Here is a 288,358-nt window from a genome sequence, read left to right as displayed (position 1 = left end):
TTTTTTTTTTTTTTTTTTTAAGGGACTTATTTATTCACTACAGAGAGAGAGAGTAGGGGGAGGGGGGAAGGACACAAGCAGACTTCCCATTGAGCGCGGAGCCTGATGTGGGGCTCCATCCCATGACCTTGAGATCACTACCTGAGTTGAAATCAAGAGTCAAATGCTCAACAGACTGAGCCACCCAGACATTTCAGAAAGAGTGGGCTTTTCTCCCCCCAAGATTCTATTTTATTTGTTTGAGAGAAGGGGAGAGCACAGAAGGAGAGGAAGACGTAGGCTGCCCGCTAAGCAAGGAGTCTGATGCAGGTCTTGATCCCATGACCCTGATATCATGACCTGAGCTGAAGGCGGACCCTTAACTGACTGAGCCACCCAGGCGCCCAAAGTGTGGGCTCTTAAAAACAATTCTACTCAGTAAGTTTTGATTGCTGGCAAATCACATGTCCTTGCAAAGGTGTGAAGAACCCAAAAGGACCTAGATCTCCCAGCAAGATTCTTCCAGGGAATGGGAGGGGAGCTCAGATGAGAGTCTTGCCAGTAGCAGGTGGGGAAATCAGAAACCAGGTAAAGCTTGTGCATCTGGTCTTTCCTAGTTCGTATTATTGTTTCCTTATTGACAAATCAGATTCCATCGTGAGGATGTACAGTAGTCCCCTCTTACCTGCAGCTCTGCTTCCCACAGTTTCAATGGCCATGGTCAATGGAAGACCCAAATCAGGTGATCTTCTTTCTGAAGTATCATCAGAAGGTCAGTGGTGGCCTAACGCTACGTCACCACGCTCATGTCACTCGCCTCACTTCGTCCCATCTCGTAGACATTTCATCATCTCACATCATCGCAAGAAGGAGGGGGAGTCCAGGACAATCAGCCTTTTGAGATAAAGAACATGCAGTACACATACACAGTGGACTGTGACTCAGCCATAATGAAGACCGAGGTCTTGCCATTTATGACAAGGACGGACCCAGACGGCATCATGCCAAGTGAGATACGTCAGACAGAGAAAGACAAATGCCATATGATCTCACTCTTATGTGGAATCTAAAAAAACCCAAATAAAACCAACAAACGAGAGGCAAAAACATACACAAATAGAACAAACTCGTGGTTTCCAGAGGGGAGAGAGTGGATGGATGGGAAAATGGGTGAAGGGGAGTGAGCAATGGGGGAAGGTAGAGGATGGGATGAAGAAGTCGTAGGGCTGAATGGTACAGAGTGGGGAGTGTGGTCAGTGATACTGTAACGGTGTCGTATGGTGACCGATGGTAACTACACTTGAGGTGACACGGCATGAAGTTCAGAGTTGTCAAATCACCACGTTGTATGTCAACGGTACTTCAATTAAAAAGAGCTACAGGACACCTGGGTGGCTTGGTCAGTTACGTGTCTGGCTCTTGATTTCAGCTTAGGTCATTTACTCAGGTCTTCTGTAATTTTTTGCAACAGTATTTTGTAGTTTTCAGTTCAAAAGTCTTGTGTTTCTTTGGTTTGATTTACTCCTCAGTATTTCTTCTTTTCGATGTGATGGTAATGCCTTTGTTTTCTTAACTTCACTCTTGATTTGCTCAGCATCAATATGTAAAAGAGATACAGTTCCTTTTTGTATATTGATCTTGTATCCTGCAACGTTTCTGAACTCATTTAGAGGTTCTTTTTTTCAAATTATTTTTATTAACATATAATGTGTTATTCACCCCAGGGGCCATTTAGAAGTTCTAATGTTTTTTGGCAGACTCTTCAGGATCTTCTATGTACAAGATTATCTTATCAGCAAGTGAAGATAGTTTTATTTCTCACATTCCAATCTGGATGTTCTTTATTTCTTTTTCTTGCCTTATTGTCTTGCCTGGCTAAAATCTCCAGTAATATTTTTCATAAAGATTTTATTTATTTATTTGACACAGAGAGCACAGGCAGGGTGTGGGGGGGTAGCAGCAGAGGGAGAGAGAGAAGCAGGCTTCCCACTGAGCAGGAGCCTGGTGTGGGGTTCAATCCCAGGACGCTGGGATCATGGCCTGAGCTGAAGGCAAACGCGTAACCGACTGAGCCACCCAGGCGCACAAATCTCCAGTAGTATTGAGGAGAAGTGGCAAGAGTGGGCATCCTTGTCTCGTCCGTCACTGATCTTAGGGGAACTGAAGACCATTTCACCATTACGTATGTTAGCTCTGCGTTTTTCATAGATGACCTTCATCTGTGAGAAAATTCCCTTCTCCTCCTAGTATGTTAGGTCTTTTTATTGTGAAGCATGTGATTTGCTTTTCCCTCTCAACCTTGTGAGATTTATGCATATATCACTCTAGTTTATAATATCTACTTTTACTGAAGACTTTTTAGGGCAGGTAGAGAAGTCTAAGTCGCATATCACCCATTTCTCTCAGTGACATCTTCTTCATATCTCTCACACCTGCTCCCCAAATGCCCTGGCCACAACTCTCTACCCCCAGGCAAACTCTCTCCCCTCTCACCCACTTCCCAAACCAAAACAAAAAACTCTCTTCCTTCTCATCCTTCTGGGGCCAATTATAGGACAGTGGGAGTTCCCTAGAAGAATCTGTTCACTCTGCTTGGTGGGAGGAAAGTAGATCAGCAAAGGTTTCCTGAAGGAGGGTGAATTTGAGCCTAGGTTAGAATAATGGGTAAGATGTTGCCAAGGAAAAGAGGACATAGCTTGAGCAAAGGCACATTTGGGGACAGGTTGTGCTCTATCATTAAATGAAACTGAACATAGCTACTAACAAGGTCTAGGCGACTTAGACTCGATCATTATTACAAGGATCTTCTATGTCTATGATAATTGCATCAATTGTGTCTATACACTCAATATGCTTTCTGGTCTCTGGGGTTGCCCTGCCCAATATGGTGGCCACAAGCTACCACATGTGGGTATTTAAATGTACGTGAATTAAAATTAAATAGCATGAAAAGTTTAGTTCTTCATCTGTGGTAGATTCATGTCTAGGGATCAACAGCGACGTGTGGTTAGTGTTTATCAGGATGGACATCATAGCTATAAAATATTTCCATCACCATTTCAGAAAGGTCTATTTCGCAGTACTGCCCTACTAGCCTTGAAGGGAAGGGAGATGTAATTGAAGAAGGGGGCTGCGGAGTTTGAGCCAGACCCACGAGCCCTGGGCCTAAGCTAAAGGCAGCCAAGCCTGGAGGTTAGTAGGTTAAGAGCACATTCTAGCTCTACCACCCCTAATTCTTTGGACAAATCACTTCCCCTCTCTGGTTTCCTCATTGCCGAGAAAATGAATTTGTTGAGCAATGCAATCCTATGAGCCCATGCAGCGATTTATAGATCCTGTGATTGCTTAGCAGAAAGGGATATAGTAAGCTGTTTCCTTCAGATATAAAGAGAAGAGCCTTGGACTCAATGAGAGAGAGCAGATGGCCCTGGTACTACCCAGCAGACCTTGGTGGGCTTAGTCATTTAACCTCTCTGACCCTATTTCTCCATCTGCGAAGGTGGGATTATTGGGAGGGCAAACTCAGAAGATGTAAAGGAAAGCACTAGAGATGGAACCACAGACCTAAGAAAGAATCTGAAAGAGCAGGGTTGGATGAGAGATCATAGAGATTGGGAGAGTTGGAGCAGTCATATGAGGAAACCAGAGGAGAGCGGCAAGAGGGCAGATCTGGGAAAAGTGCGGAGTGGCAGAGAAAAGGGACCATTACTGAATGCAGATGAGAGGTAAATTACGTGCCGTTGACATTGTTCATGACTTCACCTGGACATTTCCATATGCATCATGTTCCCAGATCAACCCTGAGCGGCAAGTAGCGTCATGCTCTTTTCATAGATGAGGAAACGGAAGCTCAGAGACGATGAACAGCTTATGTGCGTTTCGACACTAGTAAATGATAGACCTGGAATTTGAACCCACGGCTGCCTGAATCAAAAGCCCCACATCCTAACCCTTCTGCTTCAGCGAGCCTAACATGTCGTGGCCCCAGAGCTTTAATCCTGCATGGGCTGGGGGGGCCAACTGTCTGTGGTTTATAACCCTAACAGTATCATCATCTGTGTTTTTCCTTCTATCTAAGTGAGCTCTTTCAAGTGGAATGAGGTTAATCCATTATCCTCCCCCAGCATGTCCAGCCTCCCAACAAAGATGATTCAAGAGGGCCCCACAGCAGAGCTACTAAAGTCAGCCTTTTATCCGGGCCACCTCCCACCCCCGATGGCCGAAGAATGGCCAGCACTCAGGAGACCAGTGCTGAGTCTGAGATGTTACCTCTTACACTCCTCTCCAGAACCTTCTCAGGGAAACACAGAGGTCCTGCCTGGTAGGGTGGGAGCCCAGGCCCTCCAGCAAGGCTGAGGGGACCGTGGTATAGAGCTTTACCCTCGATGGGTGTAGCAAGTCTGGTGGTAGATTGCACAATCTCCATTTGGGGACTGGATATTGATCAATTACCATCAAAAGGAGTCGTACTGACTTATATTTTAAATGATATAACTTCTTCAGGGCATTGACCCTTGGTCTTCTGCAGTGATCGAGCCAAACAGCAAATAGAAACCCTCATGTCGTGTCGCTGGGACTTCAGCAATTAAAAGCGCAATGGCAGGGCGGGGCCCTACAAAGAGAGAAGAGGGGGAAACACTGTAAATACCGTGTACGTGTGACCCTTTTGGCCGAACTTGAAAAACTGTCTTCATTTGCAGTTAATTAGATTAATTCCGCTGCGATTACAAATGGAATCTCTTGCTCTAGCAGCAACCAACGTTTGTTGGACATGTGTTGTAATCTTGCCTTTAAATACAACCACATGTAGGACATGTTTTGTTTTCTCTTGGCCATTGGACTGGAAAACTATTAAGACAACATCTGCTTTGCTTTCCGATTGAATCGGGGCAAAGAGCAGATCTCTCTCCTGTCCTTCAGATCATGCTTTGGGATATCGAGTTACAGCTGCTAACCACTTTCCCACTCCCTGAGAGTCTGATCCTGAACATGAGTTTCCTACTGGACACTCTGGTCTCACTCACCCAAAGACCAAACTGCCTCCTGATCTTGGCTCCAGGCTGTGCAGCCCACCCTTGCCCGTCCCAGACCTCTTGGACACTCTATTAATAACCCCTCATTGGCTCTGTCAGGTTTTTTCAGGTGCTCAACCTGATTTGAAATTATCTTCCTTTCCTTTTAATTATCTGTCTTCTCCAGGGGAATAGTCTCTCCAGGAGGGCAGGGATCGTATATATGGGCCCCTTCCATCCCCATCCAGTAAGGCCTAAGAGCACGCAGCGGGTGACTCAGTAGCTCTCTGTTCTGTAAATCGCCGTGTTCCCCACTTGAGTGAAAAATGAAGTGAAGTCTGGTCTGAACCATTCGGTGGGAAAATCACTGGCTCTGGGGCGCCTGAGGGGCTCAGCTGATTAAGCATCTGCTTTCTGCTCAGGTCATGGTCTCAGGGTCCTGGGCTCCACATTGGGCTCTTTGCTCAGCAGGGAGCCTGCTTCTCCCTCTCCCTCTGCCTGCCTCTCTGCCTACTTGTGATCTCTCTCTCTCTCTCTGGCAACTAAATAAATAAAATCTTCATAAGAAAAAGAAAAGAAAGTCATTGGCTCTGTAATCATTTCTGTCCTTCTGACAGCATTGAGAGCTGCAGTTTGGTTTGCCTGTATCTCTAACATCTCTTTTCAACATGCTATTCCTCTCCCCACCCTCCCTGCCAGCCTTTAAAAAAATCAGACTGTTTTTTGTTTTAAAGATTTTATTTCTCTATTTGACAGACAGAGATTACAAGTAGGCAGAGAGGCAGGCAGAGAGAGAGGAAGGGAAGCAGGCTCCCAGCTGAGCAGAGAGCCTGATGTGGGGCTCGATTCCAGAACCCTGGGAAGGCAGAGGCTTTAACCCACTGAGTCACCCAGGCACCCCCCCAAAATCTGTCTATTTAAATGGAAAGAACACCTCTGGACTCAGAGCTAAGCACAGTTCCCAAGCAAGCTAGGATTTAAGGATGTTGTTTTGTTTTCTGAGCATTTAATTTTTTTTTTTTTTTCAAATACTTAGGGCTCTCTAGCTATGGTGGTGATAGAATATTTTAAAAGGAGTTTTGAGTTTAAGTGTATTGTCTGAAAGAAAAATGGTCGCAGCATGGGCGGAACGGGGTAAAAGCCTTGGAAGTGGTATCTATATGTTCGAAGTTTTGGAATGAATGAATGTGTGCATGCCGGAGGAATATCGATGTAATCTGTTTGGCCAGTGCCTTCTGGAAGAGAACTTTATTTTTCTCTCTTGTCCAAATGGTTTAGGTTTGTGCTTTAACGTTCCCACCTCCTCATCTCTTCCTCTTCCTCCTTTCCCCAAGGCACCCCAAGGAGGTGGCCGGAGGGGGTGGGGTGGCGTGGGGAGTAGGGGTGGGCTTCCTATTTGGAAAGAGACCAGGCAAAGAGAGGGACATTAGGCCTGATGTGGGTAGCCCCTCAGGACATGGAGCGGAAGTATGTAGGACTGAGTCCTGCAATTACAGACAAATCACGCATCTTTCTGGAAGGAGGTTTGCCACCAGAATGTTTCAGAACTGCTGGCCTGAGGACGCCACCAGGAACCAATTGTTGCCGTGGGGTTCTGACCCTTAGTTTTCTGTCACACACAACTGGTCAGTTAATAATGCAGCAAGTTAATCATTAAAATGGGGGTTATTTGATCCTTAAAGATGTACACTTGCTGGCTCCCGTGTTCACTTGAAGACCACTGTCGCCCGCAGAATCCGCAGGATCTCCCAGAGGGCTCTGGGCTCACCCCTGTCCTAAGCACAGGGAACAACCAGGGTCTGTTACAGTATCCGAGTCCACACTGGACTTTGCGCTTATGTACACAGAGATCAAGTCTATCTCGTTTATCTTCTGCCTTCATAACTCTTCATGCTTAAATGCCTGTCCCCCTGTTCTCCCTGCTCCCCGCTTCCCCATACGAGCTCTTGCTAGTATCCCAGGATCAGAGTGGGTTTATAAGCCAGGAAGCAGGAAATCAGGGCTGGCTGTGTGGCTTCAAGCAAGTTTCTTAACTTCTCTGACTCATAGTATTGTTAAATTTAGATCACATACAGGAACAAATGTAGGAGCTCTATAGAAAGTTAGCGGAGTCATAAGATGAAAAAGGTCCATTTAGAGGGCAGGATTCAGGTCACCCTCCTAACCAATAACTCACAGAAGCTGCTGGGATGAGGCTCCTCCCAGCCAGAAATAAGTTGCGGAATGTTTGCTGTATTTTTAAGCATAATTTTTAAAAAAGATTTTATTTATTTGACAGAGAGATCACAAGGAGGCAGAGAGGCAGGCAGAGAGAGGGGGAAAGCAGGCTCCCTGCTGAGCAGAGAGCCAGATGAGGGGCTCGATCCCAGGACCCCAGGATCATGACCTGAGCCGAAGGCAGAGGCTTTAACCCACTGAGCCACCCAGGCACCCCAAGCATAATTTTTTTTTAAGGTGGGTCCCATGTAGATTCTTCAAAGTATAGTAAATAACCGTGTTCCCCCCACCCTGGCGGCATCAGTAACTACCCACCTGGGTATTTGAAGTTGTTGTAACAATTTTTATTATGTGTAAACATCCCAGCCCTATTCCCAGGCCATGTGAATGAAGTGTTTTGACTGGCCCCAGATGTGATCATGTGATTGAGAATTGACCAATTGGATCATCGCATTCCCCCAGACATAAGTTACTGATTCAAGAAGTACATCGCTGAGTTTGGACCAATGAGATGCTAAAAGGCTTTTACAGAAATCTCAGAGAGGTAGCTGTGTTCCTCAGAGCCTAGTTTCATGTAGGGCTATAGCTGCCGCCTCCCTCTTGGCAGCAGGAGGAGAGAATTCGAGGATGCACAGCAAGAAAAGGAATAGGAGATGGAGAGATGAAGTTGGGATTTTATTCCTTGAGTTCTTGCATCCAAATGTGCCTGAATCAAACTTTTTGATATGAGATATAAGTTGTGTTTTTTGTTTCTTTTTAAAAATATTTTATTTATTTATTTTAGAAAGAAAGAGTGCATGCACAAGTGGGGAGGGGGCAGAAGGAGAGGGAGAGGGAAGGGGAGAAAATCTCAAGCAGACTCGATACTAATCTCAAGCAGAGCCTGACTCAGGGCTGGATGTCATGACCCTTGAGACCATGAACTGAACCAAAATGAAGAGTCAGACACTCAACCAACCGAACCACCCAGGGGCCCCAAGATTTGTTTCTTTCTTGGTGTTGATTACTTACAACCCATGGCCTCAGATCCCGTGGGGGCCCACTGACCCACTGAAACTATGAATCTTAACTTTCACTTGTATTTTGCTTCTGTTTTGGTACCGCAAAGAGAGTAAGAATCGTCAATCACGTGTGTTCTGCACGCTACAGTTTACAAACACTTTTCGCAGTTGCTGTGTCATCTAACCATGTATTATCCCACTTTACAGATGAGTAAACTGAGGGTCAGAGATTAGAAGTGATCTTGTGCCCAAGGCCACACAGTTAACAGTTCGTGGTCTCCAGCTTAAGGGCTTCTGGTTCCCAGGAGTGTGTTCTTCCAAACGTACCTGTGGCTGGTGGTTAAAGGGTTTGAGGAGATGCAGGTTAATACCCTAACTTCAGGGTCAAGATATTCTGTTGATTAAACTCAATGTTCCCCTTCCTACACCCCCATTGGAGGGGGTGTCCCCACACCCCTAATCTTCTGTATGGAATAAAAGATGCCCAAAACGCTGTTGGTAGTGTCCATGATACCAGGCTCCTAAGCTGAAGATAGGTCCTTCTCAAACTCTGGGAACTTTTGTACCCTAAAGTGTTATGCTCCTCTTGCCACGTCATACCGTTTTCTGCCCATGTGCTCAAGCTCCATTCCTACCTTTTCCCTCTAATTACTTAGGTCAACCTTCCTGTCTTTGTCAGGGTCCTTGGTTGCAGACAACAGAATCTGTGTTGGTGACTTTGAAAAGAAAGGGACAATGTTAGGTGGTATTAGGTGACTCACAGAATCTCCAGCAGGACCAGATAATTGGGCTTGGAGGGCACAGATCCAGGAGCAACCCCTGTGTCTTAGCTGCAAGGGAGTCCAGGAAAGTGAGTTTCTGCCTTCCACTTTTAAGAGAAGAGAATCTGGCGCGCCTGAGTGGCTCAGTGGGTTAAGCCTCTGCCTTTTGCTCAGGTCATGATCTCGGGGTCCTGAGATTGAGCCCCGCTTTGAGCTCTCTGCTCAGTGGGGAGCCTGCTCCCTCCCCACCCCACCTGCCTCTCTGCCTACTTATGATTTCTGTCTGTCAAATAAACTCTTTAAAAAGAGAGAGGGGGGGAGAGAGAGAAGAGAATCTTAGGTGAGAAAATTTCCCAAACCTAAGAGGTGTCATCAAAAGCACAAGAAATTGTACATTCAACTTCCTAATTCTTTTTTTTTTAAGATTTTATTTATTTATTTGACAGAGAGAGAGAGATCACAAGTAGGGAGAGAGGCAGGCAGAGAGAGAGAAGGAAGCAGGCTCCCCGCTGAGCGGAGATCCCGATGCGGGGCTCGATCCCAGGACCCTGAGATCATGACCTGAGCCGAAGGCAGAGGCTTTAACCCACTGAGCCACCCAGGTGCCCCAAACTTCCTAATTCTGCTTGGTTGTCGCTGCTGCCACGAACTCACCCCCCCACCCCTAGGACCCTCCTCCTCCTTTGGGGCTCCTCCTGTGTTCCGGCAGGACCTTGCATCTGCAGCAATGACGGCATGTGCTTGTCCTTGACCTGCACCTCCCCCATCCAGGAGTCTTCTTTCTCCATTCACGGCGCAGCTCCCCCTGCCCAAACTTGTCCTTCACTTCCCAGCCAGCACCTTCCCACCTGGTCACCTCGTTAACTTCAGTTTATTCTTCACATCTCCCCTCAAAAGCAGCATCCTCAGAAAAGCCGGTGCTGACTCTCCTCCCAAGTTATCACCTGTCTTGGTCCCTTCAGGCCACTGGAACAAAAATACCACGGACTAGATGACTTTAGACCACAAGCTTTTATTTCTCGTGGTTTTGGAGACTGGGGAGCCCAAGGTCAAGTGCCTGGCAGACTCCATGCCTGCTGAGGACCCGTGTTGTCCCAAGGCAGAGACTTGAAGGAGCTCCTTTTATAAAGGCACTAATCTCATTCAGGAGGACGCCACCCCCATGACCTAATCACGCCCCAGAGGCCATATCCCCTAAGACCACTTTGGGGGCTACGTTTCAACTTAAGAGTTTCGAGGGGTCTTTCTGTAGGTAGCCAACTTGCTGTAGGTAGCATTCACTCATAGTCTCTTACCCTTTCAAATTCATCTATTTACCGTCATTGATATATTTTAAGACCTGTCTCTCCTCCTGGGGAGAAATGAATCGGAGCGATAATTCAAATGAATCTGGACACTAACAATGCCAGAAGCAGGGAACATGGCAAGTAGGATGGCGAGGCTGTTTTTCTTGGAGAAGGCAAAGAGACAGTTACCATTCCCCGTTCCTGGAAGGAAGTAGGAGCTGGGCGGTTGTGTAAGAGGCGCACACCAGCAGATCCTCTGGGCCACACTGACCCCCGCTTTGCACCATGAGAGGGCCTGCTGCCAGGAGCCCTGCTGGAGAGCAGGAAATGGGTGGGTGGGTAGGAAAGCTCTCCAGCTTCACTCCTGGGCAGGGGGAGGGGGGAGCAGAGAATAGGAGGGAAGCTACTCTCACTTTGTAAAACCATGTTTTAGTTCAGCTCATCTAGCCTCCTTGAGATCCTCACGCTTGGGAGCCAAGGCATGGCCCTTTTCCAAAGTGTCCTTGCTGTGGGAGAACCATAAATCCCTCGTTCTTTCCTTCTCCCTGGCCCTCTTCCCTAGTAGACAAAATGCCCAGCGCTCTCTTATCTGTAGAATCTTCCCTTTAACCCTGCTTTCTCTCTTTCTTCACTGCCAATATTCTAGAAAGGGCTCGCCCTTCCTGGCTGTAGCTTACTGTCTCTTTAACCCTTGGCCATCCAGCTTCTGCCCCTTAGTCTATGGGACTGGCTTCTCTGAACAGTCATGAATCAGTCATTCCTCCCTTTCTGGGGTCTCTCTGAGAGTTTTCGGAAAGTTTGGGACTTCCCTTCCAATGAAAACATACTCTTGCATCCATATAAAAATTTATAAGTAGTTTCAGAAATCCACCGACTCCTAAACGCTACCCTCAATCTCCAGGATAATGACCCCATTCCTGAGTGCGAAATCTAGAGGTCTTTTCTGAATCGACTGTGGGGATGAAGAAGAACCCAGGTTCTGGTCAGTCCATTTGCTGTAAGTCCCAGCCCCGCCCTTCCTGGGGACCTGGGCATGAGCCTGTCTGAGCTCAGTTTCTACAGTTATAAAACAGGGATAATAATATGTAGCTTTGGGCACCTGGGTGGCTCAGTGGGTTAAGCCTCTGCCTTCGGCTCAGGTCATGATCTCAGGATCCTGGGATCAAGTCCCGCATCCGGCTCTCTGCCCAGCAGGGAGCCTGCTTCCTCCTCTCTCTCTCTCTCTCTGCCTGCCTCTCTGCCTACTTATGATCTGTCTGTCAAATAAATAAATACAATCTTAAAAAATAATATCTAGCTTTACAGGGTGTGGTGGAAACTTAAATTAGTTCATTCAGGTAAAGCCTTTAGAAGAGTACTTCATGCATCTTAAATACTTGCATGTTTATCATCGTCGTCTTTATTATTATTTCATTTCTGTGTTTATTATCCTCACCAACCTTACTCATTCTAGATCAAACATGGTTTCACGTCTGACTCACAGATATGTCTCATGGGCTGTATGTTCTTCTAAAAAAAAAAGAGAGAGAGAGAGAGAATTCACTGACAACATTTAGAAATTAAGAGTTCATGCGATAATCTGTCTTTTTGGCTTCTCTTGGAAAATCAGATCTGACGATCCTGGGTCACTTCCACCTGGCGTCGTGGCCTGGAATGGGGTAGTGTGAGCAGTTCTCCAATTTGCCACAGTTCCCACCCATTCCCAGCACTGCAACCAAGAACCCGCAGCCTGGGGATCATTGCACATACATAACCCTGTTCTTTGACAGTCGAGAAATCGCTCTTGTACCAAGGGAAAGGAAAGCCAGGCCAAGCAAGCCGTCTGTGTTTTAGAAGGAAGCATGAATGCGTCTGTGTAAGTAAAGATGATGCTTGTGAGTTTTATGATATAAACACCCTCAGCCTCTTGCTGACGGCCCAGCCCCTGCGGGCATCTGAGCTTCCTGTCTCTGGCTGGGCAAGACGGCAGAGTTGGCCACTGCAGGCTTCCTTCTCACATCCTTTCCTCTACCAGCTGCCTGTCCCTGCCCCAAAGTACTTCTTTCTCTCTCTCTTTTTTTTTTTAAGACTTCATTTATTTATTCGAGAGAAAGAGAGAGAGCACAGAGAGAGAGGGAGAAGCAGACTCCCCACTGAGCAGGGAGCCTGATGTGGGGTTCGATCCCAGGACCCCAAGATCATGACCTGAGTGGAAGGCAGAAGCTCAACAGACTGAGCCACCCAGGTGCCCCAAAATACTTCTTTTTCATCTCACTCATCTGGTCGTGCGAATGACATGGGTGTCAGAGCTGGACAGATACACAGGCAATCCGACCTCTTCTGAGCTTGAGTTTTGTGTCTCTGGAGAAGACACACACCCTTACCGGGCAGGGCTGTTTGAGTTGAAACAAGGGGACAAACATCTGGTTCTTTGCACGATGCCTGGCCAATCCCAGTTGGCCAAGTTATCACTTGCATGGAGCCTCCAACACCCCAGCTCACCCAGTCATGCATTTCCAGCAAATTTGCAAGAATATGATCGTTCACCCACGAACGACCATATTGTTCAAAATCTTGGTGTTGATTACTTACAACCCATGGCCTCAGATGCCGTGGGGACCCACTGACCCACGAAAATTATGAATCTTAACTTTCATTTCTTTTTGCTTCTGCTTTGGTACCACAAAGATAGTAAGAAGCGTCAATCACGTGTGTTCAGCACGCTACGGTTTACAAACACTTTTCACAGGTGCTGTGTCATCTAACCATGTATTATCCCACTTTACAGATGAGTAAACTGAGGGTCAGTTTACTCATCTGTAAAGTAATGAGTACTTTACTCCCGTGAAAACATCCCGGACCGGGACCTCTTGAATCAATTCTCTGCCATCAGGCCCTCTACCCTTAGAGAATCTTATGCCTTGTGCCTTTTATGGCAGTTGGTAGGCATGACCTTGCATTTCGGTCTTCTGTCCACTCGCCAAGCATTTGCTGAGTGCCTGTCCTGTCTCAGCCATTGTGTGGGCACAGGAGATATCAGAAAAGAGACCAAGTCCCAGCGTTCTCGGACCTTACAGGCGAGTCGGGGTAGAAATTATAAGCACCTTAAAATGCACAGTAGGTCACAGCAGAGGGGGATGGGGCCATGGAGAAGACCAGAGTGACTTGGGCAGAGGGGTGGTGTATTAGCAGAATGGTCGTGGAAGACCTTCCATCAGCTGACTGTGGAGCCAGCCCCGAGAAGAGTGGAGAGAAGGACTTTCTCAGCATTGACAGCAGCAGGTACAAAAGCCATAAATCAGGATACTGTAAGGCCATGGTGGGTCCAGATCAAATCATGCTGGGGCCTCTCTCCTTCCTACCTCTAATGAGCTCTTAGTCCTTCCCTGCCACTCAGGGTCCTCCCACTTCTGTCTCCTGCCTCGAGCTTCCCTTTCAGGGAAAGATCCTTTTCTGCTCGAAACGTCTAGCCTCTGCATCAAGGCCTGCCAGTACTATGTTCTGGGCCAGGAAATGCCTCTGGTCACGCGTTAATTAGCGAGAGGCTAATGATACATGACTTCATTTCACATAGTGTCCAACAAGGCTTTCGAAGGGAAAAACAATGCCTTCATTTCAAGATGTGCCCCTGACAGCAGGAGTGTATCAGTCACTGCGGCAGGTGCCCGGGAGAGATATTTTTAGATGGAGCGAGCCTGCAAATCGCCTGTGGTGTATTAGCTTTCCATTGCTACTGTAACACATAACTGCAGGTCTGATGGCTTTAAAACAACATCTATTTACTCTTCCGTGGTTCTGTAGGTCAGAAGTCCCCAGTACAGCAGGACCCAGAGTCCTTTGCTTAGAGTCTCACAAGTCTGAGACCAAAGCATCAGTGGGACCACGTTTCTTTCTGGAGGCTCTGGGGATGATGAATCTGGTTCCAAGTCGATTTCAGTCATTGGCTGAATTCAAGTTCCCTGTGGTTGTGGGACTCAGGGAGGGGGGGAGCCCGACGCGGGGGCTCCATCCCAGGACCCCAGGATCCTGACCTGAGCCGAAGGCAGACGCTTAAACCGACTGAGCCAGCCAGGCGGCCCCTGCTTCTAAGGACTTTCTAGAATCATGTGATTTTAGTGGGCCCACCAGGAAATTCCAAGGCAGTCTCCCTCATTTAAGGTCTCTGGCCTTAATCACATCTGCAAAGGCCCTTTCGCTCTGCAACATAACATCTTAACAGGTTTTGGGGATTGTGGTGCCAGCATCTTTGGGGCGGGGGTGCCGTTCTGCCCACCACACGGAGCAAGGAGGCTGAGTAATGGGGCGGAGGGGGCAGAGTAATGGGATTTACATCTTCACTCTCACGTGTACTGTAACTCTGGGCAAACCTGAGTTTAATCCCTGAATTCTGATTTCTCTTTCTTTCTTTCTTTCTTTAAGATTCAGTTATTTATTTTCGAAGTGGGGAGAGGCAGAGAAACCAGACTCCATGTTCAAGGTGGAGCCCTATGCAGGACTGGATCTCATGACCCTGAGTTTAGGACCTGAGCCAAAACCAAGAATGGATGCGTCACCAACTGCCCCCCCCCACACCCCAGGCACCCCTTGACTTCTAATATCTTCTGTCACACAGGGATGGGAGCTGAGGCTTCATAACCCTATCATCATCCCATTGTAGAATTTCACCTTCAGTAAAATTACATGCACAAACGCACTTCGTGAACTCCTCATAAGCATCTAAGTCATTGTTATTATTGTTCTTGTATCCTATGGTACTATGCTTGCCCTTGTGGTTTATGGTGCCCCTCGTCCTGCTTGTAGGAATTCTCCAGCAGGAAGGGACAGCTGCCACAGAGTTGGTTAAGAATCAGGGCTTTGGAGCCTGATAGCTTGTGTTTAAATCCTGATCCCTCTGCATACTATGTGACCCTGGACAAGATTTTAAGTTCCATGGTTTTTTTAAAAAGATTATTTATTTATTTGACAGACAGAGATCACAAGTAGGCAGAGAGGCAGGCAGAGAGAGAGGGAGGAAGCAGGCTCCCCGCTGACCAGAGAGCCCGATGCGGGGCTCAGTCCCAGGACCCTGGGATCATGACCTGAGCCGAAGGCAGAGGTTTTAACCCACTGAGCCTCACAGGCGCCCCAAGTTCTGTGTTTATTTCATTGTTCAGGAAATGGAGAGAGTGACATCTACCCCTGGGGGACAGTTACAAGGAGTAAATGAGTTGACCTTTGCAAGGACTGTGCCTGGCACCTGCCAGCAGCACCGCCGTCCATCTTATGACCAGCAACCGCACCGCCGCGTCCCGTCAGTGTCCTTCGCAGCCCTTTTCCCCTTCTGCGAGCATAATTTTCATCTGTGTGATTGCTCAGCCTGTACTATTCCCACTAGATTTGAGTTCCATGAGGGGTAATATGTGGAGGGGAGATGCTTAGGAGTCATGTTTAACTACATAAGTCATCAAGAATACATTTTGTAGGGACGTCTGGGTGGTGCAGTTGTTTGAGTGTCCGACTCTTGGTTTCAGCTCAGGTCGTGATCTCAGGGTCATGGGATCGAGTCCTGCGTCAGGCTCCATGCTGGGTGGGAAGCCTCCTTGAGATCCTGTCTCTCTCTCTCCCTCCCCCGCACTCTCGCTCTCTCTCTAAAAAATAAATCTTTAAAAAAAATACATTTTGTAAATAGATTGAAATGTCCAGAAGAAAACGAATGTCTCCTTCAGACTCCGGGTTTCCTCCTGGTCCCTTCTTTTCCCCAAAGAGAGGTGGCCTGGATTCTGAGAATATCAAGTGTTGCTGTGGGTGTGAAAAAATGGAAATGCCTAGGCAATGTAAATTGATATGGTCTCTGCAGAGGGTAGCCTGGCAGTGGCGATTAAAATGAAAAATGGTGCCTTTTTCATGACTCAGCAGTTCCCGCTGCTCAGAAGGCGCCTCACAGCCACTCTGGGGCATCAGCCGAGGAAGCCACAGAGAGGGATGCCCATTGTTGCATTCTTCCTAACAGCAAAATGGGACAACCTGAGCCTTCATCCAGAAAGGAATGGTACAGTACAACAGCTTCTCCCAAGAGGTGGTATAAGAAATAAACGTAGATCTCTCTCTGTGTTAACATTTTGCATTTTTTAAAAAGATTTTATTTATTTATTTGACAGAGAGAGAGAGCACAAGTAGGCAGAGCATCAGGCAGAGAGAGAGTGAAGCAGGCTCCCCGCTAAGCAGAGAGCCCGACACGGGGCTCGATCCCAGGACCCTGAGATCATGACCTGAGCTGAAGGCAGAGGCTTCACCCACTGAGCCACCCAGGCGCCCGAACATTTTGCGCTTTTACTTGGACTTTACGTGTTTGAATAAGAACGGCAAAGTCTCTGTGAACCAGATACTGTTTCCTCATTTAAATTTCCCAACGACTGTATGAGATGCTATTATCCCTAATTTAGAGAAGGGGAAGGTGAGACATGGAAGTTATGTCCCTTCCCCACGGTTATCGAATGGATCTGGAATTAACGCAGGCAGTCTGACTCCCAAGTAAGTGGGGGGTTAATCACAATGCTGAACAGCTTTTTCTTGCTTGTAATGCACAGAATGTATTAATATGAGAGTTCAAGTCTTAATGTGTATGAAAGCAATAAGCCACAAGTGAGCATCATTGAAAGTTCAAAATATGAAGGGTGCCTGATGACTGAAGTTTCGAGATAGTTCTAGAACAGTGGACAGCCACAGAAAGAATGGAGTGGGTCTGCACAGCCAGTTTTGTCCTGTTTACTTGTGTTTTCCCAGGGCTTATCGAGGCAACTTGCATGAAGTAAGAACTTGTCAAGTACAGGGGAATGAATAAATAATGTTTGTGCAGGGACTGACGGCAGGAAAAAGGAGCTGAGACTTAGGTCTTCAAGCTCCTTGCTGCCCCTCCCCCCAGGCCCTGTGTCCCTAGGATCCTGGCGGGGCAGGTGCAGGGAGGCTCGAGTTTCCTGGAGCCTGGAAGATGAAGGTCTTTGAGGCTAAGTGACAGAGTTGGAGATTCCTGAAAAAGCAGTAAGGAACCTAAAAAAAGCCAAAAACAAAACCAAAAACAACTCCTAGAACTACTAATTGAGGATAGTAAGTTTGCAGGATGCACGGTCAACACCAAAAAATGGATTCTTTTCTACATACTAGTGATGAACCATTGAATCAAAAAAAATTTTTGTTTAAGATTTTATTTATTGGAGAGAAAGAAAGAGAGCACAAGTGGGAGGAGAAGCAGCAGAGCGGGAGAGGGACAAGCAGACTCCCCAGTGACCGGGGATGGAGCGGTGGGGGTTCGATCCCAGGCCCTTGGGATCATGACCTGAGCTAAAATCAAGAGTCAGACATTTAAGCGACTTGGATCCAAAGTTTAAAACACAACACCATTTACAATTGCTGCCCTCCAAATAAAATAGTTCTGCGTAAATCCAACAAATCATTGACAGAAACTACATGCTAAAAGTTTGATGATATTGATGAAAGAAATTTTTTAAAAGACCTAAGTAATGGAAAGATACACTCTGGCCATGAGTTGGAAGATTCAACATCATGTACATGGCCGTTCTCCCCAAACTGATTTGTGGGTTTCACACATTGACTATCAGAATCCCAGCGGTGGTTTTTTTGTAGCTATAGACAGTCTGATTCTAAATTTACATGAAAAGGCAAAGGAACAAGAATAGCTAAAACTGTACTGAAAAAGGAGAAAGTGAGAGATTATAGGTTCACTCTGATGTTAAGGCTTATTATAGAGCCAAAGTAATTGAAACTGGGTGGTATTGGCAGAGGGACAGAGACATAGATCAGTGGAACAGGATAGAGAACATACAAGTAGACACACAAGTGTGCCCAATTGAAAAGTACAGAAACAATTGGCCATCCATAGACAAAGATATGATCCCCGAACTAGTCTCATACCTTGCACAAAAGTTAACTCGAAATGGATCATAGCTCTACACGTAAGCATAAAATGACAAAACTTGCAAAAAAAAAAAAAATAGGAGGAGATCTTTGTGACCTCGGGTCAGGCAAAGAGTTCTATACATGGTACCAAAGGCACAACCCATAAAAGAGAAAATACGAAGTTATACTGGATCACAATGTGAAACTGTAGTTTTATGAAAGAACCAGCTAAGAAAATGAAAAGATAGCCACCACCTATGGGAAAATATTTTCCAAAATTTTGGATCAGAAATATAAAAAGGGCTTGGATCCAGATTATATAAAGGGGGGCACCTGGGTGACTTAGTCTGTCAGGTGTCTGAGTCTCGCTTTTGGGTCAGGTCATGATCTCAGGGTCGTGAGTTCAAGGCTTTTGTTGGGCTCCATGCTGGGCATGAAGTCTGCTTAAGATCTTCTCTCTCCCTCTCCTTCTTCTCCTCTCCCTCCCTCTCTTAAAAAAAAAAGGATATATAAAGGACTTTAAATTCTACAGCAAAGGGGTGCCTGGGTGGCTCAGTGGGTTTAAGCCTCTGCCTTTGGCTCAGGTCATGATTCCGGGGTCCTGGGATCGAGCCCCACATCAGGCTCTCCACTCAGCAGGGAGCCTGCTTCCCTTCCTCTCTTTCTGCCTGCCTCTCTGCCTTCTTGTGATCTCTGTCTGTCAAATAAATAAATAAAATCTTTAAAAAAAATAAATAAAATAAAACCTACAGCAAAAAAAAAAAAATCCAATTAGGAAATGAGTAAAAGTAGACATGAACAGACAATGGACATTTCACCAAAGAGGGAAGACAGATGGCGAATACGCACATGAAAAGCTGTGGCCATTACAGAAATGCAAAACAGAGGTATGACGGAATGTAACTGCACACGTGTTTGAAAGGCTGTCTTGAGAAAATATTGGCATACCAAGTGTGGATGGGTATGTAGAGCACCCCACCTCTCCTCCTGCCGGTGGGCAGGTAACATGGCACAGGAAGAGTCTGTCAGTTTCTTGTAGTTAAACACGCAGTCACCGTATGACCCAGCAATGGCGCACCTGCTGTTGAAAAACCTCTATCCACACAAAAACCTGTACTCAACGGTTCACAGGAGCTTTATTTGCAATAGCCCCAAACTGGAACCAACCCAGTGTCCTTTGACAGGCAAATGAATAAACCAGCTACTACTTCTCAGCCAGAAAAAAGAATGAAGTATTCATAGATCCAACAACTTGGTTGGATCTCAGGAATGTTATGCTGAGTGAAAACAATAGCATCCCAATCTCAAAAGCTTACATGCTATATGCTTCCGTGTATATGTATCTTGAAACGACAGCATTATGGAGATAGAGAACAGATCGGGGGTTGCCAGGGGTTTGGGTGTGGGGGTGTAATTGTAAAGGGGTCATGGGAAGAAATTTCTTTGTGGTGATAGAACAAGTCTGTATCCCAATTGCGATGGCTGCTACACAGATCCATGCATTTGTCAAATTGAACTCTGCTGAACTCTGAGTAAGGGCTATAGTTTAAGGAATACTATTGTATCCATGTCAGTTTCCAGATCTTGAAAATGTATCATTGGTTTGCGAGATGTTATCTCTGGGAAAGGTCCAGTGAAGGTACATGAGAACTCCGTACTAATTTTGCAACTTCTTGCCAATCTAAATTTATTTCAAAATAAAAAGGTTTTTTAAAAAAAAGAACTTTAGGGGCGCCTGGGTGGCTCAGTGGGTTAAGCTTCTGCCTTTGGCTCAGGTCATGATCCCGGGGTCCTGGGATCGAGCCCTGCATCGGACTCTCTGCTCAGTGGGGGGGAGCCTGCTTCTCCGCACCTCCCCCCCCCCCGCCTGCCTCTCTGCCTGCTTGTGATCTCTGTCTGTCAAATAAATAAATAAAATCTTTAAAAAAGAAAAAAAAAGAACTTTAAAGGGGCTTACTGGTGGCAGAGCCATATTCCGCCATTAAAAAAGGATGGAGTGTCTTTCCAGAGCAGTCCTGTCTTATTTACTATGATTTCCTCCCTGGGCTTACAACAGTGCGTAGCAAGTAGCAAGAACTTAACAAGTGATTGGGGAATCAGCGAACACACTCAGCGCAATGTCTGTCCTAGTCTGACTCCACGGGTAGGAAAAAGGAGCCCAGACCCAGGTCTACCCCTCCCCCAGCCCTGTGCCCTGGGATCCTGGCTGGGCAGGTGTGGGGAGGCTCGGGTTTCCTGGACCGGGGAGATGGATGTCTGTGACGCTGAGTGACAGATCTGTGGATTCCTGGAAGCGCAACAGGCAGGGGGGCCGAGGACAACAGTGCCGGCGCAGGCCTGGCAGGGGACACAGTCTGCTCAGGGCTCCTTTCTGGCCATGTGGTTGGCCGGCTAGTCCTGGAGAGGAGGAGCCCCTTGTCCTGGCACCAGCTCGGGCTCTGAGCCTCTTTGAACTGCCTGCCTACAGCTCTTTGAATTTTCCTGCCCTCCTTGGTGCCTCTAGGCCTGGGTTTCGGTCTGTATTGTGGCTTCCTAAGTTGTATGATTTTGAAACAAGACTCCTCAGTGTTTCCAACTGTAAAATGGCAATGGTATCTCCTGCGTACTGGATTCTTGTGTGTGGATATCGAGATTATTCAGGTCAAGGGCTTAGGGCTAGGCAGGTTATCTGAACTCGGGGAACATGACGCTTTTCACCTTCCTTTTTGCAGTGGCATTGGGGAAGCAATAGATAGGGTTGGGCCCAGCATTCTGGGTGGGTTTCTTTTTCCCACTGAGGCACTCCACTGTATTTCCTTGGCATCGAGTTGAAAACAAGTTAAATCAAGCATCCAGGGCATTCTCAAGGGGACATGGAAGCCTTTAAAGGGCAGCCAGGGAGGCGGAGGTGTGGTAAGGCCTTTAACGAGGGTGGCAAGATGCTGTGTACTAGTGGCGAGTTGGGCTGCCTGGGTTTGAGTCCCAGCTCTGCTCTTTGAAAAGAGTCTTGGGCACCATATTTAAGGTCTTAGAATCTCAGTTTTCTCATCTTAGGGACCAAGACTCCTGACTCAGAAAGCTGTGTGACTACTGAATATTTTTTTTTAATTTTTTTAAAGATTTTATTTATTTATTTGAGAGAGAGAGACAGTGAGAAAGAGCACGAGAGGTGAGAAGGTCAGAGGGAGAAGCAGACTCCCCGCGGAGCTGGGAGCCTGATGCGGGACTCGATCCCAGGACTCCAGGATCATGACCTGAGCCGAAGGCAGTCGCCCAACCAACTGAGCCACCCAGGCGCCCCGACTACTGACTATTTTAAAAGGAAAAAAATATTGCGTGGAAAGCCATTAGCACCACGCTCCACGCCTGGTGGGTGTGCAATAAACGGCAGGGGGATGATATTGATCAAAACCATTGTCTTCGTGTTGACTGTGCGCAGGAGCGAGTCGGGAGCGGCTTTCTGGAATCTGTAGCTCTGAGGAGCTGCTTGACCGGCCTCCTCGTCCACCGCGGGGGTTGTCATGAGGAATCAACGTCCTGCCATCAAAGCTGAGCCGAGGTAGCTGTCCCCCACCTCCCACACCTCCCCACTACCATGGGTGCTGTCCCCTGGACGCAGTGCTTCTCCCGGGCGGCCTCCTCTGGGGACCATGCAGAAAGTGGCTATCTAGGTTACCTGCCGCCTCACCTGACTCATTCCCTGGAAACTGGGCCCCAGCGTTCTGGGCCAGATAATATCCTGCGTGTCCTCAGATGCCCTGAGTTTCACCCGGTAGGTGCCTGGGCATGGAGAGGGGAGGGCAAGGGGTGAGAGCCCGTGTGCGATTGGCCAGCCCTCGGCCTTAGAATGCACAACGAGGAGGGAGCTTGGTGTTCTAGAGGGTGGGCTCCTGCTGCCTTCGCTGCCCCCCTGCTGGCTTCCCCTCTGGTCCATCTCTGCAGGTGTCACAGAAAAGACAGCTCTCAGGAGTCTGCAGGAGGCTGGGAGGAGCGTTGAGTCCAGAGCCCTTGTTTTCTGATGAGGAAACAGGTCCCTAGAGGATTGGCGACCTCCCTACAGAGGCAGAAACCAAACAGCTCCTGGAACCTAGTCTCCTGGCCCTCCCCCAGAGCTCCCCCCTTCTTACTCCTCGCTGCATTGCTACAGAGTGTGATCCAGTCAGGTTCGGCTGCTGGTTCTGCATCTGATCTGCGTGCATCAGCTCACTTCCTCTGCCCTGCAGGCAGGTGCTCGTTGAACCTCACGCAGGGGAAGGGGAGGTAGACGCACTGATTCTATTGGGTCACTCGCTCCGGGGAGGTGGCCGGGCCAGTCAAAGCAAGCAGCCTGGGTCCCCAGTCTGTGCTTTTAGGAACCACACCCTAGTGTAGGCAGGAGACCCCGTGACCATGCCACTGGGGATTAAAACTCATTATCTGAGATCATGTCATGGTCGGCAACTGGGCTTACCAGGAGAATGATAAGAGTTGGAGAGTGGGTTTTGTGGAGGTGGGACCAGGAACTGGATCATTTTGACCAGGAGACTCCCGGGGAAGTGTTCTCAACTGGGGGCTTTGAAAACAGGAGTGAGCACCGATGTATGTCCCGATGGCAGAGGGCTGGGGCTGGCATGCAGTGGGAGGGGACGGGATGGGAATTGCATGGGACAGACTCACACAAGGAACTGTCCCAGTGCCAATAGCCGCCAGCTAAGAAACCTGTACATTAAGAAACATCCAGAGAACAGGGGACTATCTTGTGAGGAGACTCAAGGGCAAGCCTCTGATAGGAAGAGACATTTGGGGAGGGACCAGCAGGACTGAGCAAGCTCAGGGAGCTCTGGACTTCTCTTCAGTCATGGAGGGAAATAAAATAAAAGGAAAACAACCTAAAGATTAAATGAGGTCGTTTCCCAAACTCTGATAAGAGATCCGTGTATCATTTTAATGTATACGTTCTAACATGCACTAGAAAACTAACTAGCACATCACATCCACAGTTAAACGAATATCATTATTCTGGTTGAATGTAAAGGAAGGATTCAAATTTGTTTTCTGGGTAGAAAATGTCAAGTAAGGGCCAGAGGTAAGCAGTGTGCAGAAGTGAGGAGTGGTAGCTATCTGCGACAGGGGGAGGCAGGCCTGGGCCATAGGACCCTCCTTCCCATTTGTCGGCAAGGCCTGTTATGGGCGGAACAGTGTCCCCCACAGATATGTTGAGGACCCCAGTACCTGTGAATATGACTTATTTGGAAATAGGTCTTTTGCAAATGATCGAGGTAATATTCAGTCATACTTGATGAGATTGGGCCTGAATCCAGTAAGATTGTTGTCCTTATAGAAAAAAAATTGGTGGGGAGCTTGGGTGGCTCAGTCAATTAAGCATCTGCCTTTGGCTTGGGTTATGATCCCAGGGTCTTGGGATCGAGCCCCACATCAATTCCCTGCTCAGTAGGGAGCTTGCCTCTTCCTCTCCCTCTGCCTCCCGCTCCCTCTGCTTGTGCTCTCTCTCTGTCTCTGTCAAATAAATAAATAATATCGTTTAAAAAAAATTGGGGCCCAGAGACGGGCATGTACAGAGGGAAGACAATGTGAAGACAGAGGGAGATCACCAGCTACTAGCCAAGGGATGCCTGAGGCTACCAGAAGCTAGAAGAGGGGCATAGAACAGGTGCTACTTCTTAGCCTCACAAGGAGCCGACTTAGCTGACAGCTTGATCTTGGACTTGTAGCCTCCGGAATGGAGAGAGAATAAATTTCTGTTATTTAAGTCACCCCAGCCGGGGTACTTTGTTACAACAGCTCCGGGAAATACAAGGCCAGAATGTCAAAATGCAAGAGTTTCTTTGCTGGGTGAACCCTGCCTTGGGGTCCGAGCAGGGTATGTTTTTGAGACCTTGCAGAGACAGAAGTATATTCAACCTTGTCTTTTTCCTTGGCTCTTTGGAGATTTCACTTCTGGGGTGGCTGGACTCTGGATGTGTTCCTCCAAACCCAAGAATAGTCAAAGCCACCAAGCTGTGCTCACTCATACCCTAAAATGCTATACCCTGCACTGAACTTGACTTTGCAGAGAATGCAATGAACATGTGCTCCTCCCTGAGCTTGTGAGATAATCCTCTTCTCGTAAATCAGGAGTGGGAGGTCCAGAAGAGCCATGTGCCTGCAGGGGGACACAGCCCGCAGGTGGCAGGTCCCCAAGCATGAATCTTCGGGCCGCAGATCTGCTTTGATGCCAGCTGACTTGCTCTGGAGCCCCCTTGCTGCCTTTCTCTCTTGAAAAGTTCGTTGTTCATTCAACAGAGATGTGCACCGACGGTGCAAAGTGCAGAGCTGCGTCTTGCCTTCTGATGGCTAGGGATTAGAAGTAATTCTGCTACTATGATCGATGCTACTGTTACTAACACAGTTAGGACCGTGCTTCCAAAAATGCATGCCAGACACGTGGCTTAATATTTACGATACAGTAATGCTCGGGGCCGCAGTGATGTGGGTACTACGCCTTCCACACTTTCCTGACTCCTTGGTGACTGGCGTGAGGCCACATAGCACGGGGCAGAAGTGGGATCTGGCCTAATAGTCTGTGCTCGGTTTACCATCACACTGTCTCCCACATACGTGTCTGTTCGACTCCTGGTCCTAACTACCTGATCAATATCCAATTTTTTTGGCAATTATTATGCTGCTATGAATTTCCTCCTACATGGGGGATTCCTGCCTACATGTGAATATATATTTTGGATAAATGCCTCTGAAGGGTGTGTGTGTTTGTGTCGGGTAATTTTTGCCTTGATTCTTTGCTTCTTCTGTTAGGGAGAGGAGAAGCCACCAGCCTCAAAGCTCACCTTGTCTTGATCACCAAAACTTAACTCAATGTGACCTAGCAGATGTGTATGGGAGCTTCTGGAAAAACAGAGAAAGGAGTGAGTCTTGGAGGCTGTTCTGACAATCTTGCAGGGAACCCAGACCGATCCCTGGGTAACCAGGACCTGGATCCCTAAATCTGTCATCATCCAGGTTTCATTATCTAGGTTTCCACAGGCCTCGTGTTTTGGAGTCTGGCCTAGGAACATTCTCCTGGCCCACGATAAGTATACAGTAAGCCTTAACCATCACCACCATCATGACCCTTTGGGTCAGCCCCCACTCTCCAAACCCTCTCTAGAACGGAGTAGTGGCTGCCTGCCCCCCTTTTATGATCCCTACTGGGTTCGGAGAAGTTAATGACCCTATCGAGATTATGCCAGATTATCTCTCTCTCTTTTTTTTGCATCCTCCCCCCCCCCCGGGAGACTCCAGAAATCTGGCTTTTTATATGAAATGTCCTGACTTTTGAATGTTAGCAACTAATTAGGATTAAAAACAAAAAGCAACAAAAACCCACTCTTGCGGTCAAACAAACGCCATCTGCAGACCAGATGTGGGCCGCCAGTCAGCCCGGGAGTCCGGCAAACAGGGGTTTGTGTCCCAGCCCTGCCACTTCCAAGACAGGGAACCACGTCATCAGCCTTGAAAGCCTGGGCATCCTCATCTGGAGAAGGGCAATGATAATCCCCCACTTGGCGTGACTGAGTTTGAGTGACGGACAATTTGTGTAAATTGTCTGGCCTATTGCTGGCACTTAGTACGTGGTAGGTCACTGCTATGGTTATGGCAATGACATTAACTGGAGTCAGAATGATGGTAGGCGGAGTTGTTTTGAGCGATGCTGGTTCCATTTGGGGCTTGTCGAGCTTTAGTTGTCAAGGAAATACCCAGATGGAGTTGTCCAGAGGCAACTGGGAATGTTGTGGAGGCAGGAGATTTTTTTTTGTCTTCCATCAAGAGTTTCTCTTTCCATAGAGGTTTCTTTCCAAAGAGGTTTCTTTCTTTCTTTCTTTCTTTCTTTCTTTCTTTCTTTCTTTCTTTCTTTCTTTCTTTCTTTTTTTTACGCTTTATGTGAGTTTGGAAAGATCACGGGCTTCTGGCCACCATGTTGGATACTCCAAAGTCTTGCTGTCACTGCTTCCTGGAAAGTAGCATAATTCCCTGAATGGCTTCTCTTCTAGTGGGAGGTGAGCCTGGGAAGAGGAAATCAAACTGGGTCTGGTTCTTAAAAATGGCAGCGCATGAGGCAGAGAAGGTGTTGGAAGCTGCGGACAGAGGCCACTCACTCACCATCTTGAACAAAGAACAAGGAACTCAGATGATGTCAACGAGCATTTTCTGAGAATTTCCTCCACTGTAGGGCCTTGGTCTCACTTTTTGGAAGAACCATGGGACTCTAGTGAGGAGATAAGGGCTCTCCTGGCTCTTCTGCTCCTCATTCCCTCTGTGACCTTGGCCAAGTCCCTTCTGCCCTTTGGACTGAAGGTCATTATTTGTAAAGCAAATAAGTGTGTTAGACTATGTTTTAATTTGCTGGAGGAACCAAAACACAATACTACACGTGGGTTATTTAAACAACATAAGTTTCTTTTCTCACAAATGTGGAGGCTCAGAGTCCAAGATCAAGGTGCCAGTACGTTTGGGTTTTGGTGAGAGCCGTCTCCTTGGCTTGTAGATGGCCATCTTCTCCTTGTGTCTTCATGTGTTTGTGTGTGTGTGTGTGTGTGTCCTCACCTTCTTATAAGGACTCTAGTCATAATGGATTATGGTTCACCCTAACGACCTCATTTCAACTTACCTCTTTAAAGGCTGTGTCTCCAAGTACCATCACATTCTGAGGTACTGAGGATTAGGACTTCAGCATAGGAATTTGGGGGGATGGGGAACACAATTCAGCCCACAACAGACCAGTTCAGTGTTTCTCACAGTCTGGGAAATGGAATTTACTTTCCATCAAGTGCAGATATAAGCTTTGAAGAACATTCAGTCCTTCTGATTACTTGAAGAAGAAAAGGTTCGGTTTAGGAGTAACGTGACTTTAATACCCTTCTGACACTTGCCAGAGCAAATGGCGAGTGGGTCTGGGGTACAGAGCCTTCAGCAGGTAATTACATCTGTGTCAGTTACCCATGGTTGCATGGCAAATGACCTTCAAACTTAGTGGCCTAAAACAATTCACATTTATTGTATCACAGTTTCCGTGGGTCAGGAATTCCGAAGCAACTTAGTTGGGTAGTTCTGGTTCAGGGTTTCTGATGAGATGCAGAAGCGTAAAGCCTTGACTGGGACAGGTGGACAGTCAACTGGACAGGTCAAGTTGGTGCTGGCCGTGGGAGGAAGCCCTCCATTCCTTGTCACATGGCTTGAGTGTCCTCACAACATGGCAGCCAGCTTCTTCCAGAATGAGCAGTTGGAGAAAGCAAGAGGGCGAGGAGGAATCCACAATGTCTTTTATGTCCTAGACTTAGAAGTCATCTACCATCACTTCCAGTCATTTCCGTAGTGTCCTCTTGGGAGACTGGAATGAATAGGGCACAGGTTAGTCCCATTTACTATGGGAGGGAAACACACAAGGGCATGAAGATCCATGGGCTAGGGTCATTGGGGGGCTAATTTCAGAGACTGACACAGTAGAAAGTAATAAGGGTTTTATTTACTGATTATTCTTTGGTCCCTCATTTGTGTTTGCATATACAGAAAATATATATTAGTGTTTTGTGTCCTTTTAATTACAAATACACAGATATACAAGTGATATGCTATATATAAATATCTAATCTGCTTTTTTCACCACTCATTAATACATTTTTGAGATCAGTCTGTTAATATAAACAGATCTGGTTCTTTCCCTTACATTATAAGTAGGTGCCATTTTTATTTGTTCATTCCCCTATTTTTTTTTTTAAAGATTTATTTATTTGACAGATAGAGATTACAAGTAGGCAGAGAGGCAGGCAGAGAGAGAGAGAGGAGGAAGCAGGCTCCCAGCCAAGCAGAGAGCCCGATGCGGGGCTCGATCCCAGGACCCTGGGATCATGACCTGAGCTGAAGGCAGAGGCTTTAACCCGCTGAGCCACCCAGGCGCCCCAGTTCATTCCCCTATTAATGGCCATTCAGACTGTTTCTAATTTAGGGCACTTGGATGGCTCAGTTAGTTAAGCATCCAATTCTTGGTTTTGGCTAAGGTCCTGATCTCAGGGTCGTAAGATGGGGCCTGGTGCCAGGCTCCACACTCAGTATGGAGTCTGCTTGAGAATTTTTTCTCTTCCCTCTCCTCCCTTTCCCTCCCCTCGTGCTTCTCCCTCCCCCCCCACACTTGAGCTCTCTCATTCTCTAAAATAAATAACTAAAATCTTTAGATTGTTCCCAGTTTTTTGCATTTACAACATTGATGACTGAAACATGCTTGTACATGTCTTAGGATAGACATGTATGAGAAGGGAAATGAGAAGGGCAATTGCTGGGTGTTAGAATATGTGTGTTTTATATTTTTACCAAATGGAGCCAACTGTCCTTTACAATTAGTTATCCTAATTTTCACTCCCCTGCCTTTCAAGGCAACATCTTACAAAGGTTTCCATTTCTCTACAACATTACTAACTCTTGATGTCGCCCAAAACTTTTAACTGTTGCCAGTCTGATGCATAGAGAAATGGTATCTCAATATTTCGATTTTTGAAAAACGTGGTAAAAAACAGATTACAGAAAATACACCATCTTGGCCATCTTTTTGAGAGCACAATTCCATAGTGTTCAGTCTGTACACATCATTGTAAACACAGCAGCTCTCCAGAAATTTTTCATCTTGCAAAACTGAAGCTCTAAACCCCCTGAGCAATAACCCCCATTCTCCCTTCCAATAACCCCCCAGTCTCCCTTCCCTGGGGACGACCACTCCTCTCCTTCATATTCCTGTGAGTTTGACTACTTTGGATAAAATGTATGAGTAGAAACTTACGTTTTGCCTTTTGATGACTGGCTTATTTCAGAGTGGAATGTCTTCCATGTCCTCCAACAAGGGTCATCCATGTTGTAGCACGTGGCATTCCACCCTTCCTTTTTGAGGCTGAATCATAGCCCATTTTATGGATAGACCACGTTCTCCTTATCAGTTTACCCATAGATGGATATTTGAGTTCTTTCCACCTCTTGGCTATTGTGAATAATGCTGCTGTGAGCACAGGTGTACCAATATCTCTTCTTCCCATTCTTTTGGGTATAGACCTAGAAGGGGGATTGCTGGGTCATAGGGTAATTATATTTTTTATTTTCAAGGTGTCTCCATCCTGTTCTCTTGAGTGGCAGTGCCATTTTACCCCCCAACCCATTCCGAGGGGGCACGAGGGTTCCAATCTCTCCACATCCTTGCCAACATGACTTATTCTCTGTGTTTCTTGATAACGGCCATTCAACCTTTTAAGTTTATGTCTCCCTGAGTATGAGTGAGTTTGCTCCCACTAGAGCAACAAGGAAATTACGATTCTGGGAGATTCCATCATTTGCCACAAAGCTCAGGGCTGCTAAGTGGTACAGAAGAGTCCAACCCCAGGGTCGTAGGCTCCTGATACCCCTTCCAGATAGGACCCTGCCTTCAAATCTGCAGGGCTTCTTTAAGAAAAGAAAGGAGGGGGAAGGAGCAGCTCCCTGCTTCTGAATTCCTGCCTGGTATGCCTCTGACAAGTGGGGAATCTACAGAGCATTATTGTTCTTGGATCCGCGGGCAGAGTGTCGTTACATTCACCTAGGAGGAAGTGGTGTCTACGCTAATACCCTGGACGGGAAATGTGTGCCCAGAAGATTAGCTCCATTGTGTGGGGCTGGACGCTTTCCATGGACTTTGTTTATGGGACAGATTGTTTTTGTGAAGTTGTTTGCTCCGGTGAGTCTCCGAGCTCTAGAGGCCCACTGGCTAGGGACAGGGTCCAATTTACGGGCAGCCTGGAGCATGGTCAGGAAAGGCAACAGAGGAGAGGTCCCTTGGGGGACCTCAAGAGTCTGTCTAGGACTCCCTCGGAGAGCAAAATTGTGGCCCTATTTTATTTATTTCTAAAATTGGATGCGAGGTGGGCGGTGGGTTTTTCTTCCCTGTTGGCTCCTGGGGCTGATATTTTTATTTTTATGTCCACTGCCTACATCCCATGTCAGTTCACCTCTGCACACATCCATATGTGTGGCTGGAACTTTGAGGGTGTTGCTTTTTGTCCTCCCAAATCCATCGGCCGGAAGCTTCATGCGCCTGACAGTATGAGCTCGCTTGCGCCCATTTGTTCCAAATCAGTGAGCAGATGGTGCTGGGTGAGCATGTGTTTCACACTCCTTGCTCCCAGGAGGAGGCCACGAGGGCTCTCTCCTTGGGTGGTCTGGGAGAATGCATTGTGTCTGCATGCGGCCCAGATGCCAATTGCTAACATGTGCTCTCTCTTCATTGTTCTAGTCTCCTACCCACCCACCCTGCCAGCCGCCACCCAGGCAGACCGCCCCAGCACCCTGAGCTTCCACACTGTCCTCAGACCTCAAGAATTTAGGCCAGGCAGTCTGGAAGAGACGGATGCAGAAATTGCAAAAAGAAATAGAAACTTTCTGCGCTTCTCTCAGCCTCTGCTTTCTTATCTGTGCGATGGCCTGATAAGGCCATCCTGGCTCCCCGAGCTTATGGAGGGAGTCGAAGATGTTGGTAGCTAGAGGACCCACTACAGCGCCAGGCATCTGGGAAGCCCTCAATAAATAGTTCCTATTATTTCCTGAGTGCCCCCCTTGGGGCCAACCCTGCACTAGGGACATGGGAAACTGACATAAAACACACCCTTGTCTCTAAGAGCTCACCTTGGAGAGAGAACCGCAATTAACAGGCTCGTGTATGGAACATGATGATAAGAGAAGCACAGAGTAGTCACCTAAACCAGGCTTGGGGTATCAGGGAAGTCTTCCTGGGGGAGGTGACAGCTGAATGGAGCCTGGAAAGTGACTCCCTCTGCTTTTTAGGGGATCCTGCCGAAAGCGTGCGTGAACCTCCCATGACAGCAGCTGGTGCCCCAGTCCAGTGGAAGGCCTTTCCTATCTGCTCCAGCTCTGGCTGTTCCCTCCTTTGAATCCCCTCAATGCTGTGCTAAAAAAAAATCTCCACTTCACTATTTCCTCTCTCCTCTAATGCAAGTGTCTTCATTCTTCTTCTTCTTCTTCTTCTTCTTCTTTTTTTAAAAGATTTTATTTATTTATTTGACACAGCAAGAGAGAGAGAGGGACAGCAAGAGAGGGAACACAAGCAGGGTGAGTGGGAGAGGAAGAAGCAGGCTTCCTGCTGATCAGAGAGCCTGGTGCGGGGCTCAGTCCCAGGACCCTGGGATCATGACCTGAGCTGAAGGCAGAGGCTTAACCCACTGAGCCACCAGGTGCCCCACAAATGTCTTCATTCTTTAACCAAAAGGATATCGCCTTAAAGGCTTCCATGACTCCCACAGTCCCTGGGAAAGGCCTTGATCACTCATTCATTGGTTCCTTCACTTCATCTATTCAGTGTCAATAAACACCAACTGGTAATGAGTCTCACTCTGGAAAAATCAGGTCCAGGGTCTATACAAGCATTAAAATGAGACCTGTTTGTTTCTTTCTCATCACCGAGCCACCATCCAGGTCCCGGCGGTTCTGGGCATGGCTCATGGCAGCGTCCATGGCAAGAGAGCAGAATGGAAGGAGAGGTGGTTTGAAGTCCCATGTCTGGCATCTGACCTCTGTCATGCTCTTTCGTGGCTCTTGCTTTGCCCTCGTAACCCTGGGAGGTGGGCTTTATTATCCTGTTGTGCTGGTCACTGTCCCAGCAGATCAAGTTGCTAGGTCTACAACTGGGGGACGCCTAGACAGCTGGGGGTCAGCTCAGTCCACTCCAGGCGCCTCCCAGCCCAGCATCCCTACCGTAGCTCTTCACACATGGGAAAAGACCAGAAGAATAGAAAGAGTGTAGGGTCTGTAATCAAGCTGCTTGGCTTCCCCTAAGCTATCCCCACCAGCAAGAAGCTGTATGGCCTTTGGCAAATCATTTAAACTCTCTGAACTTCGGTCTGCTCACCTGTAAGATGGGGATAGTGTTAACCCCTACCTCGCTGACTTGTGAGAAGTAAGTGAGATCATACCCCTGTGCTCATTAGGGTGTGTGTTTGGGTGCTAATCGTAAAGATTGGCCCCGATTTCATTTGGGGATATGTGCTCCTTGGTGTGACCTTGAAAGAAGTCGGGTTTTGGGGGGTTAGTAAAGAAAAAGGGACTGAATCCTGGACAGGGACCTAGCAAATGGTCTCTATCACGGCTGGATAAGTGTCAGCACAGTAGGGCAGAGTAAATACTGGAAAGCGTTAGTTAGTAGCAATAGTATTAGTCATGAACTCTGTCCCAGGAGATCTAAAATTTGGGCCGGCACCTACTTGGTTGCAAGGCAATTAGGGAAAAATGGTTGTTGGATCCCTAGGAATCACCCAATCATTTTAGATTTTTAGCTTGCCCCCACCCCAACACAGGGTGACTCGCTGTCCCTATAACCTCCGGTTTACCTCTGAGTGGTTTTAGCCGAGCATGAGTTTTAATACACATTTCAGTTCTTCCCATGGGGCACAGCCGCACAATCTCGTATTGGATTTCATTTCCAGCATTTCTTGGCCTGAATTCGGAATATACCAGGCTTTATGCACTCTACCCTTTTGTGTGTCAGTGTCTGTCTCCCTCTCCATTCCCTAAAGGTGCTAATCCAGCAGCTCCCTGTTAATGGTGTGCATTTCTCCCAACCGCCCTGATCATGTTTCTTAATCAATAGCCCAGCTTGTCAGCACCAAGTAAACACAGCTTTGATTTGAAGCAAAGTGAAGAAGCCAAAGGTTGCTGCTACAAAATCTCCCGGAGAAGGAACCCTTTCTTCCATATGTAAATTAGGTCCTTAAATCAACAAATAATAGCAATCCTTCGAGTGATGGCTATGTGCCAGGCACTGCTCTAAGCACTATACATGTATTGACTCATTTCGTCCTTGCGATCTTTCAAGGTGTTGTGACCGTCCCTATTTCGTAGGGAAGAGAACTGGGGAACAGACAGGCAGATAGTGATTGAGTTCTATCCTGAGTCGGGCCCCGTGCCCAGGGGCTGAAGATGCAGGAGTAAATAAGACAGACCTGAGCTCCTGTCTCACGGCACTTCGAGTCTAGTGGAAGAATATGGACAAAAAGCCAACACCTAAATTAACAGGATAATTTCAGAGAGTGTTTCGGTCAGGGGTGGGTTTTTCCGTAAGTACCCAGTAACCCAATCACAGTGAGGTTAAACCCTAGGGATTTATTTTCCTCCATGGAACAGGTGGTGAGAGGATGCTGGTGCTGGTTCTATGGAATCTGATATTTGTGTGGTCTTTCCCTCCTGGTCATAGAATGACTGAACAGCTCCAGTCATCAGCCCTGAGATCCAGCGGGCAGGTGGAACATGGGGAGGGACGGTGCCAGTATCTCTCATTAGCCAGATGGGGGTCCCATGGTCCCCTCTGCCTGGATGGCCATGGAAGAGAAGGGAGCTGATAGCTGGACAGCCGTGCCTACCACAGGAAGTGCAGGGGCAGACGTCAAAGAGGACCCTGGGAGGAAGGGCTCCCAGGTATGACACGCTGAGGGGAGAGGACATTGGAGCAGGGACCCGATGACAAGTGGCCAACCTTGCGAAGATCTGGGGACACAGCATCCCACACAGAGGACATAGCAAAGCTCATTGCTCAGAAATGAGCCTGGTGAGACGTTGGGACAGAATGCGGTCCAGAGCAGCCGAAGATAGAGGCAGGTCAGGGGGAGCCCAAGAGGACGACAGGAGCTACATCATTGTACACAATGTTTGGATCTTACCGGGCATGTGATGGGAAGTTACTGGAGGCTTTTCATCAGGGAACTGAAATGATCTAATCCATGTCTTAAAAGGAATTATTGAGGCAGAAGAACTGCTGTGAAGGTCGCCAGGCTTACAGAGACTTAATTCTAGGTGACGATATGGTTTTCCCAGCTCCCTCTTCCTGGTTTACTTTTTTCTTCCTCTTGGACCTGCTCTGCGCACCCCTTCCCACCACCTTTGTCTCGCAGTGGCTCCCGGAGCGCCGGGCTGGGCTGTACTCCTCTTTCGTCATCTCTGTCCCCCCAGTACCGAGCCCAAGGCCAGGCACATGGTGGCACTTGGTGAGTGTCCCAAACCAGAGCCATTCACCTCCCTCTCTCGTGGGTGGGGCTACATCAGTGGCTCTTAGCCAAGCGAGTCTGCCTCCCAGAGGATGCTTGGCAATGTCTGGAGACATTTTTGGTTGTCATGACCAGAGCAGAAGCCGAGGACGCTGTTGACATTGACTGAGCCCGGGGATGCCACTAAACATTCTACAGTGCGCAGAAGAGCCTCCCCTGCCACCTGCAATACGGAATCACCCAGCCCCAAATGTCGGCAGTGCTGGGGCTGGGAAGAGCCAAATGACCTCTACACACCTGTTCTATTATTTCCTTAATATTTACCTTTACATTCACTCGCTCTCCAAATTAAAAAAAAAAAAAAAGCTGCATATCACTTCCAAAAATAAGAAGTCATGGTCTCTTGCCATCAGTAGAAGATAACCGGAAAGATGAATACTCAGCAAACCAAAGTCAACTATGTTCTAGCTAGATTGTGTTACTCGCTCAAGGCTCTGGGTTTCCCGTGGTGAAAAAGGGGGTTTGGGCAACGTCACAGAAGGCTAAAAAAAATGGAGGAACTGCTTCAGATTAATGAGAGTGAAGGGAAAGGACTTATAAAGGCAGTGTAATTCTGAACTGGATCCTGGGTCAGAAAAACTACAATTACTGAAATGGCTTTGTGGGGACGGTTTGCAGACTTTGAGCATGAATTTAATATTAGATGCTGGCACGCTGTCACTAGGAAGTTCCTGAGTGATCATACTATGATGACGGAAATCAATGTCCTTCCTTGCTCTTAGGGGGTACATGAACTATTTAGGGATAAACGGTGATGATCATGGCAATTTATCCTCAGATGCTTTTGTAGTAACTGTGTGTATGACTTGTCTTTAAGAAAAAATGATTGGGCAGTGGTTGCGAATTTTTTTTTAAAGATTTTATTTATTTGAGAGAGAGAGGGAGAGAGCAAGCAAGAGCAAGGGGACAGAGGGAACAGGAGAAGCGGACCCGCCGCTGAGCCAGGAGCCTGATGTGGGGTCAGACCCTTGACCCTGAGATCGTGACCTGAGCTGAAGACAGATGCCCAACTGACTGAGCCCCCCAGGTGCCTCAGTGGTTCTGCGCTTCTGCAAGCCCCCAGTAACTACTAACATCCTGATACTAGGTCCTCACTACTTCTTACTACTAAATTTTATCCGCACCTGTAGGATTGGTATTTTACAAAGATCTCCCCAAAGGTGCAGAGATGTTTGAGAACTGTTGCCCCAGGGAACGAAGAGTGAGGGGCTGATTCCATTATAAATCTTTCTGTTTTATTTTTTTAGAAGTGTGTCTTTGTGCACGTGTGCATGTAACTACATATACATCTGTATATCTTTATATTTATAGGTGTGTACTATATATCTGCGTGTATGTATACGTGCCCATACACACACACAGAAAGAAAACAAATGTGCAAAAATGTCAACAGTTGGTGTATCTTGGTGAAGAGGGTGAGAGTGTTGATTATACGGTTTTTGCAACTTTTCTGTTGGTCTAGATTCTTTTTTCCAAAATAAAAATTAGAAGCAAGAAAACAAACACATAAAAGATCTCCTGAAGGTACCTATATTATCACAAAAGTCCCTTAAAAGCTCAGGAAAGAGGCACCTGGGTGGCTCAGTCAGTTAAGCATCTGCCTTTGGCTCAGGTCATGATCCCAGGGTGCTGGGATTGAGTCCCGAATCGGGCTCCCTGCTTATCTCTTTCCTCTCTGCTCCTGCTCTCTCTCAATCTCTCTCTCAAATAAATAAAGTCTTTTTTAAAAAATGAAATAAATAAAAGCTCAGGAAGGGCTTCTGTATTAGTTTCTAATGAGTTGAAGGCTTCATACTTTTTCCCCCAAAATAGTTAAGAAAAATTAAGATGTCTACCAAATGGGGAAATGCTGTCTTCCATGTCTTCATGTTTTTGTTGATGGAGACAGCCAACTCAACCAAGGAATGATCCTAGAATTGTTTTTTGTTTTGTTTTGTCTTGTTTTTTCGCGGGGGATGTTCTGTTATTGATGTAAATCACACTTCTTGAGAGCGATAATTCTGTGTATCCGTGAGAAAGTGTTCTAGTCAAAAGTGGCTAAGGCTGGGATGCTCCTGATGGATGAGAAAGAAAAAAGATTTTCTTTTAAGAAAGGTGAGCCAAAAATGCGTTAAAGAAGGAGTAGCAGCCAGGAGAGGCTTTCTCAGCAGAGGGATTGAAATTTCAGCAAATACAAAGAGGGATGATTTTCTCATTGTGATCCAGTGTGTTCCGTGGGGGGCCATTCCAGGCAAGACCTCGGAAAGCTCAGCTGTGGGGGGTGTCTCTTCAGTCTTAGGAAAGTACTGGCCCCAAGACTAATTTATTATTATCCTGTGATCAGAGGATAATACTCTGGAAGCCACAGGCCAGTTTGGGGGTGCGTGTCCTGCCCTTTGAGGTCTTTAGATCATTGTGAAGAGACTGGCCCCTCCCACTGCATTCTGAGTCCTGGGGAAATTCCAACATCCCCACAAGGATGTGCATGAATTCCTAGGGCCTTACTTTCTCATTATCACCTGGGTCTTGACTTCCTCCTGGCTTGACTGACTTCTCCCTCTGGCTTTTGTGGGAATTCATTTGTCTTCACTCTGGCAAGCATTGAGTCAGTCAGTCAGCCCCTCGCTGCGACTTCCAGCACACAGACACACGCAGACACAGACACACGCAGACACAGACACACACACTCACGCCCAGAGGCACATAACAAAAATGTGTGTCCAGGGCGCCTGGGTGGCTCAGTGGGTTAAGCCGCTGCCTTCGGCTCAGGTCATGATCTCAGGGTCCTGGATTGAGTCCCGCATCGGGCTCTCTGCTCGGCAGGGAGCCTGCTTCCCTCTCTCTCTCTCTCTCTGCCTGCCTTTCTATCTACTTGTGATCTCTCTAAAAAAAAAGAAAAAAAAATGTGTGTCCATACCTGGCAGGCACAGCGGGACCCACAGACTCAGACTGACAGACACATGACATGGGCACAGATAGTCAGAGACACACCAAACCTAAGTGTGCACTGACCTTTACAAGGGCCTCAGGGTCTGGAGAGAGTTTTCAATACCAATAACTTTAAAGTGATCATTTTATATTTATATATATATATACAACACACATATATATGTATGATTTTATTTATTTATTTGAAAGAGAGAGACAGAGAGAGAGCACGAGAAGGGGAAGGGACAGTGGGAGAGGGAGAAGCAGACTCCACACTGTGCAAGGAGCCCTACATGGGACTTGATCCCAGGACCTGGAGATCACGACCCGAGCCAAAGGCAGACGCTTAACCAACTGAGCCACCCAGGCGCCCCAGATCACTAGGTATCTTCTAAGTCCCCTCAATGTCTTTCCCTTTCTCCCTTCTTTTACTGTCCCTTCCAAATATTCTTCTCCTTTTTTTTTTTTTTTTTCCATTGGAACAGTTCATTACTTCTCAGCTCTCCACTTGCATACTGCTCCGAGCGTCACATGCGTGTGTCTTCTCTCATGGTTGGGCTCTGTTAGGAAACAGACCTCCAGCTTGGGCTTTGCCTCTGGGCAGGTTTGGCCGGGGGAAAAGAGAAGCACAGGTTTTGGTCTTTATGCTGGTATGAATTCCGCCACAGGCCCTCCCATGACCCTAAAACACTGGCATTGTGTCTTTGTCCCTTTGGGCTGATGACAGAAAGACCATAAATGTGGTGTCTCGTAAACAATGTTGATTTCTCACAGTTCTGGAGGTTGGGGTGTCTAAGATCAAGGTGCCAGCAGGTTTGGTATCTGGTGAGAGCCTCTTCCTAGGTCTGTGCTCGGCCGTCTTCTTTCTGGGTCCTCGCATGGCGGAAGAAGTGAGGGAGATCTCTGGGGTCTTTCTTATAAGGGACTAATTTCCACTCCCAGGGGCTCTACTCTCCTGACCTAATCACCTCCTAAAGACCCCACCTCCTAATGCCATCCCTTGGGGGGGGTTAGGTTTCAACATATGAATTTGGTGGGATGAAAACGCTGAGACCAAGGCAGGTGATTACTGTTTAGAGAGGGTTTGGATTGGTGGGAATGGTCGTGATTTCAGCCATCGCTACCTGGTAGGATTGTTGGGAAGACCATATGACAGGGCGAGGATAGTAATTTTGGTGGATGGTGGTGGTGTCTACTGTGGACTTACGATTCTCTTCTAAGTCAACTTATGACCTAGTATTCTCGGGGATCCTTGTCCTGTCTCTTGGAACACGCCAAGGTCTTTTCTGGCTCCTGTTGGTCTCTCTACTTGGGGTTCTTCTCCCATTCTGGATATGTTCAGCAACTCGGTGTCTCAGTCTTGGTGTCGTTATCTTAGAAAAGCTTTTCCGGACCTTAGTGATTTCCTTCACAGCACTTGGCAGAACTCCCAATCACTTTAGTTTTCTTTTGAACTTAATCTGGAGTCTGTTCTCTTCCCCTAGGCAGTAAACTCTCTGAGGACCAGAACTCTGTCTTGTTGTTGAATGAAAGCCCCCTGATGAACCCTCCCCCAAGAAATGGATAGCTCCTAAGAGCCTTCTTTCTTTTTTTTTTTAAATTATTTTTATTAACATATAATGTATTATTTTCCCCAGGGGTACAGGTCTGTGAATCATCAGGCTCACACGTTTCACAGCACTCACCATAGCACATAGCCTCTCCAATGTCCATAACCCAACCCTATCTTTCTCCTGCTACCCCCCCAGCATCCCTCAGTTTGTTAAGGGCCTTATTTCTTATACCTGGTTTTGAATGGATGCTTTCCGGCTTGCTCCTAGAAAACCCTGTCAACAATAACTAGGTAAATTCAGCATCTCATCTTTTTTAAAGATTTTATTTATTATTTGAGAGAGAGAGAGGAAGAGGAAGAGAGCATCTTTTTCTTTCTTTATTTTTAATTTAAAATTTTTTTAACTTAAATATTTAACTTTTAAGTTCAATTTCAAATTTTTTAAATTTAAATTTAAAAGTTTTAAAATTTAAAACATTTTAAAAATGTTTAAATTTTTAAAAATTTTTAATATATTGTTGGGGAACGCCTGGGTGGCTCAGTTGGTTAAGCGGCTGCCTCCAGCTCAGGTCATGATCCCAGCATCCTGGGATCGAGTCCCACATCCGGCTCCTTGCTCGGTGGGGAGCCTGCTTTGCCCTCTGACTCTGCCTGCTACTCTGTCTGCCTGTGCTCACTCTCTCTCTCTCTCTGACTAATAAATAAATAAAATCTTAAAAATAAGTAAATAAATATATTGTTGGCTTCAGAGGCAGAGGTCAGTGATCCATCAATCTTTTTTTAAAAGATTTTATTTATTTATTTGAGACAGAGAGAGAGAGAGAGAGAAGGAGAGGGAGAGAGCATCTTTTTCTTTCTTGTTTATTTATTTTTAATTTTTAAAATTTAAATTCAATTAATTAACACATAATGTATTGGTTTCACAGGTAGAGGTCAGTGATTCATCAGTCTTTTTTTTTTTTTTAGATTTTATTTATTTATTTGATGGAGAGAGACACAGCAAGAGAAGGAGCACAAACAGGGGGAGTGGGAGAGGGAGAAGCAAGCTTCCCTCTGAGCAGGGAACCTAATGCGGGACTCGATCCCAGAACCCCGGGATCATGACCTGAGCTGAAGGCAGACGCTCAACGACTGAGCCACCCAGGTGCCCCTCATCAGTCTTACATAGCATCCAATGCCCATTACATCACAGGCACTCCTTAATGTCCATCACGCAGTTACTCCATCACCCCACCTCCCTTCCCTCCAGCAACCCTCAGTTTGTTTCCTCGGATTAAGGGTCTCTTCTGGTTTGTCTGGGAGAGAGAATCCCACAGAGTCCATGAGGAGTGCAGAGCCCAATGCAGGGTTCCATCACCCGACCTTGAGATCATGACCTGAGCCAAAACCAAGAGTTGCACGCTTAACTGACTGAGCTACCCAAGTGCCCCAGCATGTCCTTTTTAAAAAACTTTATTTTCAAATAATTTTAGACTTATGGAAAAGTTAGAAGAACAGCAGAGTATTCCCATATGCCCTTCACCTAGCACCTCCAACTGTTAGTGTCTTTTCAGTTATATTACAGGGGCGTCTGGGTGGCTCAGTCAGTTAAGCGTCTGCCTTTGGCTCAGGTCATGATCCCAGGGTCCTGGGATTGGATTCCATGTTGGGCTCCCCGCTCAGCGAGGAGTTTGCTTCTCCCTCTCTCTCTGCTCCTCCCCACGCCCCAGCTCATGCTCATGTGCACACTCTCTCTCTCTCAAATAAATAAATAAAATCTTTTTTAAAAATAAAAATAAAATAAACCCTAGTACAATTATCAAAAGTAAGAAATTAACACGGGTACAAAATTATTAACTAACCTAAGAACTCTGTCCAGATTTCATCAGTCTTTTTCCTCTAATGCCCTTTTCCTGTCCAGGGTCCCACACTGCATTCAGTAATTGTGTCTCTTTGGTACCCTCCAGTCTGTGCCAATTCTTCAGGCTTTCCTTGTCTCTTATGACTTTGACACTTTTATTTTATTTTGTTTTATTTTATTGTATTTTAATTGCAGTGGAGTTAGCCTACAGTGTGGTTATTAGTTTCATGACTTTGACACTTTCTTTATTATTTTTTAAAAAGATTTTTTATTTATTTATTTAACAAACAGAGATCACAAGTAGGCAGAGAGGCAGGAGGAAGCAGGCTCCCCACTGAGCAGAGAGCCCGATGCGGGGCTCCATCCCAGGACCCTGGAATCATGACCTGAGCCGAAGGCAGAGGCTTTAAGCCACTGAGCCACCCAGGTGCCCCGACTTTGACACTTTAAAGAAAATACCAATTGTGCATTTTGTAGAATGTCACTCCATTTGGATTTGTCTGCTGTTTTCTGCAGATACCGCAGTGGATGTGAGTTCTGGGGGAGGAGCCACGGAGGTGAGGTGCCCTTCTTATCAAATTGTATCCGAGGTACATAAAAACATAACACAGTACTAGCGAGGTTAACTTCAATCACTTGGTGACTGTGGTGTTTATAGGGTTCCTTCAATGTGAAATTACTATTTTTCTCTTTATAACTAATAAACATATTGGGAGGGGAACTTCAAGACTATCCCGTTCCTCCTCAAACTTTTGCCCACTTAAATTTTAACATCCATGGTCAGACCTTGTGGCAGCAATTACTACTGCGTTTTCCAATGGTGATTTCCCCCCCCCCCTCATTTATTCCACATTTGCTTATTAATTTTTGGGAAAGGGTGGGACAAGCAAGCGGGGGAGGGACAAAGGAAGAGGAATAGAGAGACTCTTCAACAGGCTCCATGTTCAGCATGGTGCCCGACTCAGGGCTCGATCTCACAACCCTGAGATCATGACCTGAGCTGAAAGCAAGAGTCAGATCCTTAACTGACTGGGTCACCCAGGTACCCTTCACCCTACACTGATCAATTGTAAGTCTTCTTTAAAGAGAGAGACTCCTTCCCTTCCTTCTTTCCTTCTTTTCTTCCTTCCATCAATATGAACTCAAGGGTTAAGGCTTATAATCCAATACTCGTGTTTTGTTGCGTAAATTGTTCCAGCTTTGGCCACTCCTTCAGGTTGGCTCCTTTATCCTCTCAATAAGCACCCAGACTTTTGAAAGCAATTCCCTACTTTCTGGTACTGCATGGTCTCCCCGGCTCATCTTGTATTTTCCCTGCCCCAGCTCTGGAAGCAACCACTTCTCCCAGGAGCCCTGGTTCCTTTTATTGGAGTATGGTGTTTCGAAACCAAGATAGGAGTGGTAAGTGTGCTCATCGCTGCTGAGGAATCCTTGTTTCTAGGACCTCTCAGTGTTCAGAGCTTGGAAATATGTATATTAATCCATGCAAACACATCCATATTTATTTATTTATGTATCTGTCTTTCTATTTATTAAAAAACTAGTTCATTACAAGACTACTGATTGTAACTCAACACCCCAGGATCATTCTAGCCTCCTTCCTTATTTGTAATTTCCTTTATTTGTAACTTGTTCTTTTTTTTTTTTTTTATTGAAGGGCTGATCCCTAAATCTTGATACATTGTAAAACACATTCCCCTCTCATCCCTCCCTTCTACCTTTCTCCCCTAGAAATGGCTGGCATGAGAATTCAAGGTTGAACACTGGATACCGCTGTCAGAAGCTAGACAGAAAGAGAACCCAGCAGATTTCATGGTCCTAGTGCAAAAAGCACTAATTACATACTTAATATTTTATTGGCAATAGGGTACATGAGGTCAGCCCAGGCTCTGGAATGTAAGCTTATTGTTCCAGCCAAATGAGTCAGTTGAAATGGGAATACAGATTTATTTGAGCAGCTGTCTATCAACAAAGTCTTGGGGGTGGGTGGAAAAAAGGGTAGTTTTTCTGTTTTCTGCTCTAGCCCTCCGGAGAAAACTCTTACCTACTCATCCTCTTACCTTGACCTCTGTCCTTGCTACCGAAAGCACCTTGCCTCTTGTGGCTGCCTTCTTATCTCCTTACTGACTTCTGCCCCTCCTGCTCCAAAATCCACGTTGGTCTCATGTTGTCCTGTGACTCCCCATCTTGATTTCTCTCTTCACAGACGCTTGTGAACTTTCACCAGAAAGTAGATCCTTCACAGAAAACTTTCATGGCTGGGGCTTCAGAAACATTTCCATCAGAAAAACCCAGTTTACATTTTCCTTTATTTTGTTGTCTGAGGTTTGGTTGCTGTTCCCTGCGTCTCCTGTCCTTGTAACACTTCGGGTGTGGGGAGTTTTGTTTTTCCGTTCTTTCATACCAGCTTGGAGTCGTTCAGCATGAAACCTCAGGAATGTTTTCTCGAAAACCCAAATTTTGCCCACTGTGCTCCGGATACCTGACGATAAGGAAGGAGACCAGGAGTTGGCCAGCTTGATGGCATACAGAGCGTTTTTTATTTGAACCTCAAAAGCCTGACTCTTTTAGCCCCCCCGGGAAGAAAGAAGTAAGCCCGTTCCAGGTATTATTATTTGTGTGTGTTATCAAGGATGCCAGAAGCCCATAGCGCTGTTGGGCTGGGATCCTGCCACTCCCATAGCCAGGGCTGCGGGCCACCTTCACAGTGCTTGGGCTGACCAGGAATGAACCCAGAGTCAAGTCCGTAAGAGGGGGAGCCTCCGGAGAGCCCATATTTTCTTAGCTGTGTCCAGGTAGCCTGATACCGGTAACCACAGACTTCCTGAGGCGGAGCCGACTGGGCAGCTTTCTGGGGGGGGCGTCAGGGGTGCTAAACCATTGTGGGCACTGAACCATCAAGGAGACAATGAAGAATTCATTTCGGGAATTCCAAGAATACTCTTCATTCTTGGAGGGAATGTTTAGCAAAGTCACTTAGGGTTGGCGGGAAGGGAGGGAGCATGTGGTAATAATGTTAATAATGACAGCTACAGGGCCACGCTCAGTAGTGGCAGTAGAGAGCAGTAAGGAGACAATGGCAGTAAAGGTAAGAGTGATGATGTGGCCGAAATTTAATTCAGTTCTTATATTTCATTGAATTCTCACAATGGGGCGAGGCAGGAACGGTCTTTAGTCCCATCTGACAGCTAAGAAACTGGGACTCGGGAGAGATTAAATATGGCGCTTGTGGTCACAGAGCTGCAAAGTGGCAGAGGCTGAATTAGAATCCCAAAGCTGCTTTCCGAAACACTTTGCTGGTGGTAGTCTTCTTGGGAGGGTTTCTCTGATAAGCTGTAGGGCTTCGGTTTTGCTGAGCTGTGTGTTCAGATGGCTGTGGCTGATGCTGATGTGTAAGTCTCTCCCCACCTCCACAGAGAAGGGGAGCCACCAAGACCCCATCCTCTACAAGGCTGCAATCCAATGGAGGAGGCATTCACAAACTGTTTGTAGGACCATGCTCTGGGGGACGATCCCAGCACCGAGGATGGGGTCATCAAACTGACTATCTGAAGATTTGGCTGGTGTTTGGAGACAGGGAGGTAGGCATGGAGGGACGGCGTGCCAGGAGGAGGGACCAGCATGAGTCAAAGCACAGAGGCCTGAAATAGCAGTCTGTGTGGTCCTCAGTGGTAGGGACCCTGTTGCACTCTACCATCACGTGGTGAGCCCCTCATAATGCAAGGGTGTCTGGCTCGCCAGAGCATCAGAAGCACCGGGGAAGTCCCATGAAAATGCCGAGGCCTGGGCTGTATCCGAGCCATACAGAGCCAGAAGCTTCAGGACCCCCACTTGAGCTTCCTTGCTTGTCCAGTTGGGATTTGAGCCATAACAGAAAAGTGTTTCTTGAGTGAACAAATGAGCAAATGACCACACTGTATGCATCAGTCAGGATAGACTCGCACACACTAGGACAACCAAATTTGCAGTGGCTTAAAACGATAAAAGTTTAGGTTTTGTTCACCTTCTATGTCCACGTGGATTGGCTGGGGGCTGTGCTCAACAGAGCAGCAGCCCAGAAGTGACAAACACTCCCTCTGCTCACACTCCTGGGCCTGGACTAGTCACATGACCCTACCCAGGTGGACCAAGGAAGTTCCACCTTGCACGTGCCCAAAAGGTGGAAGGCCAGAGGTCACCAGTGAATGGCACAGATGAAGCCTAGGCTCTAGGAAGCTGGGATCATCAACTTCATTTTCGTGTCACGGTGAAACTGCAAAAGCTTGCTCGGGGCCAGGTTGAAAATCCAGAACTTGGGCTCCATGGCCTTACCAGAGGTGGGGGCTGGGCAAGTAACAGAACCACTATGTGCCCATCCACGAGACAGCCAGAGGATGGTAAGCGCAAAGGAAGGAGGTGTCTTCTGGAATAAAATGTTTGGAATCAGGTAGTGCTTATCTGAGTGGGATTGATATTGTGCCGGGGAGGGAGAGATAGAGGTGAAAAGTTGGCCAGGATTTGGGGCAGCTCCTGACACAGCCGGAGAAGAGGTACACCTGTTCCCCATAAGCTGTTCCTTTCCTGCTTGCACCCCTGTGAATGTTGGCTGCAAGGAACAGAGAAGCCAGCACGAGTTGATTTAACCATTTGCTTTAACTCAGGGAAGGAGGTCAGTCCAGCAGCTTGGCGATGTAGTCAAGGACCCAAGGTCTTTGGTTTCTCTGTTTCTCTGCCAGATAGCCCCTATCTTATCTTGCAGCTGTGGGCAAAGCTGTGGGGGCAGTGGGGTTTCCATGGAAGGCGGGGAGAGTGAGCTGGCTTTCTGGTACTCTCCAGGACAGCAGAGAAAGTTCCCTTTGTTGCTGCCCTAGTGAGTTTCTCTCTGAGTCTCCTAGGCTCCCTCTGACTTTGCCCTGTGAGGGGTCCATGCCTTTGGTGGGAATGCTAGCTGGTTTAAGCAGAGAGGGGAACACGATAAAGGATGTTATGCACCCCACAGAATCATGGCGAGGGCTGGAGAAAAGAGATTGGGGCTAAGTTTCTAGGAAAAATGCCTCAAAGCACACTGCAGACCTGGCCTCAGGAGCTAACCACCACTCTGCCTAAGCTTGTTCTCGCTGGTGCAGCTTCTCCACCGGGACCTCTATCCTGCAGCCGCCGTCTCCCAGACCAGCGACTTTGGCCACTAGTCACTTCCAGAGAACTGAGGCTCGTGATCGGATGCAGCTTCATGTGAGGCGTATGGCCAGCAGAGCCTACGTAATATCCCTTGTCCTAGTTGCAAGGGAGGCGGGAGATTTGCATCCTGCTTTCTACTCTGGGGTGCCAGGACTTGCAATGTGATGTTTCCTCAAATTCTGATTGGCTAGTGATCTGACATCTGTGTCACTACAGCCTGCCCCTCCTTGACCAAGCACTGCTGGGCCAGAGGTGGTAGGATCCCATAATGAGCTTGGATTTGCCCAGCGGGGCAGGATGTGTATGTGGGGACCAATGTCATAGCTCCGGTTGGGTTTCCTACTCCGCTGTCCCAATGTGCTCATGGTATGCACAGGTCTGAGATGCCTCTTACGGCCTCCGTCCACCCTCCCTTCCCAGCCCCCCAAAACTTACCTTACCCCTTGCTGATCCATGCTGTCTGTCCCTGTCTCTGGAATGATCTCCCCTCTCCTCCTTGCCTAGTTCACTCTGATGCATCCTTAAAAACTAGGTTCAAGCAAGTTCTTTCCTACCCTTCCATCCATCCTGACTTTTTTCCTTTTTTTTTTTAAAGTCACTTGCTCTTCTTTTTATATTTATCACATAATATGCCAACACCCATTAGTCAAATGTTTTGACACCTGTCTCTTCCTCTAGGCCATACATGTGAGGTGGGCACGGACCGTGCCTATCTTGCTGATGGCTTCTAACACAATAACTGAAGCTTAAATGCTTAGCAAGTTTTAAATTGAACAGATGAGTGCTAGACAAATCGCATAATAAAAAAAAAAAATCTCCTGGGTCGGAAGGCATTTTAGTAGTGCTTTTTGGACATTCTCCCTCAGAGGTGTGCATTAGACTCACCCCGGGGCTTTTTGTTTGTTTGTTTTTGTGCCATCCAAGTGTAATGTGCATTTGGACCCCGCTGTGTTCATTCCTTCCCGGAGGAGGCTTACTTCCATAGCAAGACATTGCCATTCATGGGAACGTGCGGCATGCCTTGTGTCGGGGGGAAGCTTTACTTTATTTGGGGTACAATGGCCTGAGTGTGTGGCAGCTTCAGTGCCTTGAAAAACCTCCTCCCAAGTCATGATGCCACTGTAGTTCTATTAATCCCCAACCACACCGAAATTTTCTTAAGAAGTCTCAGATTAAATTTTCTTTTTCTCTTCGCTTTTGCCAACAACTTAAAAATATTTGGGTAGCTTCTCATCTCTGAAGGGAACCTTTTATAAAGCCGGCTCCCAGCATCCCAGGAAACAGGGAAGAGAGAGGGCATTTGAGGTTCAGGAGCCTCTGGTCTCTTTCTACAGCTGAGGGGGGGGGGATTGTGGGGGCCATTTTGTCCACCAAAGAGCATTTATTGTTTGCTAGAAACTAATTTTGTTTCCCTGCCTGAGCAGATAAGGTCATATCTTCCAGCTTGATTGGGAATTTGTACTGGGGCATGGGGACAGAATACAACATGACGGACATCGCACCCATATGGTAATAGTAGGTGTAATTTACTGAGAGCTTAATCAGTGTAAGGCACTTTTCTACATGCTTCATGTATATTAACCCGGCTAATCCTCCCAACCAACTCTTTATGTCCTTATTTTAGATGAGAATACTAAAGCACAGTCCACCCAGAGGAGAACATTCGGTGTCTTATGACCTAGAGCTCCAATCTCAGGGGATTTCCTGGTTTTCAGTTTTGTGACAACATGGGCATTTGGGACAGTGGAGAACCTTGTTGGTCACAGAGGCCAAAGTCTGTGGTTCTGGGGACAGACAAACCTGGGGTGCAAACCCAGCCCTGCCACTTCCTACCCGTGTACACTTGGGGAATTTCACTCCCGCCTTGGCCCTTCGATTTCTTTATCTGGAACAGGGACAGCCATACCTGTCACATGGGGTTTTTGGGAGGACTTAGGGAGTGAAGGAAGGGACACTACTGAGAGCAGTGATTGGCACCTGGTAGCTGTCCATCCGATGTGATTTCCCTTCCTCTCTCACTTCCTCCATCAGCTGGACTGTGTGTGTGATTTTGGTACACGGAGGGGGCACTCGTAACCTCCGGTCGGCAGAGAATGGCCATGTTTCTGGAGGGAGTGGACAGCCTTGGAGAATGGGCAGGCCACTGTGTGCTGATGTTAATGTGACTGTCAGGTGGGCTGGGTAAGCCCATGCAGCCTTGATGCAAGAGGAAGGGGTAGCTAGAACCTCCCAGGCTCTTGGTTTCACAGCAGCTTGCTGGCCCTGATGAAGCAGCTCATGCTCACTCATGCGACTAAAGTACCAGGCAGTACTGGGCTCTGGACTCAGGCTTAGGTTCATATTCTGTCTCACTATGGGAGCTCAGGCCAGGTTCTCCGTCTCCCCCAGTGTTCGTTGTCCTAGGAAGAATATGTCCTATGAAGAATTAACTTGGAAGAATATTGGTAGCAACCTTGAAATGCCCTCAATAGTTGCTAGCCCCTTTGCTTTAGAAACAATGATAGAGGGGCGCATGGGTGGCTCAGTTGGTTAAGCGCCCAACTCTTGATTTCAGCTCAGGTCGTGATCTCAGGGTCCCGGATTGAGCCCCAGGTAGAGCTCTGCGCTCTGTGGGGTGCCTCCTTGAGGATTCTCTCCCTATCCCTCTGCCCCTCCTCCTACTTTGTCTGTCTCTCTATAAAATAAATAAATAAATAAATATAAAAGAAACAAACCAAACAAACAATAAGATAATGTGAATTGAAGAGTTCACCCCGGGGAAGAAGGCACACATTTCTCTGCATCCCCTAACGTGTATTCTAGCTCTTTGTCCTGTGTCCCATTCTACTGTGCTCTCTACAATCAAAAGGCCACCAGTTTAAGGAGGAGACAACTAAATATAAGAATATAAATAGTCACATAGTTTTCGGGGCCCTACACTGAGTCTGGCACAGGGAGGCCTTAGGGAGCTCATGTCCTGCAGGAGAAGCATCTTCTGGAGAGCAGCTCTGTAAAACCATAGAGGTGAGAGCAGTCGGCCTCCGAAGGAGCGACCACCTCCTCTCACCTTGGTGAACCTTGGGAGGGAAGTAGTGACGGGCTGATGAGACTTAGCGTCCGCAGCCAAAGGAGGGCCAAGGCCAGGGCCTGGCGTTGTCATGGAGGCCAAAAAAATGGGGCTTTGGCTTGGGCGGCAGACAACCCCGGACGCCAATTCCTAGCAGTGTGACCTGAGGCTAGTTACTTAATCTAGCCAAGCCTCCGTTTTCTCCTCGCTGGAGTGGGGAGGATGGTAATACCCACTTCGCGGGGCTGTTGTGAGGGGAGTTGCAACAGTACTCTGCGCCCAGTAAGCACTCCCAGACCTGCTGCTAGGATTACTGCAGTCAGTGTGGTCTGAGCCTCTGCAAAGGCTGGCAGGTCCGGGGCCCCAGGCAGGCGCATGCGCACCCGGCCGGCCAGGTGAGGAGTCGGCAGTCGCGCACCTGGCTTTTCACCCTTCGTGGTTACGGACGTGGGCGAAATGGCTGCAGGAGTCCAGACGCCGGGTCGCGAGCACGGCTTGGCCTGACCCCCCCGGCGGGGTGCGGCTTCTGGGGTACGAGCCGTGCCGGCTCCAAGCCGGGGTCCGCGCTTGCGGCGCTGCGCCCGGGGGAGGGCGGGGGAGCGCCGACGGGAGCGAAGTCTCGCGAGATCGCGCGCGGCGGCGGCGGCAGCGGCGGCGGCGGCGGCCCGGGAGGTGAGCTGCGGGCGGCAGTGGTAGCCGTTGGGGGCTGAGGTGGGGGTGAGGGCGGCGGAGACGCAGGGCCGGGCTGGGGAGCGGGCCCGGCGAGCGGCCCGAGTCCTGGGGCTCCCGCCCCGGTGTGCCCGGCGGCCGCAGCGGAGCCGCCCGCCCTGTCCGCCCTGTCCCGGGACCCGCGCGGGCGAGGCGGGGCGGGGCGGCCGGGCCGGGGCCGCGGGGCCCGCCGGGCCGGTCCGGTCCCCTTCGTGGCCGGGCCCCGCGCTCTGGTGCGACCCTGGGGGCTCGCCTCGGTTCCCGTGGGCGGCGGGGTTGACGCCAGGACGCGGTGCGGCTGGCCGCGGCAGCACGGTTTACCGAGTCTTTGCAGTCTGTCGGGCACTTAACTTGCGCCGCTCCCGGGCTGCACAGAGAGGTGAAGCGCCCAGCCCAGAGTCACACTGCCGGGAAGCGGTGGGGTGGGGGCTTCAAACCCAGGCGCGCATGCCGGGTCCTTGCCTCCCATCCTTCTCCCCACCCCCACCCGCAGGGTTTTAGGGCTCTAATTCCAGTCCTAGGGTCCCAGTTGGGCTGCAGAAGCTGTGTGGGAGCCCCCCTGGGATTGGGTGCAGCATGCTATGTGAGTTTCTTAGGGGAGGGTCTTCGACTTTTGTCGTATTCCCAGAAGGGTTCCTGACCCCCCAAATGGACAGGAACTCTCGTTGGGGCTCCGCTTAAGACCAGAAGTGGCCTTAGAGCAGCCGGTGTGCGCCAGGGATGGGTTGTCAGGCTGAATACAAGTGAGATATTGGAGCCCAGGGCTTGCCTTAAGCAGAGGAAACTTTCAAGTTTGATTTTGGTTAAGCACGTGATTCCACTCTTTGGAAGCGGTGGTGCTCAACATTGTCAGAACCAAGGCCCCTCCCCCTTTGCAGCAAACTTTTTGTAAAGCCCACCTTACTGAAATTCATCAACAATGTAACCCATGTACACACGTAATTGAAAATCAGTATGATGCTCCAGTTTACAAGTAAGGGAGAAATCGAGGAAAAATGTATGACAGAAATTGCCACATCATTTACATCTAGCGCCGGACTGGGTGCGTCCACCAGTTTCTAATGAAAGATGTTTAGACTGATGAGCAGTAAAACTATCAGCATTTTCAAACAAGAAAAGGAAAGAGCGAAGATAGAGATAGACCCTGGCATGGAGGGGGAGGGGAGCAGAGGGGCACCTAAGTGTTGGGATAACCTATTTATGATAATAGAGGAACAGCTTAGATGTAAATAAGGATAACATGCCAAGATAAATTACAGAGTCAGTCAACGCCTAAATAATAGTAGTATATCATGGAGGCCTCTATGGAGGGGACCGTGTTTTCAGTCTACATTATATCGGACCTTTGTGTCACAAACTTTGAGATGCTGCTACCTTGAGCCACAATGCTGGATTCCTATGACTTATCACTGATAACAAATAAAAGATGGAAATTTTTGGATTCAGGGTCAATGTCTCATTAGTTCAGATATGCTCAGTATTAATGGCATTGAGTTAATAGTGTGTGATGTGAGGAAAGAGCCATTAATTTCAGACATACAGTATATCAACTTGTCTTATTTTAGCTGCCTTCTCCTAAATTACTGGGGTTCCCCCATAATTGTTTATAAAAACTTTTCAGTGTTATGTTCTAAAGTGATGCCAGTTTATGGTGATTAATCTGGCTAGACTTTTTAAAGATTCTCAGAAGTAGCATGGATTTTCATTATGTGTGTCTGTTCCATACATTGTGTGAAATCCAGCATCTTGGTCTCCAAACACTAAATGACAGTTTTGTTCCTCAGTTACTTTTACATCTAAGCATCTTAGAGGACAGTACCAGCCCCCCGAGATTAACTCTAAATAGCGATCCACTCTCTACTCCAGTATAACAGGAAAGGGGGAAGAATTTAACTGACAATTTTTGTTGGGAAAAAATTTTCCCCTGTTCTTTCTGAGATAACTGACATACCAGAAAGGTAGGCTCTTGGCTCATGACAGTCTCATTGATTACTCTAGAATCTCAGATGGGAGATAAAGTTCGTACCTATGTCCCTTTGAAAAATTTGCTTCATTGAGATTCTTGTTAGAAATGCTGACAGCTCAACACCTGAATGAGTGAGGAATAGAAGGTTGGAATGGACTTGGGATGGGACAGTGATAATGTGTAGAATAAAAAGGTCTGAATTAAAGTAAGATATAAATTAGTGTAACCATTTATCAAATAGCCTTTTTTTTCTTTCTAGTATCCATATTAGAGAATTTAGAAAATGTAGATGTGTACAAAGGTGAAAATAAAATGTCCTGTAATCACATAGGTCCTCAGTCCTCCTAGTGTGGCTTATTAGAAATTGTCTTTTCCTTTGAAACTGTTTATCTTGCCACCAGGAGGAAAATGCTGAGTCAAAAAGTTCTACTCAGACTAATATATGGCTGTAGTGTAACATTGTACATTCCTTCAACTCTTGTTAAATCTGCAAAGCAAATTTATTTTTTTGTTGAATGGATACGATGCTGTGAGGTGTTTATTGTTCATTGCTTGTTACTTTTGAAAGGCGCTGTGGAAACAAACAAGTAAAGACTCTTGTCAAAATAGAACCATAAGGTATATAAAATTGACTAGAGTTAGATACATTAAATACTTTCGGATTGGAAAATTATCCAGACTGCGAGTAATTAACTTTTAGTACTTTGAACAAGCAGTATCATGTTGCAGGGTAAAAAGAGGTCACTCCTCTTTTTTTCTTCACTACTTTTTAAAAAAAAATCACTATTTGAAAAATATATATAATTTGTACCAAAGTGAAACAAATAATATGAATTGCAGAGATACCGAGACTTCCAGTTGCCAGGTATGGGGATACATTGTGAAATGGGCCAAAATCCATGCCTTTTTAGATGAAAAGGAGTAACTTACTATGTACATATCTTTGAGCTTTATAATTAAGCTATTTCATTATTTTAAAGATGCATATCTAAAATGGAATGCTATCTTAAAATTGGCATGTCATGTTTTAATTGGCAACTTTTCTTAGCAGTACATGAAATACTTGTGTGTCCGAGAATTGATGGTGTCTTACATTCAGTGAAATAGGGAATACGTAGGAATTTCAGCACACTGATTAATGTTTAACACGAAAAAATTTATCCAAAGTGTGACTTGCGAAATAAAGGTACACGACGTTTCTAGGTACTTCCACCTAGACTAGAATTCTTTACTTCAAAGATTTCTATAAGAGAACGGAGCCCCTTGGGGCGCCTGGGTGGCTCAGTGGTTTAGGCCTCTGCCTTCGGCTCGGGTCATGATCTCAGGGTCCTGGGATCGAGCCCCGCGTCGGGCTCTCTGCTCAGTGGGGAGCCTGTTTCTCCCTCTCTCTCTGCCTGCCTCTCTGCCTACTTGTGACCTCTCTGTCAAATAAATAAATAAAATATTAAAAAAAAAAAAAAAGAAAACGGAGCCCCTCCACCCCCTCCACCGCCATGTAAAGCAAATGAAACATCAGTGTTTGTATATAAGAACAGTTTTTTAGAAAGAAATTGGTGTTTTTTCATGGAGAGCAGGAGGTATGGCTAATGGAGATGAGGTAAAGTTCATCAGACAGTATAACCCAACAGATATAAGAATATGGGTTTTTTTTGTGTGGGTGTGTTTTTTTTTTTTTTTTTTTCATTTCGAAATGCTCCTAAGTCCACTCATAATTGAAAGTTTTCTCAAATGGGACATCCTTAAATTGGACTTCAACAATTTGTAGCTGTTTCTGTTGTCTTAATAAATATTTTTGAGGCCTCCTGCGTGGCTCAGTCCATAGAGCATGTGACTCTTGACCTTGGGGTCGTGAGTTTGAGCCCCACATTGAGTGTAGAGATTAGTTAAAATCTTAAAAAAAAATACGTGTGTGTATATATATATATATATATACATACATACACATTCAAAATATATTTACTACATGTTCAATACAGCCTTTTTTCCCAGTATTTAAATTTATTTATTTTTTCAGCGTAACAGTATTCATTGTTTTTGCACAACACCCAGTGCTTCATGCAATACATGCCCTCCCTATTACCCACCACCTGTTCCCCCAACCTCCCACCCCCGACCCTTCAAAACCCTCAGGTTGTTTTTCAGCCCTTTTTTTTTTTTTAAGATTTATTTGAGAGAGAGGGGAGCGCATGCACGATGCGGGGGAGGGGCAGAGGAAGAGGGAGAGAGAGAATCTCAAGCTGACCCCATGCTGAAAGGGAAACCAGCAGGGGGTTTGATCGCAGCACCCTGTGATCATGACCGAAGCCGAAATCTGGAGTTGGAGCCTTAGCTGACTGAGCCACCCAGTGCCCCAAGTACAGCTTTCGTTTTGGAGGTTACGTGGTATCTCTTAGCCAGAAAACCTGTGCAAGGACGTTTTTCCATCTGATATTGAGAGCAGTTTCTGCAGGAAACTCAGCCACGTGAAGACGGTTTGCATACCTTCTCCCGCCAGGTGAACTTCAGCTTTTCTTCTCCAAGTGTGGCTCCCCCAGCTAGCAGCCACATCAGCAGCCTCCTGAGGCTTATTTGAAATGCACACTCCAGGGCCCAGCCCAGACCCACTGAACTAGGACCTTCATTCTCACAACCTGCTCCAGGTGACGCACAGGAACGTGTGGGAAGCCCTGGACTGGATCAATTGCTCTCAGATTTGAGTGTGCATTGCAGGAATTGCTTCCTCCGTTATTTCCAGAGTTTCTGGTCCAGTAAGTCTGGGCTGGGGCCTGAGAATTTGCGTTTTCACCAGGTTCTCAAGTGATGCTGCTGTTGCTGGCCTAGGGGCCCCTTCCTGTTCTCTCTCGTAATTCCTTGCCCCTTTAAATAACTCTTTTTATAGATTATTACAGTCATAGGCTTCAGATTGGTTGAAGAAAAAGATTACATTGTCTTTTATCATGTTGAGTGATGGCCCCACTACAGGCTCAACCGTGAGTCTGCTTCCCTGATTCTTTCTGTCCCTCCCCACTGCTCACATATGTGTGCGCGCTCTCCTCTCTCAAATAAATAAATAAATCTGTAAAAAAAAAAAATTGCTCGTCAATATCTAATTTCAGAGAAAATTCTCTTTTAATGCTCATTGGATTTTGACTCTGGCTTACGAGTTCTTTCTGTGAGTTACACTTTCAACACTTTAAAGTTGTTTTTGTGTAGGTAAAACATTCATGTTCAAAAATTAAAACAGCTTATTTTGAAGAGTCTAATTTCCAACTCTGTTGTAGTCTAACCTGTCCCCTTTCCTCATAAATATCCTCTTTTATTTGTTTCCTTTTTTTTTTAAATTTTATTTATTTATTTGATAGAGATAGCACGAGAGGGAATACAAGCCCAGGAGAGGGAAAGGGAGAAGCAGGCTCCTGGCTGAGCAGGGAGCCCAGTATGGGGTCAGTCTCAGGACTCTGGGATCATGACCTGAGCCGAAGGCAGGCTCTTGACCTACTGAGCCACCCAGGCACCCCTGTTTGTTTCCTTATGGATGTTTCTTTGTGTAGACACAAGCTGATACCTGTAGAGTATATATACTTCCTTCTTTGTATATAAAATATAGCACACCATGTAAATTATTCTGTCCCTTGCTTTTTGGTTAGTTAATATACCTTTGGGATCTTTCCATATTAGTGTGTAGAAAACACAAGTTAACAGCTTCAGAATATTCCACTGTATGCCCGTGCCCTAGTTTATTGAACTAACCCCCATTGATGCATATTTGAATTTTCTCCAGTCTCTTAACAATCACAGACAGTGTCCTGGTAGATACACCTCTGCAGATCTCATTTCATAAATAGGAGGTGTATCTGTGGGATATCTTTTCACAAGTGGGATCGCTGGGTCACTGAGCAATGCGCTTATAATTTTGTTAAATTCTGCCCTTCTTCAGAGTCATGTCATTTTGAAGTAATGCATCAGGGTACCTGTTTCTCCATAGCCTCTCCAACAGTGTTTTCCAACCTTTAGATTTGTATTATTCTCATAGTGAAAAATGGTAACAGTGTAGTTTTCATATGCATTAGTTTGATATGAAGGAGGCTGAACATCTTTTCATACGCTTATAGGTGATTCGTGTTTCTGTGAACTGCCTGTCCACCCCCTTTGTAATTTTTCATTTGGATTGCTTTTCTCTTATCAGTGGCTAGGAATGTATAAATTAGAGCAATTAATCCTTTAGGATGTGAGTTGCAATTTCCCTCAGTTCTTTGTTTTCAAATTTACTTTCATGTATTTTGGTACAGAGAAAGCTTAAAAGACTTTTCTTTAGATTTTAAATAGTTGATTTATGTGTCTGGAGTTTGAGTCACAGAAAGGCCTCCAAGACTTTGAAATTTGTTCAAGTTCTCCTTCAGGACTTTTGTGGTTTCATTTTTACACCTAAATCTTTGATATATTTGGGATTTATTCCAGTGATCAAGGATAGTATATAGATTGCACTTTATCTTTTTCTGTGTAGCTGCCAGTTATCGTTACCATTTGTTTCAGAATGCAATACACCTTGATTGTATTCAGAAATTCCAGGTATATTGGGGCATATCTCTGGGCTTCCTATTCTGTTCCATTAGTCTTTCTAGTCATACGCCAGTACGCGGTGTTGGTTTTACAAACTAGTTTACTTTCCCCCGTTGCCCTTCATTTTCCTGGCAACTTTTCCTTGTTTATTTTTCCATGTGAACTTATAATCATTTTGTCTAGTTCCAGAAAAGAGACACTTAAAAAATTGAGATCATGTTAAAATTATAAACTAATTTTACAAATAATTGATGTCTTTCTGATATTTTCCTATCCAAGAACATTGTGTATTTTTTCATTGGTTTGATTCTACTCTTGAATCCTTTTGGAACATTTCAAAGTTTGTCTTACATAGGTTTTGCCAATTTTTTATTAAATTTTTTATACGTAGTTTATCTTTTTTGTTGCTTTTGTGAGATCTTCTCTTTATCGTCTCTAAGTGGTTCTGATTGTGTGCACGAAGGCTGTTTTTCTGGGTAAGCACAGAAATTGACAGACCCTGAAGTTATAAGTAGTTTTCAACCGACTTTAAATTCCACCGAATCCCTTATGCATTTTTGCCTAAGAGAGAAAAAACTTTGGGAGCCAGACCTGCAATTTAAAGCTGTGTCTGTGTTTATTAGCTCTGTGGTCTTCAGAGATCCCGTTTGACTTCTCTGAACCTCAGTTCCCTCCCCTGTGAAAGGAACAGTTCTGTCCATATCAGAACGTTGGAGGAATGAAAGAAGAACATGTGAAACTCATCACTTGGGCTCCTTCTGCCACCAGTGCCCATGCAGGCTGAGACTTCTGGGCTTTTTTTTTTTTTCTTTTTCTACTCTTACCCTGTCACCTTTGAAAGAGGAAAAAAGAAACCATGAAGAAAAACAGTAAAACAGTAAGGTATTAGACTTGAAGTTAAAAGTAAGCCTGGATTCCATTTGAGCAAGGTAATCAGTGTGCTTGAGATCAGGGAGCAGACTCGGGGTGCACTTGAGGCCCCTCCTGCTTCCTGGCCGAGCTACTCATTGCTCCGTCAGATGCACCCTGACAACAAGGCTGCTTAGCGTTCCCTTAAGACCCCGTGTTTCCTGTAATGCCATGCCTTCCACCCAGAATGTTCTGCTGCCGCATTCCGCAGGTTCGGATGCATACTGCCCGCACCGTGGAAGAGCAGTATCCGTCTGCTTGTGCAGCTTGTGTGCCCTGTAGCGTGGGTCTTGATAGACTGGAAACTGAGGAGAGAAACCGTGTCTGTCTGCCCATCAAAAATGCCCGGGAGGGGCGCCTGGGTGGCTCAGTGGTTTAAGCCGCTGCCTTCGGCTCAGGTCATGATCTCAGGGTCCTGGGATCGAGTCCCACGTCCGGCTCTCTGCTCTGAAGGGAGCCTGCTACCCTCTCACTCTCTCTGCCTGCCTCTCTGCCTACTTGTGATCTCTCTCTGTCAAATAAATAAATAAAATCTAAAAAAAAAAAAAAAAAAAATGCCCGGGAGGGGAGCCTGGGTGGCTCAGTTAGGCATCTGCCTTCAGCTCAGGTCGTGATCTCAGGGTCCCTCCCCTCCTTGGGCTCCTTGCTCAGCGGGGACCCTGCTTCTCCTTTTCCCTCTGCTGCGCCCCTGCTTGTGCCCTCTCGCTCACTCTCTCCCTCTCAATTAAATAGATAAAAGATTTTTTAAAAAGTGCCCACCAAAAGACCTGGCAAAGGATAGCTGCTCCGGTATTTGTTAAATAAGTGAACGAAGAATTGACTTTGATCTTTAGCCATATATTATGTATCTGGGTAACTCTTATCCAGTCTACTGTAAGCCCCTAGAGGACAAGGATTATGTCATTACTCAGTAATAACAATGATGGTGGTGGTGAGAGGCAAATAGACTTCTTGTGTAAAAGCATATATTAATAACAATAAAAACTAACATTTATTTTTGTTGAATGGGGCACTTACAGGTTCTTGAACAGTTTAGGAAAAGTTATTTGGTGACACTTGGAACTCCCCCGTTTCCTTCCCAGCCTTCCCTTTTTAGTAGCTTCTGTTTTGTTCTTTCCAATTTATCTTGAACTTCACGCTCTCCAGGAGGCTATCTCTGACCATCCCCGCCAGGCATATAGTAGGTATTCAGTAAAAAGTAATTTTTATTTTTTCCCCCCTCAGGTTCACAGTAAAGGTGCTAAGAAAGAGAATGTAAGACAGGAAGATAATTAAATATTTTTACTGAGGTAAGTTTTTTATGATTTTTTTTTTTTTTTGAGAACCCTCTCCCCGACTCTCACTGTTGTGAAAATTCTTCTCCACAAGCTTTCTTAAGATGTAAGAGGGAGTTTGTTCTAGGAGTATATTAAGTTCATGGAACCTGGGGTTCTTAAGGTGGATGCCAGGAACATGGGTTTTTTTGAACAAGGTTATTTGGCTTTCTTTACTTTTTTGAATCTAATCTTTAAATTCCCATGACTTCGTTGTCTTAAAGTTTGGTATCGAGAAGGGGATCCCAGCAGGCGGAAAGCCATGAGCTGCTTGGTGGTTATATATACTTACAACATTTAAGTGAACGTGTTGTTTTTAAAAACAGGGAACTGAAGGGATTTGAAGGCCTTTTTGGTGAGATGACAACACTTCTTTCTTTAAATGAGATACGTTGTATTTTCTTACTATAACAGAAAGATCTTGCATCAGTATAAAACAACATGAGGACATGAGTAAGCACCTAACTCCTCTCACCCAGAAATGACTGCCGTTTATATTTTGGTGAGCATACTTTGAGAAATGTATCTATGGATATGGAAGTATTCATATGCAAATCGTTAAACAGTTGGTTTACACTATATATAGCAGTCTTTTAATGCAGCAGTGTATTTTGTATATCTCTACACGTGCGTTGTAAAAGGACTGTGTAACTGCCTATGATGATTTTACTGACTCTTGTCTGTTTCATGGTTTGGAGGCACCGTGGTTTATTTAATCATTCCTTTGATGACCATGTAGATTGTTTCTAGTGGATAACGGCGTGTTGATGAAACCTGGACTCACACCATTGTATACTTGTTCATTTATTTTCCTAGAAGTATGACTGCGGAGTCAAAGATGATGCACATTTTAAATGTGGATACATGTGTTTAAATTGCCTTCGGTAAAGACTACCAGTTTATCACCACCACCTCCCCCAAAGTTGATGAGAGTCCTGTGTTCCATACCCCTGCCCCATGAAGTTTTGTTAATCTTTAATCTTTGCCCATCCAATAGGAGAAAAAAAAAGGTATCTTTGAGATAACAAGGCTTTTGACTGAAATAAGCCTTTTATAACATTTTCAAAGATCCCTTTCATTTGGTATTCTTACTTACATGAAGAATTTTCTGTTTGAGAACATAATGTGTGATTCTCATGTGTAAGTGAGACACTCTCTTGGACTTTAATATGATGAAAATATTGAAATATGTTGAGTCCTTTGTTTTTAGTGCTGTTGCCCAGATTACCTCATTATAAATACTTTTAAATTATTGGCAACGAACTAATTGTTTTGGATACCAAAGTTTTTCCTCTGTGGGGAGCAATACTCTTGTTTTTTATTCATTTATGGTGGAGCTTGAAGATGCTTTAAAAACCTAACTTGTTAACATCTTTCGAGCATGGATCCCAACTGCCAAATAGCAGAGAGAATGGGATTCACAAATTTGGATGACAGTGAAATACTTTCTTTTTTTTAGATCTTATTTATTTATTTGACAGACAGAGATCACAAGTACACACAGAGAGAGAGAGAGAGAGGAGAGAGGAAGCAGGCTCCCCGCGGAGCAGAGAGCCGAACGCGGGGCTTGATCCCAGGACCCTGGGATCAAGACCTGAGCCGAAGGCAGAGGCTTTAACCCACTGAGCCACCCAGGCACCCCGATAGTGAAATACTTACTGAATTTGTCAGTTACGTGAGTGTGTTTAAATGCAAACCTGTGTTTACTGATGTTGAGTACCGTCTGTCCCCAGAGTGTTCTACCAGTTTCTGATATGAATGTGGACTCTAGTTTTATGTTTGTTTTAGATTTTATTTCAATCAAATCAGAGTTACTTCAGGTCTCCCACGAAACACCACCAACTGTGTCATTGTCCTGGTGTTTGCTCTTTGACTTAATAAAAAGCCAACTAAAATTTATCGTTTTATCCTATGTATAAAATGCAGCTAATATAGATTGCGTTTTGTGTGGGTGCTTTTCTTTTCATTCCAAGTTAACATTGTTGAGGGTGGGACCAAGTATGCTTTATCGATCCATCCAGCAACCAGTGTGACACCTGGCATGTACATGGCAGACTTTCAAATTGTTTTGGAAGGAATTAGTGATTGGTATATATTGGTATTGTTAAGTTAGAACCAAGATGTAAGTGAGACGTGCCTTAAATTTTAATTAAGAAATTTAATTTGTTAGAGAAGAAAACTAGTATCCATGACTCTTAAATGCACCTAAATCTAGACACACATAATTGCAGTGACACTTGTTACAGTAACATTTTATTTGGATTATTGATTTAGACTATATCCCATTTATTTTCAGAATCGCATGTACTGCAGTGATTTAAATCTGCTTTGGTTTTTTTTTTGTTGTTGTTGTTGCTATTAAGGGCAAAGTAAGTATCTCGGTAAAATACTGCATCTTAATCCAGGAGTCCTTTGGTATTATAGACCTGGGGATATTTTTAAGTTCTGTTATTTGAAGACAAGAATAAAGTACATACCCCAAATTTTAAATTATAATGGAGTGAAATTGAGTTATATTTTAATTGTGTGGTTCAGCATTTATTAAAAATAGAAGTAGAGAAATAGATTGCCAGCCATTGAGAAGAATGTATAAATCTTTGTCCAGTATCCTGCCTTTTAAGCTTTTCTGACTCCTAAACCAGTTTTTCAGAGCCAAAATAAACAGAGCGCATGGAACAAGCGCTTAATAGGTTTAAGCAATGTTGTAGGCTTTTGTTTCGTACGTTTTGTTTCCACTGGAATATGGGATTCTAAAGAATGCATGAGCTAGTTTTAATTAGTATTTTAGCAGCCGTTATTTGCATAAAATTTTTTTAAATTGATTAAATAATCCCCTAGCAATTTTCATTTGTACTTTAATTTCCATAACAACGCCTTACTAAATAAATAGTCCAAAGTTAAATCTAGGCAGACCTAAAAGGAAATTATTGAGTCTTCATTAGTGGGCTCTAAATTAATGAGATTCCTGGATTTTTCCCTTGGATATTCTGTGGGTAATGGTATAACCTTGTATTTGTTTTCTAGAATAACCAAAGTTCTGGGTTCTTGAAACTCTTTTCTGTGGTAATATAGGAATTTGCTTATATGGTAGCTTTCATTTCACTGATGAGTTAATTTCTTTAATCGCATGCTTTGAAACCCTAATTCTAAAAATACTCTTGAAAAGTAAGGAATTACTAGTAGTAGTTAAACCAAAGTCTTAATTAAAATTAAGACTTTATCCTTTATTTCTCCTCTTAACTGCAGCATTTGTAAAAATTTGTTGTAAGAATTGTTATTTAAACAGATTTTAAGACATTCTTACGTATGGGTTGGATTTTGTACATTTGTAATGATTTCTTCCTATTTTAGGCATAAAGCTTAAAGTTTAGACTGGCAGTATAAGTGGTTATTTGATTGGGAAGTTGGAAAGAGGAGCAGCTCTGTCTTCATATCCAGAATTTGTGGTGGTAGAATACACAGATGAAATGGTTTCGTGATCAGGGCGAGAGTATGGAACTGCACGGGGAGTGGAAAGACGTTTTTAAGTGCATGTATACAGCCGAGATGCCCAGGAAGCACCCCAGGCTGACTTCTGCAGTGTGCATACCTGAGCTGGTCTCTCACAAAGGCATTATTATTACCTCTGTGAGGTGAAGAGGGGTGGAGAGCAGTAGCCTTGGGGCTCAAGTTCCAAAGTGAGCATAGGGTTTAGAGAAACTCCCTAGGGAAATCTCCAGCCTCTGACTGCTGCATCCTCCTTGAGAAATTTCCTTGCTTGCTGACCCTGGAAGCTTTGCCTCACGGTGGGTGTGATAGAAATTTGTCTGGAGCTGGGCAGAGGGAGTCTAACTGTTGTTGTCTGTTACTGCAGTGTCCAGATGCCCTCTTTAAATAGACTCCCAACATGGGAGTATGGCTAATCACATCATAGCGGTGTGATGATAAATATGGGGGTTCCATGCAGCCTTGGCCTTCGTGCCTGTTTGGTTTGTTCAGAGAGGAGACCCAGGTCATGGTGAGGGTTGTGTTTGTGTATGTTAAACCTAGTAAGTTTTGTTTTAAATAGATTTCAGTCTATTCTAATGTGACAAAGTTTTTCAGTATGAATGTTCTAGCAGCCGTCACTCAAACGTTAATTGCTGTCAGTGGGAAAGGATATCCTCCTACATCTTTTCTGGAGTGCTTGAAACCATCCCACTTCCTTTTTCTTTTACCTTAAGAACTGATTACTGACACTTGGGAATTATAATCAGATTGCATCAATCTTTACAGAAAGGTTACCAATTACTGCACTGAAAAATAGGCATTTCTCTCTGATAGTAAGTGTTTCTCTTGGTGTGTCTCAGTTCAGTACTTTTAAATACCTTTTAGGTGAATGAATGCTTTGTGTCATGCCCTGCTTTAATACATTTAAAACAGACTTTATTGATGACTTTCTTACTTTCAGTTCTATGGGAGGAGGTGATTTATTTAATATGAAATCTTCATAGGATCTTTTGGTTGTTTTAGATGTCCTCGGGGTAGAAAAAGGAGGGCTGATGTCAATTACTTACACTCTGATACCAGCTCTAAAATGGGCATTTGCTGTGCAGAGTTGAGAGCGGTAGCAATTTGCATCTTGAGCAGTTGGCATTCCCTCATTTTGTCCTTATAACACTCGGAGGATAGATGTAATCACCCAATTTTAGAGCATAAAATGCCTTAGGAAAGTTGTCCTTGGACGCTCAGCTAGTGTGTTAAGAACCAAACCTAAGCAATGACTCGAGTTCCTATCTGGCTCCAAAGTCTGTACTCTCTTCTTATGAACACCAACAGAGAAGGGGGTCTCGGAGTTGGTCACATGTTTCATCATTGTAGATATTTAAATATCCCACAGAGTGCAGTCCAAGCCACTTTATGACTACCGTTAGCGTCCTTCTCACCGCCCTCTTATTTCTAATGTTCTTCAGCATCCACTGATGAAGTGAGAAGCCTGCCAGGGTGTCTGGCTCACGGTGTTCAATACAACATAGGCTTGTTTAATTTAGCAGTGCTCGGAGATGAAAGGTTCATGACGGCCAAGTACAAACAGACCTTCTGTGGGATGTTAATTTTGTTACAGGAGGGAATGCTTGTTTTTCATTTTTTCATGGAGTTAAAAAGGACTTTGACTTGTTTAAATCTGTGTAATCAAAGGGAAGCGAGCAGTGCTGCTAAACTTTTTTTTTTGGTTCAGTCTTCGGTTAATTCCATTTCATACCTGCCAGCGAATTGCAAATCGTGTGTTCTTTTGTTCTTTGCTCTTTTTACTTTGGATTGGATTTTATGGTTGGTCGCTGTGGGGATTTAGTGGTAGGAAAATAAATCATTTCCTCCTCCGAACAGATTGTGTGTCTTTTACAACAGGTTATCCTGCAGCAGGCAGAGTGATTCGGTAAGACCCCTGCACAGAGGTGTCGCTGTAGGAATTTGTGCCCCCCGCTTTTTTTAAATAATAGCTCTACTGAGATACAATTCACATACTGTAAATTTCAGCTCGTATGTGTAAAGCACACAATTTAATGACTCTAGTATCTTCAGAGCTGTGCACCAAACCTCCCTACTTAATTCCAGAATACTCTGATCCCCGCAGAAAGAATGCCCATCCCCATTAGCACTCTCTCTTCATTCTTCTCTCCCTCCAGCCCCTGGCAACCACTAAGCTGCTTTCTGTGTCTGCGAATTTGCCTGGTCGGGATATGCCGCATGAATGGAGTCCTACAGCATGTGGCCTTTCATGTCTGACTTCTTTCACTTTGCATGTATTTGAGGCTCACCTGTGCTCTAGCATGCCTCAGAATTTCATTCCTTTCTGCGGCTAAGTAATATTCTGTTGGCTGCATTTGCCGTATTTTGTTTATTCTTCCATTGATGGACATTTGGGTGTTTTCCATGTTTTGGCTATTGTGAATAATACTGCTGTGACCATCCAGGTGCAGGTTTTGGGGCAGACTTGTCTTGGGTGCAGACGTGGGAGTGGAGTTGCTGGGTCTTTTTTTTTTTTTTTTTTTAAGATTTTATTTATTTATTTGACAGACAGATCCCAAGTAGGCAGAGAGGCAGGCAGAGAGAGAGGAGGAAGCAGGCTCCCCACTGAGCAGAGAGCCCTATGTGGGGCTTGATCCCAGGACCCTGGGATCATGACCTGAGCCGAAGGCAGAGGCTTTAACCCACTGAGCCACCCAGGCGCCCCGAGTTGCTGGGTCTTACGGTAACTCTATGTTTAACGTTTTTCCAAACTCTTTTCCAAAGTGGCTGTCCCATTTTACGTTCTCATCAGCAATATTGAAAGATTCTTCCCACTCTGCCCAGTGCTTGTTGTTTTCTGTTGTTGTTTTCATAGTAGCCATTCCAGTGAGTGCGAAGTGGTATTTTCCTATGGTTCTGATTTGCGTTGCCCTGATGACTCATGATGCTGAACATCTTTTCATGGGCTTGTTGGCCATTCGTGTATCTTTCTTGAGAGAAATACCTATTCAGATTCTTTTTCCATTTGAAAAATTAGATTGTCTTTTACATATTCTGGATACACACATCACATACCCATATTCTTATCAAAATACAAATGGTCCAGTTTTCCTCCCATCTTGTAGATTGTCTTTTCACTTTCTTGTTGTTCTTTGAGGCCAAAGATTTTAAATTTTGATAAAATCCAATTTATTTTTCTTCTGTTGCTTGTGTGGTCTTCTCTCTGAAGTTTTTTTAATTAAATTAAAAAATCATAACTTATTTCTAGGCATCTCCCATGTAAGAAATGGGTGCAAAATGGTCAGCTGGTTAACGATGCAGTGGGTGAGAGGCATTAAACATTTTTGTGTTTTCAGGTATTCTCATTAATTCAACATGAAGAAGTAGTTTCTTAACCTAAGACCCTAATCCCCCCCACCCCCGCTTTTAATTAGAAAGTTGCCTTTCAGCAGAATGCGTGCATCATTCTTTGAACATTTATAAGTGTTTCACATGCACTGAGCACTTCCCGGGACCCAGGGAGCCAGAGGGTGTGGAACGGGACTCGGTCCTCAAGGAACAAGAGCACAGGTGCGATGTGAGGAGTGTCCGCAGAGGACAGCGGAGCGATGCGGAAAGGAGGAGGGAGGGCTCCTCTCCGTCTGGGTGAGAGCACCTCATGGAGGAGGAGACGCTTGTGCTTTGTCCACAGAGACCGTGAGGCGATCAGGACTTCCCGGCTCCTTGCTGCTGTGTTTGTTGTGTGCCCTAACACCGGCTGTAGTCCAGCAGTCTCAGTTAGGATTATTTGTAGCATGAAGTACAGATGGAGATGTGATCGCTTGATGCCGAGAAGTGAGCCTAAACAAAACCACGTGTCTTGAATTTCTTCAGGTTTCCAAGGTTTTCCGAAAGGAAACTATCCTCCTTACTAATTAGTTCAGCATGGTGGATGTGTGTGTGTATGTGTCTTTGTCTGTCTGTCTGTCTGTCTGAGCTGGAACCCATGTAATTCCATGTGATGAGAACATAAAATATGGGGCAGGGAGTAACAGTTGCTCTGCTGGAGAGGAAGAGTGATTGTAGAGATTGGGTGTATCCTGTTGAGGAATTTAGATTTTGTCCATATGGAGGAGAGCCATTGAATCGTCCAGCATGGGGAGGGTGGTATGGTCACTCTGGAGACTGTATTGGTGGTGCTGGATGCACGGGACAGGATGGGGACTGAAGACCCATTACGCTGTTCAGTGGATCCAGGTGGGAGTTGATGAACACCTGAATGAGAGCATTTGTAGCAGAATTCGGGTAAGTCATGGGCTGGAAAGGTTTAGGAGCTGTTAGGAATCCTGGCTACAGGTAACAGAAACCCTGCTGAAACATTAAGTCACAAGGGGGATTAAGTGGGAGGTTCCTGGAGAAGGTCCAAAAGGAATGAAATGCTGCAGGAACCAGGACAAGCTCGGGGCCCTGAAGGGAGAGGTACTCATTATAACACAGACTCTTGATCCTATGTCTGTCTGCTGCCTCCAGTTTCTCCACAGGACAGGGGCTATCTTCAGACTCTTCAACCAAGGAAGAAAGAGTTTCTCCCTCTAGCTTTAGTTTTCCAGAATCCCAGGGGCTCTCTTGGCCTTGAGTTTTATGTCTTTATTGGAAAGGGTCTCTGTTGGAATTTTCTACCCACCACTTTGGCAGTTCCCGGAAGTAGGGAAGAGTCATTCTGGGTAGAGCCAACCATCCCCATCTACTCTGGGAATACAGGAGGGACACAGCGATTGAGGAGATCTGAGGAGGAAGGGGAGGTCAGGGATGCCTCCCAAGTTTGTGGCTTTGGTAACCTGTGATGGCAACTTTTCTGTCCAAGAATAAGGGCTCAGAGGGCAAGCAGACCAGAGAGCAGTGAGTAAACTGAGTACATTTTTAGACCAGGCACATAGGGCTTATCACAATTTGTGTGTTATGTATTTTTATGATTATTTCATTGGTTTGGCTTTCTTCACCATTAGAAGCCCCAGAAGACAGGACTGTCTTCTTTGTTGTGAATCTCCAGAGCCTCCCATAATGTACTTGGCATGTAGTAGGTATTCAGTAAATACCTACACAAATGAATAAATTCAGATGAACATGTCCAGCAGGCAGATGGACAGTTTGGGTCTCAGATGAGGACTAGAAATAGAGATTTGGGGGTATCAGTGTAGGGCTAGATGGTTGACAAGCCTTGAGAGTTATCCTTATTGGCTAGGATATTTTTATGAAAGTTCAGATACTATATAGACCTGTAATTTTCATGTCCCTGTGATAAAATTATGCTCTTTTTTCCCTTTGCCCTGCTTGGTATTTAATGTCGGTGATTTCTACTGATAATCCTACCAATGATTTTTTTTTTTTTTAATTCTTTGCCAGGTTAGAATTAGGGTTTGTGATAGATTGGGAAATAAAGGTGATAAAGACAGAGATTCTATTTCCTTTTAAGAGTAACTGACTCATAGGATGAAACCTTGGATAGGATTTCAGATCACTCCTGTAAACTCTCAAAAAAGATGTTTATAAAACACTTGGAACAATACAGATTGTACTAAGAAAATGTGCTTTGATCAACTCTGGAGATACAAAGCAGGGAGCTTAATGACTCAAGTCCTATTTGTGAATGGAAAGGACTGGAAGTTCACCTTAAAAGTAAGAAGTCAGTTCACATCAAGACTTTAAATTTTACATTGTGGATAGCAGATGTTAACTTAGTTTCATCTTTTGTACAAAAAGAAAATGAATTGCAGATTTCAGATCTTGGCATCTTGAAATTGGACTCCTGATTCCTATCTCTTAATAACCATTGGAACACTAGTTTAAAAATGGAATTTGACTTTGGTTTTTTACCCTTTAATTTTGAGGTGAGTGTGCTTCCAGCTCTGTCTTCCCTCTATATTCAGGAAAACCACCCACTGGTAGTTTGAATGTGCCATAATTTTTATTATTTAGATATTAGAAACACACAGTCATGTTTATATAAAGTAGTAATACTATATTCACACTGGGGAGATGGTTTGTTTCATTTTAAGGCATAACTACAATTGCCTTACTTTTTAGGCTGAACACCCTCCTCTTAACCACTCTGCCATATATCAAGATACTATATTAGTGTTTCTATTGCCTAGAGTCTTCTCCTTACTCTCACCCCCTATAGTAGAGATAGGAACATTTTTACTTATTTAATTTCCCACCAAAGAACTTTCACTAAATTTGCCTAACTACGAATGTAAGCCAGTGTCTTCTAGCAAATTGTAATTTGCTAGAGCATTTCTAAGAACCCAAATTGAGTAGCTTATAGCATCTCCGTTTTTAAAAATGACTGAAATATATATATCTGAAAAATACACCTCAGATACATTTCTTTTGGTTTATAGATTAGCGCTTATTCTTTCAGATAGAGTTTCAACAAATACCTAAAATGCTAAGACTTTGTATATTCTGAATTTTACCGAATTTGCTCAAAGAGTGGAAAAGTATACATTTGGGATTATAATGACAATGAGTTCAGTATTATGGGTTTGATTTCCTGCATAAGTTAAGTTATTAACTGCACTGAAAATTATTAAGTACATGGAAAAATCTCTGTCTTGAGAACCGAGGCCCCTGCCAATTGTATCCCTTTTGAAATCAGTTTATGAGGCCGAAATCAAAGAATGTCGATTTCTAGAGGTACCCCTTGTCAGCTCCTGGAAAAAACAGTTAAACTGATGTGATACAGTATAGTGTATTCTATTTTCCGAAATAATTTTATTCTTTAAGAGGTAGTTAGCTTCATTATTTACTAGTTAATTCTTCGAGGTAGCATCATTTAAAATAGAAAAGTTCACAGTGTGGGGGTCCAGCAGGGAAGAGGCAGCTCTTGCAGACAGTGGGAAACAACGTGGTGCCAAAGGTAGAGGCCTGCATCCCCCCTGCAGTTGATCTCTGGGCTGGTCAGGGTCCTTCCTCCGTTGCCTCACCTAAAATGACACGATCATTTTCCCAGACATGGGATTTCCACTCATTTAATTTTGGATTTTCCGATGACTGATGAGTATAATTCAAATAGTAGCATTAAATAATGAGGGGGGGTATCTGTCTATCTATCCCTACCTAGATTTAGTCTAATTAGGGGAAGTATTTGAGTTATGGAAAGTATATAACAATTGAAATGCACTTCTGAGTAAGTGTGTGTAGAATTTAGGCTAATATGTTGCCTGGCGGCTACAAAGAATCTGGTAAGTGATTGTAAGTAATTTACATGTGTGCTGTAGGTAAAGAGAAGTTCCCAGTGTGCTTCAGTTGTAGTTTCTGTAGTTGAAGTAGCTGAGAGAGCTTGTGGATTACATTCTCTACTGAATAGTCTTTCTTAATTGACAAAGAAAATGCAAAAGCTGTTCAACCTGTTCTTGCTCCTATGGTAGTGAAGTCTAAATTTAAGTGAGTTTTACTCTACATCTTAAAGATAGCAAAGTAGTGTTCGGAAATTCTCTAAGGGTGAGAGTGTGTGTTCTGTAGACTTGTCTTACGCATGTATTATCCGCAAAACCCCAGGAGTGTATACAATAGGTTATTTTCCAAGGGCTGTGGAAGGCCAGATTAGTAGTGCCTCCCAGGGGCTCCAGGCTTACCATTTGAAACCACGATTCTCTGTCGTGATGAATGAAATGTAAAATTCTGGGAGGAATAAAGAATGAATTACTCACTTATGTATCTCATTGGTTATAACATCCTACTGTATTACTTGCTCATATGATAAACACTGGTAGGATTTTAAATCAGAATTGTTTTCAGCGCTCGACACGTGGTCAGGAGCAGTCATCATGCTGCTCATCAGGCTACACCGTAGTTCTGAAAACAGTCTTCTCCCGCAGAAGAGACATCGCCTGACTTTGCGAGACTATGGTCCCCAGGGGTACTAAGAGCCAAAGCATGGAAGACAAGTTGTTATGCACACCGAGTCCTGCCACAGCCTTGTTTCTCTTCTTTGTTAAGGCATCCTGTCCAACTAACCCCGCTGATAATCAAGAAACCCCTGGTGCTCATGGTTAGATGAGTCCACATTCTCAGGCTACTCTGGTCCCACTCAAGCCTGACTTGGGAGACTGACTGTTGATGGCTTCAAGGTTTCCTTTGCGCTATTACTCATGGAAAAGCGCTCTGTGACCTTGGGCAGGTTGCAGGTTGTTAAAAGTCCTGCATACTCTGCCTCACTGTAAAAGACACCATCAGAGCATTGTTGTGAAGGGGAGGGGAAGTGTTGCACGTATGTGTTAGCACGGTGCCTGGTACATTAGAGATTGCCAGTAGACGTTAGGCTGTGGGACAGCATTTTCCTCCAAAAGGAAATGTAATAAAGGAAATGTAGGGCAATAATTGATGGTAGAGATGTCTTGAAGTAACACAGATTTGGGTGTCCAGCAGGTACCCTTTCCACATTTAAATGGAAGTAACTACTGCAGGTGCGATGGAAATTCCACGACAGGGCATTCATGTTAACACCTGACAGTGGGGGATGTCTCCTTTTTGATACTTAGCATTTTACCTAAAACGGATCATTTTTTTTTTAAACCCTGAAAAACAAAAAACAGAAGATAAAATAACTGAATACTGGTTTGGGTTTTATCTTTTGTTTTAATGGTTATTACTTCTCTATAGGGAATAAGAATATTTACAAATCATGCTTGCAGAAACTGTGGTCTGGAGTTGTAGAATATTTAGAAGATGAGCAGTGTTTAATGTGGATATAAATTTGGGTATGATGTGTTTAGAACATGTGACAAGGAATCATTATGTCAGTCAAAATTCACTAAAAGCTTATCGTTTAGTAAAATTATTCCTTTGAGAATATGAACATGACAGTTCGGAGGCAACCTGAAAATTTTGGGAACAGAATAACAGTTTCTAAGGGAATGTGAAGCACAATGTCATCAACAATTATCTCTAACAAGGGATATTTGTTAATTTTTACATCCATTTCATGAGTTTATTCAATTTTTTAAAAAGATTTTATTTATTTATTTGACAGCAATCACAAGTAGGCAGAGAGGCAGGCAGAGAGAGAGGGGAAAGCAGGCTCCCTGCTGAGCAGAGAGCCCAGACCCTGGGATCATGACCTAACTCAAAGGCAGAAGCTTTAACCCACTGAGCCACCCAGGCACCCTGAGTTTATTCAGTTTTTTAATAGAAAAGGGAAGTACCACTGCAGGGGGGAAAAAAGAGAGTAAAGGTTTTCAAATGGATAGACCTGATCATCCAGCTGTAAATGAGCCTATATTTGTGGCAAGAGATGTGGATCTATTGAATTTTCTTTATGATGAGTAAATAAGCTTCTGTCAGATGTGATTACTATCCTTGGTCCGGGTAGCATAGAACTCTGTAAAATTGACAGTACAGAATTCACGATGGCCTGGCGTGTGTGTTGCCTGTGGTACGAACAGAGAATTTACTTAGAGCTTCCTTCTTCTTGTTGTTGTTTTTTATGTAAATCACTTTGGATCCATCTGCCTAAGTTTGCTTACTGTTATTGAAGAATAATTGACATAGGATGTTATGTTGGTTTCAGGTGTTCAACAGTTCAGGGCGTCAGTGCTCACCATGACAAGTATAATCACCATCTGTCTTCATACACTGTTAGTACAGTGTTATTGACTCTATTCCCTACACTGCATTTTTCATCTCCGTGACTTACTTATTTTATGTTTGGCAATTTTAATCCCTTTTATCTATTTCACCCATCCTCCCATCCACCTCCCCTCTAGTAACCATCAGTTCTCTGGACTTAAGAGTCTGTTTTGTTCATTCATTTTTAGATTGCACATATAAGTGACGTTATTCGGTTTTTGTCTTTCTTGGTCTGCCTAAGTTTTTCACATCTTTTTATATTTCCAAGCTGGTGGGACCTCTTGTAGCTGACAGGCTCTGCTCTTGCAGCTATGTATGGAGTACTTTTTGAGTACTTGTCCTGAATTCACTTAGGTTTCCAGAGATACCTTCATTCTGGAATTCTAAGCTGTCAGTGTGTAATTCTTTAATCATCTTGTCAGTAGCGTTTATTATCTTGACTTGGTGTTAGAAGGATCTGCCTGTTTCCCCGATGTGCTTTAGTTGTGGTATTTAAATGCAATGACTAAAAACTTACAGATTATTCCAAGACTAGATGCAGAATGGCTTTGTATTTTGGTGATCATTCTGCATGAAATCTAATACTTAAAAGAGTGCCAGACAGAGTACATGTGCAGTAAATGTTTACTGAATTAATGAATTGCCCTAGGGTGGCTTGTGGTCGTAATAGTTTCAGTATTAGGTGACCCACATTCAGGACTGGTAGTTGAGCTAAACATTTAGGCTTCATTTGGAGCCGGAGAACAGACTGCTGTGCAATCCCGGGAGACCAGTTTGTTCAGTTTTCCATCCAATAGGAATGTACTTTTACAGTGCTGTTTATGTAGAGGAAAGGTCAAAGGGAAAGGTGTATTTGAAGCAGTTACATCATTTGCTTTGCTACAATAAAAGATTTTTAGTGTGTGGTGAAAAAAGGGACAATTTAAAAATGAATATTACAAAGTTTAGGCAGTTACTTTTTTTCCAGCTTTATTGAGGCCTAATTGATACACAATAAATGGTACAGATTTAAATTATAGAATGTCATCAGTTCTGACACATATAGACATCTCTGAAACCATCGCCACAATAAAGATAATGGAAATATCCACTTTTTGTACCCTTCGGAACCCTGCCCTCACACCCTTTTGCCCCCTCCTCCACACAGCCACTGACCTGCTTTCTGACACTATAGATTAGTTTGCCTGTTGTAGGGTTTCACAGAAGTGGATTTTTAATAGTATGTACTTTTTTTTAGTGTGTTTCTTTTCACTCAGCGTAATCATGTTGAGATTCATATATATTGTTGAATGTATCAATAATTCCTTTTTTACTGCTGAGAGGTATAGATATTCTGTAATTTATATATCTCGTCACCGTTGATGGCCATTTGGGTATTTCCAGTTTCCGGCTATTACAAATAAAACTTACCTGAACGTTCATATAGAGGTCTTTGTATGGACATATGCTTTCTTTCTCCTGAAGCAAATACCTAGGAGTGGGATGGCTGGATCCTATGGTAGGTGTATGTTTAACTTTTTAAAAATTGCCGAATTGTTTTTCATGTTGTATCCTTTTACGTTCCCAACCAACAGCGCATGAGAGTTCCAGTTGCTCCACATCTCTGTCAGTAGTTGGTCTGGTCAGTCTTTTCAGTTTTAGCCATTCTAATAAGCATGTTGTGGTTTCTTATTGTGCTTTTAATTGGCATATTTTCATGTGCTCATTTGCCATTTTTCTGTGAAATGTCAAGCCTTTTACTCATTTATTGGATTGTTTATTTTCTTATTACTGAGTTTCAAGAGTTCTTTATATATCCTAGGTACAGATCTTTCTCTGATATATGATCTGTAAATACTTTCTATCAGTCTGCTTGTCTCTTACTTCTCTTAGCAATATCTTTCAAAGAGCAGACTTTAAATTTTGGTAAAGTTCAGTTTATCAATTTGTTCTTTTATGGGTTATGCTTTTAGTTACCGTATTTAAGAAATCTTTACCAAATCCTAGGTCATCGAGATTATTTCCAATGTTTTCTTATAGGTGTTTCAGTTTTAGGTTTTACGTTGAGACATATGACCCATTTTGACTTAATTTGTGCATGTGTCACAAGGTGTGGATCAGAGAGTTTATGCTTTTTTGCATATGGCTGTCTCTGTCTACTGAGTTACCTTTGCCAAAATCAGCCGTCCATATATGTGGATCAATCTGGGACCCTCCGTTCCAGTGATCTATTTATTTATCTTTATGCTAGTACCATAGTCTCTTAATTACTGTAGCTTTATAATAAGTTTTGAAATTTGGTAGTGTTAGTCCTGCAAATTTGTTCTTTTTTTCAAAGTTGTTTTGGCTATTCCAGGTTTTTTGCGTATCCCTATGAAGTTTAGAATCAGCTTATCAATTTTTACAGAATAGTCTGCTGAGATTTTGTTTGGGATTATATTGAATTGGTATTATCAATTTGAGGAGAATTACTTCTTTATTTTTTTCGTTTGAAAAGACTTTATTCATTTATTTGAGAGAGGGCACGAGCAGGAAGGCGCAAGCAGGGGAAGCAACAGAGGGAGAGGTAGTCTCTCCGTGGAACAGGGATCCCCATGTGGGGCTCATTCCAGGACCCTGAGATCATGACCTGAGCCGATGGCAGCCATTTAACTCACTGAGGCACCCACGCGCCCCGGAGAGAATGACTTCTTAACAGTACTGAGTCTTCCAACCCATGAACATGTTATTTCTCTCTACTTATGTCTTTAATTTTTCTCAATAACATTTTTTTAAAGATTTTATTTATTTATTTGACAGAGATCACAAGTAGGCAGAGAGGCAGGCAGAGAGAGAGGGGGAAGCAGACTCCCTGCTAAGCAGAGAGCCCGATGCAGGGCTTGATCCCAGGACCCTGAGATCATGATTTGAGCTGAAGGCAGAGGCTTAACCCACTGAGCCACCCAGGCGCCCCTTCTCAATAACATTTTTAAGTACAGAGTTTTGCACATCTTTTGTAAGATTATCCTTAAGGATTTCATATATTTTTGATATTAGTATAAGTGGTAATCTTAAAAATTTCAATGCAAAGTTGCTCATTACTAGGATGGAAATACAATTCAGTTTTGTATATAAATCTATATCCTACAACTTTGCTAAACTCTCTAGTTCTGGTAGCATTTTTGTGAAGTCCGTTGGATTTTTCCACATAAATAGCGACATCACATTTAGTTTTATTTCTTTTTTTCTAACATGGATGTCTGTTATTTCTTTTTCTTGCCTTATTGCACTAATCAGAACCTCTTATATAATATTGGATAGAAGAGGTGAGAGTGGACATCCTTTGTCTTAGCAATCATTCAGTCTTTTACCATTAATTGTGATGTTACTGTTAATTTTTTGTGGGTCCCTTTATCAGGTTGAAGAAATTCTTTTCTGTCCTTAGTTTACTAAGATTTTTCTTCAAATTAGGAATAGATTTTGGATTTTGTTAGATACTTTTCTGCATTTATTGTTTTTATTTATTAGAGCATATTGTTTTTATTTATTAGATTGTTAATATGGTAAATAACACTGAGCATAGTTCAGATGGTAAATGAACCTTGTGTTCTTGAGATAACCCCACTTGGTCATGATGTGTTATCTTTCTTATGTATTATTGAATTTGGTTTGCAAAAATTTTGTTTAGAATTTTTAAGTGTGTGTTCATGAGGGACAGAATAGCTTCTTTTAATGTCTCTGTCTAGTTTCAGGTTAATGCTGGCCTCATAGCACAAGTTGGGAAGTGTTTCTTCCTGTTGAGTTTTCAGGAAGAATTTGTGTAGAATTGGTACTATTTTTTCCTTCATTTTTTTTGTTAGAATTCCCCAATAAGGCCATCTGGATCCATACTTGTCTTTGAGGAAAGATTTTAAACTACAAATTCAGTTTAAAAAATATATTTATGGCTATTCAGGGTATTTCTTTTTGAGTTAGTTTTGGTACTTTGAATCTTTCAAAGAATTTATCTATTTCATCTGCATTGTTGAATTCACTGCCATAAAGTTTTTCATCATAGTTCCTTATTATCCTTTTCATATTTGTCGAATCTACAGTAATATTGCTTCTCTCATTCCTGATACGGGTCATTTGTGTCTTCTCTCTTTTTTCCTGAGTAATCCAGTTAGAAGTTTATCGACTTTTTTTCTTACCCTCTCAAAGAACCAACTTTTGATTTCTTTCATTTTTTTCCCTTTTTTTATTTCATTGATTTTCTTCTCTGATCTTCATTATTTCTTCTGCTTACTCTCTGTATGTAGTTTTAGTTATTTTTCCTTTTGTTAAATTTTTCTAATTTTATACAGTATGGTTCCATTAAGGTCTTCCTTTAAACTGTTTCCTCCTCAAGGCAAGTGTGAGGATACTGAGGCTCAGAGGGGTTAAGGGAGTCAACAGTTAATACGGATAGCCTTTTCTCTGTTATCTTACAGTGTAAAATGCTGTGGCCGAAGCAAGTAAGAGTTCGAAGAGAGTTTAGCCTGTAAGGAGTGGGATAAGAGGGCCTCTTTGGAGAATTTGATGACTGAGGGATCTTATTTTGTTGAAATCCAGGATCAATTTGCGACATCAAATCCAAAGTATTAGTTCCTAAAGTTGTATTACGTTAGCCGCTGATCTCCTTCTCGGTTGCTGTATTCTGAAAAATGAGTTAGAATATTCTAGGAGTAAATCTGCCTCCAGTAAATGCTCCCTTGGATTTAATTGACAAACCTGCTTTTTGTTTCTGTTGAGATTGTTTGCAGTGGTCATGGTAACTACAGCTGTAACAGCAGTGACAGGCGTTGCTGACAGGATGATGGCTGAATAGGAGGAAAATCTGGAGGCGGAATGTGGGGGGATTGTGAAAAAGAATTACATCAATATCTTGCTGCAAACAGTCTCAGTAAACAGTATTTCTCTAATTATTCCTTAACACACTAAAACTTTAAAAACATTTTTATCATTAAAAAGGCTTAATTCTGTAATTATTTTATCAATGGAGTGAAACCAGCACAATGTAGTAGTAGTATCTTCTCAGTGTCTGTAATAGAAGGTTGAGTTTCTCTCCAGTCTTAATCAAGGTACTATAGTTAGGGATTTTGAAAAATACGTAACAGCTATTTGCTGGGGGGCACTGGTGTGGCTGGTGGTCAGCTGTAGGGAAGAAACAAGAGAGAAAGATTAAGTGGGATTACGATTAAGTGGGATTAAGTGTCTAGTTTGTAACGGTGCCCAGACCAGAACCCAGACTTTTGAGAATCTGGATTCTAGTCCTGCCTCCCTCCTTGATACTCTGTAACTGAGAGCTTAGCCTGAAGATACTTTTCCTCTGGCTGTAGTTTAAATGAGGAAATGTATGACTTATCACTTAATAAATGTTTAATACTATTTGACTGGGGAACCATTTTCCTTTTCTCAAGGACTCAAGGAAATAATTAAAGGGTCACATGCACGTGAGAATCTGCTTAACTTAGAATTTTTATTTCCCAAAGTGACTCCAACCTCATCCATGTCATCTGCTTTTAGGATCATACGTTTTCCTAATTAAACAAATGCAACTGATTTTTCATGCATGTATAATGACTTTAAAACCTGTTAGCTCTGTAGCTTTATTTGGTCTCAAACTTGTAACCAGGTGTCCAGCAAACAGTATGTGTGAAAGACAACTGATGCTGCTTCTCGCGTTAAAAGTTTCCAGGTGTGGGTCGCCTGGGTGGCTCAGTGGGTTAAAGCCTCTGCTTTCGGCTCAGGTCATGATCCCAGGGTTCTGGGATCAAGCTCCGCATCGGTTCTCTGCTCAGCAGGGAGCCTGCTTCCCCCTCTCTCTCTGCCTGCCTCTCTGCCTACTTGTGATTTCTGTCTGTCAAATAAATAAATAAAATCTTTAAAAAAAAAGTTTCCAGGTGTGTAAAGCATTCCCACCGCGTGGATGTTTGCATCTGCCCTCTCCTGATAGGTACTCCGTGTGTGCATTTTCCTCTATTTGGGGACTTTAGCTTTCAGGTTAAAGGAGAATAGTGAGGTGGAGACTGCGGGGTGTTAAAAAGTCTTGGAGTAGAGAGATCATTTCCATATCAGCTCCCTCCACCTAGAATTGCCCCCCTCCTTCCTTTCCTTTCCCTGTCTTACTCTGAAGAGTTAGCTCCTTTGCAGTCCTCCTACTCAGTTGCGTTAAAGAACCCCCCTCCGCCCCATTACACCTCGCCCTCATCTAATACTCTTCACCACGCTATGTTGTGACTCTTGTGTTTGCTAGTCTTCCTAACAAACCTTAAAGTCAGGGAATGGGTCTTATTCATCTCATATCCCAGCACCCAGCATGACTCCTGATTAAAAGGTGCTCAGGGAAATCATGTCATATAGGAATCCTCGAGTGTGATGTCTCATGTTTAGAGAGTAAGGATATACTGCTTAGAGGGTACCTGGGTGGCTCAGTCAGTTAAGCATCCCACTCTGGATTTCAGCTCAGGTCGTGACCTCAGGGTCATGAAATAGAGCATGGGGTCTGTTTAGGGATTCTTTCTCTCTCTCCCTCCCTTCGCCCCCCTCCTGCCCCAAAAAAGAAAAAAGAATATAATGTTTATCTAACAAAGGTGTTTGCTCTTGCATTTTTCAGCCTCACCTTGTGTTTCCTCTCCTCTCTTCCAGTCTCTCAATCTCTCTCTTTTCACTTAGGGAACGTTTGAGCTCAGAGAATGAGCTGAGGGCTTTTCTTTGTGTTATTGGCAGCCTTTGTGCTTCTTAGGTGCACAGACTTTGGTGGCACCCTGGGATACTCCCTGGAGTCCCAGTTTCCCTGCCACATCGGGACGGGGTCTTAGCATGAGGTAGCTACGCTTCCACGAGGCACATGGGCCGGTTGGTGACAAAATGCCGCCCGCTCTTACGGCCTTCTCGAAGCTAGTCCAGCAGGGCTGCTGTCAATGTGGGGCTGACATGGAAATGTTGGAAACTGAATGGGTAGCAGTTTTAAGGAGGCGACGGGGCCCCTGCCTCCCCGTTCTGAGCTATAGATGACAACGACGGAGCTAGGGGCCACCTGCCATCAGTCACCAGTGAGTCACCTCCCTGTGGGAGAAACTCCACCGGGTTTCTGGATGCCCCGGCGTACAGACTGTGGTTCGCTCCTGGAAGAAACAGTCGTGAAACCATAGGGTGATGTAACATATGTACTAATCTGTAATCTACCTAGTTAATGGATGACTGTGTCTTTGCAGAGGGTGCTCTTGAACCAGAGTGGAAGAAATCTAGCAGAAAACAGACTGCAAATGAACTTTGACATGGTGTAGAGTAGAGAGCATTGAGGGATGAGCCATGAGTCCAAGGCTAGCCCCAAAGTCTGAGCGTTGTCTGTGTAGTCAGGTAGGAGCAGCCTCTAAAGGGATTTATTGTTTTAATGTCTGGGCCGAACGTACGTTCTCATTCTTTTCACCATTTTTTGGCGTTTCTGGTGGAGACTTCAGGAAGTCACATGACGTGGTCTCCTAACTTAGTCCTGAAATTCATGTTCCTCAGCTACTGCTCAGAAGTAGCAGAGACCGTGATGGCTGAAACTCACGAAATGGACTGATGTCTGTATATTTTGGCCCTGATGGGATAGCAGAGTGAATTTCTTGTCTGTTCATGTAGCTACATCTTGCCTTCTGAGTATCTCCATAAGTCTCAGGTTGTTGGAAGGCCTCGTTATCTAAGTTGTTGAGCTTTCACCTGTAAACCAGAGTGTCCCATTCATTATAGAGAATCAGAAACCAAAGAAATGAGTATTGTTTTTGTTAATACACAGTTATTACCAGTCATAAAATTTGACAAAGACAGGCTTTTATTTATTTTATTTATTTATTTTTTTTATTCGACAGAGGAAACCACACTAGGCAGAGAGGCAGGCAGAGAGAGAGAGAGGAGGAAGCGGGCTCCCTGCGGAGCAGAGAGCTTGATGTGGGGCTCGATCCCAGGACCCTGGGATCATGACCTGAGCCAAAGGCAGAGGCTTTAACCCACTGAGCCACCCAGGCGCCCCAAAGACAGGCTTTTACACTGTAAGCTTTGAAAGACACTGAATTTCAGGGGGTGACTCAGTGGGTTAAAGCCTTCAGCTCAGGTCATGATCCCAGGGTCCTGCATTGGGCTCTCTGCTCAGCGGGGAGCATGCTTCCTCCTCTCTCTGCCTGCCTCTCTGCCTACTTGTGATCTCTGTCTGTCAAATAAATAAATAAATAAATAAAATATTTAAAAAAAAAAAAAAAAACAACCCACTAAATTTCCGATGAGATCTTTTCCTCTAGGATTTAATTCCCCCCCTTTCACTAGACAGCTTTTCCAGGTAGGCTGTATAATCCCATCTGTGTTTCTTTGGGAACCACACTGAAGAAAGTATGGCTGAGTATATAGTTAGTATAGTTAGCCGGTCCATGAGGTATATTTGCTTTTCTACTTTGTTATCCTTATAAGAACTTAGGGCTGTCAGGGTATCACCAGTGCTCTTTATAGGTCTCATAATTAGGGGTGGAGGGAGTGGGTGGAAGGAAGGAAACCAACCATTAAAAAAAGACAAAAAAAAATGTGAACGAATGCCCGGAAATTGACATTTAATATCATAGACATCAGTAGACTTCCAGAAAGCAAGCAGCCTAATTAAAATTGAGAAGTTGAGGGGCACCTGGGTGGCTCAGTCCGTTAAGAGTCTGCCTTCAGCTTAGGTCATGATCCCAGAGTCTGGATCAAACCCCACACTGGGCTCTCTGCTCAGCAGGGAGCTGCTTCTCCCTCTCCCTTTGCCTGCTGTTCCTCCTGCTTGTGCTCTCTCTCTCTCTGTCAAATAAATAATAAATAAATCTTAAAAAAAAAAAAAGTTGAATCCACTTTTCCTGTCCTTTGAGTTAAAATTGCTGAACTGACAGAGGTCTTGAGAAGTTGTTTTATGCTACCCCTCTTGCCTGGTTTAGACTGTGTTTTAAATTAGCCCACAGAGGTCTCTCCTCTAATCTCATAGAATTGTCCATGACAGTTCTTTTATAAAAAGTCAGTTATCAGGAAAAAGTGATGTTTACTTTAAAAATAGAGTGTTGCAATTTATACCTTTTGCTCTGTCAGAGTCTGAAATATAGCTGTAGCCTGATGAGAGAGATATTTGCTTTTTTATGGATCTTTTAGATTTGCAAGTGATAAGATGCTGTCCCTTTATTAATGGAAATGATCATCTAGTTATGTTTGAAAAAAAGAAATTTTGATTTAGTGTTAATGGTGAAGTTAGAGTGTTCTTAGAGACGAAGTTACAGAGAGTTAAATGCTGTCATCCTTTCTCTTCATACTAAGAACAAAAGCAAATGATTGTGAAGTATTTCAGTGGGTTGAACCCTAAGTTAGAGCTCGCCTCTCCCAGTATTATAAGAAGCACTTTGCCTAGTTGCTATGGAAACATTTAAATTATTGAGTTGAAAGTTATGATGTCGCTCTTGATACAGATCTGCAGTGAAAGGTGTTGCAAACTAAACTCCTCACGCTGCTACTCCTGCAACGACTGAAAGGACAGACATTGACCTCACACTTGTTGTCAGTGTAAGTGGCAGATCCGTGCTAGAGACTTGGGCACACAGATGAGAAGACAAGGTTCTCAGCTCCCACATCTAGGCACTTGAAATCCCACCACTGTGCAGGGTCACTAAGGTTCATCAACACCTATCATTTTCCTTTTCGATTGAAGGGATTTATTATATCCTTCCTTGATGGTAGTTTTGATCAGATACAAGGAATGAGCAGTAGGCATAGGGTAGGAGGTTGGCCTAGTTGCAGGAGTGAATGAAGATAGACTTCATTTTGGTCTCCGACAACAGAAAGTTCAGGAACAAATAGTAAAGGACTGCCCTGTGCCAACGAATCCACTGGAAGCCAGGGGAAAATACAGAGAAGAAAAGATGAGCTTCCTCACCCCAGTGACCTGAGAATCTTACCGGCAGATGACAAGCTAGAGAGAAGCGGTGGAATGCAGTGCACGCGGGTGGCGGCTGCAGGAGGGGGGTGCAGAGGGATCAGCGGCAGTACGGCCTGACCTGCACCCGGGAGAGGGCCTGGTTGGGCTTACCAGGGACTCCAGGGACACACTTGTCTTTATTCTTTCCCAAGCGTCTGGTGCCAGGCAGGCACAGGCAGCCATGAGCTCTCATCCCCGACAGTGGCCACCACTGCCTTCTGTCCCCGCCACGACCTCTCCTCCAGGCACTCCTCTTTACTTGATGGAGTTCAAGCCGTAGCAGTGGACTTGCCACTTGCCAGGGCTGGAGCTGACGGTGACCTGGGCTGCTCTCCACCTGGCCTCCGTCTCCCAGACTAGGGCCGGACACTTCTCTGGCTTGGGAACAGCTGCTGGGCCTGATGCTGGGCTCTATGAAGGGGTGGGACGAGGGCAGGCTAAAGGACATCCAGGAAGCTTGGTAGCGTCTGTAGTTTCACACATCTGTCCCACTCTTTCCTGAACGGTCCAGGTGTATGGAATTCTCTAACACACCTCGAATCCCGACGGCTTGTGTAAGATGAAGTGTTAGCGCTCGGGAGAGAATACGGTGAGAACAAGTGCTTGAATTTTCATTCTAAGCTTCAGTTCATTTAACAACCCCGGATAGCAGAATATCTAAATGCATGGTTGTAGCGCACTGAATTATGCACGCGGAGAACCCAGAGTAGATGGAGCAACCTCATCTTCTTCCTGGCTGGACTCATGTTAGCTACTGAAATCTCTGTGTGCGAGATGGCCCTGGGAGCAGACTGCTGGGGATTGTGGCTGCTTTGTCCAAGTCTGGGAGGGGGTAGTTAAAGCCTGCCCCTCGGGTGGGGGGGAGGGGCTCTCTCTCCCCTGGGAGTCGAGATTCTGATGCATTTTCATTTTACTTTTATAGAGAATGTTCACCTGTCTCTGGTTCAGTTAGAATCTGAAAAGCTGTGTTTAATCATGAACTTGGGTATGTGTGTACGTATGTGTGTGGTTACGTGTTTTAATCAAACCAGTTTCACAACAATAGTAGCAGCAACTACAGCAACAAAGAAAACCCTTCCCTCATCATCTCTACTAAATGCAGTAGCTTGGTATTTGGGATTTTTAAAAGTGAACGTCTTAATGCCTGTCATTTAGTGAAAGAAAACATGAGCTCCTTATAGTAATCTGAAACTTATATAATCCACTTTAAAATTTGTGCCACATTCCCATTTTATCTTCTTAGTCTCTTCTTCTGTCCTTTGGTTGATTTAAATATCCAAATTATTGGAGAAAATTGTTTGCTGTTTAAGGGGTTTGAAGCTTAAGTCTCTAAAGGCTAAAATATAATTTCTTCATTGTTTCTTAGCAATTCCTATACAAATACAATATTATTTTCATGCAGGAAGCTGAAAAGGCAGGCTGTTCTAAAGGAAGCTGTTGTGTAGTTCCTTCCTTTCCAAACTTTAAGCCGAACGCTTTTCCTCACCCCAAGTTCAAGGGCTTAGTTTACGTGTGTGAAAATAAACCGAGCAGCACCTGCCACTTAGTCACAAAGGAGAATCTTGAAGCTGCTAAGCAAACAGATAGGGTCAGTATAAGCTTTTGAGGTGCTCGAAGCATGTGGTAAGGGTAAAAAATACATTTCAAAATAAATAGTATGAGGAAATAAAGATAGAAGAAAATGTACACCGAGAGGTCAAGCTCAGCACCTGAACTGTGTACAGTTTATTCGCATTACTGTTACCATTGTGGGCACCGGTATTTGGAAATTTGTCCTTGAAAATGCAGGCTTGTCAGTATTCTCCAAGGAAGGATTTGGCACATTTTATAATTCTTTTTCTTTTGTAAAAAAAATTGTTTCAGCCCTTCGAAATAGCAAGAGGAGGAAAAAAAAGATAATACTGAATTATTTTGTTATAAAAGTATTCAACTGTATCTGTTGGCTTCATTCAGGCATCTCTTAGTAAGCTCAGATAGTTAGGGACAGCCCACTCTAAATATCTGTCTTAGCATGGATACCTTGCTGAAGTCCGTGGGGGCTCCTTGAAGTCCTTTTTGACACCGACAGAGGAAATGAGAGAGCTAAGTTGTCCATATTTATTTAGCGTAAATCATCGTGCTTGTTTTCCATAAAATGCTGGCCACTCTAGTCATATTAACTTCTGTGGAGGCCCAAAGTTCCCTTGGGAAATTACCTAGAAACTCCTCTTTTACTAACGAATGTTGTCTGGGAAAAAAATGTAGAAGCCTTGCTAGAAATGTTAAGACTCCTTTCTGTTATCAGCGGAGTTCTGTGGGCTGACAGTATGAAGAATACCAAATACCGCCGCAGTGTTTGCCGGGAGATCATACACGGGGCCGAAGATTTCCGTCCCCCAGGGGGCAAACAGCATCTTAACTGCTTTCACTGAGTCGGAATAGGAGGGGCAGAAGGAACAATAAGGGTCAGTGGTTTGCCCTGTAATTTCAAAGTCACTTTAATGCCCCTTCGAGTAGGGTTATGTCGTGTTTACCGTGTTGCCCTGAGACCTACTAGAAACTTGAAAACAGGGTCTGCAGACGTGGCAGTTGGAGATGGGGTCCGTGAAAATCCTAGGGTAGAGTCAGCCCAGCCTCTCTGGAGCCTGACTGTCCTGGATGGGATGTGTGCAGGGGCTGGAATCAGTGGCCCGTCCCGTAGTGTGATGTGTGTCAGCAGAAGCGTGGCCCCTGCGGGTCTCCGTGGCCAAAGAGGAAACTCAGGGTGTCGTGGCAGGAGCTCGGAAGGCAGACGGGTCAGGGCTCCGGCGCCAGCTCTCCCGACTACTTGCTTGGAGGCTTTGGACACATCACTCCACTTCTTGAGGCCTCTGCTTCCTCATTTATAAAGTGCGGGGATTGCATCACGTGATCTCAGAGATGCCGGCCGTCCAGTCTCCAAGCACGGTGACTGGAAAACAGCCTTCCACCTCGGAGCGCTCAGCCCCTCTCTCCGGGTCTCGGGCTGGAACTCACCCAGGGTGTGCTGTCAGCCGTTGCCGCTGCCCGTTCCTTTCTGGGCAGTGCCTTTTGTCTTCTCTTCCTTCTCGCTGCCCCCACGTTTGACTGGGCTGTCCTTAGACTCGGCAGGATGATCCCCTCACCCTCTTGTCTTCACCCTCCCCACCCCCAGCCCCTCATCCGGTTCCTGTTTTCAGTGTAAAGCCTCCTTTCCCATTCCATCCCATCCTGTGCTCTGAGTCTCTTCTGCCTTAAATACTCTTTCCCTCGGGAGTGTTTCCTTGTTCAGAAATCATTGACCTACGCTGTGTGGCTTTTTTTTTTTTCATCTATGAATATTTTAGTAAGTATTTTCATTAACTTTTAAAAAAATTCTTTTTAATTTTTAATTTTTTATTAACATATATTACTAGCCCCAGGGGTACTCTGTGGCTTTTAAGACACTCTGTAATGTTGTCCCACCCCAGCCATCTGACTTTATTTTCTGTCACTCTCCAGCACACTCTGCTATGCAATAAGACCAGTTTCTTGCCCTTTTCACAAGCATTCCATGTTCTTTCCTGCTTGGGCCATTTGTTCATTTTGGTTCCTCCATCTGGAATACTTTTTTGTCTTCGTCTAATAACAAATTCAAGATGCCAGAAAGGTAGGATAACTGAGTAAAGCTCCGTAGATTAGGGGCAGAAGAGGTAGAGAGGGAGAGGTGGGGTTAAGCCATCCAGCAGAGGAAAGAATATTTCTGAGCCAGGAGGGAGGGACAGTGAATGTTAAACCTGCAGGGGTTTTGAGTCACAGAGAAAGGAAGTTTTTTGGTTTTTTTGTTTGTTTAAAGATTTTGTTGTTGTTGTTGTTTTGGACAGACAGAGTCACAGCGAGAGGGGGAACACAAGCAGGGGGAATGGGAGAGGGAGAAGCAGGCTTCCCACTGAGCAGGGAGCCTGATGTGAGGCTGGATCCCAGGACTCTGGGATCATGACCTGAGCTGAAGGCAGACGCTTAAGGACTGAGACACCCAGGCGCCCCAAGAAAGGAAGTTTTAAAGAAGCTCACTCACACCACGTGGCCTTTGTGCTCAAGAAAACAGAGGCCAAGTTCTTCTGCCCAGAATGAAGGGGTTGGGGGGGATGTGCCAGGGACCTGAGGAAAGTAGGAAATCCTCACTTGCTGTGGGCTTTGGGATGGGCATTAACCAGAGGTGAGGAAAAGACTTACTGAAAAATATTGAAAATCCAGTTGAAATCAGTTACTGTGCACTGGGGACACCCTCCTCTCCTTTTCCCGAGTCTGTCCAGCAGTGCTTGGCTTTAGGGATCTGGATGGGGGAAGCCAGAGTTCGACACTCGTACTGGGGAAGTGGTCTGCCCCCTCCACCGCCCCTGCCTAGTTCCAGGCTGGCTAGAGGCCAGTGAGGGCTGGGTAGCCTGGGAGAGGAGGGTGCCATGCGCAACCCACCCCACCCCCGCCTGCCCACCCCAACCCGCCCTTCCAACAGCTGCTCTCTTTTCCTCTAACCACTTTTCCCACCTCACTCCTCCATGGCCTTGCTGACCATCACTCAGAACATAGAAGCAACCAGAAGAGGACGTCCTAAAGCTGCTTCTGCCAAGTGCTCCCTCCTGACTGCACATGGACCCGACTGCAGGTCCCGTGTGGGGCATTGCTTCTGCCCTGGATGCCATGCCCTCTCCTACTCAGGAGCATGCCTCCGCTGACTTTGGACATCCTTCCACCCCATCTGCTCTTCGCTTTTGGGGGCAGGTGTGCAGTAGGGATAGCGTGGGATTTCATCGGCGTCCGTGGTCTGCCAAGCAGGCACAAAGGAGCAGTCGAGTTGAAGGGACTGAGCGCTAAGTAGAAGAGGGAAGAGGCCATAGTGAGGAACGAGGAACAGTAAAAAGGCAGTAGGACAATGGCGTGGAGACCCCAGGAGGGTGGATGGATTGGTGGATCCAGACTTTGGAAGAAGGGGAGCTGGAAATTTAGGAGGTGGTGGTCAGAGGGCAGGTAAATGAAATTGTGATGATGGACGAGTATTCTTGGTTTGGCAGGTGGTCATGGGGGTGAGGGGTGTTGGATAACAGCCCAGTGGTGAGCATAGTCTGGTGATAGGACATTCAAAGCCAGCGGCCTTCAGGGCGGTGGGGGAGGGAGCATCTGGAAACAAGAGTGATGATGAGCAGATGATACTTACCCCGCCTCCAAGTCCAGCAGTATGACGGCTGGGGGAGGGAAAACCGCCACTGGATGGGGCCCGCACAGGAGGCCACGCGCCAGAGCCAGATTTGCCTGGTTCTGCTCTCACTCCTGTCTGTTGGGAGTGTGACAGCCAGAGGGACCAGTCAAGAGCAGAAGTCCGATTTTTTTTTTTTTTTTTAAGATTTATTTGACACGGAGAGTGATCACAAGTAGGCAGAGAGGCAGAGAGAGAGGGGGAAGCAGGCTCCCTGCCGAGCAGAGAGCCCATTGTGGGCCTTGATCCCAGGACCCTGAGATCATGACCTGAGCTGAAGACAGAGGCTTTAACCCACTGAGCCACCCAGGCGCTCCAGAAGTCCGATTTTTGTATCCCCGTTGTGCTCTGACTCCTCTTTATAGCTTGATCCCTTACCTCTTTCAGGGTTAGGGTTACTCAGGTGTTTCCTTCTCAGGGCTTTCCTAGCCGCCCTATTTGAATTCAAGCGCTAACATCCCCATTCCCTGTGTTTCTGTTCGTCCCCATAGCACTTACAGCTCGTCAGCAGTCTGTTCTACTGATTTGTAAATTCAAGAAGGACAGACACTTCTGGGTTATTATGCCATCATATTTCCAGACTGCTTCAGACCCTGTATCTAGTACAGAATTGGGCAAAAGGCAGGTAGTTAGTGAATATTCAGTGACTTATTAGTTGAATGTAGAATTGATGGGTGGTTGGAGGGAGGGAAGGCGGGCGAACAAGCAGATACAAGCGGCAGAGAGCAGGAGGCAGTGGGTGTGGTCGCCAGATTCTGGGGTGGGCCTGGGATGGAATTGTTGTGTGAGGGTTGGAGAGGATCTTAGGTTTCCCATTGTGGAGGAAGCTGAATTTCTGGGAGCCTGGATGATTTGAGAGAAGTCCAGCTCCTCTTGCACGATGGCAGGGGATTAGACAGAAAAACTACACATCAGGCCCAGTCACGGAGGAATTCAGGAGGGGTCAGTACATGATTCTAACAGATAAAGAGGAGGAGACAATTAGCGGGGGGCCGGGGGCGGGGAACATATCCACAGAGAAACTAAGTAATAGTTGGGAGGTGTGCCTCCCCTTACATCAGGCTTCATTCCCCCACTGAAGTCTCCAGAGTGCACTAAGTTAAATACGAGCTCTTTTAGTAGGTCTCTTGAATTATTTTAGGGTAAAAAGCATTACACAGAACTAAAAAGTCTGTTACTCTGGCATGAGCTAACAAGAATCTGTCAATAAAAGTAGTGGCGGGGCGCCTGGGTGGCTCAGTGGGTTAAGCCGCTGCCTTCGGCTCAGGTCATGATCTCAGGGTCCTGGGATCGAGTCCCACGTCGGGCTCTCTGCTCGGCAGCGAGCCTGCTTCCCCTCTCTCTCTCTCTGCCTGCCTCTCTGTCTGCTTGTGGTCTCTTTCTGTCAAATAAATAAATAAAATCTTTAAAAAAATAAAAAAAATAAAAAAAAAAATAAAAGTAGTGGCTATGAATGGTGAGTCCTTGGGACCGCTGGGGTAGAGTTCTAGCATTTGCTTTTCAGACGGTCATAGGTTCAGAATATAGAGTATGATTTGCTCTGGTATATTTGTGGTTGGAAACTTTAATGTGCCAAAGTCTTCTCAATTGACATCTGAATGTCTTAATTATGTTTCTGGTAAATTTATTATTCTAAAGTACCCTGCCAGACCGTAGTCCTTTACAAAGTTGGCAGCATGCTGCTGATGACCTAATTTATGATTGAGACTCACTGTAAGTGTTCTAAATGTTTCAGTGCACAACTGTTTGTTTTGTCCATTTGAAGTGCATTTTAGGTGTACTTTAGTACATTAGAAGAGTTGTTTTCTCCTAGACCAAAACAAATAAGCATAATAAGTGTTTAAGTATTTTAAACACACTTCCCACATTTATTTATTTTTTTAGGCAAGAAGTGCCTTCCGGGACATCAGAAAGTGTAGTCCCATTTCCAGGAGGATGGATAGATGATAGCCCCTTTGCAGCCTACATTTGAAGCTGCGTTCCACCATGTTTCTGCTGGCTCTGAGCTTCACTGCCTTATACCTCCCTTTTTGAGAGCTCCCTTCGCTCTCAAACCTCATTTTCTCCTGCTGTCTGGTTCACTTCAGTTCCATTGCTTTATTTCTTTCTAGTACCTTCGGATCCAAATTTCTCATCATCCTGTAGGTCTCCGTTTCAATATCGCTTTCTCAGATCTTTCTAGATTCTTCCCTTCCTACTTCATTCGGTCCCTCTGCTGAACACTGTCATCATTATGCTTTCCCTTCCTCACTTCTTTTTTTTTTTTTTTTTTTAATTTTATTTATTTGACAGAGACAGAGATCACAAGTAGGCAGAGAGGCAGGCAGAGAGAGAGGGAGAAACAGGCTCCCCACTGAGCAGAGAGCCTGATGCGGGGCTCAATCCCAGGACCCTGAGATCATGACCTGAGCTGAAGGCAGAGGCTTAACCCACTGAGCCACCCAGGCGCGCCCCCCCTTCCTCACTTCTTACACCTCATTGTAATGACACATTTTATGTCCTTGTGCCCTTGTAGAGTCCATGACCTCTGAAGGACCACATCTGTCTCTGTTATGTCCTCAGCACCTAGAAGAAACAGTGCCCGGGACACAGAAATCCCTCACAGATATGTGTTTAGGAGTGAAGGGATGAATGGGAGTGGGACCCAGGCCCTTCCTCCCTGTCTCTGCAGCTGTGCCCAGTGACCACTTGACACGGGTGCAGAGGGGCCAGGTCGCCTCTGCCAAGAAAGCATCAGGTCACCGGTGTGTTTATGGCTGTGCTCGTGGTGATGGGGAGGGTGGCCCTCAGACTCTTTCAATGCCTAACTGGCTGCATTTGGAATGATTCTACTCAGATGAAGATCTGGTGCTTGTTACTGACTGTATCTACTCTTTCTTCTGTGTGGCCCTCTGGGGAGGAAGAATGATGAAGTAAATAGATAAATTTCAGTGACATAATCTTGGTTCTTTCCCCAAATCCTGCTGCTGTGTCTGCTAGGATCACGTGCCAAATGTCTAGGTTTTTAAGGCAAAGTTACATAAAATGAATCACGTAGTAGGGATGTATGTGCTCTGAACACATTACCTACTTTGCCCAGTTCCCCGGAGTTTGATCAAAGTTTATTTAGCACTTTGTGTAACTCCACAACCCCTTACTGTAAATCCTTGAGCCTGCCTGCGGTTTTTGGAATACAGGCTTTTTCTAATTTTAGGGAAGTTTTTTATTCTGGGTTTTTGTTTGTTTATTTTTGTTTCTTTGTTTTGTTTTGTTTGGGGTCTTTTTAGAGAAGTGTTTGGGGGTGGGGAGAAGTGGAGAGAGAGAATCTCAAGGAGTCCCCACGCCCAGGGTGGAGCCTGATGTGGGGCTCAATCTCATGGCCTGAGATCATGATAGGAGCCAAAATCAAGAGTCAGATGCTTAACCAACTGAGCCACCCAGGCGCCCCAGGACTTTTTTGAATTTTAAAAAGTTACTGTGCTACCCAGTGAGGTCTGGGGCACTACCCTGTAATTAAACATTAGGACTCCTGCCTTGAAATACTCACATTCAGTAGGGTGAACGTGCTATGAATAGCCTCAACTGAGTCTGCATTCTGGTCTCGCTGCCACATGGTTCTGGTTAGGTTGGGCCAGAGATGAATTTTAAAACTTCAAGGTTTGGGAGTTTGTGGGGCTTTGAAATTAGTAGGCAGAGAACTGGAATAGGTACATGTCTTAGTGTGGTACTTAATACCCAAGCATCTCTTGAATGCTTTCCCTCCATCAGAATCAGTGTTAGGTCAAGCCATGACTGTCTTCTGGGTTGTGGCAGCCCCTTCCCACTTAGTTACTTAGCAATCAATTGTCCTAAATCAAGCTTTGTTTATATCACTCCTCTGTATCAGTCCTTTTGGTGGCTTCTTACTATCCTAAAGATAACACCAGCGTTTCTTGCCCATCACGCAAGGCCGTTATGATCTGGGCCTGTCTACCCCTCCAGGGCTTCAGCAGCTGCTCCCACTTTCCATTGTACGGATGTATTTCTTCTGTTCCATAGTGCCACCTGCCCACTAGCTGTCCCTCGTGTCTGGGATAACCGCTTTACCCAGCCTTCGTCCTTACATTTCTTTCTAACTTGTCTGATTTTCAGGTTTTGAACTAGATGTCACTTCCGAGGAAACCTTTTCTCTCCTGGTTCTAGAGGCGATGCTGCATCTTTGTGTTTGGACGACATTTTACACTCCTCGTGCATCGTGCCATAATTACATCGCTGATTCTCTAGAGCAGGTTTCTCGTTCTTGCACTATGGACACTGTTGATGTGCCTGTCTCATGACCTGGTATGTCACTCTCGTAGGCCTCTGGCTTTTGACCTCTGCCATTTGCCCGCTAGACATGGTTCTAAATCATCTATACCAGGTTTTTCTGCCTTGGCATTATTGACGTTTGGGGCCAGATAATTCTTTGTTGTGGGGGACTGTCATTGTAAGGAACATCCTTGGACTGTACCCACAGATGCCAGTAGCATACCCCCTGCCCTCTGCTGCATTGTGACAACCTGCAGTGTCTCTAGACATTGTTACATGGTCCCTGGGGGACATAGTCACCCTTAGTTGTGATCCATGGCCTAGAAGGAAAGCTCTTCGTGGCAGAGGCCATGCTTCTATGGGTCTTCATAGCCCTAGCTTGGCACACATAGGTGCCCTTAAAAGTATTGAAGCAAACTGGTGAGTAGGGGAGGGTGATGGTGCTGCACGAGGGAGGAGACGGCTAACAGGTGGATGGGTAGTTGGAGAAAAATGCTCTGCTCGCTCATAATGTGGAGCCTATGCAAGTGCTTTCTGCGGGGTTGAGCTACTACAGACAGTGGGCTCAGACTCGGTTCTGCCTGTGTGGGTGACTACTCCTTTCACCTACTGGGTCATTCCCCAAGGACTGCTTTCCTACCTTAGAGCTACCAGCGCAGAATCTCCTGATTGCTGAGAGGCCGCCTTAGAAGTCTCCAGGAAGCATTTGTTAGAGCGCCCAGGAAGAAATGGGCACAGAGTGGGGAGATGGATAATCAGAAGGAGTGAGATAATCAGATAGGAATCAGAAGCAATCCCCGCCCTTCAGGGGCTCCAGCGTCCTGCAGAAGACACCGGGTTGGTTTGTCTCTCTGTCCGGAAGGCCCTTCCACCCTTCCCTTCCTGCCATATTCCTATCCCTCCGACCCAGTTGACGCTATATGGTGCCTTTCTGTAATATGTTCCTGTGGCACGTACTCTCTTCCATCATAGTATTCCTCGCAATTTTAATTGCATAGCTTTTTCCTTGCTTGTCTCATGTTTCTGTTCCTTGCGGCTAATGGGAAGGGCAGTGTATGTTTCTCCAGCTCCTGGCACAGGAACTGGCACCTTGGAGGCATTTAATATACAATTTATATAAATGCAAGGATGCACATAGCAGGCCCTCCAAGAGCAAAAAAGTACCGTGTTGGTTTGGGCGGTGAGATGGGAGAAGAAATCGGACTAAAAGTGTCTGGGTTGACTTTCTGGGAGAAAAGAAGTAGAAAGTAAAGAAGGCAAGAAAAGAAAAGCTGCCCGTAGCCCCAGGCATGATGTAAAGAGACATCATCTGAGACATCAGACACCCCTTCAGTAGGTGTCCCTCTGCTGCTTTCTCTCTTTCTTGAAAATGCAAATTACGCTTTGAAATAACCTACGGATATGGAGCAATATGGAGAATGATAGAACCTCTGTACAGCTTAGTCACATCATAACATTTTGCTACCTTTGCTTTACATGGAAAGCCTAAAATGATATAAAGTGAAGCAGTGCAGCAGAGCCGATGCCCCTGCGGACGTGCCACTGCCAGATGCTGCTCACCGTCCTCCCGAAGTGAGGGTGTGTGACTCCCTTCCATGGCTTTCTACTCATGCTACATGCCTTTGTATTTATGCACACTGTATTTAGTTTGTGGGTCTTGAACTTCGGGCAGTATGGTAACTTCTTGTATATTACAGGGACTTGCTTGTTCGTTTCACGGTATGTAAGAGATACTTCCGTACTGATGTATGTAGCAGTAATTCCTATCGTTCGTGACTATTATCCATTTTTGTTATGTGGCATTCTAGGATTATAATAGTTGTTCATGTGCTGTCAGCGGGAGTTTGGTCATTTCCGTGCTTTGCTGTTGGACAGTGTTGCTGTGAACATGCAGCACCTGTTTTCTGGTGCATATCTAACAGCTTCTTGAGAGTGTACCTAGAGGTTGAACGCCTGGCACATCAGGTATGTGCATCCTTGACTTCACTAGGTGTTGCCAGATCATTCTCCAGTTGTACCAAGTGCAGCTCCTTAGAACAATGTCTGAGAGTTCCTGTTGTCCCATACCCTTGCCAGGCCTTAGTATTATCAGATTTTCAGGTTTTTTGCTAATTTGAAGTGGTACATTTTCTTCATTTCTAGAGTGTTTGAGCATCATTTCCTTGTTTATTTGACTATTTCACTTTCCTCCTTTGTGACTTGTTTCTCTTCTGTATGTTTTTTTCTGTCAGATTGCTTACCGCCACCGCCCTCTATATCTTTAGTTCTTTATATGTTCTGGCTACTTATCTTTTGTTGATATTTTGCATTTCAAATATGTTCTCCCAGTGGCTTATCTTTTATGGTGTGCTTTGTTGTGTGCAAGTTTACATTTTCATCAAGTCATATTTATTGGTCTGTTCATTTATGGTTGGTGCTCTTTGCATCATGTTTAATAAATCCTGCCGTACTCGGAGTACTTTGGGGTCATAAAGAGATCCTACCATATTTTCTTCTAAAAGTTTGTTCTGCTCCTTAGCATGAGTCTAATCCACATGGAATTTATTTGTGTGTGTGGTATGAGATAGGGAATAATTTTCCATGTGAATAAACTGGTGGTATGAGCCAGCCTCTCTGATTGCGTAGTCCATCTTTTCTCCCACTAATTTGTAGTGCCACTTTGTCGTGTATTAGATTGCTCAGTCTGCGGTTCTGCTCCATTGGTCTAGCGTACATTCTTGTGTCACTTTTATACTGGCTTAATTACTGGAAATTTATATGTTGTGCAAAGCTCCACGGTAGGAACTTCGACCAGATGGTTGTGATTGGAACGTAGGGTCTGGCAGTAGAGTAGTGGGTGTTTGCGTTGGGCAAGTCGGTGGGTGTGATACTGGGCAGGGTTTTAAGGAGAACTTTGAGGGCACAGATTAGATCTAACCACGGGACCCAGCGGGTCACTGGATGCTGCTGGGGATGGCCACAGGGACTATCTTTGAGCAGCATTCAGTGGTTTTTTCAGAGCGAACTGAGGGTCTCAAAATGTTACCATTTGCACATTCCCCGCAAACTTGTATGTATCCCTTCTGTTTTTTTCTGGAGACCTTTCTATTAGCTTTTCTTTAAAGTGTTATTCTCTTAAAACCTCACCAGATGCTTCAGACATCTCTTACATGAGAAAGCCTTTAGAAACTGGTTTTTATGAACATTCATTGCTTTGGTGTTACAGCTTTCAGTTGAAAACGGGTTCTTAGCATTGCCATTTTCTTTTACAGTTAATGTGGCCCCCTTTTTTAACCTCAGGTTTACTTTATTTTCTTCTCTACTTTGTACTGAATTGAATCAGAAAAAAATGAATGCTATTTTTAAGTGCTATTATTCTTTTGAAGAAAAGCTTCCATCTAAAATGTTTGTCTAAACTCCAAGGGGTTTCTAGCGACTGCACTTACTTTATGAAGAATGAGTAACATGACCTTTTCTTTAAATTTTAGAGAACAAGAGTGATGTCACGACGCTCCAAATATATGTCGTTGTCTTCCTTATTTTGCTGGCATTTGAAGTCTTGTTAAGTAGTTAACTGACTTAGTAGGAACCAGATAACTTAGAAAACCGGCAGTACATAGGTCAGTAAGCCCTCGTGAGCCCTCTGGTGCTTCTGTGCTGTTTGAGAAAGAAATGTTAAAAGAGATGCAGCATGGGGCAGGAGGACCCAAAACCTCTGTATTTCTGTTTTTCTCATTGGAAATGGCTTTATTCTCTTTGCAGACTGCACAAGTACAGCATGCTCATTGTGTCAACGTCACACAATCCCGAGGAGTCTAGAGCAGCACCACCCACTAGACCCTCATGCAGTGAAGGGGTGTTACCATCTGTCCGCCGGTGCGGTGGCCATTAGCCCCACGTGGCTGTGGGGCACTCGAAATGTGACTAGTTTGATTGCAGACCTGCATTTTTTGTCTCATTTCATCTCAATTCATTTAAATCTAAACAGACACATGTGGCTGGCGGCTGTAGTCAGGGACACCGAGCACGCACCTGTGGAAGTGTATACTGGCAGTCAGTCCCCGCGTGTCTGTTGGTCTCCGTGTCTGCCTGCCCATTTCCGCTCTTCTTTGCCTCCTGCCCCATCTCTGTCCAGCTCGCCGTCTTCCTCTTTAGTCTGTCGTGTCCAGTCTCTCCCTGCCTGCTCTTGCCTGCCAGCCTGTCCGCTGCTCTGCCTACCTGCCCCAGTTCTCTTGCTCAGTCCGTGTATGTGTTGTATGTGTACATGATCTTTTCTGTTCAGTAGCCAGGTTTTCCATATATCTATATAGATAGAGATAATGGATATTTACCCTTGCAGTTCAGTTCATGTACTGGTGGGCAATAGGTTCTTCTCAGTTTCTGTCTTTAAGTATTTTTTTTAACTACTATAACATTAATATAACTGTAACATTATATATATAATGTTATAACTATAACATTTTCCTGTTATATTTTTTTCCTGTATGTTCTTTGCGTACTTTGCTGTCGTGCACAGGGTTGGGTTGTTCAAAACCATGAAATCTGTCTTTTGTTTTGTGCTTTGGTACCTGTTGGAGTTGCCTGAGCACTTCAAACAAAGACTCACCGCCCCGCGTCACACCCCAACCACTTGCCTCGAGGACCACATTAAGGTTTATAGCCTTTAATAGTGCAGTGTGCTAAGAAGATGGAGACTGGGATGTTGCATTAACGTGAGTGTCTGCCCACTGCTGTCTATCTCAGGTCAGCACGGTGCAGCTGTCTGTTCCTTTCTGGAGGCGTCTTGTCAAGGGTGCGTAGGTAATGGCAGCACAGAGCTCATCCTCTGTCCAGCCCCTCCGGGGGGGGGGGGGGGTGGAGGGGAGCACTGCTTCCTGGTCGGAATTCCATTGCAGGTAAATACTTGGGGACCCAGTCTCTTCTGGATTCAAAAGGAAATTTTAATTCCTCCCCACAGTTTAATGGAAATCTTGGTCTGGCAGAGAATGGTCATGCCAGCCCAAGGTTTGAAACCTGAGAAGAGTTGAAGGTGGCCCTGGAGATGGGTGAGGGTGAGCGGGAGCCCTCTGTGGCTGACAACTCAGCTCTGTCCAGTTGGCAGGTCTGTTTTTTTGTTTGGATTTTTTTTAAAACCATATCTCCCAGAATTTTGTAAAAATATTCTGTTGCCACATATCTGATAAAAACTCTTGAGTCTTTTAAAAATAACTTGTTTAATGAAATTCCATGTAATAGTTGCTTTTATTTGGCAAGTGGGCTTTATGCACTAAATCTGTCTTAGAAGGTTTATAATAAGCTGAGGTCATTTCCAAGTGATCTTCCAAGGTCCATGTTCCAAGTGATGATTAAAGATTTTTTTCATCTTTATCTGAAAAATATTTTTCTTAAGGACAATGATGTATTTATAGGAAATAATTAAAGTAATGTTGCTTGAAAAACAAAGGGCTTGGGGAACACAGCAACCTGAGCTGCCTTCCCCTTCAGTACTTAGTCATTTCCAGTACGGATCTTGTAACCCTGATAATTACTTCAGGGACTAAATTCAAAATCCTGAACTTCTCTGGCTCCTTTAAGAAAAAGCCAAAGAGGTGCACGTTATAAGGAATAAAAAGTACATGGAGAGCTTTTACGGATTGTCCTTAAAAAAACAAACAACTTCGGGAATCTTGTAATCCACTGAGATTAATTTGGGTACCTAGATTTCAGAAGTGACTATAAGAACAATGCCCGTTCTCTCTTTTATTTATTTATTTTTAGAGCCGTTGGAGGGAGGGGGAGGGGAAAAGGGAGAGGGAGCATCTTAAGCAGGCTCCCCTCCACGCCCAGTGTGAGCCCCATCTCCCCACCCTGAGATCATGATCTGAGCCGAAATCAAGAGTCAGACGCTTAACCAACTCTGCCACCCAGGTGCCCCAGAACAGCACCTTTCCTTTATTTATTTATTTATTTATTTATATTAAAGATTTTTTATTTATTTGACAGAGAGAGAGAGAGCGCGCACAAGTAGGGGGAGCAGCAGGGAGAGGGAGAAGCAGGCTCCCCACTGAGCAGGGAACCCAATGTGGGGCTCGAGGCCAGAACCCTGATATCATGACCCGAACTGAAGGCAGACCCTTAACCCACTGATCCACCCATGCACCCCAGTACCATTCCTTTAAAAATGAGTTTATTTTTTTTTCTTTCCCATGTCATATTGCCAGCTATCTGGAAATCCAAAGCCTGTTAAATCCCTAATGTTGGAGAAGACAACACAATATATAAATATTGATTTCAACTTCTGTTACTTTTAGAGCTAGCCTGTATTATGCCTGTGCTAGGGAGATTTTAAAACCCATTATCATTTATTCATCATGGTATTTTTGTGTGTCTGAACAGTTGGTAGGAATAACTTTTTTTTTTTTTTCGGAGTTTGAAGTCTAATTAGAAAGTCAAGACAAGCTAGAAATAAAGCCTATTGTGAAGTTTTTGCAAAATTTAGATAATAAGTGTGACACTCTATGTCATTGCATGTCCTAGGGGACCAGGCCTGCGGTAGACAAAATAGTGGTACTGGTTGCTAGCATTGATGGACTCTGCACGGTGTGCTCCCAGCTCTGCTGTGACCCCTCATCTGTCTTCAGTTCTCCCTTTCATCCTACAAACTACGAGCCTTCGTCACTTCCATCTTTAACCAAAGATCCTGTGGCTTTGAAAGTTCTTATCCACCAACTAGACAATTTCAGAGCTGGAATTTGAACCCAGGCAGCCCAACAAACAGAAGAAAGCCTTCAGCACCGGAGGTCTTAAGTAATAGGGGCTGAATACAATGACAGGTGGATACGCCAGCCAGGATATTACCATAGCTAAAGAGGAAGCCAGTGAGCAGTTACGAATGCCTTCTCAGCGCCAAGCATGACTCCGAGCACTTAACATACATCGTCTCCTTTAATTTGCACCGGCAAGCTTGGGAGACACCATTTACACCCATCTTACAAAGAGGCTTAGGGAGGTGAAGTGACTTGCCCAAAGCCATGCCCCTTGTAGCTCGTGTGGTTTACAACTGCCCAGGAGTGATTAGCACCAATTTAAGAGAGATTTTTATTAGTTTATTGCAAGGATTGCCTTAGCTCTGTTCAGTTCAGTATTTTAATCCTTGGCTAAGTTGAATATAGAAAGACAAATGGTAGATGACACAAAGGTGAGAGGAAGTATATATTGTATACTGGAGGATGAGACAGTGTTCAGAAAGTTTCTTTGGTTTTGATTTGTTTCTTTTTAAAGCATAATACTGCATCCGCCTGTTCAAAGACGATAGTGAAACGGGGGGAAATCTCTCCCCGCGGCCGGCAAGCACACCGCCACACCGGTGCGCGCGCTCCCACGGGTGACAGCCACTCACCCCTTTCTTGTGTCTGCCCCCAGAGTACCACTGTAACAAAAATGAATATATTCTTTTTCCCTTTCTCTCATTGACTGTCTCACTTGGCAAATCAGATCTCTCTCCCTGACAGTGCCCCCGGAGCACTTCCTCATCTTTTCTGATGACTGCATGGCGCTTACTCTGTGGATGTCCCGTGTATGTGACACCGTAAATGCACAACTGTGTATTTAACCCGTCTCCCGGGGTCGTGACCCCGTCCCGGAGTTGTTTCTAGTTGTTGGCTATGAAAAATCAAACTGCGAGAAATCATCTTTTGCCATGTCATTGCTCTGACTTTACTTTTTATAAATGTGTGGTAACAGCCACTGCTTTTGACATACATTTCTGATTTTTGACAAAAAACCACAACCACAATCAAGATGTAGAACAGTTCTCTCACCCCCAGACTTCCCCTTGGCTTCCCTTTTGTTACCAATCCCACTCGAGGCAGCCGCTGATGTCTTCTCCGTATCTAGAGCTCTGGCTTTCTCACAGAAGTGGCTTCCCAGTTCTCGAAGCCCTTTGGAGGCGGCTTCCTTGCACACAGAGGACCACATTTGAGACTCGGGTATATTGCTGCAGGTGTCAGGAGCTCCGTCCTGCTACTGCTCGGGGGCCATCTGTCGTATCCATGCACCAGTTTCTTATTCTGCTCAGACCGAAGGTCATGTGAGTTGTTTCCAGTTTGGGGCAGTTCTAAGTGATGCTGCTATACAAGGGTACATACAGATCATATATTTTTTTAAAGCAACCTTATTGAGGTGCCATTTACATACCCGAAGTTTTACTTATTTAGAAGTGTAAAGTTCAGTGATTTTTAGTAAATTTACTGAGGTAGGCAGCCTTCGCTACAATCTACTGTTACAACATTTTCATCACACCAACAAGAAACCTAGCGGCCATCCCATGTACATGTAATCTCGGTTTCCACCCCAGCCTCAGAAGACCACTGTTTTCAGCCATGAAGGCTTTCTGCTTTCCTTTTTCTGAAAATCTCATGTAAATGGAATCATACGATACGGGGTCATGATGTCTGGCTTCTTTCACTGAGCGTAATGTATCTTAGTTTCTTCCATGTTGTATTAGTATTAGGATATACCACTTTTTGCTAATTTCATTAACTAGTTGATGGTCATTTAAATTGTTTATAGTTTGGGACTATTAGGAATAATGCTGCTATGAACATTTGCTTGTAAGTCTTTGTGCGGATATGCATTTTCATTTCTCTTGGATAGACACCTAGGAGTGGAATCGCTGGATCACAGGGTAAAATTACATTTAGCACTTTAAGAAAACACCAAACTGCTTTCCAAAGTAGCTGTATCATTTTACATTCTCACCAGCACTGTGTGACAGCTCCTCACAGACACACGTCGTGGAAGAGCTATTCCAACTAACACAAAAAAGTCCAATGACCCAACTTTTAAATGGGCATTTTTTCCAGAGAAGATACATAAATAGCCAATAAGCACATGAAAAGGTGCTCAACATCATTAGTCATTAGAGAAATGCAGATCAAAACAGCAACGAGGTACCACTTAATATCCACTGAAATAGCTATGATTAACCCCCCCAAAAAGAAGAGGATTTGGAAAAATTAGAACCCTTCTGTTCTGCTGGAGGGGAGGATGTAAAATGATGCATGCTGTGTATCCCTGTGGACAGTTGTGTATTGTTCTTCAAATAGTTAGGCGTACAGGTAATTCCACTCCTATGTATGTACCCAGGAGAATTGAAAACATGTTCACACAAAGCTTGAACATGAGGTTCATAGCAACATTACTCATCACAGCCAGAAAGCGGAAACAATCTAGTCCATCACTGATGAACGGATAAACAAAATGTGGTAAATCCATACAATGGAATATTACTTACCTCGAAAAAGGAAACAAATACTGACACATGGTACAGCATGGCTGAATCTTTGAGAACATTATGTTAAGCGAAAGGAGCTCCCCACAGAGGCCTCATCCTCTACATGAAATGTCTAGAATAGGCAAATCCATAGAGACAGAAAGTAGATGAGTGGTTGCCAGAAGCTGCAAGGAGAGGAGACAAGGAGATGATTGCCAATGCACATGGGATTTAAATGTGGTAAAAATGTCCTGGAATTAGTGATAGTTGCGTGCCTTGTGAATATACTAAGAATCACTGACTTTCATGGAAAGTGGTGACTTTCATGGAATGTGAATTTTATCTCAATTAGTTGAGAAAAACTCCAAACTCCTTATCCACTACTGTCGAAAACTAATAAAATTTTCACAGATGATTGAAATTGTTCTTTTATGGTATGTGCCAAAGTGTATTTAATGTAGAGAAGAATTCACAAGTATTCTGAAGGACTGTGATAAAATGAGAATAATTTCCTATTTAACAGTGGCAGTAGAAACTGATTTATAGTCGTAGAGTTGCTGGAGTGCTGTTGATGGTACTCTGAATATGAACTTTCATTTGGCATGTACTCTGAACATTTGTCTCAAAGTACAGTGTTAATTAATGCAAATAAAGTACTAACTTTATTTGCATAAAGTTAGACGATTACAAAATAATATCTAAGTTGTAATTTATATTAACAAACATGAGGAAACTTAAAAAGGCCCAAGTTTCTAATTTGAGATGCCTTTGGCATTAACATAAATCTTTAAAATGCTTTATGGTAGAACTTCTTTTATCTCTCCTCCATTGGTCCAGTTTGCTGGTTTACCGACCTTCTCCAGGCCTTTTGTCTTGGGACAGGAGGTGACCCTGAAGTCTGGTATGCATTTCTGTTCTCACTGATGAAGTTGTATGCTAACCAAAAATCAGCTGTGTTTATCCCCAAATCCGTTTATGCCAGTAGCAGGAGTAATCATAATTACATAGTTTAACTAAATGTTACGTAAAATTACGAAATACGAGTGCAAAAAAAGTTAAATATTTGGAAACACAAAGTCATTTGCTTAATACTATTGAATCAGGTGTGTGAGAGAATTGGAAAAATCAGGTTAAAAATTGTAAAAATATAGTTCTTTACTTAAAATCCTTTAAATTTTTGTTCCACTTTATAAAAAATTGAAACTCAAAATCATAGACCGTGGTGGTTTATGCCAGACAGCTGATACATGTGGAAAGAGAAGGCCTTGACCCTGTAGTGGAAGACTGGCAAAACCAGAGGTTTTGATTTAAAAAGAAAATGTGTTAAGATTTATGTGCATTATCCTTAACGACTCCTCTTATTTAAAAGAATGTTTGAGTATAGTTAATATACAGTGTTGTTACATGAGTTTCAGGTGTCTAACATAGCGATTCAGCAGTTCTACACTCTGGGCAACAACTCTAGGCTCATTGCAAGTTCGGCTGTCTTGTCACCGTACAGTGCTGTTACTATCATCGACTATATTCCTGATGCTAGGCCTTTCATCCCTGTGGTTCAGTCATTCTAGAACTGGAAGCCTGTATCTCCCATTCCCCTCTACCTTCTGGCAAACCCTGGCAACCATCAGTTTGTCCTCTATTTATAGGCCAACAACTCTTAACTGAGTCTTTTCAGTTTACCAACTACCTACTGATAACTAGCTACCTGGTTCCATCTGCTACTTAACTAGCCATGAGATCTTAGACAGGTAAATTAAACTTTAGCTTTTTGTGTGTGTTTGTGATACTTCTGAATTTAGTAAAACACCTTGTTTAAATTTAAATTCTACCGATTCCTAGTATCACAAAGAATAAAGAGCTAGAAAATAGAAGAGACTTCCCTCTTTCTTCGTTTTCCCTTCCTCCTTCCCTCTCTGCCTTATAGAACCTGGAAGTAGGAGTACAGTATCTTTTTTTTTATCTGTTAAATAAGACATTTGTTTAGTCTGTTTACAAATATTTACTTTGTAACATGTAAATCGAATGCTAATTTATGAGTCAACAAAATTAGAATTTGTTTTTAACCCAGTATTTGCTAAATATGGAAATCATCTCAGTTTAAAATTAATCTTCCAATCAGTTCTTATTCTCTGAGAATCATTCATTTTGAATAAACTTGGGAAATGAAGTTGTTCAAGCTTTAAAAAAAAAAGACATTTTGGCCATTTGCCTTGGAGCATAATATCTTCTAGCTCTTTCTGTCTTTTTATATAGTAATTTAAAACCCACGTGTGTTTTAAACTTCAAATTTTGATTTATAAGTGGATCAAAATGAGTATTTCAGAAACAGTGTTTACTTAAGTATTAGTTATCACACTTAAGAATGCATCATTTTGGAGGCCGTGAAGGATATAGTTTGCTCTGTTATGTTCAGGTGGAACAAATCTTCAGTAAACAAGTTGAAAATAAATCTCCCGTCGGCGTATCTCGAGCTGTAAGAGCCACCTCAGGCATAGGAAAGCAGTTACATCATTTTTTCTATACCGTGTATTGTCCGTTTTTGGTATATTTCTAGTACCTTTTCGCTGTGTATTTGATGACTACCCATAAAAATCCAACTGCTACAAGCGAAAGCCATACTCAGAAGAGTTGTTGATTTGGAAGAATTGTAAGCTGCTGTCAGAAGCACGCCATGTTTCTGTGCACTACACCCACGACTGTAGATGTCATTTTCTTCCGGTCTGGAGTTCAATTCCAGTTACGCCCGCAGTGTTCGCTGAAGGAAAAGTGTTGCTACAAAGCAGGCATGCTTCGCCTGCTCCTGCCCAGCGCTAATGTCGTGTTGTAACTGCCCGATTGACAAGGTGTTTACCTCTAGGAGCTGCAGGGGTTATGACCGAGTTGTCGTTGGAACCCCAGTGCCCAGCACAGTGCCTAATGCCCTGGGCCTTCAGTGTGCTCGCTGAAGATTTGTTCTGACAGCTCCATCTCCCTCTTCCTCAGTGCCCCCCTCCCCTAACATAATGCTTCTCTCCCAGTTACTTGCTCTGACTCACTCACATTTGGCACATAAATGTCACGTTACTGGGGAAGGAATACGGTCTTCGAAGGTGAAATCCTGGCTTTGACCCTGGTCTCTCACAGTTGCTTTATCTTTGCAAGCTTGGGTTTTCTCATCTGTAAAATGAGAATACTGTCTGCCAACAAAAAAGTCATTTGGGTAAAAGTAAGGAAAGCCTCGCATAAACTTTATGCCAAGAGGAGCAGAAATGGAAATATTCTTCCATTTTCTTCTACTTGTTTGTCATTTATAAGTGAGGAAACAGGATCCCTGAGAAGTAATTGCTTTGCCTAAATTCCAGTAGCTATCTTTCTAGTGCCCTCCCACCCCCACCTCCCCATTCCCAGGTTCCCTCCTAGGAGCCTGTCCCTTCTCAGAGTGAACACTCTTCACCACTACTCATCCCTGCCTTATCGAATGATAACCACCAGCTTTTCTGTCCGCCCACATCTGGAAATCTCAGCCACTCTCAGCTCATTATTTACCTTTCGAACGAGGCTGTCGTCAAGCCTTGACATTTGCCACTTAAATATTACTTGAACTTATTCCCCGTTCTGCATTTCCACAGTCTTAACCTCGTTCCTCTGCATTTCAGCAGGAGATTTTATCAGTAACCAGCCTGTGCCAGAATTATCTTTCTAAACTACAAGTTTGTTCATATCACTGTCCCTTACGGTGCACATTCCTTCACGGCTGTGCTCTGACTTACCACGCCAGGCTCATCCTCTGCCACTCCCCAGCCTGCCCATCCTGCACTAGCACCGTCCGCGTGTGATGAGAAAAAGTCTGTGCCTGCAAACTCCTATTCATCTTTGAAGACTTTTCTGACTTACCCAAATGCAGTTAGATGTTCAGATCTTCAAGGTCTTATTCTGCCTACTTAAAGTCTCAGTTTTCACACCTGCTGTACTAATTCCCTCCCAACCTCTCTTCCCTCTCATTGGGCAAATTTATTCTCTCTTTAAAATAAGGGGTTCCACTGGATCAGTGAGTCTGAGCACTGGCCGCACATTAGAATAACTCTGTCGAAGACTAGTTACGTCAAAATCTCTGGAAATCCTCCCTTTCCCGCCCCTCCCAAGATTTTTTTTTTAAGTCCCTCAAAGGAATTAGCACATTGTGAGGAACATTAAGAAGTACTTACACTAGACTTCAGTTCTAAGGTAACTTTCACATAAAATATGTTAGTCTAGAATTTATACAGTCTTTTTAAATATAAGAGCATTCAGGTAATCAAACCAGGAATTAAATTAGAAAAAAAAATTAGGAACAAAAACACCTTTCATGGTAAGGGTTCATCAGAGTAGTGTGTAGTGAAATAATGTTTGTATAGAAACTTGCAGTTTTAGAACTCTCATTTTCTGGTTCTATCTTAATTGTTAAACTGAGTGTGGACAGATTGGATAAAGTATTTCCTTCATCGGTTTTTCTCCCAGTTAGAAACTGGGAGGTGAATATTGTTTATGTAAAAATATAAACAGGTTTGACTCTGAATTCTTGATATCCTTAAGCAATTTCATTTAGAAGACAATATAGAAGTAGCAATATATGATTAAGGAAGTATTATCACGTATACAGTTGGCAAGAGTTCTTAAATAAGTAAATGAATTTTGAATTCTAACATTAGTTATTTAACAAATTGCCTCCAGGAGCTTTGGAGCAAGAATAGGTAATATAAAGTACCCCAGCATTGATACCATTAATTTACCCAACCCCAAAATTCTGTTTCTCAAAATTGCATTTGATTTGAAATTTTCAACTTGTTTGATCATGGGACTTAATAGTGAATCTGCTTCTGATGTAGGAAATTACTTTGTGTATGTGACTAACATTGTCTTTGAACTTCCTGATTCAAGTTTTATCTTGTCTGAATTTAGAGATTTGTTTTTACTGGCTGTTAGCCAGGTGTTTTCCTAATGTTTATAATTCAGGAGAGCTTGAAAGGGCAGGGACAACAGTTGTAGTGTTGCTGAATCATTTTTTATTGAGTATATTTGGATATTCTGTCTCTGCATTTGGCTGATTTTATATTAAATGTATTAATTTTGATTGATATTCTTTGGACTCTTACTTAGTTTCCTTTATATAGCATTGATTATATACCCTTTATTTACTAATATTTCTTGTGCATTAGTCATTGGGAACAGTTAGGTACAGTGGAAAGAGATTTGGCTCTGTACTCCACTCAGTTCAAAATAGATATTAGCATTGATTTTTGAGACTACCTTAGCCCAAGAGCCCAGCATCTTTTAAAATACAGGGTTATTATTGGTGCTATCTTGACTTCTCCATTCAGAAAAAAAGATATGAATGAATGAATAGATGAACAAGAGGACTCTCATTCTGTGCTGTTTTTGTTTCCTATCTCTGAAGTCGTATCTGACAATGAAGTGGTTTGTTTTTTGAGAAGAGGAGCTATATTTCAGGTTGATCTTACTAGTGTTGTGTTGTGCTTTGACCTGGTGCTGGATAATTGTTGGATTAGTTTCATTTTGCCATATGGGTGTGTAGGGTATTAACTCATTCATTCATTCTGTCAGTTATAGACAAGTTAGTATTTTATCACACTTTCTCTAGTTAAAGCTAAATGATTGCTTTACTTCCATAACTAAATTATGACCCAGTGAAAGAATTCATTCTAATGACATTTCTTTAACATCTCAATTAGAGGCTGTTGGATGGACAGTGTTTTTTTATGTTTGATGTTACATTCCAGTTTCAAAAGAAAATTATCAGGTTGTTAAGTGGATATTGGGTGACAGCTTACAAATTTGGTAGTAGAATGTGGGACTAGATAGAGTCTAGACTCAATAAAAAATGTTCATGAATATTAAGTTAAAAAATTTGAGCACTTACTCTTTTCCTTTGCTACATTTTCTAAAAGATTTTCTTAGCTTATAATTTTCTTAATTTGGAGGGAACGTGTGGGAGTTTAAGGTGCTCATAATGTCAAGGAATAATAAGTTGAAATTCTTCAAGATGAAGAAAAAATAATCCTGCATGAAAATATTTTAAAGTCTCATGCATAAAGGATCTTTCAAATCACTAATGTTCAGAGTTTGTACATAGTACTGTTATAAGGGCAATATGGTACTGGTATCTTAGAATTAGTTTACTGTGGACAGATTTTATTTTATATGAATAAATAATTTGAAATGAAATTCATATTTTGAAAAAATCTAGAAGCAATGTTTTAATATTCTGTAGTGAAACAGGTCATTTTACATGTAAGTGTACCTACCTAACACATCTTTTTTAGTTTTCTTCCTTCCTTCCTTCCTTTCTTCCTTCCCTCCCTCCTTCCTTCCTTCCTTTCTTTCTTCCTTCCTTCCTTCCTTCCTTCCTTTCCTCCTTCCTTCCTTTCTTTCTTTCTTTTCTTCCTTCCTTCCTTCTTTCTTTTTTTCCCTTGGCGTTAATGTAGTCATTTCAGCCTCAGGCTTCTTGTTTGCCTGACCTGTCCCTTTACTTCCATCCTATTTATGCCTTCATATTTAAAGTAGGTCACTTATAGGCATGACATTTTTAGACTTTTAAAATCCATTCTGTCAGTCCCTGTCTTTTAATCATAATGTTTAGTCCATGTACATTTAAGGTAACCATTGATAAAGTAAGATTTTGTTCTACTGTTTTATTCTTTGTTCTTGTTTGTCCCATCTCTCTCTCTCTCTCTCTTTTTTTTTTTTTTTTTTTTTGTTTCTCTGTTACTTCTTTTTAGGTTAGTTGAGTATTTTTAGAGTTCCTTTTTAATTTTCATATTGGCTTTTGAGCTAAAACTATGTTTTTTTTTAATGGTTGCTCTGGGACTTAACGTCTCCGTGGACTTCAAGTTAAGATTGCACACCTCTCTTATAATGTGTAGACATGTAATAATGTTGTGATAGTTACCCTTCCCAATCTTTTATGCTATTGTCATATATAGTATAAATATGTACATGATAGGCCCCTTGACATAGTGCTATAAATATTACTTTGAATAGTAATAGTTAAGAAAGCAGGAGGAAAAACAGTCTTTGGTTTTTATCTACATGTTTACCATTTCTAATGCTTTTCAATGCTCTGATCCAAGTTTCTATCTGGTATCACTTCCCTTTAGCCTGAAGAGATTCTTTTAGCATTTCTCGTAGTGTGTGCCTGCTGGTGACAATTTTGCCTTCATTATTAAAGGATATTTTTGTTGAATATGGAACTCTGGATGGACAGTTGGAGACTCTGGATTCTGTGAGGTTTCCTCTTAACAGTCCTGTTTTATTTTAGCAACTAACTTTGCTGAACTCACTTTTGCACACTCCCTTTCCTGTGGTGAGCAGCAAGTGAAATCTCAGTTCTGGTTTTTTGTTTTGTTTTGTTTTTTGTTGTTTTTTTCCCCGTAGCTGGGCTGTTGGGATTCTCCTTGCATGTGCATCATTTAGGGGGTCACCAGAGACTTGGGCCGAGTTCATACACAGAACTTAGGACCTTCTCTTTCCTGGCTCATTCTTTTCTGGGAACTAAATACAGAGTCGAGAAGTAGATCCACATGTATGTTGTCAGCCGGTCTGCAATAAGGGTGTAAAGACAACTCCATGGAGAAAAGATAACCTTTTCAACAAATGGTGTTGGAACAGTCATGTATCTTTATGCCAAAGACAGAAAACTTTGATTCATATCTCCTAGCATATACAGAAATTAATTCAGAGCAGATCATAGACTTAAATGTAAAACACAAAACTATGAAATATGGAAAAGAAAACATGGTAGATAATCTTTGTGGCCTTAGATTAATCATACGTTTTTTAGCTACAACACTAAAAACATGATTCAGAAAAGAAAAAAATCGACAGGCTGGACTTCATCAAATTAAAAACAGGTGCTTTTTATAAAACACTGTTAAGAGAATAAAAAAGTAAGCCATATACTGGGAAAGAATATTTGCAAATCATATACCTGATAAGGGACTTTTGTCCAGAATATATAAAGAATTCTCAAAACAATAATAAGAAAATAATATATTCCATAAATATTAAATATATTTTAAAAAGGAACAAAAGATTTGATCAGGCACTTAACCAAAGATGATACACAGATGGCAAAGAAGCACATTAAAAGACCCTCAGCTTAATTAGGGAAATACAAACTGAGATCACAGTGGCAAGGGGCTCAGAGTAGCATAGGAAGACCCTAAACTCCCCTCTTTCCAGAGACACAACAGGTCTACAGCTACATAGGGAATAATTTTCCTCTGAAAAGCACTCAAGAGCTAGATAAACAGTAGCCTCCACAACAAAAGACAAAAGAGGCATCATGAAGGGTAGGAGGAGCAGCCAACCAGGGTTACCCCATAGTAGGAGGGAACCCCCAAGGGCAGAACACTCACTCAAAGCATGAAAGGATTGTGCCTCATACCACGCACCCAACCCTTGGGGCAAGCACCAGAATGACAAGCCCCCAAAATGTCTGGTTCTGCAAATCAATGGAACTTAATACTAGGAGAATCCTAGAACTACAGGGAATGGAGATCCTGCTCTTTAAAGGGCTTTCGTGTAAGAACATGCATTCTGAGATCCAGCACAAAAGCAACAGATTAAAAAGCACCTAGACCATAAGTGAGGGACAACCACTTACTAGTTTTAAAGCAGCTGCTAGAGAGGCAGGAACCTGCAGGGACTTTATCTGGGGACAGAAATACTGGTGGATACCATTTTTGCAATCTCATCCTAACTTGCCAGTGACTGAACTGACTGGTTCTATTTTTGGTGCCCCCTCTCTAGCCTGCTAGCACCAGAGGGTGTGCTCTTCCCTACCCCATGTCATGACTAGGCTAGGCAAGTGCCTCACGCCGCACACACCCTGCTCAGCATCCCAGCAGCAACAGGGTTGGGTTAACGCCCTGAGCCCCAACCCACCCCACACAAAGACCAAAGCCACAACTAGGAAAGTCAAGCTGCCCAAACCCCTCCCTCCCGGTGCAGTGGCTGAACTACAACCAGGCCGGGTGAGTGCCCTGAGCTCCACCCTTCACACATAGCAACCACATCCCTAAAACAAAGGCAGGTACTCACAACCCATACAAGGGACACATATGGAGTGCCTGGTTCTGGTAGCCAGGGGAGACTGTGCTTCTGGGCCACATGGCAGAGCTTCTGCACAAGACTGTGCTTTCAGGACTCGGGGAGGAAAGATACAGATGTAGTAAAACGTAAAAAGAAGATGTAGTAAAAAGAAGATGAAGTAAAAAGAAACATCTGTATCCAAATGTTCATAGCAGCAATGGCCACAGTGCCAAACTGTGGAAAGAACCAAGATGCCCTTCAACAGACGAACGGATAAAGAAGATATGGTCCATATATACGATAGAATATGCCTCCATCAGAAAGGATGAACACCCAACTTTTGTATCAACATGGACGGGACTGGGGGAGATTATGCTGAGTGAAATAAGTCAAGTAGAAAGAATCAGTTATCATACGGTTTCACTTACTTGTGGAGCATAAGGAATAACGCAGAGGACATTGGGAGAAGGAAAGAAAAGTGAATTGGGGGAAATTGGAGGGGGAAAAGTACCATGAGAGACTGTGGACTCTGAGAAACAAACTGAGGGTTTTGGAGGGGGTGAGCCTGGTGGTGGGTATTATGGAGGGCACATATTGTATGGAGCACTGAGTGTGGTGCATAAACAATGAACTTTGGAACACTGAAAAAAAAGTGAAAAAAAAAAAAAAAAGACTCATGGAGGTATTTGTTTTGGCTAATGCGTTTAGACAGAGAGACAGGCAAAATGAGAAGCCAGAGGAATATGTTCCAAACCAAAGAACAAGGCAAATCCCTAGAAAGAGACCTTAATAAAACAGAGATAAGCAACCTATCTGATAAAAAGTTCTGAGTAATGTTTATAAAGATGCTCAGTGATCTCAGAAGAGTAAAGGAACACAGAGAGAACTTCAACAAAGAGAGATAGAAAATATAAGAAACTACCAAACAGAAGTTACAACGGAAATAGAAAACACTCTAGAGTGGTTCAGTGGCAGCATGGATGGAAACAGAAGCACGACCATGTGAGCTGGAAGACAGAGAAATGGAAAACACCCAGACAGAGCATCAACATGAAGAAAAGAGTTGTGAAAAGTGGGGATACCTTAAAGGATCTCTGGGACAACCTCATGTGTATTAACATTCACATTATAAGGGTCCTAGAAAGAGAAGGGAAGAGAAGAGGCTAAAAAAATTATGTGAGGGCGCCTGGGTGGCTCAGTCGGTTAAGTGGCTGCCTTCGGCTCAGGTCATGATCCCAGGGTCCTGGGATCGAGTTCCATATTGGGCTCTCTGCTCAGCAGAAGCCTATTTCTCCCTCTCCCTCTGCTTGCCACTCTGCCTATTTGTGCTGTCTATCTGTCAAATAAATAAATAAAATCTTTAAAAAAATTATGTGAAGTGGGATACCTTCATGACTTATTTGGTTAACATCCAACTCTTGATTTCGGCTCAGGCATGATCTCTGGTCCTAGAGATTGAGTACCCCTCCCCGCACCCACCCCAGTCGGGCACCACACTCAGCAGGGTATCTACTTAAGGATTCTCTCTTTTCCTTTCCCCCTCCCCTCCACCCGCACATGCTTTGTCTCTCTGTCTCTCTCTCAAATAAATCTCTAAAAAGTTAAGGATAGAATCTTAAAAGCATCAAGAGAAGAGCAACTATTACATACCAGGGGAAACCCTGTAAGGCTTTCAGCAAGTTTTTCACCAGAAACTTTACAGGCCATAAGGGAGTGACATGACATATTCATAGTACTAAAAAGAATAAAAAACTGCCAACCAAGAATTCTCTACCCAGCAAGGTTATTCGTAATTGAAGGAGAGATTAAGAGTATTCCAGAAAAGCAAAACCTGAAGGGATTCACCACCACTGAACCAACCTTATAAGAAATGTTAAAGGGACTTCTCTAACATTGAAGGAAAGGCGCTAATTAATAAGAAAATATATGAAAGTTGGACACCTGGGTGGCACAGTTAAGTGTTCGACTCTTGGTTTCAGCTCCGGTAGTGATCTCAGGGTCATGGGATTGAGCCCTGTGTCAGGCTCCACACCCAGTGAAGAACCTGTTTAAGATTTCCACCCCCTCTCTAAAATACATAAATCTTAAAAAAAAAAAAAGAAAGAAAGAAAAAAGAGAATATATGAAAGTAAAAATTCCACCAGAAAAAGTAAATAAGTAATAAAGTATATATATAAAGTAATAAAGGTAGTGGATATATATATAAAGTAATAAAGGTAGTGGATCAGCCACTTATAAAGCTGGTGTGAAAATTAAAAGACAACAGTAGTTTTTTTGTTTTTTTAAGATTTTTAAGATTTATTTGACAGACAGAGATCACAAGTAGGCAGAGAGGCAGGCAGAAGGAGAGGAAGGGAAGCAGGCTCCCCACCAAGCAGAGAGCCCGATGTGGGGCTCGATCCCAGAACCCTAGGACTGTGACCTGAGCTGAAGGCAGAGGCTTTAACCCACTGAGCCACCCAGGCCCCCGACAACAGTAGTTTTATTAAAAGTACAATAGTAAAAGGATATATAAAATTAAAAGATATAAAGTGTGATATCAAATATATAAAACATGGAGTGGGAAGTAAAAATATAAAGATTTGGAATGCATTAAAAATTAAGTTACTATCAAAATTAACAAGTCAGGAAACAACAGACGTTGGCTAGGATTCAGAGAAAGGGGAACCCTCTTATATTGTTGGTTGGTAGCTACTCTGGAAAACAGTATGGCATTTCCTCAGAAAGTTAAAAATAGAACTACCCTATGACCCAGCAGTTGCTTTATTAGGTATTTATCCAAAAGATTAAAATGTAGTGATCCAAAGGAACACATGTACCCCAATGTTTACAGCAGCAATGTCCATGATAGCCAAACTATGGAAAGAGCCCAGATGTCTATCAACAGATGAATGGATAAAAAAGGGGTGTGTGTGTGTGTGTGTGTGTGTGTGTGTGTGTGTGTGTGTGTAACGGAATATTACTCAGCCATCAAAAAGAGTGAAACCTTGCCATTTACAATGACATGGATGGTTCCATGAGGTATTAGTACCCTAGAGGGTATTATGCTCAGTGAAACAAGTAAGAGAAAGACAAGTACCGTATGATTTCACTCATACATGGAATTTAAGAAACAAAGCATAGGGGAAAGGAAGGAAAAATAAAATAAGATGAAAATAGGGAGGCAAACCACATGAGATTCTGTACTCTAAGAAACAAACTGAGGGTTGCCGCAGGGAAGGAATTGGTGGGAAGGGGTAATTGAATGATGGGCTTTAAGGAGGGCACTTGATATAATGAGCACTGGGTGTTATATGGACTAAATTCTACCCCTGAAACTAATAATACAGCATATGTTAACTACAGTGAATTTAAATAGTTTTAAAAAATTAAGTTACCATCAACCTAAAGGAGACTATATATAATAAGATGTTGTGTGAACCTCATGGTGACCACAAAGAAGAAACTTAAATATACGAAAGAGAAAGAGAAAGGAATCTAAGCATAATGCTAAAGAAAATAATCAAACCACAGGGAAGAGAGAGAGAAGAAAGAAGCAGAGAGAGACCACAAAACAGCCAGAAAACAATGAACAAAATGGCAATAAGTACATACTTATTAATAATTGCTTTATTTTTAAAAAAGATTTATTTTTAGAGAGGGTGAGAATGAGCATGTATGAGCAGGAGGGAGGGGCAGAGGGAGAGGGAGAGAGAGAGAATCTCAAGCAGACTCCCTGCTGAGCATAGAGCCTGACATGGGGCTTGACCTCAGGTCCTTGAGATCACCACCTGAGTAAAATCAAGAGACAGACATTTAACAGACTGAGCCACCCAGGCACCTCATAATTGCTTTAAATGTAAATGGTTTAAATGTCAATCAAAAGACAGGGTGGCTGAATGTATAGAAAAGAACGAGAATTTTCTATGTACCGCCTGTAGGAGCCTCACTCTGAATGTAAAGACACACACAGACTGAAAGTGAACCAGTGGAAAAGGAGACCAAAATAGAATTTAAAACAAAGACTGTAACAGGAGAGTTGCAGGATACAGAAGTAATATACAGAAATTTGTGCATTTCTACACCCTAATAATGAGCTATCAGAGAAATTAAGATGATAATCCCATTTACAGTTGCATCAAAAGCAGTAAAATAACCTAGAATAAATTTAACCAAGAAAGTGGAAGACCTATACTCTGAAAACTCTAAAACACTGATGAAGGAGATTGAAGATGGCATGAATAAATGGAAAGATACGCTGTGTTTTGGGGTTGGAAGAATGAAGATTGTGAAAATATCCGTACTACCCAAACAGTCTACAAATCAACCAATTCACTGCAATCTGTATCAAAATTCCAATGGTATTTTTCACACATGCGAAACTAACAGTTCTAAAATTTGTATGGAACCACAAAAGACCCAAAATAGCCAAAGCATTTTTGGGAAAGAGAACGAAGCTGGAAGTATTATACTCTGGAATTTCAAACTGTACTGAAAAGCAGTAGTAATCAAAACAGTATGGTACTGGCACAAAAACAGACATAGATCAGTGGAAGACAATAGACCAGAAATAAACCCACATCTATCTAGTCAATTAACCTATACAAAGGAGACAAGAACATGCAATGGGGAGAAGACAGTCTTTTCAATAAATGGTACTGGGAAAATTGCACAGCTGTGTGCACAAGAATGAAACTTGATTGCTTTCTTATACCATACGCAAAAATGAACACAAAATGGATTAAAGGCATAAATGCAAGACCGAAACCATAAAACTCCTAGAAGAAGACATGGACAGTAAGCTCTTTGATATCAGTCTCGGCAATATTTTTTTGGGGATATGTCTCCTTAGGCAAGGGCAGCAAAAATAAACAGATGGGACCCCATGAAACTAAAAAGCTTTTGCAGAGTGAAGGAGACCATTAACACAATGAAAAGGCAGCCTGCTGACTGAAGGTCATTGTAAAGCCATATATCTGATAAGGGATTGATATCCAAAATATATAAAGAACTTACGAAAATAACAACAACAACAACTCTGTCCATTAAATATGGACAGAGGACCTGAATAGACAGTCTTCCAAGGATGACATACAGGTGGACAGCAAGCACATGAAAAGTTACTGAGCGTCACTGATCACCAGGAAAATGCGTATCAGAAGTACAATGACATATCACTTAATACTAGTCAGAATGGCTGTCATCCAAAAGGCAAGAAATAACAAGTGTGGGTGAAGATGTGGAGAAAAGGGATCCCTTGTACACTGTTGGTGGGAATGTAAATTAGAGCAGCTACTATGGAAAACGGTATGGGGGTTCCTCAAAAAATTAAAAATAGAATTACCCTATGATCCAGGAATTCCACATTTGGATATTGATCTGAAGAAAATGAAAAAACTAATTGAAAAAAAATATATATATATATACTACCTTTATGCTTATTGCAGTATTATTTACAATAGCCAGGGCATAGAAGTAATCCAAGTATCGATCAATAGATAATAAATGGATAAAGAAGGTTGTATGTGCATGTATGTGTGTGTGTGTAATATTACTCAGACCCCAAAAGGAATGAAATCTTGTCTTCTGTGACAACAGAACCTTGAGGATATCATACTAAGTGAAATAAGTCAGACAAAGGCTAATACTGTATGATTTCACTTATGTGTGGAATCTGAAAAAATGAAAAAAACAAAACAGAAACAGACCTCATAGAGAAACTGGTGGTTGCGCGGGGGAAGGTGGGACTGGCAAAACAGGTGAAGGGAATTAAGAAGTAAAGACTTTGAGTTATAAAATAAATAAGTCTCAGAGACGTAATATGCAGCATAGGGGCTGTAGTCAATAATATCGTAATGATTTTATATGGTGACAGATGGTAACCAGACCTATTGTGGTGATCATTTTGAATATATAAAAATACCAAATTACTGTCTTGTTCATCTGAAACTGGTATAATATCTCAAGTATAATTCAATAAAATAATACATAAATAAATAAAACCACACTGAGTTACCATTTCACACCCACTGAAATAATTAAAATGAAAAAGATTGACCATAATTGTCAGCGAGGATGTAGAACTACTGGAATTCTCCTTCACTGCTAGTAAGACTGCAGAATGGCATAATCACTTTGGAAAATACTTTGTTAGTTTCTTTAAAATTTAAATACTCAGTTGCCATACGATCCACTCATTTTACTCTTAGGTATTTATAATGCAAGAGAAGTGAAAGCATATATCCATATAAATACTTGGGCAAGAATCTTCATAGCACTTTTATTTGTAATAGAAACTGAAAACCACTCAAATGCCCATCATTATGGGAGTGGGTCAATGAACTGTGATAGGGAATTAGGGAATGCTACTAAGTAGGCAACAGTTTGGTGAAGTGCTTCACCCCTGCATAATGTGGACCACCACTGTCTTCGCTTTCAGCTTTCTTTCTTTTTTTTTTTTTTTTAAGATTTTATTTATTTGACAGACAGAGATCACAAGTAGGCAGAGAGGCAGGCAGAGCGAGAGGGGGAAGCAGGCTCCCTGCTGAGCAGAGAGCCCGATGTGGGGCTCGATGCGGGGCTCGATCCTAGAATGCTGAGATCATGACCTGAGCCGAAGGCAGAGGCTTAACCCACTGAGCCACCCAGGCACCCCTAGCTTTTAACTTTCAATAAGCTTTCTTGCTGCCCACTGCTCAGCCTCTAAGCCAGGTTGAGCCCCACATCAGGCTCCCTGCTCAGTGGAAGGCTTGCCTCTCCTTCTCCCACTCCCCTCTCTTGCTGTCTCTCTCTTTCTGTCAGTTAAATAAATAAATAACATCTTTTAAAAGAATAAAATCTTGGGCACCTGGGTGGCTCAGTGATTTAAGTCTCTGCCTTCAGCTCGGGTCATGATCTCAGGATCCTGGGATCGAGCCCCGCATCGGGCTCTCTGCTCAGTGAGGAGCCTGTTTCTCCCTCTCTCTCTGCCTGCCTCTCTGCCTACTTGTGACCTCTCTCTCTGTCAAATAAATAAAATTAAAAAAAAAGAATAAAATCTTTAATGACATTAATAACTATAACTTTCTTTAATCCACAGTACAAAAAATTATATAAAATGCCTTTCAACTTATATTTACCTGGTAAGTGCTGTTTTAGATAGGAAGTCCATTATTCCTGTGTGTTGGACAAAGAACCCAAGATCCAGAGAAAGTAAATGAATTGGCAGTTGCTTGACAGCGGTGAAGCTGGACTAGAACCCAGGGTTTCCATTTTAATATTTTTGTGTAACTTGGAGAAAAATCAATGCACCATCTACTTACACCTTTTTTTACTTGACAGTCTCTTCGGCAGGCCGCATTTAAGAGGTGTCGGACGCCCATCGCCAGTTGCTGGAGCACCATGGATCCCTCAGGGGCACTAGACGCCGAGGATGAGCTGGGGCCGTTAGCCCATCTTGCCCCAAGTCCTCAAAGTGAAGCCGTTGCCCACGAATTCCAGGAGCTGTCCTTGCAGCCCAGCCAGCACCTACCCCCTCTGAATGAGAGGAAGAACGGTGAGCTCTTCAGCATGCGTGGTGGGGACTGGGTTTAAAGACTCCCCTTTTCTTGAGCCAAGTTGATTACTGTTTGGTAGTAATTTTTTTTTTCTTTATTTTGGTCAGTTACATTGGGCAACCTGTTAACGAGGGGAGAGCCTCATTGGGGGGTATTGGCTGGTTTTGAGTAAGGCAGACTTTCACTTTGCATTCAGTTCTTTCATTATTCCCCCAGTACGTATCTGGTAGCGGTATTCTCCTTGCAAACAAGCTCTGGGTGCAACCATGCTAGCACCAGGTTTCACGCTACAGTGACGCTGGAGGGTAGCCTGTAAGACAGACTGAGGCTTGGACTAGACTGGCCTCCCCTTAATCCGTCTCCAACGTGTTGCACCTTAGTTTCAGAATTGACAACCTTTAAGCTATTTTGATGATCACTAAGAAAGCAAGAATTTCTTTTTTTTTTCTTTTTTTTTTTTTTTAAAGATTTATTTATTTATTTGACAGAGAGAGAGATCACAAGTAGGCAGAGAGGCAGGCAGAGAAAGGGGAAGGAAGCAGGCTCCCTGCTGAGCAGAGAGCCCGATGCGGGGCTAGATCCCAGGACCCTGAGATCATGACCTGAGCCGAAGGCAGCGGCTTAACCACTGAGCCACCCAGGCGCCCCGAAAGCAAGAATTTCTTATTTGAATATTTTTCTATGAGTGGGTATAGGATATGATCATATTGTCATTTTGACCGCTTGTCATTGTGTACAAAATGAATATTTTTCTATTCATTTGGTATCTGTTCAAGAAATTTTCATTGATGACAGAGGCTTGCCAGAGTCTCCGGAAAATACTGTACTATCGACTTTTAATGTAAATAGATAAGGATAGATAATAGGCACTTAATTTTAATACTTATAACGTAAAAACTAACATAAAATGTTAAAATTTGTGAACACATCAAGCATATATATTAAAAGGGCCACATTAAGAATGTCAGCTGAATTTATTGTGCTTTCTGTAGTTCTGATGAGTTTTACATTTACAGATAGACATTTTTAAAATTTTGGTTTTAAAAGCCAGAAGAAATGAAACCATTCCCTTCTAGAACACTTCCTTATGTACCTTGTTGCTTATTTTTCTGGGTTCTGTTTCCCAGTCCTTTTCACTATTGGCCTTATCTTGTGCAAGAAAATGATACGCTGTGATTCTCCAGTCTTTAGTACATGTATTCAGAGTATACTTGTCTGCTTCAGATAGGGTCTCTGGTACTTGTTCTTGGGCATAACCCTTGTCAAGTGTGAGTGGTATAAAGCAACATTTTGGCTTAAGCGCTATCATACATTTCAGGCTATAGAACCTTCCATCAATTAGGGGCCTTCCTTTCTAAGACTGGCTGACAGAGTATAACGATATTTACTAAAGCATGACTAAGTGTCATCAAATTCACTTAGTCCCTTTAGACCTGTGTCATGTTCAGATTATTATCCTCAAAAAGCTCTATGTGAGTTGCACCGGTATAAAACTGCAGGAGTATACAGTAACTCAAGACCATGGTCATATGTAGCAGAGGAGGGAAATGTGTTGGGAAAGTTTATACTTTGTGGTGATTTACTTGATGAAGCACACCACGTTCTCTTGCAAGAATGTTGTCTTAAATATGTATGCCTGAATATAAGGTGAGCCCGAATATTAGGTAGACTTCCTATATAAATTTTTAGGAAGATGGAATAAAAGGTAAAAATTTTAGTTGAGTAATTTAGTTACATGTGCATAACTAAAATCACATTTCATGAAGCAGTGCAATAATATAGAAGGATTGCTTTACTCCCCCTCATATTTCATAGAACCAGCTCGCTTACACTTTATCCATGAATCTTTGTGAGAAGTGCTTTTTTTTTTTTTTCTCATCAGCAAAAGCCCTTGGCATCATCCATCTAGCACTAAAATCCAGGGTGTATCTTCATTTCTGTCTCTTCTGTCTTGAGGGAGAGTGGTTTCGAGTTCACGCATGATCTGACACGGGAGATTTTACGTCTAGACTACCATTGACGAGCCAGCGGGCTTGGGTGCGTGCGTGCGCTGTGTGTGTTGCACTTGTATGTTCGCAGTCTCTATAACATGATCACTCACGTGATTTGTCGTTAGTCATAACATTTTATGTGGCTGTAGTTCCTGTTTTAGAATATAATGATCTGTTTTGCCTTTCGTGAGTAGGTAACACTGTCACTGCCCTAAAATGTACAGGGTACCAGTGGTCACAGTGAAAAGTACCTCACCTCCCAGTCTTTCCCCTTAGCTACCTAGTTACTTCCTCAGAATTAACTACTGTTACTTGCATCCTTTCTGACCGAATAGCATTTTTCTACTTTTTTAAAAGCAGTTTTTCAAAGTCTTGTTTATAACAACACTCAGTACTTTCAGTTTTAAGGTTATAACCTGGGGCTAAATGTGTTGGCTTTGTCTTCCCCCCTTTTGATGATTCCTACTAAGATACTTTTATAAACATCCTAAAACTAGCTTTGAGTGGAGTTAATTTTTAAGCAAATATGTTTTCCTCAATTACTTTTTTGTTCACTATTAAGTATATGAAAAAGTGTCTTAGAATCTGAGATGCTGTGTAAAGACGCAAATAGCAGTCTTCTCTTTTCTAATAGGTGACATCAGGAAGTTAAAAACCTGACCTTATATTCAGGCATACACCCCAAGTTCAGACTTAGGATATATTAGCCTGATTTGTATGTATATTCCAAGGCATACTGGAATCCTTGTACAGCTATCAGGAATCTACCTTTTTTTTTTTTTTTTTTTTAAGATCTTATTTATTTGACAGAGTGTGAGCACAAGCAGGGGGAGCTGCAGGCAGAGGGAGAGGAAGAAGCAGGCTCCCTGCTGAGCAGGCAGTCCGATGTGGGGCTCGATCCCAGGACCCTGAGATCATGACCCGAGCGAGCCAAAGGCAGATGCTTAATGGATTGAGCCACCCAGGCACCCAAGAAATCTACCTTTTTGATAGTTTTATGAGTAGAATGGAATCATATCAAGCAATAGGGAGATAAAAGAACCATAACTGTCTTACCTTACTTTTTTACATTAATTCTTCATTTTTTAAGTTTTCTTAGTGCCATATTTAGGTCATATCATATATAAAATGTAGGTCTTGGCCTCAAAAATGAATTAATACAAAGTACTGTTTAGATTATGAAATAGTCAAATTTAGGTATTTCCTTGGTGATTGTGTCTCATTTTTAGTCCTAAGCATTTGAATTTCACTTGTTTGAATTCTTTCCTTTTTGAGTTGGGGAATATGAAGATATTTCTGTTTGGATTAGTGTATAGAAGAATCATGTCACCAAATAGCTTATAAATAAACCTAACGAGGACAGAGAGGTTGACACCTAGGCAGTGACACCAGGGTCTTCCCATATTTTTGACCAATATTTATGTTGGTAATGCAGTGGAATAGCAGACAATTCCTACTGTTGCAGGAAGTGTGAAAGATGTTTACCAGAGAAAAGCTAGGGCTTTTCTTGACCCCTGAATGTAGCCAAAATAATCCCATAACTAGAGGTACCTCAAAAGTAAGGCAACCAATTAGACCATTAATTCTTCCCAACAAGGGAGTCCTTAGTAAAGGAAGCGTGGATATACAGTGATGGACCTTTACTGAAACAGTGCCTGCACAGGAAAATGGAGCTCTGTTTGAGTGTTTTACACAATATTAGCATTCCTTCAGATGGTAAACACAGGCAGTGAAAGGGAAATCTGTCCAGGGGACGGTTATTTTTTTATTGCCAAACTAGGAAAAGCTCAGGTGCTGTAAGTTGAATGTAGCTCTATAAAGGCAAGGAGAGACAAAATAGATGGAAACAACACGCCTGAAAGAGCCCAGCTCTGCCTCGTGCCCCCACTTAGAGGAGACCACAGGTAGGAAGCTTATAGTTGGATGTCTTGGGGTCATTTGCAAGACTGATAAGCATGTTGGTTGGTGAATTTAAGCTTTTAAGTCACTGCCAGCTTTATCATGCAGTAAAGCAGATAAGTCGACATAGATTTCCCCCCTTTTTTAAAAACAGTTTGGTATTTTAATACTTCTTGGTACAGCTCTGAAGCTGAGGCTCAGTCATGTTAACGTGGCCAGAGATACAGGACAGGCCAGCTGTCTGTAGTATCAAGTAGATGGAAGATAGTACCTGCCACTTTTCCCTTCCTGTATTAACAGGCTTTTTGAAATGGTATTTGCTTTGAAATTGCGTGTTTTTAGGCCTCAGAAAGGAGGAAACTTCGTTGTTATTCTTATTTTAAACTTTGGTATTTCTAGTCACTGCAGTGGTTGGGTTTTTGAGTTAATGGTCCCATTATAAATTTTTGTTCCTAAGGTTTTCCATCCATTAAATTTATCACAGCGAATAGTTTTAGACCATCTCTCGGTCTGTTCTAGAATGATCATACTAGAGAGAAAATAATTCATTCACAAGTTTGTTGCATACAAGGGAACACAAGGCAGTTCTTTGCATCGAATTCAGTACAGGTATTAATACTTTTGCAAACAATCAGGTGAAATTTGCCTTGTCATGAAACCCAGCCAAAGAAAATTGCTTGCCTCGTACCATAGAAAATAAATGGTATTTGCTCACGGCTGGTCTTTTCTTGATGTTTTACTTTGAACACATTTCCCCACTTCTTGTTAACCTACCTGTTAGGCTACGGTCACTCCAGGTGTTTGAAAATGCACAAAGGTGATGAGCATTTGTCTGAAACAGAGCCCTGTTTCTTAGCATGTACGCAAGATGGTATGGCTTACTGGAGATTGGTGAGGAAAGAGAGAATATTTCTGTTTTTCTCTGGAGCAGACAACTAGACAGGATATTCTCAGAGTGTCATAAAGGGGAAGGAAATGAATAGATGCTAAATGACCAAGACATGGAACTATAGGATTCTTGCTTTCCCTTTTTTTATAAGAAATAGAAATGAATAATTTTCTGTAACATTCTCTTGTCCTTGGCTTTACTGTTAACATATTTAGGATCTTGAATATTTAAAATTCTTAATGATGTTAATAAACAGTCTGATACATTTAGATATTTTTCTGCTTTCAGGAGTTACTACAGACAGAATACTTAGTCTGGGAAGAGAAATATGTATAACTTCCTTAATTAATCTTCCTTCATTTCTAATATGTTTTTAAAAACTAGGCTCTACATGTTAATACTAAATGCAATTAGAACATTTAAAAGCCAACTGTGAACCCCCTGACAGCTGCAGAGGAAATTCTTGATTAATTACAGCAGCTTTCCTATTCTCTTTGTGACAATTTCTTGACCCTTTCAAAATGAAAATGAAGTCCTATAAGTAGCTTACAGGTGGGGCCCTCTCTTTCACAATGGTGTTTACCAGCTCTCTATTAAATAGCGTGTTGTGTTTCACAATGTAAATAAGCATCTCTAACCCCATCCACCTTCCTTTTTGTGCGCTGGGTTTCTTGTTTGGACAGTTGGGCTGTTACTGAGATGTAGTCTGCTTCAGTGCATCGCTGAACACACACCCCAGCAGTGTGTGGGTGGGGGCAAGGGTGGGGCTGGGCAGTGGCTTACACTCTCCCACGGGCAGTGGCGAGTCCCAACAGTGCCGTGGGCATGCTGTGGTCATTGCTGAGCAGGTAGAGGGAGCTTCCCGTTTCAGGAGTGCATCAGTAAGACTCTAGGCCCAGCCTAGCACACCTGAAAGCCCCGTTTTGAGTTATTTATCCAGTATTTACCCAGTTTTTAAATTGCGTCCTCTTGCAGAAATACTCTTGAATGTCAACAATTAACATGTTTATTAAAAGTAAATTATAGAACATAATAATTATCAGTTCAGTCTAACGTGAGACCACATTATCTTAATATTTAGAAAATGTTTGCCTAGAATCGTTACAAGGGTTTTCTAAAGTTGTCGGAGTCCTAGAAGTACATCATTTCTTATATAGACTATTCGAGATAATTTTGTATGACTTCCATTAGGCACTGGTCCAGCAAAGAAACGGAAACTCATTAATTAAGAAACAGTCTTTCCTGTCTGTAATTTTAAAAGAGGACATATATAATATAAATAATTAGTTAATAAATATCACTCAACTGCAACACCCTCGCTACTTAGACCTTTTAAGACTACTTGTAATTAAGTAGTTGGCTTATAATTAGACCCTCTGGTAGGCCAAGAGACTTTGTTAAAATTAAGTTGGGCTCTTTCTTGCCTGTGTGCTCCTCCTAAGCCAACCACAGGGACCTCTCTTAGCCAAAAAGGAAGAGGAAGGATAGATGTTGGACACCTGCTCTCTGCCATGACTGAAGGAGAATGATAATAAACTTAGGGAATATACAGGGGGAAAAGTGACTTGTAATTTTTCTTCCTTTGTTATTTTACATTAAGATATCACTAATAAGGCACTGTTGAGACAAAGCAAGAAGACAAATACGTTGGAATAACAAATGTTTTGGAATTTTCTCTTTGGTTTGTAGTTAATCGCCCTGACTAATTCGCAAATATCATACCCAATGTTTTTCTAACTCCTTTAAATTAATCCGTACTGTTGGCTACCCTCACCTGCTGCCCTCACTATTATTAACAGGAAGTGTAGTCTTTTGGGAGTCAGGACTCCAGTCTCCTCTGCTGACTCAGTCTGTGAGCATGGGTAAGTCTCGGAAGCTCTCTGTGTCACGGTATGCCCATTGTAATATCCGTATGGTAGCTTTCAGCCCATGTGTCTCTCTCTGGCTGCCCTTCCTCATTGCATCATGTGTTCTTATATCTCATTATCACTTCTACCTTGTGCTGTTCATCAGGCAGCAGAACCAGATAGAATGGAAGATAACTTCCATCTCAGTTAACAGATGGAATTTTCCACAGATACAAATTAATAATGTCGCTGTTTATTACGTTCCTTGCAGATGTATTATTAAACATACATGCCAGCTCACCCAATTAGTCAGACTTTCCCCCCATATTTAAAAAGAAAGAGAAATTGACTCAATTGTGTTATCCTAAAAAAAACAAAAACCAACAAAACAAAACTGTATCTAATTTAGGATATGCAGTATCTCCCTATTCGCGGTATTTAAGGGTTGGCAGGTATGTGTTAACATTTTTGTAATAGCGTCAGACTGTCAGTTAAAGGATAGTATTTTAGCTTTTTTTAAAGTTCAAGTTACTCGTTTTCTTTTCTGGTCATTTATGTCGTTGTTTTCATTAAGGAAATGCTAATAGTTGGGTGTCTGTTTTGTAAAGCCCAAGTTTTTAGAGATGATCTCTATGTTTAATGAAGATAAAACAAGAAAAGCAAAAAGTCTGATTTACAACTTGCATTTGGTTCTTGTCGGTTAGTTAGAAAGCTAAGAAGTACTAAGATTTGTCAGTGATCTCTGCAAATTTGATATTCCTAGCTACAAAATAGGAGACTCTCTTTGACAGAAGCCATGATCCTGACATAGTGGTGAGGAGGCCTGTTGACTGAGCTGCTTGGTTAAAGTACCCGCATATAGTGTATCAGGGGAAAGCTTGCCGTATCTGAATTCCCAGTTCTCCAAAATGGTTTTAAAAATCCGTATTTCAAGAGTGGAAATCGGGATGATTTTACTATTAGACAATATTTATTGAGTGATCATTGTGTCTCCTCCCTTAGAATAATTCTTAGATTTTTAAGGCTCTGGTGCAGTGTTGGCAGGTCAGAATGTGGTGCATTCACCTAAAATTGTTGGGTGCATAGATCCTTGAAAGTAATCCCTTCAAGTATATAAAGAAAATGAATTTAGAGATGATTCTTGCAGATAACTGAGAGAGAAAGAACCTGATTATAAAGGAGGAGGTCTATGGAAGAGAAAAAAAAAAAAAAAGAAAAAGACAAAAGAGAAAAAGAGGTCCGTGGGGTCAAGCATAGAGCCTGCTCTCTTGGACAGGCTGTGTGGTGTCAGGCCGCACAAAGCCCGTGTCTTTAATCCATAAACAGCAGTCACGTTATGTGTACCTCATACGTTGCTGAGAGGCTTACAGCAAGAGCACTCTTATGCTTGTGTGCCTGGTGCCTCGTAAGTCCTCAGTTCCAGGTACCCGGCACTGCCTGCTTGATGTAAAAACTCCACGAAAGAGGCAGTACGCACAGCGGTGAAAGCGCCGACCCTGGAGCCCCCGTGCCTGAGTCTGGGTCCTGGCTGCACCGTTCCTGGCTGTCGACTGAGACAAATGACTCTCCTTCCCCTTGCCTCACTTTTCTCATCTACCAAACGGGGATCATACTAGCCCCTGCTTCACAGAGTTGCGTTAAGGATGCAATGAGTTCATGTAAGTCAAGCCTGTAGAACAACGTGGGCAAAGTAATTAGCACATTGCAGCTGTTTGTTACCGTCACGTATGTCTTGAGAACGCAGTTCGGGTTGACGGGTGAACAACGTGGGTTTGAACTGCATGGGTCCACATGTGTGCAGATTGTTTTTGACAAATGCAGTACGGTCCTGAAAATGTTCCTTTCTCTTCTGTATGATCTTCTTAATAACATTTTTTTTCTTCTGGCTTTACTGTGAGACTGCAACATGCAATATGTGAAATTCACGGAGTATGTGTGAACTGACTGTTGACGTCATCTCTGAGGTTTCCAGTCAACAGGAGGCTCTTAAGTTTTGGGGAAGTCAAAGTTATTCATGAATTTTCTACCCCCATGCTGTCTTCGAATTCATACCAAGTGAATACGGTTTTTCAGGACTCCACCACGATGTTTTATAACTGAGTGTTTCTTTCAGTAGGCCCAGTCATTTTTGCCCCCATTTTCTACAAGTATTTCTCTTTAAAGATGTCAAATGATGTGCAGTTTCTTAATGTCTCTCCGTGTACCTTCATAACATTTGAAGAGCGGCTTATCTGATGAGCACCAAGGGGTCAATGTAGTAGGCACTGATTTCCCATGAAGTTTGTCTCTCTCGTTGGTACTGCCAGTTCCCACAATCCTAGCATTCCCTGGGCATCAGTCAGTGTCTACAAGGAATGATTTTCAAATATTAAAGCATGTGAAAAGACAAACAGGCCAAAACTCAGAGCTCTCTAGGGACTATGACCTCCAAAACAGACTCTGTTCTGACATTTTCACAGGCTGCTTGAAGGAATTCCAGCAGGGCCATTCCATTTGGTAAACTCCTAAACAAACCCTCTGTCATCAAGGACTGATTTATCGATTTTTCTCCTTATGTACTTGTTCTGAAGAGATTAAGATAGTAGATATAGCTGCTTAGACACTTTAAAGGCATTTGATGTATATGATAAGTATTATACAGAGTACTTCTGGTATTTTGAAGTAGTAAAACAGTTATTTGCTATGTTTAAAGAGATTTCTTGCTCTGAGTTGACTTTTAAATTCTTTCTCTTTTTCGTTTTGATTCCAGGAAATCTGTGTCATAATCACATCTCACAATTAAAATGTTTTCAGTCTGAACCCAATTATTTAATGAAGAAATTGATTAAATTTGGGAATGACCTTTTCAAAAATAAATATGTATGTGTACAATGACTTGTTTCCCAAGGACCTTTGGCATGTGTGAAAACAAACAGTTCTCGTGGTGTAGGATAATACTCTATGAAATCTTGGTGTGATGACAGTTGTTTACATTATGCCTTAAGGTCACTTGAGTGGGGGAGGCAGATCTATAAGTTGTTTTTCAGTTCATCTGAATTCTCTTAAAATAGTCTATTGTATATTATTATAAGTTTCTTTATAAAAATAATATAATGCAAAAAAAAAAAAAAGAGAGAGAGAGAGAGAAGGACAGAACCCAAAAGATTTAGAGCCTGAACAACCTAAGGAAATGGGTAATTAGGATTTATTTGATTTATAGTTGGCTTTAAATGCTACCAGCCCCATGGTTGTCCCAGTCTGGTGTGTCTGAGTGTATGTATGAAATTCCAGGGTCAAACAGCATTCTGCATTTGAAGGGGCAAGTTTGTTGGGGGGGGGGGGATTGTGTGGTTTCTTTCCTTCTTTGTATTGTTTCTTTTCAGTGAGTTAATCCTTTGGGTGAAAGTATGAAGCTTTAAGTATTAAACAAAAAAATCCTACAATCAGAACTTTCCTATGATTCGATATCTGATTCTGGTGTCGGATTTAATACATTTTGAACAAATTTTAAAGTGGGACACAGGAAGTGAATTGGTATATGATTTCACTCAAGCCTCTTAATGTCAGGATAAATAAAACTCATGTTACATATTGTAGTAACCCATCAGAAACCCAGGGTACTTTAGAGGTCCTTGGTAAAATAAAATGGAAACAAAAGTGAAATAATAAGGCGCTTAGTAATTGGTCACAAGTAGTTATTGAATGTACCAAAGAATTACGTGCCTCTTGATTGATGTGTATAAAATGAATATGATGAAAAAGGTCTATATGCTCTTTTATTGTTTTTCTCGGGCCAAGAATAACAAAGTGTATTTTACTAGACATACTCTCCGTATGAGAAAGTATTACGTTTCTAATGTATTTTTCTAACATAGATGTCTCTGTCTCTCACTGTCAGTTTCAGTTAGGTAGTCTCTGCGTCTTGCAAAAAAGTGGAATTTGATTAAATAACTTGCTGATAAACTAGTGAAATCTCTGGCTGCATCATCGTGTGCTTGTTTATTTGTGCGTAGAATTAGAGTAGCTGCTTGACTGCATGCTCGCTGAGTGCTTGCAGAACCCTCAATGGAAACAAAATGTTCACACCTTCAAAAATCTGAAAATTTTGTTGGGACCCCCAAGTATAATTTGGAGGATTTTCTAGGTCAAAAAATTTAAACTTACACCAAGCAGATCAAGTTAGGATTGGAAAAATTGAAATTTAAAGAAGTCTGAGAACTTAGTCCTAAACTATGAATTTCAGAATCTGATGGTTTTAGACAGTGCTGTGGTTTTTGTTCTATTACACAATGTCATAGTGTACTCTGTGTAACATGTACTTTCTCATAAAAGTGGATACCTTTCTTAAATGACCATGAATGTTTCATATATCCTTGAGGGTGGAATGGTGTATAAATGTCAGTTAGGTCGTTTGGTTTATAAGGTTGTTCAAGTCGTATATTCTTCCTGATTTTCTTTTTTCTTATTCTGTCAGTTACTCAGAGAGGTATGTTGAAAACCCCAACTAATACTGTGGATTTATTTCCCCTTTCAATATTTTTTTTTCTTTCATGTATTTTGAGTGTCTGTTATGTGTTCTAGAGTACTAGATTAAAAAAAGTCTCTTTCAACCGCAATATTTCAATCGTTTCCATTTAAAGTAATTGTTGATTTATTTGGCATATTAGTTATCTGTAGCTGTGTAAGGCAGATGTGCTAACCACTACACCGTGGAAGCTGAGGGCTATCTGTAGCTGTGTAACAAACTACTTCATACCTTAGCAGCTTAACACAAGACACATTTATATCTCGCCGTTTCTTTGGGTCAGGAATTCAGGCAAATCTTAGCTGGGTACCTCTGCCTCACAGTCTCTCGGGAGCCTGCAGTCAGGTATCAGCCAAGGCTGGGTGTCATCTGAAGGTCCAGCTGGGGAAGGATCTGCCTGTAACCTTTGCTACATTGTTGTTGGCAAGATTCAGTTCCTCGAGGGGTGTTGGTCCAAGGGCCTCATTTCCTTGCTGGGTGCTACCTGGAGGCCACCCCTGTTCTTGCCATGGGGTCCTGTCCAACATGACATCTTACTTTGTCAAAGCCAGTAAGAGGTCTGCCAGCAAGATAAAAGTAATTTTTTTTTTCCGCAACATTTCCTCATCGGTGCCCTGTTCTACTGTTGAGAAGCAGATTACTCAAAGGGAGAGGACTATACAAAACCACTTATACCAGAAGGCAGAGATCAGTAGAGGCCATCTACCAGAGTTGAGTTTAAGTCAGTCATTTTGTGGTATGTTGTATTTGTTCAGTCTGTTCCTTATTCCTCTTTTCTTCCCTTTTTTTTGTTAATTTTTTTTTTAGTATTTTGTTTATTTTTGTAGCATCCTATTAGCTGTACTTTTTTTCAAATGTTCACTTATCTTTTCTAATGAAGGTCTAATATGCTGCTAATTGTATCCAATAAAATATTTAACTTAGTTTATTTTTATCTCTGTAAGTTCCATTTTTTTTTTACATTGTCCATTTCTCTCATTACTGTATTCACGTTTTCCTTTAAATACTTGTACATAGTTATGGCTGTTAATTCATGTTTTTATCTGTCATTTTTGCATCTGTTTTTATTGACAGATTTTTCTCCTATTACAAAGACATTTTCCTCCCTCCTGGCAAGTTGTCTGCTAACTTTTTATTGGATATAACATCGTGAGTGTTACATTGCTGAGTGGCTGGATTTTGTTTTGGTTGTCTTCCTTTAAAGCGTTGGGGCTTTGTTTTGGTTGGAGTGTTGGACTTTTGGATCACTCCCAAGGCCTTCTCCAAGCTTTGTTAGGAAAGATATAAGGTAGCATTCCCTCTAGGGGTGGTGCCTTTACCAGGCCTTGAATCCCCTTTGGAATCTCTGCTGAATGCCCCACTCATTGCCCCAGGGAGATCTTTTTGCTCAGGCTAGTCAGAGCTCGAACATCTCCCAGCCTCCTGTGTACCTTGGAAGTGTTCAGCCCCCGGTTCTCTGGTCATTTCTTATTCCGCCTTGTGAAACCGCTGTGGGCACACATAACTCAGGACTCAGCAGACACTCCATGGTGCCCCGTGCAGCTCTCCAGGGCTCGTTCTCAGTATAGGCCGTCCTGTTCCACAATCTGCCCCGCAACTCCCGGCTGTCGTTGCTTCCCCTTAGCTCTCATCTCTGGCTCCCCAGTGCCGCAGGCCTACCTAGCGCTGTTTGAGGGCTCAAACTCATGGTGAGCGCCTGAGAGCCTCATCTCAGTTGTTCCCTTTCCTCTAGGAGTCACAGTGCCGCACTGCCCGCGTCCCAGTGTGGGAAAGCCATTGTTGCACGCATTTCATCCAGCTGTCTAGTTTCCTCCGATGAGAGACTGGGTGCAGTTCTTATTATCCCATCATAGCTGCGGACCAGAGTCTGGAATTAGGGATTTAATACACGGCCCGTGTGCCCTGCACCGCTGCCTTCTGACTGGACTGCCAAGGTGCTGCTCTGTGTCTGGGCCACCTCCCCCCACACCCCCCAACAAACACTGAGACCTTGCGGGGTGCAGCAGGCTGCTCCGGCTTGTGGGCTCAAGGCTGAGGCTGATAGTTATGGGGGCACTTATGTCAGCCAGCTTTCCAGCTTTTGCGGTGGGTGCAGGGTGGTGAGCAAGCTTATCAGGCGAGGGCCTCTTGGATCCCTCGGAGCCCGTGGTAGAGGCCCTCCGCTGTTCAGGAAGTCGGCATGCTTCGGTGCGGGACCTCGAGGAGGAAAGGATTCACAGGTTTGCAGAATCCATTCTTCATTAATAAAGAAATGATTATATATTATTTTCTCTTCACAGAAATGTTGAAATTCAGAAAACTTCTCTCTGCTCCAGTATTTGAATTGGATTCAGTTTGGCAAAAGAGTCAGCCTTTAGCCAATTTAGAAAATATAAAGAGTACATTTTTCTTCTCACATGCATATTAATGGGAATTTTCTTGTCAAGAATATCTAGTTCTATTAAGTGAAAAAGCTTAGAATTAAATTGCAGATTCGCCATGAATGCAACTCACCATCCTCTCTGCGTGGTCCCATCAGCCCCTACCATGTCTTCCAAAAAACACCCTGCAGAGAATTACATCAAATTAATTTTGGCATTTTATGTACATACACAGTACTCGCACCTGCCTTCTTTCCCGTAGTTTCCTGTGCATTTTTCATAATACACATGCAGTGTGTATGTATCAAGGAAGGAAAAAAAACCTTTTTGAAAAAAATATACCACATATATAATGGGAAAGTTAGAGTAAGTTTGTAGCTCGTGATTATATTACGGTATTGGGGTGATTCTCCAGAGAATTAGATTCTACTTGGAAATCTTAGATTCTGCTCAGAGGCCACTAAATGTCAGGTTGAGTATTCACTACATGTAACAGATTCTCATCCTTTGTTGACAGAGCTTTACAGGAGAATTTATATGGAGGGTTTGCGTGGTGTAATAGAAATGAAGGAGAATGTTACTGAGATCACCTGGGGATCACAGAGACACAATTCAGTCCAAGTCTCTGTCATCTGGGACCCATGGTCTATGCTTCTGCATTACCCCTGGGCCCAGTAGTTGACAGCTCCCACCTCGGTTCACATGGCCTCTCTGGCTGCCCACCTGTGCCCTCGTGTGGCTGTCTCACTGTTACCGAGAAGACAGAGCAGGTTAGGACACAAGGAACAGATGGGAGTCACTAGTAGCGGGCAGGGTGAGTGAGGCGTAGTTGTCAGAACCGGCCCCAGAGCCCCAGAAGGACAGAGCCCGGAGCAGGTGTTCAGGTCCGTCAGATGGCTGTCAGATTGGTTCTCAGTCTTGTTCCATCCAGGTGATATGTTGACAACGACAGAGGGAAACAAAATGAAAAGTAAGAAGATTAATTGTGTTTTTGGAAATTAGAATCATCGATATATACTCAAACTGTGGACTTTAGAATGTAGTTGTGTTTCTGTCTAGTTTCAGATATACGGTTCCATTTTATTAGCCCAAATATTTGGAAAACATACTTGCATTCATGTGTGAGGTGGTCCAAATATACTAATGAAGAATCTTTTCTAATAGAATTTTTATTTGTAAGCCAAATACTTTTTATAAGGTGCTCTTCCCTGCCTTTACATTTTTTTTTTTTAGGAATATCATCATGCAGGTCATATACCTAACACTTGTATTCTGACCTTCTTAGTTTCTCTGTGTCTTCTCACAAAAACACTTCATTGCTTGCTTCTTTCTGTAAAGTAACCAGCCAACACACATTTTTTTTTCAAAATCCGCCTGCAAATAAGCAAAATAACACCTGCCTGTGTTAGGTTTTTCCATGTGTTTCTGCATATTACTACATTCTTTCCCCTTGCCCATACAGTAGGCCTGGAGCCCAAACTGGCAAATAGCCAAGCGAAAGTACGAACTTGTGCCTGTGGGGAGAGGGCTTATTCCCTGAATGGGTAAAGTCATTTTCCCTTATGAGATGGGTTTGAAGTGTTTTCATTTTATAGGAATATAAACTGAACAGAGATTAAATAATGCAGGGACAAGCAGTGAAAAAGGAACAAAGTTTTAAAGATAGGGTTGCTTTTAACACCACCTCAAAGGTTATAAAGGGAACTAAGGTTATATAAGGATATAAAGGTGTTAGAGTAGGGCAGATAAATTTTATTTGGAAGAAAGAGAGTTAAAGGTATTTTGAAGACAAACTATTTTAAGTTTTATACACAGAAAATAGGTACAAAATGTGTAAATACAACTGCATACAAAGCTAAAATGTTAAGATCTTGCTTGAGCAGAATAGTTGTACTTTAAAACTTCAAGGCCTGTTGATGTTGACGACATTGTACCTGTCGCATCTGCCAGGGTTGCCCCCGTGGGTACGTTTTCCCCACATGCGCGATGCGTGCAGATGAAGGGACCCTGGGCATGGTCACCACCCTCTTCTCGTGTTGTACTTCACTTTACACTCTTTTCAGGTGCTTCCACGCTAGGAGGGCGACCCTACAACCAGGCACCTTGGTCGTTCGGACCAGAGAACGCAGGCAGTTCTGTGTGTCTCTTTCTTCGAGCCTTGTACTTCCAAAGGTGCTCAGCTAAATGAAGACATTTTAAAAATTCCTCTAATGGAAGATGTCCAAATAGTTTGTTTTTTTTAACCTTTTAACCAAATACATTTTCAGGTTAGTGAGTGAAATTGAGATCCTAATAATGGATCGTCCTATTAATGGCAATTTATTTCATAATAAAGTATTTGATATTTAAACACTAAAATAAAAATCTCCTTTAATGTAGTCTATAAATCGTTTTTTTCCTATGGAAAAAATATAATATAAAGGGGTATTTTTCTGATTTCCTATAGTAGGGTAATAATGCTTTTACCTGTTCTTTTTAACTCCTGAACTTAGACCAGTTTATTAACCTTTTAGTGAAGAGTGTTTAATGGGTAAGTTGCTGGCATGCCTGGACGTGTCAGCGTGCGTCTTCTAACACTGTAGGCTCCTGTATACCACGATAGTTATGACTCTGAAAATCTTAACATTGATACTAGCATATATTTAATACCTGCCCCATATTCGTATTTCCCCACTTCTCCCGATGTCCTTTGTTGGTTTTTTCCAACCGGGATCTTACCATGTAGCGTTTACTGCATTTAGTTGTCCCCTAATGTCCCCTAATCTGGAACAGTTTCTCTACCTTTTTTAAAGACTTGCTTTTTTCTTTCTTCTTTTTTTTTTTTTAACATTTCTTTTTTTTTTTTTTTTAATGTTATGTTACGTGTTTTTTTCAGAGCAGTTTTAGGTTTACAACAGAATTGAGAGGAAGGCACAGGGATTTATCGTATGCCCCCTGCACTCACACGTGCACAGCCTCCCCCATGATTCGCATCACTCACCAGAATGGCCCATATTTTACTTTACCAAGGATGAATCCACATAGACACCTCATAATCACCGGTGTCCATAGTTGACCTTATGGCTCTTTCTGGGTGATGTACATTCTGTGGGTTTGGACAAGCATATAATGCCACGTGTTCCCCATATTTTGACAGTCCTAAATATCCCCTGCACTCTGTTCATTTCTTCGATCCCCACAACCATTCATCTTTTTAGTTCTGCCTTTTCCAAAATGCTGTATAATTGGAATCATCCAGTAGGTAGCCTTTTCAGACTAGCTTCTTTTAATAATATGTATCTAAGTTTCCTCCATGTCTTTTCATGGCTTGAGAGCTCATTTCTTTTCAGTGCTGAGTAATATTGCATTGTCTGGGTGGACCACAGTTTGTTTTTCTATAGAAGGATATTTCTATTGATTCCAAGTTTGGTGATTTATGCGGAAAGATGCTATAAATATTTGCATGCAGGTTTTTGTGTGGATGTAAGTTTCTGGTTCCTCTGAGAAATACCAAGGAGTACGGTTGCTGGATCATATGGTGAGAGTATGTTTACTTTTACAAAAAAAAAAAACCAAACTATTTTCCAAAGTGGCTGTACCATTTTGCATTCACAACCATTTTTGTTTGTTTGTTTCTTAATCTTATACTACTTGGCATTTTTTGAAAGTCCAGACCAGTTATTTTGCAAAATGACCCTCAGTTTGGATTTTTCTATTTAGGTCCTTGTGATTAGCTCAGGTTCAACATTTCAGTGGGAACATTACGTAGCTTGATGTGTGTGAATCACATCAGGAGATACATGATGTTGGTTATATTACTGGTGATATTCAGGGTGATTACTTGAGTAAGGTAATGTTCCCCTCCTGTTTCTCATATGTAAATGTCCCCTTTCCTCTTTGTAAATAATAATCAGTTACAGTATAAATAATTACAAAGTAGTGTGTAGGATAGTTCTGTGCCTCAAGCATCTTTCAGCCATGGTTTTAATGATGGTTTTTGTTTAAATAAGTTATCAAATAGGTACTTGAAATCGATGGTTTTTGTTTTTTTTTTTAAAGATTTTATTTATATATTTGGCAGATAGAGATCACAAGTAGGGAGCGAGGCAGGCAGAGAGAGAGAGGAGGAAGCAGGCTCCCTGCCAAGCAGAGAGCCCGATGCGGGGCTCGATCCCAGGACCCTGGGATCATGACCCGAGCGAAAGGCAGAGGCTTTAACCAACTGAGCCACCCAGGCGCCCCAGAAATCGATGGTTTTCTAATTCTGACATTTTTTCCTGTAGTAGCTGACAATCTTTTTCTGAAAAGAACCTTCTCTTCTAAGGGAAGTACCACTAGATTGTTTTTTATAATTGGGAAGGTACTATCCATTTTTGTCATCATTTGTGATACAAATGATCCCAAATTTGGCCAGTGAGAGGCTGTTCAAGGTGATTTTTGTGTTCCTTTGACCCATCCCCCTTAGTTTTTGAGCACATACCTACTTTCTGGCAAAGGATATATCAGGATCTTCTTACACTTTCATGGCCCCATGAAATTAGTCCTGGAATTAGCTCTTTCACTAAGGATCCCCGGTTCCAATCACTGAGGACTAGTTTTTAGAAACCAAGATCTGAGAGCTAAGCACACTCATTGTTACTTTGGTATCATTGCTTCCTGGCCTTTTCAGTAGACAGAGCTAGAACTTTTTTTTTTTTTTTAAACATTTATTTGACAGAGACAGATCACAAGTAGATAGAGAGGCAGGCAGAGAGAGAGAGAGAGGGAAGCAGGCTCCCTGCTGAGCAGAGAGCCCTATGTGGGACTTGATCCCAGGACCCCGAGATCGTGACCTGAGCCGAAGGCAGCGGCTTAACCCACTGAGCCACCCAGGCGCCCTAGAACTTTTTTTTAAAGAAAGAAAAACTCGGGGCGCCTGGGTGGCTCAGTGGGTTAAAGCCGCTGCCTTCGGCTCGGGTCGTGGTCCCAGGGTCCTGGGATCGAGCCCCACGTTGGGCTCTCTGCTCAGCGGGAAGCCTGCTTCCTCCTTTCTCTCTGCCTGCCTCTCTGCCTAGTTGTGATTTCTCTCTGTCAAATAAATAAAATATTAAAAAAAAAAAAAAAAAAAAGAAAGAAAAACTCATCATTTCTACCCAAAAGAGCCATGCAGCCTTGAAGAAGATGAACAAAACCAGAGGATTTACATGTCCAAATATCAAGACCTGCTGTAACCCTATAGTGGCCTAAGCAGATAAACAGTCTGACCAGTGGAACAGAAGAGAAGTCAGAGATAGTGTTTATCACTTAACTCACTACACAGGTAATACGTACGTGCAGTGGGAAAAGATGGTCTCTTTTAATAAATGGTTCTGGGTTGAATATCCACTGGAAAGAAATTTAGCTGGAATTCACACACACACACACACACACACACACACACACACACACACACAGTCCCAACTATAAAAGGTTAAACAGTAAAGCTTTTAGGGGAAAACATCTCCATAACCTTGGAGTGAACAAAAATTTCTCAAACAGAACATAGATAGTGTGAGTCATAAGAGAAAAACTTGACTGGTTGCATTACGTTTGAATTAATAACTCTTGTGCACCAAAAAACACCACTGAGAGAATAAAGGCAGCCCATAGAATGGGAAGAGATAATTCTTAATGCATATATTTAATGAAAGATTCTTCTTCAGAATATATAAGGGACTCCTACAAGCCAATAGAACGAACCAGAAAAAAGCCTTGACACAAGCTTCACAAAAGAGGAAATCCAAGTGGTGCCCATATATATGGACATGGATATGTGTTCATTAGTCATCAAAACAGCACAAATGTAAACCTCAGTGAGGTATTACCACGTGCCAACTAGAACAGTAAAAATCAAGTTTACCTTGACTTACCTTGAACAACCAGGTGGTGGAAATGTAAACAGGTCTAACTATTTTCAAAAACTTTTGCATAATTCTAAGCATCAGCAAGTCCACTCCTAGATTTTATTCAGCAGAAATAGATACAGGTGTTCATCAGAAGATGATCTAGTAATTTGAGTGATACGAAACGGCCATTTTTTTTGTAGGCACTATGAGCAATTTCATATGGTTCAGTCTACTGGAATGCCCCTAGAACTATTTGTTTGTTTGTTTGTTTTTTATTTAAATTCAATTAGCCAAGTTATAGTACCTCATTCGTTTTTGATATAATGTTCAGTGACTCATCAGTTGAGTATAACACCCCGTGTTCATAATATCATGTCCTTCCTTAATGCCATCACCCAGTTACCCAGCCCCCCCCTTCCCTTCTGTAACCGTCAGATTATTTCCCGGAGTCCAGAGCCTCATATGGTTTGTCTCCCTCTCTGATTTCTTCCCATTCAGTTTTCTGTTCTTCGCCTATGGTCCTCTGCACTATTCCTTATGTTCCACATATGAGTGAAACCATACGATAATTGTGTTTCTCTGATTGACTTATTTCCCTTAGCATAGTCCCTCTCCAGTTCCATCCATGTCGATGTAAATGGTAGATATTCATCCTTTCTGATGGCTGTGTAATACTCCACCGTGTGTAAGGACCACATCTTCTTTACCCATTCATCCACTGTTTGCTATAGGGAAAGACTAGAGGCTGCCCAAGGCCCATCTCCAGAAGAATGGCCCCGTAAATTGTGACCTATCACCCAGTGGCATATAGCAATGGGAATCAGTGTGGCACAGCTACATGTGAGAATCTGGGTGACTGTCACAAAAATAACACTGAGTAAAGACTGCCAGTCCCAAAAGAGTATGCATGATTTGATTCCATTTATGAGGTACAAAAACAGGTGAAACTATGCTGTGGTTTGAGAAATCCGGACAGCAGTTACCACTGTCAGGAGAGAAGTGATTGGAAGGGAAGTGCAAAGGGAGAGCTCTCCGGGTGCAGGAAATGTTTGATTTCCTGATGCCGGTTGCCTGAGTGCTTCCAGTTTGTAAACATTCAGCAGCAAATCGTCCACTTGTGACGTGTGCCTTGTTTGCATGTATATTAAATTTGAAAGTTAAAAACTAAAAGTAAAACAATAGTATAAAGGTTATCTGGGAAACTACGGGGAAATCAATGACTTCTGATCTGTTTCTCCTCCCACCTCAGTTCTACCATTAACCTGTCACCATGCTTGTTTCCGACAGTTCAAAATAAATTATAAGCATCTGTGCACGCTTCCCTGCAGACGTCAACGTGTATATCACCAGAGTTCAATATTTACTTCAAACGACCTTACTTTGAGCGCCCGCCGTCTGTGCTTCCCCTTGCATTTCTTCTCCCCAGTCCATTGCCTGCCCTTCCGCCCAGTTGTGCTCTGAGATGCCACCAGGCTCTCTCAGGTCGGATTCTGAAAATATCTTAAAAGAGTATTGTCCGAGACACCTTTGCCTGGTTATAAGCCGGCTTTTTATTGTGAAATTATTGAAGTTCTTTATATGCCCTTGATACTTGTCAAATGTGTTTTGTGAATGTTCTCCTTGTCTATGCCTTCCTTATTGATTTTCTTAGTGTCTTGGGATGAGCAAAAGTTTTCATTTTTTATGAAATCTAATATATCAATTTTTTTTGTTTACTGCTTTTTTCCCCCCTAAGAAACCTTGGCCTACCCACAAGCCATGGAAGTACTCGCCTTTATAAAAAAGCCAGATTCTAATGGCTTTTCGGTTGTTAATTTTACATGTATGTCTGTGATATACTTCCAATTAACGTTGATGTCTGGTGTGAGGTAGGGGTTGAGGCTCATCTTTTTCCATATGGATTTCTGGTTGTTTCAACACCATTTGTTAAAAAGCCCCCTTTCCCTCTACTGGATGCTTTGGCCCTTTTGTCTGAAATCCGAAGACCATTTAAGTGTGGATCTGTGACTGCGTCTCTCTTCTGTTCCATTAATCTGTTTCTTGATTCTTATGCTGGTACTATACTGTCTTGATCACTGTAGTTTTACAGGCAGTCTTAAATGAGGTGGGGTAAGTTTTCCAACATTGTTTTCCTTTTGTAAGAATGCTCAGATATTCTAGGTCCTTTCCATTTCCATTTCTACTTTAGAGTCAGCTTGTTTAAAACAAAAAACAAAAACCTAGCAGGAATATGATTGGGACTGTGTTGAATCTGTAGATTAATTTGGGGTGAACTAACCTCTTAACTTCAGTCCATCAGTATAACATCTCTCCATTTGTATCGGCCTTCTTTAATTTCTCAGCAGCGCTTTCTAGTTTTTAGTGTCGAAATCATGTACATCTGGGACAGCTGAGTGGCTCAGTCAGTTGGACATCTGCCTTTGGCTTGGGTCGTGGTCCCAGGGTCCTGGGATCTGTGTCCCACAAAAAAATAAAAAAAGTCTTGTGCATACATCTGTTTTTGGCAGTGCTATGGATGAAATTATTTTTTAAATTTTATTTTATATACTCTGGCTTCATGACCTAAACATAACTTTCTGCTCTACTTTGCTGATGATCTTGTAGACTTTGAATAACCCTTTCTTAATTGTCCCATACTGATCTAGTTTCTGTAAAGCATAAGGTGGAAAACCCCTTTAAAAGACATTTCATGGGGCACCTGGGTGGCTCAGTGGGTTAAGGCCTCTGCCTTCAGCTCAGGTCATGATCCCAGGGTCCTGGGATCGAGCCCCGCATCAGGCTCTCTGCTCTGCAGGGAGCCTGCTTCCTCCTCTCTCTCTGCCTGCCTCTCTGCCTAGTTGTGATTTCTCTCTGTCAAATAAATAAAATATTAAAAAAAAAAAAAAAGACATTTCATTCTGCATCAGTTCAGGTAAGGACTTATTTTCCCCAGAACTGCTAGGAACTTCCCGGAGTGAGTTTATTTGTGCCTGTATGTTATGTGATAGTCTTGCGTAAGCGCGTGTGTACATATGTGTATTTTAAGGTGACAGTAGGTGACGGTTATGTTGCCATCGTTGTGGGTGGATGCATTTTGGCCTTGGTTTTGTGATCATTGTTTATTGGTGCAGCATGTTTTTGTTAAGTGTTGCTCTCTGTGCCAGATGCTGCCTCTGCACAGGGGTAAGCTCCAGTCTCTTCTCTCAAGGAACAGCCCAGTGGCTTAGCTCATTCCACAGTCACTGATGAGTGTTTATTGGTGTTGTATTTGCTATAGAAACAGAGCAACCAAATATAAGGAAATCCAAGAAAAACCCATGTTTTTGGAAATATTTTTGTGTCTGATAAAAATAGGGCTTCCATACTACTGACATTACACTGTTTTCTTTATTTTAACTTGCCTCTGTGCGTAAGTATGACCTAGCATCTACTGTAAGTGAGCATCTCCTCCCAGCAGCCTTGCCATTTGTGACTGAAAATTACTGTCACTGAGCTGACACATACTTCAGGAAATCTACCTTTTTTTCCCCTCCCTCTGGATGGGAGTACTGGGACCAGACTCTGGAGATCAGAAGACCCTGCTTAGGCCTGAGAAGGGCATCCATCCATTTAGGCTCTCTAAGGTGCATAAAGTTCCATGCTATCAGGAACGTCCTAAAGTGGTAATAAATGTCCCTTTGAAGGAATCGATGACTGTTGGTGATGCTAATATTGTTGTAAGCTGCATTTAATTAGGTATATGCCATTTCATGCTTTCTGTGTCCAGGAATTTGCCCTGTTATTTTAAGACTATTTCTAGAATATTTTGGTTTCCCAGCCTTTTTTTCTTGGTTCATTTGAAATTGTATGTAATATTCATAGAAACAATGGAGGCGTACATTGTCGTGTTAGTTCCCAACGCCTTCTGTCCTTCCTTATGAAGTATCATTTACGAAAATGGGTATATGTAGATTCTTCATACCGTTTGAATACATCCAATATCCCACTTCTCATTTTCTTTTTTAATTTCCCTTATTCATATTTGTTTTCTGGGTATAGTCTCTAATGTTATGACTGAGAAAATGGTTCTCCTTGACAACGCTTGAGGTATGTTTGCCTTACTACTTCCTATTTCCTTTCCTGTTTCTTTCTCCCTCACTAGACATTCTCGCCCCCCTCTTTGAAACTTCCTAACTCCTTGTAAGTTAACATGTTAGTAATGTTCTTGGAAGCTTAAAAATCTTCATGTTTCCAAAATTAATATTTAGGGGAAAAATAGGAAGCTACAGCAAACACAATAGTCTGGAAAAGAAACCAACGTGATGATATGTAAATAAATAGCTAATATCAGTTTTTATGAGAAGTGTTTTCATTATAAGCCAGTGTTTGCACTTCTCATGCTTGGTTTTGCATTTTCTTTGGTCTTTTTATGCTGCTTAGATACTTAGCTTACTAGCTCTTTTAAAAGGAGTTTGACTCTTCTAAAAATGGCAGTAGCATATATTTATAGCAAATTTAGGAGAAAGAAGAAAAGGAGAGACAAAAAGGTTAATACATACACCCACTTCTCCAATAATCACAGTAAAATTCTGTAGTAACTCTTTGATCTTTTGTCTGTTTGTTTTGGTTTTAAAATGTCTATTAAAATTTGTTTCCTGGGTTTTATTGTTTTATCTTTTTCAACTTAATATATTTTTTGTAGTTTTTATTTTTGTGCTTTATAAGCAACAATTTATTGCATATTGGCTCAAGTGAGTAGATTAGTTATAGTTTACCCATATCCTTACTCTTGGACACTTGAATTGTTGTTAGTTATTTTGCCATAGACTAAAATCTTTGTATATAATACACTACCACTTTTGTAACTGTTGAAATTCATTTTAATTCCATCTGTTCAAGTACTCTGTGTGTGTTTGTGTGTGTGTGTGTGTTTAACAAGCATGTCAGTTTATTAAATGCAAAATGGAGGAAGGGCTAGGGAACATTTTCTTTTTTTTTAATTTAAATTCAGTTAATTAACATGTAATATATTGATTTCAGAGGCAGAGTTCATTGATTCATCAGTTTTATATGATACCCAGTGCTTATTACATCATGTGTCCTTAATGTCCATCACCCAGTGACCCAATCCCTCCACCACCCCCCTTCCCCAGCAACCCTAAGTCTGCTTCCTGTGATTAAGAGTCTCTTACGGTTTGTCTCCTCCCTCTCTGATTTCATCTTGTTTTATTTTCAAGTATTTCTTACTTTAGTTAACTCATGGAGTCTTAAGATGTATCCTGGCTAAGGGAATGGACTTTGGGCTCTTTGGACAGAGCGTCTGAGTTTAAGAATCTCAGCCAGTGGGGTGCCTGGGTGACTCAGTCAGTTAAGCGTCTGCCTTCAGCTCAGGTCACGATCCCAGAGTCCTGGGATGGAGCCCTGTGTCCTCCGAGCGGGAAATCTCCTTCTCCCTCTGCCCCTCACCCCACTCGTGCTCTCTCTCTGTGTCAAATAAATAAGTAAAATCTTAAGGAAAAAAAAAAAGAATCTTAGCCAGTTACCTTATAAGTGTATTGGTTTCTTCATTTGTAAAGTGGGATGAAAGCAGGTTAACTGTTCATATCTGTCAGGGTAGTTGAGTAAATGAAACGAAACAGCATTTTTAGCTGAGTGTCTCATATACAATTAGTGCTCAGTAAAATATCTATAGTAACTGTTATTGAATTGGTTGTATTTTATAGAAATAAAGGAATTCAAATGAAATTAAGTCTCATTTATATATTATAGCTAAAATGCTGTCCCTTGTATTTGAGTGGCTCATGGAAATATGTGTATAATGGTAAATGAGACAATTCTAGTTTGTGCGATGGTGAAAGTCCTCTTGTAAATTAATTTTATAGTTTGAAATTTTGGAATTACTCATTTACCATGGACTCCATTAAAATGATTTTCTCTAATTAGCATTATTAGACTGCTTTAGCAGAATGTGGCTTTGAGGTTGGTATTATATTATGTCATCCGACTGTCCCTCAGACGTTGAAACGAGGTGGAATGTTTGTTAAGTGGAAAAGTTTTTTTGTTTTTTTAATTTTGTTAATTCTTTTCAAATGGCTTCTTTCTTCATGTTGTAAAAGAAACGCCAGGCATAACTTCTTTGCCAAATAATACAAAGAATGACCATAGTGTGTAATATGTGAGAGTCATTTCCTAGAACAATATCAGAATCATAAGATAAGGAAATACCTATTTTGCAAAATGTCAGAATATCATGATTTGCTGACCGTTCTGATGAAATAAATTACTCATTTCTTCTCAATTTGAAATTCATAAAAATGCCTTAAAATTGTTAAGTGCTTTCTCAATGGCTGCCTTGCCTCTTTTTATAGAGATACATATTTGCTAATCTAGAATTATAATACTTAAAATTTGTTTAAATGAATTACATATAGACTGTTACTCTGATGAGACACTTTGTATTGTGCATTCAGAATATTTTACTATAGAAAATATTTTACTGAAATTTAGTATTTTTTCATCATAAATGTAAAACATTCTCATTTTTTTAAAAGATTTATTTATTTGACATAGAGATCACAATAGGGAGAGAAGCAGGCACAAAGAGAGGGAGAAGCAGGCTCCCTGCTGAGCAGGGAACCCAATGTGGGGCTTGATCCCAGGACCCTGCGATCATGACCTGAACCAAAGGCAGAGGCTTAACCCACTGATCCACCCAGGAGCTCCTAAAACATGCTCATTTTAGACCATTTTTAAAGTTCAGAAGGGTAAAATGCAGAGCGTGTAAGTAGGCTATAAGTCCTATCATTCACAGTATTTTGTTCTGATCTTTTTTCCATTCATATAATTTCTAGAAAGACAAAATGGTGACCACACTGAACATGCATTTATATGGCCTCCTTTTCTCCTTTCATCTTATAGTGAATTATTTCCCATGTTATTAAATACTCCTTTGGAAAAAATTCACTTTTACTTATTTGACTCATTGTAAGTACTCGATAATTGTTTTCCAGTTTTGAAGTCATTATTTTAGTGGTTGTACAAGATACCATTATATACTTGTCATAATTTATTCACTCCCTTGTTGGTTAACAGTTGGATCATGTCTCTGCTGCTGTGGTTAATGCTAGGATGGAGAGCACTGCATATAAATTGTTTTGTTTATCTGTACCTTCTAGAATATTTCTTTAGAATAAAGACCTAGCTATTGAATTACAGGGTCAAACAGTTCAGACCTCTTTCTGAATTCTTTAACGTAGTTCCAGTGGCTTTTCTAAAATAAACCAATTGATGCATTTATTGGCAGGGTTCATCAGTACTCCCAGCTTTCTCGTATTTGAAAAATCTTTGTCATTAAAATTTTCGAAGGTTGAGTTATATTTTACATACACTGAAACGCACATATCTAACATGTACACTTTGACTCGTTTTCTAAAACTTTTGAAATAATTTCTGACTTACAGGAAAGTTGCAAAAATAGTGCAAAGAATTCCCGAATACCCTCTGTCCAGATTCCCCAAGTGATAATGTCTTAATCACACTTGCTTTATCCTGCTCTTTCCATATCCATACATCATGGTTTTTCCAGAACTATTTCAGAGTGAGTTGTGGACATACTGCCCTTTCACCTCCAAACACTTGGGTGTTTGTTCCCTAAAAATAAAGATACTGCCTTATATAATCATGGTATAATTATTTAAATCTATAGTTAACACTGATATAGTGCTGTTTACTAACCCCAGACCTTATTCAAATTATGCCAGTTGTCCCAATAATATCCTTTATAGCAAATGAAATAAAAATGTCTTCTCCCTGTTTCATGGTCCAGTGGGATTTATTTAGTTGTCTGGTCGCTCAGGCTTCATTAAAATGGAACAGTTCTGTAGGCTTGTTCTTTGCTGCTGCTGCTGTTTCTTCTTCTTCTTTGGTCTTTTAAGACATTGTGGAAGAGTATGGGTTTTTTTGAAGCGTATAGGTCAGTTATTTTGTGGAATGACAATCAGTTTGGGTTCATCCCTTGGTTCCTCCTGGTGAGATGAGACTATGCCCCTTCAGCAGGAAGACCACAGAAGAGGTGTACAATGTCAGGTTGACCCTTTACTGGTGATGTTAACTTCAGTATGTGGTTAAGGTAGTATCTTCTGGGTTCCTCCACTGTGAAGTTACTGTTGCTCTGTTTCTAATTTTGTAAGTAATAAGTATAATGTGAGGAAATACTCTGCCATTAAGTGAATATTCTGCTCCTTTCAGACCAACTTGCATCTGTCCTAAGTAGTTTTGGTGTCCCTTGGTAATTCTTGCCTACAACCATCATGCTGGTAACTTCTAACTCCATCATGCCTTACATTTATTAGATGGCATTCTACTCTAAAAACAAGCTTTCCTTTCTACCCCCTTTATTTATGTATTTATATCAGCAATCATGGAGTCTTATATTTATTAGTAAATAATACTATTTGCTAATAGTAATTCTGTTACTATTATTATTTTGATGCTCAAATTGTCTTAGATTTGGCCACTTGGGGTCTCCATCAGGCTGCCTTCTGCGTCCTTCTCATAGGTTCCCGTCACTGTTTGAGTACTTACTTGCTTTCTGACACAGCAGTATGTTCCACACTCAACTTGTACTTTTCCTGCCCTAGCCCTGCCAGCAGCCCTTTCTCTTAGGAAGTCTGGTTGGTTTTAGTGGAGTATTTATAAACCAAGGGAGCTGGGTGTGATGTGCTCACCGCTACTGTTTGGTCATTGCTTCTAGATCTTCTCAATCGACAGAAATAGGAAATGCATGTTTTTGTTCACAAACACACGTCCATCTGTATCTGTTCTTGTCTACCTGCATCGCTGCACGTATTAAAAACTCAGGCATCTTTACTGACATCTCCACTGTTACCCAGCACCGCAGGCTTCTCTGCAGCCTCCCCCTTCCATATTTAAAACCCCCTCTCATCCTCCTCCCATCCACAGTGTATTTTCTAGAATACACATAGTTTTTAAAATTGCTAACTCATGCCACTATGAGAAATAAATCTGCTAAACTTGAAATGGGCGAGCTTTATGGCATCAGTAAACCTATTTTAAAAATACTTGCTAACAGGAGTTGAATCTGTATTTACCTTCGTTCTGTCTCTAGCCCAAAAGTATGTAGTCAGAAGTTGCTAAGGTTGGTTCTAGTTTCTCTTCAGTGTGTCCATGTTATTTACTTGAAATACAGCTGGGTTCATTTATTGTGTTTGTATTCAAATTTGGGTATTCTTCCAACTTTGCTGATTTTGTTGATTTATTTTTGAGAATATAATATGTTAACAAGGTTCTAAAAGTAAAATTATATAAACAGAAAGATGTCCTCAATTAAGCATCACTCCCCACCGCTCGCTCCTATCCCATCCCCAACCTGATCCATTCCCTCCTATTTCCCCACCCACTGAAGGGAATCAGTCTCCTTGGTTTCTGGTTTCTCCTTTTTTTTGCTTTTTTTCTCTCAAAGAAGCAACTCTGTTTTCTTGTTTTCCCTTCTTTCTTATACAAGAGGTGACATTGATAATGTTAGAGTTTGCTTTTTCCACTTACTATTTTCTGAAGACCGCTTCATCCCAGTTTATACGGTGTGGATGCCCCATGGTTTAGTCAACCAGTCCTGTGCTTGGGGATTTAGGCTGTTTAGAGTATCTTGCAGATACAAATCGTGCTGCAGTAAATAGCTTCGGCATGTACCATTTTATAGTGTTGGAGGTTTATCTTTCAGGTACATTCCTAGATAGAAGATTGCTGGGTCAAAAGGTGAATGCATTTGTAGGTTTGTTACATGTCGCCAAATTCCTTCCCTGGAAGGCTGCACCAGTTTGCGTTCTGATCAACAGTGTACGCGATTGCTCATTTCCCCCCCAGCCTCACCAACACGATGTGTTGTTGTGTTCTTGCCATCAGGTATGTTGGTGAAATTTTAATTGCCTTTCTCTAGCCATGAGTAAGGTTGAACGTTTTCTGATACGTGTAAGGGCTGTTTCAGAATATTTTTGGAGGAGAGTGTGAATTACCTATCATTTCTCAGTCCGATTTTAAAATAATTTTTATGTTGGAGAGATCAGCCCTTCGTCTGTAATGTGTCTGTTTTGTTTTGTTTTAGTGTGGCTGAGATTTACCAGTCTTTCCTTTTATTGCTTTTGGATTTGGAGTCACGGTTAGAAAGCTTTTCCCTATATCCCAGTTATAGAAGTATCCATCAATACTTACTTAGAGTACTCAGATGGTTTGATTTTTTTTTTTAAGTTTTATCCCTGATCTACTTTGAGTTTATCTTAATCTATTAAGATTAATCTTAATAATTAAGAAAGATTAATCTTTCTCCCTCCTCTATGTGGTGCTTTTTTCCCTCTGGGTTTTCCCTTTGTGTGCCTTGGGTGTTTTCGTTTTTTTCCAAATGAGCTTGTCTAACCCCATTAAAAAGTGTGTTGGTGTTTTTACTGACATTGCATTAAATGTGTGAATTAACTCACAGAAAAATGGCATTTTTATGATGTCATATTATCCTCTCCAGGAACGAGGAGTATCTATTTGTTCAAGCCGACTTTGAGGTTTTCCAGTTTTACACATCTCTTTAGTTTACTCCTGAGCATTGATCTTCTCTGTCACTCTTACTGATGGGGTGTCCTCTACTTATGTTCTCTAACTGCTTATCATTTGTGTGTCTGGAGGCTGGTGATGGCGCTGTGTGTTTGTGTGCTACTGGCAGTTTGCCAGGTTTCTTGAATCTGTAAATTTATGTATTTCATCAAACTGAGGGGATTTTCAGGCATTTTCTTTGCAAGTACATTCTCTGCCTCATTCTCTCTCTGCCCTCCTTCTGGAACACTAGTCACTCATGAGATAGACCTTATGATATCATCTGCGGGTCATGGTGGCTCTGTTCTTTGTTTTTTAAATCTTTTTTTCTCTGAGGCACATAGTTTTTGTTTGTTTATTTTTTTTTTTTTTCATTTTATTTTTACTGATATTTTTAAATGTTTCTCTGATTACTGCTTTGAACAAAAGCCATAGATTCTGGTGAGAAGTCCCTTCATTTCAGTTTCTGTTTTTCCTCTTCTCTACTAGTTATTAGGAGATGTTTTTAGCTTCCAGGTAGACAAGGCCTTTTTAGTTTTTAGGTTTTTTTTTTAATTAATAATTTCTAATACAACTACATTGAGATCAAGTGCTGTGTGTATTTTTTGGGGGGGGGGGGGGGGCTTGCTGAAGTTTTCTTTGTGCCCCAATCTGTGATTTTTTAAAAATACTCCATGTGTAGTTTGAGAATGTGTCTCCTTTCTCACCCAGTAAAAGTTCACTACAACGCAGTGAGGTCTCATTAATGGTTATGCTGTATGTCCTTTCTTATTCTTGTCTGCCTCATCTGTCTCGTGCTTAGAGGCAGATTCAAGTCTCTTCTTCCTCGTGCGTTTCTGCTGGCATCCCACTGCTCCCGTGTTCGTTTTAGTCTGTAACGGCAGCTCTGTTGATCGGTGTGTGGTCGTCGCTGTTAGAGATGCATCATTGATGATGGCGCTTCGTGTTAAGAAGTGTCCTCTGTGTCACATGCAGTGTTTCTAACTTGAATTCCATGTTTTCTGTGTTCAGGGTCACTACCACCACCCCCCATCCTGGTCTGTAACACATACCAGTTCACCAAACTCACACATGCCCGATAGTCTCTGCACACCAGCTCACGCCTCTGGCACACGTCTGAGAAATCACTCAGTTACAACACACGGGATTCAGTTTATTTATTTTAACAGATGATAGGGCCCGTCAGTGTGAGCAGAGTTTTGTTCTTGTTGTTTTTAAGATTCTTTAGAGCAGTTCTGTTGCTCAGTTGTTTTTAGACACCCACATAAATAATCTGCTGCATTCAAGTTTTGTAAAGGGAGACTCTTTCAAAATTGTCATTAACATGAAGGAATTTCTCTGTTCCCATAAGTACCATTGTGGGTTTTCTGTTTTAATTTATCAAAATGTAATTGATGTAAATAAACTGCACGTATTTTAAGTATTCAACTTAAGGAATTTTGAATCCACCACAATCAAGATAACATTTTCATCACCCTTAAGAATTTCCTCCTGCCCCTTTGTAATCCACTCCTCTTTTCACTACAGTCTCCAGGCAACCTCTGTCTGCTTTCTGTTACTATAGATTAGTTTGCATTTTCTAGAATTTTTTTAGAAATAGAGTCCTAGATAAAGTGCTCAGTTTCATTTGGCTTCTTTCAGTCAGCATAATTATTTCGAGATTTATGCGTATTGTGTGTTACTCTTTTTTATCGTCGAGTAGTATTTCATTGTATACCAGAATTTATTCATTCAGTCACCTGTGTATGCATGGTTATTTGCTATTTTGGGCTTTTAAAAATAAAGCTGCCAGGGCTCCTGGGTGGACAGTCAGTTAACCGTATGACTCTTGGTTTCAACTCAGGTCGTGATCTCTGAGTCATGAGATCGAGCCCCACGTTGGGCTCCCTGCTGAGCATGGAGTCTGCTTCGGATTTGGATTCTCTCTTCCTCTCCTTTTGCCCCTCCTGCTCATGCACACGTGTGCTCTTTCTCCCCCAAAATCTTTAAAAAATTTTTAAAAATATTTTAGCCATTCTGACTGGTGTGAGGTGGAATCTCACTGTGGGTTTGATTCATATTTCCCTGATGCCGAGTGATGTGGAGCGCTTTTTCATGTGTCTGTTGGCCACTGGATGTCTTCTTTGCAGAAATGTCTGTTTATCTCTTCTGCCCATTTCTTGATTGGATTATTTGTTCTTTGGGTATTGAGTCTGATAAATTGTTTATAGATTTTGGATACTAGCCCTTTATCTGATACGTCATTTACAAATATCCTCTCCCTCTGTTGGTTGTCTTTTGGTTTTGTTGTAAATAAATAAGTAAAAATAAAGCTGCCAATAAAGTTCCTTCAAAAGCTAAGAATCCATCTACTATCCAACCAAGCCTTTCTATTAAAAAAAAAAAAAAAAGGAATTCAGGGACACCTGGGTAGCTCAGTCCGTTAAGCATCTGACTTCGGCTCAGGTCATGATCCCAGGGTCCTAGGGTCGAGCCACATGTCAGGCTACTCAGTGGAGAGCCTGCTTCCCCTCTCCCTCTGTCCTTCCCCCCAGCTCGTGCTTGCTCACTCTCTCATGCTCTCTTTTTCTCTCTCAAATAAATAAAATCTTTTAAAAGTGGGGAGGGGAGGGAATACAAGTATCTACCCAAAGATTTATATATAAATGTTCATAATGTATTTATTCATAGTAGCTCAAAACTGAAAGCTATCCATATGTCCATCAACAGATGAATGTTTGAACAAAATGTGATCTATTCATGCACTAGATTACTACTTGGTAATAGGATACACGCAACGGCATGGATGAATCTGAGTCATATCTTAGTGAAAGAATTCAAGCAGAAAAGACTACATATTGTATGATTCCATTTACCTGAAATTCTAGGACAAGCAAACTAATCTCTAGTGATGGGAAGCAGATCAGCGATTTCCTGGGGTTGGGTGTGGCAGTCGGATATACTGCAAGGGGGCAGGAAGAAGGCTGCAGAGACGTCGAAAATGCTCTGTATCTCAAACGTGACCATAATTTCACAGCCCTAAATCTCCATCAAAACGTGCCACAAATATACACTTTAAATTGATGTATCTTACTGTCTTTATACCTTAGTAATAGTGATTTTTGAATGTCTGTCAAACAACCAGAGAAATGTGGTGGGTAGTGTTAAGTCTATTTTAAGGAAGATGCTCGTCACCCAGCCTTGGCTGCTGAATGTAAGGATTTAGTCAATTAAGGAGAGGCTTGACCATATGAACATGATTAAAACACCAGAACACATCTCAGAGGAAATAAAAAATTGGATGAGATCAAGTTCCAGCTTTTGAGGGCTTGTGAAATCTGCTAATGTGGGGACGGGATATGAGAAACGTGTGGAGAATCAGTAGTTAAAAACATGCCGTCTTTCTCAACCAGGTTCTGTGAGAAAATGAATTCCTACCAATATGATTCGAGTGACTCTTTCCTCAATTATCCCAAGGATGACATAGCTAATGCCATTTTCCACACATAGGAGAGAAGTTAATACAGTGGACACCTTTGGTCATTGGGGCTTAATTTTCTCACAGAACCCATGGAGAAAAGCTAGTAGCCTGAAGCCTGCTTTCTGCATTAAAGATCTCTCTTCTGTTCCTTAAAAGCTGTGTAGCTGGACAGGCTACTTCACCTCCTGGTGCCTCCCTGTGAGCTGGAGCCAGTAGTGGATGGCGTTCTTGAGAAGAGTGATCTGAGGGAGCGCCTGTCAAGCCCTCAGGACCATGCATGACGCTCGTGCTCAGGACACAGTCAGTGACCCATCACCATTAGTGACCAGAATTGGCAGCATCTCATTATCATTCTAGAAGGCTTAGTCTCCTATGACAGACACTAGGAGCGTTCAGAGGCAGCAGAGGAAAAAGACCTGACTCTTCAGTGGTTTTGAGGCACATTCTGGAAAGCTTCTGAAAGTGATTGATACTGCAGCTAGTTCCTGAAGACTGCCTGAGGACTGTTTCCATCAGAGATGGAGAATTTCAGGCAGAAGAAAAAACCTGAGTAAAGGCAAGAAAAATTCAGAGCATTTTAGGGGATATTAAGCAACTTGATTTAGCTGAAGCATAAGGACCATGTCAGGGTTAGTAATGCTGCTCAGGAAATCAGGAGACAGAGCCCCGATGACTTGCATGCCAAGAGAAGAAATGTGAGCAGAATTCGGTACGAGAGGAGAGGCCCGGATGAGTTTCGATTGGTCCAGTGACACTGATTTGTTTATGCAGGCAGCATTAATTCCGCAGTCAGAATGTCCTGGGCCCTGAGGCCGCAAAGATGAGTACGGCAGCATGGGATGGCGTTGAGGTGTGTGGTCTGGAACTGGATGCTGCTGAGGTCTAGGCGAGCTCATCATTTGCCATTTGCTTTTGTTGTGGTTTTTTTTTTTTTTTATTTTTGATTTTCCATTAAAGTCAAGCAAGGACTGTCTTATGAAATCATAAGTGAGTTAGTCCTTAAGTATGGCACATAACCTTAGAGTCAGGATATCTCAACTGCAGAAGGAAAACTCGCTTAGAAACTGCCATTTAGAAAGCAAGTGCATGATGATCCAGAGGCAGGATTTGTGTTCATGGGGCCCTTGGTGGGTGTTCGGGGTTAATGGTTGGCATCAGTGCAAAGGATGAGATGAATAAGGGAGAACATTTAGAAATGGTCAGAATCTTAGGAGGAGTACAAGGGGATGAGCCGGTATCTTATTGGTGAGTGCGAAGGATCCTCAAGGAGAAGCCTAATGAACTGATAAGTTTTGTAAGTAGGTGCAAAGGAGCTACAGCCCTGAGCCAAGTCTCTGGACACCCCTCGGCAGGAAGAAAGAAGACTTCCTCCCCAAAGACGAGCTGGAAGAGCAGCGGGAAGGTGGAGTAGAGCTGTGTACTACTGAGTAGACCTCAGTGTTGGCAGATCTGGGGTCACGCTGCTTGCCGGGAAAGGCGTGAGGCTGGTACTACAGTGGGGTCTCGAGGAAAATGGAAATGATCTGAAACAGTGTCCCGGTTGAGACTCAGTAAGAGACCAAGGAGACATCACGGAGCGCGTGAGGGCATGACCTGCTTTTGTATTAGATTTGGGTAGCCGTCCTGCCTCTTTTATCTTGTCCGCCTCTGTCAGGACTCCCAAGGTGGCCAAGCAGGATACCCAGTCAGATGAGGGAAACAAAGGCAGATGTTTCGTTGCCCAGGATGACCTAGTGGAAGCCAAGCAGCAGCGTAAATGGGTCCCCTCACCCCATTTGAGTTGAGTGATGAAGCAGCGTTTCACAAACTTAAGTTTACAACAATTACTAGGAGACTTCATTTTTATTTTATTTTATTTATTTATTTGACAGAGAGAGGTCACAAGTAGGCAGAGAGGCAGGCAGAGAGAGAGGGGGAAGCAGGCTCCCTGCTGAGCAGAGAGCCTGATGCGGGACTCAATCCCAGGATCCTGAGATCATGACCTGAGCCGAAGGCAGAGGCTTAAACCACTGAGCCACCCAGGCGCCCCGAAGACTTCATTTTTATTAGAAGTCTTTACTAGACTTGTTGGACTTGTTGCTGTGACGCACCACTGCCAGTGAAGTACTAACCTGTGCTCAGGGGCACTTCACCCACCCATGAACAGAAACTCCCGCGTCCCACGTTGTCCTCCGTGTCCGTCCGCGCGCCCCGATGCGTTTTTGCCCCCGTGTGCCTGGCTGCTGCGGCAGGGCTCCCAGCCTGGGCGCCTCGGGGCCCGGGGGCGCGCCCCCGCTCGCCACCCTGGCGCGCGCCTCCGCGGAGAGCGCGGCCCAGAACACGCCCTTGGACCCAGAGGAGGTCCTTGCGCGGGTTCTATTCGGTTCTCGGCCGCCGCCGCCGTCAGTCGCCTGGGGGCGCTGTTTCGGCTTCTTGTTCCGTGAAGGGAAAACGCATCAACGTGTGGAGCTTGTGGAGACACATCGGCTGCCATCTAATGAAATCTGAAGTAGCAGGAAGACACCAGAAGACACTGAGCGCCAAACCGCAGCGCGGGGCGGCCTGACGGGGATGTGGTAGGAGGTGGAGGGCACGCGCGGGCTTAGCGTGCTGCTCTGCACTTACGCGTGCGCGCGGGGGCGCCGCAGGGCCCCTAACCCGGCAAACGCGCAGCCACGGAGGCCGCAGGCGAGGGAGACCCTGCTGGGACTCGACCGGGCTTCGCCACGTGGGGAGCGCGCGCCGTGCTTGGGCGGGTACTTCATATGCATCTGTTCCCCAATGTGCACACTCACTGCAAACAGCTCTTGTCCTGTCGGCGTCGTCGTCGCGTTTCTGCCCAGCCACGGCCCGGAGATGGCGCTGCTTTTCCAGGACCCCGTGGCTCTCACCGTCGAATCACGTTTACCTCTAAAGTCGTGCGCATTCCACAAAACCGCCCTGCCTCCTCGCTTCCTAAGTCCATCTGCGATGTTATCACCCCCTGAAACTGAATTACTGGTTTTTCTTAATTACGTGCCTTTGAAAATCCTGTGGGTATTGAGTAAAGAAAAACCATACAGGCTTTTGCTTTTGGGAAAAGGATGTTGGATTCAGAAAGCCAGGATTAAGAATATGTGCTCCCCACCAGGGTGACTTCAAGATATATCATTTCATATCTGAACTGCAGTGTTGTTCTTTTCTTTTTTCTTTTTTCTTTTCCTTCCCTTTCCTTTCTTTTCTTTTCTTTTTTTAATAAAACAAATGCCAGTACGGGTTTCCCATACCTCAGAGCTGCTGAGGATCAAAAGATCTTCAAGGTCCACAAAAAATATGTTAAATCCACTCGTGATTTAAAAAAAAAAAATCATTATCCCAGATGGCGAGTGTTTGTTATTTTCCCGTGGAGGGTTTCCTGCCTACAGTTCACTCTCACTCTTACTACCTCACGGTTTCTTCCTCGGCAAAACAGGAGACGTTGGTTTTTCCCTCTTGTAGATTAAACGTTCTCAACAGGAGCACAGATTGGTTCTTGGGGGAGAGACAAAAAGATCACACCTTTCTTGTTTAAGGCACATACAGCTTGGAAACGGACATGTCGACAATCTGTGGTGTTGAAATTTCGTGGAGTGTGATGAGGAAAAAATTCTGTCAGAAAGGGGCGAGCCGTAGGGACGATGATGAAAAAAAGGTGGAGAAACGCTCCCGCGGACAGTTTTCTTAGCCCACTGTCACGCTGACCGCGACTTAGCCTCGCGTCTTACGTCTTTGCTAGGATGTGACCTCTCCCACTTTTCAGTCCTCCCTTCCGTCTGTCCTCCTCCCGTGTCCTCTGTAACGCAGAGTCCGAGGAAGACGACTCCGAAGAGGCATAATCTGAGGCTGGCTCTCTGTCATAAATCCGCCTGTGGTCATAGAAATGGACAAAGCTGAGAAATGGAGAAAAGAGTCAAAGGACCCCTTTAACGCTGCCGAAGTGTGATGTGTCATGTTCTTGTGACCCGTCCTGAGGCTGTGGGCAGGGGCCTGGGGAGACAGACGGCCCTCGTCACTCGCATGCCATCGGAGCCCCGCGATGGAGGGGTGCCGTGGGGATGCACGGGCTGACTGAGAAGGACCGGGGAGATGTGCTCCTCTGCCTCCCGGCCGTCTGCCCCTTCCCAGCGGACGTTCTCGTGGCTCCCTCGGAGCACGGCTTGGTCAGCACCCCGTGGCCGGTCCTGCCCCAGCCCTGGATGCCTGGCCAAGGCGCAGCTCCTGGCCTTGGAGAGGGGAGGGCTCACCCAGCAGCGCCGGCCAGAAAGGTGATGGGAAGCGCAACTTAGCACCGACTCACCAGGCTCTTTCGCCCTGTTGCGGCACTCGGTTACGCTGCAGCACTTCGTCATTCAGATCATTCCTGGTCCTTCAAAATCTCATTCTCTTAGGAATAACAGAAAACTGTGTCCCTCCTCCTGAAACAGTGGTTTCCGTAGGGCTGTTTCTATCGGAAGTATTAGTTTGATACCCATGTATTTAAAAAGGAATAAAAACGAAGGGCTTTTAAGATACGCTGTCTGATTTCAGAGCTCACACTGTGTCCTTTTTTGCGAAAAACAGTTTCAATATCAGGATTCTTAAGTTGGGCTTAATAATTATTAAATTTTTGAGATTTACCATAACCATTTAATAGTTGTCTGAGGATAGAATATTTTTATAGTGTTTTTATAATTTTAAAAGGGGGGAGAATGAAGGCTCAAATACATATTTTACTAAAAATATAGCACCCTTGGGGAAAACTTGAGGTGTAATCTGGACTGATATTTTTCTCCCTAAATGTGTCCGGTCTAGTTCCCCTCCTCTGCATGGCTTCTGTGACACAGGCTCCGGCCCTGTGGAGGCAACCTCACCAGGGGCCTGCGTCCGCTCTGCCGGGAGGGCTACTAGAAGGCCCGGTTCCAAGTACCAAGATGCAGGAGATGAAAAGAAGAGGCATCTGCTCTCAGTCCGGTGTCGGCAATGCTACAGGGAAAGCACAACTCAATACTTAGTAGCCTGTTTCCATGCTGTTACTAATTATCGTCTCTGTCCCTCTCGGATGCTTTTACATTGGTGAAACGTTGCGCCGTTGGTGATGTTCTCAGGTCTCTGCTCACCCCAGTGCAGCGTCGTCCCAGCCATATCTTTTTTATCAGCAGCTTTGTGAGCATATATTGAGACTGCCAAGTTCTTGTGTAGGTCCCTTGAGCCGTGTTTGTTTCTTTTCCGAGTCCCTGAAGCCTTTCCTGGATTATTCCTAGTCTACAAGCCATACAGTTTTTCTCACGCTTATTAAATATCTGTGCTTGGAGTACTGGGAAAATTGACTTGATTTATGGAACTCTCTTTCATAGGAAAACCGCCCTTTTGGGTGTGTGTACACACACACCGTGGAAGCAGATTTACCCTAGCCAAAGTGACTTTAATCACCTATCCTTTGAAGTTAAATGTCCCTTGTGACAGCAGAGCCAAATGACACTGAAGATGTCGTACAGAGTATGGAGCAAGGACAGACCTACTGCAAGCAGTTCACGGGGTAACTGTGGGCCGCTTTCACTCAGAGAGAATGCAGGCGCCCTTCCTCCCTAATTCAGTCCAAAAGACATCACGTGGGGGTGAGCAAGGCCGCTGCCCTGTGGGGGTGGGGGCAGCGATCTGGGGAGGGCTTTGGAGCCCGCCTGGGGTGAGGAGACATCTGCATAGGGTTTGGTACAGCAGTGACAGTAGTGGGGTGAACAGGGTATCCACGAGTGGGGTGGCAGAGCCCATGGGAGACAAGATTCTCCCTGTAGGAGAAAAGGGTTACAAATACGTGAGAGAAGCTGAGAAAGAACCTTTGGTGTTGGATTGGAAGTGGAGGCATCAGGGTGAACTCATGGTTTTCAACGTGTGTATATAAATAAGTCCAGATGTACATACTTAAATACAGATCTGCATTTACATCTGTTAATACAGAGAACCATAAGTGTGTGTGTGCGTGTATGTTCACACACAAACTCACGGACATATTCCCTGACTTCCTACAGAGGAGGCCTGGGAACGCGGACACCCTCATAGCAATGAGGACACCTGCTACTGCGTCCTTGCTTTCTCAGCGGAGCAGGGAAGGTAGCAGTTGAGCCTGGAATACCTTGTACCAGAAAGTAATCCAGCGCTCAGAGGAACTGAAGCCAGCAGGAAAGGACTCCCACGAGTCAAATCTGGAATAATCTGAGCATCAGACTAAATGGTAGGAACATGCTGTCACCCCCTGAATAAAATAGGAATCCGTGAGTCCACAGTGATGGAAGTAGGTGCCATAATCCACATTCGGGGTGGGGGGGGGTTCTCCTTACACTGAGATGTGCCTCTAATGAACGCAGAAGCAATGATAGAATTTTCTCAGTCGCCATTTGGTGACCGTCCTAAGTAATAAATAGTTCGACCCCACAAAATCATTCATTACGAAGAGAAAAACTAACTTTACAATGAAGAAACTTGGCCAATACTGTCTTAATCTGTTCATCAAAACAAATATTGTCAGAAGACGAACTGGATTTGTGCCCCACATAATTGAATGCAGAGAACACACCCCGCCCACCCCCCACACCCTGCCCCATGGTATACCTGCCGTAACCGGAGTCTGGTCATGAGGACACACCACAAAACTCAAACTGAGGACAATTCTACAAAATAACTAGTATGTAATCTTCACAATTTAAGGAAGGAAGAGTCAAGAGAGACTGAGGATCTATTCACAAATGAAGGAATACTGAAGAGACTTGAAATAACTCAGGGCCAAACGTGATCCTGGTTTGGATCCTTTTGCCTTAAAGGATGTTGTTGGGATTATTAGTGGAACTTGAGTGGAGTCTCTGGATTAGATGGTGATAAATTGGTGTTGATTTCCTGATGTTGACAGTTATATTGGGGTTTTATAGGACAGTGTCCTTGTTTGTAGGAATTATACACTGGACCGCTTAAGGTAAAGAAGTATCATGTCAGAGCCTTCTCACAGATGGTTCAGGAAAATAATGCTCTGTGAATTTGAAATTATTTCACATTTTTAAAAATACCAAAATAAATGTTCTTTCAGGCAATATTCACCACTAAAAAAATTAACTTTTTTCTCTCAGAACTACAGAGACAAGACTTTAGGTATAAGCCCACAGCAGGACAATGTGTTTCCTTACTGAAATTTTTTTATATTTATCAGATGCAAAAATAATAAGCTTACAGAGGATCCTTAAAAGAGAACTGTTTTATTTTTTAACATACTCAACACATGCACACAGCCATTCTTTTCTAAAAAAAAAACCAGAAGTGGCTGGTATGGTTCTCTATCTACCCAGGTTTTTAAACTTGTGGCCTCAGCACAGTTGAGTGGTGTTTAAAAAGCAGCATGCTGAGAGAGAGAATATTAGGGTTTGCTGTTTTTGTTGTATTTTTGCAAAGTAATTAAGAATGTGGGGTCTGGAGCCAGGCCGCCTGTTGGGAATCCTGGCCACCACGTATATGATAGGGGACTTCTGACAAAAATAGTCAATTTTTCGAGGCCTCGGTTTCCTCACCTGTGAACTATGATGATGTTGAACCCCCAGGCCCGGCCGCAGGACACATGAGGTGACTTGTGAAAAGCACTTAGACTGGGTCACCCTGCAAGTGCTGGGTAAAGCTGGCCGCTGCTGCTGTCCTTTCAGGGAAAGTGGAAGTGCTTTCATGAAAGCATTTGAGCAGGGTTATGTTGGCTCTCCTTCTCCCTCACCAGGAGCAGAATTACTAGGAGGCCATAAAAGTTATGGCCTCTGCTGTGAAAACCTGTCCCGAGATCAGACGAAAGCCTGGAGACACAGCATGTTCTGGAGGACAGCAAGCATTGCAGTAGGGGAGAGACTCGGGCTTTGGAGAACTCAGACTGGCTGAACTCCAGACCTGCCGCAGCTGCTCTGTGACTTTGGTCCTGGTCTGTAAAATGGCTAGAATGTACCAATAATCATCCCGGTCAGAAGGGGCTCGTAGGGGTTAAGGGAGATAAACTTCGCCAAACTGCTCAAAAGGTGACTGACCGAAAGAATGTCCTCAAAAATGCTTTTATTCCTCCTTTAGAGATGCAGGAACAGTCAGTGTAGAACAGAGGCCTCGGGATCGGAAAGGAGGAACAGGGCATGCTAGTGCATTTTCGAGAAGTGTGGTAAGCTCAGCGCTGTTTGTTCCCGCGGGGGGTGGGCTCCCAGCACTGGGCTTCCATTGCTTCAGAAGGAATTTCAGTTGACAAGAGCCATGTCGCATGTTGTGTAATCCCATTCTCAAGAGACGCTGGAGAAGCGTAGATCACTATCTTTCTAGAACAGTCTGGGTTGAGTGCACACCAGCCCCGGAACCAGGGACAAAGGACAGAATCTTCATCCAGTTCCCATCTGTGTTTCAGTGGGGACAGCAATACTGGGCTTTTCTGGCTTCGAAAATGTAAGCCTTTCTTCATCCCACAGAAGGATCATGTCAGATGCACACTCAAAATGTATGGGTATTTCTCTTTCGAAGAGAAAATGTGCTTTAGAGAACATTTCATCTAAAACCACTAACTATTGGGCATGGATGGAGGACTTCTTTAGAATTTTGGACAATTAAGTTTTCCTATTGCAGCTTCTCCTGCTTTAATTCATTTACTTAATCGTGCAACAAGTATTTATTGAGAACTAGTCTTCCAGGCACTCTGGTAGATGTCGGTTATAAAAAAGTGAACAAAACGTAGCCCTCATGGAAGCACATTCCATTTACTGCTCTTACTACCTCGCATGGCTTTTCTGGGAACCCTTTTGCAAAGGTGCATACTTTGAGCCATTTCAAAAAAAAAACAAAACTGCTTTTTGGCAGGAGCTACGGGTGGACATATATTTGCTGGGTCTACAAACAGACTTATCTCCGCATTTGCCTGGCGTTGCCATCCCTAGAGATTTCCTCCCAACAACGTCCCTCATGTTCGGGGGGACAGCAGTCCGTGGCCGGCAGGAGGGGTGCCCATGGCCGAAAACCCACGTGAGATCAAACTTGGGCTGGCCGCCGGTTGAGTCGGCTCTGAAACAGAAGCTCTCTTGCTGTCTCTGCCTTTAATACAGGGGGGGAGATTTTTCCCTCGGAACAATCATGGCGATGTTAACTCGGTCAGCCGACTAGTGGCACAAAGGGAAACTGCCGCTCGGGTCCGGACTGGTGACGGCAGAAAGCCGCAATTGCAGTACGTTTCCCTGTTACAAAGAGCACTGGCTCTGCCAGGAGGAGCCGGACGCCACAAAAGAACTTGGGGAGTTCAGCGTCCGGGTCGTTAGGCAGTGCCGCTGGTAGCTTGTTTAGGCAGCGCGGTCCCTCCGCCGGGAGAAGACCCGCTTCCTTCGGATGCCCTAGACTGTGCCGTTTGTTTAGCCGGAGAACTTACTGAGTAATGAATGTGCTCGTCTGGCTGATAGAAAGTATTTCCACAGCCTGCGGGTGTGTTTATAGAGAGCCGGCGAGAGACCACAGGCAGCAATTTGTCTTCTTAGGTATCAGCAGAGTCTTCTCTTTTAACAACTACAGGATTTATTTTTAACTGCTTGACTCAGTGTTTGTCAGATGATTCGGACCATCAAACTGCAGCTGGAAGTACCCAGCTTTGCGCGGGGGAAGCTGGAATGGCAAGGGGAAGGGGGCTGGCTGGGAAAAGGGGTGGGATTTCAGCATCGTGCCTCTGGGGCTCAGCCTCCCAACGTGGGAGAGAGTTTAGGGCTTCCAGCAGCACGAGTGTATTTGCGGGTCAGGCTGGGAACTGAATGGGAATGGCTGCCTTCGGCTGCTTAACGACATAATTGCCCAGCGATCGGGGTCTTGTGAGGAGGAACCCAGGATCCGGGAACCGGGGACTGGGGACCGGGGACCAGAGCGTGCTGAGCGCTGGTCTCTGCTGCTCGGCATATTGCGCTTCGCTCCTGCTTGATGCTGCCTGTCTCCAGAAGCCTCTCACCATGATCGATAGCTCCAAGAAGCAGCAACAGGGCTTCCCAGAGATTTTAACTGCTGGGGATTTCGAGCCATTAAAAGAAAAGGAATGCCTTGAGGGGAGCAACCAGAAAAGTCTCAAGGAAGGTCAGTGTGTCTGTGGACGGGGGGCACAAGCGCCCAATCCGTGTTCCCGTCAGCCAGGCTGAGCGTGTCTGTCTGCTGACCGTGCCGTGTGTCTGTTGGCTCGTGTACCTCACACGTTCTAAGTTCTTTGAAATGAAAGCTTAACGCCGTTCTCGGTGGCTCTTTATAGCTCGCGGTTCATTAACTGATAGAACTCTAGGGATTTTGCAATAATTAATACAGGAAGGGGACTTAGGAGGCCAGTCCTCCTTTCAGGGAAACCTTTCCAGGTTCATTTTGTATATTCTCTCATTCTTTCCTTTTTTTTTTTTTTGCCCCCACCCCCACCCCCAGGAGAGGCCACTTCCTTTTCAGTAGCATTCAGGGCGCTGTTTGCTTTAGGTTTACAAATGCATGATTCCGGGAAAATTAATTTTTTTTCCAGTTGACATGTTTACGGGGTTTATTGTTTAAAACCAGGAAGGTAGCTAGTGCTTTCTTAATGATCTCTTTAAATGGTTGGTTTAATTGGTCGTAATGCACGTTGCATCGTTTTGTTTTGTTTTGCTTTTAAAAATACATTGCTTGGTCTTGTGGTCTTTTAACAAGGCAAAAAATAAGCTTAAGGATATTGTCCATTATTTTCGGTGGCCACTGCACAGTACCTCCCTGACTGATTCGAGAAAATGGCCAAAGGTACAAGCTGTGCCGTCCCCTGTCGTGGCATATACTGGAGAGTGGTCAGACCAGTTCATGTGCTTTACTGGAGCAGCTGGAGATGAAGGAGATTAAGTTTTTCCTGAATTTGAGATAATGAAGGTCACCCCTCTCAATGCGTGGTTACTTTGGAATTTGATTTTGTAGGGCTCCTTGGGAGGAAAACAAAAGCCCACAGTAACATTTTATCTGCATTCAGCTCCTGCCATCAGCCACCCCTCACCTCTCCACTCGCCCTTGCTCATCTTGGAGACCCAGAGAGCACATCTGGACCTACCTGCCTCAGTAGCAGCTTGAGCTTCTTCCAAAAGGATATTGCTCCTTTTTTTTCCCCTCTCTCATTTAGACTATGAGAATGTGATGATAGAGATTGTTACAGATTTGAAAGAGAAGAAGAAGAAACAATAGTTGGACTTTTTAGAGTTGCACTACTTCTGGGTATGGGCAGAGAAAACATCCAGGTCCAAACAAACGACACAATCAAGTATAAATAGCTGTTGCCAGGAAGCAAACAATGGGGTCGCCTCTCCTTGCTCACAGCAAGCCTTCCTGCAGAGGAGAATCAATACCCGTGGAGTTTTTAGGACACGTTCTGGAGAGTCCCTGAGGGAGGTTGAAGTTTTTAAATCATTAACTTAAAAAAAAAAATTAATTATGTAAGCATCATTTAAGTCATGGCCCGGTGTTAAGTTCCCGTTCGTACCTTACATTTGAAGCAGGGAAAGCAACAGAGTTGTCACAAGCGCAGAGTAGGATAAGGAGCACGGAAGCAAGGATTAAAAATAGGGAAGCAGGCTAGAAGCATGAGCAGCAAGCACAGCAGAGCAGAGCTGACATGATTACGTAACGTATGGGTTGTGTGCCTCCCATTTATGCTTGTGTGATAGCGGAGTGTCCAAAGGGCCCGAGCGTGGGCTCTCAAGTGAGAGGTGCTGGGGATCGGGTCCCAGCCGTGCCATTCTGGAGCCCTGTGACCCTGGACAGGTTCACTGCTTCGAGCTTTAATCTCCACATTTGTGCAATGAGAAGCAACATGTACTTCATACTGTTTATGAGATGCCCGATTTGATGCCACTTTGTCATCCCTCTGCTTGTCTTTTTTCAGCCCTTTGTTGCTTTTTCCTTCTACTTAAATTTTCATTTTTAAAATTCCCTATTACAGCTATAGAGAAATATTTTGTATGTTACTGTCATATAAATTCATATAAAATCACATAAATTCATACATGGGGCACCTGGGTGGCTCAGTCGGTTAAGCTTCTGCCTTTGGCTCAGGTCATCATCTCGGGGTCCTGAGATCGAGCCCTGCGTGGGGCTCCCTGCTCAGTGGGGAGCCTACTTCTCCCTCTCCCTCTGTGCCCCCCCATGCTCACTCGTTCTCTCTCTTTCTCAAATATATACAATCTTTAAATAGATAAATAAATTCATACATATAAAGAGGTAAGGGAAGAGAACGTTCATATTTTAAAACACTCCGCAGAAATGGTGAAATGCAATCACTCTTACTCACGACGGTGGCACTGACCACGGTTTTGCTTTATTGCCTCCCCAGAATGTATTTCTACCCGTTTTCCGCTAGCGACAGGGCTGAGGAAAAAACAAACAAAAACCCCGTCGATATCAAGGATGATCTGTTACCTCCCCATTAGTGATGCCAAAAGAGAGATTAGACCTGGGTTCAATTAGAACAGAAAAAAATAAGAGAAGTTTTGCAGAAAGCCCCTTTTTTTTATTTGGAGTGGCATAAAAATCGGGTGATTCCTGTGCAAGATGGGACTCCTGTAATTGTGTTACCGTCACTGCCTGCCGACGAGTTGCAGTGGTCAGCGTAGCAGACTCGTAGAACACAACACTGGGATTGGGGACAGTCCTCAGTGAAGCTTCATCTGCTCTTGGGCCATGGACCGTACGTTGGTTGTATTAATCCGTGAAAGTTGATCGATATGGCAGCGGTTGTGGAAACACCCAAACACACTAGAGTCTAATTAGATCCTGTGCTATTTGTCAGAAGAGACAAATGTACTAGTGAATATTAGTGTCCAGTGGTTGATGCCTCCTGTGTTAAGGGACGCCAGAAATATTCATTATAGTTCACACCAGTCGTTTTTAGTCCTCCACTCCTTTTTGGCAACATTGGTCTTGGTTTGCGTTTGTTTGAAAGAAGAGCCTGTGTGATTTTTTTTTTTTTTTTAATATCAAGAACGCAAATTTCCCAGTAGTGAAGGAAGGCTAAATTTTGGTCCATTTCGTTCTAACCACATGGGCACAGCTCGGTCTCTCTGGTGTTTCTGACGTGTGTCTACTGTCAGGGTTGGCAGTCCAGCCCGCGGCTCAAGAAGGTGCTCTGTTTCTAACTTCCATTTGGATATTTCAGAATTCCTGTTACTGTTGACAGGGCTAGTGAGCCAGAATTATTATTAGGGGGAAAGCAGACTTCTGTTAGCAAATAATCATGGGCTTCAGAAGTCTCTGTGGCACCTCAACAAGAAAATTTAGTAATATCTATCGAAAATTTAAGAAGAAAATGTTCCAAGTGTGAACAGCCTCTGAATAGTTGTCATCCCATACCAAAGAATTGTTTGGATAACAAAGCCTGTTACCTCACAGTTTTGTTAATGCTTGTATCAACTTTCTGATAAATACCAATCCATGTGTGTAGTGGGAGAATTTGATTATTAGCTGCTTTGGGTGAAGATAGCAATAAATACCATGAATTCTTGGGGCGCCTGGGTGGCTCAGTTGTTGAGCGTCTGCCTTCGGCTCAGGTCATGATCCCAGAGTCCTGGGATCGAGCTCCAAATTGGGCTCCCTGCTCAGCGGGAAGCCTGCTTCCCACCCCCCTACTCCCCCTGCTTGTGTTCCCTCTCTCGCTGTCTCGCTCACCGTCAAATAAACAAATACAATCTTTTAAGTAAAAAAATAAATATCATGAGTTCTCCTGATCAAATTCAAGATAGAGAATTCTCCTTAGACTAGTTTACTTTGTCAAAGCAGCAATATGGAATCTTAACTTTTGACTTGTCCACAATAGAAAGTGAACATTTTCTAATTGCATTCAACATGGATGAGATCTAAATTTAATTTCTAGGTCTAAAACTAGAGTTGGATATTGGAGATCACAGACTTGACAACTGAAGAATTAACAATTACAAAATTTGAGGGCGAATCACGTAAATTGAGGTGATTTAATTCAGATAAGTGGTTTAATCTGAGTTATTATTAAGATAATGAATCATAACACCAGTGCTACCAGGTAGTTATAATTAAAGAGGAAAATGGTTGTTCACTTTAAAGAAGTCTCTTACAGTGAGAATAAAAACCCGAGAAAGAGAACTGGGCTGTGTGTTATTTTACTTTGACTAATACTTACTGCTCTAACAAACAGCCCCAGAACTCAATGTTTTAACCAGAGGGCATCTCTTGCTCAGCACAGAGCAAGAGATTTTTTTTTTTTAAATGTAAACAGTTTTATTTAGAAACAGATAGGTACCTGTTTGCGTTATAGAATATAAAACTTGGTTTACACTCTATAAAAAATAACCAGTATCCAAATTCAAGAGAGCTAGCATTCACAGAACACACAATGTGGGTGTGTAGCGGATTAGACTGCTGCCCTGGTCAGCTGTCCTCTGAGAAGTGACTTGGGGAGTCTGGGCTTTTCATTGTGCTGCACAGCCCATGGGTGTGGGAGTAGGGGGAAGAGTTACAGAATGGGGGGCCACATTCCCACTTCTGTCCCCGGCTGGTAAAGAACCCTTGAGATAAAGTACGTGACAGTCTGTGGTAGCCTGCATAGTAAACAGCGGAGTAGGTTTACGTGGTGTGCTGGGACGTGGCCGTAGTAGGCCTTTTTAAGAAAAAGGTGCCTATTTTTCCAAAGTCTTCTGAGCCAGCCAGCCTGGGGAAAAACAGATTAAACAAATACCTTTACCAAACCACCCAGACTTTTCTACGTGTTGGAAATGATCTCAGATGTACTACCTGCGCTGTTCATTAGCCACATGTGGCTGTTTAAAATAATTAAAATGAAATAAAATTTTTAAAATTCGGCTCCGTCATCACATTAGGCGCACGTGGTTCGTGCCTGCCATGCCCAACAGTGCAGATTATAAAACACTTCGTCAGTGTGGAAAGTTCCGTGAAAGACAGCGCTGCCGTACCCTTCCCCCTCCACGCCTCTGCCCACCACGTTCCTCTCACCCCAGCTTTGCAGGTTCAGAGTCGCCGAAAACTCGGCCCCGGTGCCATTTCCTGGAGAACGTCGCTGGACGCTATCACCTGAAAACACTTCCCTCTCCCAGGCATGTTCTGAGTAACTCCATCCGCATCTCTTCTTCACCTTTTACCTTCTGCCACTGTGACACGCATACGTGTATTGTCTTCACGCTTACGCTGTAATGATTTGGGGGTGGAATCCTCACGTGGATCATTTTTGTATCTCAGCCCAGTGTCCTGCATGTCGTGGACGTTAATATTCTGCAACAGGTATTTAAAGAGTATTAGCTGCCTCTCTGCCTTCTTGAACAGTGTCATCTGAACTCCTCCCTTCAGATATAACTTATAATTCAGTTATGAACTCATAACCCCCTGTGGGATGCATTGGTGCCTTAAGGCACTGTCAAGGTGTGTAAAATCACTCATCCGTGCACAGAATGATCCCTAGATGATTACTAGATGACTAGCACTGTTATTTATGGTTTGGTTTTTGCCAAAACCTGGCAGTTCTCCCTTTTCTGATACGCTGCTTCTAAGTTTCTGTGAAGTAAGCAACAAAGTAACAAAATGGAGTAGTGAGATTGTGATTGTGCTGTCCTCAACCAAAATACATTTATTGAGCTGTGGTGGGAGAGAGGGACAAATGGGCAGTTCAAATAAAGAAAGCTACAAAGCCTTCTCTGAGCAAAAAGCACTTGAGTTTTGCAACATCTCATTTGATTCCTCTGGGAATTTTTTTTTTTTCTTCGAGTTCTATCAGTGTTCTACAAAATCGAAAGTGTTGTATGGTGAGGTGTCACCGAATTAACATTTTTTAAAAATAAGCGTATGATGTGGTCCTTATAACAAATTAAAATAACATATAGGTATGAAGGAAAAGTAAAAAGATCCCTCTTCCCAGGCATGATTCAGTGTTAAAAAAAAAAATGGGTGAGTGCTCTTTTTGAGATGAAGTTATATAATTTAATTTTTTTATTAGAAATAATTGCATTGTGCAGAAATTTGAGTGTACTCAGCGTCGTGCCAACATACAGGGAGTTCACAGCCTAAAAAGTGAGCAACTAAACGATAACATAGGCGGTAAAACTTGCACACACGTAACAGAGAACACAGGAGAAACCCATGTGTGCTGTGGTCCAGTGGGAGGGTGACACGCACGCAGGACAGCCCTTGTCATGTGCTGTAGACCTGCACAGGCCTCTACGTCCCTGACGGCTCCAGCGGGCCTCCTTTTCCCAGGAAACTGACTCCTCCAGTTCCCCATCACCTTTGAGGGCACCTCTGTCTACCCGTTGGCTCCTGCTGGGAACCTCAATGGGACTGTTCCCTGATCTCCGCCTCGTAACCTGCCACCAGGTCCTGTCACCAGATCTGTCAGCTCGACCTCAGAAATCTTTCTCTCACCCACAGCATTGCTTCACCACGGCCATCACCCTTGCCTGCATCCCCTTCCTCAAATACGGCCTTCACGGGGGTCTTCACTCAAGCGGACGGACGTAGAGCTGCCTCCCAGTCTCCCCCCACCCACTCACACCTCTCCATGAGGGAGGCCGGACCCCTTTGTCCAGAAGCACGTTGTGCTTCTGTCCCTCCATCGCTCTCCTCTCCCAGCATGCCTCTCCCTCCCCACCCCACGCTAGTCCATTGGCCTGCTGACGGGCTGCACCTCGTGCCTTCCTCTGCACAGTCATGTGCAGTCACTGTGACACGAGGACAGCACACAGGTCAGCCCATTTCTCCATTCTCTCTTGTGTTGGTGAGCAGATTCCTGTGTGCGTGTTTGTACACGGGTAACTAGGTAGGTGCGCGCGCGTGTGTGTGTATCAGTCCCATTCCTGAATCCACACAGTGGGCAGAAAGGCCAAGCTATCAAGTCAGGATCAGGAACCTCAAAAAAAAGGGGCGCCTGGGTGGCTCAGTGGGTTAAAGCCTCTGCCTTCGGCTCACGTCATGATCCCAGGGTCCTGGGGTGGAGCCCTGCATCAGGCTCTCTGCTCCACGGGGAGTCGGCTTCCTCCTCTCTCTCTGCCTGTTTCTCTGCCTACTTGTGATCTCTGTCTGTCAAATAAATGAAGTAAAATCTTTAAAAAAAAAAAAAAAGGGAACCTCAAAAAAGTAGCACTTGCTAATCGGACGTAAATAATATTCTGCAGCTTTCCTGTTTCATTGTGAATTATGCTTTTATTCAGAGAGGCTGCCTTGGGCTTTTACGTTAAGACATTTCAGAATCTTTTATGCCACATACATCTCCCATCTTAGAAGAATTAGGAAGGAGTTTTTACCAGTCAGCACCTTTACCTAGAGCTACACACTGAAATTCTGATGCGGCAGTAGAGTATGGAATTTCTGATTGCCCCCAAAATAAGAAAAATAGTATCTTCTCTCAGAACCATAGGCGGTAAGAAATCTAGAAGTTTGGGTGCAGGGCCAGTATCGTCCTACAGATTAGAAATCAATTGTCTCAAAGAAAAAAATCGAATATTGTTTTCACCTCTTCACTTTGCTGGTGATGAAGCAGTTAAGTGGTTGATTTTGCTTTTGAAGTGCCTGTTATTTGTGTTACACTTGATTTTATGCCACTGTGTACTTTATTTCCATCACTTTTTAACAAAAGAGATGTTTAAAATGCATATATGTATAATATCCTTCTGTACGTCTGCCACCGACTAATGTCATCCCTGCCGATCTGTGTCAGGCCCCTGGCTTGACATCACGTTGTCACACCACGAGAAGCATACTTTAAATTCATTCCAACTTTTGACAAAAAGGAGAAGGGAATTTGTGTGAAGGTATGATCAGTTTAAAGAAACATGCCCCATTTTTAGCAGTCTGTTTCCATGGTAACAGAAGCAGCAGCCAACCACGGAGTTATCAAAGTGCCTGTAAATTTCCAAGGCTGAGTGTTGGAAACATTGTTTTCCTGACCTCATGCTGCAGATTAATTCAGGAAAGCTATAGTATGTGAGCTTGGACCGTTAGCATTCTCATTTTGATTTCATTTTTAATTCGTAATAGAGGGTAAATGGTGCCTTTTAGACCGTGACCTCCTTGCCAGCAAGTGTGGAATTCCAGAGTCCGTACCCCCTGCCTCTTCGTACGTCCCCCAGCGCGGTGGACTTCCTAAGGATACAGTAGGCTTTCTGACATTGGAAAGAAAGGCAGTATTTCCTATGTGGTCTAAGCCCTAACTTTTTGAAATGCAATTTGGCGTAGTTCTTTTTTTTTTTTTTTTTTTTTTTAAGTTTACTTGATGCTGTCTCCCTTTCCTCAGTGGAAAACGATCATAGTATGAAAACTCCCACTCAAAACGCTGTTTGCTCTTCGGCCCGTCCGAGGTGTAGATTTCGGGGCACACTGTGTGGCTCTGCTTCCGCTCCAGAAAGGAAGAGCTGCTGAAGGAAGCTCGCTTCATCAGTGCAGAGAGAGTGGCTCTCCTGAGACAAACCACCATTTTATTTTGGGGCCCCTTTGTGTTCTGTTTTGTGGAATCACTTAAAGAAGAACCTTATTTGAGAACTGGCAGATTTGACCCCTGAAAATATCACCAGAGGTCTGTGACCTTTGGTTGCTCCTCTTTATCGTTTGTGAGTACTTAAGTGCTTTTTCCCTTCTTTAATGCGTCACGAATTTTACATTAATTGTGAGTGGAGATGAAAACAAATTAGTGTCTGCCAGTTTCTCGTGGTTTCCTTACTCCCTTGCCCTTCACCTTCCCTTACTAATCTTCTTATACCCTTTAAAGCAACATAATTGGACTTGCGTCTTGTGTTCTACCACTGAAATTGACTCAAAAATACCCTAAGCGTCAAGTTCCTGCAACAAAGTGAAACAGTCTTGGTTCTGCCCATGATAAGCACTTGCCCATAGGAAATTCTTCCACTGACTTATTCTTAAATTTGACATGATATTCTTTCTTTAGAAAATATAACTCCAGGATACCTGGGTGGCTCAGTTGGTTAAGCAACTGCCTTCAGCTCAGGTCATGATCCCAGAGTCCCAGGATCGAGTCCCGCATCGGGCTCCCAGCTCCACGGGGAGTCTGCTTCTCCCCTGACTTTCTCCTCTCTCATGCACTCTCTCACTCTTTCTCAAATAAAAAATAAATAAAATCTTTAAAAAAATAACTCTGTTATATACTGTAAGTATACTACACAAAATTAAAACATGTTTATTAAAGGTTCTATATTATGAGCATTGTAGAAGGTGCTAGAATATAGAGATATCATCTAGAAGGGGAAATAGAGGCCAAAACAACTCCAGCAAAAGCTAGAATTTACCGTGACAGGGAATATAAAAACGTGGCTGTTGCTATAGTTATCACACCACAGAAAGATGACGTCACCATTAGTGGTCCATGAAATTATGGTGGTGGAGGGCTAGTGAGGGATAAGCGAGAAATGGGAAATTTGATTATTGAGTTACTAGTTTCTTTTCTTTTCTTTTCTTTTTCAAAATTTATTTATTGGAGGGAGCGAGACCGAGATAGAGAGGACAGGAGAAGCAGGGCAAAACAGGCTACCCACTGAGCAGGGAGCCTGATGCGGGACTCGATCCTAGGACTCCAGGATCATGACCGAAACTGAAGGCATTCGCTTAACCGAGCCACCCAGGCACCCAAGTTACTAATTTCTTAAAGTGTGTTTTTCTGCCCTTTTTTTTTTTTTTGAGGTAAAATTGGTGTAACCCCAACATAGTCATTTTAAAGTGAACAGTTCAGAAGCGTTCAGTATATTCAGCGTGTTGCTCAAACACACCTCTAGTTCCAGAACATTTTCATCACCCCCAAAAAACCCTGTGTCCGGTAAGCAGTTCCTCCCATGCCCCCACTGTCCATCCCCAGTTCCTGCTTGATACCCATCTGAGCTCTGTCTCTGCATTTCCCAATTCTGGGTATTTCACATACATGGAACCATCTATCGTGTGTCTGTATCCTCCACGGAGGATAATGTTCTCCAGGCTCATCCGTGTCATGGCAGGTGTCAAAGCTGCATTCCTTTTCATGGCTGAATAACATTCCATCGTGCAGACAGGCCACAGCATTTACCATTCATTCACTGCAGACAGTTGGACTGTTCCCTGCTCTGCGTGCGCACGCGTGTGTGTGAGTGTGTGTAAGTGTGAGTGTGTGAGGATGAGCCCCCGTTTTCTGTTCTTTCCAGTTCACCTAGAAGTGGAATTTCCAGGCTGCGACTCTTCTTCTCTAAAACTTTGTATAATGAGCTTTAGGAAGAACTGCCAGTTGTTCTAATTTTGTATCTTGTGGTCTTTTCTGTGATCAAAATGATAAAGTTCAGAGCCAGTGAGTGACTTGCCAGTTTCCTGGCTGACTCTGTCCCCCAAGCTGTTGCCATTATTAGTGGGAGCATTTTGGTAACAAATAACTGCGTTTCTCTTTCCATCCTGCTCTTCACAGTCGAACCTCCTTCTTCGCTGGCCTCGAACTAACTTTTTCTTCATTCCTCTCACTTTCAGCAAGTCGCCTTCTTTCCTCCTCTGAGAAAATAACAGCAGTGTTGGGAAATCCCTGGACATCCCAGCCCAAATCTAGATCCCCAGCCTTACCCAATCCTCTTTACCCTCCTGTTATCCTAGAGGAAGTATCTCTTCACAAAAGCGGTCTTTGTGTGCCCAGAATCCGGATCTTCAGGGGACCTCAGACCTGTTCCTCTCCTGTGCATTCTCATTCAAGTCATTCATTCCCGTCCTCCTCCTCCCCGTTCCTGTCTCTTGATCTCTGTCAGTTATAAACTGGCTCGGGTGTGTTCCAGCTCGAAATTCCACGTGTCTGAAGCTTTTCGCCTTCTCTCCTACCCTTCAGAGCAACATCTTGAAAACATTGCTCCCAGTCACTTCATTCACACACATGCCCCAGCTTTATTCCGTAACCTCCTCCAGGCTGCCTTCCGTCCGTCACTCCAAGCAGGAGCTCCTCATGCGCCCAAACCGTGGTTGGTCATGACCCCCTGCTGGAAACACTGCTACACACACTCTCCAGGCTCCTCTTCTTCATAGACCACTTCCTCCGCCCTCCTCTGCTGGATCTTCATCCCCTAGCTGACCCACACGTGGGCTTGTCCTTGTTAACGTCCCTGGGAGGGAGTCTCAGGCTTCTTTTGCCTTATCTTTTCTATATTTTCTACCTCAGCGAACACTCATGGCTTCAAATGCCACTGAAGTGACAACTTTTAAATTTCAGTCTCCTGCCAAGACTTCCCTTCTGAAATCTGGACCCACAGAGCCAACTGTCACTCTGACCTCTCTGCCTCGGGTTCACAAATGGCCAGGACAGAACTCCCGAATGGCCAGCTTGGGCTCTTCATCTTGGTGAATGATCTTACAGGTGCTTCAGCCCGAAACCCAGGCATCATCTTCCTTGTCTCTTCCTTCTGGAAACACAACATCCAGTCTCTTACCACGTACTGTTGATTTTAGTCTAAATATATCTTAAATCTGTCTGTTACATCTCAGCTGTGTTGAAGGGGGAAAAATGAGATGTCTTATGCTTAAGGATTCTACCCGAGAACATCAGAAAAATTCTACCAAGTTTATAAATAAATCGGAGGTTTGCAAGGGACAGCTTGAGCGGGGCTTCTGACAACCACCATAAATATCTCCCCATTCAGTCAAAAACCTGCCCCATCACGCTCACTCATGCTTTCGATATCTTTTGGTCCCTTTCTGCTGATTAATTATATCAAATTTCACCATTATTTTGGCACAATATTTGCCATTATTCTTGGGTGAGTAGAATTGATCTTTGTTTTTGAATTTAAATAAAGTTACCTTAAAACATGATGATGTACATGGTGGGGGAAGGATGGACAGAAGGGCACTCCCTTACCTCGTAAGTGGGAATACAGATTGCTCAAACCATTTGGATTGCAAAGTGCCCCTATCAGAAATTTAAATGCATGTTCTATTATCATACATTTTATGTATATAATCATCATCATCATCATGGGAAGGATACCCAAAAATGAATGAGGACAATCAGTGCAGCATTGTTGATAACAGCAAAAACTCTGAAAACCTCCGTACATATGGTGACACATTCATATGTATACATGTACATTCATACAGCCAGTGCGGAGAATGAGCTAGATATTGTGGGGCTTTTTTTCAAACACATCACCAACCTCCATGAATAGTGTGATTCTACCCCATGTATCTCCTTTGCATATTTTATAAGCTGGAATATTCACAAAATACCCTCCCGGGCCATAAAAGTTTCACAGTGGTTACCTTTGCGGAGAAGGCTGAGAGTTGCGGAACGGGATGGACTGACTTTCACTTTTCTTCTGAATGCCTTTTTTGTGTGTGTGTGTCACTTTTATCTCAACAAATAAATAGAAATTCTCATAAAATGTGGATTTTTAATAGAGGTATTGGTGGTGTGGTGGTATATTTCTGAGACCCAGGCCCAGAAGGAAACCCGTCAGCAAGTGGCCATTACCTCTGACTACAGAAATCCATCCACAGCAAAGAGCTGTAAGCATGTGAATCTTTATGGAATTAAATTTTTTTTAGTCCTGCTGATAGTGGAGGAGGGCTGCATGTATGGGGCCTGGGGTGTATGCAGGAAATCTGGACTTCTCTCTCCGTTTTGCTATAAACCTAAAACTGGTTTAAGAAGTAATAATGAAGTCTTCAAAAACATCCTCACGGTTTTATATTTGAAAAAAAAAAAAGCAGTGGCTGCTTTTACCAAGTCACCTGAAGCAATAGTGGTTGCAGTAACAGTGTTAATCACCACCGCCGCCTCTTTAAACATCCATTTTTAAGGAAAAGGAAAAGTATCAGTCTTTTGCTCTCTGAATATAAATTTTTTCAAGACTTCAGATTTTTGGCCTTCCTGGACTAAGCAGGTGTAGGTGTCAATTTCCCTGCTCAACCGCTGCTCTGAAAACCCCTGCGACCTGGACTGGATGGGGCCCTAAGACTTCATTGTCCTGTGATACTACATGGGGGCCCGTTACTCCCTCCTGTACCTGTTCGAAAGATAATATGATGGTAACATTGTCTTGTATTTATAGGATCAGGCCCCTGATTTAATGCAGTTTAAACAATACGTAATCCATTTTTGCCAAGTCCTATCACTTTATTCTCTTTACTCAAACATCTGTTTGAAAAAAAAATTAAATTTAAAAACAGAAACTGGGGCCTGTTTTTTTACCTAGTACTGCCTTCGGAGTCAAGACAGAATCCGTTCCAGAACGTTCTTTGGTTTTCCATCGTTGCTGTTGCCCCTGGTTTCCCCAGCCTTCACTTGACTGCTCAGATCTTGGCCTTTTTTTTTTTTTTTTTTTTCAGCCCTCATGATTCTGCAGTCTTTTCTGCCTGATGTCCTGCAATTAAATAACATACATTGGGTCCTCTTAACTTTCAGACAGCTGCTCATCTCCCCTCCCCTTCTTAGCCTACCCTCCTTCATACACCATAACTGAAACCAGCTATTTATAAAGAATTTCCAAGACCATGGCTGACTGCCACACCGCTTCCCAGAAAGGGTCATTTCTGCCTTGTTTTTATAGTATACAGTCCTCAGATGTCCCTTTGCAAAGCTCATGCCCAAAACTGCTTTGCTTTGGCTTGTTCAACTTGTTCAAAACTGTCGTCTGTTATTAAAATGTTGCATAACGTGGGTCTTTTTTTCCCTTTAGAGTGAAAAAGCACTTTAATTATGTCATATTATAGAAACATTTCAAGTATTACACATATAGAAACAAAAGAGAAGGGACATATCACTATGGTTCAAAAAGCAGCTGAGAATCTTGAAGTGGGGTATAAGTATTATGTGAAAGACATTATTGCATTTTAAGGGTTTTTTTCTGTAGGAAACTAATCCTGAAGTTTTGTTCTAAAGGCAGTTTAGTCCATTTAAGAAGTGGAGGAAAGGAACTAAAAGAAAGTACTCTTTAATGTGTAAACTATTTGTGATGCTGAATTAGAGGGACATTTCCTCTTTAACATTAGATAATAAGCTACCTTTCATTCTTTGGAATGGTGGTTAAAAATCAGATTTTTGCATTTCTTTTCTGGAAAAAGAACAAGTTGCAGACACTGCTGTTGATCAGTATTGTTTTTATCTGTTGTGGCAAAGAATAACGTGAAGTAGAATTTTCAAAATAAACTGAATTGTGGAACACTGAAAGAAATAAAATTTTTTTAAAATTGTGTTTCTTTTTCTTTGTTGAAATATTGAATGGAAAAACTCAGTAATTGATGAAAAAAAAGGTCTTTCTCTAAATGAAATGGATATAAAGTAGTCCATGTCCATGGTCTCACACATCTTCAGTAATCTCAAAAGATGCTGGTCTGTGCATAAAGAGATTAGTCTCACCACTTCATGGTCACACCTTGTATGGACCACATAAGGACACTCTTCCTTCTAGGAATTAAACTCATTGAGTTTAAACTTACGGACTTACTGGATTATTTCATTTCTACCTTTTTCATAAGATAAAGACACTCTTTGAAAGTGTTCCCATATGAGCAGTTGTTTAACGCGAATTCAATTTTACTCTATTATTACTATGTCCTTTGTTTCCTGAAAGAATGAGCCACTCACTATTTTGAACTATTTTTTCTCCCTCAGAATTCTCTAGATTTACACATTTTCTTATCCTTCATGTAGTATTTGCAAAACGGCCATGGAGAATCCTCGATTTTAGTCAGTTTCCTAATAGGATGGAGGCCGTGGATGAGGTACTGGGATGGAGTTGCCCAGTAGCTCAGTTGATCAGCTCACATCAGCGCCAGGAAGAATGCTGTCAGGTGCGGTTTTCAGACACGAGGCCATTGCCCGGGACGCTGGTTTCTCAGGCAGCTGTACGACCACCTGCCGCCACCACAGGAAAGCACGGCTGGACCAGCGTCTGGGCTTGTGTTTGTGGCCACAGAAATGCAGTCTTATCGACACGTGCAGCGTGTGTCAGGTTTTCCAGAGACCAGCCGGCATGACAGTTTCCTCCTTTGTCTTAAGAACGACAACTGTGCAGCAGGCCCGGCGGTGGTCAGCGTTGTGGGCCTTCCCTGTCTCCTGTCTGTCGCCTGCCGGGGGCCAGGAAGATGGTCTCCAGGCTCAGTTCATAAAGGCCCCCGAGAACCCCGAGAAAGCGTCTTGATCCCACAACCGCAGATGGCTCCCTGATCATTAGCAGAGTCAAGTCGTCCGTCTTGAGGGGCCCGTACCCCTTCACTGTCCGGGTTGAGCACCGCTGCTTTCTTCCAGCTCCGGTGGTTGGAGGACAGTCGCACAGCCTTGTCTTTCCTGGCCTGGACTCTCTGCCTTCGGGTGCAGATGTTGTTTGTCACTTCTTAAACGTGAACTCGTGTGCTGGTTTGATGAGTGGCCAGTCCTAAAAGGCAGTCTGATCTTTCCCAGAACTGTGAGTCTGCCCCTGTATGTACTTTTTATAACCAGTAGTTATTCTCAGGGGAACTTCGATCAGGTTATCTTTCCTATGGGCCAATGCGGTAATTGTGTTTTTAACACTGAGCCACAGTGGCAGTGTACCCGAGTCTCTCTGCAGGGGCTGGCGCCCGACACTCAGGATCACGTGTCCCGCGTTTCCACCTCATGCTGCAGTGAACACCCATCAGCCTGGGTCATCAGTCTTAACAGCCTGGCTAGCTACTTGTGCCTCTGCCTCCTCATCCATTCCTGGTCATGCTGATGGCTTTGCTTTAAAGCACACCTTCCGTTCGTAGCCGCCGCTCCTGCTGCCCTCGGCCGCGCGTCCCAGATGTGCACCTTGCAGCCAGCAGCAGACCCCGAGTGGGTGGGCCCTAGTGCGCGAGCGTGCCTGCGGGGGGCTGCCTGCCGCCCCAGCTGCAGTGTGATGATGGCGCATCTTGGGAAAATCCCGTAGGCAACGGGGAGAGAATTTATTGGGCAGCGCAGTCTCCTACCTTCCAGCGTGTGACATAGGAAGCTTGTTTTGCCACGTAGGAAACCGGAAGGAAGACACAAGTGGTCCGTGTTTGGTGTTGGTTTGACTTGAACATCGGTGACATGCATTCACTTTGCGTGTTACCCTCGCGGTAGCACATGCCCTTGCATGTCAGCATGAGCACGTGGTTTCTAGTCCAAGGTGCTCTAGCTCCCGGCACTGCCGTCACCGTGCATGAGTGCGGCTGCCCGGTGTGCGGTCGGGAGACGCTTCCAGGCTGACGGGCTGTTGTCATCACTGTTGGTTTGCACATGAAGTTGTGGCCAACCTGTCCGTCATTCCGAGATGCCGTTCGCCCTAAAAATATGTATTGTGTTTCATACATTTGTCTCAAGTGTGGTGCTTCGTTTGCTTGTTTTAAACCAAAGCAGGGGGCTGGTGATGTTTGCGTTACCCTTTCTGTTTTACACCTTTCTTTGAGGACTCCCTTGTGAGAAAGGAAGGCTACTCCTGCTAGAGATGCGTCAGCAGACGTGGACCGCCGGGTTCCAGAAGTGTCAGCCTTTGAACTGGACATTGTTCTCATCCCTTTCTCCTCTCAGTATACCTCTTGTTGGGATTCTTTTTTTTTCTTTTTAAGATTTTATTTATTTATTTGACAGATCACAAGTAGGCAGAGAGGCAGACAGAGAAAGAGGGGGAAGCGGGGCTCGATGCCAGGACCCTTTATCATGACCTGAGCCAAAGGCAGAGGCTTTAACCCACTGAGCCACCCAGGCGCCCCCTCTTGTTGGGATTCTTGAGTGTGACCGTCTCAAACTCAGACAAGCATTAGCTTTAGCATTCACAGACGAATGTTATAGAGTGTGCAGGCATCTGGGTGCTGTCCTATGCACAGGTCATCTCTTTGGGGTTATTTTTGTTCCTGGTAAAGTACCACAATGGAAACATACTATCCTCAGTAAACTGTAAGTTATCAGGGAAAAGACCTTTGTGTTAGAGCATAATTGATTCAAAGTAGCACACACCATTTTAGTGTGAGAAGCATGTGCATATATTTTTTTGACCCATTAAATTTTTCTTTTGCTTCACATAATAGAATCTTGGGTCAGTTGCTTCGGTTCTAAATGGAATGTCACTGATGCTTTGTGATCCTATGGCCCCCAGAAGCGGCAAAACAATTTTTTTTCAGTATTTAATAAAGGATGACATTCATATCTAGCAATGAATAAGGAAATGTGTTTAAAAGCCATTTTACAGTCTAGACTGTTTTGGAAGTCTGTCTAGGCTTGTGCTCTGTAGTCAGTACAAGGGCGAGCAGAAAGCAAGGATATGAGGGCTGTGGGCCCTGCATCTTTCGCTGTCGGGGTTTATTGGAAGTAGGAGCCATCTTGTTCATTGCATTTGAGCCTGGGTACGAAACTGGTCTGAGCTAGCCTCTTGTTGCAGCCATCACCCCCTCGCTAGAACATTCTCTCTCTCTCTTCAAGAAATACATTAAGGTAATTTTTTTTTTTTTTAAGCATCATGACAACCCTTACTCGGACCCTTAATGAAGTTCAACTTGGTTTTCATCCACAGATGAAACCAAAAATCAAAATAGAAACTTAAAATTGAATGTGAGGTAAACCAAGGAAAGTAGTTTTCAGAGTTACTTCATGTATTCCTCGTGTGTGAAATTGGCTCGTTTTCCAGATTTAAAGAAAAAAAAATAGATGCTAGGAAAGGAAGCTGCTTGAGAAATCGAGGGGGAAAATTATTTTTATTAGATTTGGCAAAATGGATTTTTAAATTTTGTGATGTATTCTTCATTCCCTACAAGTTCTAATGATTCATTTATCCTTTCTTCATTAAAATGATATCAATTGATTTCAACTTTTTGAGAACTTGTAGAATGAGACATGGTGTTATGTTTGTGCAAAGATTATTAAACTTTAAGTTCTTAATGTAGAAATTTTCCTTTGGCTCATTAGTAATATCTCACAGATCTAATTTTTATTACAAATTTGGTCTTCATTAGAGCTATTTAAAACTCATTCCAGATGGCACAAGTCTCTCCAAATAAGTCACTCTTAAAATAAATTTTTGTTACTAACTTGCTTAAAAAAAAAAAAATTAATGTCAAGGAATCCCACATTTCTGTTTCTACCGATTAGACTATTTTATTAGGAAGTCTTAATGTATAGACCAACCATTTTGGTTTATTGGTTTATTTGGTTTATTGGCTGAGTACGTTGTGATTGCAAACAGGTAGAAACTACACATCGATTCTCTATCAGTCCGACGGTGCCAGGTGGTATCCTTACTCAGTTAGGAATAGAAGGTGTTTAATAAAGCTTAGTTGTATCCTCCCTGGGGCTTGGCGAGTTGGATCCTGTCCTTGCTCATAAACTCCAATGGTGATTCTTTCCTTTTCACAGTGCTCCAGCTGAGGCTGCAGCAGAGGAGGACAAGGGAGCAACTGGTGGACCAGGGCATCATGCCACGTAAGATTTCAGCGCCGCTGCCACCTCCCGGGTGACGTAGCACAGTGCACGTGCCCGAGGAGACCCTGGAGCACACTCTGCTTTGAGCAGTGTCCACTGGGTCCATATACGATGACCGCACACGCTGAGAAGGAAAACCAGGCATCAGCGGTGCCCGCCTAAGAGAGTCATCTCAAATACGTTCTGAAAGCCAGAGGCAGCTTAAAGATGGACCTGAAATCTGTATTACATAAAGAAAACTGGGAAACCGGGTTAAGATCAGGTCTTACTTCATGCATGAACATTTGTTTTAGTTTTGAAATAATCCAAGTCATGGCTACATAATAGGTCCACTGTTACTTAGACTTGCAAGAGTAGGATGATCAAATTAATTCAAAAACCTTGTTCTACCTTAATTCAAAATAATTACCTTTGATACAATATAGTGTGTGGTCAGGAATGAAGTGTATCTCAGTTATAAGACTGATAAACATTCTACTTACAATTAATACACCCTTTCTTGCCCACATACACCTAACTTCCAAATATCTTGACGCCTCCTTCCTTCATTTTTAAAAGTTGGTTAATTTTAAGAATATTTGCCCATTGTCTTCTTACCTTTACTCACTAAGTTGGGAGGTGATTTTATATTTTAGAGGGGAAGACTGGTTGTTTTGGTGTTAGGATTATTTGTATGAGTGTTTATCTAAAAATTGATTTCTCTAAAAAGTAACTTATTTGGCTTTAAAAGACTAAAGAGAAGTTACAAAACATACTTATACTTCCGTGTTGTCTGACTCATTGATAATACCTTTTTTTTTTTTTTGGTTCCCAGAACAGTTTTTCTCTGCAGTAGATATTTTTCCCAGTAAAAAAAAATTTTCGGGATTATGATAGACAAAAAAGCTAGGTTGGTGATCTGCCAGACTTCTCTACCACTACATTCCTGACAATGAACCGGTCAGATAGTATCAAATTAGGATATTTAAGACACCACCACTAGTCCTCTGTTAGGAGCTGGTCCCTAGTCAAACCTGTTTGGGCTGGGCTGCTGGGAATCTTTGCAGTGCCAAGTGCCAGAGCTGAAAATAATTCTGCCAAGAGCCGACAGGCCAAGTTTTGGAGGTGACAGCCCAAGCAAGCATAGCCCAAATCCCATCCACATTATCTAACTGCCTAGAGTTATAAGTAGACATACACACAAAAGATTTTGCAAAGATAATTGATAGAAATACTATAGTAAGTGATGTTTTAGCGAAACACTGCTTATCCTCATTCTGGGATTCTGGAATATTTAAAGTACTAATAGTTAACATATTAAAGAAACACTATGTCTTTAGAGTAAGCTGTATTGTGATACAATAGAAAGAGCACGAAACTTTCTCATTCCCAATTCTAGATTTAAGTTCTACTTTGACCACAGTCTAGTATGACTTCAAGCAGTCCTTAAACCGCTTTGAGCCTTTTATCTGTCCTGGGGTTAATACCTACCTTGCACAGTCGCGTAATGATCAACAGCGGTATACTCGTGATGGACCACAGTGCATCGGGCTAGGAGCATGTGCGGTCACAGTAAACAGTAACTCAGCTCTGCTAGAGGGAAGTGCAGAGTGCCCTCGTGTTCAAGATTAGATCACCCCTAGGTTAAATGTCCTAAGGACATTTGGACTTTTTCCAGCATCTTATAGGGTCACTAAGAGCAAAGACCTGTCAAGGAATCACCACACAGTTCCCTTGGTGATGGGGATTTGGCCCGACTATTGGTTGGAACCATCTGACCTGGCATTTGCATTGTCATTGTGTATACAACTCTATTTTACTGTTCACTTGTTTTATTTGTGAAGACATAGTTTTCATTCTGAAACATTTAGGTTTTCAATTTCGCACATCTCCTAAAGGAACTAGTAATAAATGGAACCGTAGATACAGACTAATGAGATGAGGAGGGAACATCAACATAATGTACCCTAACGTTTGACTGAAATATTAACGCCTCTGTCTCTGCTCCCGAAATCATTCCTGTTCTTCTCACAGCTTTGAAGAGCCCAGCTGCATTCCATGAGCAGATAAAAAGCTTGGAACGAGCCAGAGTAAGAAATTCCAGTTTCAAATGTTCTCTCTCTCTGCTTCTCTCTTTCATTTTAAAGTACCTGTGGGCAAGTGGCAGTCTTAACTTATCAATATTGTCAATAGAGAAAATGCAGTGTATTTTCAGGACACGCGTGCAGAGTAATATATTCTCAGGTAGTTTTATCTTGGGAGTTTGTAGAAAATGCATGACGTTCAAATTTTGTTCTTTTAAGACTTGTAACTAGTTTAGTACATAAAGGACAAAGCACACCTCGCTTTGTTGCTTTCAGGGCATACCAGCAGTTTTTAGAATAATGATGGAGTAGTTCTGCCATTTGCAACCCTGGCAGACCGACAGCCCGGTCTTGTCCTGACTCCCCATCTTTAGGTAGTTTCTTGACCAGGTCCGTGGTAGCTGTACCTTTGAAGGGCAGGAGGATTTGCTGAATAAAAAAATGTAGCTAGGTTCAGCCCTGCTTTACTCTTTGAGAGGTCTTCGTCCTATTTGCACATTGATTTCATGTTTATTATTTTTTTCTAAAAGGACCCTCGTGCACATTCGTTCTTTTTCCTTTAGGGAAAACTTCTATCATGCAATACAAAACTAAGCATGTTCCAAAAATTCCATAGGAATTTTCCCAGAACTCAATGATAATCTCTTAGCATCTTATAAAACACAAAACCCATTTGAAAGCCTTATTGTTCAAGTTGAGAACTGTTCTGAATAAGAAAATATCATCAAGGATATGAATTTGCCAACAAACATACATTAGGATTTTAAAGAAATTTGTAATTTAGGTGGATTTTTCTGTGTCCTGAAGTGTAGATGTTTAGCTGTATAAATGATCAAAATCTGATGTCTGTTCAAATTACGAGCTTTTGCCTTCTCCAAGTTTTAAAATAAAAGTCTGTAAAGTGCTTACTTTATGCCAGCGTGCACTTCAAATCCCTGTACAGTTTTGAAGGCTGCAATTTAAATTATGTATTGGATAATAGCTTTTCAAAGTACTAATTTCTACTCTTTACTTCCCAAAATCATGACCGAAGAGTGTACAATTTATTTAAATGGAGTACCTTGAGAGAAAAATGTACAACCACAATAAGTCATAAACAATTTATGGTAAGACTTTCTCTCTCTCTCTCTCTCTCTCTTTTTTAAAGACTGAAAACTTTTTGAAGCATAAGATTCGGAGCCGACCAGATCGTTCTGAACTTGTCAGGATGCACATTTTAGAAGGTAAAATTTTTATTTCTGCTTGTTTTGCTGCATTTTCTCAAGAAAAGAAGTGAGAATTCCACCATTGCTGTTTTTTTCCACTTTAGTAACTTTTCAGCCAACAGACTGGCATCCTCCAAATTGGATAGCAACATGAAGACCCAGAGCTAAAATCTTATGTCAGATACGTGGGGAAGGGGCATTTGAATCTCCAAATAGCCAATTTGTGGACTCTTCCCCCACCAGCTGGTGTCGTAGATGTCTCTATCATCTGTTCTGGAAAAACAGTTTTGGTCCAGAGGATTTCTTCATCAGTGAGGAACATATGTCCATTAAGTCAGTGGCCACGAGTCTAACCCTAGGTTTTCAGCTATTACATCCTGTTACATACCTGTACAGTGCCCACACTTAACGTCTTATGTTTGTTGCTACTTACCCACAACAATCCCTCTTGATCTGACTGTTAACATAAACACCCTCCACTCAGCCCCCCAGGTTTTCTCTGTGGTCTGGCCTCATCGCCTGTGAAGTGATGGCAGGGACAGTTCTGTTCCATCTCTGGTGAGACATGTGGCTCAGGCCAGGATATTTTTCTAAGACAGACCATATCTGAAAGCTGGTTTCCCCACTATAAGTTCCCAAGTTACATTTTCTTTTGTTGTTTTGCTTCTCTGACTGATTTATTGCTCAAGACCAGAAGCTTCACCCTGTGATACTCTTGAGTGTGTTCAACCCTGAGATGATACAGAAAGAATCTGAAAATTTCTCAAAAGATTGAGAGACGGTTCTCAAGTAGAAGGACTATTATATTTGTTCTTCTGGCCTAATGATAGAGTCAATATTAGAATTACGTTGGTATTACACAGCAAAGTATTATATTGTGGCTCAACATAAGAAATAATATCCTAAAGGTCAGACATGTCCAAAAACCTTCTGGGAACACTAAGGTTGCCCTCATTTGAAGTGGTGGTTCCTTGGCTGGTGAGCTAGACACCAGAGACCCAACAGATGAGCCAGATGGATGCCTGCCTGCATGAAGCTGACACTCTGATGACACAGACAGATGATAAACAGGCAAAACAAATGAATTACAGATTGTCAAAAGTGCTCGATAGGCAAGAGACGGGCTGCTATGATAGGAACTAGGCACAGGCTGACACCACAGTAAGGACATTGTAAAGAAATTGCAAGATCAAGTTGAGATCTATAGCCTGAAGTAGTGTCTCTTCTACTCCAGAGAATCTGTGATTATGGGACAGTCTTTCTATCTGGGGTGGGAGGTGAGAGGTCTGTGCCTTCCACTACTTTCGGTTATGTTCTCAGCAGTCCGTTGGACTAAGACCCTTTCCAGAACGGCAGTGGTAGGGTCCGAACAGCTACATGCTATCAGGGATAAATGAATCTTTAAGAGGCAAACGTACCGGTAAGTTAACTGGTGTCTCCTTCTGTGCCTATTTGACCTATAAAGGACATTGCTTCTTTGAGGCAAGTAACGGTCAACTCAGAATTTTGGGTTAACCCCTCACCACTTTTTTTTTTTTATCAGTTATAAACATTATTGAGAACAATGTTATAAAATGTTAATGAGAGGTACCAGAAATGCAAGTCACTGACAGAATTACCCAAATGAATGAGTTATGATACTTAATTTCGCATCTGTTGTACAATCCATCCATTTGTAAGTAGATGAGTTGAGGCTTCTTTATGACCAGTAGTTACCCTGTAATTAGATATTTCAGAGTTACATGTTCATAACAAACCCAGATTCTTAATTATGGTGACCGACTCTGAGACACACAGGGATCAGTCTGAAAATATGATCTGTAGCTCTTCCCATTAACCCCTGCAGAAAAGCTTATAGCCTAAGTAAGATCCAGTGGCCCCCGTTTCTAAGCACTGGCTTTGCAATGCAGCCGAATCTAAAACCATGTACTTCTTGAGCCGCGGACCACATCGCCCTTGTCCATCCTCCATATCTCCAGCATCTAATAAATGTGAGTGCGACCCTCCTGCCAGAAACGAACAGTAGCAGTACCCCGGTTCTGGGCTTCAGTCCATGTTAATTTGAGTCTGAGGGCATTGTATCGACAATATAAAGTGTCCAGGACTAAAAATACATAAATGTATACCAGAGCATTCTTAGATGGTCATTTTCTGTGTCCGTAAATACATCGAGAATACATAAATACGAATACTTTTAAGCCAGTTTAAATTAAATTAAATTCTCTTGGCCTGAAATAATGTTATGGAATAGAGTAATTCAAGTAATGGTTAAAACTGTGTTTCTTCTTTTAGAGACGTTTGCAGAGCCGTCCCTGCAGGCCACTCAGATGAAGCTGAAAAGAGCTCGACTAGCTGATGATCTGAATGAAAAGATTGCTCAAAGACCTGGTCCTATGGAGCTGGTAGAGAAGAACATCCTTCCTGTAGACTCCAGCGTTAAGGAGGCAATTATAGGTAAGACCGTAAAAATTTACTATTTTCTGCGAGAAAGAGGAACTTAGAAGTTTAAAATAAATTTAATCCAAAAAGCCAGCACCAGTCATGAGTGTTGTTTTCTGCGTGAAGTAGAAATTGATTAACACTTGGACCACTTCCCATTATTATTCTTTCTTTATGTTTGCTAAGACTGGCATCTCTTACCAGTTAATACAGGGACTCCTCTTGTCACATCTGAGGTTGATGTCCTTAGGTTCCAGTTTCATTATGATGTTTTGTAAGTTAACTTTTTTATATTACACTGTTTAATTCCTCTTGTGTTGTTGAAGGTTTTTACAGAATTTTCAACTCTGTTTACTTCTAGGAAAGATAAATCGCTTGTTCTGTGTTAGTTCAGCAAAGTAAACAGCACATGAGTACAGATGTGTTTATTAGAAAGGGTAATATCTGTCCTTTCATCCTGCTCTTCTTATACTTAGTTACTAATGTTGCCAACCCCTGCCCCCACCTCCAACACACACACATACATGTACTCTTTTCTGGCATAAGTTTTAGCAGAGAAAAAAAATCTGGAATAATACCACTTGCTCAGCAAGCAGTTTTGAAAAGTTAATATCCTACTATAAAAACTATTATAGTTTCCATTAGTCTGGGGACCTGATATTTTGCATTAGTATGAATTTAAATCTTGGGCAGTATCGAGTCAGTGATCCTAAGTAGTACATTCAGTGATGATTCCATTCAGTCCCAAAGAAATGGAGCCCCAAAAGGTAAGGCGTCAGTATAATAGGGCCTCTCCCAGAAGTAAGACTCATCGACAGACACCGAGTCATGGCCCCATTTTCTCTCACACCTCTTAATTTTTTTTTAACAGTTGTATCCAAATCAGGATCCACACAAGGGCCACACGTTGTCTTTGGCTGATGTCTCTCTTAAGTCTTAATCTCCTGCGTAGGTCTTCTTCCCTCCTCTCTTTTCTTACCATGTATCTGTTGGGGAGCAGGCCTTGTTGTGTCCTCTAGCCCGTCCACATGCTGGATCTTACTGAATGCATTCGCATTCCCAGTGTCACTAAAAACTTTTCTTGTCTTCCGTACTTCCCGAAACTGGGAGTGGGATCCAAAGGCTTGATCTGATCAGGTCTGACTTCTCCCCCAAGTATCATCATAGGTGGCGGTGCGTTCTTCCCCTGGGAAGTACATTATGTTCAATTTCTTTTTCTCTTTTTCAGCCAGCTGCTTCTGTTCTTGTAATAAACAGTGTTTCTCCTTCTTTATCATTTTAAGCTTGGTATTCCAAGGCCAAGATAAGCTAAACATCGTTTCTCTCTTTAGGTGTTGGGAAGGAGGACTATCCTCAGACTCAGGGCGATTTCTCGTTTGATGAAGACAGCAGTGACGCCTTGTCTCCAGACCAGCCGGCCAGCCAGGAGTCACAGGGGTCAGCCGCGTCCCCAAGTGAGCCAAAAGTTAGCGAATCTCCGTCTCCTGTGACTACAAGCACTCCAGCCCAGGTAGTGCCTTTCTTCCTTCTCCCGCAACCAGATAGCGCCTTGTTTTATACAGCGGGTAACCGTGCTGCTTCTTCCAGAAGAGTCTAACAGACTTTTTTTCATCTGTGACACAAACACTGTTAACATTTTTTCAGTAGATTCTTACATTTTATTTCTGTTCTATAGCCACATTTTTTATGTTACAAATAGTTGTATAATTTGCTTCTTAAAAATTTTCTCATAACTTTTTTGGGGATATAATTCGCATACTATAAAGTATACCTTCCCCCTTTTTTTATCGTGCCATCTTAACCGTTTTAAAATGGGCGGCTGAGTCGTGTTAAGTACTCACTTTGTTAAGTACTTTGTGTTAAGTACTCACGTTGTTTAACAGATCTCCAGAACCTTTTTGTCTTGCAAAACGGAAACTGTACCCATTAAACAGCAGCCCTGAGCCCCTTCCTCCAGGCCCTGGCAATCACAATTCCAATTCCCTTTCTAAGAATTTGACTACTTTAGGGTGGGGGGGATGGGTGAAGTAGGTGATGGGGATTAAAGAGGACACTTAACACCATGAGCACTCAGTCAAGTACAGAATTGCTGAATCACTGTATTGTACCCCTGAAACTAATACAGTATTGAGTGTTACCTATATTGGAATTTAAATAGATACTTATATACGAATTTGACTACTTCATATATTTCATATAAACAGAATCATACAATATTTGCCTTTCTGTGACTGGCTTATGCACTTAACAAGTCTTCATGGTTCATTCATGCTGTAGGTTGTGACAGGATCACCTTCATTTTTAAGGCTGGATAATATTCTGTTATTTGGATATACCGTATCTTGTTTATCCTCTTGTCAGTAGGTCCTGGGTTGCTTCCATGTCTTGGCTATTGTGAAGGATGGTGCTAGGTGCATGGGCTTGGAAATACCTCTTCGAGATCCTGCTTTCAATTCTTTGGGTCATATACCCAGAAGTGGGATTGATGGATCATATGGGAATTCTATTTTTAACTTATGAAGGAGGCTCCATACTGTTCTCCGTAGTATGGAGAATTTCACACTCCCACCAACAGTATGCAAGGGTTTCAGTGTTACCACATCCTCACGGACACTTACTAATTTATGTTCCTTTGAATAGCAGCCCTTCTGGTGGTATGAGATGATATCTCGTTGTGGGTTTGTTTCTTTTTTAAGATTGTGTTTATTTATTTGACAGAGAGAGACACAGCAAGAGAGGGAACACAAGCACAAGGAGTGAGAGAGGGAGAAGCAGGCTTCCCGCCAAGCAGGGAGCCTGATGCGGGTCTCGATCCCAGGACCCTGAGATCAGGACCTAAGTGGAAGGCAGACACTTAAGGACTGGGCCCCTAGGCGCCCCTCTTATTGTGATTTTGATTGGCCTTTCTCTAATGATTAGTGCCTTTAAGCATCTTTTCATATGTTTGTTGACCATTTGTATATCATCTCTGGAGATATATCTATTTGAGTCCTTTGCCCATCTTTAATCAAATTATTTGTTTTTCTGCTGTTATGCCGCAGAAGTTATTTGTATATTCTGGGTATTAACCCCTTTTCAGATACATGATGAGCAAATATTTTGTCCCATTCTTTGTGTTGCCTTTTTGCTCTACTGATAGTGTCCTTTGAGGCACATAAGCTTTTAAGTTCGGTACCGCGGCATTCGTCTGTTCGGTACCGCGGCACTCGTCTGTTGGGGGTTTGCCAGCTGTGCTTTAGGTATCCTAAGAAAATACGGCCAAATCCAGAGTCATGGAGCTTTTTCTCTGTTTTCTTCTAGGAGTTTTATAGTCGTGGGTCTTACCTTTAGGTCTTTAATCCATGTTAATTTTTGTATATGGTGTAAGAGGAGGATCCATCTTCATTCTGTTGTATGTGGATATTCAATTCTCCCAGCGTCATTTAGTCACAAGACTGTCCTTTCTCCCGTGGCACTTGTGTTGAAGGTCACTGACCATATACATAATAATCTAAGGACTCTGAATGCTGTTGCATTGGCTTTATGTGTTTGTCTTTATGCCAGGACCACACTGTTTTGATTACTGTCACCGTGTAGTAAATGTTGAAATCAGGAAGCGTGAGACCTCCAACTTCGTTCTTTTTCAAGACTGTTTTTGGCTACTTGGGAGTCCCTGGAGATTCCATATGAGTATTAGGGTGGATTTTTCTATTTCTGTAAAAAAAAACACGGCACTGCAAAAATTCGCCCTTTTGAAATGTCTCATTCAGTGGTTATTCGCAGAGTCACAGAGCTGTGCGACTCTCACCACCATCTCACCACTTCTTGGTAAGATTAATTTTCCCTCTTAAAAATGAAATTCACTATGAGAGCTTAATGGTGAATTTAGTTACTGTAGTCTAGTGGTCCTCAAATTGCCTGTAGCGGAAGACTAGTATGTGTTTGCTTTTTAAGTAGTTTGTTTAATTTCCAGCTCATGGTGGGCTAATCTTCTTGCGAAATAACAATGCAATAGCAGGGTAGCCGGGCGCCTGACTGGCTCAGCCACACAGCCTGCGACTCTTGATCTCGGGTTGACAGTTTGAGCCCCACATGGGGTGCGGACATTACTTTTTTTTTTTTTTTAAAGATTTTATTTATTTGATACACAGAGAGAGATCACAAGTAGGCAGAGAGGCAGGCAGAGAGAGAGAGGAGGAAGCAGGCTTCCTGCTGAGCAGAGAGCCCGATGCGGGGCTCGATCCCAGGACCCCGAGATCATGACCTGAGCCGAAGGCAGCGGCTTAATCCACTGAGCCACCCAGGCGCCCCAACGGACATTACTTTAAAAAAAAAAAAAAAAAGGTAGCGGGGTAGCATCAAATCCGATATGTCATATAAATGGAGTCAGGTCCACAGATCACACCTGGAGTGACTCTGTCACAGATTTCCCTTTGTTTCTCGTTTGCCTGAACTGAGCTTTTTCATATGCTAATTCATCATTATTTCGTGCTGCACGTTTAATTCCATGGCGTACACACATTTTTCTAACATCCCTATTCAATTTTTTTTTTTTACTATTTGGCCTAATATAAAGTTCAGGGCCAGTGCAGGGAATTTCTTTCTGTTTTGGTTTGTTTGTTTGTTTTTTTTTAAGATTTTATTTATTTATTTGACAGAGAGAGATCACAAGTAGGCAGAGAGAAAGGAGGAAGCAGGCTCCCCGCTGAGCAGAGAACCGGATGGGATGCGGGACTTGATCCCAGGACCCTGAGATCATGACCTGAGTGGAAGGCAGCGGCTTAACCCACTGAGCCACCCAGGTGCCCTTCTTTTTTGGTTTTTGAAAGTTACATTTACAGGGACGACTGGGTGGCTCAGATGGTTGAGCATCTGCCTTGGGCTCAGGTCACAATCGGGTCCTGAGATCAAGTCCCACATCAGTCTCCTTGCTCAGCAGGGAGCCGGCTTCTCCTTTTGCCTCTGGTCCTCCCCTTGCTCATGCTCACTCTCTCTCTCCTCTCTCTCTGACACATAAATGAAATCTTTACAAAATAAAAAATAAAAGTTATATATACAGATAATTACTTAAGAGAAAATTAGGCTCAAGGTACCTTTCTGGCTGGCTTTATTCCAAAATGTGTTGTGACATATTGTGTCCTGAATTCTTTTTCAGAACACGCAGATAAACACCAGAGGATTGAGTCCTGTAGGAAAGTATTCAAATAAAAGATATATTCCCTACCCAAAAAAAAGAATTAACACATAATATCTAGGTAAAGAATGATTTTCCAGGTTCTTTCAATCCTGGTGCTAAAACGCTAATGATTTCACACTGTGGACCGTATGATACACTACCATGTTCTTCCTTCAAAACGTACATTTTAACCACCCCCCCAAAAAAGTTGTTCTTTGAAATATGTATTTCTGTGTGGTCTGTAAGAGACTAACACTGCCTTTCCTTGGACTTTTCTCTTTTCTTTTCAATTCTAATCAAAGTACAGCTGGAAAGGAATTTGCCAGAACATTAATGGAACACACATCGCATATTGGAGCTTAATTTATTTTTTGCCTAAGCAATTCTTGAACAGTGGAAAGCTGCTGAAAATTACCAGTAGGCTGCCACATGTGGGCGCCAGGAGCTGTTTCACTGGTGCTTTTAATCCAGACTTTTTTCTCTGTGCAATTTCTGAAGCCATTTAATTAATCATTTATGTTAAGCCCCCACATGCTTACTTGTAAGTGTGACCCGATAGGATCTGTGTTCATTTTCACAGTCTGTGCTATAGGGATGACCCCTATGCCAAATTGGAAATAGTGCTGATAGGAAACCTTGTGGGTCAGTTACTCAGTGTAACTGAAGTGTGTGAAAACGAGCTTAGGGGAACTTGGGGTACTTTTTTCCCATTGTATCTAGTAACCTCCAGGTAGATGACCTTTTCCAAATAACATAGAAACCTTGGGTTAAGCGAACAAAGAGGATGAGCAAGGTCGGGTAAGCCATGTACATGTGTATTACATCATTAGTATTAGACTATGTTTTATCTCAGATGCTTATCAGTAAAGGACTGAATTAGGCCATCCAAGATATGACTCTAATTTCTCCTGTTACCCTTTCAAACTAGCTTCCTATTACTTACATACCAAGAGGGTGTTATCGCTGGTAATGCTTTAGTTTTGAGCTGGTTTCCAGCCTTAACCACAAGGTCGTGTTCCATCCTAGTTCCTAATTCCCTTCTCCCATGACCAGTAAGAAAGTGCCTAAAGTGTATATTTGACAGAATAGGCCTCTCCTGTTTATGTATGAACAAATCAAGGTTTATTGACTATAAATGAGATGAGGGATAAAAAGTACCGGTCAGCATGTGCCAAGCACTTCTTTGGGCCTAGCACTGAGCTACTTACTTGATGTGTGTTCCCAGGGGCAGATGTCATCAAGAGAGCATCTGTCTGGCCCGCCCAGAGTTTGAACTAAGGACTTTGTTAAGCCAGCAGTTTGAGATTCTTCCTAAGACCCTTTTCCAGCCCAGCATCCTGTCATCCTCTTACGACTCATCATGGCAACTGCTGTTTGCACTCTTTAACAAATGCACACACAACATTATTTACTCAACTGTACAGTCTGTGCAAGTACCAGAAGTCAGTTACCAAAAATGAATAGTAGTAATTCTAATATTTACTTTGCCATCCGCATTCTGGCCCCTAAGAATCATTTTGACTGAGACCTAATCATAAGAACTGAAACTATAAAACTCTTAGAAGAAGACACCAGGGAAAGCTTTATGATGCTGGATTTAGTGATGACTTCTTGGATATGACACCAAGGCAACAAAAGAAAAAGATACTTAGGCTTTATCAAAATGAAAAACTTCTATGTATCAAAGGGCACTGTCAACAGAGTGAAAAGCAGCCAGTGGAATAGGAGAAAATACCTGCAAATCACAAATCTGATAAGAGGTTAAATGCCTAGAACATATACAGAACTCCCCCAACTCAACAGAAAAATAACTAACCTGATTTAAAAATGGGTAAAGGACTAGAATAGACATTTCTCGAAAGGAGATAGGAGCACCCGGGTGGCTCAGTTGGTTAAGCATCTGCCTTTGGCTCAGGTCATGGCCCGGGGTCCTGGAATCAAGTCCCACACCAGGCTCCTTGCTCAGTGGTGAGCCCGCTTCTCCCTCTGCCTCTGCCCCTCCCCCACAGTCAAGCTCATTCTCCTTGTCTCTCTCTCAAATAAAAATCTTTTTAAAAGAAAAAAAAGATAAGGGGCGCCTTGGTGGCTCAGTCAGTTAAGCATCTGATTCTTGATTTTGGCTCAAGTTAGGATCGGTGGGATGGAAGCCAGTGTTGGCCTTCATGCCGAGTGGATAGCCTGCTTAAGATTCTGTCTCTCCCTCTGCCCCTCCCCTCTTAAAACAATTAAGAAAGAAGAACAAACAAATGGCTAATAACCACATGAAAAGATGCTTTACAGCACGAATCACTAGAGAAATGCAAATCCAAGTCACAGTAAGATACCACCTCACACCACTAGAAATGCGACTATCCAAAGAACAAAATTAACAAGCATTGGTAAGGACATGTAGAAATCGGAATCCTTCTACCTTCTTGGTAGGATTGTGAAATGGTACAACCACTATAGAGAACGGTGTGGTACTTCTCTCAGAAAGCTAAATCTAGAATTACTGTGTGATCCAGGAAGTCCTGTTGTGGGTGTATGACTCCCAAGCGTTGATAGTAGGAACCAGAGCTGGTGTCTGTAGAGTCGTGTTCAGGGCAGCATTACGCAGGACAGCCAGAGCTCGAGGCAGCCCTTGTGTCCACTGACAAATGAAGGCTAAACAAAATGCGGTATATCCGTGTGATAGAGTATCAGTCAGCCTTAAAAAAGAAGGAGATTCTGACCCACATGACAACTTGGGTGCACCTTGAGGACATTACAGTAAGTGAAAAAAGCCAGACACAAAAGGACAAACTGTGATTCCACTATTACGAGCTACCCAGACTAGTCAGACTCGTGCAGAGAGTACAGGGTGGCTGCAGGGGCTGGTGGGAGGCCAGGATGGGGAATCATTGTTTAGTGGATAGAGAGTCTCAGTTTCAGAAGACGAAAACGGTCTGGAGACGGGTGTTGGTGACAGTCACAGAACAGTGGGAATGTGCGTAATGCCACAGAACTATGCACTCTGAAATGGTCTAAACGGTCACTTTCATCTTAAATAAATTTTACCACAGTTTTTTTTAAATGATGGATTTTTTAAATGCAGGACACGTGCACATCCTCACTACTAATCAGGTCATCAGGCACCGGCTCAGTGTCCACCAGTGTTGTGCCCGAAGATTAATTTCATGTTCAGCTGCTTGCACTAAAAATGAAATGCCTAAACCGTTCAGCTGTGCGCTACATAGACAGAGTGGTCAGTGCTAGGTGATGGATTGTAACAAAACTAGAATTTACATAGGAGATCCATCCATTAAATATACAAAGCATGTGTTTTTGATTTGTATTCAACTCATTCTTACTAGTATTCATTTTATTATTTGTCTGGGGATCGGAATATGGAAACAATATTTAAAGAATAATTGCATTTTGCATTTCTTATTTGCATATTCCCATCTTAATTAAGATCTCTGCTGCATCCTAAATTAAAAACACATTTATTTTGGATTTAAAATCTACAGTACAAAAAAAGCTTTGTTTTTAAATATCTAATTTCTGCTCCTCTAGATCGCATAAAGGAATCTAATAAAAAAGGAACTTAGCAGAGAACAGTGATGGGCCTTGACAAGTGTATCATCTTTATAGAAGGAACCAGTATAGATACCTGATACGTTATAAAATTTTAATCAGCTTAAACGTTTATTCTGACTTGTATTTTTCTTTGTAGCAGAACTTTCCCTTAGCATTTTCTTAGAAGAGAAAAGTCAGTCTTTAAGGTTCAAAGTGCTTTCTTTTTCCCTTTTTGTTTTTTTCAGTTTTTCTTTTTCAGTTTTATTTTAAAGCCTCAATATACATGTCTAAATATTAGACAGCAGTGTTTTTCTGACATTTCTTGTCATGGTGTCGTGACGACAGTTGAAGAATTAGAAGTCCTGAGACCTGTAGGTCGGGAACAGCGGTCAGATCTAATCAAACCAAGCAAAGTTTGCAGCTTTTTTGTTTTCTTGGAGAAAAGATTCTGAATCATTTTGAGATTAAATTTTGAAAGTACAAAAGGTGAACTTAGGTCTCAGTGGAAATTTAAACACTTAGGGCATTCTATTAAGATTTTAACGTATTGCTCACTTGACTGTGGAACCAAATAAGTGTAGTATCCTTTATGGCTTGGATATTCGTTTCATCCTTTTTGGAATGCTGGCATTTCAGAAGTACTGCTCTTTAGATTTTTTTTTTTAACTCTAGCCACCAGGATCCTAATAACATGAAGATAGGATGTAAGATTGTTTGAGGGCTCATTTCTAAAGCATATGAAAGAGACTGGCAGCATGTAAAGAGGAGTTTAGACATTTCTCCCTTTTTAACCAGAATTTATCTTCAGAGTAGGTAAGACTAATAATCACTGTATCTCAGCTAGCTTATTCTCGTGTTTCACTGGGGTCTGTGGCTTTCTGGGTAGCAAAGTCACACTGAAATACCACAAGAGCTAGTAAGATGAGGGTATCAGTAGTCAAGGCTGAAGTTCACTAGGAAACATCTAGAACTCAAGGACAATCATTTTCATACATATTAAAATTGATACCACATTCATGCTTCTGGATTATTTTTCAGATTTTTAACACTGACTGCTCTCAAATGCATCATTGCCATCATATCAGTCCGTGGGGGCTGGACTGGTAAAACAGCTGGCCAGGTTTACAGAATTTATCTACAAGAAGTGTGTATATATATATGAAATGTATGTTTATTCATCATATATGCAAATATATATTCAAATATGTGATCTCTTCTTCATATGCCAGTTGTATCACAGCCAAGGAATGTTGTTCCCTGTGTGAAAATTGACCCAGAGATAAATATCCTCACTTCCAAAACATGTGCAAAGTGAAAGGGAAACAATTAAAACCACATCCTTTAAAGCACTGATTGGCTGGCCTTGACTGTCCTCTCATGTCGGAGGTTCACTGAGGCAGCCGCTGGCTCAGGGCCTTTTGGGGGCAGGGGTCAGCCTGAAACACAGGTGCCAGGACTCTCAGATAAGGCCCTTTCTTTCACATCTGTTTGAATGCAATTGAGTACAGTAGTCTCCCCTTATCCCCAGGGGATACTGGAAACCACAGATAGTACCCAACACTGTGTATACTGTTTTTTCCTATGTGTACTGACATAAAGTTCTCATTATAAATCAGGCACAGTAAGAGAGCAACAGCTATAATAATAAAATAGGGCAGTTCTAACAATATGTAGTATAATAAAAATTATGTGAATGTGGTCTTTCACTCTCAAAATATCTTACCGTCCTATACTCGCCCTCCTTTGTCTTGTGATGATGGAAAGGAGACGTGCCTACGTGATGAGATGAAGTGAGGTGAACGAGGTAGGCATGTGACACAGCCTTAGGCTGCTGTTGACCTTGTGACCGTATGTCAGAGGAGGGTCGTCTGCTTCTGGGCCGCAGATGCCCACGGGTCACTGAAAATACCATAAACCGTGGTGGAGGGGGCTACCGTGTAGCCATCTTTAAAAAGCCAACACTGTTCGTTATAATTACTTAAAAGCTGAAATCGGTGGCAAAAAGGAAAGCGAGCTCGGGGAGAGAGCCCCATGGGCGAGCAGAGTCCACTGCACACCCACACACATACTCAGAGTCCCAGCCGGCCTCCAGCGCCTCACCCCGCATGAGTAAAGCCGCAAGGAATTTCCATTCACCCATTACACAAATATTTATTGAGTAACTAGTATGTGCCAAGCTTCATATTTCTTGCTGCTAAACAGCCTCTGAGTTCTCAGGTCATTTATTTTAAGGAGGAAAAATACAGTGTGCTATTCTTAAACCCAAGTATATCTGCAAAGGAACTGACTTTGATTCTCATAATGAATTTGAGAGTTGTGTGGGGGAAGTGGACGTGATAAAGAGAGATATTTTCTTTAAGACAAGGCTGGTCACAGTGGAGTCCATGTACTAACCACTGTGCGACACTGAACGGATTTGTTATAGTAGTAAGATCTGCTTCCAGTAAGTGAATACGTAAAATCTACTCAAAGTAGACTGTTAGTGGAGATGGGCCGTTAGGTTGTTGATAAAATCTATCAAGGCCTTCCGAGGGAGCTTCCTTTGTTAACACGGGACTCCAAATTGAGGTTTAGGGGTTGCTCATTTGGCCTCGGTAACAAATTAGCTTCTTGCTTTAGGTGTGAGGGTGCGCCATCAGCGAATCAAGTTGCTGTTACAGAATGCATTTGGCGGGTACCCTCCTGTTGCGGGAGATGAGGGTGGGGGATTGCGGAGGAGGGGAGGGCTCGTCAGGCTTGGACACGGGGACACAAAGTGTAAAGCAGAGTTAAGGACCCGTATGTGAAGTGGGCCTCCAAGGAACGGGGGCTTTCTTAGCCAGTGCTCCAGGCCCTGGGCCCAGGATGTGCTGACAGTGTTGGTGAGAGCCTGTGACCAAGTCTAAAGACCACACTGGGACCCACCAGGATTATTACTCCGCTCTGTACAGCAAGAGAACCTCACGAGTGTCCTGTATTGTTCTGATCATTTTTACAAGAGTCTTGGACTTCTCTTCTGCCAAAACAGGGCGGATCTGACCATATTTCTGAGAAAACACTACCAGGGCGGAGTCAGTCGAACCTCACTTAGCTTTAGCTTTTCATTGCTATTGGGACAAAGACTGGCTGGCTGACTCGGTGGAGGCGAAGCATGGTGCTCCACCATCTGGGTCTCAGACATAGTAGTACATTTTTCTTTTGTTTTCCGGTGGACTTAAAAAAAAAAAAATTAGGTCATTCCCTTCTATTTCTGGTTTTTCTAATTTTATGTCATTGAGTTCACATACTTGTTCGCTTTCTGGCTTTTCCACCAGTTTACTTCAGTGTCCCCTGCAGTTCCTGAATTCTTGAAAACGCCTCCTGCGGATCAGCCCCCCACCAGGTCCACTGCACCTGTCGTCCCTACGAATACCGTGTCCTCGGCAAAGCCTGGGCCGGCGCTATTAAAGGTGGGTCCCTGCACACACACTGGTTCGAGGTCTTTACCGGTGGCTTGTCTGCGGGAACACAGGGGCACACGTCTGCGTTGGCCAGCCTGGCTTTCAGTCTGAAGCCTTGAAAACAAAACCACAGGCAGACTTGCTCGATCATGCCTCGGTCTTGGAAACCACCACCTTCCACAAATGCCCAATTGTTCTGTAGTCACAGAAGAACCGCAAAACATTCAGTCTCTGTGAAACTCCCGGAGCCCTGCAGAAGGGCTTTAGGATACATTTTATCAGCAGTTCCCAGTTCTGCCGCCATCCATTCCTTCCAGAATGAAGGAAACCCTGGGAGTGGAGTGAGATCGAGCCGCTTAGCGCATGGTTGGGGAGTCGGGAGCCTCACGAACAGATGTCTTTGATGGGAACGTAATTTCAGACTTTATACACAAGGTCAGTGTCAGCGCTAGTCCAGATGTATTACATGACAGGTTAAAGGCTTTAGAAAAGCGGCTGTGTTTTTTGATTTAGCAGATTTGGCCTATGGAAGCCGGGTTTGTTCTCCAGATAAGCTGCAGATTGGTGGCACCGTTCCCTGCATTTGACTGGGCGCAAATAATCCAGCTAGAACAAGCCCCACGGAAGATCAAAATTCTTAATATATAGTAGTACACTTTTGAAGTTTTTTTTTTTTTTAAGTGTATTTAGAACTGCTGGATGGGGGCGGAGGGACGGTGATAGAGAATAGTGTCATCGTTTCAGATGTGGCTTTGCCAAACATAGCAGAACACTGATGTCAAACGTTTAGAACACAAAAAGGACTCTGGAGAGCTAGCCAACCCTCCCGGCACCTTCCAGAAGGGAGGCCGGAAGAAGTAACGAGGCTCGGAAGGATCCAGGCTCCCCAAGGGCAGCAAAGCCTTCTTTCTGCCTCCCCAGATTCCTTGCTTCCATCCACTCTGGCACGGTCGTGGTCTTCGGCCCTCCTGCAGAGAAGGCTCTCTGCTCCAGCCTCTTCGTGTCCGTGCAGCCCAGTGTCTATGGCCTCAGGGCACAAGTCAGTATATCTCCCCGTCTTCCGTCACTTAGTACTGGAGCCAGAAGTTCCCGAGCGTGGCACGTGGCAGCTGAGCTAATAACATCAGCTCTCCTCCCTTGCCCACATTCGCGAGCGTGTGCCCCAGATGGCACAGAGAGCGTTCGGATGCCGACCCATCTGTCCCTGTGGGTGCCGAGCTCTCAGCCTCTCCTGTTCTCTGGGTCTCTCCTCTTCACTGGTGTGCCTGTAGGGAGGGCTTTGATTCTGGGGCCGGAGGCATTGTTGAAGAAGGTGAGGTTCGGAGGCTGGGTCGGGGATCCCAGGACTGTGCTAGGAGAGGAAGAGACAAGTACACAGGAGAAACAGATCACAGTTCGGCGGGGGGGGGGTGTGCGTTCTGTGAGGAAAGCTGTTGTTCCCCACCCTCACTTCGTGGGAGAACATGCCAGTGACTAAGTAACAGCAGATTTAGTCTGAGGCCTACTGGCTACTGTGTGCCTGTCCCCTCCCTTTTCCCGCAGGTGCCTTCCTGGTTAGCCAGGTCAGTGGTTTCATCATTACATAACAGCGTGCCACCTCGGGTTCCCAGACCGCATCCATTGTTGTAATCACTCTGAAAAGAGCAGGAATAAAATCGGTTATTGATAGCACAATAAGCAGATGACGGGGAACTGACTAATACTGTGAGATTGCAGTACTTGGGTGCATTTTCCTTAGAAATACGTAACTCGAGGGGCACCTGGGTGGCTCAGTCAGTTAAGTGTCAAACTCTTGATTTGGGCCCAGGTCATGACCTCAGGGTCATAAGATCGAGCCCCACTTGGGGCTCCACGCTGGGCATGGAGCTGCTTAAGATTCTCTCTCTCTGCCTCGGCCCCTGCCCTCCCCTCTTCAAGAATTTTTTTAAAAGAAATACATAACTTCATAGTCTGCTCTATTCCATTAGAAGCATTTTTTCTGTTTGTACATATCCACTCAAGAATGACTCTAGAGTATTTCAGTGACCATAAAATAGTCCACAGTTACAGTGACGGAGCGCTCGTCTTCTCCCGTCTGTAGCCCGAGCCCGCAGCCTGGTCTAACTAGGAGTCCTTTGCGTGAGCCCTTCCGAGTGTGTCCGCGTGAGACTCCCGCAGTGACTGCTGGCTGAACTGAATGGATAAGGCTGAGCCGCATGGCCTTCCCTTACTCTAAGGGAACAAGGCAGCAGGAGGAAGTAAGTCCTTAGGAGCCAGATGTCTTGGTCAGAGGAGGCGTCCCCACGTTTTCCTCACCCCGGAGGCGCACTCGGGGACTCGCCGCCCCGTCGGCAGCGCCGGCGTCCGGGGTCCTCCGCCGCTCGCCCCCGGGTCCCTGAGGCACACGGTGGTGGCTTCTCCTAAAACGTTCTTCTCTTTCTCCCGAAACCAGCAAAGCCATCCCAAGAACCCCAACGACAAGCACCGCAGCAAGAAGTGCAAGGACCCCAAGCCGCGGGTGAAGAAGCTGAAGTACCACCAGTACATCCCGCCCGACCAGAAGGGCGAGAAGAGCGAGCCGCAGATGGACTCCAACTACGCGCGCCTGCTCCAGCAGCAGCAGCTCTTCCTGCAGCTGCAGATCCTCAGCCAGCAGCAGCAGCGCTACAACTACCAGACCATCCTGCCCGCGCCGCTCAAGTACGCGCGTGCCCGCGGGCTGCGGGGGGCCGGCTCGCTCCTCGCCCAGGGCCTTCCGCCGCCCGGGCTTCCCCTCGTGCCCTGGTCCCTGGGAGAGCGTCCGGCGCCCGGTCTGTCCCTGAAAGCCCTTCCCCGCCTTGCGAGTTAGAGGGGATTCCCACCGTGACCCACCCGGGAAGTTTTTGCCCGTTACTCACCCAGGTAGTAGTAGATGCCGTGAGCAGAGCACACAAGTGTACGGCCTGTTGTAAACAGGAAAAAAAAAAGACTAGGAGCTGGAGTGGCTGAGAAAGCTCTATGAGAAAGGTGGGATACTTACATGGGAAAGAGCCTGAAACCAGGCAAGGGCCCTTTCAAGCCAAGGGGGACGATCTTGGTGCAAGAACAGAGGAAGGAGTGGGTGATGTCTGGTTACTGGCTGACAAGAAAAAGAGCCCAAATAAAGAATGTGATTCCTTTTTTAAGAAAAGTAGAAGACAAAACTGAGTTGAGCCGCTGTCTGGAAGAGCTCGCAGCCGGGCAGCCTTGAATCTGGATGTGGTAGGTGATTCAGAAGGCTGTCACGGTGGAATCAAAGTGCAAGAAAGAGCGGTTTGATGCTGGTCCTGGAGGGGAGTCTGGAAATAGGAAAAACAGAAATTTCACAACAGAGTAGATGTGAGAAGATGAAAGGGCATTGATAACGAGAAGGAAGGAACAGATGAGAGATGTTTCAAAGACAACTAAAGGTCTTGGTGACCAACAACTGTGGAGAAGGAACACATTTCCAGAGTCTGAGCCCAGTTGGGAGGGACGGAAGGAAGTGAGTTCCACCAGCTTCCGAGACCGAATCCGTAGCAGGACATCCACTACAAACTTCAGTTATGCGCTGATAGAAATTTCTAGATAGCCACCCTCGGTATGCATTTGCTGGGAAACGTAGATAAAAATGCAAAGGCCTTATCTTTCATTTCCCTCAGTTTTCAGGAGAAAGGGATAGTTGAAGTGAGTTGAATGTTCAACTCACAGAAAGAAACTTTAAAAAAGATGCAGGATTTCATTAGAAGAAAAAATGTTTTCAGTGATCAAGCCTCTCAGTTTATGATCTGTAGAAACTTGACTCCTGTCTTCTACACGTATGCCAAGCATTCCTCCGCAGGGAGCCCTATCTTCTAGGAGTAGGAAAGGAGTAAAACCCACTAAAAAGCTCCTCTGTTAAGAACCATTTCCTCATATGCTAATGATTATCAGTTCACTTTTTTCTTTGAAGATCCTGATACCTCGAGGAAGATTAGACCTATTAGTCATTCAGACCTTACTGTAAAGTACTTAAATCTAAAACAAAGATGAAGAAAGAAGGAATTTGTGTAGCATGTTATTACTTTAAGAGCAAGCAGGCCTGAGTGAGATGTTGACATTGGAAGGAAACCAGGGAAGACCAAAGAGAATTGGAAGAGTATCAGAGGCAAACGGCCGCTGCTTTACAGCTTTGTCCAGGCCGGGGGAGGCGCCCTCCCCTGCCGCCGCCCTCCTCTGGCAGCAGGCAGCGGGGATGCGAACGCGAACCCTGGCTCCCATCTCTGTGCTCCTTAGGATGCACCGAGCTGCGTGCTCAGCACGTGACATCACCCTCCTCCTCCTAGTAACTCCAGGAAGAGCTGGAATGTCTGATCCCTGCTCCCAGGCAAGGAAACCTGTTAAACTGAAAATCCCATGAAAGGATTGTTTTGCGTAGGGTATCTATGAAATCGTCTTTTCTGTAATGAAGGAAATTGTGTGGGGCCAGTCTGTGGATGGAAAGAGTACATCCGAGGGTGTCGAGGATCTGGTCTCTCTCGGTTCCTTGCCTTTCCATGAAGGCTGTAGTTCCCCTCTCCTCCGTAAACATTCCCATCCCTGCAGCCGCCAAGCCACCTACCTAAGGAAAGCATCCCCCAAAAAGAACGAGGAGGAAAGACCCCTTATCATTCTGCATTTGTTCACCACATAAAGACCGAACATCACTTCTGTATAAGTTCCACGTCCGGGATGTGGAAACGTTGTTTTTATTACAGTGTTTGTTTTCCCCGGAATTCCAGCACAGAGAGCAATGTGGAAGTCTTATAGCACCCATATAGCGGGATTTTATCTGATGACGCAGACTTCCCGTACCTTGGGAAGATCAGGAGCCCTGGGAGACAGGGCTGTGGTCCCAGCGTAGCCACACACTGGCGGAGGGTCCTAGAAGGTCCCTTCGTGTGTCTGGACTTTGCGTTTCTCATCTACACTGTCATCACATTCCGTAAGGTCCCCGCCCCCCTACACATCAACTTTTCTTTCTCCGTGGATTTGAGGCGGGGGTGGGAATGATCAACTTACTATTTCAAAGGTCAGAGTAAACATTGAATTGTTAATCATAGTAACAAGTAGGGTATTAGAGAATCTCAACAAAAAAGCACAAAATAGAATCATCAGGTTTTTTTGATGGTACATCAAAAGTCACATTTACATGGTGCCTTCTCAAGGAGATAATATTCTCTCAAGGAGATAATATTCACAAAAGAGCAAAAGCTGGTTGGGAGGAATTTTGCACTTTTTACTTAAGAAAGCCCAGATATATAGTACATAGGTAATTATGCAGTACCCCCATGGTATTAAAATTTCACTGGGAGGTTGATGAGGGAAAACGAAATCTAAAAAAGCTCCTTGCAGGGAAAGTAATGAAAATAGGGTTGAGAAATTCTGATTTACATTAAAAGTTTTCACAATTCTAATAAAAGATTTTAAAACTGAATTTTTAGAAAGGAAAAAAATGATACATAAAACATTTGCCATTCCATCCAAACTTCAAAAAACTTAAATACTTAAAATATTTAACTGCCACAAAATTTAGGCAGATTTTATGTCAAGAGTTAGCTGTTGACAGGGCCAGAAATGGCTTCAAACACGATCTTCCTAAAACGCTCTTGACGAAGCTGCTCTAACTGGGGACCTCATCCTCGTTCAGAATAAGGAATTCAGAGTCTCCTTGCTTCAGCACCAAGGTTCATATAACAGTGAAACGTGGGGCTGTAATGAAATTGGCTCTTCAGTGTCAAGCACCATGTGGACCTTTCTTGAATGGATAGCAACCACCCAGAAGAGAAATGCCGTTGTTGCCAAGAGTAGCATACACGGGGAAGAAGTTAGACGGGGACCTGGTTTTGATAAGGAAAGGAGTTTAGGCAAAGGAGTACAAAAGTACAATAGATGCACCAACATTTCTTTAATAACCCTTTTAAATGAAGTATAGGTTGTGGAGAGGCCCATACATCATAGCTGAAAATCGATGCCAAGTAGATCCCTAAATCAAGAAACAGAACATCCCCAGTACCGCCAGGAGGGCATCCTTGCATCCCCTCTCAGTGACTTGTGTCCCATAGACTAGTTGGCCAGTTTTTGAACATTGCATAAACGCCATCTTACAGTGCACATTATTTTGCTGCTTTTGCTCAATACTATGTTTGTTAAGTTGCATCTTTCCTGGCACAGAAAGCAGCAGTTACTTTTTACTCTGTCTAGTGTTTTATAATCGATCCACCCACCATCCTCTTGGTGGACAGTTGGGTCATGTCCAGTTGGGGCTGGTGTGAATAACGCCGTAATAAACATGGCTCACACATGTCTGTCTTGTCAGGTGTCCTTCTAGGAACGCCCCTGAGTCAAAAGAGAGGCACCGGTTTTTAGCAGACAGCAGGAAACAGGTCTCCAGAGTGGTCCTCCCAGTTCACACTTCCACCTGCCACGGCTGAGAGCTCGGGACGTTCCGGGTCCTCGGCACCCACGGTCTGAGTCATCATACAGCACTTGAGCTGGGCATGCAGTGCTGTTCCGTTGTGCTTTTCTTGATTGTCCTCCTGTCTGTCAAGGCTAAGCCCTGTCCACACACTTACTGACCACTCGGGGATCCTTTCTTGTGGTACGCTTGTTCGAGATTTTCCCATTTCCCCATTGGGCTTTGTCTTTTTCTTACTGCTTTTAAGACTTCTTTGTATATTCTAGATATGAGGCCTTGCCAGGAGTGCATATTACAAATATCTCTTCCCATGCCTTGACTTTTAACCCTTAAATGTGTCCTTCATAGTGCATTTTGTATCCTCTTTAAGAAATCTTTGCCTACCCAAAGGACATGAAGATGTTATCCGAAGTTTTCTAGAAGCTTTATTGGTTTCATAATTCACATTTAGGTTTTTGAGATGGTGTGAAGTAGGGGTCCGTCAAGGGCCCTATTTTTTTCTGTATGAATAGCCAGCGTGGACCAGCACTATTTATCGTAAGGACCACCCTTTTCCTACTGCACTACAGTGCCGCCTCAGTGATAACTCAAGAGGCTATATATGTGAGGGTCTGTTTCTGGATCCTCTGTTCTCTTCCATTTGTTCTGCCCCCAGCACCACACCATCATAATAACTGGCTTTGTAATGAATTTTGATATCTGGTGGTATGACTCTTCCGAATTCTTCTTCAAGGATGCCGTGGCCTTTCTTGGTCCTTTGTATTTCCATATAAAGCTGAGAATCACCTTCTAAGTTTCTACCAAGCAAGCAAACAAGCAAACAAAATTGACAGGGATTTTCTCTGCAATCTAATTTGATGACTGTCTGCAAAATATTGAGTCTTCCAACCCATGCCCATGGCATTTTTCTCTTCACAAGCTAACATATTGTTAGTAGAAGCAATGTCAAATTCAGAAATTATTTTATTATAAACTCTCTCATTTTCTCGTTCTTTTGAAGGCCACTTAATGACAAAAATAACAACAGTGGGAACTCCACTCTGAACAGTACCACACCTAACCCTCCGAGACAGAATACATCTGCTCCTGTGAGAAAGCCGGGACCTCTGCCTTCTAGCTTGGATGACTTAAAGGTGAGAAGTTCAAGGAGAGTTTATGCACCCATAGGTACCACAGAAAGGTAAATGATTTGCCAGATTTCTCTAATATGTGTAGGTAAGCTTTCAGTAGACCTTCAACTCCACCAACAGAAAATAACCTCTACAGAGGCACTTTCTGTTTATGTCCATTAAGTTTCTTTTAAAATGACCAGTAATGGGGCACCTGGGTGGCTCAGTGAGTTAAGATGACCAGTAATGATTCTCATGCGTTGAGCATAAACCCTGTGCAGATACCAGACCAGTTCTGACTGTAGAGGCAGGTTTTCTCTTCCTGCTCGTTTCCAAGTTTGGGAGAAGCAGGGAAAATGTAACAGTCCAGGATCTGATCTCCAAGGCCAGCCTGCATGGGTTTCCACCCCAGCTCGTCCTTCGGTTATCTGTGGTAGCTCAGACCACGGCGAGTCAGACTCTCTCTGCCCCCATCGCCTCTGTGAACTAGGAATTGTAGTAATAACACCCACAGCTCCTGGGAAGATGAGTTGGAAGAGGAAAACACGTCCAGCAGTGGCTGGCACCTGGTCATTACTCAGTGAACATGATGGTTATCATCATGATTTCTGGTTTCCAACCCTTGGACATAAATCCTTGCTGGATCACTGGCCTTTGCAGAACTTGGGGTCTGTAGCTATGTGTGTCTGTGGGTTAGGAAGAGAAACCTTCCTGCTTGCTGGTGTGCGGTCATAGGGAGCGGACAGACATCGGCCCCTTTCTCATCAAAGTGTCCCATAGATTTGCCGGAAGTTGCGGGCCGGAAGAGGAGGTGTGACTTGTTTGTACTTGCAGGTGTCGGAGCTGAAGACAGAACTGAAGTTAAGGGGTCTTCCGGTGTCAGGCACCAAACCGGACCTCATCGAGCGCCTGAAACCCTACCAGGAAATGAACAGCAGCAGCGTCACTGCGGGCGGCGTCCTGACAGTGCCCGCGTCCGCCGTCGTCACCAGTAACCCAGAAGTCACCGTGGCACTGTCCGTCACAACACGACACAACCCCGTGACCAGCTCGGGCTCCTCCTTCAAGGCAGAATTGCCACCCGCCGGCACCAGCACCGCCGCCCATGTTGAGACCGTCAGCTCCCCTCTGCCCATCTCACCGTCCCCCTCCGAACAGTCCAGTCTCGGGACCGAGGACACAAGCATGGCAGACACCTTCACCGAGATCATGACCATGATGTCGCCGGCGCAGTTCCTGTGCTCGTCCCCTCTGCGAGTGACGGGCCCTGAGGACAGCCCGAGCCCCACCAGCAGCACGCTGTCGAGTCTGGAGCTGGACGCGGCTGAGAAGGACCGCAAGCTGCAGGAGAAGGAGAAGCAGATCGAGGAGCTCAAGAGGAAACTGGAACAAGAGCAGAAGCTCGTGGAAGTTCTGAAAATGCAGCTCGAGGTGGAAAAGCGAGGGCAGCGGCAGCAGCCGCCGCTGGAAGCGCAGCCCGGCACCGCAGCCAGTTCGGCGGCCAAGTTAGATCCGAAACTCGGCAGCGCCGGCTCCTCCGTCAAGGACGAGGCCTCGCTCAGCGACTGCTCGGGCTCCAGGCAGCCGGGCCCGGGAGCCGGCCCGCCCGTCGGCCAGCCCCTCTCGGCGGCGGGCCAGGCCCTGGTGGCCAAGAAGGCGGTGGTGATCAAGCAGGAGGTCGCCGTGGCCCAGGCGGAGCCGCCGAGCATCGTCCCCCAGTTTTACGTGAGTTCGCAGGGACAGCCGCCACCTGCCGGTGTCGCTGCGCCTCAGGCTTTACTGACCACACAGACCGCCCAGCTGCTGCTGCCGCTGTCCATCCAGGGCTCCCGGGTCACCTCAGTGCAGCTCCCCGTAGGCAGCCTCAGACTCCAGGTGTGAAGCGTGTCTTCTAACTCCCTTGCCTTACAGCCCGCCGAGAGCCGACGCTTGCCTCACGCTTTCTCACAGATGCCTCCCGCCAGGCTTCGGGGTGCCAGGAAATGCGGGGGTGGGGGAGGGGGTGGCCTCATAGAATCGAATTTCCAAAACGTGAATAGCTAGCCTTGTTTCTCTGTGCTACAGACAAAACAAGAGGTGCTCTTCTACTGTCCAAACCTTTTATCTTCAGTGAACACAGTCTCCCGCGTGCAGGCATTTCTAAATACTGGTCACAGTGGCATGAGAATAGCGAGTGTCCCTGGGCGCTCTGTGTGCAGGACACAGCATCAAGCACTTTATCATTCTTTCTTTCTTTCTTTCTTTCTTTATTTGACTAATCTCTACACCCAATGTGGGACTCGAACTCATGACCCCGAGGTCAGGAGTCACACGCTCCTCCAACTGAGCCAGCCAGGCGCTCCATTCCTCCAGGAGATCTGAGCGGTAACACCCACTATGAGATAGGGAAACTGAGGTTTGGCAAGTTGCTCCAGGACGGAGCTGGGTAATTCTGACTAGAGTTCTCACTTTTACGCCCACTCCTATATTCTGCCTGCTAAATGTAGTTCTGGGAAGACACCAGTGAGGCAGAGATGCCAAAGGCATGTTGGGTATCTAAGGGGAATGTGACCACAAACCTAGGACAGAGGATGTGGTTGAGAGACGTGCTAAGGCACTGATAGGCAGGAAACCTCCTTTTATGCCTGTGTAACCCGTGTACTGACCTCAAGCTGTTTTTATGTGATGCGTTTTGGTAGGTTTCAACAAAATGTGTGGGCCACAAGTAAACAGAATGGGGGCAGTGCTCCTCAATTTTGAGTCTCTTAATGGCAGAAGAGAGTGGTCCTGTACCCCTGGGGTTAGGAAGCATGACCCAAGGCCCTTGGCATGTGCAAAAACTCTAATTCCCCTGTTTAAACTTCCCAGTGTCTGTGAAATTGAAGGTCCACTCTGTAAGAGAGCTCTTCTGAGCTTTTTTTTTTTTCCAACCATATCTTCCAGTGGAGTTGATGTTCTCAGAACAAGAACTGTGTTTGTTTGTTTATTTATTTATTTTTCAGCGTAACAGTATTCATCGTTTTTGCACCACACCCAGTGCTCCATGCAACACGTGCCCTCCCTATTACCCTCCACCTGGTTCCCCCAACCTCCCACCCCCCGCCCCTTCAAAAACCCTCAGGTTGTTTTTCAGAGTCCATAGTCTCTCATGGTTCACCTCCCCTTCCAATTTCCCTCAACTGCCTTCTCCTCTCCATCTCCCCATGTCCTCCATGTTATTTGTTATGCTCCACAAATAAGTGAGACCATAGGATACTTGACTCTCTCTGCTTGACTTATTTCGCTCAGCATCATCTCTTCCAGTCCGGGCCATGTTGCTACAAAAGTTGGGTATTCATCCTTTCTGATGGAGGCATAATACTCCATAGTGTATATGGACCACATCTTCCTTATCCATTCGTCCGTTGAAGGGCATCTTGGTTCTTTCCACAGTTTGGCGACCGTGGCCATTGCTGCTATAAACATTGGGGTACAGATGGCCCTTCTTTTCACTACATCTGTATCTTTGGGGTAAATACCCAGCAGTGCAATTGCAGGGTCATAGGGAAGCTCTATTCTTAATTTCTTTTTTTTTTTTTTTTAAGATTATTTATTTATTTATTTGGCAGAGAGAGAGATCACAAGTCGGCAGAGAGGTAGGCAGAGAGAGAGGGAAGCAGGCTTCCTGCTGAGCAGAAAGCCCGATGCGGGACTCGATCCCAGGACCCTGAGATCATGACCTGAGCCGAAGGCAGCGGCTTAACCCACTGAGCCACCCAGGCGCCCTATTCTTAATTTCTTGAGGAATCTCCACACTGTTCTCCAGAGTGGCTGCACCAACTTGCATTCCCACCAACAGTGTAAGAGGGTTCCCCTTTCTCCACATCCTCTCCAACACATGTTGTTTCCTGTCTTGCTAATTTTGGCCATTCTAACTGGTGTCAGGTGGTATCTCAATGTGGTTTTAATTTGAATCTCCCTGATGGCTAGTGATGATGAGCATTTTTTCATGTGTCTGATAGCCATTTGTATGTCCTCATTGGAGAAGTGTCTGTTCATATCTTCTGCCCATTTTTTGATTCTGGGCCTGTGTGTGCCCCGGCGTGTGGCTGACGGCCCCCCAGCGGGAGCACAGCCTGCAGCTCAAAAGCCGCCGTCCAGGGTGGGGAGCCCCAGAGAGTTCCCTGCCGCTGCTCCGGCTACTGCAGCAGCTGACCCAGTATGTGGAAAGCTCCTGTAGGCTGCTATTTCCGTTTTCTCTTCTCAAAATTTTTCAATGAAAACCTTAGCCACTTAAGAAACAATCAGAGCATGAAGATAACTGGTCTGGTGTTTCACTCTCTGGTTTAGAATTCAGGCTCAAATCTGTGTGTTAATGAAATGAAGTTTGTGTCTGTAAATATTTAATTTCACTTCAGATATGATCCCCACATGACCCTTTATTCCACATCTAAGCTCTTTTTTTAAAATTTATATATATATATATATATATTATATATATATATATATATTTTTTTTTTTTTTTAGTAGTCTCTGTGCCCAACGTGGCGCTCAAACTCACGACCCTGACATCAGGAATCTCACGCTCTTCCAGCTGAGCCAGTCAGGTGCCCGCACGTCTAAACTCTTGATTCTGAGATTGATTTTGACAATTAAATTGATTTTTTATCTGCTTCCTAGACTCCAGCACAAGCAGGAATCCAGACTCAGCCCCAGACAGCAGCGGCCACGCTGTCCTCGGGCTTAGCCCAGACTGTACCTCAGAAGCAAGACGCTTTCACGCCGCATGTGCGCAGTCAGCCTCAGCAAGTTAGAAAGGTGGGTGAAGGCTAACGGTGACAAGCTGTCACTGACGCGAGCCGTCGTCTGCTCAGCCATCCCGCAAGCACCCGCAAAGCAATCTCCTCGTGGGAAGCCCCTGTCTGTTCTGTGTGATGTGCCCCTCCTTGAGCGGGCCTGAGGGCGCATGGCCTGTGGCTGGGGATCACCCAGCTGTTTGGGGAAGGGAGTTCATTACGGAAAGAGAGCTCGTCTTAACAGTTAAGCCCCTTTTCCAAGGAAAAGTTTCAAGAGTGTGTTATTAATCCTCATATGTAGGATTTTCTGGAGTTTAAAATAGATTTCTTTTCAAATTAATAATTTTTTTGGAGGGGGAAGAAGTGCTGTTCCCTGGGAAGAGATGTTTGAAGATGAAAAAGATACTTTCTGAAAAGTTTACCTTGAGTAAGATCTCTATATAGGTAAGAGTTGCCGTCTCGGAGATTTAAGAGCCAGAAAACCCAGGTCTGCTCGTTCTGGTTCCCCACTTCCTACGTGGTTGGCCTTGTGTGAAATTCACTTACTTTCTCTGAGTGTTCTTTTCCTCGTCTTTAAAATGACGGTGTTGGGCTAGGGCTCGGTAACTTCTACACATGTTCCTACCAAGAAGTTCTGATGTGAAGGCCCCAGAAGCTACCAAAATTCCCTCCTATCCAGTAGGTGGAGCTATGTGCACATCTCCTTGCCAGGAAACTCTCAAAGGCCTCAAAAATAGGTCTCACCCTTTTATTTTATTTATTTTTTAAAAGCTTTTATTTATTTATTTGACAGAGAGAGATCACAAGTAGGCAGAGAGGCAGGCGGGGGGTTGGGGGAAGCAGGCTCCCTGCTGAGCAGAGAGCCCGATGCAGGGCTCGATCCCAGGACCCTGAGATCATGACCTGAGCCAAAGGCAGAGGCTTAACCCACCCAAGTGCCCCTATTTTATTTTTTTAATTTATTTTTTAGAGGGGGCAGAGGAAGAGGGAAAGAGAGAATCCTAAGCAGGCTCCATGGCAAGCACGGAGCTCAGCATGGGGTTTGATCTCATTACCCTGAGATCATGACCTGAGCTGAAATCTAGAGTCGTACGTTGACCTGACTGAGCCACCCAGGTGCCCCAGGTCTTAGTATTTTAAAAGTTGAGAATTCTTGGTCTCAGAATCTCAGTCTTCCGCATAAAAGAACTTGGATAATTAGGTGTACCTATAGACATGGTCCAGGGGGTGTGAACCGTCTAGGCTAAGACCACTGGAGCAATAGACAGAAACAGTAGTCATTGGTGCTCTCTTCCAGAATCTCCTCTGGGAAACGCAGTGAGCAAGGAGTTATAGCTGCACATTACTTATAGGGCTCAGAATAACATTTTAATTTAGTGATAAGCTTAATGAGTGTTCCAAATGTCCAGACAGTTTGATTTAGAGAGGAAAGGGAAAAACAGGGTATAGACAGGATGAATAAGGGCTTATTCACTAAGTGTCCAAATACTAGAATTAGGGGTCATTAATTCCAATTTAAAGGAAGAAATTATTGTACCAAATATAAGGAAATTCAGCTTTTCCAAAGAGGAGTTACACTTGTCCCGTTCGGAGGGATATATAGACGCACACATAAATACACTTTCCCACTTGAGAAATATACATGTATATTTATGACAGAAATACAGGGCTAAGTTTTTCTCTTTCAGAATAGGGTACAAAGTATATTAGATCTGTTTACGAGTAGATCAGTTCTGTGAAATACAGTGGCAAAAGCCCAGATGTATGTGGCCATACATCTGTAAAAGGCCATAAAAGCTTTGGCTCTTAATGGGCCAGACACACAGTTGGCCGTTCCACAGGAGGGAATCCTCCCCGCACCCCGACAGAAGGTAGCTTCTCAGACTTTAAATGGGGCCTCGCAGAGATCTGGAAAAGTGTTTGAGAAACTGGAAAAAAGAGAGTGGACACAGCCCGGGTGGCCGTTATGGTCGGCTAGAAAGGGGGCCAGGTGGCGGCAGCAGGTTCGCGTGCTGGCCAGAGGGGAGCTTTTTACCGTGAAGGACCGAGGAGCCAGGGAGTGCGGGGTCTCGATCAGGTGTGGGCGTCCCTGCCGTGACTGTGCGGAGGGCTGGCGGGATGGGGGGCTCAGCATGGAGGCTGTGCCAGTTTTCCAGCGATCGATAGCAAGGGCCCGGATTAGGACAACAGAACAGAGGCCTGATTCAGGAGGCGTTCCGAAGCTCCGTGAGCACTGAGGGCAGAAAGCGCAGGAGACTGACGGCTCCATTCAGCAAAGTTTTAAAAATAAATGAGGGTAAACCAAGAATTATTTTTCCTCAGCGGCTGGAGGTGGTGGGAGGAAAGGGGAAAGTTTAGTTTGGAATATATTAAATTTGAGATGTCCGAAATTTATGCTTACAAGGGTTGTAAATGGCTGTGGCCCTTGGGAGCAAGGTTGGAAAAGACGAGTGGTTGTGGGGATTATTAGATTAATCGTGAACATTACAGCCATGGGAGTAGATGAGATCATCCTGGAGAAGAAGAGAAATTAAGCTTTCGCTTAAGAGAAAAATTACACCAAGCAAAAGCTGATTTCCCAGGAGGTGTGGTCCACACCACCCTCAGAGACAGGCCACTGAGTAAAGGGACGATTGATGCCAGGAAGTCAGGGTCGGCCAACAGTGGCCTTGGGACCGCGTCCAGCCCCTGCCTGTCTCTGTGGATAACGTTTTGCTCGAACCCAGTGCCACCCATTTATTTCTGTATGGTCGAGGCTGCCCCTGGGCTGCCGTAGGAGAGAGGAGACCCCGGGGCCTGCAGGCCCTAACTGGATACCTGATGGCTCTTTCCAGCAAACATTTGCTGACCCTTGTCTGAAAACGTGGTTTTCTTTGGTCAGAAGAGGAAAAGAACACAATGAATGGAAAATATTGGTTCTTTACAGGTTTTCACAACGTCAGCATCGAGCACCGTTCTCCCCTACCCGAGAGCACCCGCCCCAGCGGTCCAGCAGCCCTGTGTCAATAAGACTCCCCCCAGCGTTCTGCAGCCCAGAGGTGCCCCACTGCCCTCCCTGCAGAACGGACCTACCAGCTCCAGCAAGGTAATGCCGTGAGCACGGAGCAGCAGCTACAAGACGTGCTTGCTGGCGTCCAGAAGCATTCCGAGCCCCAGCGTTTTCGCCCTGGACTGTCCGCATGCATGGGACAGGACAGACAGACTACTGTGGTGCCAGTTGTAAGGGGCAGCTTAGCTCTTAGCACAGTAGAGGTGGCCCTTCCCATATAGGATGGCATCCTGGCAGCCATGCGGGTCCTAGGTCCTGGGGCTCCACTGTGCTGAGGACAGGGCCCTGCCTGGCCAGGAGGAGCTGACGTGTCCCTCCCTCTGTTTGCCTCAGCCCGGCTCACCCCCGCCACCCCAGCCGTGTGTCGTCCAGCACTCCCTGTTTGGGAGCCCGGTCCCCAAGACGAAAGACCCACCCCGCTACGAGGAGGCCATCAAGCAGACACGCAGCGCCCAGTCCTCCCTCCCAGAGGTAAGTGAGCCCAGTGGCCACATCCACAGGCTTGCATTTGGGGAGTCGCCCACACACAGGTCCTTTGTTGAAGACGTACTTGCCGCAATAGAAGCACAAATTTCAGAGCCAGGAGCCTTGTTTGAACTTTAAATGCTATTTTTTTAATGGAAGTAGGGGTGACATACAATATTATATTGGTTTCGGGCGTACGACACAGTGATCCGACGTTCATAGACGTTATGGAACGCTCAGCAGTGTGTGGTTCCCATCTGTCACCACAGAGTCACTCCAAGGTCACTGACTGTCCCTATGCTGTACTTGCCGTCGCTGTGATATATTCTGTAACCGGACATTTGTACCCCTTCATCCCCTTCACTTCTTCCACCCGCCCCCCTCCGTGTTTGTGTTTTTGAGTCGGTGTCTGTTCTGTTCATTGTTCTGTTTTCTAGAAGATTCCACAGGTAAGCGAAATCGTCTGGTATTTGTGTTTTTCTGACTGACTAATCTTAGCCAAGTCCCCTCTCAGTCCATCCCTACTGTCACAGATGGGAAAGATACTCTTTATTACCGCAGAGTAATACTCCTCTGCGTGAGGGAGTGCGTGCAGCACGCCGCCTTCAGCCCTTCGTCTGTGGGCGGACACTGGGGCTGCCCCGTAGCTTGGCTTATGGAGATGATGCTGCGGTAAACATTGCGGTGCATTTGTCTTTGTGGATTGACGTTTTTGCTTTCTTCAAATAAATACCCAGAAGTGGAACTGCCGGATCCTGCGGTAGCTGTAGTTGTAGCTTTCTGAGGAGCCCCCGTACTGTTTTCCACAGTGGCCGCACCAGTCTGCATTCCCACCAGCAGTGCGGAAGGAGAATTCCCTTTTCTCCACATTCTTGCCGACACTTGATACCTCTTGTCTTTGATACAGGCCATGCTGACTGGTGCAAAGCGGTCTTTAGTGGTTTTGATTCATAGTTCCCTGATGCTGAGCAATGCTGAGCGCCTTCACTAGGTCTGCTGGCCATCTGGATGTCTTCTTTGGAAAAGTGTGTGTTCTGCTGTTTGGGAATGGAATGCTCTGCCTGTATCTATTAAGTCTGTCTGGTCAGATGGGTCATTCAGAGCCACTGCTTCCTTACTGATTTTCTGCCTGGACGATGTTAGTTGATGTGAGTGGGGTGTCGAAGTCCCCTGCTGTTGCTGTATTACTGTCCGTGTCTCCCGCTGTCTGTCAGTCTTCGCTACAGAGAGAGCCCCACACGTATACGTCCACCTACAGGTACTACACAGGGCGCCCGCATCAGGGGCAGAGATACTGCAGTTGACTGTCGTCTTTTTGGACTGATCCCTTTGTCATTATGCAGTGCCCTTCGTTGTCTCTTGTTCCAGCCTTCGCTTTAAAGTCTGGTTTTTTTAGTTTTAACTTAAACTCAGTTAACATATATTATCAGTTTCAGAGGTAGAATTTAGTGATTCAGCAGTTGCATATCCCACCCAGCGCTCATGACATCAGTACCGTCCTTAACGGCCATCACCCAGTTAGCCCGTGTCTGTTTAAATATTGCTACATCAGCGCTTTTTTTTTTTTTTGCTTCCATTTGTATGGAGTATCTCTTTCTGTCCCTTCACGTCTGTATGTGTCTGTAGGTCTGAAGTCAGTCTCTCATAGGCAGTGTACAAGTAAGTCTTACCTTTTTTTATCCAGTAACCGTATGTCTTTTGATTGGCACATTTAATCTGTGTACATTTAAACTGATAAGTATATACTTATTGCCATTTTTTAAACTGTTTCTGGTTATGGGTTTTTTTTTTAATTTCTTTTCATAGTTCTTTTGCTTTCTTTCTTTGTAATTAGATGACATTCTTTGATGCTATGCTTGGATTAAACTTTTTCCTTTCATAATTTTCTTTCTTCGAGTTATGGCCTTTTCTACTTAAAGAAGTTCCTTTAAGATTCCTTGTGAGGCCACTTCAGTGGTGATATACTCCTCTGACTTCTGATGGCCTGGACAACTCTTTATATTTCCAATTCTGAATGATATCCTTGCTGAGCAGATTTTTTTTCTTCCTCTCACTACTTTGAATATATTGTGCCTCTCCCTTCTGGCAAAGTTCTTGCTGAAAACTCAGCTTATAGCCTCAGCTTTCCTTATACATAACTAGTTGCCTTTCTCTTGCTGCTTCTAATAAATAGACTCTCTTTATCTTTAATTTTTTGACATTTTAATTTTTATGTGGACATCCTTGGGTTCATCTTGTTTGGAGCTCCCTGTTCTTCCTGGACCAGGCGGCTTCCTTCCTCAGGTTAGCTGAAAATTTCCCTATTATTTCTTCAAATAAGTTTTCTGGCCCTTTCTCTCCCTCTTCTCCTCCAGGGACACTTAAAATGCGAATTCAGTACACTTGTTGTCCCAGAGGTCTCCTAAGCTATCCTCATTCTCTCTCTCTCTCTCTCTCTCTTTTGTTCGGCTGTTACGTTCAGATGATTTCCACTGCCCTGTCTTCCAGATCATGCACCTGTTCTCCTGCATCCTTTAATCTGCTGTTGATTCTCTCGTGTGTTCTTCAGCTCATTTATTTTATTCTTCAGCTTTGACTGGTTCTTTTTTATATTTTCTGCTTCTTGAAGTTGCTTATGTAAAAGGCACCCTGTGAGGCCCAGGAATGCAGTCCCCCCTGCTTACCAGAACCAGTCACTCCGGGTGTCCTCTGTGTGGACTGTGCACTCTGCTGTCGTCACTGGCCAAGACTTCTGTGGATGTGCTGGTGGGCGGGGCAACAGCGCCAGCAAGATACAGACAGACAGTGTGTCAGAGCTGGCTCCCAGCAGCATTTACATTCATACACAAATTTCCCCCAGATCCCTGCTCTCGCCCTAAAAAAGTAAGTCTCCTTCACACATAACCCGGACACTTTCCAAACTGCCACTTCTGTGCTGGGTCTCAGACCAAGTGATAAAAAGTACTGGCCCTTTAAGAGCAGAATCTCAGGTCCCTAGAGCCTTCTGGCCCCTGCCCCCACTGATTTTCAAAGCCAGAGGTTTTGGGGGCTCATCTACCCATTGCAAATCCCCAGGTTGGGGTGCCCACTGTGGGGCTTGATCCCCTCGATCCTCATGGAGGACTTCCACGCTCCCAGGTGATCTGATCACCGTGCCAGGGATTTGGTTCCTGACCACATCCCTGCCCCTCCTTCCCTTCTCTGCGTGGCCTTCTTTAGATCTTTAGCTGTGGGAGAGAGAAGTTTTGTTAGTCTCCAGGTCATTGCAGAGTGAGCCTCACTATATTCAGTTACACACTCGATGTGTCCATGGGAGGTGAGCTCGGGGTCCTCCCATTCTGCCATTCCCCGTGCTTCTGATGTAAATCCTGCTTCAAATCAAAATGCCAGGCGCCGCGAAAACTCCCAGACGGTTTTGGCAGCTGTGGAACCTGCAGTTCCTACTTAATCAAGTCGAGGTTTTTCCTTTAACTTCTCCTTGGGGGATGGGTCACATTAAGGATGGATGTGATGATGGCCCTGGCATGTATTTCATACGGGTTTCTCTCTCTTTATTCAAGTACAATTACCACACAGTGTTAGATTAGCTGCAGGCGTACAATATAGTGATTCCGTAATTCTGTACACTTCTCAGTGCTCATCCACTTTATTTCACCCATCGCCCCCAACCTCCCCTTTGGCCACCATCAGTTCTCTGTATTTAGGAGTCTGGTTTTTTGATTGTCTCTTTTTCCTCTGTTTCTGAAATTCCACATATGAGTGAGATCGCTTCATACTTGTCTTTCTCTCCCTGACTGACTTCACTTAGCATTTTACCCTCTGGGTCCATCATGTTGTTGCAAGTGGCAAGAGCCCATTCTGTTTTTACGGCTGAGTAGTATTCCATTGTGTGTGTATACCACACCTCCTTCATGCATTCATCTATGGATGGACACGGGTTGCTTCCGTAGTGTGGGTATTGTAAATAATGCTGCACTTTCCACGGAGGTGCATATCTCTTTACAAATTAGTGTTTTGTTTTCTTTGCATAAATACCCCGTACTGAGATTACTGGATTATAAGGTAATTCTATTTTTAATTTTTGAGAACCCCCGTACTGTTTTCCACAGTGGCATCAGCAGTTTGCATTCCCACCCACAGTGCACAAGGGTTCCTTTTTCTCCACATCCTCATCGACACTTGTTATTTCTTGTGTGTTTAATTTTAGCCATTCTGGGGGTGCCTGGGTGGCTCAGTGGGTTAAAGCCTCTGCCTTTGGCTCGGGTCGTGATCTCAGGGTCCTGGGATCAAGCCCCACATCCAGGCTCTCTGCTCAGCCGGGAGCCTGCTTCCCTGTCTCTGTCTGCCTGTGTCTCTGCCTACTTGTGATCTCTGTCTGTCAAATAAATAAATAAAATCTTAAAAAAAAAAAAAATTAGCCATTCTGACAGGTGGGAGGTGAGAGCTCCTTGTGGTTGTGATTTGCATTTCCCTGATGATGAGTGATGTTGAGCATCTTTTCATGTGTCTCTTGGCCACCTGTGTGTCTTGTTTGGAGAAACTTGGGTTTTTTTGGTATTGAATTGTATAAGTTCTTTATATATTTTGCAAATATATATATCAGATATATCGTTTGCAAATATCTTCGATTCAGTAGGTTGCTTCTTTGTTTTGTTGACGGTTTCCTTTACTCGGCAGAAACTTTATCTTGGGTGTAGCGCCAAGTTTAATTTTGCTTTTGTTTCCCTTTCCAGAGGAGACATATATTAAAAAATGTTTCTATGAGTGATATGCAAGAAGTTATTGCCTGTGTTTTCTTCTAGAATTTTCATGGTTTCAGGTCTCACATCTAGGTCCTTAATCATTTTGAGTTTATTTCTGTGCACGGTGTAAAAAAGGCATCCAGTTTCATTCTTCTAAATGTAGCTGTCCAGTTTCCCCAACACTGTTTAAGTTAGACTGTGTTTATTCAATTGTATATTCTTGCTTTCTTTGTCATAGATTAATTGGCCATAGAAGAATAGGTTTATATCTGGACTGTATTCTGTTTTATTGATCTCCATGGGATCGCTGCCTGTGTAATACTGTTGCGATTACTACAGTTTTGTATCTTGACAACTGGGATTGTGATGCCTCCAACTTCATTCTTCTTTTTCAAGATTGCTTTGGCTCCTCGGGGTCTTTTGTGGTTCCATACAAATTTTAGGATTATTTGCTCTAGTTCTGTGGACAGTGTTGGTATTTTGATAGAGGCTGAATTAAATCTGTGGATCGCTTTGGGTGGTGTGAACATTTTCACAATATTGGTTCTTCCCCTCCATAAACATGGACTATCTTTCCACTTGTTTGTCATCTTCAGGTTCTTTCATAAGAGTTTCGTAGTTTTCAGATCACAGGTCTTTTACTTCCATGGTTAAGTTTATCCCTAGGTATTTAACTCTTTTTGGTGCAGTTGAAAATGGGCTTTGTTTCCTTAATGTTTCTTCCTGCTACTTCATTATTAATGTATAGAAATGCAACAGATTTCTATATATTAACCTTGAATCCTGACTTTACTCAATTATCAGTTCTAGTAGTTTCTTGGTGGAGTCTTCAGTGTTTTTTATATACAGTATCATGTCATCTGCAAATAGAAGTTTTACTTCTTTCTTTCGAGTTTGGATACCTTTTCGTTCGTTTTGTGTCTGATTACTGTGGCCAGGACTTACAGTGCTGTGTTGAATCAAAGTGGTGAGAGTGGACATCCTTGACTTGTTCCTGATCTCAGAGGAAAAGCTGTTTCTTACCATTGAATGTGGGGTTTTTCATATATGGCCTTTATGATGTTGAGGTATGCTCCCTCTAAACCTCTGGTGAGAGTTTTTATCACAAATGGATGTTGTGCTTTAGCAAACGCTTTTTCTGCATCAATTGCTATGATCATATGGTTCTTACTTTCTCTTACCGATGTGATGTATCACATTGATTTGCAAGTATCAAACCCCCCTTTCATCCCAGGAATAAAAACCACTTGTTCATGGTGAATGATCTTTTCAATGTACTGTTGAATTAGGTTTGCTAATATTTTGTTGAGGATTTTGCGTCTGTGTTCATCAGAGATACTGGCCCACAGTCTTCTTTTTCTTGTAGCGTCTTTATTTGGTTTTGGTATCAGGGCAGTGCTGGACTTGTAAAATAAATTTAGAAGCTTTCCTTCCTCTTCTATTCTGGATTAGTTTGAAAATAATAGGTCTTAACTCTTCTTTAAATGTTTGGTAGAAGTCACCTGTGAAGCCATCTGGTCCTGGACTTTTGTTTGTTGGAAGTTTTTTTTATTACTTTATTTCTTTGTAATCAGTCTGTTCAAATTTTCTGTCTTCCTAATTCACTTTGGGAAAGTGATATGTTTCTAGGAATTCATCCATTTCTTCTAGGTTGTCCAGTTTGTGAGCACATCATTTTTCATAGTAGTCCCTTGTACTCTTCTATTTCTGTGGTATTGCTTCTCCTTCGTTTCTGACTTGATTTTTTTGAGTCCTCTTTTTTTTGATGAGGTTAGCTAAAGGTCTATCATTGTTGTTGTGATTGCAAGGAAACAGTTCCTGGTTTCACTGATCTATCCCATTGTGGTTATTTTTGGTCTCTATTTCATTTATTTCTGCTCTAATCTTTATTATTTCCTTCTTTCTACTGGCTTTGGGCTTTGTTCTTTTTCTAGCTCTTCTAGGTTTAAGACTAAGTTGCTTGAGATTCTTCCTGCCCCTTGAGGTAGGCCTCCATCGCGTCATCTTTCCTCTTACAGTAGTTTTGCTCCATCCCAAAGATTTTGGACCATTATGCTTTCAGTCGCATTTGTCTCTGGTTTGTTTGTTCCCTCTTTGATTTATTGGCTGACCCAGTCACTGTTTACTGGTGCGTTATTTAGCCTCCACATGCTGTGTTCTTTCCAGATTTATTTCTCGTGATTAATTTTTAGTTTCATATCATGGTGGTTGGCAAAGATGCATGAAAGGATTTCAGTCTTTTTTAAATTTATTGAGACTTGTTTTGTCTGTGATCTGTTCTGAAGAACACTCCATAGTACTTGAAAAGAATGTATATTTTGCTGTTTTTGAATGAAATGCTTTGAATGTATGTTAGGTTCATCTAGTCCAATGTGTCATTCAAAGCCACTATTTCCTCGTTTTTGTCCGGATGATCTGCCCACTGATGTGAGTGGGGTGAGGTCCCCGACTGTTACGTACCACTGTCAGTTTCTTCGCTTACGTCTGTTAGTAGTTCCTTTGGGTTTAGGTGTTCCCGTGTTTGGTGCGTAATTGTTAGATTACAGTTGTTAGATCCTCTTACTCAGTTGTTGGCATGATCATTATGTAGTGTCCTTTGTCTTAAAGTCTGTTTTGTCCAATACTGTAAGAATTGCTCTGCCAGCTTCCTTTGCACTCCCATTTGCATGATAAATGTTTTCCATCCCTTCCGTTGGAATCTGCGTGTGTCTCTAGGTCTGAAGAGAGGCTCCTGTCAGCCCCGTATAGATGGATGTTGCTTTTTTTGTCCATTCGGTCACCCTGTCTTTTGATCGGAACATTTAGACCATTTACATTCAAACTAATTATTAATGGGCATGTACTTATTACCATTTTGTTACTTGTTTTATGGTTGGGTTTTAATTCTCTGCTCCTTTCCTGTCTTGCTCTCTTCCCTTGTGGTTTGATGTCTTTCTTGAGTGATCTGCTTGGATTCCTTTTTCTTTTTTTTTTGCATATCTATTACCGATTTTTGATTTGTGATTACCATTAGGCTGAGAGATAATATCCTGTGCATGTAGCAAATATATATTAAGTTGATGGTCATTTAAATGTGCATCCATTCTAAAAGCACTAAATTTTTACTCCTCCCCCTTGCACATTTTATGTATATGATGTCATACTTTTTACATCCTTTTTCTGGGCCATTCCCCTGACTGTTATAGGTATAACTGATTTTACTGCTTTTGTACTTTAACCTTCATACTGAGTTTTATAGGATTAATCTACTTTCATTATGTTTGTATTTACCTGTGAAATTTTTTCCTTTCCTGATTTTCTTCCTCCTCATGATGGCCTTTTCTTTCCAAAGAAATGCCCTTAATGTTTCTTGTGGAGCTGGTTTAGTGGTGATGAAGTCTTTTATGTTTTGTTTGGGAAACTCTTTTTCTCTCCTTCTAATTCTCTGAATGATAGCCTTGCTGGGTGAGTATTTTTGGAAGTTTTTTCCTTTTAGCACTGGGAATATATCATACCACTCCCTTCTGCCCTGCAAGTTTATGCCGAAAAACGAGGGCAGAGTCGCGTGGAGTTTCCCTGGTATACAGCTGTTTTCTCTTGGTGCTGTCTGCACCTGCCTGCTTCCTTCCCCAGATGAAGGAAGTTTTTAGCTCTTCTTTCTTCAGATAAATCGTGTGCTCCCTTTTCTCTCTCCTTTCCTTCTGGGATCCTCAACATGTTGCGGAGTTCCCTTACCGTTCTCGTTGCTGCTGCTTTTGTTGTTCAGCGTGGTTGCTCTCTACCACTCTGTCTTCTAGCTGCCTGATCCATTCTTCTGTCTCCTCTAATCTATGATCGATTCCCTCTTGTAGCTTTTTAACTTCATTTATTGAGTATGTCATTTTTGGTTCTTTCTTATATGTGGGGATGCATTCCTCTGTCTCCATCTCGGGTCGTTTTGTGTACTAGGAAAGTCAGCTACGTCTCCTGCACTTGAGAGCAGTGGCCTCGGGAAGGGGAGGTCCCGTAGTGCCCAGGAGGACCATGTGCCTGCTCCCCAGCAGTAGCTGCTGCGGGGTGGGGGGGCTCTGACGTGTGTTGCGTGCACCACAGTGCGCTGGCTGAGCCGTGTTTGCCTGCAGTCCAGGTGGCTGCAGTGGCCCACTTTGCCTGTTGTGGCAGGGTTTGGTCTCTGGGCTGTTAAGGGACCAGACCAGGGCAGCCTTGGGCTTCTTGGTGGAGGAAACCAGATCCTTGCCCTCAGCCCACTTGCCAGGGCTGTGGTTGGACCAGCCTGCAGGGCACTCTCCCTGCCTTGTCTCCAAGAGCCTTTTCTTGGTGGGTCGGCTGTCCCATCAGACGCCTGCCCCTGCCTGCTGCTGGGGCTGCAGTAGAATTCATTACCGCCCCCTCTGCCCAGAGCACGTGGCATGGCGTGTGCACCCAGGAGAGTGTGGAGCAGGGTGTGGTGTTCGCAGTAGGTGAGGGTGTTTGCCCTCGTTCCTGCAAGTGTCGGGGGTCCAGGCTCGGGCCGAGGAGGAACGGCGCCGCCCCACCCCCAGCTCTTTTACCCTTGCTGAAACCTCCCACAGATCACTTCCTCCCCAGCACAGGTTCTGAGGTCAGGCAGGCAGTCTTCCCTTACACCCCAGGTGCTTTTCAAACTGCGCTTCTAGGCTGTAGCTCAGTGGGGTTGTCTGGCAGGGTCTTTAAGGGCGGAGGCTCCGTTTCCTATTGCCGTCCGGCTCTCCCCGAGCTAAGCCCACTGTCATCCGCTGCTTCCCAGTTCAGCTCCCCTGGGGCTGGAGTGCCGGATGGAGGGGTCCTCTCCCTTCTTGTGCTTGTGGTATCCCTGTCATCTGCGGCTGGTCTCACCGTCCCTCCTGCGTCTCTGCCTCCCTGCTCTCTTCCGTGTATCCTCCTGTCTGCCATTCACCGTGGGAAGTCCGTTGTGCCCGTCGTCTTAGTTGTACCGATGTGGCTGTTACCTAGGTGTTGCCATGGGACAAACTCCACCATCTTCCCAGAAGTCCTCTGCAGTTCCCTCTGTTCTAAAGCCTCCATTTGTCAGGGTGGCATGAAACGACCTTGGCCCTGGCTGGACGTCAAGACTGCTCAGCGCCCGCCTCGCCCAGCCTCACCTCACTGTCGTCCGCAGCCCTCTCCGCTCCAGCCGGCAGCTTTGCTAGTATGTTGAGCAAAGGCCCTTTGAAGTGGACAGGCCTGGGGTCCTCCTGACCTCACAAAGCCGGCAACCATGTGCGCAAGGTGCCTGCCTGTCCCCCGAGCCCACCTTGGGGCTCCCCATTCACAGGTGGGAATAGAGCTCCTGCGGTCCGGGCAGCTGGCCTAGGGCGGGTGCCCAGCAACGGTAACCTTGTCCGACCTCACCCTGCACCTCTCTCCTGGCCTCCCTGCCCATCTAAACGGAAGCACAGGTACTTTCAGGAAGGAACCCCCGCCTCACCGAGGCTGCCGTGGGTGAGCGTCACGGCACTCCGGGGGCCCTGGAAGCCGAGGACGAGCTCGAGCCGTCCCAGGAAGACTGCTCAGCGCTCACAGCAAATGGGGCCGTCAGCCCAGCTGTGCTGGTGCCCGTGGCTCCACGTTCTGTGGGGTGACTCGATGTGGCCCGATGGCTTGGGCACCGCCACGACCTGTCGACACTTTCGGCAGCGAGCACCAGCCGGGCCGGGCCCTCAACCAGGGACTGTCACGCTGACCTACCTGGTGGCCTCGAGGAGCAGCTGCAGCGCGAGTCCGGTCTGGCGCCCGTGCTCGGGGGGCCTGCCTCCCTGAGGGAGCGGAACTGGGGTCATCGCGAAAGGTTTCTTCGGGTCCGTCCTCGGCAGGGGCCCTTCTCTGGGAGGGAAAAACCAAATTTCAGAAATAGTTGTAGACATTTACACTAAGGATGGGAATCAGTGATGCTGGACTAGATAGACCATCCTCCCCATTGGTGCCTTAGGAAGTGACGTCTGTTCTCACCGGGGAACGGAGTTGAAGTGAGTTGCAAAGATAAAAATTTTATTTATTTGAAAGAGAGGGAGCAAGCGAAAGCACGAGTAGGGTGGTGGGAGAGAGAGACGTGGACTCCCCGTGGAGCAGGGAGCCCGATGCAGGACTCGATCCCAGGACCCTGGGATCATGACCTGAGCCGAAGGCAGACACTTAACGACTGAGCCATCCAGGCACCCCTTAAACTGGCATTTTTAAGAGAAACAAAAGGTAGCACCCATCCTTCCTCACCTGGTTCTCATGTCTACTCACTCCATAACATGGAGCAACACCAGAGAACGATGACGTCACTTTAACCTAAGACAGTGGCCGGAACCCCTGCCATTTCTCGGTCTCTGGTTCATGTTTGTAGGTGGAGGGAGCCCCACTTTCCATCCGGGGCTGGCTGTCTCTCTATACCGCTGAGCATCAAACTCCAGGCATCCTGAGGTTTTTTAGATACATTTGCTCAGACTTGCAGTTCCACTGTTGGTAAAGGAACCTACCAGTGATAACAGCTGTACAGCCTGGGCCTAAGACAAAGCAGTAACACGGAGGCCCTGGAGAGGGATCCGATGCGGTCACAGTCTGGTGAGGAGGCCGCGCAGGGGAGGGCAAAAGAGCATCTCTTCCCTCTTCTGCGGCTTTTACTCTGGCGACAAGCTAAGGGGTGAGGTTCCTGGCAGAAAAACCAGAGCCTTTATGGCCCGGGAAGTCAGAGAGCTGAGTTGAGAGCAGCCTAAGAGGGAAAGAACTAGAAGGGAGATCCCCAAATTGTCTGCCCACACCTCCAGCGGACCCCTCAGCCACACAGGCACTGAGTGGTCCTGGAAGCTGAGCTGCAGATAAAACATGTGAGCTGTGATTGGAACTTCTGCCCAGAAAACATTTTGAAAGGTCATTAAGTGCCCGCTGAAACACAAGAAACCGCTCAGGGCACCTGGGTGGCTCAGGCCTTAAGCGTCTGCCTTCTGCTCAGGTTATGGTCCCGGGGTCCTAGGTCTATCTGCATCGGGCTCCCTGCTCCGCGGGAAGCATGCTTCTCCCTCTCCCACTCCCCCTGCCTGTGTTCCCTCTCTCTCCGTGTCTCTGTCAAATAAATAAAATATTTAAAAAAAAAAAAGCCACTCATCTGAGAAAAATAACAGAATACAAAGGTTTCACAATTTGATATCCATAACAGGCATTCATAACGTGCAGTGTGCAAGTAAGAAAATGCAGCCCTATCTCAGGGGCAAAAGGCAGTCAACTAAGACCAACTCCAGCTAATCCAGATGTTAGAACTTGCAGATAAGGATTTTAAAACTATCATAACAATCAGTGAGGTAAAGGAAAATATATTCATAATGAATGAAAAATAGCAAATATAGAAATGATTTTTTAAGGAAATGGAAATAATAAAACAAAATCTCTAAAATGAAAAAAAAATTATGGATGGTCTTCACAGAACGGAGATGGCAGTGAAAAAGGTAAAAAGGTTGTAGGTAGGTAAAAGGTAAAATTTAGTCAGAGAACTTGAAGACAAACCAATAGAATTTATCCAGTCTAAATAACAAAAATGTTTTTAAGGAGCACAGAATGTCAGACAGTCTGAGATGGGTATGACAGGACTCTGAGAAGAGAATGAGGCACATAAAATATTGTAATAAAGGTCAAATTTTTCACCAGTGTGCTGAAGACAAGTTTACAACTTTGAGATGCTCAGTGAACACCAACCAGGACAGACAGAAGGCCTAGTCCTCCCATAGTCAAATCACTGACCGCCAGACTGAAGAGCAGATCCTGACAGCATGAAGCGAAACACAGCGCACACAGGGTAACGACAATTTGTTTTATGACTGACTTTTCATCAGAAACCAGCGAAGTCAGAAAACAGTGGAACAAGATCTTTAGAAACTCTTAGAGGGGAAGAACAGACTGTCGAACCAGAATATTCTGTCAAGTAAAAATGTCCTTTAAGAATGAAAATGAACTAGAGATATTTTCAGGTAGAGATAAAATAAGAATTCGTCACCAGAAAACCTACACTGTAAAAAATAAAATACCTAATGAAATTTCAGAGGAAGTGGGTCTTTACGTTTTCAGGGGTTTTATATTTTATGTACAACAGTACGACATGAAATAATCTATGAATAACGACGTTACTGTATGCCTACAGCAACAACTGAAGTATAGCTTTTATAAAACAGAAAGATTGGGGCGCCTGGGTGGCTCAGTGGGTTAAAGCCTCTGCCTTCAGCTCAGGTCATGTGCCAGGGTCCTGGGATTGAGCCCCGCATCGGGATCTCTGCTCAGCAGGGAGCCTGCTTCCTCCTCTCTCTCTCTCTGCCTACTTGTGATCTCTGTCAAATAAAATCTTTAAAAAAAAAATTTCCTTTATAAAATAGAAAGATTAAGTTAGAATTCCCCTAGTAAAATCACAATGTATTTTTTTAAAAAATATTTTTTAAGGACAAGAACCTTAGGAGGAACAACAACAACAGGGCAAATGACACAGAATGGCAAACCCAAAGTAAATGCCGTCGCTGATTGCACAAGACATGCTAGTGGAGTAAACAGGACAATTAAAATGTCAGTAACGGGCGCCTGGTGGCTCAGTGGGTTGAGCCTCTGCCTTCCGCTCAGGTCATGATCTCAGGGTCCTGGGATCAAGCCCCGCATCGGGCTCTCTGCTCAGCAGGGAGCCTGTTTCCCCCCCCACTGCCTACTGGTGATCTCTGTCAAATAAAATCCTTTTTTTTTTAAATGCAGAAACTATCAGAACAACTAAAAACATACCCAACTAACTAATCTTAAGATGTCTGGTATTTCTTTGACATCCCTCGCTGGGCCTGGACTCAGTGACTAGCTTATGACCGAACTGGCAGAAGTGATGGTGTTGGGCTTCTGATGCTAGTTCAGAAAAGGCAAGCCCCTCCTGCCTCGCTCTCTCTTGGATGCTGGCTCTGGAGAAAGGCAACTGTCCAATCCCGTGGGCAGTTGCTCTGGACAGGCCCAGGTGAAGGGAAACGGAGGCCTCCCATCAATCACCAGGACCAAATGGCCATCGTGGAGCGACCCATCTTTGTAAGAACATTCTCCCCTGAAGACGGCTGGAGCCTGGCCAACATCTTGACCCATGAAAGACCCCAAGCCAGAACTACTCATCTAAACTCTTGCTAAATTCCTGACCCACAGAAACTGTGAGATAGTAACTTTAGCGTTTTAAGCCACGAAACTGCTTAATGTGTAATACAGTAGGGAACACTACATGCAACTATAAGAGGCATCCTTTTTTTTTAATGATATAAATTTTTAAAGATTTTATTCACTTATTGGAGTGAGTGTGGAAGCCATCACGGAGAGGGAGAAGCAAACTCACCACTGAGCAGGGAGCCTGATACGGGGGATCGATCCCAGGACCCTGAGCTCATGACCTGAGCCTAATGCAGGCACTTAAGTCACCCAGGTGCCCTAGTTGATAAAATTTTTATTTTTTACATTTTTATTTAAATTCCACTTAACATGCAATGTAGTATTAGTTTCAGGTGCACAGCGGAGGGATTCAGCACCTCCGTACATCACTCTGCTCATCACAGGTGCACCCCTTAATCCCCCCAGCCCTCCCACCACGCACCCCTCTTCTGGTACCCATCCGTCTGTTCTCTATAGCTAAGAGTCCGTTTCCTGGTTTGAAGAGATATACTTGCAATACAAAGACACAGGTTGAAAGTAAATAATCAGAAAAAGATACACCATGCAAACAGTAAACCTAGGAAGTCTGGAAGAGGCAAACGATTAGAGCAGCCATTTCACCAAAAAAAGATACACGGATGGCCAACAAGCACGTGACCAGATACTCAACATTTTGAGTCGTTAGGAAAATGCACGTTGAAACCACAATGCGATACCACTGCACACCTATTAGATGCCTCACGTTGAAACGACCGACCGTACCAAGTGTTGACAAGGATGCGGAACAACCAGAAATACCAGACAGTGCTGGTGGAAACGGAAAACATCACTTTGCCAAGCAGCCATTTCTTAAAAAGTGAACCCCATGACTCCCCTAGGATTCCAGCATGCCCCTCCTCAGTGTTTACCCAGCGCAGAGATTTGGACACAAATGCCACAGCAGCTTAACTTGTAACAGCCAAAAAATGGAAACAACCAAAACAAACCTCCTAGGCAATAAAAATAGTCCCAAGGCATCCTCTCCAGCGTGGAGAAAGCTCAGAATTATGTTCAATGAAAGAAGCCTCATCCACTACCAACACCACTTACACTGTGAGGATTGATTGCTGTAAAACTCCAGAAAATGTGAACTAAACTCATCTATTAGAAAAAGCAGTCACTGGGTTGCGTGGGGGAAGAGGGGACTATTACAAAAGGCCACTGAGGAAACTTGCAGGGCACGGTATGTTGGCTGTCTCGACTGTGTTGACAGCGTTATGGGAGTACACAGATGTCAAAACTTGGACTGTGCCCTCTGTAAGCGCAGTTTACGCCTACCTTCTATTTTTATATAAACGGAAACGAATCAAGTATTTTTAGAAGCAAGTAGTAGCGGCCGCTCAGAATGCAGTGGTAAAAACTAAGGGACGTGTGTATAGGTCGGCTGATCTAGGTATCGGCCCTGTTCCTGCTGTCAGCCGCTCATCAGCTGGGACACACTGGGTAGACGGCTTCAGGTCTCCAGTGACCTCAGTGTTCTCGAAATTATCAAGTGGTAGACTGGTAAGGTCACTAAGCTCCCGACTGGAGAGTGCTTCCGCGTCTGTAGGAAAGAAGGCTGACTTGTGTTCTCCTTCGTTGTAGATTTCCAACGCACACAGTCAGCAGATGGACGACCTCTTTGATATCCTCATCAAGAGTGGAGGTAGGTCACAAATCACATCAGACCCCGTCCGAGTAGCCTTTTAGGACAGTTTTCCGAACGTTTTCCTGTAGAGCTCACGGCCTGTCTTGGAGTAGTGACAAATGTATTCTAATCCCAACCAAGTTTACTGTTTTCAAGTAGGACATTAAAACAACTTATAAATGGAGGAAAAGTTACTCTTTCAGCTTAAAACAGTAACATCGTGTTAGATTTTATCCATAAATCTATGCCTGCTGAGAACAGACCATCTCAAAACAGCCACGTAGAGCCCCGTTTAAAATCCACGTTGAAAAACTTCAAAACCTGTCCCATACGTAGATGACTGGGAGGGGACGAGAGCACCCTGCTGCACACACTAACGTCCTAACAACCGTGTTACGTTGCACAGGCTCTTAGTATCTTGGTGAAAATGTAAAGGCAGTTTTAAAGCACCTTCTACAGGTAATTGAAAATCTTGGACTTTATAACATATCATCTTAGAAAGGGATAAAGGTATTAACCACACAGACACACATTCCCAAAGTCAAGGCTATCTCTACGTCAGCAAATGTATCTTTCAAAATAAGTATAAAAATCAGTATTTTAAAACTGAAAACACTGTTTTAGAATAAAGGATTCTTACATCACCTTGATGAAAGGAGTTTTATTCTGCTTTCTAAACAGTGGTCAAAATTTCTCCATTCATAGCAGGTACTGTTTGGTTTTGAAGACACAGAAATTCTTGATGTTTAACTATAGCTCTACATGAGCAGATTTTTTTTTCTAAGAACTACATTGGCCTCACAAAATAACTTATGATATATTTATGCTGTGGAAATAAATAACCGTTTCATGGCCTGATCTTAAGGATTTTGTTTTTAATGCATTTTGCCAAAGACTTTCTAAATGATTAAAAGGATTAATTTTTACAACCCAAACTTAGAAATTAAAATGTGATGACGTCATCAAATGAGTTATTTTCTACAAGGACTTTTTTTTTTAATGGCAAAGTATCCAGTGAGGACATTATCTTACTGTGCATGAACGCCAGTGATGATGAAAAGAGAAATGTAAGGAACTGATTCTGAGGCAGGCTACCTAGCACTGTCAGCTTTCAGAACGTTCTAGAGCTGACCGCAGGAAAGGACACACAACAGACGTACGCAGGACACACGCGGGGAGTCAGCACAGGAGTCCACACGGTCGACAGCTCACGCGAAGGAGTGGGAGTGGGAGCTCCTTCACGTCCTTCTGGGTCCCAGGCAGTTCCCACAGCTCTTAGCAAATCCGTTTCTCCTCCTGTGTTTGCATAGAAATGAAACCAGACACCCATCAGAAGGTAAAAAAGAAACTTTATTCAAATACGTGTATCTAAATGAAAGCTGGTATCCAGAGCAGATGGTGGCGCGTTCCCTTTCCCTGATCCCGCGAGAACGCATCATTAGTGCTAAGACATCTGCCAGGGCGTCAAGATTGTAGGTAAACTCAGAAAACAAGCAAACAGGTCAGAAAAATAAGGTCAAGAAGGGCAAAGGAGCTGTGTGTTGGCTTTAATTTGGGAGGAAAACAAGACAGCATTGTATCTGTAGAACTTCTGCAGAACGTGTATGGCTGACGGGGCATGCGGTTCGGCTGTAGCGATAACAGAAGAAAGACCGTAATTAGGTCTGCCGTGGTCCCCGAATGCACTTCGCGTCTGCACAGACGGGACACCTGCTTTGACTTTCAGGCGGCGACCACGTGATGGCAGATCGACGGTTCCCTGTCTGAAGCCTGAGATAACGGGGACCCAGAGGTCAAATAATCAAATAATAAAACCATCGACTCCTGCCTAGTAGCGTATAATGGCATGTGATGCTTATCACGCTTACTGAAAAGGAGAGAAAGCGTATCAGAATGTTATAAATTTCAGTGTCTGTTTAACTCAAATGAGCCATCCTCCGCTAGGTCACCAAGGACCATAGCTGACGAATGGCCCTGCCGTCCTCCTACCCCTACGGTGGACGGTGTCTTAAGTCCTTGCCCAGCAGTAAAACAGCTCTCCTGGTACTTGACAGAAATGTTGAACGAGTACTGAATCGTTACTTATTGACCCTTCAATTGTTTTGCACAGAGATCTCCCTCCCTATAAAAGAAGAGCCGTCGCCTATCTCCAAAATGAGACCAGTGACAGCCAGCATCACCACCATGCCCGTCAACACAGTGGTGTCCCGGCCACCACCCCAAGTCCAGATGGCACCACCCATCTCCTTAGAACCCATGAGCAGTTTGTCCGCCAGCCTAGAGAACCAGCTAGAAGCGTTCTTAGATGGAACTTTACCTTCGGCCAACGAAATCGCTCCACTGCCGAGCAGCAGTGAGGACAGAGAGCCCTTCTCTCTGATCGAGGACCTCCAGAACGATCTGCTGAGTCACTCGAGTGTGCTGGACCACTCACACTCCCCCATGGAGACTTCCGAGGCCCAGTTTGCCGCCAGTACCCCCTGTCTGTCACTGGACCTTTCGGACTCGAACTTGGACAACATGGAGTGGCTGGACATCACCATGCCTAACACGTCAGGACTCACTCCCCTCAGCACGACCACCCCCAGCATGTTCTCCACTGACTTTCTAGATCCCCAGGACCTGCCGTTGCCGTGGGACTAACGTCGCCGACTTCTCGTTCGAGCCTATGTCGTTTCAGAAGATGAAGATCATTCTCCAAGGTCAGTTTTTAGAGACAGATTCAGAGTTGCGCTCTTGCAGTTACAATATGTTGTCACGGGAAGAACGGATAGATGGTCACAGCCTGGAAACCGAGTGCGAACACATTTCACGGCGCCCAGCAGTGAATTTCTCCAACTTAACACAGCACAGGGCCTTCTGAAAAATCACTGGTTACAGAAGCCCCACCTGTTTCTCCAGACTTCGGCAGAGAACGAATAAAGACATCCAGAAGAGGGACGTGTGCGGGAGAGCAACACGAGACTTCTCTGGCCGTCCTTGAACTACATTTACACCTCTGCGGTCACCTTCAGACCCGACGCTCAAGGCAGACAGCTCCCCTCCAATGAGAGGACAGCGGCCCCTGCATGCGGTCCGTCCCAGCCGTGACCGGAGCCGGGCTGCGGGCGGCAGAGGCCAGGGAGGGCGCCCGCCCGTTCCCAGACAGCGGCCACTGCGGACTCCTGCTTCCGTTCGGAAACCAACATCGTTTATCTGTGTCGTCGTTTTGTGATTTGGGGAATCTTAACCGTAGCTTCCCAGGTTTCAGTTTAAGTGGGAGATCTTTCACCGTCACCAGACGACGTCTCCAAAACACTGTCCTAAACCATCCACTGTACAAAGTCCTCGTATACGGATAACACTGAAAATTCTATTAGCAACCCGCGGGGTTCAGTAGGTGGGTTTTAATGTGTATATGAGACATCTGTGTGTCCACCCTGACGTTGTCATTTGTACAGCACATTGGGGTAAGGAATTGGTAGCCAGCACTCCTACTTGTTTTAATAACTCGACTGTTTCTAGAGTCCCTGAGCCATGTGTATTTCCGTATTTAAAGAAATGCTGACTGATTTCAGGTAACCAGACCCATCTCACAGAACAAGGAAGGCTTCAGCGTAAAATATCCTTCTGAGCTGTTGAGTTACAAAGAGAGGGCCGAGGAGAAGTGTGCCGGGAGCCCCAAATGTTCCCGCGGGGGTTCCGGGGGAGGGGGGTCTGGGCAGGCTGGCCGCCTCTTCTCTGCCGCTTTCCCTGACGGGCATTCTTCAGGCTCGTAACTGGATGTCATACTCAAGCTCTCACCAGCTTATCAAGCCGAAGAGGGAAAAACTGGAGGTTTTACTAGTCATTGTTTTATATAGAGAAGAAGTTATCACCCATTTGCTGAGTAGTTTCTTAAGAATTTTCTAAAATGCCAACTATCACGGGACTTCCAGAATTATCTCAAGCTAGTCATTTAAGGTTAGGACGAAATGTAAATAACTTTTCTGGAAAAAAAAAAAAAAAAAAAACCCAACCCTGAAATCTACCAAAAAAAAGTGTGAAGGTGTTTGTTGAATGATCTTACCATGCTCTGCACCTCATGTTCTATGCACCCAAGGGCCAGGTTGCTTTCTCTGCGTCCTTAGATGGTGATGTCCCCACAGTGATGTGCCCGAGCCACCCCGACCCACTGCTTGGAGTTCTCCGGGCATCACGGCTGGGTCTGCGCTTTGCCTGAACGCCGATCTGATTTCGGTTTGTAGATCCTCCACGGAAGGCAAGTTTGCTTTTCCAGGATTTGGCCAGAACACGGGAGCCCTCTGTTAACTGGCACTTCCCAACTTGAGAGACGTCTGAAGCGTTCAGGGCAGAAGCGGTTACGCTTGGTGTAGTCTGAGGGAGCAGTTTCAGTGCTCAGAAACTCGGAAGCCAGCGCCTGGAGTCCAGTAGCCTGGTTCAGCAGGACGCCGCTGCGGGAGCAAGCCCAAGAGAGTGTCACCCCGGGGAACGCACGGCCCCGGTGCATCCCTTCCAGAAGGGCCTGCGTCCAGGGACGGGCTGCCTACTCGGACAGGTACTTGTCTGGGTGTGGTCCTGGCCTGGGTTTTGTCTGAGGCTCACCTGCTTCGCACGTGGACTCCGGGCATCATCTTCACTCAGATTTCAGTGGCTTCTCAAGTGAACCCCAGATACCAGCGGGACTGTGGGAGGCAAGTGACCAGCTAGCGCTGTGGACGCTTGCTTGCTATTTCCACCATCTTGAGTGGTGCCCGAGATGCTTTCCCAGCCCTCAGCTCTCCCGTTGCTTTTCCAAACTAAGGCCGGAACCATGCCGCCGGAAGGTGCTCTCCGGAAGGCCACTCGAGCGCAGACAGCGCCGGTCCACCAGCCTGCTTGCTTTGGACTAGGAGTTACTTCACGTGTGCGTCCAAACCCCTACGTACGGGGCTTCCTTGACAGGGAAGGCGAGGAGCCTCCGACCCGAACTCCACCAGCCCCCGCTCGCACCATTCCGCCAGGCCCTCCCATCCTGGCGTGGGCGGCCGGCCGGCACGCGGGGCAGGGGGCCACTGTGTTCAAGGTGAGATGTGTGCAGCAGGTCACGTGACCAAAGACCGTGCTGTCCTCGAGGCCCCTCTGACCTGACTTGCTGCACACAGGGTAAGGACTGTCTGCGTTGTCACGGCCGTCAAAGCACAGGGCAGGGCGGCCAGGACGCGTGCGTGTGGTGTAGACGTGGGGGTGTGGCCCGTCGTCTTGCACAACGTCGCATTGCCAAGGAAACAACCAGCTCCTGGACATGCGCTCTCTCCCATCCAGTCTGACCTCCCCGAATATTCCGGAAACACGTCGCACGGCGCTTGCCAGGTACCAGCTCCTGTCCTCCGGGCCGGGAGGAAGGGCAAGTCGCCCCAGAGTTTCCCCGGGCTTTGTGAGTCTAGGGGCCGGGGCCACCGTGTACAGTTCAGCAGCGCGCGTCCAGGGAGCCCCTCCGGGCACGTCGCTGGGGGCTCCCATGCGAGCTGCTTCCGGAGTTGCGCAGTCTACTGTACAGTACTAGCCATATACTCGTACATAGATATACTCTCGGTTCGTGCGATTTCTGGCTCAGATGCTCTGTGTTTTATAGGACTATTTTTATAATACTAGAGAGATCTTATTTAAGTTTCCTTTTGAAAAACCCGGTTCTGCGATCCGTGTAACTGACACTTTAGGAAGTGCGAGTCCAGGAGGCAGTCTGCGGCGGCCCCCGGGCCGCTGCCCGTTGAAAGCAAAGTCACGGTCATCCGCTAGCGCCCCGGGACTGTGCGGTCAGCAGCCCCGAGTGATGGGTTGGCAGCCTGTCCCCCCTCTGCTCACCAGAGTGGACTCAGGCTTCCTCTGCCCTCCCCCCGCCCCGACCATTCCAGGCCACCCCACTTTCTTGGGCGTCCGTTCCTAATTCCCAGGCTGAAACCAGCTGCAGCAGCTGGCCCAGCAACTGTCCCCACAAGCAATGGGACAGTCCCTCTCCTGTCCACAAACAGGTGGGGCCCGAGAGAAGTGCAGGGCGAAGGCCCTCTGGCCAGCACGGCCCCCCAAATCCCTTCAGGCTCTTGCCGGCAGTCACTTGAGAGGGGCAGCCTGTTTCCCCAGGTCCACGCACAACCCTCCCTGTTTTGTCACCCCTCTCTGCACACATGCGTCTCCCTCACCCCCGGCAACACAGCAAAACGCCGCACTGTCCACTGCCCTGGAGGCCACGGAATGAGCCCAGGGGCTTCAAGCGCGTTAACTGGAAGGGCCGCTTGTCGGGGAGCAGAGCTGAGCAGGGCAGGTCTGTGTGTTTGCAGAGCCTCCACCCGCGTCCCGGCTCACCCGCCAAGCGCTGCGGTCACAACTGGAAAGTAACAAGACGCGGCCGTTCCTCGCCCTGTCTCCAGCCCTGCTCCCGCGCACGCCTGTCCGGGCCACCTGTTCTCTTGGTGAAGTGACTCTGTCTGCAGGACCACAGGGAGGCCGCGCATGTCCCCTGCTCCCTCTTCCTTGCCGCATCCGGGAGCACCGGCGGCCCCGCAGAGCCTCTCTCCCTGTGGTCTTGGGTGCAGGGCCAGGACGGCCCAGAGCGGCACGTGTTTACACAAGAGCGCTCCCCCCCCGCCGCCCCAACACATCGCTCTGCTCTGTGAGCTGCGGCCGGGCGGTGTCACCGCTCCCTGACAACAGGATGGCCATCTCAGACCAAAGGTGCTCTCTGGAATCAGAATAGGTCCTTGGCGATAATCCACACAGCTTGTCGTGTTCAAAAGAGCTTTGTGCCAACCACTAAGACAAAGCTTTAACCAAGTTCCTAGAATCACCGAGACCCGTTCACCATTACCTCTCGACGTTATGCTGTAAGGAAACTGGCTGACTGGGGAGGAGGAGGGAGCATTGAGGAAAGGGTTTAGTATCTACCAAAAGTACTTAACCTCACGTAACCAATAGTAATGCAAACTTGCTTTAAAGGAACCAAAGGCATTGCCAAGTATTTGCCAAAAGAAGGCACTTTTTATTTAAAATTTGAGACTAACGATTATCTCAACAGTCAGTCCCAAAAAGGTATTATCCATTTAAGGTTATAATTTTCACAAAGATGTAGATATTTCTCTATTGTTTTCATGTAAAATAGTATAGATTTGTTTTGTTGGTTTAAGAATAATACATATTTAGTAGTGATAGTTTCTTCCTAAGTGCAGATTAGTTTCCTTTTTTCTTGCTTGCAGTCGAAACACAGCGTGATAGGTGTTTCTCTTCTTATTTTCATGGTCACATTACGTCTTAGCATCTCACTTTGTGAAAACAAGGAGAAAGATACCAACCTACAGAGCCCCGCTTACTAAAGCACTAGCTTAATGAACAAAGAAATGACGGCAATCGGGGGGTCCATTCATGTATTGCCTTTATGTTGTTTTTTAAAAGAAAACCATGATGCCTTTGTATTTGCTGTTTGCACCCCTGAACTCAATTCCGTATCATGTTTGGATGCCATACGTTTGCACATGTACTGTACATAGGAACGCATACTGTATTTTTATATGTGTGCACATTTCTCATCGCATCTTTTGTACATAGTGGCAGTATTGTAGCCGGTCGGGAAACGTTTGATATCTCAGCAATTTTGCATTTTTGTGTCTCAAATAAAAAACATTTTGATGTACTACGATTCCGGCTGTGCAGAGGGCGGGCCACACCCTATGGGCTAGGCGAGCCACGGCGGAGCTGGGTGCGGGCACGGTTTCGGAGGAGACCGGCCTTCGGAACGCGCCCCACAGCAGCTGGCCACGCACAAAACCAGTAGCCTCACCGAGGCGAGCTCCGTGGCTCACACATCCAGGGGGCCAGCCTCCCCCAAGCCCAGAACGGGGGATACGAAGGAGAAGCCGGGACTGGCTGAACTTGAATATGACAAGACTGACACTGAAGGTCATGTCTGTTCTCCTACAAGGGGAAGGGAGCCCTGAAGGGAGCATGGCGAGCACGGCCGTGCAGGGGGAAGCACGCACACTTTGGTAGCCACAGAGCCACCAACAAAGTTCCCCAGACACCCAGAGAGTCCTTCAATGGAACCAGGTTTCAAAAAACACTATGGGGTGTTCTTATCGACCATACAAATGGTCTTTAGAATTGGGTCTCCTTTTCCTAAAACGGCATTTAATTTTCAATCTAGAAAAGTGGAAGCCCAAGGTGAAGATACGGTTTTGAGGGAAATAGCATTCTAGTTTCCTCCTCGATCTGGTGAAACACAACGGCCACAGGTAAACCAGACCGGCAGCCAGGCCTTTCGTGTCGCTGTGTCACCCGCAGACGGGGAGAAAACCAATCACGAATTACCTAACTACAGCCCCAGGGTTGGTATCTGTGACGCGGAGGGACCAAGGCAGCAGCCTCAGCACATCTGTGGGCCGTGATGTTCCCAAGCACCTCAAATGTGTTATCACATCACATCACCAGCCAGTGTCCCCACCCCAGCGGGGAGTGAACGCTGTCAGAGGGAGCAGGGCAGGTGCCCCGCCTCGGAGGAGAGGCCGCGGACAGAGCAGGGGGTTCTAGGGAAGGTGCGCGGCCCACATGGCATGTGCACATGGAGAGGACATTCCAGGCAGAGAACAGGCTGGGCGAGGCCCTGCCGTGCGCCCAGCCACAGGCTAGACAGATGCTGGGGTTCAGCTGCGGGACCCCCTTCATGCACAAAGTCTGAGAAATCAGGTCTGCACGGTAGGCGAGAGCCGGGCATGCAACGGATCCCCCCCGGAGGGGCCTCAGAGTCCCCTGTCGAGAATTCTCTTACCTTCGGGCAACACCGAGCCTTGGAAAGCTTTTCAGATGCTGGACACCGGCACCATCCCGCATCTTCACAGCCCCTACTGCGCACTGGCTCTGGAACCCAGGTGAATTTCCCGTCGCTGTCAACGCAGACACGCCCGCACGCTCAGCGATGGGAAATGAACAAGAGCCAGCCGGCGGGGCAATCCTACACCGGCCCGAACCGGGGCAGACCGGCTCCAGCACAGATGGGAACCACACGCCCCCGACCAGTTAACGTGGCCACACAGTCCTCTCGGAGGTTTCTCGTCCCCTCATGACCCTCCCCTCCCCCTCCTTCCACAAACAGCTTAGCTTCTGATAAGTCTGACAGCCGTTCATCTGAACTTGCTTTAACTTTCCGAAAAAAACCTCATCTTGAAACCCTGCCCGTCTTCTCTGCTAGTGTCTGTGGCCAGTTACTAAAATTAAACCCCTACTGTGTCGTTAGACAAAAAGATGCTCCTCAACTTTGGGAAGGTCCCCTTGTTGCTCAGGACTGTGTCCCAGATCCTTGCAGGTGGGGACCGCTGACGATGGTCCAGCGGGGGGGGGTGCGTTGGGGGGGGTCACCCCAGTGGACTCACCCTGGGCCACACGTACAGGAGACTCGAAAGCCTCTAAAACCCAAAAGATACAAACGCTGGTATGATCCTGTCCGATACTGATGGTGAGCCTGTGGCGTTTTCGTAGTTAAGAATGTCAAGTGCTTCCCGTTAGGGCCTCCAGCGTCCGCCTTTGAGACCTTTGCTCTGCCTCTTCTCCCACAGCTGGATGGTCCTCAAGTCCACACTCAGCAGAATGGCAAACAGAGCTTTGTGCCCATGAAGTTCGTTCGACCAAGAGCACAGTCACAGTGGTTTTGTTACGTACTTCTTTTTTTTCTTTCTTTTTTTTCTTTGACAGAGAGAGATCACAAGTAGGCAGAGAGGCAGGCAGAGAGAGAGGAGGAAGCAGGCTCCCTGCAGAGCAGAGAGCCCGACGCGGGGCTCGATCCCAGGACCCTGAGATCATGACCTGAGCCGCAGGCAGAGGCTTTAACCCACTGAGCCACCCAGGTGCCCCTTGTTACGTACTTCTTTCAAGCACTAGAAAGGGTCCGCAAAGCCGTTCAGACAAGCAGCTTTACGTTCTCTACTTCAATTATGTCTGTCAAACACCGAGGAAGGTTGGCCAGGACATCCCATGCACAAGCAACACAGAACCCACATAGGGAGACCAAAAAAAGAAAGAAAGAAAAAGAAAGTGCTACAACCAAAAGCTACTCACCCCTCTCCCCATACCCCTAGTACACAGCGCCAGCAAACGAGAAGGCAGCCGGGGACAAAAACATACTCAGTGCTTCCAGACCCCAGACCCTACGCCAAGCACTTCACCCAACCTCATTGAACCACAAGTCTACGAGCTAAGAACTGTTATTGCCCCCATTTAACAGATGTGGCAACTGAGGGCAGAAAGGGGGATGATTTGCCTGAAACTGCACAGGAAGCAGCGCCCGGCTGTGAGACCACACGTCTGATGCCCGGAGCCCGGACCCCTTCTGCAGACTCAGTGCAAACAGCACTTGTCTCCGTCGCGGTATGTTACCGATTCAACCGATCGCGGCTGGCCCAATTTCCATCCGTCGTGAGGTTCAGCCCCAACTGGGCGTCTCCCAAGTCTCCACGTCACACGTTATTACAAAGCAGCTACTCCCTGGGAGTGGTGTGTGGCATTCAGGCTAGGGCTCTGACTAGGTTAGCCGGCCACCGCCGGGATTACAAGCCCGGGACGCCATCAATAAGCCCCAGTGGCCACAGTCAGTGACTCACTCACAGCCAAACATTGCCTGGCAGGGCTGGGACTTCTATAGCCCCTTGAGCACATCTAGAAGCCCAAGAGTCGCAGAACAGGGATGTGGCTCAGTGGGTTAAGCCTCTGCCTTCAGCTCAGATCATGATCCCAGGGTCCCCGGATCGAGTCCCACATCAGGCTCCTTGCTCAGCGGGGAGCCTGCTTCTCCGAACCTGCCTGCCTCTCCCCAGCTTGTGCTCACCCTCTCTCTCTCTCTCTCAGACAAATAAATAAATAAAATCTTTAAAAAGTTACAGGACAATTTTACAACACCTAATAAAGTTGAAGATACAAACTCTGTGACTCCACTGTTTTGGTGTATGTCCTGGAGAAGCACCCTTGGCCCCAGACCGCCACGTGCCGGAATGAACATTAGAGCATCCAGAGCAAACAAGGAGGACAACCCGTACGCCTTTCAGTCAACTTTACACACGGCCATTTACCTAAATGCACTAAACCAGAAAATCAAATGTGTCACCATAAAGAATCTCCAAACAAAAGGCTTCAGGGAAGAAAGTGGAGGAAGAGGCAGGGGTAACTCAAGTCACATTTTAAAACAAGAACGCGGTGGGGATTTCTATATATAAAGACATAAGGTATAAAAAAATATGGCTGGTAAAGACATGTCAATTTCAAGGTTCAGGCTACTTTTGGAAAAAGAAAAAGAATGAGACTGTGGAAGGTGTAAAGTAAGCAATTAATACTGAATGTTTCATTTAATTTCTTCTATGTTTTATTTAATAACTCTATAACCATATAGAAAAACATTAACATTACTTACTGGCAGTTGATGTCTTTCTTCTGCCCCATTCTTTTCAGTGAGTTGGAAATATTTTGTGTAAAAAAAAAAAACAAAAAAACACTTGTTTAGGGTCGCCTGGGTGGCTCTGTCAGTTGTTTGTCTTCGGCTCAGGTCATGATCCCGGGGTCCTGGGATCGAGTCCCACATCGGGCTCCCTGCTCAGTGGGAAGCCTGCTTCTCCCTCTCCCACCCACCCTGCTCGTGTTCCCTCTCTCGCTGCATCTCTCTCTGTTACATAAATAAAATCTTTTAAAAATAATACTAACAAAAAAAATAAATAAAAATAATAAGTTACAAGGACATAATATAAACAACTCTATGCCAATAAATTAACTTAGATAAAACAGACAAATTCCTAGAAAGACACAACTACCGAAAACAGACTCGGGAAAAAAATCAGAAATACAAATAGACCTACAACAAGTAAAGAAAATGATTTTTAGAAACTACCGACAAGGTGGCTTCACTCGTGAATTCTGCCAAAAATTCAAAGAAGAATTAATAGCAATTTTTCACAAACTCTTTGAAAAAAGAGAGCACTTCCTGACTTTCTATTACAGAGGACCCTGACCCTGACATCAATACCTAACAAAGACATAAGAAAACAAACACATCAGTGCGGGTTAGCAAACCAAATACCGCAACATACATATAGTATCATACATTAAGATATTTTCACATTCCCAAGGGCTCTGAATGACACACTGGCCCAGACGGACTTCACAGATCTATTCAGAGCCATTCCATTCTACAGCAACAGAACACACATTCTTCTCTAGTGCACCTGGAACATTCTCCAGAATAGATCACATCCTGGGTCATAAATCAGGTTTCAACTGGTACCAAAAGTTTGGGATCATTCCCTGCATATTTTGAGACCACAATGCTCTGAAGCTAGAACTCAATCACAAGAGGAAATTTGGGAAGAACTCAAATACATGGAGGCTAAAGAGCATCCTTCTAAAGCATGAATGGGTCAACCAGGAAATTAAAGAAGAATTTTTCAAATTCATGGAAACAAACAAAAAATGAACACACAATTGTTCAAAATCTGTGGGACACAGCAAAGACAGTCCAAAGAGGGACATATATAGCGATACAGGCCTTTCTCAAAAGAACAAGAAAGGTCTCAATGGCACAACCTAACCTTACACCTGAAGTTGTCAGAGAAAGAACAGTAAATAAAGCCTAAACTCAGCAGAGAATTAATAAAGATCAGAGCAGAAATCAATGAAATAGAAACCAAAAGAACAGCAGAACAGATCAATGAAACTAGGAGCTGGTTCTTTGAAAGAATTAATAAGATTGATAAATCCCTGGCCAGAATTATCAAAAAGTAAAGAGAAAGGACCCAAATTAATAAAATCATGAATGAAAGAGGAGAGATCACAACCAACACCAAAGAAATACAAACAATTATAAGAACGTATTGTGAGCAACTATACGCCAGCAAATTTGACAATCTGGAAGAAATGGATGCATTTCTAAAGATGTATAAACTACCACAACTAAACCAGGAAGAAATAGAAAATCTGAACAGAACCCATAACCAGTAGGGAAATTGAAGCAGTCATCCAAAATCTCCCAACAAACAAGAGCCCAGGGCCAGACGGCTTCCCAGAGGAATTCTACCAAACATTTAAAGAAGAATTAATTCCTATTCTCCTGAAACTGTTCCAAAAAACAGAAATGGAAGGAAAACTTTCAAACTCATTTTATCAGGCCAGCATTACCTTGATCCCCAAACCAGACCAAGGCCCTATCAGAAAGGAGAATTACAGACTGATATCCTTGATGAACACAGATGCGAAAATTCTCACCAAGACACTAGCCAATAGGATCCAACAGTACATTAGAAGGATTAGTCACCACGACCAAGTGGGATTTATTCCTGGGCTGCATGGTTGGTTACATCCACAAATTAATCAATATAAATAAAAGAAAGGACAAGACCCGTATGATCCTCTCAACAGATGCTAAAACAGCACTCGACAAAGAATAGCATCTTTCCTGAGTAAAACTCTTCAGTGTAGGGATATAGAGAACACAGCTCCATACCATAAAAGCCATATACAAAAAGCCCACAGCGAATATCATTCTCAGTGGGGTAAAACTGAGCGCTTTTCAGCTAAGGTCAGGAACACGGCAGGGATGTCCATTATCACCACTGCTATCCAACATAGTACTAGAAGTCCTACCCTCAGCAATCAGACAACAAAAAGAAATAAAAGGCACCTGAATTGGCAAAGGAGAAGTCAAACACTCACTCTTTGTAGATGACATGATACTCTTTGTGGAAAATCCAAAAGACTCCACTCCAAAATTGCTAGAACTCATACAGGAATTCAGCAAAGTGGCAGGATATAAAATCAATGCACAGAAATCGTTGCATTTCTGTACACTAACAATGAGACAGAAAAAAAGAGAAATTAAGGAGTTCGTCCCATTTACAACTACACCCTAAACCGTAAAATATCTGAAATAAACCAAACCAAAGAGGTAAAGGATCTGTACTCAGAAAACTATAAAATACTCATGAAAGAAACTGAGAAAGACACAAACAAATGGAAAAAATGTTCCATGCTCCTGGATTGGAAGAATAAATATTGTGAAAATGTCTATGCTACCTAAAGCAATCTACACATTTAATGCAATCCCTATCAAAATCCCACCCATTTTTTTTCAAGGAAATGGAAAAAATAATCCTAAAATTTATATGGAACCAGAAAAGACTTCGAATAGCCAGAGGAATGTTGAAAAAGAAAGCCAAAGTTGGTGGCATCACAATTCCAGACTTCAAGCTCTATTACAAAGCTGTCATCATCAAGACAGTATGGTACTGGCACAAAAACAGACACAGACCAATGGAACAGAATAGAGAGCCCAGAAATAGACCCTCAACTCTATGGTCAACTAATCTTGGACAAAGCAGGGAAGAATGCCCAAGGGAAAAAAGACAGTCTCTTCAACTCAAATGGTGTTGGGAGAACTGGACAGCTACATGCAGAAAAATGAAACTGGACCATTTCCTTACAACACACACCCAAATAGACTCAAAATGGAAGAAAAACCTCAATATGGGACAGGAATCCATCAAAACCCTTGAGGAGAACACAGGCAGCAACCTCTCTGATCTCAGCTGCAAAAACTTCTTTCCAGAAACATCGCCAAAGGCAAGGGTATCAAGGGCAAAAATGAACTACTGGGACTTCATCCAGATCAAAAGCTTTTGTACAGCAAAGGAAACAGTCAACAAAACCAAAAGACAACTGACAGAATGGGAGATATTTGCAAATGACATATCAGATAAAGGGTGTTGTGTGTGTGTATGTGTGTGTGCGTGCATATATATATATACATATATGTATATATATACATATATATATATACATATATGTATATATATACATATATATATATATACATACACACACATATATCTCTATAAGACTTATAAAGAACTTATCAAACTCAACACTGAAAGAACAAATAATCCAATCAAGAAACGGGCAGAGGACATGAACAGACATTTCTGCAAAGAAGACATCCAGATGGCCAACAGACACATGAAAAAGTGCTCCACATCACTCAGCATCAGGGAAGTACGAATCAAAACCACAATGAGATACCGCCTCACACCAGTCAGAATGGCTGGAATTAACAAGTCAGGGAATGACAGATGCTGGCGAGGATGCGGAGAAAGGGGAACCCTCCTACTCTGCTGGTGGGAATGCAAGCTGGTGCAACCACTCTGGAAAACAGCATGGAAGTTCCCCAAAAAGTTGAAAATAGAGCTGACCTATGACCCAGTAATAGCACTGCTGGGTGTTTACACCAAAAATACAAATGTAGTGATCCGAAGGGGCACGTGCACCTGAATGTTTATAGCAGTAATGTCCACAATAGCCAAACTATGGAAAGAAACCAGCTGTCCATGATGTATATATGTATATAACATGTATACACATACACACACACACACACACACACACACACACACACACACACACAGAGGAATATTATATAGCCATCAAAAATGGAATCTTGCCATTTACAATGATGTGGATGGAATTAGAGACTATTATGCAAGCAAAATAAGTCAGTCAGAGAAAGACAATTATCATAGGATCTCACTGATATGTGGAATTTGAGAAATAAGAGGACCATAGGGGAAGAGAGGAAAAAATGAAACAAGTAGAAACCAGAGAGGGAGACAAGCCATAAGAGACTCTTAATCTCAGGAAACGAAGTGAGGGTTCCTGGAGTAGAGGGGGGTGGGCGGGATGGGGTGGCTGGTCATGGATATTGGGGAGGGCATGTGTTGTGCTCAGTGCTGTGTGTTATGTAAGACTGATGAGTCACAGACCTGTGCCCTTAAAACAAATAATACATTTTATGTTAATGACAAATAAATAAATATGTTTAAATATGCTATCTTGCCATTTGTATTGACATCAATGGAATTAGAGGGTTTTACGCTAAGTGACATAACTCAGAAAGACAATTCTCATATGATCTTACTCATATGTGGAATTTAAGAAACAAAACAGAGGATCATAGGGGAAAGGAGGGAAAAATAAAACAAGATGAAATCAGATGGAGACAAACTGTAAGAGACCCTTAGTCACAGGAAACAAATTGAGGGTTTGCGAACATGCTGGAAGGGCAGGGGGTCGGGGATGGGGTAACTGGATGACGGACATCAAGGAGGGCACGTGATGTAATGAGCACTGGGTGTTATATAAACTGAGGAATCACTGAGATCTACCTCTGGAACTAATAATACATTATAAGTTAGCTAGTTGAATTTAAATTTTAAAAAATAAAATTAAAAAATGTTAATTTTTAATTAAAAAATTTTTTAAAATTACACAAGATGTAAAAAAAAAATGGTCAACATTAAAAGTCACTAGAGAAATGCAAATCAGAATCCCATGAGATACCCCTCACACCCATGAGGATAACTACTAAAAAAGAGAATTACAGATCTTAGTACAGATTTGGACAAACTAGAACCCTTGTGCATTGTTGGTGGGAGTGTAAAATGCTGTAGCCACTATGGAAAACAAAAGGACTACACCCTCAGAAAACTCTAATAGACCCACAGGGCACCTGGGTGGCTCAGTGGGTTAAGCCTCTGCCTTCGGCTCAGGTCATGGTCTCAGGGTCCTGGGATCGAGCCCCGCATCGGGCTCTCTGCTCAGCAGGGAGCCTGCTTCCCCCTCTCTCTGCCTGCCTCTCTGCCTGCTTATGATCTGTCAAATAAATAAAATATAAAATAATAATAATAAAAATCTAATAGACCCAGCAATACCACTCTGGATAAATACCTAGCAGAACTGAAAACAGATTTTTGAAGAGGTATTTGTGTACACTCCTTCATAGGAGAATTATTCAAAACAGCCAAAAGTTGGAAGAAACCCAAATTTCCATTCATGTGAATGGATAAATCAAAATGTGGCCTATACAGGCAAAGAAGTATTATTCAGCTTTAAAAATTCAAAGACAATTCAAATTCATAGACAGCAGAATGGTCGTTGCCAAGGGTTGTCATAGGGAACAATGGGGATTTATGGTTTAATGGGTACAAAATTACAGTTTTCCAAGAAGAAAACAGTTCTGGAGATGGGCAATGATGACGGTTAACAATGGAATATACTTAGTGCCACTGAACTACACACCTAAACTGGCGAATTTTATGCTATATGTGTTTACCACCATTAAACAGTTTTTTTTTTTAAGATTTTATTTATTTACTTGACAGAAAGAGAGGCAGGCAGAGAGAGAGAGGGAAGCAGGCTCCCTGCTGAGCAGAGAGCCCGATGTGGGACTCGATCCCAGGACCCTGAGATCATGACCTGAGCCGAAGGCAGCGGCCCAACCCACTGAGCCACCCAGGCGCCCCCATTAAACAGTTTTTCAAGCAGATGTGGGGGGCACTTTATGTATAACAGAGCAAAGACGTGGATTATGGCAGATTTCTAGTTGTAAATGATATAAGCTGAAAGGTAAGCAAGCACCATCTTAAAACACTGAAAGAAAAGAAAGCTGTTAACCTATGGTTCTGTTACCTGCAAAAACATCTTTCAAAAATGAAGGTAAGACTTTCTCAGACATATAAAAGCTGTAACAACTCATCACCTGCAGATTCTTACAAGAAATATTAAAGGAAGGAGGTACCTGGGTGGCTCAGTCAGTTAAGCATCTGCCTTCAGCTCAGGTCAAGATCCTGGGGCCCTGGGATCAAGCCCTGCACTGGGCTCCCTGCTCAGCCGGGAATCTGCTTCTCCCTCTCCCTCCCCCTGCTCATTCTCTCTCTCTCAAATAAATAAAATCTTTTAAAAAGAAGCAAAACTGGGGCACCTGGGTGGCTCAGTGGGTTAAAGCCTCTGCCTTCGGCTGAGGTCATGATCCCAGGGTCCTGGGATCGAGCCCCACATCAGGCTCTCTGCTCAGCAGGGAGCCTGCTTCCCCCACTCCCCCACTCTTGCCTCTCTGCCTACTTGTGATTTCTCTCTGTCAACTAAATAAATAAAATCTTTAAAAAAAAAAGAAGCAATATTAAAGGAAGTCTTTCAGAAAGAAGCAAAATGATACCAGACACAACTCTAGATCTACACAAAGGAAGAGCACCAGAAACACTAACTAAATAAATAAGTATATGACAATTTTTCTTAGTATTTAAATCTCCTGAAGGATAACTGGCTGGGACGAAGAGAAAATAAATAGGAAGATGATAAAGATACCACATCAATCGGCTCATTAAATGTACATGGCCTAAATAATCCAATTAAAAGGCAGAGATTTTCAGAATGGTTAAGAAAGGAAACCTGACTCTATGCTGTCTAAAAGAAACACCCTTCAATTATAAATAAACAGAAATAGGTTATAAGTAAACACATAGAGAAACTATTGCACACCAATTATTTAATTATTGAAGTGGTTATACTAATCAATTACTGAAATGGTTATATTTATTTTTTTGAAATGGCTACATTTACTTGATACAAAGTTTCAAAGATCTCAGAGCAAATAATATTACCAGAGATAAAGGTCATTTCATAATGGTAAATTTATCAAAAGTCAAAGGAATTCTGTTTATGTACTTAACAGATGCAAATAACATGAAACAAACAAACAAAAAATCACAGAATTTCAAGGAGATACAGATAAATCCATAATTGCAGTCGAAATTTTAATACCCTCTCAGCAGCTGATAGAACAAGTCAGGAGAAACCGAGTAAGGATTTTTGTTTAATATTTTAAAATACCAACAATCAATTTCATATGTATAAAACACTCCACCCAACAGCAGAATACAGAGTCTTTACAAAGGCACATGTTCCCCCACCACAATGGAATTAAGTGCAGAATCAATAAAAGGAAGATCCTTTAGAAAATCCCCACATGCTTGGAAACTAAGTAACACACTTCTGAGTAAACTGTGGGTCAAAAAATAAGTACAAGAGAAAAGAAGCATGGGGCGCCTGGGTGGCTCAGTTGGTTAAGCGACTGCCTTCGGCTCAAGTCATGATCCTGGAGTCCTGGGATTGAGTCCCATATCAGGATCCCTGCTTGGCAGGGAGTCTCCTTCTCCCTCTGACCCTTCCCCTTCTCATGCTCTCTCTCTCTCTCTCTCTCATGCTCTCTCTCTCTCATGCTCACTCTCATTCTCTCTCTCTCAAATAAATAAGTAAAATCTTAAAAAGAGAGAGAGAGAGAGAGAGAGAAAATAAGCATTTTGAACTAAAGGAAAAGAGAACTAGACCCAAAGCTGTGATATGTTGCTGAAAGCAGTACATGAAGGGGAAGGTTTGGGGCCAAATGTCTTTAATAAAAAAGAAGGGACTCAAATCAATGGTTCAGTGTCCATTTTTTAAACACTAGAAAAGCGAGAGGAGTCAAGATGGCAGAGGAGTAGCAGGCTGAGACGACATCAGGTAGCAGGAGATGAGCTAGATAGCTTATCAAACCATCCTGAACACCTACAAATCCAAAAAGAGATCAAATAGAAGAGCAGCAGCAATTCTAGGAACAGAAAATCGACCACTTTCTGGAACGTACGAGTGCGGAGAAGTGAATCCAAAGCAAAGGGAAGATAGACCGCGTGGGGAGGGGCCGGCTCCCAGGAAGCGGCAGAGCAACGGAGCACAAAATCCGAACTTGTAGAAGTCTGCTCCATGGAGGGACATCACTCCGAGGCTAAGCCGGGGTGAAGTCCATGCGGGGACAGCGTGGTCCCAGGTCCCACGGGGTCACAGAAGGATCGGGGTGTCTGAGTATTGCAGAGCTCACGGGTATCAGAGCGGGGAAGCCGGCTACAGAGACGGAGCTGGGGAGTGAGCTCTCAGCTCGGGGTTACCTTAAACTGTGATCTGTTGCACAGTCAGACCACCGCTCTTTGAGCGGGGACCCCACAAGATCCAGGGAGACCCCCTGCAAGAGCTCAGGGATCTGCGGGGTTTGGAGACTCCAGGCGGGGCTGTGCGCCAGAGACAGAGATGCTTCGTCACAGGCTGGGTGAGCTCGGAGCGCGGCCGGAGACCAGGGAGATGGGAGTGATTGAGCGCTTTTCTCTGAGGGCGCACTGAGGAGTGGGGCCCTGAGCTCTAGGCTCCTCCAGGCCCCAGGCTGGGGATTGAGCGGCCGCCATTTTCATTCCCGTCCTCCAGAGCTCTACGGAAAGCGTTCAGGGAAAAAAAGCTCCTGAGAGCGAACCCGAGCGGATTACTTAGCCCGGCCCCTGGTAAGGGCGGTGCAATTCCGCCTCCAGCGGACACGTGAGAATGACTGCAACAGGCCCCTCCGCCAGAAGATCAGCAAGAAATCCAGCCAAGACCAAATTCACTTAGCAAGAACAGTGGAACTCCAGAGGAGGAAAAAGCAAAGCATGGAATTCATGGCTTTCTCCTCATGATTCTTTAGTCTTGCAAAATTAATTAATGTTTTTAATTTTCTTTTTTCCCTATGCTAAAAATTTTTTTAACTTTTACTCTTTCCTCTTTTAACGTTTTTTAACTAGTTTATCTCAACAATACCTTTCATTAAAAAATCTTTTTGAACCTTCATTATTATAGTCATATTTTATCCTTCATTGTATCTAACTTTTTTTTTGTATACACATAGGTTTTTTTCTTCTAAGTAAATTTGGGAAACTTCTTCTATCTAATAGATCAAAATACACCCTAAATCTAGCAAAGGGCTTTGTTCTAGTCTCCAGCCTGAGCAAATTCTCTCCACTTTCTTTTTCTTTAGTCTCCCAATGAACTTATCCACTCCTTTTTTAGAAATTTTTTATTTTTAATTTTAGAAAAATTTTTAAAAATTTTTTATCTTTATAGTCATATTTCATCCCTTCATCGTTTTTGCCCATGTTTACCCTTATTTTGTATTAAGTTTTTCATTCTTTAAAATTTTGGAAGGTAAGTTTCTTCTAAGAGACCAAAATACTCCCAAAATTAAGTGGGTGACTCTGTTCTATTCACCAGTCTAATATATGTATTTTCTTTTTTATATTTTTTCTTTATTTTTTTCTTTTTAAAATTTTTTTTCTGAACTTCTTTTTACCTCCTTTCTTTCCCCCACGATTTGGGGTCTCTTCTGATTTGGTTAAAGCACATTTTCCTGGGGTCTTTGCCACCCTTTTAATATTTTATTCTCTCGTTCATATATTCTTATGTGGATAAAATGACAAGGCGGGAAAACTCACCACAAAAAAAAAAAAAAAAAAAAAAACAAAAAAAAAACAAGAGGCAGTACCGAAGGCTAGGGACCTAATCAATATAGATAACGGTAATATGTCAGATCTAGAGTTCAGAATAACGATTCTCAAGGTGCTAGCTGGGCTCCAAAAAGGCATGGAAGATATTACAGAATCCCTGTCTGGAGAAGTAAAAGAACTAAAATCAAACCAAGGGACGCCTGGGTAGCTCAGTGGGTTAAAGCCTCTGCCTTCAGCTCGGGTCGTGATCCCAGGGTCCTGGGATCGAGCCCCACATAGGGCTCTCTGCTCAGCGGGGAGCCTGCTTCCCCCCTCTCTCTCTGCCTCCCTCTCTGCCTACTTGTGATCTCTCTCTGTCAAATAAATAAAATCTTTTTAAAAAAATAAAAAATAAAATAAAATAAAATAAAACCAAGCTGAAATTAAAAAAGCTATTAATGAGGTGCAATCAAAAACGGAGGCTCTTACTGCTAGGATAAATGAGGCACAAGAGAGAATTAGTGATATAGAAGACCAAATGACAGAGAATAAAGAAGCTGAGCAAAAGAGAGACAAATAACCACTGGGCCACGAGGGGAAAATTTGAGAGATAAGTGATACCATAAGATGAAACAACATTAGAATAATTGGGATTCCAGAAGAAGAAGAAAGAGAGAAGGGAACAGAAGGTATATTGGAGAGAATTATTGGAGAGAATTTCCCTAATATGGCAAAGGGAATAAGCATCAAAATCCAGGAGGTGCAGAGAACCCCTCTCAAAATCAGTAAGAATAGGTCCATACACCGTCATCTAATAGTAAAGTTTACAAGTCTTAGTGACAAAGAGAAAATCCTGAAAGCAGCCCAGGACAAGAAGTCTGTAACATACAATGGTAAAAATATTAGATTGGCAGCAGACTTAACCACGAGACCTGGCAGGCCAGAAAGGACTAGCATGATATATTCAGAGCACTAAACTAGAAAAACATGCAGCCAAGAATACTATATCCAGCTAGGCTATCATTGAAAATAGGAGGAGAGATAAAAAGCTTCCAGAACAAACAAAAACTAAAAGAATTTGCAAACACCAAACCAGCTGTACAGGAAATACTGAAAGGGGTCCTCTAAGCAAAGAGAGCCTAAAAGTAGTAGACCAGAAAGGAACAGAGACAATATACAGTAACAGTCACCTTATAGGCAATACAATGGCACTAAATTCATATCTCTCAATAGTTACCCTGTATGTAAATGGGCTAAATGCCCCATTCAAAAGACACAGGCTATCAGAATGGATAAAAAAACAAGACCCATCAATATGCAGTCTACAAGAAACTCATTTTAGACCCAAAGACACCTCCAGTTTTAAAGTGAGGGGGTGGAAAACAATTTACCATGCTAATGGACATCAAAAGAAAGCTGGGGTGGCAATCCTTATATTAGATCAATTAGATTTTAAGCCAAAGACTATAATAAGAGATGAGGAAAAACACTGTATCATACTCAAAGGGTCTGTCCAACAAGATCTAACAATTTTAAATATCTATGCCCCTAACATGGGAGCAGCCAACTATATAAACCAATCAATAACAAAATCAAAGAAACACATTGACAATAATATAATAATAGTAGGGGACTTTAACACTCCCCTCACTAAAATGGACAGATCATCCAAGCGAAAGATCAACAAGGAAATAAAGGCTCTGATTGACACACAGGACCAGATGGACATAACAGATATATTCAGAACATTCCAACCCAAAGCAACAGCATACACATTCTTCTCTAGTGCACATAGAACATTCTCCAGAATAGATCACATCCTGGGTCATAAATCAGGTCTCAACCAGTATTAAAAGTTTGGGATCATTCCCTGCATATTTTCAGACCACAATGTTCTGAAGCTAGAACTCAATCACAAGAGGAAATTTGGAAAGAACCCAAATACATGGAGACTAAACAGCATCCTTCTAAAGAATGAATGGGTCAACCAGGAAATTAAAGAAGAATTGAAAAAATTCATGGGAACAAATGATAATGAAAACACAATGGTTCAAAATCTGTGGGTCACAGCAAAGGCAGTCCAGAGAGGAAAATGTATAGCGGTACAAGCCTTTCTCAAGAAATAAGAAAGGTCTCAAATACACAACCTAACCCTACACCTAAAGTAGCTGGAGAAAGAACAACAAAGTAAGCCTAAAGCCAGCAAGAGAAGAGAAATCATAAAGATCAGAGCAAAAATCAATGAAATAGAAACCAAAAGAACAGTAGAACAAATCAACAAAACTAGGAGCTGATTCTTTGAAAGAAGTAATAAGATTGATAAATCCCTGGCCAGAATTATCAAAAAGTAAAGAGAAAGAACCCAAATTAATAAAATCATGAATGAAAGAGGAGAGATCACAACCAACACCAAAGAAATACAAACAATTATAAGAACATATTATGAGCAACTATACGCCAGCAAATTTGACAATCTGGAAGAAATGGATGCATTCCTAAAGACATATAAACTACCAAAACTGAACCAGGAAGAAATAGAAAACCTGAACAGACCCATAGCCAGTAAGGAGATTGAAGTAGTCATCAAAAATCTCCCAACAGGGGTGCCTGGGTGGCTAAGTTGGTTAAGCGGCTGCCTTCACCTCAGGTCATGATCCCAGGGTCCTGGGATCAAGCCCCACATCTGGCTCCCTTCTCAGTGGAGAACCTGCTTCTTCCTCTCCCTCTGCCTGCCACTCTGCCTACTTGTGCTCTATCTCTCTGTGAAATAAATAAATCTTTTTTTTTAAAAATCTCCCAACAAACAAGAGCCCAGGGCCAGACGGCTTCCCAAGCATTCTACCAAACATTTAAAGAAGAATTAATTCCTATTCTCCTGAAACGGTTCCAAAAAATAGAAATGGAAGGAAAATTTCCAAACTCATTTTATGAGGCCAGCATTACCTTGATCCCAAACCAAACTAGGATCCCATCAAAAAACAGAATTACAGACCAATATCCTTGATGAACACAGATGCGAAAATTCTCACCAAAATACTAGCCAATAGGATCTAACAGTACATTAAAAGGATTATTCACCACGACCAAGTGGAATTTATTCCGGGGCTGCAAGGTTGGTTCAGCATCCACAAATCAATCAATGTGATACAATACATTAATAAAAGAAAGAACAAGAACCATATGATACTCTCAATAGATTCTGAATAGCATTTGACAAAGTACAGCATCCTTTCCTGATGAAAACTCTTCAAAGTGTAGGGATAGAGGGCACAGACCTCAATATCATCACAGCCTTCTATGAAAAACCCACCGCAAATATCATTCTCAATGGAGAAAAACTGAGAGCTTTTCCGCTAAGGTCAGGAACACGGCAGGGATGTCCATTATCACCACTGCTATTCAACCTAGTACTAGAAGTCCTAGTCTCAGCAATCAGACAACAAAAAGAAATTAAAGGCATCCAAATTGGCAAAGAAGAAGTCAAACTATCACTCTTTGCAGATGATATGATATTATATGTGGAAAACCCAAAAGACTCCACTTCAAATCTGCTAGAACTTGTACAGGAATTCAGTAAAGTGTCAGGATATAAAATCAATGCACGGAAATCAGTTGCATTTCTTTATGCCAACAAAAGGACAGAAGAAAGAGAACTTAAGGAGTCAATCCCATTTACAATTGCACCCAAAACCATAAGATACCTAGGAATAAACCTAACCAAAGAGGCAAAGAATCTATACTCAGAAGACTATAATATACTCATGAAAGAAACTGAGGAAGACACAAACAAATGGAAAAAATGTTCCATGCTCATGGATTGGAAGAACAAATATTGTGAAAATATCTATGCTACCTAAAGCATTTAGCTACATATTTAATGCAATGCCTATCAAAATCCCACCCATTTTTTTTCAAAGAAATGGAAAAAATAATCCTACAATGTATATGGAACCAGAAAAGACTTTGAATAGCCAGAGGAATATTGAAAAAGAAAGCCAAAGTTGGTGATAACACAATTTCAGACTTCAAGTTCTATTACAAAGCTATCATCATCAAGACAGCATGGTACTGGCACAAAAACAGACACATAGATCAATGGAACAGAATTGAAAGCCCAGAAATAGACCCTCAACTCTATGGTCAACTAATCTTCAACAAAGCAGGAAAGAATGTCCAATGGAAAAAAGACAGTCTCTCCAACAAATGGTGTTGGGAAAATTGGACAGCCACATGCAGAAAAATGAAACTGGACCATTTCCTTACACCACACACAAAAATAGACTCAAAATGGATGAAGGTCCTCAATGTGAGACAGGAATCCATCAAAATCCTTGAGAACACAGGCAGCAACCTCTTTGTCCTCAGCCGCAGCAACTTCTTCCTAGAAACATCACCAAAGGCAAGGGAAGCAAGGGCAAAAATGAACTATTGGGACTTCATCAAATTCAAAAGCTTTTGCACAGCAAAGGAAACAGTCAACAAAACCAAAAGACAACTGACAAAATGGGAGAAGATATTTGCAAACGACATTTTAGATAAAGGGCTAGTATCCAAAATCCATAAAGAACTTATCAAACTCAACACCCAAAGAACAAATAATCCAAGCAAGAAATGGGCAGAGGACATGAACAGACATTTCTGCAAAGAAGACATCCAGATGGCCAACAGACACCTGAAAAAGTGCTCCACGTCACTCGGCATCAGGGAAACACAAATCAAAACCACAATGAGATACCACCTCACACCAGTCAGAATAGCTAAAATTAACAAGTCAGGAAATGACAGATGCTGGCGAGGATGCGGAGAAAGGGGAACCCTCCTACACAGTTGGTGGGAATGCAAACTGGTGCAGCCACTCTGGAAAACAGCATGGAGGTTCCTCAAAATAGAGCTACCCTAGGACCCAGCAATCGCATTACTGGGTATTTACCCTAGAGATACAAACGTCGTGATCCGAAGGGGCACGTGCACCCGAATGTTTATAGCAACAATGTCCACAATAGCCAAACTATGCAAAGAACCTAGATGGCCATCAACAGATGAATGGATAAAGAAGATGTGGTATATATATACAACGGAATACTACGCAGCCATCAGAAGAAATGAAATCTTGCCATTTGTGATGACGTGGATGGAACTAGAGGGAATTATGCTTAGCGAAATAAATCAGTCGGAGAAAGACAATTATCATATGATCTCCCTGATATGAGGAAGTTGAGGGGCAACGTGGGGGGGGGGTGGGTAGGAAAAGAATAAATGAAACAAAAATGGGATCGGGAGGGAGACAAACCATAAGAGACTCTTAATCTCACAAAACAAACTGAGGGTTGCCGGCGGGGGGGGGGGGGGGTAGGGAGAGGGTGGTTGGGTTATGGACATTGGGGAGGGTATGTGCTATGGTGAGTGCTGTGAAGTGTGTAAACCTGGCGATTCACAGACCTGTATCCCTGGGACTAATAATACATTATATATTAATAAAAAATAAAAAATTATTTAAAAATAAATAAATACTAGAAAAGCAAATTAAGCCTAAATGAAGTAGAAAAAAGTAAATAATAAGGGTCAGAAGAGAAATAAATGACATTAGAAACATAGGACAGTAAAGGGGGGGGTATCAATGGGAATAAAGCGGTTCCTGCGGAAGATAAGTAAAAATCAATACGCCTCTACCAGACAAATTAAGAAGGAGAGAAGGACACGCATTACCAATATCAGGAAGGGGGGTGGGTGGTGACCCCAGCAGACTCTGTGAATGGAAGTGGGTAGTAAGGCACTGTTAGGTTTAGAAACTTTACATCAGTAATTCAGCCATTTAGTTGGAACAATTTCCTTAAAAGATGCAAACTACAAAGCTTACTTAAGAAGAAATAGATAACCTGATTCGTCCTGTATCTATGAAAGAAATTGAATTAAAAGAAAAAACCTTTTCACTAGGAAAACCCCAGGCCCACATGGTGTTCTGGTGAATTACACTGATCATCTAAGGAAGATATAATACTAGTTCCCTACAAACTCTTCTAGAAAATTTTAAAGCAGGAAATACTTCCTTTACTAAAAGAATAGTTCCATATTCTTTATGTCAGTGTTACCCTGATACCAAAACTAGAAAAGGACATTACTAGAAAAGTGAATTACTGACCAATGTCCTTCGTGAATGTGCAAAATTCCTAAATAAATTTTTAGAAAATTAGATGCAACAATATATAAAAACTATAATATATTGTGAAGTGGCGTTTATCCAAGGAATGTGGGGATGGTTTAACATTGGGGAAAAAAATGTAATTCAACATATTAAAAACTAAAAAAAAATTAAAACGGTGGTCATTTCAATAGACAGAGGCAAACATGTGATGAAATCTGGCACTCATTCCTGACTTTTTAAAAAAAATCCCTCAACGAAGTCGCAATAGAAGGGAACTTCTTCCACCTGATAAAGGGCATTTGTGATAAACCCACATAACTAACATCACACTTACTATGAAAAGACTGAATGCGGGGCGTCTGGATGGCTCAGCTGATTGGGTGGCTGCCTTTGGCTCAGGTCATGATCTCAGGGTCCTGGGATCGAGCCCAGCTTTGGGCTCCCTGCTCAGTGGAGAGCCTGCTTCTCCCTCTGCCTCTACCTGCCACTCTGCCTGTGCTCTCTCTCTCTCTCAAATAAAAAAAAAAAAAATCTTAAAAAAAAAGAAAGAAAGAAAAGACTGAATGCTTTTTCCTTAAGGTCACAAATTATCCAAGACGGTCATCTCACACCACTTCAATATGACATTGGAAGTTTTAGGCAACAAGGTAAGGAAATTAAGGAAAAGGCATTCAGATTAAGAAGGAAGAAGTAAGGGACGCCTGGGTGGCTCAGTGCGTTAAGCGTCTGCCGTCAGCTCAGGTCGTGATCCCAGCGTCCAGGGATGGAGCCCCGTATCAGGCTCCTTGCTGAGCAGGGAGCCTGCTTCTCCCTCTGCGACCCCCCCCGCAAGCTTGAGCTCTCTCTCTCTTCTCTGACAAATAAATAAAAATAAAGAAAAAAATTAATAAGACAAAAGTTTCTGATTACGAAATCAATATGCAACAGTAAACTGCATTTACTTCTGCCTGCTTCTCCCTCTCCCACTTCCCCTGCCTGGGTTCCCTCTCTCACTGTGTCTCTGTCAAATAAATAAAATCTTTAAAAAAAAAAAAAAAAGGAAGACTTAAAACTCAGTATTCACAGATGACATGACTGTCTATGTAGAAATCCAGAGGAAGGTACCAAAATACTACTCCTAAGTGAGTTTAACAAGAGGGCAGAAAACCAGGTTAATACAAAACACTTACGCATATTTCTAATTACCAGCAATGAACTGCCAGGAAACGGTAAAAATACTATCATCCCCAATACCATCCAAACATGAACTACACAGGGAGAAATCTGACAAAATGTCACAGATGTGGACACGGACACTACAAAACACTGCTCCGAGAAATTAAAGACCGACATAAATCAAGAGACGTATCATGTACATGGATGGGGAGACTCGGTACTCTCTAAAGTTCTCTCTAAAACTCGGTTCTCTCTAAAGTGACCTACTGACCTACACTTTTTTGTTTTGTTTTTAAAGATTTTATTTATTAGACAGAGATCACAAGTAGGCAGAGAGGTAGGCAGAGAGAGAGGGGGAAGCAGGCTCCCTGCCGAGCAGAGAGCCCGATGCAGGGCTCGATCCCAGGACCCTGAGATCATGACCTGAACCGAAGACAGAGGCTTTAACCCACTGAGCCACCCAGGTGCCCCTGAACTTCAGTTCCTATTTCATCTCACATACAAAACGAACTCTAAATGGATCACCTAAATGTCAGTTTTTCATTGAAAACTTTCTAGGGGAAAACCTCTGTGACTTTGAGTTAGGCAAAGATTTATTTATAGATTTCTTATACACATCAAGAAAGGAACAGATAAATTGGATTTTATCAGAAGTTAAAACTTCTGCTCTTAAAAGGACGCTGTTAAGAGAATGAAAAGAGCCACAGACTGGGAGAGAATATTCGGGAATCAGTATCTAATGAAGTATTTGTATCCAGCATAATCAAGAACTTGCTGAGTTCAATAATAAGAAAACAAACAACCCAATTAAAAAGGCATCAGAGACTTGAATGGACACTTCTCCAGAGAAGACAGGCGAGCAATAAATGAACACATGAAGACACAGTCAACATGGCCAGTCACTGGACAAATGTAAATTAAAACCACAGTGAGATTTCTCCGCAGGCCTGTGACAATAGCTCAATTAAAGTGACCGTACCAAGCATTGATGGGAATGAGGCCCTGGAACTTTCCTACACAGCTGGTGGGAATGTGAAAGGCATAACCACTACGGGAAACAGTTTGCCGGTTTCTTAAAAAGATGAACCTATGATCCAGGCATTTTGAAAGCATTTCAACATCCTGTCAAAGGTCTGTACGGGAATGCTTGTCATAGCTTTCTTGGTCATCCCTCCAAACCGGGGACAGCTTTAAAGATCCCAACTGCTCAGGGGCGCCTGGGTGGCTCAGAGGGTTAAGCCTCTGCCTTTGGCTCAGGTCATGATCTCAGGGTCATGATCTCAGGGTCCTGGGATCAAGCCCCGCATTGGGCTGTCTGCTCGGTGGGGAGCCTGCTTCCCCCTCTCTCTCTGCCTGCCTCTCTGCCTACTTGTGATCTCTCTCTCTGTGTCAAATAAATAAACAAATAATCTTAAAAGAAAAAAAAATTCCTACCGCTCAGCAATCACAAGGAGTGAATTCTTGGTATGAAATAACTAGGACATGCATGAGTCCTGAAATAAGGGCGCTGAGTGAAAGAAGCCAGGAAAAAATTTTTTTTTAAAAGAATGCATTCTGGGGGCGCCTGGGTGGCTCAGTGGATTAAGCCGCTGCCTTCGGCTCAGGTCATGATCTCAGGGTCCTGGGATCGAGCCCCGCATCGGGCTCTCTGCTCCGCAGGGAGCCTGCTTCCTCCTCTCTCTCTGCCTGTCTCTCTGCCTACTTGTGATCTCTCTCTCTCTGTCAAATAAATGAATAAAATCTTTAAAAAAAAAAAAAGAATGCATTCTGTTTGATTCCACTTATCTAACATGCTAGGCGCTGCAAACTCACACAGAGAGGCAGAAAGCAGAACAGGAGTGGTTAATGGTGGGAGAGAAAGATTCTACAAGGACAGGAAGAAACAACCCAAAACCCAACAGCCCAACGCAAAAGAAGCAGCCATCCGGGGTTTCTACAGGTGTTTTGACCTGAATGGAGCTTGGGTTTTCTTTGAGATAAGCTCAGGTCTGCATGTGGTGTTTGTACTGTGTCTCTGTATTTGCCCTTGCAGAATTTTCCAGAGAGCCGAACGCACAGCACTCGCCCCTGGGCCAGGGCAGCTGGCAAAGCCCAGAGGAAAACACCAGAGTGACCATTGTCACTGTGGACACAGGTAGACGGTGCCCAATGAGAAGCTACGCACTCAGAGCACTCATTGCAAGGAAACACAGGGACGGCTTTTTTAAGAATGGAGAGACAGGGTGTCTGGGTGGCTCAGTGGGTTAAAGCCTGTGCCTTCGGCTCAGGTCATGATCCCAGGGTCCTGGGATCGAGCCCCTCACCGGGCTCTCTGCCCCGCGGGGAGCCTGCTTCCTCCTCTCTCTGCCTCCCTCTCTGCCTAGCTGTGATTTCTCTCTGTCAAATAAATAAAATATTAAAAAAAAAAAAAGAATGGAGAGAGAGGGGCACCTGGGTGGCTCAGTGGGTTAAGCCTCTGGGTCCTGGGATCGAGCCCTGCATCGGACTCTCTGCTCAGCAGGGAGCCTGCTTCCCCTCACCCCACCCCTGCCCGCCTCTCCACCTACTTGTGATCTCTCTTGGTCAAATAAATAAAATCTTTAAAAAAAAAAAAAAAAAAGGATGGAGAGAGAGAACCACCAGAAAGAATACCGCCTGGGTGGCTCAGTGGGTTGGGCCACTGCCTTCGGCTCAGGTCATGATCTCAGGGTCCTGGGATCGAGTCCCACATCGGGCTCTCTGCTCAGCAGGGAGCCTGCTTCCCCCTCTCTCTCTCTCTCTCTCTCTCTGCCTGCCTCTCTGCCTACTTGTGATCTCCCTCTCTCGCTATCAAATAAATAAATAAAATCTTAAAAAAAAAAAAAAGTTTTCCCATGAAATCTTATTCCAAAATTTCGGTTTCCAACATTTCTGAAATTCCGAAACCAAAATTTTGCATGTGTCCAAAATGGAATGAGGAAAAAGGGCGAAGTCCCCTTTCGTGTTTGACCTTTGTACCCCTACGTTTCACATGTCCATTTACATTTTCCCAACAGGAAAAGCCAAGCCACCACGGGAAAATACAAAAGGTCTGTTCTGCTCTGTAGGTAAATTTATCTTCACATTGGTTCCCATTTCAATTTTACCCGCTTATCTTTTCCAGTTGCCAAGAACAGCCCCGGGAATCATTGCCTCCCACGCCAAGAGCTGGGGATATGATAATTGGCGTCTGATGACAGGAGATGACATTTTTCAACCATGACTTTCAACTTCATAACATGGATGTCATCTTTAACCATCTATATACCGCTTCAACTCCCACATGGAAGGGGAGGGGGGTGTGTATGGGAGATAGCCTCCTTCCAAACATAAATGCACCAAAACTTTGTATTGGTTTAAAAAAAAAAACAAAACCACAAATTGCAACCCAGAAGATCAGGTGTCGTTTTTGGAACAGTGTCCTTAAAATACAGGACCCAGAAGAAGGTATCTATCTATCTGTCACAATGACTTCCTGGTTAATATGAGTAAAGATTTGAGTTTTTGAAATATATAATATTAATAAACCTAAGGGAAAATAAAGTCTTCTTTGCTGTACTGAGAAACACACAGCATGTGTCGTTCCTATGAGATACGGTGCTACTTTATAGAAAGGGGCAGTACTTGGCAAAGGAACCCATCTGGGACATTGACCTCGTGTCTCTCTTTTTTTTTTTTAATATTTTATTTATTTGACAGAGAGAAATCACAACTAGGCAGAGAGGCAGCCAGAGAGAGAGGAGGAATCAGGCTCCCCACTGAGCAGAGAGCCCGATGAGGGACTCGATCCCAGGACCCTGGGATCATGACCTGAAGGCAGAGGCTTTAACCCACTGAGCCACCCAGGCGCCCCTGACCTCGTGTCTCTTACAAGCTCCTAATACTGAAAAGAGCCAAAGGCATCTGTTCATTTTCACACCAACACAGCCATAACGCACCTCTCAACCAGTTGGGAAGACCTCAGCCGCGCTGCCACAGAAGGTCGGTGGCTGACTGTCTCTGTTCCTCCCAACCACCGCCACACAAATTTAAAAATGAAAGACTTGAGGGGGCGCCTGAGTGGCTCAGTGGGTTGTGCCTCTGCCTTTGGCTCCCGTCATGATCTCGGGGTCCTGGGATTGAGCCCTGCATCAGGCTCTCTCCGCAGCAGGGAGCCTGCTTCCCCCTCTCTCTCTGCCTCTGCCTACTTGTGATCTCTGTCTGTCAAATAAATAAATAAATAAATAAAGACAGATTCCGTAACATTTACAAAAGGATACCATTTGAGGGAAGATAAACCCCCAACACTGATTTTCCTGTGTGTAACTGCGGATCAACACAGAAGCAACAAAGAAATGAGACGGCAAGATCCTAAGTAAACCTCTGGAAGGAGGAGGGGGAGTCTAGGGTCCTTTGCTCCTGATGCACAGAGAACAGAACACAAGAGAAACAGCGATTTTATTCTCTGTTACTGTCTACTGCCTTGCTTGGGTTTTTTTCCACATACATAAAACCGCAGTCAGTGCTGCCTGCTCGAGTCTGTACCCAGATACTCTAGCTGACCGTTTTAGCACTTATCTGAAAAAGCAAAAGGGAAAAGTGAAAGAATGAAATGTTTCATTATTCACAGCCGCCAACTCCATCTCGTTCTAGCTCGCTCTTCCCAGGTGAGAGCTTCTAAGACTGGTTTCATGAGGTGACCCCAGGGCATTCTGCACAACTGCAATTTTTCTGCAAAAAAAAAAATTTTACTTGACGTCTTCGTCACATTTCGTGTACGGCTGGCATTATTTGGGAAAGTGTGTTTAAACAATGATGCCCTCCCTCTCCGAGCTAGGAGACCATCGCTCTTTCTTAATTTTTTTGGTTTTTTTTGTTGTTTGTTTAAAGATTTTATCTATTTGTTTGACAGAGAGAGATCACAAGTAGGCAGAGAGAGAGGGAGGGAAGCGGGCTCCCTGCTGAGTAGAGAGCCCGACATGGGGCTCGATCCCAGGACCCTGAGATCAGGACCTGAGCCAAAGGCAGCGGCTTAACCCACTGAGCCACCCAGGCACCCCCCTTCTTAATTTTGTTACAGAGATGACAACAGCGACGCATTCTGCTTCAGTCCCCACCTGGCTGTGTTCTGCAGGGACCCCCCCACAATCCCTACACATGAATGGGGTGCCAAAAGCAGATGAACACAGTAACCAGAAGTACCCCACTGCCTCTTCACCGAAAATCACAGGAAATTCACGTAATGAAATGCAAAAGAAATTAATTTAGAATCTAGGACCCACAGGCGCCAGCCACAAACAACGGGGAAATGAAATATTCTATTTCCTCCCAACTCATCTCCAGGTTCAATGCACTCCCAATCAAAATCCCGGCAGGCCTCTCTAGAAACTGATGAGCAGGCTCAAAAAATTACCGGGGAATGGGAACGCCAAGGACTAGAATACACAGAACAATTTTGTAAAAGAACGAAGTCGGAGGATTTACCATCCTTGATTTCAGTACTCCCCATAAAACACAATAATCAAGACTGGGTGGTCACCAGCATAAAGATAAGCCCACAGATGAATGAAACATAACACAAACTCCAGAAACAGACCACAAATGCACAGAACACTGAATTTTATTTATTTTTTTAGAAGATTTTACTTATTTATTTATTGGACAGAGAGAGAGATCACAAGCAGTCAGAGAGGCAGGCAGAGAGAGAGAGGGAGAAGCAGGCTCCCCGCTAAGCAGAGAGCCGGTGCGAGACTCAATCCCAGGACCCTGAGATCATGACCTGAGCTAAGGGCAGAGGCTTAAGCCACTGAGCCACCCAGGTACCCCTAGAACACTGAATTTTAATACGATTATCACAGCAATTCCATGGAAAGGATAATCATTTTAGCAAATGGTGCTGGAACAACTGGACATCCATATGGGAAAAGCAGGACCATCAAGCCCTACCTCATACCATACACAAAAATCAACTCAAAACGGATCACAAGCCTCAGTGTAAAAGGTAAAACGATAAAAGTGCTGGGAGAAAACCTTCATGACCTAGGGTGACAAAGGTTTCTTTGTTAGGACACAACAAGCATGAAGCCTAAATGGAAAAAAAATAGATAAACTGGAATTCATCGAAATTAAAAGCTCCTGCGCTTTGAAAGACGCCTTAAAGGACGTGAAAAAATTCAAGCCACAGACCAGGTAAAAACACTCACAATCTATATGCATATCTGACAAAGACTCGTATCCAGATTAAACAACCAACTCTGACGATTCAGTAATAGACAAATGAGCTATAAAAATGGACCAAAGGTCTGAGCGGCCCCCTTCCCAAGACAGGTGTGACAAGGAGCTCACAGGCACAGGAAAAGGTGCTTACTGTCGTTAGTCATCAAGGAAATGCAAATTAAAACGAGGTAACAACCACATACCCACCAGAAGAGCTACAATTAAAATGCCAGGATGTGGAAAACGTGAAGTAGCTGGAACTCAGATATTTTGGGGGTGGGGGGCATGTATGGTGGCCCCAGGCCCCTTACACCTGCTTCGTTCACAGCCCAGACCCCCACCCGGCATCTGAGGTGCTCAGCCTGCTCTGAAACATCGAATTTTTCACAGAAAGTAACAAAGGAAGGCTGTGTTCTCTGCCTCTAGCCCTGGGCCCTCACCCCCCATGACTAACGGTGCTGTTGCTAGGATGCTAGGAGTGGCTGACGGAGCTTTGATTTAGGTTCTTAGTAAAAACCCGCTGTCATAAATTCAGGTGACCTAAATATCTAAGCTTAAGGGGATCCCCCCACATCTTCCTCATGCAAATGAATTTCTCCAAGGTACCTGAAAGCAGAGGTTCTCAAAGTCAGGGCCAACACCGGCAGCATCAGCGTGACCTGGGAGTTTGTCCAAAAGGCGGCCCCTCGGGCCCCACCTGAGGCCGTGTGAGTGGGTCTGCGTCTTCCCGAGACGGGCGGCCCCAGTAACAGGTGCTGCCAGGGTCACAGCTGGCCCTCCTTGACCGTAAAGTGTCATTCAAATGGGTCCAACAAGGGGCACGTGGGTGGCTCAGTCTGTTGACTGTCCGCCTTCAGCTCAGGTCATGATCCTGGGGTCCTGGGATCGAGCCCCACATGGAGCCCCTGCTTAGGGGAGAGCCTGCTTCTCCCCCCCCCCACTACCCCCTGCTTGTGCTCACACACCCTCTCCCTATCAAATAAATGAATGAATCTAAAAACAAAAACAAAAAACAAATGGGTTCGGCGAGTCCTGCCTGAAAGGGGAGAGGGCTCTGGAGACAACTTCATTTTCTCAAGCAACCTTAACCCTGAGGGACAGGCACAGAGAAACAAAGTACCAAAAAAAAAAAAAAAAAAGCAAAACTATATATTTTTTTCTAAAATGCAAAAAAGCGACGGTATTTCAATACAAAAGAAACCTAGGTGTTCCTGAATTATTCAAATCCAGGTGGCTTTGTTATAGGGACAGAACGAAAAGAGCCAACACATTTCATCATCTCGCCGAGCTTTGTCACCAGAAAGGCAGGCCCTGCTTTCTCGCCCTGGCATTTGGGGAGCCCTGGGATCAGGTCACATTTCTCTGTGTGCTGTCAGGAGCCTCCGGGCCCAAGGCTTCTGCTAGGGCTCAGGAAACGTTTGTTGGATCTAAGTTCTTTCCGTCCGGGTGAACAAGGAACACCTCCTATCACCAAGGAATTTAAAGTTTCTGCCTGACCCGACAGGGGGTAGGTACAGGGGAGAGTCAGTGCCAGGACAGGCCTGGAACAGTGGTTAGAGGGCACCAGCCAAGGAAGTTTTGCAGAACGACAAAGAGGACCGCAATGAAAAGAACCCCGAATGCTAATTCCTTCTACAGAATTGTTTTTGAGGACCTACCTTGTGTAGGCACCGCTCCAGACGCTGGGGCCAGGACAGACGGCTCCTCCTTGCACATGTCCAAGATCTGTAGGCTCTCAGGGCTTCGTCTGCCAAGAAGGTAAGTAGGGTCAGACCACCCAGCACCTGTGTTCTCTAGCTGAGGGCTCACAGCAGGTGGGAGGGCCAGCCTCTCCCAGGGCCCCTCACACCCCGGACCATCCCACCTCCCCAACAAGGAACAGATGCCCCTCTATGATCCCGCTCCCTCCCTTCCCTCGGAAGACAAAGCTGGAAAAAAGCACCTGTTAGACTCTGATTCCCACTCCACCTGCCAGTTAGTTCTGGGCTCAGCTCCCATGTGAATTTCTCTCATTTGCTAATTTCTTTTCATTTTTGATAAGCCTCTGCCACTTCCGCACAATCCTTCCAACGGCTCAGTGAACACCCAAAAAAGGAGGCGAACGATGGAACCAATTTTATCATGAGCTAGTTGGAAACACTGCTCGGGAATGCATGTTTTAATTCTGAAAAATGTTCTTTGATTTTTTTTTTTTTTTCCTAGTGAGGGAGCTGCGGTGAGGTTTGTGGGAAGCTCTCCCACACTGCGGGCACCGTGTCTCGGGGTTCCTGTCCCGGTATCTGTGGGGAGTTGGGTGGAAAAGGGGTGCCTTTTCCACTCACATTCCCAGACCTTGACATTTAAAGCAACTTAGCGAATACAACTCCCTGGTATTTTTAAGTTTCCTATTTACCTATATGTTTGCATGGTGGGCTGTGAGCATTCCTAATCGATGTCTCCCACCTATCCTACAAACATCTCTGGTAGCAGATGGGAAGGATGCACAGAGCAGAATGTTCGCACACCAGAAGAGCGGCACACAGGGCAAAAAGCCTACCTCCCAGAAACTGATTAAATCAATTGTGATAATGGCCACTGAATGGGAAACCATGCAGCTATTAAAGAGAGTAAGGTAACTCATCGTGCATAATGGTCATATTATCGTATACACCCTAGTATAAATAATTTACAATCTTGTGTTATTATGTATCCTATTAACGAAACACAAATTACCAGTATTTATTCAATAATATGCCATCAGGTATAGTATTTTGTATTACGCACTGTAAACCACTGGATGAACCCATCATACATTAATATTCATGAAAAATCAAAGTGCAGAGAACTGCAAATCAGTCCGTTTGTATAAAGACAAGCGGAGAATATAAATACATTTGAGCATATGCGTGTGCCTATCAGCTATCGGGAGCAGCGGGGCTCTGCAGTTCCTCGCGCATCCACATCACCTGGAGGACCTGGGAAAGCGCAGGTCGCACGTGCGGGTCTAATCTGGCGGGGGTAGGGAGCAGGCGAAGTTGCAGGGCTGCAAGCTCCCAGGTGATGCTGATGGCCCGGGACGAGGCACGCACCCTGGGCTCAACCGCGGCAATTTGGGGGACAAGGAGCTTTGGGCTTTTGACTTCTTTAACACTTACGCATTCATGCAACAACCCTTGCCGAGCGTGGGCTCCGCACAGGGCGGCCGTGGGCGCCCGGGCTGTCGGGCTGGCCACGGGAACCGCCACGTTTCCTCCGCTTCCGGGTGTTTCGCCCCCAGAAGGGAAACTGAGGCTCCGACGCGCGCCGGCCGTCCAAGGTCTCGGACTCAGTCTGGAGGAGCTGGGATTCGAACGCCGACTGTGTCGCCGACAAGCGTCCCGAAGGCTCCCGAGTTCCGGACACGCCTCTTGCCGTGGCAGTGGGGACTCCGGGACCAGCGCCCCAGCGCACGCGGGAACCCGGCAAGACCGGCGGGTCGGTCGGCGGGAGCTTGCTGGGAGCGTCCGGCGCGCGCCAGCTGGAGCTTCGCCCTGCCCCGCCCCGCCCCGCCGGCCGCAAGGAAGGGCGGGGCCGCGCGGGCGCGCTCGCGCTTGCGCTCGTGCCCGCGGGGCGAGCGCACGGGAGCGACGCCAGGATAGAGGCTCGCGGAGCCGCCATTCTAACGCAGGCGCGGTGGCCAAGTGGTAAGGCGTCGGTCTCGTAAACCGAAGATCACGGGTTCGAACCCCGTCCGTGCCTGGCTGTTTCTCTTCCTTAGCGGGGAGACTTTTTAGGCTGTGGGATCACTTTTCCAGAGTGTCCATCGCAGAGCCCGCCTCCTGTGTTTCGCGTCTAGAGCCGTGCAGAGCCGGCCCACTGTTTTCACCCCGTTTGGGTTCACGCTCTGCTCCCCGTCTCGCGGGGGGTGAGAGTCGGGGTAGTCTGGCCCCGCAGCTTCTGCAAACTCGGTCAGCTCGCTGCAAATCAACGCCCCTTACCCCCCTCCCCGCTGCGGGAAGTTGCGGGTCCCCCGGACACCCGTGGCCCCGGGCAAAAAAAAAAAAAAATCCCTCCAGCTGCGGGCACTGGACTGGGGAGCCACCGAGCTTCCCCTCCACATTCAAGTGCAATTTCATCCTCTAATGAGAGGACTGCCGCGGCCTGAAGCCGGGCCCACGCCCAGAGTCAGCTGCCGGCTATTTTTAAAACGAAATCCGTTGCAGGCGCCGCGTTAGAGAGGAAATCCTGCCCAGACGCGGGGACGTCGGGACGCGGGAACCTAAGCCCGGTCTGGGCCTCCGTCTGCCCTTCTGGGAAACGGGTTTGTGCCGGCCGGAGGCGGCTGCGAAGCCGCTGCCACACGCGCGGGCGGTCGAGGCGGCCCCAGGAAACCGAGCTGGGGTCGCGGGGAACCTGTTTTCTCTGCACCGCGGAAGGACGCACCACGCGGCTGCTCGAGGGCATTTCACTGGCACGTAACGAGTCGAGTGACCTCGACCCCCCGTGGCGCTGGCCTATTTGTCGCCTGAACGCCGGCTTGACCTAGCTCGGGCAAACCTGGGTCAGCCTGACATTCCTAAGGGAGTCGGGGGCTGGACTGGGGTGGGGGGTGGGGGTACCTTGGTGCACCAGCCTGATCTGGGCGGGCTCCCTCTGATGGGGAGAGTGGGGTTGGGGCTGTGATGGGGGGCGGGGAGCCAGGCAGGAGCGGCCAGGGGGTAAGAGCCCCCGCCGTGCCAGCCTTCATCAGCATCCCCGGGCCTGGGCAAACGCGGGTCGCGGGACCCCATCTCCAGCGCTCCCAAGTTCAGTAAATCCGAGCTGGGGCCTCACCCCTTGCATTTCTACCTCCCTCCCACGGGCTGCTGATGGTGCCGGGCCCCACGGGGAGCCGCTCTTCGAGCAAGAGAGCCAGGCTCTAAACCCAGGGGCACGTGCGTGTGCATGTGTGCAAAGGCGGGAGCTCACGCACGTGAAAGGAGTGAACAAGGAGGCTTCTCACGCTTCAGCCTGGGGCTAGCTGATTCTTCCGTGCAGTTGGAGACTCTGCATTTCCGGGTCTTGCTGATGCTGGGGTGGCTGGCCCCCTCCCTCCCTGGCTGGACCAAATGAACGGTCATTCCTCTCCGTGGGGGTGGAGGGGGCGGGGGTCCAATCGGGGAGCTGTTGAAAACTTCATTTCTATCCTGTAAACGTTAACCTTGTTTGATTTTCCAGATGACTGTCTTACGTGCAATTCCCCCCCCCCCAGATTCATTCCAGAGCCCACAAACCCAAAGATAACCTATTAGAACACCGCCTAAGAACGATCTAAGGCACCGCCTTAGAACGATCCAGAATTAACAGATAATGATTGAATGAGTGTCCTCTTCTCTCCACTGGGCACCCACTTATTTCTTTTTTGAAGGAGGGTCACAAAAGAGCACTTAGGTTCCTCCCTGTTAAAAATAACCCTAAATAGCCTTTCCTGTTAAACAGAAAACCACACTGCCCCCAGCAGGTAGGCCAGTATGGGGTGGGGGTGGGGGGGCGGTTAGTCGTTGGCAGAGATTTTCCTGTCCTTCCCTTCAAAGAGTGAAGCAGCATTCCTAGGTGACATCATCCTAGGAAAGCACCCCTAATACTTTCCCTGCCCCACCCTACACCCCTCTGGGCCCCCCATGATGCATGGACTTTAGAAAAAGGCAATTTACGTAAAGCACTCTAAGTACCATTCTCCATCTCCCCACCCCGCACAAAATATCTAATGGCATGTATTTATATGTGGAGAAGCTGTAGGGGTGAGGTGAGGGCGCCTGGATGGCTCAGGTCATGATCCCAGGGTCGTGGGATCCAGGCCCCCATCCGCCTACCCTGGGAAGCCTGCTTCTCCCTCTCCCCCTCGCCCTGCTTGTGTTCCCTCTCTCGCTGTGTCTCTCCCTGCCAAATAAATAAACAAAATCTTCAGTAGAAAAAAAAAAAACCCACAGTTTGGCATACACTGCCGAATCAGCCCCCAAAACTCTGAATTTGGGTCCTCTTTCCACTTAAATGCGTAACGCTGATTATGTGTCTGAATAAGCAAGCCATTTTATGTCGATTTAAACCACTTGTGTTCATGAATATAGAAAGCCATGTTTGGATTTCTAGAACTTTTCTACGAATTTCTGGAAGTCGGCTTGAAGTCAACTGTGTTTGCTCTGTGAAGAATCGTTCTCTGGGAGGCACCTGGGTGGCTCAGTGGGTTAAAGCCTCTGCCTTTGGCTCAGGTCATGATCCCAGAGTCCTGAGATCGAGCCCCAAATCGGGCTCTCTGCTCTGCAGGGAGCCTGCTTCCTCCTCTCTCTCTCTGCCTGCCTCTCTGCCTACTTGTGACCTCTGTCTGTCAAATAAATAAAATCTTAAAAAAAAAAAAAAGAATGGTTCTCTGATCTGCTTCGGATATGTAAAGGGAAAGATAAAGAAGCCCCCTGCACTGGGGTTGGAGGAGAGGTAACTGAGCCTTGATCCCCTGAGACCCGCTGTGTGAACTTGACCACTGCAGAGAAGGTGGGTTTGCATTGGGAGCTGGGTAAGGACAGATCGTGAGAGGCAGCGGCAGAAAAAGGTTAAATAAGAATTCTGAAGCCTAAGAGGGAGCCCAGGATCCTAACCTTGAGGAGGAGGAAGGGCTGTCGGTCCGCAGAAGCTGTGCGGGAGCAAACTTCAACAGTGACACCAGGTGGCAGCATGGAGCAAGGGCAGAGTTAGCTCTACCAGAAACCTGTGGGGGCCATACACCCTCCACGTAATCTCTCCGGGCCTCAGTTTCTCCCATTCTAAAATTGGAACGATACACACTCACTTGCTTCTCCTCTGGTGGAGTCCTTCTGATGGCAACGTGGTAACCCTCCACCAGCCAGGATGTCAAGGGCGGTCCATCCAGGTCATGGTGTCATGGGGCAGCCTTTAAAAGGAATGACTGATTGATGGATCTGGAGATTAATTTAGCAATAAAAGCCGTGTCCTGCTTTTGGGGGGGTTTGTTTTATAGCTTGATCGAGGTATAACTGATAAACAGAAACACCCACACGTATCGAACGTAGAGAACTGGATGAGTGTGGACATATGGACACGCCCGGGGAAACCACCATGAGGGTCCAGGTGGTAGACATACCATGGCCTCCAACTTTCCCGGGTCCCTTTGCTTTTTGTGTGTACGCGATGAGAACACTTAACACGAGATCCGCCCTCCCGACAAATTTGCTAACGATAATCATTCTGTTCTACAGATCTCTAGAATTTCTCCATCTGGTATAATGTAACTTTAGGGGATGTCTTCGTAAAAAATAAATAAGCATATTTATCCACACATGTGTGGATTTTTATGTTGGTTTCTCAGAAAGAACACTCACCGCCCACCCCCCGCGCCCCTCTCCCCTGCATAGAAGGCTCCCTGTCCTGCTGTTGGCCATGGAGACCTCCCGGTAGAGGGAGGGGAGGCGGGGAATTACAGACCCAATGACCAATGGCTTTCCTGTTATCACGGCATCAGAGAGAGAAGCGTGTCACTTTCAGGGTCATTATTTTTGCAGCAAAAACTTACAAACTTACCTGGAAAAGGGGGAAAATATGAAGAGTACACAGGTGTCAGGGCGCAGGAAGGCACAGGGGTTCACACAGAGCTCACACCGTGTAGACGAGATGCCAAGTATGCAGGGAGAAAGCCCACTCTCGTCATCCGAACTGACCCCTTCAAAGGAGAGGCCTTGGGTCCACCGCCCTGGTCGGTCTCCCATCTGGAATGACATCATGGGCTTTGAAAACCTACATTAAAGAATAAAAAACGGCCCTCTTAAGAAGAGAGTGAGTGATCTGTAGTCATGCCTGAGTTGAGAACCACATTTCAAAACCAGAAGCATATTTCAGGCATGAGTAGCACTTAAAAGAAAATATTGTGGCAGCCCCGAGAAGCACCAGACGTTGTTTGCGTTACATCTACTTGAGTTTTGCTTTTGCAAATCACCAGGCTGGCGCAGGACGATCGCTTCCCAAGACATGCTCCCTTCTGCCCCCTGCCCCCCACGCTGCCCCCCTCACTCAGGTGGGCAGAGCTGATGTTTCCCTCCCTGTGGGCACCGAAGAACCCCGGAACTCGATGCCTGGCGGCATGTAAGATCTTCGACAATTCTGGAAACACTTCCTTGGAGAAGTGCTGGCGGGCGGACTCCGCGATACCCTGTGATACTCGCCTTCTGGTATTTGCACCCTGTGTCATCCCTTAAGTGGGAAGACTGTGACCTGCTTCCAGCCAACGGAATCCGGCAAAGGGGACGTGATGCTGCTTCTGGATAGCAGACCCCTCCTGCTGGGTAGATGGGGTGAGCGGCCATGCTGGCGAGGCCCACATGGCCAGGAATGGAAGGCATCCTCCGGCCAACAACCAGCAAGAAATGGAAGCCTGGGTCCAATGGGCCACAAGGAACTGAATTCTGTGAGCAGCCGTGTGACCTTGAAAGTGAGTCCTTCCAGTTGTTAGGAGCTAAACATTCATGTCACACACATACACACCCCAAATTCATATGTCAAAGTCTTCATCCCCAGTGTGATGATATTAGGGGGTAGGACTTTGGGGGTAATCGGGAGGGGATGAGGTCATGAAGGTGAGGCCCTCAGGATGGAATTCATATCTTTAAAAAAGAGGATGAAATACGAACGTGCTCGCACGCGTGCGCTCTCTCTCTCTCTCTCTCCACCCTGTGAGGACGAGAAGGCCATGCTGGGGACAGACCCAGGCTTGCACTCGTCTTCTCCCGCCACTGGACTAAGTCACCACAACCGTAGTCACTTAAAACCGCAGCGTCTTTTTCTCTGTCCGTGTCTGTAGGTCTGAAGCGCAGGTGGGTTCTGGGTCTCACCCAAGTCTAAAAGTCAAGGTGGTGAGCAGCCGGGCTATGATCAGACGTTCTGGAGGAATCTGGTTCCGTGCTTTCTCGGGTGGCTGGCCAGATCCGGGTCCCTGCACTGGTAGAAATGGGCTCTGTGTCCTCGGTGCCTCAAGGCTTCTCTCCAGTCCTTGCATGCAGTGTCCTGATATCTGCGCCAAGTCCCCTGTACATTTCAGATCTTGCCTCGCCTTCTGCATCTTTCTCATGCAAGCCAAAAAAAAAAAAAAAAAAAAAAAGTTCTCTGCTTCCTGCAAGCCAAAGAAAATTCTCCACTTGGGAGGGCTCCAGATTTTGGATTGGGCCCACCTGGATAATCCAGACTCATCCTCCTTTTAAAAAGTCTATAACTTTAAATACAAAGTCCCTTTTGCCACGAAACACAGCAAATTCATAGGTTCTCCCAAATTTGGGAGGCCATGGTTCTGCTTACCTCAACCCTTGACGCACCCCTCCTCCCTCACCTGCTCATCCACTTGGTCCGTGCCTAAACCTCTCTCTAGTCACCTACTGTGTATTGGTTTCAACTTCCCCTGCTCCATCTCTTCTTTGATGACTGGTGCTTGGACTGTTGCAATAGACTCCTAACTGGTATCATTTGCTTTCCATCCTGCCTCTCTTCCATCCTCCGTTGACATTTGACCTCTCTCCAACACAACAGTGAATATGTCACTCTCATGATTCTATCCTTTACATCCTTCACAAGATGCCCACCACCACCAGGATAAATCCCAACTCCTCAGCATGGCATTTCAGGCCTCAAGTGTCCCTCCTCCAGTGCTCCCTCTTGCTCTTGTTTTACACCAGTCTTTAGTATATATTCAATTCAGGTTTATCCTGGGGGCCTGCAAATATGCTGTTCCCTCCCCCTATAATGAATGACCTTTCTCCATCTCCAGCTTCCTGGAAAACTCCTACACACACCACAAAACTTTGTCCCACTATTAACTTAACTACTATTTTGAATCATCCCTCAGTGCATTGGTTGGAGCTGCTCTTTCCTTGACACACCACCAGCACCTTGAGTTTATTGTTTCTCTAGCACCTACCGCACGATATCACAACTACTGGCTTACATACCCATGCATTTCCCAAGAGATGAGAGGCTAAAAGCTCAAATGCCCAGAGGAGCCAGATGGGCTGTGTGGACATGTGAAACCTTTAGGGAATAAGGCAACAAGGACTCGAGGGGCCTGAGGGAAACTGGAGAGTCCATGCCAAGCTAAAAGCCACCACGTTTCTGAAAAACCCAGGTAAATAAGACCCAGGGACCTTCCTCTGGCCTCTGCAAGGCTTGCGGACATTCGTGTACACAAGGCTGTTCTCAGCAGCATTGCTGGGAAGAGCTGAATGTCCGTCCAGGAAAACCGAAAAGCAAACTGTGGAGCAAATGCTCACAGAAGAGAAAAGTTCAGCCGTTCAAAGAAATAAACGGTAACTCCATCCAACGACATGGAGAAAGCTTGCAAAATGTGGAGCAAAAAGAAAAAAAAAAGGCAGGCAGAGAAAGATGATGCCGTTTATACAGCGTAAACATTGTGCAAACAAAGCCCTGTTTGTTTCTGGCCTCATAGGTGGTAAAAACATTGTAAAGACCTGCCTTAGTGGGACAGTGTCTAACACTCAGGACAGCGTTGTCTCTGGGGATCCCAGACCTGGCCGCGAGTGAGGGATTCACTGAATTTGCATTTGATTGGATTTGATTCCTGTATTACTTACGCTGGGCGGTGGCACAGAGGTGTTTGTTAATTTATTCTCTGTTGTTTGCCGTTGACTCATTGGCTCGAAATGCCTCACAATTAATGGCAAAAACAATACAAAACAAAAGTGTGGTTCTCGTGGTGTCTAACACACATCATGCCGCCTGGCACGTTACACAGTGAGGAAAATGCTACGGCCGTTGTACAGATGGCATCACTGAGAGAAAGAGAGAGGAGGTGCGCTCCCCAGGTTCCGCAGGATGGACTGGCCTTGGGACCTGGACCGGAGGCCTGTGTGCGGAGGTAGAAATGGCCCACCCCTGGGCTTTTCCCAGAACAAGCCTTCCCAGCCTCGGACTTATGCAGACATTGGCACAATGTGGCATTCCAAGGCCACAGGAGTCTGATATCAGAAGGGAGCTGAACAGCCTTTTCAGTGTCCCCCGTGGCCTTCTAGAAGCTACCAGGGCGGGCATGAGTGGGGAGAGGCTCCAATAATCCAACTCAATGGCTCTAAGTATTCTCCCACTGTCTCCGTGACCAGCCCATCTGGTAGGAAGCCGCCTTTGGCCTTGGCCTCTCCAGACTCTGTCCACCCCCTTTCCCTGCCCACCCCTCCCCCATTCCCCACCTGCCCTTCCCCTGTAAGCTGGGATGACTCTCTTCTGCCCAAGTCTCCACTTGTCACCTCCATAACCTAGTCTTTCTCAGACTATGTATCCCTTCCTAATGCATCTCCATGATGTCTAGGTTCCTTTCGACTAGTCCCATCGCCCATTACCCTGAAGGGCATATGAAGCCCTTGCCCACAAGGCTAACCCAGAGTCTTTGGGCACCAGCTGTGAATATTCAAAAGATTCTACTCTCTTTCCTTCCCCAGTGACAGCCTCTCCGTGACAGACCTGAACCAGCAACTCTCTACTCTTCCCACATCCCCTATCCAGGAGAGGTAAGGTGGCCGGCCATCTGGTTTCCTGGGACTGTCCCAGTTTAATCACTGAAAATCCAATGACCCAGAAAACCCCTCGGTCAAAAGAAACCAGTCATCTCAGGGACTCTCTTAAGAGACTTGGGGACAGGCCACTGCCATTAGGAATGGTCACCAGCCTCTGACCAGCATGAGGTCCTAAACTCCAAGGACATCTTGCTGTCACTGTCACAAAGGGATCACTGTATCCCCAAGATGCAGGTGGAGATCCGGGCCCCGAATAGGACCATGTGGTCCCAGGCAGCAGTGAAAGTTGCACATTGCATTCTCCAGGGATAGACACGGGGAAATTTCTATTCCAGGCCATGAAGGTTGGCCTCATTGACCTCATTGACCTCAGCTCTGCATTGCAAGAAGAAAGAATTTTAAGTCAAGGGGTCAAAACTCAAATACCTCTATGACCAGGCAGACGACCTAAGCAAATCCAGCCAGGCAGGAAGTATGCCCTTAGCACTTGGGATACTTTTTTCTACAAGGAACAAGGGCTGCCCCATCTGAAACTGCCTTTAAAAAATAAGGACATTTATAAGGTATTTACCAGGATGTCTAGAGGTACGGTGGGTCTCTTAATTGAATGTTTCAGCAACTCCTTCAGGCCACTAGAGACACGGTTCCTTCCGCCTCTCTTCTCTGCCATCTGCATGTCAGCTTCACTCTCAAGCCTGGCCCAAAATGGCTGCTGCGGTTCCAGCCATCACATCCAAATTCATCATCTCTCATTGGTTGGGATTGTATCAGAAGATTATTCTCCAACCAATGACTGGTGGTTTCCTCTGAGCCAAAGAGCTGAGCTGGAGAGGGGTGAGGAAGAACAATGAGAAGAGAATTTCCATGACCGAGTTGTGGAAGGATCTGGGACAGCCACCTGAAACAGAGACACTGGTGGTCCATAAGCCTCCTCATCCTCCTGGTCTCTGAGCCAGGCACCACATTTCACAGCCTCTTGGGGTATTTGTTGAGCCTCATGACTAGTGCTCACCAATGTAGGACACTTCCTAGCTGATGCATTTAAAAGCTGGTTTGCTTTCCCTGTAGCCCCCACCCAGCTCATGGAGAAAGAATGTAGCCCTAGAAGATATCAGAGCACCTGTCATGATCTTGGGGCCGTGGGATCGGGTGGGTCCCCCATTGGCCTCCACACTCAGTATGGAGCCGGCTTGGGACTCTTTCTCTATCTCGCTCTGCCCCTCTACCACTGCCCCACCCCTACCCTGCACTTTCTCTCTCTTGAATAAATAAAATCTTTAAAAAATATATTTTAAAACATTTTTGAAAAAGATGCCGAGCCTCAAAATAAAAGGCACCTGGGTTTCTAATGAACCTGTGGATCTCCCTGCTCCCGACTTCCTGGGCTGTGATCCAAACAAGAACTAAAAGCGTACCGTGGTGAGCCACTGGAAGTGTGGGATTATTTGTTATAGCAGCTAGCCTTCCCTGACTGACGTTCTACCACTGGCCGCTCCTTTATGACCAGCCGTGGCCCCATGGCAATGCGGGCCCACCATTGCCAAATCTCTTGATCCACCGATTTTTTTTTTTTAAGAGAAGCCAGAAATCTGGATTTTTAAAAATACTAAATTTCCTGATTGAAAAATGTTGGCAACCAAACCAAATTTACTATTATTATTTTAAATGGTCTGCGGGCCAAAAGAAACACGTCTGCGGGCTCCACTTGGCCTGTGGGCTGCCAGTGGCAACCTCTGGTCAAAACACTTCAAAGCCAAGAGTATTGATTTTTAAGTCGGTACTGGTTGGTCTGAGCGGCAGCGCTAGGCCCACGGTCAAGTGGGTTCCAGAGAGAAGGTCTGTGCAGAAGGAGACGGCCTCCGAGTCCTCCGTGTCTACCTGGGTTGCGTGTGGAACATTCTTCCAGGTTCCTGACACAGCTTGGCCACTCTGCTGGAATTCCAAGGCATTGACTTTGCATTTCCAAGTGACCAGGTCACGCTGGACCAGACCAACCTACCCATCCAGTCCGTGGTACTGCTCCCGCTTTGGTGTCCACAACTTAGAGACCAGGGAGAACCCCTTCTGCATCCACCCCTAATGTCCAGAGGCATTAAATGGTTAAATGGGACAGGTTCCCCACTCCCATTTAACAGGGATGGACCGATGCCACGATTGATTTACGGAGTGCTTAGGATGCACTCCATGCAAATCGTGTGATTTCACTCTCTTAAACAGCCCCATTGTTACCAGTGAGGACAGCCGAGAACTTGTCCAAGGTCACGGCCTGATTGATCTCTGGCATCTCTTTCCATTGCGAAGCCTTTCTTAACTGGCCTTTGTAACCGGTCTGTGTCACTTTGTGTCTAGCAGGCGAGGGTCGGGTCCCCAGCAGACCAAGAAGCAAAGAGCCCTCAGTCTCACCAAGGAGCAGTTTGTCTTTCTGTCTACCCAGGGCCTAGGGCTGTCAGCCTCCTGAGAAGCCCCACATCTTCACAGATGGGACGTCACTGCAGTCCCAGTGCTCACCCCTGCCCAGCCTCTCTTTTAGTACTTTTCCTTCTTCCTGCTATTCCTAACAAAACTTGATTTCGCCCTGCCACGTGCTGGACGGGGCAGGGTACCAGGAGTCCAGGCCTTTCCCGGAGGCTCCTTCTGCCCAGGATGGCCACTTTGTACTTCTGGCCTGGGCCCTGGCATCTTCTCCCGGCCAGAAACCTGGGTGCAGGTGGAACCTCTTCCTGGGAGAAGGCCAGAGTGGGCCCCTGGAGCTTCTGGCCAAAGAGTGGGGTGTTTCCCCAAGTCTGGCTTAACTGGATGTCAGGCCAGCCACCGGCATGGGTCGCAGGACGCTGAGCCAGCATGGGCAACAGCAGCCCTCCGAGGGATTGGGGGACATCTTTTAGGGTGCTTTATTTATTTTTTTTTTAAGATTTTATTTATTTATTTATTTGACAGAGATCACAAGTAGACAGAGAGAGAGGAGGAAGCAGGCTCCCTGCTGAGCAGAGAGCCCGATGTGGGACTCGATCCCAGGACGCTGGGATCTTGACCTGAGCCAAGGGCAGAGGCTTTAACCCACTGAGCCACCCAGGCGTCCCTAGGGTGCTTTAACGTACAAAGTCAAGGCAGGGCCCTGGTTGGCTTGGGAGGGGCGTCTTGTCCACAGGTGCTCGCTGTGAAGAGTGACTGGGAGACACTTATCTAAATGTCATATAATTAATTTCCACAGGAGGCTGTATTGATGAAAATTCTGAGACTATGTCCATGAGGCCAATTTTTGCAGCATTTCTGAATATTTTTTTCCCTTGTTGGGATATTTTTGTTACGTATTTTCTGTTAATGGGACTTAAAACTGCAACTTTTTTTTTTTAAAGATTTCATTTATTTATTTGACAGAGAGAGATCACAAGTAGGCAGAGAAGCAGGCAGAGAGAGGGGGGGAAGCAGGCTCCCCACTGAGCAGAGAGCCCTATGTGGGACTTGATCCCAGGACCCTGAGATCATGACCTGAGCTGAAGGCAGCGGCTTAAACCACTGAGCCACCCAGGCGCCCAAAACCTGCAACTTTTAAAGACAAAATAAATAAAAAGAAAATCTTTATAGGAAGCCATGGGGGGAAAAATGCCAAGTACCCCTCCCTACCAGGGTATTTGATTCATTTAAGCCCCAGGAGAGTCCTATAAGGCAGGTATTAAAATTCCCACTTTACAGATGAGGAAGCTGAGGAGGCCCAGGCAGGCTCAGCAGCGACCAGGGTCTCCCTGCTGGTGAGAAGCAGTAGGGGGAGCCCAGCCTCTCAAGCGCCCTACCCCATAAGAGAGGCTGCAAAGGCAATGCAGTCTTCATGGAGACCACATGCCAGGAGGACTAGCAGGGAGAACCCAGGCGGATGCCCTGGCCCAGCTTTGGTCGCTCATGGTGCCCTGACCCAGACACCTTGAGGTCAGGGACCTGTCCTGTTTGCCCCTGTGGACAGCATCAGCTCTGGGCCTGGCACACAGCAAGCTTGGGATCCAAAAACAACTGACCTCAAAGTCTCAGTTGTTTCCTCCGGAAAATGGGCAGAGCTCAGCAAGCTAGTATACTTCCGCACTTGGCGCACAGTAAGTCTTCGGGAGCAAATGGGGACCGGTGATTATCAGTAATCAGCCGTGGCATCTGACCTATTCCTCCTTGTGCCACATTCCCCTCCAAGTTGCTATGGAAGAAACTATCCCCTAGGGGTCCCTCCGCTCCCGTGAACCCAGAGCCCTCCCCACCACAGCCTTCCTTGCCTCTCTCTGAGCCCTGCCCTCCAGGCTTCTGGAATTAGAACCCTGCCAGAGAGAAGGGGCATGAGACACAAAGCCGTGGGTCAAAGATCAGTACAGTGACTACAAACCAGGACTGCCCCTCTCCCTCCCCACCAAAAGTGGGGGGGGGAGGAGGAGGGGTACCCCCCAGGGAAGAAGAAGAGGGGTCTACCCAGCTCACTCCTCCTGGCTGTGGTCCCTGGGATCCCCTTGATGGCATCAGGAGGCCCCACTGGGTTGGGCGATGTGTTTTCTGAGTGTGACGCGTGTTGGCCAACAGAGGACAGCAAATACATTTTTTATGATCCTGGGAGGCTCAGTGCTGTCTGTCACATTTGCTCGAAAAGAGGCTGGTCAGTAGAGGGGACAAGTCATGTCTCCGGTATTTGGATCCTCTTGGGGCAAGAGGGGACACTTGTAGGATGATGGGTGGGGGCGCGTCCCAGGGCAAGGGATGCAGGTGGGGCAGATTTCAGGAGGGGCTGAGCTGTAGGAAAGGGTCCCTCTCACCGTGGGAACCTTATGTAGCTTATGGAAGCGGTGTCACGCCAGGCGACAGATCTTCACCAGGTGGAGAAGTTACCCTCAATGCCCTACTCCCCATTTCCAAAGCAGCACCAAAGTGACATCGGAACCGGGACAGGGGCAGCTGGGAGGAGGGGGGGAAGCACAACTTTATGTTTTGGCCTGAAAGCGGGTTGGTATTTGGGGAGTTCTTGGGAACAGAGCATGTCCGTCCTGTTTCCAAAACTGGGGGCTCCAGGGGACGCCAGTTATCACAGAGCAGGTTAGGATTAGGGTGGTGACCAGGCGTGGGGGCCCCGTCTGGGTGCTGCTCCAACTTCCCGTGTTTGTTCACGGGACGATGAAAATGGGGGGAACGGCTAAAAGCGCCTGCTGGGACTGTCACTGCCTGTTCCCAAAAGAGGCTAGCCGGTCTGGGGGCGAGTCTGAATCTTAAGTAGATGTGTCCCCATTCAGGCACCCTGCACCCCAGCGGAGGGATCCCTGGAGCGCGTGTGGAGGCCCGCCCCCAGGAGGGAGGCCCAGCCCAGGCTCCCTCCTCCGGCCCATGGGGTGTTGGAAATGGGGAATCTCTCCCTCCCTCGTCCGTCTGCCCCCCCACACCCCAGTTTGGAGAACCCCAGGCTCTGCCCCCACAGGTCGAGGCTGACGTCGCCGCCGCATTTCTAGGAATGCCCCTATGCGCTGACTATATTTGGCGAGGGTTTCTAGGAAGGCACCCCCCCCGCCCCAGCCCCCACTCGGGCAGGCGGGCGCGCGCCGCTTCCAGGCTCTCGCCCTCTCTCCCGGGCAGGGGAGGAGCCGCCCCGCCTGGGCCGCCGCCGCCTCCCCAGCGCCGCCAACCCCGGGCCGGCCCAGCCCCCGCCCCGGGCCGGCCATAGGGCGTGGGGGGGGGGAAGCGGGGGAGGGGGGGGAGCGAGGGGGGGGGCGGGGGCGCGGCTTTGTGGCGGCAGCGGACCGTGGAGGCCGGGTGCAGCCCCGTCGGCTCCGTGCTCTCCGCAGAAAAGGATTTTCTACGCCCCCCGCCCATCACTTGGATCTTGTCTGGGGAGGGAGGGGTGGGATCTTTCTCTGGAAGTCACCCCCCCCACACCCGCGGTGAAGGATTTGAGGCTGGGCTCCAATCGAGGCGGAGGCTGCAGGGCCCGCGGGCGCCCCCCGCCCCGCGCACGCCTCCCGGGAGCCCAGGAAGGCGCAGCCCCGGGGGGCCCCCCTGCGCCCCCGGAGGAGGCAGCGGCGGTGAGTGTCCCCCTCTTGCCTGCATGGCACCCTCCCCCCGCGCCGGGGCGGGGGCCGCGGCAGGTGGGTGCCCAGGCCCCCGGGCCCGGGGGTGCGGGGCGGCCGCCTTGGGGGGGGGCGGGTGGGGACGCGAGCGGGGAGGTGGTGGCGGGGGCAGCGCCCGGCTCTCCGAGGACCCGGCGCTAGACGCTTGTCTGGGCTGCGATCCGCCGCCGCTGCCGCCCCCCGAGGCGGCGGGGCTGGGCTACCTCCCCGGCCCCCTCCCCGGCTCCCGAGAGGGGCGTGTTAGGCGAGGAGGTGGGATCGGGGCGAGGCAGCCCCCCACCTCCCCGATGCTGGGGCTTGGAAATTACTGGGCGGTTGGAAAGGCAGCCACCCCGCCCCCACCCCGGAAAGCCCGTGCGGGAAACTGACTCGCTGCGTGACCCCGATATCAATGCCGCGCCGAGAGCAGGCCGCCCGCTCGCCGGTCCGTGCCCGCCGCGCCCCGCCACTCCACGTGCGCCCCGCGGGCCTCGCTGGCTCGGCCCGGGCCCGGGGGATCGCCGGCAAAGCAGGGGAGGACAGTCCCCAGAGAGTTATCGCCTCCCCGAAGTAAAGTTGGCTGCCCCCTCCCTCCCTACCCCCGAGGAGCAGGCGGCCATAGCACGTTGGCTTAGGTTTTGATGGGCAGGAGCCCGGGGTTGGGGGGGAGGGGGCGACACACACAACTAGATTCTGGGGTGCAGACTGGGGTGCCAGGGCCCGAGACCACACCGTGTTGCTCTGACAAGAGTTAGGGTACAAAAAGGTTGGGGGGAGAGACATTTTGATTTGGGGATGGGGGGAGTGGCCTTTCTGCTTTTTTCTCCGGCTTCCAGTCCCCACCGTGGGGAGCGTTGGAATGTGCCGCTCAGATCCTCTGAGGACACATCCATATTTATAATTTATTTTTAGGAGAAGTTGTGAAAAAGAGAGGGGGTTTAAAATGGGGAGAAAAGGGGGGGTGGCCTTTTCGGAACCCAGAGGCTAATTGAGCTATTAAGGTGGAAATAATTTCCCCCAATCTGGGCAAGCAGCAAATTTGACTTTAATGAGGGACAATTAAGGGCATAAATAACTAAACTTTAGCTCCCTGTGGGGGGTAGGGATTGGATGCGGCACCGAGGGCAGTCCTTTTGCGCTTTGCTGAGGGACATTTTGGGGGCCCAGCCCTCACATCTTCCCAGGGAAAGCTTTTGGGCCCAACTTGTGGGGCTGGGGGCAGGAGAGGGAAAAGGTACCGCCTTTGGGGGTGGGCAAAATACCAGCCCCTATCCCTCCCACCACCATCCTGGCTTTTCGGTGAGATCAACTGTCATCTCTGTAGGCAAACCTGAGATTTCCTTTAATAATCCAGGATTCTCCAAAATCCTTCCTCCGAGGCCGCCTGCCTCGGGGCCGTGAGCTGTGGAACGGAACACACTTCTTTCGAAAGGTTTTGGAGGCTGTGGTCCCAGAATCGGGGTTTTGAGGGCGAGATGAGTTTATGTTTTATCCAACTGGCCCACAAAGTCCCGCTTTTGGGGTCATTCTAAACATCGAGGGACTCAGGCCCATCAGCCGCTGGAGAGAGAGCCAAGAGCTAACATCTCCAAGTTGCATGTCTAAAAGCTGATTGGAGAAGGGAGGGGGGAAGGTTTGCTACTTTTGGTAAAAGTGAAAGGCTGTTGGGGGGGGGGGTGGATATTCCTCTGTGTGTGTGTGTGTGTGTATGCGTGTGCGCGCGCGCACGCACGTGTGGTCGCACACACCAGTCAGCTTGTTGAACCTGCTAAGTTTTTAAGAGCCTCTTGCCTTGGGAGGCCAGAAAGAGATAAGGGAATCGTACTATTTTTTTCTTCCTTCAGTGGTTTAACGAGATGTCGTAGAGCATAAGATTTGAACGGAATGAGTGGCATCCCTGTTTGACACCCTCCAAATCAAACACCTCTGGAGCTCTGAATGGTAATGACGTTAGTTAGATCTGTCTTCAGGAGCACCCCTCTGCTGACTTCTAACAGAGTATTTCTTTGGTGCCTTGCTCTGAGCCATTTTTATAGGAAACTCAGGATAGTGTGTTCACGGGAGCTAAAACAAGGGTGATAGGGGCACAAATGCCCAGCCCAGAGCGCGCGCGCGCGCACACACACACACACACACACACACACCCACCCCCCTGCCCTCCCCTCCCCTCCGGTTGTGACCTGTACAGACAGCCACATACCTTAAATTGATTGACTTGCAAACCTGGATTTCAGTCGCATGTCCACAGCACCGAACAGCAAAGTGAGCTGTACCCGGAGAACTTTGGAACACAGGGTTCTTGATGGGAGATTCTGTGTGTGTAACAGACAGGAGACATGTACACACAGATGACATTTGCTCTCCGGGGCCTTGGCAAAAACAGTTCTTTACTTCCCGAGTTCTTTCTCTTTGTTAGGGGACACGATGAAACAGCACAATTTCCGAGGGTCCACCGTCCCAGCGTGGCTCATTGATGGGAAATTGTCACGTTGTGACACGAATTGTATTTGTGCTTTGCTGAATCGTTGCCTCCCCGGCAGCCCCAGAGAGCTGTGAGATCCTATTTGCTTTGCTAAATAAGGATATCTCGCCAAATTAGCCTGTAATGATACTTGTACAAATCCGGGGTTTTGCGTGAATTAACGAGGCCGGAACGTGGAACATTGCGCCAAGACACTGAGCTCTCATCCAGGCGGTGAAGCCGTATGTTAACATGCCTGGATGGCGAAGTGGGGAAAATCAGACGGAGTTTCGTGCCGGGTGCGAAGCGAGTCTTCTTTCCTGCGAGCATTTGCAGTCGCACACACAGCTGCCCCTGACACGGCGCATGTAGCTCTGAATACATTTAGCGCAACTTTTCCCCTCTTCGGAGTCTGGAAACAGGCAGGGTGGCCTGGGGAGGGGCTTGCAAATCAGGACTCTGCAGAGAGGAGTCCTGGGTCTGGTACTTCGGCAGAGAATCACAGCTCCTTTGCTTATTTCTGCCACCATCCTCTCTCTCCCTGCCTGCAGCAATAAGAAAACGCACGCGTACACGTACACACACACACACACACACACACACACACACACAGAAATTAACAAGGAACTGCTAAATGTGCTGAACGCATTTTGGCTTTTCTCCTTTGGCCTCTCTGTGTGAAATTTCATTAAGGGCTTGCTCTCCCCAGCCCGACCCCCCACCTCCAGAGGTGTCGATTCAGAAAGAAAGAAAAAAAAAAAAAGAAAGAAACTTTGGATTTAGTTCTCAGTAATATACACAATCTGGCGAATCTCATCAAGACACAAATGTTTCGAAGAGGCAAAATGCGATCTAGAGGGGTTAGTGCGACGAGAGAAATACTTAAGAATAAAACAGGCGTTTATGACTCAAACCAATGAAAGGTGGGAAAGTCCCTACAAGGGAACACTCTGTTTCTTGCTGCCTAGCACCACCTCCCAAATACACACACACACACTCCCTCTCTCTCACACACACACACACACACTCCACCTTAATTAAGACCAGAAAGATGATTCTTGCCAGGTAAAGGTACGGCTTTCTAGTAGCAGATCAGCTCACCCTCTTTTCATTGGGATCGTGGAGTAAATACGGCTCCTTCGTTGGGGGCGGTTAAGGATAAAAATTAGCCAGATCACGGTTAAGGGAAACTCGGTCCTTAGAGTCACTTGCCAGAAAAGCAACAACAACAACAAAAAACCCAAAACGCGCACACACCAACAAAATGAAACATTGTTCTGGAATTTTCTCTCTTGCCCAGCATCCCAAACTCAGGAACACGTACAGTGTCCCTGTCCCCGTGTCCCCCCCGCCCCCGCCCCATGCTGTTTATGCACAGAACAAGGGAAACAAAACCCCCACACGGCCATGAGGTAAACCGCCATCGACTTTGCAGGCCCAGCAGCCACGCAGGCTTTCCGAGCAAAAGGATGGATGACATAGAGAGCTGGGAAGGAGTGAGCTTTGGGGTGCTGCCGCCTGCCTGAGCCCCCAGCCCTCGTCTGGTCTCCCGCCTGGCATCTGGGGTTGTAGGAGGCATGTCAGTATCTATAGTCAGAGCCCTCAAGTTTCGGATTGTACATCATCTTCTTCTATCAAGCATGTGCATTTAAGGAACCATGGGGTAAAATTGTAAAATTGTTTCGCTCCACGAAAGGGAGACACACGCACGCAGGAAGTGAAATTGCTGTTGGTGTCACAAGAAAGCCATGTTAAAAATGTACCCGGAAGACGGGGACGATGGAGCTTTGTCCAGGATTTTTGCTTGGCCTCCGCAGGGCAGGGAGGTGTTGGCCGCCTTGTGCCTGAACTTAGCTGTGCAGCGTGGTGTGAAAGCTCTCAGAGGCGTGCAGAAAACTAGGCTCTCTTGTTGGAATCGTGCGTGAGATCAGTGCCCGGGCCTGTTGGCATCTTTGCCTGAGGCAGCCTGGACTGCGGCCAGCCCAGGCCTGAACGTTGCCTTAAAGGCGCGAACCAGAGCCTAAAAGAGCCCCCAGACAGGTGCACTGGGTGGGGGTGGTGTCTATCCTCTGGCCAGCAGCATTTGTGGGCCAGAAGAGGGGTGTTTGGCTCCTGAGGGTGGCCTCCCCAGAGGCTGCAGGGCTTACTGTCCCGTTTACCACGTGCTCTCTGGCAAGGGCAGAACCCCACTTTGCTAAGCAGAGCCTCCCGGATGCTCAGAGGGAAACAGATGAGGCCTTCCTAGGGGCTTGGGGCAAATCCTCCTGTGCGAGAGCAGACGGGAGTCTAGAAGGTTCAGGGGCAGAGCTGTGCTTTGGCAGGCCAGCTGGAAGTCCTCTCCGGGATCCTTGCATTTGGGGTGGGCCCAGGGGGCGTGGCACGGGGCCAGCAGCCTGTCCCGCTGCTGTACAAGCCGCTCCTGCACGCTGCTGCCTTCCCCAGCCCTCTTCATCGGGCAGCGAGGAAGACCCAGGCTGGTGGGGCAAGGGTCGCAGCCCAAAAGTGGGGAGAAGGTGTCAGAGGCCCGTCAGAGGGCCTGCTGGGCAGATGAGGGGACCCCGAGTCGGCCTGGCGGGGAGGCGGCGGGGGGCGGCGGAGAGAGAACCGGGTGGGCATCCCGGAGTGGAAGTTGTAGGAAAGAAGCCAGCTCAGGCGTGTTGCACCCGATTCAGCCAGTCCCGCGGGACACCCACTTGGCCTTGTGGGTTCCTGACGGTATCTTACAATGGCATTCAGAGGTCCAGACCAGGCACTCGCAGGCCATGCCATATTTAGTCTCTGTTTCACCCAGAGAATATTTTAGGTGCTGCTTGAAAGAAGAGATCCGGGCCGGGCCGCCAGCTGTCACATGGCGAGTGTGGAGTCGCTCCCTTGCCGGCCTGGCCCCGGCGGCCGGGTGCTCACCGGCACAGATGCCCCGCATCCCTGCCAGAGCTCGGGGGCCACGCAACAGCTGCCCAGAAGCCAGGGAGCACTCTGGGCGGGGAAGGCTTTGCATCCCGTTCTCGTTCCAGTGGCGATAAGGCAGAGGTGGCCTCCATTCACAGGGCTCACAGAGGCTGTTTTCAGCCCCTCTCTTCTCTCGATGGCCCCGTGTGATAGGCCAGCTTGCTGAGCAAGCAGCCTCCTGCTCGGGTGTCAGCAACCAGGGGAAGGTTAACCCTTTCGGGTCCCGGGGATGCCAGCCGGCATCGTGGAGCGGCACCCACGGAGAGCTTGCTGGCCACCGGCCCCAGGGAAGCCAGTGCTCTGGGCTTCTTAGTCCTCGACTTCTAGCAGTCAGACCTGCGAGATGGTGTCCTGGACCTCAGCAGGGCTTCCCCCCCGCCTGTACCCGCTTCTGCCCCATCAGCCATGACCCTACCCAAGCCTTCGCCCCTTGGGTTGGTTGTATGGCCATGGAAACCATGGCTCCCCTTTCCAGGTCTTTCCCCCTGGGTTTCCACATTGGCTGCCTTTTCCACATTCCAGACGAGGAGGTACTGACGCATGGTTGGGTCCCTTAGATCGGGAAGGAGAGTTCAGGAGGAATCCATTGGGGTCTTGGGGAAATGCCACAGGCGAATCGTGGAAGTGTCCTGGTGTCACGGACTGATCCTTCTAACGGGCTCTGAGATCCCTGATCTCGGTGTTCCGGGCACAGAGGAGGCACGTCTGTTCTCGAAGCCGCTTCACTGCGACCCGTTTAGCCGATTATCGGCCATGGATCATCAATCTTTTTGGGGAGCTGGGGAGGGCCCGCCATGTACCCTGAAAGCTCTGGCTTGTTGAAGGTTTGCTCTAACTTCGTACATTTTTTTCCTTTTTAGTTTGGCTCTTGGTGCTCCGCGAGCTACCACTTCCTGCCCAGCTGGTTGGTTACCGCAGGGAAAATGAGGGACTTTTGGGGGCAGATGTGTTTCCGTTCCACTATCATAATGCCCCTAAAAATCCTTATTGCTCTTGCAGTATTCCTCGGGGCCCCTGGGCCAGCTGGGAAGACGGCATCTCGGAGGTCCTCCAGCAACTAAAAGAAGAGAAAGACATTCCCCCAAAGTTCTCCCTGTACACACGTCCCTCCTGCACTCACACAGGGCTCATGACTGGTTACTGCCCCAGCCACGGCCACGAGAAAGAAAAGGGCGCCATCACAGACACTGGTTGCTAATCGTGCTTTTTTGCCCTCCAGGGGCAGAGTGTTGGAGGTCAGGCCGGGGAAATGGCCACTGTGGGGACTGGGCGCCGCCTCTGGGTGGGGGCAGGGGGGTGGAAATGGGGGAAAAGGTGAAAAAGGAGCACGTGTTACCAGTTTGACCAGGCGAGTCTGGTCCTTCCAGCCGGGCCTCTGGGATCTTCACCTTGGCAAGGGGCCCTGGCCAGCCCTGGCGTTCTCCCCATCCCAATCCCTGAGCCAGGCCACTTTCCCACTTTCTGCCTCAGTTTCCCTATCTGCCATGGGAGGGGCCACCCTCCAGGCTCTGGCCACCAAACGTTGGCGGTTGCCACCCACTGCTACAGTGAGCTCCAGCTGTATGAGCCCCGAAGGTGCTTTGAAAATGGGGATGTGAAAGCGTTCATTGGGGAAGGTGTTGGTACTGATATTTCCTAACACATGCCTTATAGGCTGAGGTGACTCGAGGAGGGGAGACCGCAGCCCCACAGCGCGCACATGTTTCTGGAATCAGCCTGCTTGCGCCTGGAAGTCCCGCTGTGTTGCCCCAGGCAAATGGCTCAACCTCTCTGGGCGGCTGCATCCTTCCGCGTGAAACCCGCAGGTTAGAATAGCCGCCTCCCAGGTCCGATTGTGCAGACCTACCCAGCGACCGTAAGTGGCACGTGGTTCCAAGTGACATTTACTCTCCCCGGTATTTCCCTGTACGGCTAATTTCTGTTTGCAGCAAGCACTTGTTTTCAGTTGAGGGTAGGGAATAGAAGGACCCCTTTTCTGTACCAGCTTATGTAAGTGAAAGAGAGTACGTTGCTTGGAAGAAAAATACTAAGCAAAGTATAGTAGAGGTGGCCTGAGGATGGGGCAGAAGTCGAGATGGTCAAAAAGTTTCCTAGGCCCACTTAATTACAGATTCGTGTGTGTCTCAGTGATTCTTGGCACCCACATAGTTGGGTCGCCCAAATCTGTTGCGGGCTCCGCCCATGGCAGCCTGGGCGTCACAGGTCCTCCCTTCTCAAAGCTGCCTCCCCCGCCCAATGACATTTCCGCCCCTACATCCCCCCCCCCCCCCCCCCCCCCCCCCCCCCCCCGCCATAACTCAGATTCGTCTCCTGTCTTAGGGTGGTGAAGACCCAGAGCCCTTCCTCCTCCCCAGGGCACTTCTGCGGGCCTCGGTTTCTCAGTGGGATGGAGAGAAGAATAAACCCTGTGTCCGAAATCTAGAAAGTCACAGGGCTCCATCGGGCAGCTACTGTGGTTCACAAATGGCACTAGTGGCCCCGGGACAGGCAGGGGCCACAGCAGTGGCCCTCAGTCCAGAGGGACACTCTTCGACAGGCCACCCCGCGCCAGGCCCGGGCACCAGCTCCCTGCCCACCCTCCTGGGACAGTGGCTTTACAGGGAAACAGCGAGGGCTCGGTGGCAGCCAGCAGGGGCGGACTCTGGTTTCACTTTCTGCTGTGTCATGGGGTGGGGGGTGGCATCGGGGCCCAGCTGGCCAGCTGGGGCAGGCACCGAGAGCCTGGTGGACAGCTGCCGGCCCAGCTGCCTGAGCACAACCCATGCCCCCGCCCCGCGCTGGCCAGGATGGGGGCTGGGTCTTCAGGCACCCCTTCCTTCCATGCCTCTCTCCCACTGGGTGGGGAGAACCCCAGGTGAGAAAAGCCAGAAGGGAATGAGATGGTTTCTTTAGCTATGGGATCTCCTGGAAGAAATTCTTAAGCCACACGGTCCTGAAGTTCTGAGAATTACAACTATTGATTCCAGATCAGAATGTCCCGGCTAGATGCTTCCTGCCACCCTTCATGAGCAAGGGGCTGTGGAGGGCCTACTGTGTGCAGAGCACCAGGCCAGGGGCTCAGAGCCCAGCTGGGAGCAAGACAGCCCCTGTCCTCATGGGGCCTCCCCTTGAGTCGGGAGACAGACGAAAGAGGAGGCAAAGAAAGAACCCCACGTTAGGGAGGAAATTGCACACCCTAGGCTTGGTGTTAGCATCTCGGGGTGTGTGTCCCTGTCTGTGTGTGTGCGTCCCTGTCTGTGTGTGTGTGCCCACAGGCATGTCAGTCACTTGCTGACTCCTGGGACACGCAGGTGGGTAAAGAGCACAGACCTGGGGCCAGATGTCCCGGATTGAATCTGGACATCTTTGAATCCAGATTGTTCCATTGACTGGTATGTGACCTCGGGCAAGCTCCCTCTCCTCTCTGGGCTCTGCTGCCCCGTCCAGAGGTGCTAGAATAATAGAACCCACATGGCAGGGCTGTGGCAAGGAGGTC

At 44.9% G+C, this 288,358-nt stretch overlaps 1 protein-coding gene and 1 non-coding gene across 7 annotated transcripts; both read left to right on the top strand.

The window, feature by feature from the left end:
• Positions 1-49,272: 49,272 nt before the first annotated feature.
• On the top strand, positions 49,273-234,926 carry MRTFB (myocardin related transcription factor B). 6 transcript variants are annotated; one of them, XM_045992697.1, is made up of 19 exons: positions 49,273-49,378; positions 58,053-58,117; positions 58,556-58,643; positions 116,237-116,450; positions 123,030-123,092; positions 178,096-178,161; positions 180,175-180,230; positions 181,372-181,447; positions 183,722-183,883; positions 185,200-185,378; positions 195,854-195,988; positions 198,411-198,658; positions 203,392-203,524; positions 204,335-205,375; positions 208,139-208,276; positions 211,181-211,339; positions 211,637-211,774; positions 227,242-227,302; positions 229,395-234,926. In XM_045992697.1, the coding sequence occupies exons 3-19, from the start codon at positions 58,623-58,625 to the stop codon at positions 229,925-229,927; spliced, it is 3,423 nt and encodes a 1,140-aa protein (XP_045848653.1). In that variant the 5' UTR covers positions 49,273-49,378; positions 58,053-58,117; positions 58,556-58,622; the 3' UTR covers positions 229,928-234,926. The 6 variants fall into 6 exon arrangements, with proteins under 6 accessions (XP_045848653.1, XP_045848655.1, XP_045848659.1 ...); XM_045992699.1 differs by lacking the exon at positions 58,556-58,643; XM_045992703.1 differs by lacking the exon at positions 123,030-123,092 and having other exon boundaries at positions 49,274-49,378; positions 204,335-205,225.
• A 30,614-nt stretch (positions 234,927-265,540) lies between these two features.
• On the top strand, positions 265,541-265,612 carry TRNAT-CGU. Its single transcript has one exon. It is a non-coding gene; the product is annotated as a tRNA-Thr (tRNA).
• Positions 265,613-288,358: the final 22,746 nt, after the last annotated feature.

Source organism: Meles meles, chromosome 21 (assembly GCF_922984935.1).
Source record: "Meles meles chromosome 21, mMelMel3.1 paternal haplotype, whole genome shotgun sequence".
NCBI lineage: Eukaryota > Metazoa > Chordata > Mammalia > Carnivora > Mustelidae > Meles > Meles meles.
Note: the sequence above shows the minus strand (reverse complement) of the source record. Positions and strands in the feature narration are given on the sequence as shown.

Coding starts and splice junctions, on each gene's coding strand:
- MRTFB (XM_045992697.1), top strand. CDS start 58,623: ATGACTGCCGTTTATATTTTG. Junction 185,379..195,853: donor CTACAAGCACTCCAGCCCAG/GTAGTGCCTTTC, acceptor CTTTTCCACCAG/TTTACTTCAGTGTCCCCTGC. Junction 203,525..204,334: donor CTAGCTTGGATGACTTAAAG/GTGAGAAGTTCA, acceptor TTGTACTTGCAG/GTGTCGGAGCTGAAGACAGA.